At 43.9% G+C, this 246702-nt stretch overlaps 1 protein-coding gene across 3 annotated transcripts; it reads left to right on the plus strand.

Annotated features, from left to right (window-relative positions):
- Window positions 1–16201: 16201 nt before the first annotated feature.
- RBM20 (RNA binding motif protein 20) lies at window positions 16202–215462 on the plus strand. Of its 3 annotated transcripts, none has more exons than XR_010127465.1 (14): window positions 16202–16392; window positions 156637–157720; window positions 159211–159272; window positions 160181–160272; window positions 160632–160729; window positions 173304–173444; window positions 175592–175723; window positions 186222–186301; window positions 188076–188745; window positions 196088–196192; window positions 197292–197952; window positions 199486–199620; window positions 203453–203690; window positions 207064–207185. XR_010127465.1 is itself a non-coding variant. In XM_054436183.2 (14 exons), the coding sequence occupies exons 1-14, from the start codon at window positions 16202–16204 to the stop codon at window positions 211968–211970; spliced, it is 3684 nt and encodes a 1227-aa protein (XP_054292158.1). In that variant the 3' UTR covers window positions 211971–215462. The 3 variants fall into 3 exon arrangements, 2 of the variants coding, with proteins under 2 accessions (XP_054292158.1, XP_054292159.1); XM_054436183.2 differs by lacking the exon at window positions 203453–203690 and adding an exon at window positions 211860–215462; XM_054436184.2 differs by lacking the exons at window positions 16202–16392; window positions 203453–203690 and adding exons at window positions 142541–142638; window positions 211860–215457.
- Window positions 215463–246702: the final 31240 nt, after the last annotated feature.

Genomic DNA, 246702 nt, shown 5'->3' on the forward strand with positions numbered 1-246702 from the left:
TGGAATGCAGTTTTAACCATGGTTTTAATGCCCTCTACTAATTCTAACATTTGTGCCATTTCTGGGTTGGTTTTAATTGATTGATTATTATGCCCATGATGGATTGTGTTTTCCTGCCTCTTTGCATGCCTAGTAATCTTTGACTGGAAGCCAGACATTGTGAATTTTACCCTATTAGGTGCTGGATATTTTGTATCCCTGTAAATCTTGGACTTTATTGAACTTTGTTCCAACTATTACTTGGAAACAGTTTGATGCTTTTAGATCTTGCTTTTATGATTTTTAAGGCAGACCCAGAGAAGTACTCAGTCTTAGGCTAATTATTCCTCAGAAGATCTTCCTAAGGCAAGATCTTCTTGAATACTCTACCCATTGAATTTGGAGTTTTTCCATTCTCTCTGGTGGGAACAGGTATTATTGCCAGTCCTGTGTGAGTGCTGAACACTGTTCTCTCAGATCCTTTCAGATGATTTTTCTCCTGACCTCACGCACGTGCACTGATTAGTACTCTGCTGGATATTTGAGAGGGACCCTCTGGAGATCTCTGGGTTTCAGTCTCTGTGCAGTTCTCTCCCCTCTGGTACTCTGTCCCACGAATATTTGCCTCTTGGTCTTGCTAGATTCTCAGCTCTGTCGCCTCAAATCAGAAACGCTACTGGGCTTTAGTTCCCTACACCCTACCACCCCCCTACCCGCCCCCCCACCCCCACCCCCTACCCCCCGATTGTGCCCTGGAACCCTTCTCAAGGCAGTAAACTGTAGCAGTAACAGGGCTCACCTTGTTTGTCTCCCATTGTTCAGGGATCACGTTCTTTGTTTCCTAATGTCAAATGTCTTGAAAACCATCATGTCATGTTTTTCTGTTTTTCTTGTTGTTTCTGGCAAGAGGGTAAATCCGGTCTCTGTTAATCCATCGAGGCCAAAAGTGGAATACTCTTTTTTGTTTATTTTTTTGCCAAGATTCCTACTTGGTTCTTTTTCATTACTCACCTGTTCCCTTTTTTTCTGCCTGTTTTGGCCTTTATTTTGTTCTTATATGCATATTATTTCTTAGTTTGAGCAACCTAAACATATTTTAATGTATCTGTCAGATAATATTATTTTAATTTTATCTGTATTAAATTTTTCTTCCTGTTGTTTGATTTTGTTGGCTTTTTTCTTAGGGTTAGATTTTTTCATTTGCTTAAAAATCTTGTTTTTCAGGTTCATTTTGAGCAGTCCATGGAGATGTTCATTGTGCTTTTGAGCAAAGATTACCTTTTTTTCCATATTTTATCTATTATTCTTATGTGCTTGGAGCAGCAGTAGTTCCTCAAAGTATAAACTTACAAAGCAATCTTTAAAGTCCCAACATTCTATGTTTATAATCTGGTGTTGTAGAAAGGTTCAGGCTTTCAGTAGGCCAAAGCCCTAGTTTTGAATCCTGGCTCTGCCGTGTGCTCCTGTTCAAGTTTTTGAACTTCTTTGAAATTCAGTTCTCTCATTCCTAAAATGTGCATAATACCTATCTCGTATTATGTAGAGTTTTTATGAGGATTAAGTGAAATTTCCTGGCAGGGTTTCCCAAATGTTGTTGACTTTGTAATTGAAGCTATGATTGACTCTTCCATGCAGCATGAATGAAACAGAGAAAGTTGACACTCTGCCAACAGGTGCAAAGGAAGCTGCTAGACTTTTAAAACAAAAGGACTCCAAATACACCCAACTGTTTACATTTAGCATGAGTGGTCCCTGATCCAACTTCTGTCTGTGTATTCTCAGAGGGAGTGGGTAGAACACACAGAGGCAAGGAATGCGTGCTATTTCTGGAGCCAGAAAGCAACACATCCAGCAGCAGGAATAACCTTCATGGTGCTGATCAGTTGCTATGACTCTGTAGTTGAAGAATTTAACCAGCCAAGACCTATGTTTTTCTCAGCCTGGGGATAGAGTCAAAGAAAGGCTCATGTCATTCAGAACCAAACAGCCAATACTAATAATAGACTGGGGCCTGTGGGTGGTTTAGGTATGGGAAGTGGGAAGCTAGAGCTAGTTTTGAACAAAAAAATGCCTCAGTTGAGCCCTGGTGGTATGAGGATGCTCTCCTTGGGTATATATATTTTACATTCCTGGGTCTTCATGTCTTCCTTCCAAACCCAGAATCCAGCGTGGTAGATTTGTCTCCACTTCCCAGTCATCTCCAGGTTCTCTTTGTGGGAACCCACTCCCTGGGGTTGCTCCCTAGATCCTCTCCAGGGCCAGCCACTCTGACTCTCTGAAGTCATGGGCAACTCCATACTGATTTTCACTCCGATTACTGACTCCCTTTTTGTATAGAATTTCCCTTGTGGCCAGTACATCCATCACAAGGATACCAGAGGGGAAAACTAAGGCAGGACAGAACTGGAAAAAAGTAGGTGACTACTTTCAAGTCACTTTCACATTTAGAAATTTATTTGATTGACTGAAGACCTATAAAGCAAGTAGGATATAATACTTATTTTCACTTTATTAATGGGGCTCAGAGAATTGGTAATAAACCCAGGTCACTTTGACTTTAATGACAAAATAGAAATATTTGTGATAGTTATTTTTATAGAAATAGAATTTGAAATTATAGAAACTTTGAAGTTGTAGAATTATAGAACTATCATTTTATAAGCTCTAAAATAACTATTTTCATTCTGTTTTTTTCTTTCACCTACTATTATTGTAAACAACAACAAAATGACTGCCATTTATGAAACACATGTTCATATTGGGCACCATGCTAAATATTTTACCTACTTTCTCTCATTTAATTATAACAACAAACCAATATTGCAGATGCTGCTAGCCTCATTTTCTGGATGTGGCCAAAAGGAGTTTAAGTAACTTTTCTATCATTTGGCATTCTTACATAATTGTCTTCTTAAGTTCCTACATAATGGTTATGATTATCATTTTTAATTGCTATGTACTAATAATGCCCCTAATTCACTTAATTCCTTCTGCCTTGTTAGGTATAATGATTAAAAGAGCTGGGAGACATTCATTCATTCATGTATTGAATAAGTATTTAATTAGCATTTGCTATGCTATCATATGCTGTGTTATATCCAGGGAATACAATGGTGAGTAGGACAAAAACACTCACCTTCAGAGAGCACTCACAGTCTCATGGAATATGTAGCCAGCAAGAGGCAATTAGAAGACACAGTGGTGATGAGGGCAGTTCTTGTTGCTGTGGGAGTGCAAATCAGGGAGCCTACCTCATCCCAACAATGTCAGAAGAACAGCTATCAATTAAGGCCAGAAAAATAGAATGATTTGAATGGCCACTAATTTACCATATGCAAAACCAATGATGGTGCTATGGTTTGAATGTTTGTCCCCTCCAAAACTCATGTTGAAGTTTAATCCTAAATGTGGCAGTATTTAGAGAGGTAGGCCTTCAAGAGGTGATTGGGCCTTATGAACAGGTTAATGAATTAATGGGTTATCATGAGAGTGGAACTGGTAGCTTTATAAGAAGAAGCAGAGAGACCTGAGCTAGCACACTCAGCCCCCTTGCCTAGTGATGTCCTGCACTGCCTAGGGACTCTGCAGAGAGTCCTCACCAGCAAGAAGGCCCTTGCCAGATGCAGCCCCTTGACCTTGGATTCTCAGCCTCCATAACTGTAAGAAATAAATTCTCTTTCTTTATAAATTCCCCAGTTTCAGTATTCTGTTATAAGCAACAAAAAACAAACTAAGACAGAGGGCCACCAAACACATACCACCCATGATGCTTTAATGGAACTTGGGACTCCAGGGATCCCAGGAATTCAGATACATTAGGATTTAGAGCCCCAAACTATTTTCATTCCATGGTTACTTTACCAAAGGCTTGTCATTCTCTAGGCCAAAGAGGCCTAAAACAGCATCATTCATGTCTTCATTGTTCTGATGATGATGATGATGATGATGGTGGTGGTGGTGGTGGTGGTGCTGGAGGTGCTGGTTTTGACTGCTTTCATTAACTGAGCATCTCCATGTGTCAGGTACTTTATAAGTGTTATTTCACTGATGTTCACAACAGCCCTATAAGGTGTTATACCTTTATTTTTTTAGATCAGGAACTAAACCAGAGAGATTAGATAACTTGACTTGCTCAAGCACAGCCTGCTAATAAACAGAGAAGGAGCCAATTCTCTAAGCATAGGGGTTATATCATTTAGATTGTGAGGAACAGTGAGTGTGCTGGATTTACTCTAAAGGTTCTAGTGGTGGGTTCAAGTCTCTTTCAAGTATAAGTGGAATTTGATGCATTGTTGCTTGCTTGAAGATGGTGGAGCCACTTGAGAGGGAGTGTAGTGGCCTTAAGAGCTGAGAGAGGCCTTCTGTTGATAGTCCACTAGAAAATGAGGACTCCAGTCCTACAACCACAAGAAACTGAACTTGGCCAACAACTTGAATGAAGTTGGAATCAGATTCTCACCTAGAGCCTCCAGATAAGAACCCAGCCTGGCCAATATCTTGATTTTGGCCTTGTAACATCCTGAGCTGAGAACCCAGTTGAGCCATTCTGGACTTCTGCATAACTGTGAACAAATAAACGTGTGCTCTTTTAAGCCCTTACATTTATGATAATCTGTTACACAACAGTAGAAATGTAATGCAGCAGCTCATGTCACATAGTCACTTGATGTTCCGAGGTCGGCAAGATCAGAGGCTCTGTCTCTACCAGGGCCAAGTCACCCACTAGGAACTATTTTCCAAATGCTGTAAATTTCTGCTGCACATGTCATGACTTGCTCCAGAGCTCTAGGTGTCTACATTGTGATCCCCCTATTGGGGCTTGTAATAGATTCAATATGTCTTTCCTTCCATAAATGCCTCTCATGCTATAGGATCCTCTGTGTCACATGGCCCAGGTAGCAGAGTTACTCGTGCCCAGCCTGGACTTTCTGCAGAATCCTTTCCCAGGCAGTGCCTCATTCCAAGAAAGCTGACAGCATTTCCTATCACTTGATAGATGGACCAAGGCAGTATCTCTGTGTTTCCTTTTGGATGATGGATGGTATAAGATGCAGTGAGCCGAGGTCACATCACTGCACTCCAGCCTGGGTGACAGAGTGAAACTCCTCCTCAAAATAAATAAATAAATAAATGAAATAAAAGTAATAATTTATTCAATTGACTTCCAAATATGAGGCTCAAAAGTCAATCCATTGGAATACAAGGAGAAAATATTAAAGCTTTTGGTTTTCTTTTATCCATGTCATCAAAAATTTTTCAAAGTTTTGCTAATATTTCACATATAGATTGATCCTGGTCCTCACCCAGTTTACATCAGACACTTACAAGACATTCATATCATACCAGCTATTCAGAGGGGAAAGTAGAAGTCTGAAAGGGGAAAGAGGTTGATAAGGCCACTGCAAAAGATTTACCTTTTACTTTGGAGGGGATGACAGACCCTAGACCACTGGGTCCTTACCAATCCACTAATGTGCAAGCTCCTGAATCTTCATGAGGTTTAAGTTCTCACCCTCTGGAGTACAGACTTCCAACATAATTCTTGCTCATCCGGTATTAATACAGTGTTATAAAAATAGAGGACAATTGGCTGGGTACAGTGGATCAGGCCTGTAATCCCAGCACTTTGGGAGGCCGAGGCAGGTGGATCACCTGAGGTCAGGATTTACAAAATTTACAAAATTTACAAAATTTACAAAATTTAGCCTCCTGGGTTCAAGTGATTCTCCTACCTCAGCCTCCTTAGTAGCTGCGATTACAGGCACCCACCATGCCTGGCTAATTTTTGTATTTTTAGTAGAGACGGGGTTTCACATGTTGGCCAGGCTGGTCTCGAACTCCTGACCTTGTGATCTGCCCGCCTCGGCCTCCCAAAGTGCTGAGATTACAGGCGTGAGCCACCGTGCCGGGCCTTTTCCTCGTCTTTTTAACTTTCCACACAACGCCAATGTAAGAATTCATTTTAATACAATAAATGTATATATAAAGATGTAAACATATATAATAAATGTACATATTAGGAAAGTCAGCATCTTAATAGATAAACACACGAGATCAGAAACAAGGCAAAGAAGCCTATATATCCACTACTATTATTTAACATAATCGAGATATTAATCAATACAACTAGACAAGAGAAAACTATTAGAGGAATACAAATTGACAGGGAAAAAAGTAAAACTCTATTTGTAGATAACATGATAGAATATCTGGAAAACTCAAACGTTGTAATGATAAAACTAAAACAAGCAAAATAATTCTGTGGGTATGCATGCATTATTTTATGTATAGATTAAATAATATAGAAATATAAATAGGCAAATATACATTTATATTTATATAAACAATAACCAGTTTGAGAAGATAATAAAAGAGAAAGCCTTATTTATTATACAAACTAAACAGCATAAAATATTTAGGAACAAACTAAGAAGAAAAGTGTGAATTGTGTGGGAACTCCAACATAATACCTTAGGGAGTTGTTGATCCCATATCGTGGCACTAAGCATGGAATAAATGAGTTAGACAGTCATGAATAAGAAAACATGGTATATAATAGACAAACTTAGCTCTCAACATAACCACCCATAGAACGACTTTAGAATCCCTAGGGTCTTACAAGCTCAGGTACTATGAGGATGGTGCTTAGTTCCAGGGGAGGTGCTATGAGTGCCAACTTCCGGCTTGACTGATTGCCCATCTGGCTGCACGTCTCTTGTGCCTCTGGGCTGTGAGTCTGGCAGCTGGTGTCAGTGTGATGATTTGCTTGGCTCTGTCCTCCCTCCTAGTATTACTTTTTCTGTAATAAAGCTTTTGCTTTGATCTGCTGGAGTGTCAAGTGTTTTATTTGATACCACTAAAACCACCAAAACTTCTCTGAGGAAAACTTTAAGATACTCCTTAAAGGCATAAAAGTAGACTTGAACAAAGCAAAAGACATCCCTTGTTCTGTGATGGGACTAACTCAACATCGTAAAGGTCTAATTCTCCTCAAGATATTATATAATTTTAACAAGATCTAATAAAAATACCACTTATTTATTTATTTAGAGACTGAGTCTCGCTCTGTCACCTGGGCTGGAGTGCAGTGGTGCGATCTTGGCTCACTGCAACCTCTGCCTTCCAGGTTCAAATGATTCTTGTGCCTCAGCCTCCTGAGTAGCTAGAATTACAGGCATGTGCCACCATATCTGGCAATTTTTTTTTTAATACCACTTCTTTTTTCTAGAAAATTGATTGCAGAGCTCATATGGAAAAATAAAAATGCAAGAATAGTTATGAAAACCCCCAGAAAGAAGAGCTGTGAGAAGAGAGAGTTCTTGTCAAATAACAAATATTATTATAAAGGATCTTTAATCAAAACTGATAAGTGAACAGGAAGACTACTAGGAAAAAATAGAAAGTCCAGAATTAGACATAAGTACATATGGAAATTTAGCATATGATAAAGATGGTATCTTATATCTTGGAGGAAAAGCCAGCCCTTTCAATAAGTGGTGTTGGGACAACTGGATGGCCATTTGGAGAAGATAAAATTGGATCCATGCCTCACACTGTGCACCAGAATGAACTCCAAATGAATCAGACATCTAAGTGTAAAAAAATTAAACCATACAGATGCTAGAAAAAACATGAGAATTTAAAAAATAATCTCAGTGTTTAGAAGCTTTTTCTAATTCCGATTCAAAATGCAGGTGCAACAGAAGAAACAATTGATAAATTTCACTACATAAAAATAAAATAACATTGGCGTGGCAAAAACAATAAGAAAAGACAAATAAACAAGTAAAACAATAAGAAAAGACAAATAATACACCATCTTTATCAAAGGTCTAATCTCCCTAATTTATAAAGAGCTCTAAAAATCGAGGGGAAAAAGACATTAAAAAAACTGTATAAAGATGGGCAAAAGAGACAGTTTAAAGATATACAACAGGCCAGGCATGGTGGCTCACACCTGTAATCCCAGCATTTTGGGAGGGTGAGGTAGGTGGATTGGTTAGGACCAGGGTCCTTACCACTCCACTAATGTGCAAGCCCCTGAAACTTTGTGAGGTTTAAGTTCTCACCCTTTGGAGTACAGACTTCCAATATAATTCTTGCTCATCCAGTATTAACATGGTGTTACAAAAATTGAGGACTATTGGCCAGACTGGGTGGCTCAGGCCTGTAATCCCAGCACTTTGGGAGGCCGAGGCAGGTATCTTTCCCCCTGGGATTTATACGTGCAGAAGGTGACTGACCTCCTGACCCAGAGTAAGCTCTTTTAAGGGACTGTGTATTATCATTACTGAACGTTCCTAATGGAAACGTTCTTTTCCCCCTGGGATTTATATGTGCCGAAAGTGGCTGACCTCCTGACCCAGAGCAAGCTCTTTTAAGGGACTGTGTATTATGATTACTGAATGTTCCCAATGGGCAGTCCAGTAATCACAATAAAAACAGCCAATGACAATTTACTGAGCCCCAGTCATATGCCAGATGGTGCTTTACATATAATCCTCACGGTAACCTCATGATGTGGACACTATTATTCCCATTTCTCAGATGGGAACACTGAGGCTCAGGGAGGTAGAGTAAGTTGCATAACATCATGCGATTAGCAGACCTTGGGGCTGGATTTCTAAAGGAGTCATTCTGACCCCAGAGTCTGGGCTGAGAGGAAGCAGGGCAGGGTCTTCTGTATGGGGTGGCCCTGGGATGACCAAAGGGGCCACACCAGGGAGTGGCATTAGTCTACTCCCAGCCAGCCGCGTGGGTGCCCACTCAGTGAGGTCAGCACATTGCAGGCTCTCACTGTTCCTGGCGTCACTCTGGCCTGCAGAGGCCTCCGGTGTTGCCTTCCATAATGGTCACCCGATCCTGGAGATGGTGGGCAAACAGCCTGAGATGTTTATTCTCTGATGACCAACTGGCCTGACAGGCGGAGTGATAAGAGAGACAGAGGAGGCAACTGGGGGACGGGGTGGATAAAGGAGTCCCCCGCCTCTGAGAAGTGCTGTTTTCCTTGGCTGGGGCCTACAGTCACACCACTGGCCTCTGAATGACAGTGACATTCCCCAGGGATTAAGCATGACTTGTGGAAGCTGGGTCTCCACAGGGGGTGCAGAGCCCCACGGAACTTCAGTCATGCAATTAGCTACCTCTAACATTTCTCCCACATTCATTTCATATCTCCATCACTTCCCATCCCCCCTCCAAAAAAATTCAGCTGCAACTTGCTTTATAACACACAGTAAGATTGTTGTATTATGTGTCCTGGAAACAGCAGATGAGAGAAAGTCATTCTCTGGCTGTTTGGAAGCATAGCTCAAAACTCCTCTTTTCCAGGAAGCCATGCCCAGGTTAACCCTGCCCCTTGCTGCTCCAGGCCCCTGGGATTCTGGACGCAATCTGCAGTTGTTGATTTGTTGCCAGGTACCGAACAAGCGGTGGCAAGACAGAGCTCTAGCCACCCGGGCCTCGGAGCAGTGATGCTTTTAGGAGAGGCAAAGATGCTGATGTCACTTGTGGTTGGAATAACTGCTTTCCTGTTCAAGGCTGTTGGATGTACACCTAAAGCTCTAGAACCATGGTTTTCTGACTTCCAACCTACTGCTACTTTGACTACAATACAACACCTGCAGGACTTATGAGAGGACAAAAGGCCTGGCTGATAAATTCCTGACCAGAGGGATGGAGGCTAAGCCTTTCCCTGCAGCCAATGAGGGAAGTTCCCAGTGAGTTGTCGGGCAGAAAACAGCCTCCTGGGTCATGTCCTCACTTTTCCTCAGCTAAAGTTCCCTGACTGTCTCCTTCAAATTCAGATGTGCATCCAGTTCCATGAGTAACCACATTATTTTTAAACAGCATCCTTCAGCCACCGTCTCTCCTGGGTTTTCAGAGAGCGGTGACCCTTTGTGAAGCCAGGACAGGATTTTATTTTCTGATTGTTTTCAAACATCTGCAGAGATTCCATGGACTCCAAGTCAAACAAAAATCTTACTCTGGTCGAGGCACCAGCCAATAGGTCAAGCTGAGGTAAATATTGCTACCTCGGGGGGTAGAAAAGAGAAGCCGGGGAGTGTGGAGAGATGGGAAACCAAGGGATGGGATATTGGAGACAGCAAAGAGGTTCAAACCCTAGAGATTTAGCAGAGGAGTGTCCAGTCTCAAAGCCCCATTATATTGAGAAACACCACACAAAGTAGTTTGAAGCTCAACGCTAGGAGTAATGGAGACTAGGGTTAGATCCGCAGCTCCTCTGCTTACTAGCTGTCCAGGTGGCTGGACTTCATGAGCCTTTGTTTCCTTATCTGTAAAATGGGTATAAAAAACCAACCACTTACTAAGATGATTATGAGGACTAAATGAGAAATATGTGCTCAAGAGAGCCTGGCAGATTAATACTCAAGAAACAGAACTGTTGGCTGGGTGTGGTGGCTCCCCTGTATTCCCAGCACCTTGGGAGACTGGGGTGAGATTATTGAGGCCAGGAGTTTGAGACCAGCCTGGGCAACACGGCAAAACCCTGTCTCTAGAAAACATAAAAATTAGCTGGGCAGGCGTAGTGGTACATGTCTAGAGTCCCAGCTACTCCTTGGGAGGCTGAGGCAGGAGGATTGTTTAAGCCCAGGAGTTCAAGATTGCAGTGAGCCATGATCGTGCCACTGCATTCCACCCTGGATGACAGCCTGGGTAACAGAGTGAGACTCTGTCTCTAAAGCAAGAAATGGCAACTGTTATTATTAACACCCAGATAACAGTTAATATCTTATGGCTAAGATGATCTATGATAGACTGCTTCATATGTATTCATAATTGTCAGATTAGTAGCTTATAACTGTGTCAATGTGACTGCTAGCAACTTAATGATTTACTTATTTAACTGTCTCTACTGGAGTTGCTAGGATAAAAAGGACAGTGTTTAAGACTGGACAATATATTATCCAGTGTATTTCTCCTTCATTCCTTCACATGAATTTTTGCTTTAAAAATAAACATCTTGGCTGGATGCGGTGGCTCACGCCTGTAATCTCAGCACTTTGGGAGCCTGAGGCAGGGAGATCACTTGAGGTCAGAAGTTTGAGACCAGCCTGGCCAACATGGTGAAACCCCATCTCTATTAAAAATACAAAAATTAGCTGGGCGTGGTGGCGGGTGCCTGTAATCGGGAGGCTGAGGCAGGAGAATTGCTTAAACCCGGGAGGTGGAGGTTGCAGTGAGCCAAGATCGCGCTACTGCACTCCAGCCTGGGCGACAGAGTGAGACTCCGTCCCAAAAAATAAATACATAAACAAAAATCTTATTGACGTACTAAGTGTTGTTAATGATTACTAGTTGAAAAAACAAAATTTTAAGTTTTGTTGTCATTGGTTAATTTTAAAATGACATATGTTCATAGCAAAAACTCTAATAGTATATGTACTTCAATAAAATTTTATTTCAAGTATTCAAACAATATAAAAGGTAATACAAGGCCTTGTATCCTAATTTCCAGAGGTACTTACTGTTGAAAATTACTTGTATAACTTTTCCAGAAATGTTCTCTTCTCTTTGATTTTACAGACATTTAGTCATACTGCAATACTGTTGAGAAACTTGTACTTTCTCCTTAATAATACACCTTGGGTCTCTTTACCTAGCAGTGCATACAGACCTACCTCCTTCTTTTTCAGGGCTACATTGTACTCTTTTGTAATAGAGACCATCTTTTGTAAGGCCACCTTTCTGTGCAGCACTTCGGTTGTTTCTAGTTTTTGCTATTATGAACAATGCCACAATAAACTCCCTTGTCCATGTAGCTTTGATTATTGCTACAAATAAACCCAGAGGATAAATTCCTAGGAGGATAATTGCTGAGTCAGTTTCCCTTGTTGCAATTTTAGTAGTTCCAATTCGGGCCAGGCACGATGGCTCATGCCTGTAATCCCAGCACTTAGGGAGGCCGAGGTGGGTGAATCACCTGAGGTCGGGAGTTCAAGACCAGCCTGACCAACATGGAGAAACCCCGTCTCTACTAAAAGTACAAAATTAGCCAGGTGTGGTGGCACATGCCTGTAATCCCAGCTACTTGGGAAGCTGAGGCAGGAGAATCACTTGAGCCCGGGAGGTGGAGGTTGCAGTGAGCCGAGATAGCGCCATTGCACTCCAGCCTGGGCTACAAGAGCGAAACTCTGTCTCAAAAAAAAAAAAAAAAAAATAGTTACAATTCCCTTCCAAAGAGTTGCTGTAACTGACACCTATAGTATATGAGAATGTGTCATCAAACTTTAAAAAGTAAACTGTTGTTAAAAAATAACAGTGATAGTATACATAGGCTGAACAGCCACACGTACAAATCAGCTCATCTGCAGAGATGAATGCTGACAATCAACTGAGAGGTAAGCTATTATATTTCCCCTTTGAAGAGGGGACAGAAGGTCACAGTGATTCAGATCAGGGTCTGAATCTCAGCTCTGTTGTTTATTATTCCTGTGACTTTTGGCAGGTTCTTCAAGTTTCTCCAAAATGGTGATATTAAATAAGGTTTGAGAAAGCTCCTAGAACCAGTGCCTGGATTATTTATTAACATCATGGGACAAGCCAGAGTGCCAGAGTCCCCAGTAAGTTTGAGAATGACCCTAGTATAATAGAGACTTGGGTTGTATTTCCACCCTTTTCTACCACCTCCCACCAGGTTGCGTCATTTCTTTGAATTTTCTTATTTGTAAGGGTCAGTTTAGATATTTCCTATTAATTGGCCGATCTGAATAGATATGAGTAGGAGAGTTGCATCACAATGCAGGTGGCATTTTATATTCATAGCGGCATCACAGCAAAAGAAGACAGGTAAGATCTCAGTTCCACTTCTGTCACTGAGATAGTGTAGAGAGTGGGTGAGCTTTGGGGACAGACCAACCTAGCTGCAGCCTTGCTTCTGGCTCTTAAAAGCTGGGTGACCTTGAGCAAATTCTTGTAGCTATCTGAGCTTCAGTTTTCTTAATTATGAAACATAGTTAACAGTTGCTCCTCATGGGGTTATTGTGAATATAAAGTAAGATAAACTATGAAAATACTTAGCAGCTTGTTAAATATTCAACGTATGCACAAACAGCAATAGCCTCACCACGTGATCGTAGTTCACTTGTAGGTCAAGGAGGGACAGGATGCTTCTGTGGAGAGGAACAAAGAGAGATGTTACCAGTCCTCACCTCTCAGTCACACTCCCATTTGTCAAGTCAGGTGACTCACACAGCATTTGTCTGGCTTCTCTCACTGTGAAGCGCACGCTTGGGGGAGGGGAGTGATGAGAGCCCAGGGGCAGATCAAAGCAAGGGCTGCAGCCTCAGCTATGGCTCTTTATGCTTTTTCATTCCTCCGGGAGAGAAGTGAGAAACATTTAGAAATATTTATCATTGCATTTTTGAATATACTTTATGTTTGACTTGCAAAATGGAATGCTTGTTCAATGTCATCCTGGAAAACATTTTGTGGGATCTGAGGAAGGACACGAACTACCTCTAGGTTTTTGCTGTCGTGTTGCCCTCTCCCTTCAAATCTTTTCTAAGTTCAGTTATTATGTAACATGTCAATTGCAAATATTAAGCTATAATCATGGAGATGGCATTTCTGAAAAACAACTGTGAATCATTCATTTTTTCCCATATTTTTAATTTTGAAAATTTCAAATTTACAGAAAGGATGCAAAAAAAGCCCAATGAATATCTAGATTTATCCATTGTTTCTTATTTTATCACATATGCTAGGATATTATTTTTGAGATTCAGACAGCTTCATTCACATAACATGGTTCTCTTTTTTTTTTTTTTTTGCCAATAAAAATGTAATGGGAATAGACTCACTTATATCGATGTTGTGACTTCCAGGCTCTCAGCTCTCTGGGGTTTGAGATCTATTGTATTAATATTTGGCTACAAGGTTGGAATATAAAGAGTCATGTTTGTAGTAAGTGCCAGGTTGAACATCTTATGCACAAAGTATACAAGACACATTATCCCTAACCCTAACAGAGACTCTCCAAGCCAGGGTCTCATCAATTCCGATTTACATATTTGGTAACTGACACTCAGAGAGGTTGAATTACTCCACTGGTAAATTGCAGAGTCTGGACCCAAAAACAGGTCCTTTTGATCACAAAGCTCTTTCCATCAAGGTTTTGGAGGATTCTGAGAAAAAGACTTCCGTACAAACATAGAAAAAGTTTTAATTTTATTTCTGGGAGAGTTGCAATGTTAATTTTAAGTAATTTCCTTTCACTAAGGAAGTCTGGGGGTGGGAATATGGGGTGGAAGATGGAGATTTAAGGAAACCACGGTCAGGAATTTAGTGATGGAAACTGAAGATGATGAGCTAACTATTCAGAGAATGGACTTGGTTCTTACAGCCTCTTACTAGCCGTGGATCCTCCCGACAGATCACCCTAATGCCTCCTCATTTGTGAAATGGGAAAAACAATCAACACCTCTTTACTAGGTGTTTTTTTTTTTTTCCTTGTCAGCTGCATTAAGGAGAAGGCGGAAAGAGTAGAACAAGGAGCTCTATCTGTAACGAACAGAACAATCAATTGAGCTAACTACCTACCTTCGGACCAGCCTACCTGTTTCATGTTTTCGTTTTGTTTTTGTTTGTTTTGGTGAGGCTCAATTTTGCGAACTGTGGCAAACTGATCTTTATGAATACAAGGAATTGATAGTGTCATTTTATATTAGAGGAGAGAGAGAGGAAGATAAAAAAGGGAGAGGGAAGGAAGGAGAAAGAGAGAATGATGGCAGAAATCAACGGAGGCGGAGGCGTAGTTTCCTGAGGCTAGAAACTCAGTCTGGGGAGAAATGAAAGCGTCTTTTAGGGAATTCAAGCAGTTGCCAGGTCTCAGGGAATCCATCTTCAGAATTTTCCTCCGCGTGGTTGGGGGAGGAAGATGAGTTGGGTGGAGACCCCGAGCAAACTCCTCTCCAGGCCATGTGGCATCCTGGGCTCTGGTTTTCCAGGCACGCAAGACACGCTTTTCTCTACTTCCCGGGGATGCTGGCGTCAGGACTTAGAACTTCTGTATGCCGGACGGCCGGTGAGGTCTACTGGGCGGCCGCTTTCTCTGGTCTTTCTCTGCTCCGTAGACATTTCTGTGTCAGGTGCCTCGCATATTCGCACCCACGCGCCAGGGCATTAAGCTGCACCTTGCGGGGTGGCTCTCAGCCTTGAAAGGCCGCAGGATGTCCGCGTCCACAGCTGTGAACCGGTGAGCGCAGGTGGACGGGCGCACGCGGGCGGCAGGGTAATTAACAGGGCTTCAGAGGGCGTGTTGTCGGCGAACTCTCTTTTTTCATCCTTTACATTTCCACGGAGATTTGGCCAATAAATAACAAGAATAAAATGTACGCATGGTTTTGTCTTTGCGCTCGTGGGGTCGTGGCGGGGTCTTTTAAGTGAAGAGAAAAAGAAACCAGAAACCCACGGTGGCCCCACCGGCTGCTTCCGGGGACACCTGAAATCAGCAGCTGGAACTGACAATTTGGAGAGCCCTGGGGATGGTCATCTGAGACCTGGGTTACAATACAACTCCCACCTCGGGGCGAGTCCAGGCTTTCTTCCCCTCGGGGTCGGGTGCCTCAGGCGCGAGTGGCGCTGGCCGGGCTCCAGCCGCGAGCAGATGCCAGGCCCGGCACACTTTGCACGGGCGATGCGCGCGGACGTCCCGGGCGCGCTCGGTCCGCCGGGCTTGGCAGGAGCTACGAGAGGCCGCGCGCACCGTCCCCAGGGACAGCCGGAGGACTCAGGGCTCCCGGGTGGAGCGAGAGCGCGGCGGCGGGCCGCGGGCTGCGTGTGTCGCCTTCCTCACGCGGTGTGCTGCGCCGTGGAACGCTGGGCTACGGACCCTGAGGGTGCACTGTGGCGGGTGGCGTACGCCGCGCTCCCTCCCCGCTTCCTGCGCCCAGGGTCGGCGGGCAGAGTTCCTGGGTCCAGCTTGGCGCTGAGCAGCCCCCGGCCGCAGAGCAGCTCCCGCCGGTCGGGAGACGCCCCCTGGCCCCCGCCCCCGCGTGGCCGGCCCGGACGAGCTGGAGCAGCGGGAGGAGGAGGTGGCGCCGCCGGGACTGCCTCCTCCCCGCCCCTCGCGTCTCCTCCCCGCGCCACCGGGAAGGACAAGGGGACTGGGCACGGGGACCCCGGCCAGTGAGCGCCCGTGGCCCGGGACCGCCCCTCCCTTGAGCTCTCTCGCCGCGATCCCGGGCGAGTCTCGTCCCGCATGGTGCTGGCAGCAGCCATGAGCCAGGACGCGGACCCCAGCGGTCCGGAGCAGCCGGACAGAGTTGCCTGCAGTGTGCCTGGTGCCCGGGCGTCCCCGGCACCCTCTGGCCCGCGAGGGATGCAGCAGCCGCCGCTGCCGCCCCAGCCACCGCCCCCGCCCCAAGCCGGCCTACCCCAGATCATCCAAAAGTAAGAGGGGAGAAGGGAACAGGGACCAGGGGTGCGCCTGGGGACACGCCCCGAGAGCCCCCTTTGTGGCTTCATTTACCGTCCCTGCTGAACTTCGCTCGCCCCCCTTGGGTTTGAAGTTTTCTCGTACCCCCTCTGGGCAGAGTCGATGTCCTTCTGGTTGTTTGTTAGGCTGGAAAGAGGGGAGCCAAATTCTTTAGGGAAAATTATTTTGTTTTTCCTTATCTCCTTTCTCTTCTCTTCAGGAATGGTATTAGATATTTTGAACTAAAATAGCTCAGATTGGGGGGAAATGGCCCAGCGACTGTATTTCATCTTTCTGGTCCCAAGAGGACGCTGGAATGGAGAGTCGTGCGTGAGTGTGTGCGCGCGCGTGAGGGTGTGTAAGTAAAATGCCAAAAATTAAACCACCCTTCATGGTGCCCCTGAAACCAACCAGTGGTGACATTGGGGTGAAAAGGGAGGTGACAGTTTGTAAACAACGTATTTTACTTTGCCCTGAAAGTGTAGACACTTTTCAAGAAGGCCCTTTCGAAGAGTTTAGCTACGCAACGGTTTTCCATTAATGTTACCTTCTTGTGACTCGGGTGACCCGTGCGACTTGGGTCGTGAATTCTCAGGTCGGCCTTCCCAATGCTTTGAGAAGGCTGGGGGTGGTTAATAAGCCCCGAGAGGCTCTTTCAGCCCGTTTGAGGAACATACAAGTAAAAACAGTGATGCTTTGTATTGTTTGTTCTTTTGAGATTTCGTGTGACGGTTTAGGGCCTAGAATGTTGGTTTATTTGAAGGATCTCTACTCTCCTAAGGGTTTACTCAGTTTGTAATGAAGTCTTCAAAACTAGTTGAAGAAGTGTAGGAAAGTGAATGATGAGCACCTCTGCGAAACTGACAACACTAAATAAATACACGTAAGTACAGCAAAATTTACCCTTATGGAACAGAGCAGAGGTTTTCCGCTGATGCTTTGAGCCCTGTAAGTTTAATAAAACTTAGTAACAGAAAGAACCAGTGATGGGTGTAAATGGAAGTAAATAGCAGTTAAGTATTTATTGTTTTGAAGACTGATTTATCTAATAGAAGGAATTGTGAAAATTCAAGTTTAACATTAGAAAACGCTGGTATCATATTTCAGAACAAAATGGTTCCCTATGTTGACTGGTGGAATACTGAATCTCCACTTGTGACAACTTTTTGCTTTAATTGGGTATTTTATATAACTTTCAACTACAAACAGTTTCCAACTATTCCAAAATGAAAATATTGCATATTATTATTCTTTTCTATTGTTTTGCAAATTATTCAGCCAATACTAAATATGATTGACAATTTATGTACATCAATACTTAAAATTTCTCTTTATTCCTTAATATAAATGTAAAGCAACAGAGAAAAACTATTTAAAATTTAAAGTTTACTTAGTGAAAAATCCAATTTGGCCAATTATTAATTTGGAAACTTCTGATGTGCTTCGTACGGAGCCAGTGTCTTGCAGCTTGAAATCAGGCTGCATATGAAGTTAATTGAAATTGCTTCTGTATTGTAATTACCCTGCACTTTTCTATTATTTACTTTTAAGCAGAAAAAAAATGGGAACTTTATATTCACAGATAAGTCTTTGTAGAAGGGCATCTGATTATGAAATACTGCCAGGTTGAAAAATAAATATCATTTTATGGAAATGGATCATTTAAAGTATATTTTATTTGCCTCATATAATAATTTACCCTCTAAATTCATCCCCCATTTTGAAAATCCCATCTTTGGAATATCTAATTTTAAAAGAAAAGACTCAGCTTTTCAAAGATGGCCCCTTCTACTTGCAGGGGAGGATGGAGACCTCAGGAAGCGCCTCATGGCTTTGCTTGCTTTACATTGGTGACGGATCAGTGTTCAGGGACCAGGTCCCAGGGCTGTGAATATGCCCATAGGATTTGATGTTTGCATAATGACGTTTCAGTCTTTCTTTATAAGGATGATTTGGAGCTTGTGCTCTCCTTAGTATCCACTGAAATTCCACTGGAACCAGACATAATGTCGCAAATGCTTCGTAGGTCCATCTTCAATGCGCCGGAATCTGAGCAGGTTATTTTGAAACTGCCTTTGCATAAGTCCATCTGAGCAACCATTTTTATGTAGTTATGAGGTGTGGTTTGCATCAGCCATCTTTGAGAAAATATAGTGGAGCTACTGCGCTCGGCTGCAAAACAAGTTGTCTGCCTATTGATTTGGGGAATTTTGTGAGCTACAGATTTGGATGAAATTCTCCTCTGATGGAACACATATTAAATATTATTAGAGAAACTCTATTTTTTCTAGTTATTTTAGTGAGGTCGTTATGTAACTCGTAAGAGGAGAAGTTTTGATTGCTTTCAAAATGATGGCGACATCAATCTTCTTCATGTTGCATAGTGCGTTTGAAGATTACAAACATTTTTCTGCTTACTGTCTATGTTTACTGATTTATTAGTAATGGCTTTTATTTTCGATCAAAGTCAATGACTTTGGAAAAACCATAGTAACAATTATAATAAAAATCAGTTCCTGTTCACATATTATATTTGGTGTTTAGAGAACTGCCGTATACTACATTTACAAAGATAAACACATGAAGCATGATGACTAATAATGAGACTGATTTTGTTTGTTTTATGGACCTAATCTTAGTACTTATGAAGATTGCATCTAGAGTTAATTTCTCTGGAGTACAATGATTTCATTTCCTTGTCATTGTATTTTTAGCTTCTGTTAAGAATCATCCACACCTTTTCTGCTCTTGTTTACTGTAAAGATTATCAGCCACATATAGACACAGATAATTAATATTTTATAAGATTTTTATTTTAAACATACATTCTCCAAATTGGCTAATATAGAGGCATTATTGTATATAAAACACGATTTAGGCTTTTTAGGAAACAAGAAATATAAATAATACCCTAAGAGGAGACTTGGGATAAGTCAGGAAATCAGAATAATTTAAGAACTTAACAAATATATATTTTTTTCCATACTAGCAGAAATAAGAAAACATTAACATTCCAGTGAATGTTTTATGAGGATTTATCCCCTCCAACATTTACAGTGTTTTATTTTAAAAATTATTTTGTTTTAATCGTGAGCTTTAATATCAAACCTAATCCTTTATTTATAAGAAGCTATTTATTAACCTTGATGAACGTCAGCAATTTAAGTTTTAGGTTGCCAGTTTTAAAGCACTCATTAGAATGAAAACAGAGCCACTCAATTCCGTGTGAAATGTTGAAGTTAGCTGTCAGATGGAACCACAAAGTATACCACTAGTCATGGAGGACAGAAACCAAACATGTGCACCCCTCTTATGAAGTGAATGTAGAGGTGATTTTCCTAACTTACTTGATTTGCAGCAAAATATTCCTGGCTAATGTGTGGCATCAGTTTGCATATTTAATTTGAGTGTAGATGACACTTTTTTCTAGATTATTTTTTAAGCAGTGAATAAAAATAAACAATAGAAAAACTTTTGGTTTAGCATTTGATGGCTAGTGTTACCTGCGTGTAACTGTTTGTAGTTAATGAAAACATGAATCCAGCTTTGATCTCTTTGATCTATAGTCTTCCATATAGCATTAGAACACTGGCTGTCTATATTTTCAGAGCAAAGTGTTCCCCTCACTCGGAATAGAAAATGTTATAAGTAGCAACTCCGATTTACAGACTCTAATTTTACAGACATTCTGCAGAAGGATCTCCGTGTAACTGTTAGGGAGTCATTTGCAGGCAAGTTGTGTATTATGTTCACCCACTTTGATGGGTATGCTGACAATTACATCCAGAGTCAGAAAGAAGAAATAAGAATTTGCTAAAAAGGGACATTCCCTTACATTCATACTTGGTCCTTTCTGGAAAGAGGATGGAATTTCTAACATCTGTGCCAGTTAACATCAGTTTGAGACCAATTTTAGGGGAAATAGAAATATACTTGTAGAAGGAATTTTGAAAATTTTAAATACCATCTTAAACTGCACATAAGACAAGCATTCAGCAGGGAAAACATCTGAGAGGATTAAGCCTTTACCCCAATAGGGAAGAAAAGGGGGGGGGGTGGCTATTTTCTTAGCAGCCTGAACGATTCTTTTGCTTATCTAGAAAGCTTTCCAAAGTTTTATCAGAAAAAGAAATTTTGCTTGAGGGTTTGTTGTGATAAGTATTTTTAGATAGTATGTATAGTCATTTATTTGTGAATTTTTCTCAAATTGCCAAAGAGATCAGTGTTATGAAATGTAGTACATTATTCCCATTAGTCACAGTAAAGGATTATGCATATGTTGCACACAGAGCCGTTCTAATGCCAGTGCCGTAGGGGGGAAAAGAAGAAGAATTTGATCACACCTTTTATTTTTCTATCCATGTATTCTTTCGCTACCTCCTTCACAGTTTATCTAATTAACAATTTAAAAAACCCAAGTCTGTCCATTGGAATGTGAACTCTGATCTGTTAAGATCTCTTTGCCAGTCCTAATAGTCACCAGGGGGCGGAAAAAAACCAACCAGGATTGACTCACAGGGAAATGATTCCACATTATCCAGTTTCTTTCTTTCCTTCTGATTTATTTATTTATTTATTTTTGTGGCTTTAAGTTCCTGACTCCAGTTTAAATTAATGTTCTTCCCTGCCCACAACAGCCGGTCCTCAAGTGAACAAATTGATATAGCTCAATTCACAGGTTTGATAAACAAGAATACACAAAATGTTGGGAACTGGGGTTTAATCAAGGGATAGAAATTAAAATGGACTGAATTAAATATAGAAAGTAAGAATGGAGGAAGCTTGAGATATTGGAGTTAAAACCCAAAAGAGAAGTTCAGAAGTAGGACACCCCTCTCCCTTCATCTGTCCCTGCCAGACAAAAGCTTGAATGGTCTCCTACACCACAAAATCCTGCTTAATCTGATTTTTATTTCCTGCCACAGTGATTATTTAATTGGGGATGGTCTAACTGATATTATTTTGTGTATTTTAACAGGGAAAATTGATGTGGATCTGCAGCTGGTGTGAGTGACTGGTAGCTGTGTTTAGAATAGAGTGTTGACAAGTTTTGCATTAAGTAAAATGATCCATATTCCAGAATCACGGCAAAGATGGTAATTAGTGGTTTGCAGAAAGGAGCACACGGCAGTTCCCTTTCTGTTTAAAGAACCTGGCTGGATCTTGAGAATATGCATGTTATCCTGGATGCCTAATACTGCTTGTTCCCACCAGTGAGTAGACTGGCAGATTCTGATCCTAATTAAGAAGATATGTTTTTGAATCAGGAATGTGAATTTGGTTTGCAACACCACCACGGGGGTATTGTTGGTGAGCTGATAGTTTGACTGGTTCCATGGGTGGTCACTGTTTAAATTCCACCCAGCTAAGGAGCTGTACAAGATTTTAGTCTTCAAAGTTTACACACAGCAAGTGTAGGGACAAGTTATCACTGCCAGCTGTTGGGGGAGGAGGTGAAAGCGAGGAGGACCCCTCCCCCCAAATAATTTTTGTGTGTCTTGGATATGTTGCATATATCCATCTAATATGATAAACTCTTTACCGCGGTGGAAGTTACAGTCAAGTTGGTTGATCTTCCTCTTACCTACAACTCCTGATGGATTTTATAAGATAAGTAAGTCCCCTGATGGTTTCTAAGGCAACTTTTCCAACTTGCTGACAGCAGATCTGTAGGGGAGATGGCACATATTGGTGCTAATGTACTTTATGGGCAAAAAGGGAGCAGTTAAGCAACTTTCATGAGGATGTGTTAATAACTCAGAGCTCAGTTGGACAAATCAATCTTTCCACGTGTTCAGAAGCAAAAGGCAGGAGATCATGCATGTGTTTGGGAGTGGTTATCACCCCCTGAAGATAGTTTCCACTTTTGCCTTCTTTAATGTGGTATTTGCTTTAAGGCTGTACCAGGGCCACTTGCTTCTGCCTTTTCTTTGCACCTGCTTTCTCTTGATCACACTGATGACCCATCAGTTCTCAGTTACCACTTCCCACTCTGGCCCAAACCTGGAAACCTCCAATTGCTGCTGTCTGGACATCTTAAATACTTTTTGGTTTTGCAACTTGTCTGTAGACTCTTTCCCAAATATGTTTTTAAGTTTTGTTAGACCTGCCCTTCAACCTGCCCTCCAGTGTCAGGAGTAGACTAGGTAATATATATTTTAAAGATGCATTGGTTTCACTAAATCCCCTCCTTTGGTTTATTTTGAATTAATTATTGAACAGAATGATTTAAGATCAGTCTGATGTTTTCAGATGTAAAATGAGCATCTTTGCTCTAAATTAATTATTGGGCTTCTGTCGAGGAGTGCCACAGAGGAAAAAACTCTGGACTGGGAGTCAGTGACCTGGACAAGCCAATTAACCTTCCTAATCTAGCCTCTCCAGGGATTGGAAATGATCAATTGCAGTTTCTTCCAAGAATAAAATTAGGTGGCTCTTGTGCAAATCTTAGCAAAATTGTGGAGTGATCACCAATGTAGAATGCCTCCCTCCATCTACTTCTTCCATCACCTGATACAGAATATGTCCCACATCAATTAAATTTAGCCATGGACACAGGTACATATTTGTGACATTGATTACCCATGAAAACAACAATAACCACAAAAAAGAGAATGAAATGCTTTCTCTAGCATTCACAAAGAATATTTGGATCAGTGACATAATCTTAAAAGTCAGAAAAATAAACACTAATGTCAGTGAACAGGAAGAAGTTTTATACTGTTCTTCAATCTCTAAAACTGTTTTTGGTATAAGAATAATTTTTTGGAATGTTAAAGTAAGTACTTTAACATTTACTTTAACAAACTGAAAGTAGCACTTTCAGCTTAGGAGACAGAGACAATAATTTTCATGTGTCTGAATTGGATTGTGTTAAACACAGGCCAACGGGAGTGTGTTTGGTGACATCGTTGGTTTCAGAGGCAGAGAATGTAAACATAGGACACACAAACGTTTTATAGGAGCACGGCTGTGGCTACTGCAGGGACTCCTGAACTGTGACGCACAGTCAGTTGGCCACAGAGACCAGCCTGGAGCTCGCCCTAAAACCTCTTTGCAGCCTTGCAGATGTCATAGTTGTCCCAAAGCTGGGCCTCATGCTTCTGTGTAGCCTCACTGAATCAGGAGACCGAGTGTTTCCAGAGCCAGGATGTGGGCGCCGTGGGGCCAATGCTGCATCCTCCTGCACTGGCAATAGCAGAGTTGTGGAGAAACTTTATTTGATATTTGAAATGATCAATATTTTAACCTTCTGCCTAAAAAGGGAGAGAAGTCTGTGATTAAATCTTGATTTAAAGTCTTCAAATATGTACATACATGAGGATGAACATAATATTTATTGCAACACTGTCTAGTAGAGTGAAAATTAGAAACCACTTAAATGTTTCTCAGTTGGAAAAATAAACCATGTGTAGGTATAAGGTCATGTACTACTCAACCATTAGAATCATGCTGTTATTTTGCATTGATTGATATGGAAGGAGAACCGTATAATATTAACTACAAAAATTACAAACATCATGTATGCAAAGATCTCATGTTTGTTTTTGAAAAGATGTGTATGAGTGTGTACTGGTGCCTGCCAGCCTTAAAAAATATCTGAAGAACAAATGTAAAGAACATTAACAGTAGTTCTAACTCTGGATGGGGCAATTAGAGTGATTTGTCTTTTTTTCTTCCTTTTTAACATTGTCTATTTTTTTAAAATTCAGTGAGCATGTATTTTACAATAAAAGAAAATAATAAAACTATTTTTTTCTTTATCTATTTCTTTTCCCAACCATCTGTACCTTCGAGTATTTAATTTCTAAAAACAGGAACAGAAGGAGTAGACATTTCACATTGGTATTGCACTGTCTTGAAGACTGAGCTGCCCTTTAGCATCTTAGATTTTAGTCCTGGAAGGTAGCTGAGAGCTGTTTTAGCCCAGCCTTCCTGTTTTTCTAGGTAAGACAAATGAGCATCAGAGAAGTCAAGTGAATTGTTGAAGGTCACACAGTGAGGGAGTCATCAGGCTGGGATGAGAATCCCTGTATTTCTGTCTCTTATATTTTCTGCTAGGCCACCCTTTTGTCATCCTGGGAATGGAGGAGAGAGAAATGGAGGCATTCATAAATTAACCATGTATGTACGGGCCTTAGTCTACTCACTTCCCCTAAGAGGGTTGAGAAAATCATCCTTGGTTGTGTTATCTCCTCTCACCCCGTCCTGCCCGCCCACCCACATGGGACTTTTATGGGAGTGGCAGTAGACTGGGTCTCTCCTGGGCATCTCATGCTCTGTTCCTTCCTGCCGAACAGAAGCCAACCATCACATTTTCTTCTCTGCTCTTCTTGGTTAAAGGTTACTCTTTTTTCCCAGATCCTTAATAGAGGAAAAACCCAATACCTACCTTCCTTTCATACCCAGAAACGTCCTCTTAACACCTTCAAGCTGTGGTTTAAAGATGAACCTTTTGAGATGTAAAAGCATAACTAATGTTTAAAGGAAGTGAAACACATTTTATTTCTTACTCCCAAGCCAATTATAGGAATGCCCGTTATTATTTCTGCCACCCCAATTCCCACTCTGCTTCAAATTTGTTTCAACCAAGGATATAATTTGGACTGTATTTTTAAAAAGTAAACCTTGCTTTGGGGGGACTATATTTGCATTCTTGCTTGCCCTTGAGTGTGCTCTCTCTTGCTTTTTCTTTTCCTGAACTATTTGAAAGTAATTTGTATAACTATAATTTTGTTATCATAGCTCAGGAAATTAGTCTTATTTAATTTTTTTCTAATAAACACTAGGTTTTTAACTTTTTCATTTGTCAGATAATGTCTCATATAGCTTTTTTTTTTTTTTTTGCATTTGTTTATAATGTCTTTCTCTTTTTTTTGAGACAGGGTCTCCCTCTGTCACTCAGGCTGGAGTACAGGGTGCAATCACAGCTCACTGCAGCCTTGACCTCCCTGGCTCAAGCAATCTCCCACCTCAACCTTCCAAGTAGCTGGGACTATAGACGTGCACCACCACGTTCTGCTAATTTTTGTATTTTTTGTAGAGACGGGGTTTCACCATGTTGCCCAGGTTGGTCTCGAACTCCTGGACGTGAGCGATCCTCCTGCCTCAGCCTCCCAAAATTCTGGGATTACAGGCATGAGCCACTGCGCCAGCCATCTCTTCTCTTTAATCTACCAAGTATACCCACCTCTTTCTACTTTCCAATGCTGAAGATTACACGCTAGTTGTCTTGGAGAATGAACCATGATGTGGCTGTAACTGTTGTTTCTTCGTGACCAGATCCAGGTTAAACATTTTGGCAAAGATAGGCTAAGAGTTCGATCCCTTGTTTAACATGGCAGCCACCGGATTGCTCCACTGTAGACAGACATTTTTCTGTTTGTGATAAGTAGTAAGTTGTCTGCAGAGGTGCTACCGTGAGACCCTCTGAATATCCTATGTTCCGGCAGACTTTCATCTAGTGGCTTTGTCTTTTAATTTGATTAAATATTTAAGGAGCAATTGTAATGAAATATGTGGATCACTTTAGAATGCATGACTTTGGACACACAGTTTATATCAAACAGCCTTGCAAATATGTTTGCACTGTGTCAGCCCATAGATATTATCTAGAGCCTCTGGATTTTTCTAGTCCTGACTTCACAGGACTTGATCGATGGGTCAGCTACTTCCCATTTAACTCTATAGGAGGCATTCCAACTCTTGAGTTGCAGTGCCTTTTAATGTCCATTTTAATGCTAATGGAAATAAGTGGATACTGATGTAATTTGTACTGCTCATCAGATTTTTTTGGGCATCCTCTTGAAGTTATGTTGGTTCTTTGCAGAAGCCTTTTAACTCCGTTTTCAAAATCACTGTATGAAGCAGGCTTTAAAAATGACTGATGACTTACCCCGGTGCCTAAACTGGGTGAGTCTTGGGGCTGGTCAATGACTAGCAGTTTGTTCATGTTTTTTAGATTTAAGTTACACAGCTATTTTTGCCTGTTCCACTTTGGTACTCCTATTTTCATACACAAAATATGTATGGGTGAAAAAGGTGGTGTGGAGTAGTGAAAAGGAGCAGGAGCAGGCATGATCCTATGTTCTGGATTCAGCTTTGCCACTACTAACCCTGAGCGTCAGTGTTCTTATCTGTTAAAGGGAGCAGTAATAATAAAGTCAATAACAACTAACATTTATAGAGTGCTTTCTGTGTGCCAGCCACTATTCTAAACAGTTTATGTATTTTCAATCCATTTACTTCAATAATAATCCTGTGAGATAAGTGTGTTATTCTCCCCATCATACAGATGAGGAAACGGAGGCACAACCTTACTAGGACCCAGGAAAGCTAAGAAAAATAGTATTTATGAAAACATGGTGGAATGGGGCTTGGAATAAAAATGTTATACTAATTCAAGCAATCCTGTCTTCTCTCTGTAAATATCTGTATCCTTAATTTATAGAAAATCCATCACTTAACAAGAAAATATTATAGAAACAAATGGCTAAAATAAATCTGAAAGTAGGTCAAATTTAAGACAAACTAAGCAATCCAATTAAAACTTTTTTTCCTGTTTCCGTCCCCCACCCCCGCCCTTTTTTTCCCCCTTATAACTTTAAGTACAGCTTTGGTTTAAAGTGAAATCTATATCCCAATTTAAATTCCATGAACAAATCTGACTCTGGCATTTGATTCACTGTCTTACTCTGCTTGTTATGCATGTTAAACAAGACCTAAATTTGATGCTCACAGAGAGCACATAAACACTTATAATCCTCTCAGCATGTGCTAAAATAATAACAGATACGATAGTTTGATTTGCTAAGTGTCTGCCAACTTCTACCAGACCATTTTTGAACCAATTCAGAAAACCAGAATTCTGCAATGATTAAAGTGTCCAAGGCTCCTATTCATAGCAAAAGGAATTCCTGACTTGAAACAAGGACACATGAAGCTCAGCTAGTCTCTGCCAGACATACTTTTTGAACCATCTTTGCAGACATTGTTACAAGTGTTCTTTTGCTTTAAGAAACCATGGTCTGTAACAACCAGACTGAATAAATCGGGGAAGGATTGTGGCTTTTGATCTGCGACAGGGTTTACGGTAAAAATCCTTTAAACCATGAGTTTCTCAGTGTATTTCAAATAGCAATTCAATAATGCTAACAATTCAGTGGTCTAATAATAAAATTTAAAACTTTTTTTGGTCTTTTTTTTTTTTTTTCAATTTTAAGAGGTATAATTGAAGTATGGTAAGCTGCACATGTTTAAAGCATCCATCAGGATCCATTAAACCATTAAACAATTGAGATAATAATAGACATTGTTGGCTGGGTGTGGTGGCTCACGCCTATAATCCCAGCACTTTGGGAGGCCGAGGCAAATGGATCACCTGTGGTCAGGAGTTCGAGACCAGCCTGGCCACCAACATTGTGAAACTCCATCTTTACTAAAAATACAAAAAATTTGCCGGGCGTGGTGGTGGGCGCCTGAAATCCCAGCTACTCTGGAGGCTGAGGCAGGAGAATCGTTTGAACTCGGGAGGCAGAGGTTACAGTGAGCTGAGGAGATCACGCCATTGCACTCCAGCCTGGGCAACAAGAGCGAAACTCCATCTCGAAAAAAAAAATTATCACCCCACAATGTTTCTTCATACTTCTTATAATTTATCTTTCCCTCTTCTCCTTATCCCCCTTCACATTCAGGGAACCACTGATTTGCTTTCTTTGCGTTTCCTAGAATTTTATAGAAATGAAATCCAAGTATGTACTCCGTGTGTGTGTGTCTTCGTCTTCCACTATTTTAAAGTGCATAATTTAGTGACATCAGTGCGTTCACAGTGTTATGCGACCATCACCACTCTCCAGTACCAAAACGTTTGCATTGCCTCAAAAGGAAACTTCATACCTACTAAGCAGTTGTTTCCCATTCCCACCTCTCCCCAGTCCCTGGAAACCAATCTACTTTCCCTCCCTATGGATTTGCCTATTCTGGAGATTTCATATAAATGGGATCACATAATATGTGGCTTTTTGTGTCTGGCTTCTTTCACATGGCATCGTGCTTTCAAGGTTCATCCATACTGTGTCATGTGTCAGCACTTCCTGCCTTTTTACTGCTGAATAATATTCCATTGCATAGGTAGAGATAATGTGTTCTTTGTCCATTCATCTATTGATAGACATTTGGGTTTTTCCACCTTTTTACTATTGTGAATAGTGCTACTGTGAACATTTTTGTACCAGTTTTTGTTTGAACATCTGTTTTTGGTTCTTTTGGGCATATATCTTTGAGTGGAATTGGTGGGTCATATGGTAATTCTTTTTTTTTTTTTTTGAGATGGAATCTTGCTCTGTTACCCAGGCTGGAGTGCAGTGGCATGATCTTGGCTTACTGCAACCTCAGCCTCCCAGGCTCAAGCGATTCTTGTGCCTCAGCCTCCCAAGTAGCTGGGATTACAAGAACCCGCCACCACACCCAGCTAATTTTCATATTTTTAGTAGAGATGGGGTTTCACCATGTTGGCCAGTCAGGTCTCAAACTCCTGGCCTCAGGTCATCCACCCACCTCGGCCTCCCAAAGTGCTGGAATTACAGACGTCAGCCACCGCACCTGGCCGGTCATATAGTAACTCAATGATTAATTTATCGAGGAACCTCCAGATAGCTTTCCAAAGCCCTGCACCATTTTACATTCCCTCCAGCAATGAATGAAGGTTCCAATTTCTTCACATCCTTGCCAGCACTTGTTATTTTCTGTTTTTATTTTTTGTTGTTGTTTGTTTGTTTTTTGAGACAGAGTCTCCCAGGCTGTCTCCCACTCTGTCACCCAGGCTGGAGTGCATTGGCATGATCTCGACTCACTGCAACCTCTGCCTCCTGCGTTCAAGCAATTCTCCTGTCTCAGCCTCCCAAGTAGCTGGGACTACAGGCACATGCCACCACACCTGGCTAATTTTTTGTATTTTTAGTAGAGATGGGATTTCACCATGTTAGCCAGGATCATCTCGATCTCCTGACCTCGTGATCCACCTGCCTTGACCTCCCAAGGTGCTGGGATTACAGGCATGAGCCACCATGCCCGGCCTGTTTTTTTTTTTTTTTTTTTAATGGCCATCCTAGTGGGTATGAAGTAGTATCTCAATGTGGTTTTGATTTGTATTTCAGTAATGACTAATGATATTGAGCTTCTTTTCCTGTTGGCTTGTTGGCCATTTGTATATCTTCTTTTGAGAAATGTCTACTCAAATCTATCATCCATTTTAAAACTGGGTGTTTTACATTCTTGTTTTGGAATGGTAAGAGTTCTTTGAAAATTCTGGAGAGTAGGCCCTTATCAGGTGTATAATTTGCAAATATGTTCTCCCATTTTATGGGTTTTCTCAGCATAATGATTTTAAGGTTCATCTATGTTGTTTCTTGTATCAAAACTTTGGGCCTTTTACTTTGCTGAGTAGTGTTCTGTTTTGTGGATATAGTGCAAACTCTTTATCCATCTGTTGATGGACATTTGGGTTGTTTTCAGGTTTTGGCTATTACAAATGAAGCTGGTATGAACATTCCTTTGCAGGTCTTTATCTGGACATATCTTTCAGCTTCTCTTGGGTAAATTTCTAGGCCAATGATAATTTAACCTTTTAGGATCACAAATATTGTACATAAGAATCATTGTTTGGGTGAATTACTATGTCATTGAACGAAGCATGTTAATGTAACACTTCAAGGTGTTTAAAGAATACACACTTTTTCATCTTTGTTTTCAGAATCAGTCACTCATTAGTTTAGTTTTTTTTTCTTCTGTTGATGAATCTTCCTTCAATAGTTTTTCATTTGGCAAGTAATTATGGCCATGGAAGTTGGGACACAAGATGAATAAGACAACAAAACTGCAGAACTTCAAACTGAAAGAAACCCTAAAAATCACCTGAGTCAGCTCTTTTATTTTACAGAAAAGGTGATGAGGTCCAGAAAGGAGACTGGATTTACCAAAGGCCAGCCAAAGTATTAGAGCAGTTGAGTGGAACAGGGGAAACTTACACACCTGTGAGGGTAATTTGACGTCTCCTAGCCATGATGCAACAGTGCTGGGGGGTGAGTGAATGGCTCTGTATTTTGCAGTCTGTAGCATTCACAGGGCACTTTGTTTCCTTCTAGGTTATCCCAGTTAATCCTCCAACAACCCTGTGAAGTAGGTAGGGATTAAGTAACTAGGAGTAGCTCACGGTCACCTAGCCAATGATTGGAGATCCCGGGCTCAGAGCCAGGCTTTCTGACTCCTTCCAAGTTGCGCGCCCTCCTCTTTTTCGTTTGAATTTCCCCCTCCTTGTCCCTGCCCACTGCTGTCCCCTTAGTTCAGGCCTCCCAGCTCTCCCCCGGCCTCCTGCTGGATTGGGCTCTGCTCCTTCTTTCTCTGCAGCAGCACAGTCTTGATCTTGTCCTCTGCTTGCTGGAAGCCCTGCTGTGGCTTCTCCTGGCCTTTAGGTTAAGGTTCAGACTGCGCGGAAGGCCTTTCCAGATCTGCCCCACTCAGCCCTCCAGCTCCAGAACTTGCTGTCCTCTCTTGGCTGCCCTCTTTCCCTCTCCTCAACTAGAACATTCTGAATTCTGCTTAGACCTCACCTCTTCCAGGGAACTTTCCCCAACCCTAAGCAGGAAGGAGGGCTGAGTGTCCCTCTTCCTGTAATTGTCTGTGGCTCCCATTGTAGCATTTGTCCGTGCTCTCCTCTTGCCTGTCTCCCATAAAGACCATGGAAAAAGTCCTTGCAGTCAAGGCCACTGCCATTCATCTTTGCTATCCTTATCACCTAGCAGAGCCCCTGGCACACAGTGTGTTGAATATCTGGGAATGAGGAACTGAACTTTCAATCTAACTGACTTGGTGATGAGAAATACTAGTCAGGATGGTCTCATGGGTGAGACCTGATGTGACGCCAAAGCTTGGTTTTCTCCAGCTTATGTTTTATTTGGACTGCGTGTCTGAAAGGGCTAGACAGACATTTATGTTTGGAGAGGCCATACAAGAGGAATATAAATGCGGAAAGTCGTAAACTTCAGATCTGCTCTGGGCTCCACTGTCAAGCCACTGTGTGACCAGAGGTAGCACTTAGCTTCTTAGAGTCCACACGGGTTAAAGGGAGACCAAGGTATGGGGCTTGTTCAAATAGTCAATGAGATGACAGGTGAACATGCCTTGGTAGGAAATCAGTACTGAATACATGTGTCCTCATGTAAACCAACTTTTTGTCTCATGCTGTCATCTCCAGCCAGAGGTCAGATTGTGTGCAGGCAATTTCCAGGCTGAATTTCTGAAAGATTTGATCCAAATAGGATAAATGGTGGAAATGACCACTAGGAACACTCCTTAAAACCTGCTTGCATCAGTGCTTTCAATGTTACATTTCTGCATCTCAAAAAAAAGTTTCTAAGCCCTAAGCTAGCATCTGCCTATTTCAAGCAATTTCTGTTCTTTTTTCTTTTCTTTTCTTTCCTTTCCTCTTCCTCTTCTTCCTCTTCCTCTTCCTCCCCTTCCCCTTCCTCCTCTTCCTCTTCCTCTTCTTCTTCTTCCTCTTCTTCTTTTTTTTTTTTTGTTTTTTTTTTGACAGGGCCTTACTCTCACCTAGGCTGCAGTGCAAACTGATCCTCCCACCTCAACCTCCCAAGGAGCTGGGACTACAGGTGTGCACCGCCATGCCTGGCTAATTTTTTTTGGATTTTTTTTTGTAGAGTTAGGTTTTCACCATGTTGCTCAGGCTGGTCTCAAACTTCTGGGCTCAAGTGATCATTCTGCCTCAGTCTCCCAATGTGCTGGGATTACAGGTGTGAGTGACCGTGTTCGGCCTCAAGCAATTTCTAAAATAACACAAATCAAGACAACAGCAACACCAAGATACTGCTTTATTATTGCCTTGACATTTGCAATAATGACAGTTTAACTGTAGCAGTAATAATGAGAGTCGACTTGTGGCAGCTTAAAAAAAAAAGAAGTTGCCTGGAAAATAAGTGATTGCTCACGATTCCTCAATGAGACTTACTCCAACCACCCTATTTAAATCGCATCTTGAACCCATCTCTTCCCATCCAGGCTGTCTTATTTTGCTTTATTTTTTCCACTTGTTGTCTTCTAGCATAAAGATCCCCAACCCCCAGGCCATGGACTGGTACCAGGCTGTGGCCTGTTAGGAACGAGGCCACACAGCAGGAGGTGAGTGGTGGGCGAGCAAGTGAAGCTTCATCTGTGTTTACAGCTGCTCCCCATCACTCGCATTACTGCCTGAGCTCCGCCTCCTGTCAGATCAGTGGCACCATTAGATTCTCATAGGAGGGCAAATCCTGTTGTGAACCGCACATAGGAGGGATCTAGGTTGCATGCTCCTTATGAGAATCTAATGCCTGAAGATCTGTCATGTCTCCCATCACCCCGAGATAGGACCATCTAGTTGCAGGAAAAAAGCTCAGGGCTCCCACTGCTTCTATATTATGGTGAGTTGTATAATTATTTTATTATATATTACAATGTAATAATAAAGTACACAATAAATGCAATATGCTGGAATCATCCCGAAACCATCCCCTATCACCATAGTCCATGGAAAAATTGTCTTCCAAAAAACTGGTCTCTGGTGCCAAAAAGGTTGGGGACCGCTGTTCTGACAAATTATATAATTTACTCATTTATTATGTTCTTATTGTCTATTATGGCTCCTTTCACCCTGCCCCCACCACATAAGCTCTCCAATGGCAGGAGAGTTGTACTCAGTGATTTACCCCCCAGGGCCTAGGAGCAATTCCTGACACCTGGAAGATGCTCACTAAATATTTGTTGAATGACTAAGTGAACTATAGGTAAAAATACTGACTTTAGTGATTGTTATGTGGTGGCATTTGTTCCCTCTCTGAGCCCACCTAGGATATGAACTATATGGGCTTCAGGGTCTGAGTTTTGTGATTCAGGAAACTGAAAGTGGAAGGTGTTAGAAGATCGTAGCCTCTGCTCCTGTGGGGTTCTTGGAAGTAAGACTCTCCCTGGGCACCCGTGACTTGGTGCTCTTCTCATGGCCCAGCTCCGGCAGTTGCCAGTGTAGCCAGAACCCCTTAGGCTGGGATCTGAATTGTGTATTTGGTGGGATCTTGATGGTGAAGGGAGAGCAGCAGGCCTGGGCTCAGTCCCTAGACATAAAGGCCAAAAAAGATCGGAACAACCGTGTGTCCAGCAATAGGGGATTTGTGAATAACACTTGGCTACGTCCTCCAAATACTATTCGGACCATCTCGGGGTACTGATACAGAGAAGTCTCAAGAATATATAAGGGCAAAAATCAGGGTGTGGAAAGTGCATACGGTTGGCTGCCTTCTCTGTAAGAAAGCAGGGTGAGAGGAAGGTGAATATGTATTCATATTTGCTTCAGTGACCACAGGGTGAGATTTGAGAGATGTTGAAAGTAGGGGCCAGGCATGGTGGCTAACGTCTATAATCCCAGCATTTTGGGAGGCTGAGGTGGGCGGATCACCTGAGGTCAGGAGTTTGAGATCAGCCTGACCAACATGGCAAAACCCTGTCTCTACTAAAAATACAAAAAATTAGCCAGGCGTGTTGGCAGGCACCTGTAATCCAAGCTACTCAGGAGGCTGTGACAGGAGAATCACTTGAACCCAGGAGGCGGAGGTTGCAGTGAGCTGAGATCACACCATTGCACTCCAGCCTGGGTGACAGAGCAAGACTGGTCTCAAAAAAAAAGATAGTGGGGTTGAGTGGCAGAGTCTATATGCTGCCTAATCTCAGCTGCTGGGAGGACGCTCGAGGAAGATGATCTTCAGCAGTGTTGGTGTGGATAGGAGCCAGCACTTGACTGGTACCGTTAAATTCCAAATCAGATCTGTGCTTTGTTAGAAAGGCTGTGAAGGGATGAGGAAAGGAGAAAGCACTGAGAAGCTCTCCTCCCCCAGTGAACTTTCATTTCCAATTCAGGAAGCCACTTGCAGTTCACAAAGACCTAAACTAATCTATCATATTTTCAAACCGAATATTAACACTATGCTGATTTCTCTGACATCACTAGGGGAGAGAGAGATTACGTGTAAAGTGCCAAACTGGGTCAGGCAGTTCCTTGAGCACATCACTGCCCTTTCTCAAAAGAGATTTCCTTGGTCTAAAATGTAGAGAATTGAATCAGATGGCTTTCATTAACAGTTCTCTCAGAGGTTGTTAATTAAAGCTCCTGAGATTTTGGAAGAATTAAAGAAAACTTGTCAGCATGTAAAACGTATCACTTTATGGTAGGGAACGTGAAATGATACAACCTTTATGGAGAAGTTGGCAATATCTAGCAAAAGTACATGTGGGTTACCTTTTGACCAATCAATCCTATTATAGGATCTATCCCAAGATACACACACAAAAATTTTTAGGAAGACACAGGCACAAGCTTCTCCATCATGACACAGTTTGCAATAGCAAAAGACTGGAGACAACCCAGAAGTCCATCAACAGGGAATGGGTTGAGTAAACAATCATCCTCCTTCCTTTATACTGATTCGCAGAACACAGTGTCTGAGATTAGGCAGCCTGTAGACTCTGATCTTCCTGTTCATCCCTACATTGGACATCCCTCAAATCTGTCCCCTGTGGTCACTGAAGCAAATATGAATATATATTCATCTTCCTCTCACCCTGCTTTCTTTCTTCCTTCCTTTCTTTTTTTTTTTTTTTTTTTGAGATGGAGTGTCACACTGTCGCCCAGGCTGGAGTGCAATGGTGCGATCTTGGCTCCGCTTCCCGGGTTCAAGCAATACTCCTGCCTCAGCCTCCCAAGTAACTGGGATTACTGGTGCACGCCGCCACACCCAGCTAATTTTTTGTATGTTAGTATGAGACGGGGTGTTGCCCAGGCTGGTCTCGACCTCCTGAGTTCAGGCAATCCAACCCATCTCAGCCTCCCAAAGTGCTAGGATTACAGGTGTTAGCCACTATGCTCAGCCATCACCCTGCTTTCTTACAGAGAAGATAACCAGTTGTATACACATTCCACACCCTGATACATAGAACACAGTATTCTAGGTATCAGTGACAGGGAAGGGGGATGATCTCTGTGTACTGCTATGGAATGATCTCCAGGGCGTACTATTAAATGAAAAAGCAGAGTGCAGAAAAAGTGGATGGCACGCTATCTGTTATTTAAGAAATACACATGTACTTGCTTATAATTTTTTAAAAATAGAAGAATAAACTAATAAAAATATTTACCTGTATGGGTAGGGAGGAAATGGAAGAGTGGGTCAGAGATAGAAGCTAGACTTCTCCGAATGTGTTTTGTTTTATAGATTTGACTTTGGAACCTTATAGATATTTGTCTTAATTATAAAAAAATTAAATCAACATGGACAAAAGTAATCCCAAAAAATCAAGAGTAAAGTGAAACAAACTTATGTATCAAGTTGGTGGTTTAATCACACAATTATTTCAGATAACTTGAAAACACAATTTAATTATACATCCCTAGTGGAATATCTTATGGTCAAAGTGAATGCCAAATTAATCTTGAGCTGTTTTCAGTAATATTGTCAGTAAAAATCCCTTGATAGAACTGTACTGACACTAATATATATCCACACACACCCACATAAACATATGAATATATAATAAGAGTAATTATGTTGCAATCATTAGAAACCAAAATTTTCAGTATACAAAAAAAGTGACAACAGTTTTACCATCAAGATATTAAATGAAAATCCTGTAATTCTAAATTTGAATTGGAAATATTAATAAGAACTCCTGATGTATTTTCTTTTAAACAAATAAAAAAATATTTTCTAACCTTGTCTACTGAACAGCCTAGAAATAATGACAAACCTAGAAGCAATAAGCACCTGTAACATCCAGATTATGGCCTCTAAGTACATCGTTTCTGCTAAAAAGAAACTAAGAATCCTTAGAAAAATGGCTGATTCCAGGCCTGGGGCAGAAAGTGTACAAGATGAGCTGGAGTATCTTGTTGTATCAGAAAGCAAAGAAACTATCAAACACCAGTGTGTCCTGTGAGAAGTACTCAGAAGCTAATTGAAGGGGCTCCCCCTGTCCAAATATTGAACAATTTGGGCATTAAAAATAATAACTGTAGTGGATTTACATACATCAAATATATTAACGTATGCAAAATCTATGAGTTAAAAAAATTTAGTAGTTTCGGCCGGGTGTGGTGGCTCATGCCTGTAATCCCAGCACTTTGGGAGGCTGAGAGGGGGGAATCACCTGAGGTCAGGAGTTTGAGACCAGCCTGACCAATGTGAAAACCCGTCTCTACTAAAAATACAAAAATTAGCTGGGTGTGGTGGCTAACCCCTGTAATCCCAGCTACTCTGGAGATTGAGGCACGAGAATTGCTTGAACCTGGGAGGTGGAGGTTGCAGTGAGCCGAGATGGTGCCACTGCACTTTAGCCTGGGCGACAGAGTGAGTCTCAAAAAAATTAAAAAAATAAAAATAAAAAAATAAAAATTCAGTAGTTTCCACTATAGGATGCTGGGGAACCAACTTTCATCCCCTTTCTCTTCCTCCTCTCCTCCTTCTCCTCCTTCTTCATTCTCTCTCTCTCTCTCTCTGTCTTTTTAGAGACAGGGTATTGCTCTGTTTGTTACCCAGGCTGGCACCATCATACCTCACTGTAACCTCGACCCCCTGGGCTCAAGCCATCCTCCCACCTCAGCCTCCTGAGTATCTGGGACTACATGTCACCACACCTAGCTACTTTTTTTTTTTTTTTTGTAGAGATAGGGTCTTCCTATATTGCCCAAGCTGGTCTCCCTATATTGCCCAAGCTAGTCTCAAGCTCCTGGCTTCAGTGATCTTCCCGCCTCAGCCTCGCAAAGTGTTGGATTACAGGCATGAGTCACCATGACCAGTCAGAAAATTCTTCATAGAAGAATGCCATCTAATAAATACAGAAGGAATGAACATTAGAATTTTGCAGCCCCTGGGGAATAATGAGTTTAGACAATGTGGTTGTTAATGGCTACTAAGCTATTAGGTGCAGCTGATGGGGTTCTTCATAGTGGAGGGATCATACTGATAAAATTCAAACCCACTGATCGATCTTAATGTCTTGGCAGGCTTGAGATTTAACTACCAGTTTATAGAAAATACAAGGGACGCAGGAACATGTACAAATGATATCGGGCAGATGAATCAGGTAATCAGAAAATGGGACGTGCTGCAGCCCTGGTTTCTTTAACAAATAAATTTTAAGAATCAAAATAGCAGGAGGGGTTATCTGTAGATTAAAAAGGACTTAAAATACTTATCAGCAAAATGTATATAATTCTTGTTTGGGTCCTAGCTCAAAACAAATCTAACTGTAACATGTATACATACATGCATATACATATATATGATAACCTATGATATATATATGATAACTAAGATATTATATTTGAATAGTGAGGTTAAAGAATTATTTATTCATGTATTATTTGATTATGTGACCATTAAAAAGAATAGTTACTTTATTATTTATTAGTTACTTATTTATAGTTGTGGTAATGGTATTTTGATTATGTTAAAATACAGAAGTTGGCCGGGTGTTGTGGCTCATGGTCATCCAACATTTTGGGAGGCCAAGATGGGCAGATCACTTGAATCCAGGGGTTCAAGACCAGCCTGGACAACATGGTGAAACTGTCTCTACAAATAATACAAAAAATTAGCCCAGTGTGGTGGCACAAAGAAAGAAAGAGAGAGAAAGAGAGAAGAAGGAAGGAAGGAAAGAAAGAAAGCAGTTATACTCTAGGGTTGTATACTAAAGTATAGATTAAATATGATATGTCTGGGATTAGCTTCAAAATAATGAAGGGGGGGTACAAAATAAACAAGATTGGCCATAGATTGATAATTTTTGAAGCTGGGTGGTGAGTACATGGAAATCATTATATTATTCTCTCTACCTTTGTATAATTTGAAAGTTTCCATAATAAAAAGTTAAACAGAACAAGACATCAGCTTAGCCACTTGGCCAGTTCTGTTTTCAGATGTCCTTAAATTTAATATTGGGCTGTGGAACAGACAGACCCTTCTTAAAAATCACCTGGGGGCTGGGTGCGGTGGCTCATGCCTATAATCTCAGCACTTTGGGAGGCTGAGGCAGGAGGATTGCTTGAGGCCAAGAGTTTGAGACTAGCCTGGGCAATATAGCAAGACCCCCCATATCTACAAAAAGCTTTTAAAAAATTAGCTGGCTGTGATGGTACATGCCTGTAGCCCCAGCTACTCAGGAGACTGAGGTAGGAGGATCATTTGAGCCCAGGAGTTTGAGGCTGCAGTGAGCTGTGATTACACCACTGCACTCCAGCCTGGGTGACAGAGAGAGACCCTGTCTCAGAAAAAAATAAAAAATAAAAATCACCTGGCCCTCAAGTAGAAGGCTGAGATCCTAACTCACATCTGTCTGGCTCCAAAGCTCACAGTCTTTCCATCTTGAACCTTATAGAATTTATGTCTCTCTTGGGGCTCAAACTATTGTAGGATTGTTTAGATTGAGGATTATAGGGTTTTACAAGCAGCTGTAATATAAACGTGAAAATGGGGGCAAGGCAAATCAAGAATAAAAACTGCCACCAAAACATCAGAGTCGGTCTTCCTTTGAGGGAGGGAAATGTATCCCAGGATAAGGCAAGAAAATGGAAATAGATCACATTCCTCCCACTATGGCCTTATTGGGCCCTTTCTGTTGCCACCATCCTGGGCTTTGGATTGAGAGAGATCTGGGTTAGGTAGCATAGCCTGTTACTTAGGATGTGTGTGGTCTTACTGTTCTGTGCCACAGTTGCTTCAACCAACCTCATTTGGCTGTTGGGAGGATGACATGAGATTGTCCATATGATGCTTACCACAGTGCCTGGCAAGAGGTGAGGTCTCTGATGTTCATTTAGAAAAGAAGACTGCAGTGCATTCACCAAGATCCTAAGAATCCCAAGGCTGGGCCGGAGCTTATGTGTTTGGACATCCTTGTGACGTGAGCAGCCCCACTGAACCCCATGATATTCTCCAGCACTTTCTTGGGGACCTTGGGCCACCTTGCCTAAGTTTGGGATGATCATTTAGCCTGAATGAGGAGGCTCAGTGCTCTAAGGATGGCAGTTTTTCTACCTGGCTCCATTTTATTTTGTCATGTGGCTTGATGGGCATGGGCAGTGGGGAAGATCCTGCCTCGGTGGGTGAATGAAAGGTAAGTAGCTAGATGACTAGAAGCCAGCTTGAACTTTGCCAGCTTTGAGATTGGAAGGAAAAGGTGAAACTGCCTGTTCTTCCTGAAGCAAGCACCACATTTTCTCTCCTTTCTACCTTGTTTGCCTCTTACAGCCAGAACCCAGCCCCCTTTTCATCACTAATCTCGTAACACACAGGGCTCCGTCTTGGCAATGTCGATCTTTTCATTAGCCCTTTAAGAATGACTGGCAAATGCACTTGTTTGAGCCATTTGGTCACCTGGGAAGTGTCTGGGAGCCATGCCTTGGAGTGCCTCACTGATCACAAAGCCATCCAGTGTGGCCTTTGATTCCTGGGCCCCTGGTGTCCTGCTCACTTTACCCCCCATGCATGTGACCTGCCCACTTTCTGGAGCTTGGGTGTGAGTGAGTGGTGCAGGGAAGCTAAGCCAGAGGGAGCCCTGATTTACGAACTGTCCGGATTTAACTGAGGCTACAGCACCTTTATTAATAGAACATGCTGCATTTCCTTTTTATAAAAATATGAAGATCACTGCACTCAGGAAAATGCCTGGTGACTTTCTGTCTTTAGGGCATGTTCATCACCAGGCTAAAATTAAAAGTGAAGTCAGGCCCTTCTTGCATCTATTTTTAACTAAGTTTAGCATATGAATGTGAACGTGAAGTCTTTCTTTAGATCCCCCTAACTCAATTACTGACGTATGCCAAGCATCCCGCCTGGAATTCCAGAGCTGTGTCTGGGGCTACCTTGGGTGGGGAGGCCAAAAGGGAAGTTAGGGACCACTAGCCTGGCCCCCTGCTATCTGACTGTGTGCGTCTTTACCCATCTCAGCTTCACTTACTTTGGAAGGTTAAGGTGCAGCCAGTCATACTACTGAAAAACATAAAACAAGGGAAAAACTAACCAAACAAACCAACCTATGGCCATTTTGTGATGCGTAAAGTCTCCCCTAATTGGCACATATTTTTCTAGGGGGCTCCAATTTAGAAGCAGCGACTTGGGTTGAAGGGGAGACACTGGATTATAGGGGAGACCTTGTCATTCAAGCAGAAATTGCAAATGGCCCCAACATACCAAGGGAGACTTGGGACAACAGGTGGAGGGAGGGAGAGGAAAAAAAAAAAACTGAACAAGTGTCGTTCCTGCCCAGAGTGTTTGCGATGAGTGATGGGAGTGCCAGAGAAACCTTTTAGAAACCCTCTTAAATTCCCTCTTTGAAATCTTTTTCATGTCTGCTCTTTGAGGACTGTGAAGAGAGGGGAGGGTAGAGGCAGAGTTGATCCCAACTCTTAAGATTCTTTGGCCTAATGTTTCACTTGAAGGCAGAGACTGACAAAGTTCTTTTTTGAACTTCTTAGGACAGTTCCCTGTGGTTAATTTTTAGTGTAACAATTGAAAAAACAAAACAAAAAACCTACTGACCATTTTAAGTCCTGGCCCTTGGTTTGTTTTGTTTGAAAAGTGACTTTTAAAATGGTGACTTTTATGGAAAACATATTTACAGTTTGTTAAAGTTGTGTCATTTCTCTTTGCATGTTTATGTGAATGTGTATTTAACTTAGTTGTCTTGAACCTCATAAAGGTGTTGTGGTTTTTAAGCAGGGGAAAATCTTCCTTCTATTTTTTTGGAATAGCAGCAAAGCTATGATGGAGAATAAGCAGAAGATTAATTTAAAATACTGATTACTTTGGCTAATCCACTGACGGTGAGGTTGCTTATGGCTGGAGATCTATGAAAGTGTTTCCAGATAGTCTGAGAGGGAAGCACTGGGAAGGAGTGTGGCAAGTCTGTATGCGTGTGGGGGGCGGGGAGGGGTAGAGGGGATAGGGTTGTCTTTTGGGGAATAGAAATGATATTTAAACAACCAGCTCCTCCATGTATTATTTGGATTTTCTGTTAAAAACAGTAAACATGAAGTAAGACGTGTTTACAGGCCACTACAATCTGTCTGAAAAGTCTCTTATGGTTTTTTGCCTCCCATTCAACAAACCACTTACATGATTTTATGTGCCTTTCAACAAAACTTTGGATTCAGTTACAACACTTGTAGGCTCAGAAGATTGCTTTCAAATCTGAAAACTTTGCACCTTCACTTGGTTACAGTACTTTTTAAAAAACGGAGATACGGTCTTGCTGTGTCGCTCAGACTGGTGTCCAAACCCTGGGCTCAAGCGGTCCTCCAGCTTTGGCCTCCCAAAGTGTTGGGTTTACAGGCATGAGCCACTGATTCTGGCCTGGTTGTAGTACATTTCAAGGGACTGGCTTTCACAGCCAAACTGACATTTTTGGGTCTGTCCAGTTAGTAAAAGGTAGGGATTGGGGTGGCAAGAGTTGTACATTGACACAGTTCTTAAGCACACGGTGACTGAAAGGTACTCTACTGGCTTTTGGAGAAGGCTTAGAACTTGGTCAGTCGACAAACTCCTGATTAAAGGTTGCTGAATTAAAAATAATATGCCATTTCTTTGAAACCATTTGATTTCACCCTATTTAGTTGTTCCAGAAATGTTTGCTTTGGTTTTTACCATGACCCAACTTTATTTAGTAAGTCTAATAATTCATCTCTTTGAAACCTTTTAGTTTCCACCTTATTTGTTTTTTTTTTTTTTGAAAAGTGATTTTTTTAGATGGTGATTTTTATGTGAAATAATATTTACAGTTTGTTAAAGTGGTATCATCTCTCTTTGCACGTTTACATGAATGTGTATTCAATGCATGTTGTCTTGAGTTGAGAATTTTTGTCTTGATTTTTCCTTGCTTCAACTTGACTTCCTAGGGAGTCTAAAAGTTTCACACCTTGGAGTTTTAGAGTAGATTCAAGAAATGATCTAGATCACTCTTGTCTCTTTCCCAGGGACTGTTGGTTGATATCTGGCACAGACAGATAGGGAGTGAAGAATGTGGCACATCCTTAGACTGCCCGTTGGTGAGATCTGAACCTAAGTTTCTCATGACTGGACTGTATTTCTTTAGCTGCTGGGTGTGAAAAGCCCCAGACATTGGCTTCTGCTTCTTTCACCATCATTATGATTTGTGGGGATTGATGCTAGGCCTGGAATCCCTGCAGCATTCATCTCTGCTGGGGTTCTCTAATACAGCGGCTGAGAACGGTGCTAATTCCAGCTGCCAGCATGATCCTCCTTCCCTGGCAAGAGGGAGCCCCGCTCAGAGAACACTTAAATACCGTAGAACCATCCCTGTTTCAGGTTTCCTTCGGGATGCTCTTGGCGCAGGAAATACGGCTTAGTCTCATAAATACTTTCAGATGTACTTCACTTTCTCCAAACTTTATGCATAACAACATGACTGTAACAACAAAAAGGGAAATTTTTGAAAGAAAAAATATTAGCAGTAATCTCTTTGTCAGATTGTTATTTTTCTATTTTGTGTTCCTTCCTTTTATTTTTGGTCATGTGCATATATTTTAAAGTATCACACATGGTTTTACATTCTATTTTCCTGTTAACATTATGATGTAAAAAGATTTTTCTTACAGTTGCATCATCTTCATAATTTAATTTTGCATGATGGCATTGGCGCTGCAAAAGAAAGTCACTTTCCCATGCTAGGAGAAAAGACCATCTCTCCTGTGGCTGCCTCAAAGCCCCCAGGCCTAGAAATGTTTCCAATCAGGAAACAGAAGCCTCCAGTGGAGCATCTTCAGGGATCGCTGGAGAACCACGTGGGCATGAACACATACGTACCTCCTGACTGAGCTGACTTACCCAAAGTTATTATTCACCTACTGATGGAGAATGATGGTTCTAGTTTTTCTGTCTTATCAATACTATAGTAATGGCTTTCTTCATGTATGTCATTTTGGAATATTTTCTCAGAATGGGATTATTATGTCTAAGCGTATGAATATTTTTATTGCTTTTGATATATTAGCCACATTGCTTTACGATAAAGTTGTACCTGTTTAAAAAGTTAGCAGTAACATAGGAGGATGTTGGTCTCACAATAACTAAGTGGAACCACTCTGCCCAGCTTTGAATTCCAGCTTGACACTTGACGTTTACCAGCTGTGTGAACTTCAGCAAGGTATTTAACCTCCCTGTGCCTGAGATACTGACTCTTTAAAGTGGGGGTGACACAGTACCCACCACATAGGTCTATTATTGGGAATGAGTATTTGTATATTGCTCAGAACAGTGTCTACCAAAGTGTTATGTATTGTGCACTTGTGAAACACCTCTCCAGCTCAAGATTTTTTTAAAAAACTAATTTAATAGAAGTAAAATTACACTGTTTAAGATATATATATATATATATATATCTCGACATGCTTATTAACCATATTTACAAGAAACACTCCCTTTAAATCTCTTTATTGGTAAAGGTATCTTTTAAAATGTTAATTTACAGAGATCCATTCTGGTGTGATTATTGATATCATTTAGGAATTCTTTTTCAGCTTTTAAAAAGAGTTACTATCCCTTTAGGGTGGAGTCTCATGACCAAAATATCACCTGGGACCCGAGGTGCTGAGGCTGATAATCAGCCACTTAGCTCTGAAGACTTCAAATTCACCCCAGAGGGACAAACTTAGGGGGTATTTTAGGGCCCTATTAGGGACTCTTCTTCCTGTCTTGTCCGATGACGGCTCTTGGAGGATCCTGGTTTTGATGTCTGGCATTGCTTTTACCCGGTGGGCTTCAGGGAGCCATCCCCGCCGCGCTTTGCGTTTCTCCGCGCACGTGGACTGGGTTCTGCCACGAGGGAGGCGATGCCTGGCGCCGCGGCTGGAGGCAGTGGTGAGACTTCGGCCCCTGGTGGCCGGAGAAGTGGCAGCACTTGTCAGTTTATGGCTCCCTCAGCTTTCCCCTTCTTAATCCGCTTTCCGCTGAGCTCTCCGAATAATTCAATCCTCGTGTTTGAAAACTAGAAGCCTGAGAGGTCTCAGCGAGCCAGTCGAAGGGGAGGCTACCCTCGCCGAGTGTCACCCGGGACCCTGCGTCCCCGCTCTGCGGAGACCTCCTCTCCGGGCTGCTGCCGTCCTCCCTCGCCCGGCAGAGCTTCCGTGATCGTCAGCGCAGGCGGTCTCCCCGGGTGTTCGCGGAAGCTGCGCGCTTGCGCCCCCACGGTTCTCCAGCGTCCCCCGAAGATGCTTCCGTCCGTGGATAGGGGAAGTTTCAGACCTGGGGTGGGCACAGCGGTCCCCGGAGAGATGGTCTTTTTTTCCTGGAGTGGGAAGGCAACTTTCTTTTGGAGTGCCAATGCCCCCAGAGTGCAAGGTTGTACTGTGGACTTGTACTTGAGTTTTTCAAATAAAGCTTGACACATACTTAGTATAGAGCAGTAGAAAGCAGGGTGGAAAAACTCGTCGTGGGTCTACTATCTAAAATCAACTGCTATTTGGAATAGTTCCTTTGCTTTTTTGTCTATACAAAAAAGTTAGATTTATTTTTTCTAGTTTTTAATTGTACTGTGAAGCTCAACTTTGAATTTTGCTTTTTTTCTCTTATTATTATTTTACAAACATACATACTGGCTGCATAATATTCTATCATGCCATATACAGCCACTCTACTTTTGGATATTTAGGTGTTTTTTTTATTTTCATTAAAAAATTCTTCAATAAACATCTTTCTGGCTAAAACTTGTTTCCATATTAGGTTATAGTCTCATTATTGTAGGGCAGAGTGAGAATGTTTTTAAGGTTCTTGATACATATTCCTGAATGGCTTTTCTTTCTTTTTTCTTTTCTTTTTTTTTTTTTTTTTTTTTTTTTCTGAGATGGAGTCTTGTTCTGTTGCGCAGGCTGGAGTACCATGGTGCAATCTCAGCTCACTGCAACCTCTGCCTCCCGGGTTCAAGCAATTCTCCTGCCTCGGCTTCCCAAGTAGCTGGGATTACAGGCGCACACCACCATGCCTGGCTAATTTTTTTATTTTTAGTAGAGACAGGGTTTCACCATGTTGGCCAGGCTGGTCTCGAACTCCTGACCTTGTGATCCACCCACCTCGGCCTCCCAAAGTGCTGGGATCACAGGCGTGAGCCACCACGCCCGGCATCCAAATGGCTTTTCAAAAAATTTGTATAAATGTTTACTCCTGCTAGCTGTGCTTAAGTGTTTATTTCAGGCCAGCCTCACCAGCACCAGGAATTATGAGAATACTCTTAAGATAATGTCACTAAGGCCACAGACGAGGAGAGCTTAGAAGGTACTGGCTGCTGAAGCCTGTGTGATCTGAAACCTAGATGTATATTCTGCAATCTGCTTGTCTCCAACTCCCCACATTCTGAGGACAGTGGCCTATATTGAAACTGGAGGAATGAGGTTTACTTGTGTTTCACGGATTGAAGTGGTACTAGAGGTTGTGTTGGATTGGTAAATTCAGAGAGCCATCAGAAATTGTTGTGACTTGGTAATCTATGAGCTTGAGTCACATAAAAATGGAATATCCTTTACTGTGGGTGGCATAGCTTTTTAGGGTTGGCTTCCTAAACATTTTGGGAAGAATGAATCTACTATCAGAGAAGCTTTCCTTTGGCAGTCTGAGGGTGTATCTTCCTGAGGCAGGGCCAGACCTGAGGATATTCTAATCCTCCCTCCTGCATTTTTATATTGCAATTTCTTGCTGAACTTGCTGCCTGAAGAGAGACGATATCTCTTTAAGGGTGCATTTTAGTCCCTTGGTGTGTCAGGTGGGTGGGAAGTAATGCAAAAGTCATTTATGGCTACTCAGTCTGCAAACATATTGGAAGGAAGGGCTGGGCTTTAATGTCTGTGTAGCATGGAAGTCATTTTTGAGTTATAGTCAATTCTTATGTTCTGTAAAAGCCATTAGAAAACCTGTACCCATATCAGTTCACATATTCTGCACCTGGGTCTCCTGTTGATGGGGAATTGCTTACAACAGGGAACTCTTAAAACCAAGACTGCTGTTTTTGCCCCACTACTTTCAGGTTAGAGCAGGATTCCAGTGTCCTGAAGTTTAAACACATTCCGAGCATCCTCTGGGAATCATTCCCAATTCCAAGCCCATTTCCAGATGATGAGCAGACTTGAATTACATAACCTGTAGCTACACATTTTTGTCATGACCACACAAGCTCAATAATGTCTCCCAAGTCTTGTAGATCACTTTGAAGCTCACTGGATTAATGGTGTTGAATCTGCTTAATCCAAATAATTTGAACTGCATCAGGAAGCCTGCATATTAACAAGCTGGTAATAAGTGCAGGCGTTAAGATTGATCACTGCTTAAGTCTTCAAGATCATACAAGGTCTGGTGTTTTTGAGGCTGTCGATGGACTATATTTTTTAGACTCTTTCTTGATTTCATTCTGCACTCTTGACATTTAAAATAATTTAAATCAATAACTTCAGAATTCTTCCACCAGAGGATATGCCTATTTGATGTGATTGTGTGTCTGTGTGTGTGCACACACTAGCTCTGTATTATTGCCTATGGAGGACATAGAAGTATATCATATACTGTCCTCAAGGAGCTTGCAACCAAGTTGTGGGGATAAGGCAAACAAAGTCAAAATATCTAATACATGTTCCAAGGCAGGATGCAATTCTGTATCCATGGTACATTGCTGATTGCTGATGATGCTCTAAATGCTGACTCTAAATGGTGGACTGCAATTTGTCTGGAAGAAGAAGAACAATGGAGCATCTGTGTTTGGGGGAGACTTCATGGAGGTGGGATTTGGGGGAGCCTTGAAGAAGTGAGCAAGTTTTGGATAGGTGGAAGTGAACTTACTGGCTATACCCAGAAAAGAGCAGGATGGGAATAAAGGAAAAGAGAGCCTGTTTTGGCGAATAAGTTTAATATTGAATTGTGACAGTCAAAAAAATAGATAGGATGATGGGCTAGCTTTGGGAAGAGGCTCCAAAGTTAAGAAGCGAGGCTTATCCTTGAGATCATGGCCTTTACCACAACCAGCACCATCATCATTATGAGCAGTTGATGTGTCTTGCGTTCTTATAATGTGGTTCTGAGGACTTTACATGTAGTATCTTATTTAATCCCCAAACAACCTTATGGAACAGATAACAACTGTTATGTCCACTTTATAGCAGAGGAACTGGGATATAAAGAAGTCAACCAACTTCCAGCTGGTATGGTATGTGGGCAAGCAGGGGTTCAGATGAACTGAATCAGGCAGCTTGCTTTCAGAGTCTGTTCTTCACCACTGTATAATACTATCTCTTAGTGCTAGTTGAAAGCTCCTGTTGAGATTAACATAGTCCCCCTCAAGTTCTAAGGGAGCCCCGCCTTTCAAGTCAGACAGACCTGGGCTCACATTCTGGCTCTACCACTTACTAGCTGTGACCTTGGAAATTACTTCTCTGAGCCTTGATTTGCTCATTTATGAAAAAAGAAGAATACTTACCTCAGGTTGTTGGGAGCATTAAATGTGATAATATATATAATCATTTAGCAGAATGCCTAGCAGAGAGTAAGCAGGCAGGAAGTGATAGCTGCTATGGCTTATATTTCACAGATATATGTCGGGTTATAATGCAGTCTCTGAGAATGAGAAGCAGTGAGGGTGGACATGATTTAGGTAGAGTTTACTTGGTAGTCACCTGCAATGATAATTAGCTAACGGATAGTGAGCGTTGGATTTCTTCTTCTGGAGCATTCCAGGAATGGACTATGAATTCCAGATGTGGTTCTGCTTTGCTCCAAGAACTGACTGCATTTCCTTTTGTCTTCTAAAACCCAGAGGGTGAAACCAGGACATTTCCATTGTACTGAAATTTGGCATAAAATCTGGTGCCAATTGTACATTCCAGGGGCTGAAATCAGGATATGCTGAAATTCTCGGTGTCCTCGCTCTGCTGGTTCCCACTTCCTGACGGCGCTGACAGACAAGTCCCGGCATCTCACAGAGAGAAAAATAGATATTTGGAAGTGGTATCTTTTATTGCCTATAAAGTTAAACAATGCACGAAACAATTATAACCAAGGCAGACACGTTTAGACAACATGCATAAAAGGAAAAAAACAGTGGAAGAGAAACTTTGCTCTAAGATGAAATGCTAATTCTAACTATCGCTCTCAGAATTTATGGGGCAACATCACTTAGTACTTCTTACACTCGCGTTCCTGCACATTTCAAACTGTTCATATGGTAGTTTTTCTTCTGTATGACATTCTGTAATTGTAGAGCTTTTCTTTATATTACTTCATTCACAAATTTCAAAATCCACAAAGTGTCTATCAATTAGGAAGAACAACTTCTTGTCCTTTTCTGATTTGCAGTCTCCTTGGTTGTGACAAACCTATTTGTTCTTGTCCCTGTGTCCTTGATGTAATCCAACTTGGCTTCTTTGGAAGCAACAAATGCTATTTTTTTTTGCTTCAAATCCAATATTGGTTTTTAAATTTGTGGATGCAAGAGGCTATAAAGAGGTTTTAAAAATATGTAGCTTGAAAATATTAATGTTTTTAAAAAATCTCAGAGTCACTTTAGAACTTTAAAATTTTCAAATAAGGCTACAATCAGATTGATACTTGTAGACTGTCTTAGGCTGTTTTCTGTTGCTTTTAACAGAATTCCTAAAACAGGATAGTTTATAAAAAAACAAAATTTATTTATTATAGTTATGGGGGCTGAGAAGTCCGAGGTCAAGGGGCTGCATCTGGTAAGGGCCTTCTTGCTGGTGGGAACTCTGTAGAATCCCGAGGTGGCATAGGGCGTCACATGGCGGAGGAGGCTAAGCATGCTAGCTCAGGCCTTTCTCCTCTTCTTATAAAGCCACCAGTCCCACTCTCATCATAACCCATTAATCCATTAACTATGAATGTGTTAACCTATGAATGGATTAATCCAGAGCCCTCATGACCCAGTCACCTCTTAAAGGCCCTATCTTTTTTTTTTTTTTGAGACAGAGTCTAGCTCTGTCACCCATGCTGGAGTGCAGTGGCTCCATCTCGGCTCACTGCAAGCTCTGCCTCCTGGGTTCACGCCATTCTCCTGCCTCAGCCTCCTGAGTAGCTGGGACTACAGGTGCCTGCCACCACACCCAGCTAATTTTTTGTATTTTTAGTAGAGATGGGGTTTCACCATGTTAGCCAGGATGGTCTCTATCTCCTGACCTCGTGATCTGCCTGCCTTGGCCTCCCAAAGTGCTGGGATTACAGGCGTGAGCCACCGCGGCCAGCCAAAGGCCCCATCTTAAAGGGGACAATATTCAAACCATAGCACAGAACTATTTGGTGCTAAATGGTATTTTGGGAAAACTGGAGTGTTACATATTGTTTAATTTTTCCAAATTTCTGATAAAACGGAAGATCTTGAATAGTTGGTGTGTTTGATGGGCCTGTATCTCATAGTTACTTGTCTTCATGTTATAGACATCTCTCTAAAAATAATACCAACTAGGCTGGTAAAATGGCTTTCTGAATTGTTTTACTTGAGTCAGAGGGGATTTGCACCCTCTAGATGTTGCTCCTTCACAGCCTAACCCTTGGGGCACTTCATTTTTAGTTCATTCAACTGAAAGAAGTATTTACTGAACAACTATTATGTGCTAGGTGCTGTCTTAGGTGCTGAGTGATGAATGGAATAGATAATTTTTATGGATGGAGCTTCCTGTCTAGTGAGGGAAACTAACATAAACCAAAAAAATAGGTAACTATAAAACATAAACTGGGATAAATAATATTAAGGAAAAGAAAGGATTTCTTTCAACCTTATCTTTCTTACAGACAATGTGGGGAAATAGAGCTATGGGAGTACTCAAAAGTTTATCCACACAAAACAAATCCCTATAAAAACCTAACCAAAGAGCAAAGATTAAATGTAATTATGCAAAAAATGTTTAGGTGTCAAGGCATTTAAATACATTACTTTGCCATTAAGTGTCTATGAGGGTGTCACTAAATGGAATTCTGTTTCAAGACATACTTGAGCTCATAGCATGTTGAGACCATGATCTTCTCATAATTTGGTTCACTTTGATTAAAGCAGCATCATGCCTACTGCAGCATCATCAGAGAAAGGATCTCCTGAGTTAAGGACACCCATGGAAAGCATCCTATTGTGTGATTTCTCCCTTATTGTTCATTTCTGCGAAGGTACAGTTTGGTTTTGAAAAGCACTCTTGAGTGCGCAAGGCTGGGGGAGTCTGGGATCTACTCTTCATCCTGCCACGCACTCCCTTGATCAATGAACTTGGCTTCTCTAAGACTTGGAGACTTGGTTTCCACATCTGGAACATAAAGGAGTTGAGCCTGATGACCTTAAAGGGTTTTTCTAGGTCTAAATTTTATTACAGAAGCAATGGGCAACAGGAGAATGTTTGGGGGTAGATTCATTTCATATCTAATGAAGATGTGACATATTCATGATATGATGCAGTAGAGGGAGCACTGGTCCAGGAGTCTGAAAGTTCAAGCTCAGCAATGCAGAGACTTTTGGAATGACTTGGTTTATGTTCATTCAGGCCTGGAGCACAGATGGGTTCATGCTTTGCTGCAACCCACACTTGGAGATAAAGAGGCTCTGCAGTGGTTTAACATGCAGGTTCTGGGTTCAAATCCAGGATACACTGCTGAGGGGCCATGGAGACCTGGGTAGGAAACTTGGCCTCCTGGAGCCTCAGGCTTGAATATATGAAATGGAGCCTCTGCTTCTTATTTATAAGTACTCCTCTCTTCCTCCCAAGGTTGGCACTAGGATGAAGGCTGTATAAAGTGATTAGCACAGTATCTGGCACATAGTAAGTACCCAATAAATGCTCATTGTCCTTTTTCTTCTTTTTTTATTTTTAATTTTTTTTTTAGAGATAGAGTCTTGCTCTGTTGCCCAAGTTGGAATGCAGTGGTGTGATCAGAGCTCACTGCAGCCTGGAACTCCTCGGCTCAAGTGATTCTCTTGCCTCAGCCTCACGAGTAGCTGGGACTATAGGCACGAGCCACCATGCCCAGCTAATTTTTATTTTTCGTAGAGACAGGGTCTCACTGTGTTGCCCAGGTGATCTCAAACCAGTGGCCTCAAGCAATCCTCCTGCCTCACCCTCCTAAAGCACTGGGATTAGAGGCATGCGCCACCGTGCCCAGCCTCTTCTTGTTAATAATTATTATAGCTCCTGTTATTGCAGTTCTTAAGCTGGGCACATCATGTAAGCCCCTATGTTTTGGTTTCCTGCTTATGGTGCCTGCCTCACAGGGTTGTTTTGAAAATCAAGCGTGACTTTGTGCAAGGGCTTTGTGAGCCCCTGGATCCTCTCTGAAGGGCTGGGCAGGCAAAGCCACAGGCTGGCAGTCTGTCTGTCTGCAGCGTGGCTGTTTCCTGAGAGAGGGCTTGGCTGAGGGCTGGGAGGCAGGTCCGCCTTCCTCTAGCCCTGATGGACTGGGGCACATGCAGACGCACTTCCCAGCCAGGCAGACAGGCCCAGCACACAGATGGCCGCAGCGGCGTTCACTTGGTGATTGTCATTCAGAGCTCATGCCATCTCGTGCCAGAGACGGTTGGCGGGCACCTCGATCTCAGTTTCATCCCTGGACTGACACTGCCCCTTTTAACCTGCTCTTCTCATATTTTGAGAGAAGGGCACAGTAGGACAGCACTGTTTCTAAATGACTTTAAAAACAATTATTTAGGCTAATTAAAAACAATGAAACCCAGAAACTGTGAGTGGTGGCATTAGAGCCGGGAGCCGGGCAACTGTTGTCATGCAGGCTGTCCTGGGGGAGAGCAATTAGTTTGTTTGGCAAAACCACTGGAATGTTCTTGGTGGGGGCGGAAGTTCAAGTTGGGAGTGGGTGGTGGGTTTGCTCCTTGGGTGTGTTGCCTCCTTCCGAGCAGATGGAGTCGAAAGAATTTTCAGAGTAGGGAGGGGTGGCACTGGCCAGGGAAGGCCCACAGGGCTGTTTTCCTGTCTGAATGCTCCATTCATAAAAATGCCTCCTCTTTCTTCTCCAGATGGCACTGGCCACTGCCTGGTTTCCCCCATCTCGGGGGTTTGATTCTCTCAAAGCTGGGGGAGGAGGAGCTCGGTCAGCTAAAAAGGTGGTAGGAGCCTCCTTCTCCAAGTCTCATCTGCTCTCCTGGGCTGGCATGATGGATGGCCTCGGGCTGCTGGGTTGTGTGTTCAGTGGCGAGCCAGGATTTGCCAAGGGTGTTTGGCCAGCTCGGGGACTGACACATGCGGCTAACTAGCCTGGGCTGCGGTGCACTGTCACGCAATGCGTGTCACCTGGGGGCTGGGAGGTTGCATGCCTGGGGGAGGCTCTGACCCACCTCTCGCAGTGGGGCTTAGCAGGACCTTCTCCTTCACCCCAGCTTTGATGCACCTATACCAGGGGTGATCAGTAAGGTTGGAGGAAGATAGGTGCTTCTCGAGGGTCCGTTTGCTCAGCTGCTTCTTGCTGGGGACAGCTGCACCCCCATATTTCCTTCCTGTTTCTCTCGTGTGCTCCCCTCTCCCCACCCATTTCCCTTTACTTCTCTTTCTTTTCTACTTCTTTCTTCTTGCAATCTGTCTCTTATTCTCTCTCTATATTTTTGCGTAATTATAGACATGACTTGTTACATTCATGAAAAATCTTAAGTCTGCCTGGACGGTTTCTGTCCAGGGGGCACTTGCTTAATAGAAGAGAAACAGGGGCACCTTCTTCTCGCACATTCCTTGCTGACCATGCAGGGACAGCCTTTGTGCAAACGAGGGAGAGACCTCTGCAGAAGGCATTTCACTCCCTTGTCAGGGCTGTGCGAGAAGCTGGTGACAGAACTGGCTGGAATCCCAGGGACACACTGTCTCCCCCTGCTGTTAGACCACGTCTCCTCGCAATAGGGTCTGCATCAAACCTCCTCCTGCCAACACTTCCAAGAAAATCTTCACATCCACCTATCTTTTAGGGTTAGTTTAAGCTTTGAGAAATGGCACAAGAGAGATTTAGATGTCTAATTTCATCCTCTTGTTTAGTACTTTATATTTAAGTACAGGAATCCCTAAACTGTAAGGTATTTGTAAAGGCAGTATTGGTTGAAGTATGCTCTCTGCTAATCTTTTCTGCCTTCAGGGCACTGGCTTGAAGTGTCAGTGACCTTGGAATTATTTTTGCGGTTGCTTTTAAGCCCTGTAAAGACACCGTTGGAAGGTTGAGGCTGACCTAGAAATGGCAGCTGCTGCTGCTCCCCGTTAGCCTGAGGTCGGGTGAGGAGTTCATCACAATTACTGTTTAACTTTTTATTTTAAAATGATCTTAGACCTACAGAAAATTTGCAAAAATAGTGCAGAGAGTTCCTGTATGCTTTTTACCCAGTTGCACCTAGTGTTAACATCTTGGATAAACCATGATACATTTATCAAAACCAAGAAAAGAATATTGGCACAATATTAATAACCACACTACAGACATTTTTCAGATTTCAACAGTCTTTTCATTAATGTCTCTTTTTTCTTTTCCTTTTCTTTTCTGTTTTTTTTTTGAGACAGTTTTGCTCTTGTTGCTCAGGCTGGAGTACAATGGCATGATCTCGGCTTACTGCAACCTCTGCCTCCCGGGTTCAGATGATTCTCCTGCCTCAGCCTCCTGAATAGCTGGGATTACAGGTGCCTATCACCATGCCTGGCTAATTTTTTTTGTATTTTTAATAGGGATGGGGTTTCACCATGCTGGTGAGGCTGGTCTCGAACTCCTGACCTCAGGTGATCCACCTGCCTCGGCCTCCCAAAGTGCTGGGATTACAGGCGTGAGCCATCACATCTGGCCTTCACTAATGTGTTTTTCTATTTCAGGATGCAATCCAGGATCCCACCTGGCATTCGTTGTAGTGTCTCCATAGCCTCCTCCAGAATGTGACAGTACTTCAGTCTTTTCTTGTTTTTCATGACCTTGACATTTTTGAAGAGTATTGGTCACTTATTTTGTAGAACACAGATGGAGCCAACTTTTTCTATCTAGGGCCAGATAGTAAAGAGTTTTTGCTTTGCAGGCCACATGTTCTCTGTTGCAACTACTCACCTTTACTGTTGTGTCACAGATCAGCCTCAGACAATATGTAAATAAATGAACATGGCTGGGTCTCCGTATGACTTCATTTATGGAAATGGGCAAAGTTTCACATTTGGTCCTTGGGCTATAATCTGCCAAATCCTGTTGTGAAAGATTCCTGGATTTGAGTTTGCCCAATGTGTCCTGATGATTAGATTGAGGTTATGCATGTTGGAAGAAGATTCCCAAAGATGGGATGTGCCCTTCTCAGAGCATCACTTAGTTGCTTGCTTAAGGTGGTGTTAACTGTAAAGTTAAAAGTTGCTATTTTTTCTTTGTAATTAAGAGTATTTCAGGGGAGCTACTGTAGGATTATGCAAATGTCCTGTTTCTTTTCAAACTTTCACCTGCTAATTTTGGCATTCATCTGTGGAGCTTGCCTACAATAGTTATCATTGTCATATTCTAACAGTGATTTTCCATTTCACTCATTCCTTCTCCATTTATTATTTGGAATTCTTCTGTAAGGAAGAGCTGTTGTTCCTTCTTCCTCATTTATTTATTTATCAAGTATTTATGTCAGTATGGAGTCAGATATTTCTTTTACTTTTTGGGTTATGATCACAATTTTTGATTGTGTCTTTGATCACTATTTTTGATTGTGTCTAATTCTCGTGATCAAGAATTAGATGAGAGCAAAAAAGTCCAAAAGTGGTTGCTAAGTGTTGGGCTTTTTTTGTTTTCATCGAATTCCTGACCACCTTCTTGATTTCATAGTCAGCTGTATTCTAATTACAACTTTGTGGGCATCCGGTGCCCTCAGACCTAATAGGTCTGAATTGCATGAACTTGTTAATGGCAGAAGGCAGTTTTATTTTTTGGCTCAAAGCACTGGTCAGATTTGCAATTTCAATCTACAACACAGCTGGTGCTGGTTGAGTTGCAGTAAGAGTGTCCGCATTAGGGCAATTGGAGCTGGTAACTGGTTTTCATTAATTTTGTGTGCAAGAGGAGTTTGGTAATGTTTTCTTGGAAATGCTAGGTCAGGTTTGCATTTTGAGTGTGGTTCCAGTTATTATCTCTCCCTCTCCTCTTATTCCTTAAGAGCTTCCTGTTTGTTCTGTTATTTGTTGGGGAAGGTTATTTAAAAGTTTAAAACCTTGCTTCAGTGAAGAGTTAAAGCGAATTGAGTTTTGTAACTTTTACGTGCTCATTTCTAGATTAAATTAAAATGTCAGTCTAAATGATTTTGCCTCAATTGGAGAGCCAATCAAGTGATTTTGCCTCAATTGGAGAGCCAATCAAGACTTCCAATTCAACTTTCAAAAGCTATTTGACCTGTTTTAAAAAAAAAAATGAATATGTTGAGTCAGTTTTTTAAAATAGGAGAAACTTCTATTTCTACCTACAGTTGAAATTATTCTTAAGGTAACCGTATGGAAGATTAGTGACATGATTGGTGAATGTGGCTTTTATGTTTTGTGGGTTCTTTAGATGATTTCAGAAACTTATGGCTCTTTGGTGGAAGATAATGGAAGAAAAAGAAAAATCAAGTTATATCCTGTGACTAAGAACAGAGTTGTATGCCTCACTTTGAAATATTTTTAATTAACTATATTTTTGGTGGGGGGGAGATGAGTAAATTCATTCAGCTCTTAAAGAAAGTCATGGAAATAATTTTTCTACAGTGTCAAGGAAAACATTGACAGACAAGAATTGCCATTTGGGACGGGCACAGTGGCGCATGCCTGTAATCCCAGCACTTTGGGAGGCTGAGGCAGGTGGATCACCTGAGGTCAGGAGTTCGAGACCAGCCTGACCAGCATGATGAAACCCCTTCTCTACTAAAAATACAAAAATTAGCCGGGTGTCGTGGAGCACACCTGTAGTCCCACTACTCAGGAGGCTGAGGCAGGAGAATCGTTTGAACCTAGGAGGCAGAGGTTGCAGGGAGCCAAGATTGTGCCATTGCACTCCAGCCTGGGTGACAGAGTGAGACTCCATCTTAAAAAAAAAAAAAAAAAAAGAAAGAAAAGAAAAGAAAAAGAAAAAAGAAATTGTCATTTGCCCAAGACATTGTTAGAACAAAACCAAACCAAAATAAAACAACACAAAAAACGACAACCAATAAATAATTTGGGGAGCTTCTGATTTGTCTTGGTACAGAATTCAAAGCCTCATAAGCTACAGCTTAATTTCTACCCTCTTTAACCAAAGAAGTATGTGCTATAAAACACTGTAGAAGTTCAGGCCAGTTTCCACTCGTAATGAGAAATTGCATGCAAAATTCAGGCATGCTGTTTCTACTTAACTTGTTCATCTTGCTCCATTGCAGCACTGGATGAAAAGTGAGGATTTTAATACTTTAAAAAAATTTACAAGAGAAAATCGTAGACTTTGTCACCATGTGTTTATTTCACTATCTGGGATGCAGCCTAAATAAAGTCACATACATGAGTCAGACGTAGACCTCTTGAAGCTTGGGAGCACTCCGCTGGCCCTGCCCTGCCACCATGCACACACAAAATGTGAGGGAGACAAGTAAAGAGAACTGCTAGTGAAACAGCTGGATGATTGCGGTGGATCCTAACATCTTGAGAAGTGAATCTGTTTGCAAAAGCTTTAGCACAAGGAGAGCGATCTGCCTGAATTGCGATAGAGAATGTTGTTTGCGCATTTATAAAACGAGGCGAATGACCCAGCTGTTGGCCGTAGGGGCCTTTGCTGTCCTTTCTGGGGTTTGTGGTCACTGCCGAGGATCAGCACTTTCACACAGGACCTTACGCATTCCTTGTCATCTTGTCCTTGGCGGGCCTGTCAAAAAGAAGTTATTTTGAAAGCATATCGCTGATTGCACATTTTATTCCATAAGTGCTCAGCGCGTTTCATGTAACTTCTGGAGGCCTCTGAGATAAGAGTGGAAAAGTGCCCTGTGCCTTTCTGAGTGGTGGGTGATCTATTTTCGACTTGGAGACTGGTGACAAAGCTGTCTTCTGTCAGGTCAGACTCGCAGGGAATTTCTTGTTTTCTGTTCCTCTGTTGACAGCTGTGCCTATGTTCAGAATGGTCATGGGGTAGCTGGAAGATAGCTCTGGCATTTAAACACCTAGATAGGAAGGAGACGATGGAATGTATTTTTCTTTGCTATTTTGGTTAGCAAGTCCCTAGTAGTCCATATTAAGAGGGGAAGAAGCAGAGAGACCTTTGGGAGGGCGGGCAGGAAAAGATGTCCAACTTCAGGTTTGGAAGGCACAGAGGGAGTTCTACCATTGGTATATGGTATTGGTATTTTTAATGCCTAGAAAGGGAATGGCTGGAAGGAACATGAAAAATAAAGGTTGGAATTGAGGTAGCCTTGGCCGGGAGAGTTGGGGGGTGGGTTCGGGCTAATGTGACTAGTAAGATCAGGGCAGGACTTCTTTTTTTCGGTATGCTTTGTGAAACAAATTGAAACTAACACACCGAAAATTGCATTTTTATAATGCTTTTACATAATGCAGGATCTTTGTTTTAAAAGCACAATGACGCAGGCTGACATGATAGGAGAACTTTTAAGAGACCCTTTAAATCCTCACAGGTATTTAACGTAAGCCTGAGCGTATAGCTTGGATGGGGATCCGTTTAAATGCTATATGTATTCCCAGCATCTTGCATCCACATTGAATAGCTGTGGAGCTTTGACAAGTTCTTTAATCTCACGGACCTTACTTTTCTCATCTGCAAAATGGAGCCCAGTCCATTCCTGCTTCAAAGGGCCCTTGTGAGGGCCCAAGATACAGTGCTACATGACAATGTCATCATGACTCTTTAAATATCCTATAAAACCTGTGATAGAAACTTGGGCTCTCACTCCCAGATCTTACTTTCCTTACTCTTTATTATTAGTATTTATTTATAGTAGCTAGTGACTAATGATGAATGATTCTTCCTCTTGCCCTCCTATAGTTAAGGTCATGGCTTCCTTCAAGAATCTGATGGAAGTATGAGCCTCCTTCCCCCGATACCACCCCCACACAATTTAGCACAGAATGCCAATAATTCAGTCTGAAGCCCAATTAAAAGCCTCTGATTTTAATGTGCTTTTTAAAAATGGAAATTACACATGGTAGCGCATGCCTGTAGTCCCAGCTACTCGGGAGGCTAAGATGGGAAGATTGCTTGAGCCCAGGAGTTCAAAGGCTGCAGTGAGCTAGGATCGCACCACTGCATCCAGCCTAGGTGACGGAGCCAGATGCTGTCTCTAAAAAAAAAAAATAAGTAAAATATAAATGGAAATTACAATTTTATCTAAGAGAGGTATTTTTACAGATGTCTGGAATTTGGAAATTTCTGCTTATAGGCATTTTTATCCATCATTTATTTTTACAGTAAAAGAAATAGGCCGGGTGCAGTGGCTCACGCCTGTAATCCCAGCACTTTGGGAGGCCGAGGCAGGCAGATGATTTGAGGTCAGGAGTTCGAGACCAGCCTGACCAACATGGTGAAACCCCGCCTCTACTAAAAATATAAAAATTAGCCGGGTGTGGTGGTGCATGCCTGTAGTCTCAGCTACTCGGGAGGCTGAGGCAGGAGAATTGCTTGAACCCAGGAGGTGGAGGTTGCAGTGAGCCGAGATCATGCCACTGCACTACAGCCTGGGTGACAGAGTGAGACTCTGTTTCAAAAAGAAAAAAAAAAAAAAAAGAAAAAAATTGTGTTCCTTGTATAAGCACAGTGCTTTTCTAGTACTGTCCCAGTTCAGCTGCCTATGGCAAGATTGTAAACTATGAAAAGAAAGAATGCAAATTAAACACAATGAAAAGCTGAGTCATATGGTAATGTCTAGAAAAGTAGTAAGATACTAAAAGTATGTAAGTCAAAGAGGCCCAAATTATGTTTTCCTTTCCATCCTTAAAATGTCATAGCTAACTAGAGGGTTAACATTTTTTAAGTGATGAGTCCAATCAATGTGATTTAAATCATCCATGATATATTCATAGCTGAATGATAAGCTGGATGATGTGACAAAACACTTAACTTGTATTTATGGTCATTGATGATTTTACGCATTATTAGAGAGAAGCATAGTTACACCCAATTAAATATAGACATCTGATCCAGACATCAGTTCTGTAATTTCATGGGAAAAAGTAAATCTAAATGAGCAAAAAATGTCTGGGTATTAACTCCAGTCTGATGGTATTACAAGTTTTCCCAGTTAATTAGTAACACATATTATAGAACAAATGTTTGAAACAGAAATCTCATGATTTTGCATAACAGACCAGGAGTTGAGCTGGACGTCTCTGTTCTCCCACTGCATTGCTGTGTGACCTTGGGCAAGTCACTTGACCATTGTCCACCTGTGAAATACAGGGGATGTGACTACATATCTCGAATGAGAAAAGACTTCTTCCCATGTTAACATGTTTCGACTTTAAATCAATTGTGTCATTGCTGCTTTTTTAAAAATGTTGCATCAACATTCAAGACACATATAAAAAAGGTACACAGATTTTAAGTGCATAGCTCATTGATTGTTTACCCTTCTAACCAGCTCCTAGATTAAGAAATAAAACATCAACATCCTAGAAGTCCCCCTTGTCGTTCCTCTGGGTCATGAGTGCTACTCCTAAATGGTTTTGTGTGTGTGTGTGTGTGTGTGTGTGTATGTGTGTATGTGTGTGTATGTGTTTTAAAAAGGAGAGAGAGAAATAATGAGGTGATAATTTTTAGAAATTTGGTGGTCTAACAAATTAAAAATCAAATATTATTCATTTGGAATCCTAATAATCCAGTCCACAATTCCTTATCTGCAGTTTTGAAATACAAATAGCTCTGAAAACAGAAAGGTTTTTCTTAAAGTTTTGAGCAAAAGTATTTGGCAACAAAATCTGACTTGATAGGGTGAGAGGCTGTTTGCAGTCTTTATTTTTAATCTCACATAGTGTGACTATTTATGCATTTTGCTCAAGAAATGTTCATGTGTTTAATGCTATGGTTCTGGCCTGGACTCTACTGGGTTCAAAGTGTAGCACATGCATCATACTTGTTTGTTTTTCGAAATAAAAAAGATTCTAAATTTTACCAAATTTGGCCCCAAGGATTTTGGATTCATACCACAACATAATTGTTTACGCATTGATGTCCCAACATTTTTACTGCTTAGATTTGTATGATTTTTATCTGAAAAGTAAAGCAGATATAGTTCTAGTTAACTGGTTGGTGCATTATCAAACATCCTTCTTCCAATCCTGCGTTTAAAAAAAAAGCACTGTCACTTTGCAATAATTTTAGATTTACTAAAAAAGCTACAAATCAAGCACATAGAGTTTCCCTAACTTCCCCTAATGTCAATACCTTACATAACCATGGTACATTTTTCAAAACTAAAACATTATTAATGTTGGTACAATACTATTAACAAACTATGGACATTATTCAGATTTCTTCAGTTTTCCCACCAATGTCCTTTTTCTGTTTCATGATCCTACCCAGGATCCAACATGGCATTTAGTTATTATTTCTTCTTAGTCTTCCCCAGCCTATAATAACTTCTCTGTCTTTCCTTTTTTTTTTTAAATCACGTTTACAGTTTTGAAGAATAATAGGTATCTTATAGAATGGCTTTTAGGCATTTTTTGTTTGTTTGCATGTATTTTAAAGTTTTTAAAAATTAAAATTTGTATTTTGAAATAATTCTACATTCGCCTGCTGTCATATGAAATAATACAGAAGGACCCTGTGTACCCTTTGTTCCATTTCCCCCAATGGCAGCATCTTGAAAACTATCACCTGATACCATAACCAGGATATTGACATTGATAGAATCAAGATCAGTAGATCCTCTAACCAACTCAACTCTTGCCTCCCTTGGTTCAGCACATGCTGACTGGGGCCTCCCATGAGTCAGACTCTGCTGGAGGCCTGGGGACACAAGGGTGAGTGAGAGACAAAACCTGCCCTCTTGGAGCTTAGCTTCTAGGAAACAGACAGCAAGTAAACACATGCACAAACAGTATAATGTCAGCTAATAAGTGCTATGAAGAAAAATCAATCAGACTAAGGACTGAGAGAAAGTTGGAAATCCATGGGCCAGCCTTCCCTTTCAGCTCTGTCAGCCAGAGCTCGGGGGCAGGTGCCTGCTTTTGATGGGAGAAAATATCAGTAACAGTTTAATTGGTGTTTTACAGTTCCATCATGTATAACTATTTTATATCTTTGTTGGAAATCCACAGGGTTGTTCTGTGATGGTACTGTGGGTCTTTAAAAAATCTAGGGAGTTTGTTTGTTGGGAAATTCCGTGGAAAGCCTTGTTTCCATTGCTTCTAGTCCCACAGTGTAGAGTCCCTCCTGTTGGTGATGGCATTTTGTACATTTAGTGACAATGGGCATAGAGTATAAAACCTTTTACAAGTCTAAAGTAGCAGTGTTTCTGTTTCTTGGCGTTCTTCATATCGTCCAGAAGCTGTGACAAAATCAGAGCAGTAGAGGCCAGGCAAGATTCTGGATTGCTTATATTCAGATGGGCTTTTCATCTGATTGTCAATTTGTGTCGCTCATGAAAGAGATATCTTAATTTTAAGTGCTTCCAGAAAATGGGAACGAAACAGTGGTTAAGTAGGGCCTTCAGACCAATATATAGAATGATATCAGTTATCTTAAAAACCCTGGAAATGAGTGATTTAAAATAAACAACTATGGCCTTTTTTTTATTGTGGTTAAATAGATACATAACCTAACTATTTTTAATTGTACAATTTGACTAGGCATGGTGGCACACGCCTGTAATCCCAGCACTTTGGGAAGCTGAGGCTGGAGGATTGCTTGACGCTGGGAGTTTCAGACCATCCTGGGCAACACAGTGAGCCCTTCTGTCCACTAAAAAAATTTAAATCAGCTGGGTATGGTGGTGTGTGCCTGTAGTTCCAGCTACTTGAGAGGCTGAGGTAGGAGGATCGCTTGAGCCTAGGAATTTGAGGTTGCGGTGAGCTGTGATAGCACCACTGCATTCCAGTTTGTGCAACACAGCAAGACCCTGTCTCAAAAAAAAAAACACAAAAAACTGTACAATTCATTGACATTAAATAGGTTCACAAAGTTGTTTAACCACCCACACTATTTCCTGAACTTTTTCATCACCCAAACAGAAACTCTCTACCCATTAAACAAAACTCCCCATGTCCCTCCTCCCCCAGCTCCTGCTAACCTCTAGGCTACTTTCTTCTCTATGAATTTGCCTATTTTAGGTATCTCATGTAAGTAAAACCATACAGTATTTGTCCTTTTTGTCTGGCTTATTTCATTTAGCAATGTGTTTTCAAGGATCATTCACACTGTAGCATGTATCAAAATTGTATTCCTTTTTTTTTAAATTTAATTTAATTTTATTTTTATTATTATACTTTAGGTTTTATGGTACATGTGCACAATGTGCAGGTAAGTTACATATGTATACATGTGCCATGCTGGTGCGCTGCACCCACTAACTCATCATCTAGCATTAGGTATATCTCCCAATGCTATCCCTCCCCCCTCCCCCCACCCCACAACAGTCCCCGAAGTGTGATGTTCCCCTTATTGTATTCCTTTTTATGGCTGAATAAAATATACTTTGTAAGTACAATATATGTATATATCACATTTTATTTATCCATTCATCTGTTGATGGCCAGGAGCATTGTTTTCACCCTTTTGCTATTGTGAATAATGCTTCCGTGAATGTTGGTGTACAGATATTTGAGTTCTTGCTGAACTTGAAAGACCTGAGTCAATTCTTTTGGGTATATACCTAGGAACAGAATTGCTGGATCTTATGTGTTATGGACTGAATGTTTGTGTCCCCTTAAAATTCATATGTTGAGATACTAACCCCCCATGTGATGGTATTAGGAGACGAGGTCTTTGGGAGGCTGTGGAGCCCTCTTGAATGGGATTAGTATCCTTATGAGAAGAGACACGAAAGAGCTTGCTCTTGCTCTCTATCCATACCACGTGAGGGTAGTAGGAGAATACAGTCCCAAGGTAGGAGGAGTGCTTTCACCAGACACCAGATCTGCCAGTGCCCTGATCTTGGACTTCCCAGCCTTCAGAACCGTGAGAAGTAAATGTGCGTGTCCAAGCAACCTGGTCTATGGCAATTTGTTATAGCACCTCGCATTGACTAAGACAATATGATAATTCTGTGTTTAGCTTTTTGAGGAACTGCCAAACTGTTTCCCACAGTGGCTGAACCATTTTATGTTCCCACCAGCAATGCAAGAGGATTCCAATATCTCTACATTTTCAAACACACTTGTTATTTTGTTTGTTTTTATTATGGCCATCCTAGTAGGTGTGAAGTGGTATCTCATTGTAGTTTTGATTTGCATTGCTCTAATGACTAATGAGGTTGAGCATCTTTTCATGTGCCTATTGGACACTTGTATATCTTCTTTAAAGAAATATCTGTTCAAGTCCTTTACCTGTTTTTGAATTAAATTTTTTGTTGTTGTTGAACTGTAGAATTTCTTTATGTACTCAGAATATAACACTTTATCAGGCATATGATTTGCATATATTTTCTTCCACTCTGTGAGTTATGTTTTTCTCTCTTGATAGTGTCCCTTAATGCATGAAAGTTTTTAATTTTTATGACCTTCAATTTATTTTTCTTTTATTGCTTGTGCCTTTTGTGTCATACCCAAGAAGTCATTGCCAAATCCAATGTTACGAAGCATTCCCCGTATGTTTTCTTCTAAGAGTTTTATAGTGTAAACTATAGTTTAAAATCTCAAGTTCCGGTCTTTGATTCCTCTTTGCATATTGTGTAAGGATCCAACTTCATTATTTTGCATGTGGATACCCAGTTTTCCCAGCACCATTTGTTGAAAAGATTGTGCTTTCCCCATTGAATGGCCTTGGTACACCTGTTGAAAATTGATCATATATGTAAAGATTTTTTTTTCTGGGTTCTCTATTATATTCTACTGCTCTATACGTCTGTCCTTATGCCAGTACCACACTGTTTTGATTACTGTAGCTTTGTAGTCAGTTTTGAAATCAGGAAGTATACATTTCCCAACTTTCTTCCTCTTTTTCAAGATTTCTTTGGCTATTTGGGATTTGTCCCTTAAGATTCCATGTGAAGTTTAGGATAAATTTTTCTATTTCTGAAAATAATGTTATTAGGATTTTGATAGGAATTACATTCAATCTGTAGGTCACTTAACAATGTTAAGTCTACCAATCCATGAACGTGGAATGTCTTTCCACTTATTTATATCTTCTTTGATTTTATTCAGCAATGCTTTGTAGTTTTCAGTGTACAAGCCTTTCATCTCCTTGCTTTCTTCCTAGTTTATTCTTTTTGATGCTATTATAAATGAAATTGTTTTCATAATTTTCTTTATGGATTGTTAATTACTAGTGTGTAAAAATGCAACTGATTTTTTGAGTTGATTTTGTATCCTGCATCTTTGCTATTTGTTTATGAGCTATAACAATTGTGTGTGTGTGTAACTTCAGGGTTTTCTACATATAAAATCATGTCATTTGCAAACAGAAATAGTTTTACTTCTTCCTTCCCAATTTGAATGCTTTCATTTCTTTGTCTTGCCTAATTGCCCTGGTTAGAACTTATAGTATTATGTTGAATAGAAGTGGAGAAAGCAAGCATTCTTGTCTTGCTTCTAGTAGTAGGAGAAAATTTGCAGTTTTTTGTTTTGTTTTGTTTTACCATTGAGTATGATGTTAGCTGTAGTTTTGTTGTATCTAACCTTTATCATGCTGAGGAAGTTTTTTTCCGTTCCTAGTTTATTGAGTGTTATTGTCATAAAAAGGTGTTGGATTTTGTCAAATGCTTTTTTGACATCAATTAGGTGCTCATGAGGTTTTCCTTTTTATTTTGTTAATGTGGTATGTTACATTGACTAATTTTTTATGTTGAACTATCTTTGCATTCAGTGAATGAATCCCACTTGGTCATAGTGTATAATTCTTTAAATATGCTGCTGAATTTTGTTTGCAAGTATTTTGTTGAGATTTTTGCATCATATTCATAATGGATGTTGTTCTATCATTTTCTTTTCTTGTACTGTTTTTGTCTTGCTTTGGTATCAGGATTATATTAGCCTCAAATAATATGTAGGAAATGTTTTCTTCTCATCAAATTTTTGGAAGAGTTTGAGAAAGATTGGTGTTAATTCTTCTTTAAATGTTTGATACAATTTACCGGTGAAGCCATCTGGTCCAGGGATTTTCTTTGTTAGGAGGTTTTTGATTACTGATTCAGTCTCCTTACTTGTTATAGGTCTTTTCATATTTTCTACTTCTTCATGGGTCAGTTTTGGTAGATTGTATCTTTCTAGGCATTCGTCCATTTCAGACATGACCATTCTAAACTAAACTGTTGGCAAATTTGTTACTACTGTCTGTTTTATTGAATTACTTTCCTGTCTTAGAGTGAAACTCTCGTTTTAAATGACATGTTTGTTCTTTCCAAGGTAAAGTACCAAGGAACATGAGGCTTTTGCTTGTATATATTATTGTTAATGTGTATTCAATTTTTGCCAAATATTTAATAAAATATTTTACTGTATGTCTTGTGACTCATTAAAAGTAGGAAATCTCATATGTATGTAAGATTATCAGGCTATATAAAAATGATTCCAACATACCAGTGACATGGTTTAGATTATAGGGCCTCTGTGGAGTTTTTGGTAAAATATCATTATTGACTTACAATTATCCTCACTCTTGGTAAACTGACTGCTTTTATATGGTCCTTAGCCCATTTAATTTGTATAGCAGAATGAACCAGTGTTATATTTATATTTGGCTCATATTTAAATTTCTCCATTTTCTTATCAGACACTGGGTCAGACAGAGCTAAGAGAAGCAACCAGCATCAGCGGGGCACAAGAACTTTGTGACTTTCCTGTGTGCTTCTACCTGGTCTTCAGGGTGGGTGTTTCCTGGTAGACAGTCATTCATGCAACAAGCATTTGCTGTGTACCTGCCCTCTGCCAAGCATCGTCATAACCATAGGTAACCCAACCATGCAGAACACAGAAGTGCACAAAGCAGACAACTCCCTGTGCTTTGGGAGAACCAATGAACCCAATGAACCAAATGAAACCAAAGCCGAAAGGCAGCCTTGATCCCCCAAGAGAAATTGATTCTGTAATCCAAATTGTAAAGTTTAGAGCTTTGTATCCTTGTCCTATTAAAGAAGTGAATTCATTCTCAGGCACTGCCATCTTTGTTGGGGCGGGGCTAGCTCTTAGGTCAAAAGCTTGAGCAGCCACTTTTAAGAGGAAGGGGACTACGATGATGCAGTCAGTAAATTGTGCATGGCCTTGGAAACCTTCCAGAATTGTAAGTGAAAGCTGATATTCTCTCCACAGAAGAAAATATAGCAAAATGGGAATCTAACCATTTCATTGGAACAGGAGATTGGACTCAAGTTACTAATGCAGGGAAAGGCAAGTAGAGAAGGGTTGAGGTTTGAATTCTGAGCAGTTCTGCTTGAGGTGCAGAGCTGATGATGGTTTGGGTTAAGATAGCAATTTCCAAACCACAGCCCTGTTGATAACAGCAAACTGGATTATACCATAAGAAGGCAACTAGTTCAGTTAGAACATATCTTAGTATTACATTTTAATCAGACACCACAAGGAGCTGACTGACATTTAACTCCAGAGTTGTAACAATTTTGAATTGTTGAATTCACAATTCAACAATTTTGAATTTTGCCTGAATTTAGGAAGGAATTGGAGTAAGTTGGGCTAGTGGCCTCCTATAGCAACTCAGGAAAGATATACTAGCAGAGTATAGTGTCGTGTCTGTGGTTCAAAGGTTGTGTCCTTACCTCTTGAGTTACATTTTGATTGAGAGGGCAAAACTGAATTTTTCAGATATTGTCACTTCAAAGGATTCTTAAAACTCTGCCACAGGATTGATTTTTATTAGGATATCCTCAGGCAGTGAGTGAGATGACATCCTGGGGTGCTGAAATTCTTAAGTTTTCTGGCCCCTGCTGAGTGGATAACCCAAAGTCCCCTGCAGTTTAACTGAGGTGTTTATTCATCTGCAGACTGGAAGCCAAGGATTGGAAATTTAACATGAAATAAATAATTAAACCTCACTTCCACAGGTGCAGAGGGCATAAATAATCTAACTGCATGCTGCCCAGGCATTCCATAGCATGGGCTATTTAGATTTAATGCCCAGGCACTCACTTGTAACTGAATATGTCAGAAGGCAGCTCCTGCCTGGGACGGGAATGGGTGCTATTTCAGAGCAGTATGTTTGTCTGTCTGCTGGAAAGCTGCCTCCACCCTCAGACTCTTCTGGAGACCCTTTGCTGGCTTGGACTCCAGGGGAAATGTGTCCGCCCCTTGCCCAGCCCAGAGTACAAAATCCACAACCAACTCCTCTTCTGGTTAAACAAAGGAGGTGATGTATTGAAGAGAGGCCCAAAAGAAATGATTCATTTCATCAGAAATGTTTGGAGAAACAGATGAGTTCGCTGATGGGAGTGGACTTCACACGCTTTGTTCTCAGAGTCATGAGTTTGAACCTGAGATCATTTGAGCATTGGGAAGTGGCTGAAAGTGGGTGTCATATTCTGCTTTAACAGCAAATCTTGTGACAGGCACTGAGAGGTAGCAATCCATTTTCTGGTGACCAAGGGTAAGGGTGCAACTCCTAGTTCTAATTATGTCTGCATCATTTGCATGGCTTTGCACACAGTACAAATGTAATAAAAATTTGCTAAACGAGTCAATGAAAGAACACTGATGCATTGTGATATTTTGTTCTTCCTAATAGTGGTCTTGCCTGAGCCAATGTCACTCACAGCGGGGGTCCCTGGACCAGCAGCATCAGCATCTACTTAGGAATGCAAATTCTCAGGCCCTGTTCCAGAGCCAATCAGTCTCCTGGGTGGGCCCAGGAATCTGTTTTTAACAAAGCCTCTGGTGATTCTGATGCCTGCGGAAGCATGAGCCACACTGGGCTAGAGTTTCTTTGGCCAGGGAAGTGATTTAAGAATTGTACACATCCTTATTTCCTCTCCTCAGTAGGAAGTCACCATAGCTGGTTGCAAGAGAATCGTATTTTAAATCTGTAGATGCACATGTCCCCAACCCTGCTCCCCCAGGACTTCTTACCCAGGACTCAGCTAGTCCCCTGGCTTTTTTTTTTTCTCTCCAGATCTCATGTTTCCAGATTCTGTGCTCAGTCACTTCTCGGGAGATAGAGATGAGGTAGGGGAGGGAGGCATCCTCCCCTTTGCTGATTGCTGGAGGAGATTGAGCTGTCACGTTAGACCTCTGCTGAATGCCCACTGTGTGTGATGCCTGCACCACAGTGAGCAGTGCACAGTCCTCATCCCCGGGACCTCAGAAACTCCAAGGGTGGCAGACCTTGGACTTGATGAAGGTGGGGATGAAGTGGCACTCACTGGGCTAGATCTGGGAGCACCCAGATGGGCCAAGTGCAGCCCTGGGCTGGGGTGGAGTAGGAGGGCTTCCTGGAGGAAGTACTGCCTGAGCCATGACTGATAGGGCAAGTGAGTGGCAGCAGGGTAAAGAGAGGGAGAGCCAAAGGGAATTTGAGGCTGAAGGAGCAGCACAGCTTAAAGCACACTCTGGAGAGGGTTTCATCCAACTCTGGGGGACCTTTTTTGCTTTTTTATGTTACTAGATATAGTAAAGTCTACAACTCTTACATTTACAGCTTGATGAATTCTCAAATGTATGCTCATCCCTGTTACCACCACACAGACCAAAAGACCGGAGATTTCCAGCCTCCCAAAAGGGAGCCAGTCCACAGCCCCTGCCACAAAGGCAACCCCCTTCTTACCTCTGTCATCATAGATTAGTTTTGTTGGGGACTTTTTTAGACTATCCACTTCTTAAGCAAAAAAACTTAACCTGTATAGCCAAAGATGGCTCAGGCTGAATATGACTTTGGGTTATGTGTTTTGTTTGGTCTATGCGGAATTTTTTTTTTTAAGTTCATTGCTCAGATTTAAAAGTTGGGGGATTTCACACAACAAAAGCCCAACAACACTGGGCTCGTGAACCTTAGCAGCGGCGCTGGGCTGTAGTCAGATAGGAACCGTCCCCCTGAAGATGGGCGTCCATGCGTCAGTATCCCTGGCTGTTCCCCACTGCTCACTCCTAGCCAGCTGCACTTTTGTTACTTGCCTGGCCCACTTGGGCTTGGCCCATGAGTTTTCAATCCCTGCCTTTAAATATGGTTTTGTTTCTTAGTTTGGGGCCTCCTGCATGACTGAGGGTGCTTAGTAATTTCCTTGGTTCACTCTTTAGTGTGTATTGAGCACTAACTACGAGCCAGGCCCATGCCAAGAGCTGGGATACAGAGGTGTGCCCAGGCAGAGGGATTGAGGCATTGTTTGTTGTTGCCATGCAGGCAGCCAGAAATGTGGCACAGTGCTGCCTGCATGAGTTCACTTCTCACCACCTCCTTGGATGCCACCCATGCTGGTTGTTTCCTGGCCTTTGAGCCCACCTTGTTTCATGATCATCACACATCCACGGTCACTATCCCTTCATTTCCTCCCTGTCTGGCCCTCATCCTTCCCTCAAGCTTTTGCTCAAGTCTCACCTCTTCCAAGAAGTCTTCACTGACCAGCCCTTTCTCTTGTGATGCCTCCCTCCCCTGATTTTATCAGCACATTCCCCACACCACAATCCCATCAATTCTCAATTATTTATTCCCTCACATTGAAGAAACAGGGGCCTTGTTTCTTTTTTCTTTTTTTTTTTTTTTGAGACTGAGTCTCGCTCTGTCGCCCGGGCTGGAGTGCAGTGGTGCGATCTCGGCTCACTGCAAGCTCCGCCTCCCAGCTTCACGCCATTCTCCTGCCTCAGCCTCCCGAGTAGCTGGGACTACAGGCGCCCGCCACCACACCTGGCTAATTTTTTTGTATTTTTAGTAGAGACGGGGTTTTACCGTGTTAGCCAGGATAGTCTCCATCTCCTGACCTCATGATCCTCCCGCCTCGGCCTCCCAAAGTGCTGGGATTACAGGTGTGAGCCACCGCGCCCGGCCCTTGTTTCTTATATTAGTTATCACAGGCCCTATGGGCAAAGACTTCCCCTATACTTCTCGGCATTGCTCCAGCATGCCCTGCACAGTTCTGAGCTTATGGCAGATACCCAGGACACACAGGAGGTGGGCTGGGAAGGGCAGGGGAGCACCGGAAAAAGAGGCTGCGATGGTGGCCCCCGGGGAAGCCAGAAGGAGAGCACCAGGAGTTGCTCTCGCTGGCAGGAGCCTGGCAGGAACCCTGCCTGTCCTTGAGGGCCCATCTTCCTTGCAAGAGTGTTGACACCCTGTGAGGAGGGTGCAGAAACTCCAGCCACAGGGCCACAGACGTTCTGGACAGTGTCATGTGAGGTGGCATTGGAGCTTCTCCTCTTACAGCCTGACAGAGTGTCCCTTGGGATGGCAGGTTTGTTGAAGACAGCGTGGAACTGGAAAGAGAAGGTGTCATTTTGATGGCCATTCTTTCAGCTTTATGCCATGCTCCATAGACAGCCTAGGGTACCCCTCTCTGTCCCACTTTTAGTTCCTGACTCAGTGATAGATTGCTAAAGGCAACTCAATTGCAAATAGCCCCATACCGTGTGACACTGCCTCCTTGAAAAGTACTTCAGATGCTGGCAGAGGATGGTGACCTTTCAGTGGTATACGCCTGCTCTCAGCCCAGCCAGACAGATTACTGCCACAGAGGTGGGAGAGGCAAGAAGAGCCTTTAACTTAAGGGCACTTGGCAAAGGTCCGTCTCATTTGCTAGGGTTCTGTTATATGTCACTTGGTGTGCAAGCTTCCAAGAACTACTTGGCTTCCTGACAGGGAACATGATAGAATGTCAGGACCTAAGCTAATGTAAAATATGCTTTGGCCAGCCAAGTCATGCACAGGCAATGCAAGAAGGCATTGGTCGTTCACACGTCTGCGCCATGTGAGACGGGGGCTCCACCGATGGACTTAACCTTTCCAGATCCACGTGATGATGGAGATCCGGCAGGCAGTGGCTTCTTACTAAAGGCATGCTGATTTTGAAAAGTATGAGGGCATCTAAAAAAAAAAACAAAGTGCATTCTTTTTTTTTTTTTTTTCTCCTGAGACGGAGTCTTGCTCTTGCTCTTGCTCTTGCTCTGTCTCCCAGGCTGGAGTGCCGTGGCGCAATCTCAGCTCACTGCAACATCTGCCTCCTGGGTTCAGGTGATTCTCTTGCCTGAGTCTCCCAAATAGCTGAGATTACAGGCGCCAACCACCACGCCTGGCTAATTTTTGTATTTTTAGTAGAGACGGGATTTCACCATGTTGGTCAGGCTGGTTTTGAACTCCTGACCTCAAATGATCTGCCCGCCTCAGCCACAAAATGCTGAGATTACAGGTGTGAGCCACTGCACACAGCCGTTTAAAAGAACAAAACAACAACAACAACAACAAAAAACAAAAAACAAAAAACCAAACCTGCATTCTTAAAGGGTACTTGTTTCCTGTCTCTCTTTTTTCCTTTATACAGTGGTCCCCCCTTATCCATGGGGAATATGTTCCAAGACCCTCAGTGGATACCTGAAACTGCAAATAGTACTGAACCCTGTATATATATATATACTATGTTTTTTTCCTATACATAACATGCCTATGATAAGGTTTAATTTATAAATTAGTCACAATACTCTTGTGCGTTGGGGCCATTATGAAGCGAAATAAGGATGTCTTGATCACACGTACTGCCGTATCATCACCGTTTATCCGATCATTGAGGTGGCTACTAAATGACTCGTGGGTGGGAAGTGTAGACAGCATGTATATGCTGGACAAAAGGGTGATTCACGTCCCGGGTGGACAGACAGGATGGCCCAAGACTTCATCACACTACTCAGATCAGTGTGTAATTTAAAACTTATGAATTATTTATTTCTGGAATTTTCCATTTAATATTTTTGGACCACGCTTGACTATGGGTAACTGAAACTTTGGAAAGCGAAACTGTGGGTAAGGGGGGACTACTGTACTCCCCTCTTCCTGTTTTTCACCTCTCCCATGTCTCCCCCTAGTCCCTCCCATTTCTGTGTCTTTGTGTTTATCTGTTGAGCCTTTGGCATGAACACCAGACAAGGCTGGCTGGGTTTATAGGTGCTACATTTTTTCACTTGGGCGCTTCAGATTTAGATAATAGGATATAGAGACCTAGAGGTTTCATCCAAGTTTCAGACTTGTGCCAGTTAGGGAGTGTGGAATTGGCAACCTTTTATGATTGTTAAGCAAAATCGTTGCAGAGGAGCTGTACCAATTAAGAAATGCTTGGCTGCCAACAGGAACCCCAACAGTGGCTTAAACCAGAGGGACATTTCTCATCTCAACATGAAACCTGGAGGCAGAGGCCTAGGTTTGGTTTGGTGGCTCAACAGGGTCTTTAGGGACCCAAAGTCTTTCCATCCCCTACCTTGCCACGTTCCATGACGTTTTTGTTCTTATGCCTGTGGCCTCCTCTTCACAGGACAGTGACAGAGGCCCCAGGATTACCTACTTACATGCCAGCAACCAAAGCAGGAAATGGGATGGGCAACAAATAAAAACCCTCTTTGGGCCAGGCACGGTGGCTCACCCCTTTCATCCTAGCACTTTGGGAGGCTGAGGCAGGTGGATCACCTGAGGTCAAGAATTCAAGACCAGCCTGACCAGCATGGTGAAAGCCCATCTCTACTAAAATAAAAAAATTAGCCGGCCATGATGGTGGGTGCCTGTAATCCCAGCTACTTGGGAGGCCGAGACAGGAGAATTGCTTGAACCGGGGAGATGGAGGTTGGAGTGAGCCGAGATCGTGCCACTGCATTCCAGCCTGGGTGGCTGAGAAAGACTCCGTCTCAAAACAAAACAAAACAAACAAACAAACAGAAACCCCTCTTTGCTTCTGCCTTATCTGGGAGGGGAAATTTTCAAACTCATTGCAAAGGAAATGTCATTTAAATGTGAAAACTGATGCACAGAGCTGAGTCATTTTGGGACACCTGTGTGAGCCGGGGGTTCCATTTTCCTGGTGACCCTTCTCAACTCCGTTCCCAGTGGTTCTTTCTCAAAATTACAGATTGTGAATAACTTTTTTTTTTTCCTCCTAGTTTCTTCCAACCTGGAGTTCACAGTGGGGCTTACTTCTCACCTGGTCAGCCAAAGCTTAACTGAAAATCTCCAAGCGTTCCTGTCTTTAGAAACCCATAAAGTCCGGTTCTACTCCCTGGTACTGATTCTCCTTTTTTTCTGAATGGTACTCGCAACAGCCTGGACCACGGGGAACATGCTGTTCCCATCATTTACCCCGTGTATGAGCTGGAGATCTCACTATTAGTGTTAAGTTACAGTGCCTTGCTGGTTGGGAGCTTGCCTTTTGAAAAGTTCAGGTCCAGCCCTCCTTTGCCTTATCTTGGGAAACGACTTTCTGCTAAAATAATTTCGGTTTGTACATATGCACGTCCACGCACACACCCCAGCTCCACACCATCCAGTGGGAAAGGGAGTCAGGGATTTCATGGTAGCTGTCATTTTGATGAATGTCCCTGTGTCCACCCACAGAGGCTGTGACATTCTTGCCTTTCCCACTTGATAATCTGAAAATCTCCCAAACCAGATTGCCTTGCTATAGGCCTGCAACCTGGAATGCTGCATAGGTTCTGAGTTTCAATCCCCAGGGTCCGCACTGGCTAACATCTGTAAGAGCCTGTGGGCTTGATGCTGATAAGGCAGAGAGCTAATGGGGGATTATCAGAGAGGGAGAGTGCCAGACAAGGTGCATTCCTCTGGGGATAGAGCATCAGGACTTTGGGAGCTGGGACAATTGTGTGAAGCAAGACGTGATTGCGTGGTCTTGTTTCAGCCAGCCTCAGCTATCCCCTTTTATCTGCCCCCAGATGCGCTGTGCTTTTTAGGCCTCCTCACCTTCCCTCTGAAATGTGCTCCCCAATGTGCCCACCTCTTCTTTCTGTTTTCCAACCTCTGCTGGGCAAAAGTGGGAAGTTGCTCTCAAGTGTTAAACGTGTTCACTCCCACCAAGTGGAAGATTTTACATTAGAGTTCAATCATTCTATTTACTTCCTTTAAAGTCGAGAGCGTATCAGCTGAGTGTGGGGGCTCACACCTGTAATCCCAACATTTTGCTAGGCGTAGGTGGGAGGATCACCTGAGGGCAGGAGTTCAAAAGTGAGAACCCCATCTCTACCAAAAAAACAAACAAACAAACTAATTTGCTGAGTGAGATGGTACACACTTGTAGTCCCAGCTAGTCTGGAGGCTGAGGCAGGAAGATTGCTTGAGCCCAGGAGTTTGGGGCTGTAATGGGCTCGGATGGCGACCGTGCACACAGCCTGGGGCGACACAGTGAGGCCCTGTCTCTAAAAAATACATAAATGAAGTTGAAAGCATGTGAAGTTTATGATTGGCTTTATGATCGGAAGGATGTGTCATGCTTTCCCCTGGGTGTTGGGAACCTTCTAAAAGAACCGCCATTGGGATTCAGGGTCTTCTGTGCCTGTCCACCCGCTAGCCCTCATAAGCATAATGCAGAGATCTCAGAAGGGAGAGCTCTGGATCCAGACTGCTTTTGTTGGAATCATCTTCCATGCACTTACTCACTGTGTGCCCTTTGGACAGTTATTTAACCGTTCTGCACCTCAGTTTCTTCATCTGTAAAATGGGAATTATGGTACATACCACATGATTGTTAGGAGGAGTCAATGAGTTAAACTTTAAGTACTTAAAATGGTATCTGGCAATTAGTGAGCACCATGTAAGTGTTTGCTTAATAAATACTAAGAGTTTGGGGTTTGGGGTGGGATTTTTTTCTTTTTTTTGATTGGCTTAATACCTTTCTAACTGACATTTTTGTTGAGATAATTGTAGATTCAGATGCACTTGTAAGAAATAATTTAGGCCAGGCATGGTGGCTCACGCCTGCAATAAAGCCTCACTTTGGGAGGCCAAGGCGGGTGGATCACCTGAGGTCAGGAGTTTGAGACCAACCTGGTCAACATAGTGAAACACCATCTCTACTACAAACACAAAAAATTAGCCAGGCATGGTGGCAGGCACCTGTAATTCCAGCTACTCCGGAGGCTGAGGCAGGACAATCGCTTGAACCCAGGAGGCGGAGGTTGCAGTGAGCTGAGATTGCGCCATTGTACTCTAGCTTGGGCAACAATCGTGAAACTCCATCTCAAAAAAAAAAAAAAAAAAAAAAGAAGAAGAATTTAGAATGTATCAATTAAAAATAAAACTAAAAAAGGAAATAATGATGAGAGTTCCCATGTACCATGTACCATTTATCCAGTTCCCCCAGTGATAACAATTTGCAAAACTGTAGAAGAGTATCGCAGCCAGGATATTAACATTGCTACAATCTACCTCTCTTATTAAGATTTCCCATTTTACTTCTATTCATTTGTATGTGTGTATGTATTTAGCCCTATACAATTTTATCACACAGGTAGGTTCATGTTTCCAGCACTACGGTCGAGATACTAAATAGTTCCATCACAAGGATCTCTTGGTTTGCCTTTTACAACCATATCCACCTCCCTCCCTTTGATGAAACACCTGGCAAGGACTAATCTGTTCTCCATTTCTAAAATTTTGTCATTTTGAAAATGTTATATAAATGGAATCAGGCCAGGCATGGTGGCTCATGCCTATAATCCCAGCATTTTGGGAGGCCACGGTGGGTGGATCACTTGAGGCCAGGAGTTCGAGACAAGCCTGGCCAATATGGCTAAACCCCATCTCTACTAAAAATACAAAAATTAGCCAGTTGTGGTGGTGTGCGCCTGTAGTCCCAGCTCCTCAGGAGGCTGAGGCAGGAGAATCACTTGAACCAGGGAAGTGGAGGTTGCAGTAAGCTGAGATCACACTATCACACTCCAGCCTGGGCAACAAAGCAAGACTCTGTCTCAAAAAATAAAATAAAGTAAAAGTAATAATACAGTGTGTAACCTTTTGGGACAAGCCTTTTCACTCAGCATAATTTCCTGGAGATTTATCTAAGTTGTTGAGTGTATCAATGGTGCATTATTTTTCCTTGCTGAATAGTATTCCAGGGTATGTATGTACCACAGATTGTTTAACCATTCACCTATTGAAGGATATCTGGCATCTTTCCAGTTTTTGGCTATTACAAAGAAAGCTGCTATGAACATTTGTGTACAGATTTTTGTGTGAACGTAAGTTTTCATTTCTCTGGGGAAAATGCCTTAAATGCCTAAGAGTGCAATTGCTGGGTTATATGGTAATTACATGTTTAGGTTTACTACTTTAATAATCATAAAAGAACACTTTGTTATTTAAATTTGTACCTCCCAACAGTAAATGGATGTTCCACTTTTTGACTTGCAGCTAGCATTGTATTAGTATTTGTTAAGTAAATTAAAACAGACCACTGGCTTTTACAATGTATCCAGGACTGTGTAAGAGGAAAGGGAGAGGAGGGGATTCAGATGGTTTGGTGACAGTTCTTGTCTTCAAGACCTGTCTAATCTTAGCTCTGGGAATTGAGTGGCGGGAAAGAAGAGCCATTAGACTGTGTGCAGGCAAATTATAGAAGGCCTGAGACAGCCCAGGGGACAGCCATGTGGGAGGTGGGAGATGAGGACAGAGTGGAGGTTTGGAAAAGGCTTGTCAATGTTGGTGCCACCGATAGCTGAGGTTGGGAATTTTATGGCCTTTTGTATTTGACAAAAAATTGGAAATATTTGAATTTGAAGAAAAGCCATTAATTTTGCATGGAATATGATATGTTTTTGGTTAAAGGTAAGGATTATTGTAGTGATAAATCCCTTTGAAAGGGTATACTTTTCTTACAAGAAGAAAACAGAAGCATGGCATTGCTGGAAAATGGCTGGTTTTAGTGATTCACCATTGTGAACAAAAAGTTCGATTGTTGGCCAAGTCACACAGCGGTTTTCCCAGCCTCCAGCAGGATGCTGGTTCTTTCTGTGGATTGGGTCATTTTGATGGAGTGCAGTGAAAGTTCACATAGTGTATTTGACACCTGGAACAGATAATTTTTCACATTACTGTCCTCTATATGACAACATTATTTTCAATAAAAACCATGCAGTCAGCAATAATTTTCTTGATTTTTTTCTTCAATTTGTAAACAATGAATGATTGAAGAAGAATGGATGTAAGTTTTAAATATACTACTCAGATCCAATAAAATATTTCACATCTGAATTAAAATTTGATTTTTTATTTTTATAATCACTGTGCTATCACTGTTTATACCAAATCTGTTTTGACCAGTTAATCGATAATACTGCAGGGACTGGAGATACAAACTGTGTTGGAAATGGAATTGAAAATGAATTGATTCTAAACTAGTATGAATTTATTTTCTAAATCTATGTGTGTAGGTGAGTCTGGATTTGCATGAGCAACTACAAATCCAAGAGTTCTCCAAATAAATTTCATGTAAATACCATGCTTATGAAAGCATAAGTAATACACATATGCTAATTTGAAACTTACATATATATTAATCTCAACAGTAGTTGCAGTAATTGTTTAGAACCTAAACCAACAAAACAATTGTTTTTGTGAAGGAGTAGCTTCTCATTGACATTGTTTAGAACTACTCATGCTTGGCCGGATGCAGTGGCTCATGCTTGTAATCCCAGCACTTTGGGAGGCCAAGGTGGGTGGATCACTTGAGGTCAGGAGTTTGAGACCATCCTGGCCAACATGGTGAAACCCCCATCTCTACTAAAAATACAAAAATTAGCCGGGTGTGACGGCAGAGTCTTGTAATCCCAGCTACTTGGGAAGCTGAGGTGGGAGAATCGCTTGAACCTGGGAGGTGGAGTTTGCAGTGAGCCAGAATCACACCACTGTACTCCAGCCTGGGTGGCAGAGTGAGACTCCATCTCAAAAAAAAAAAGAACTGCTGATGTTTAGTAATAAGAAAAAGCAGATGACTTTTAGTGGTTTTATTCCTGTTGTAAAAATCTCTAGAGACAACATCCTACCTTATTGCCTGCACTAGGGTAGCAGTTTGGTTGCCAGTGTGTAGCTGTGTGACTTTGAGCAAGTTGCCTTCATAGCTATAGTCATCTTCCTTATCTGCAAAATGGTAGAGCTTTATGTGGGTTAATAATATGATCCACACAAAGTGTCTGGAGTGGCATTGGCATACAATAGGTTCTTAAGAAATGTGAGTTGTCTTCACTTCTCCATCTGGAATGGGCAATATCTGTGTGTCTCTAGGACAGCCCTGGACCTTGAGGATGGAGCTCAGGGTGACCAGTCACAGAGCTGCCTCCCTTTTCATTCTCTTTCTGATATCCGCCAGGAAATGCAACGGTTCTGTTTAAGCAGCATTCATTGAGTGACTACATTGAACTCCAAAGGAAGCTTGAATAAATTCTAGAGGTTCTGAGCTGTGTCCATGCAAGCTTGGATGGGAGAGCTATTCTGGTCTCTCTTGGGATGAAAGGGTGAGAAATTTCAGGACGGAGTGGTGGGCTGTCTGTCTGGAGGGTGAACCTCAAAACCAACAGCGATTCTCCTTGGCTTGAGGGTAAAGAGGCTCTGCAGCTGTTTCTCCTAATCAAAGAGGGTTGGTTGTAGTCAGGCCATTTACAGATCACTTTCCTTTTCTTTCTCTGTCTTGGTCTTGCCTCCTTCTCGTACTGATAATTGCCAAAGAATGTGGTCCAGGCCTTTTTGTGGCTTTTGTGAGCCTTTTATAGCAGTAAGAAGGAATTCTCGGTATTCTCATCGTGTATAAAAGATCAAGCTATTCTTAAGCATGACATAGCTCATGTTGAATGTGGAAAAACGCTTAAATGACCCAGGGAGGATCTAGGATGGCTGCTTTACATAGCAATTGTGTGCTGTAAAATGAACCTGTTGCATTTTAAAGGGGCTAAAGAGAATTCTTAATTTTGTACAGTTTAATCTGCCAAGTGATAAGGCTTTCTTTTCCGTTTTTTAAGGGAAATCTATTTAGTGACGGCTATGGAGAATATTGGGAAGGAAGCTCATATTTTTAATTTAAACAATTAGAAGCGTATTAGAAAATCTATCCTAGAAAAATATCTCATGTTGTAAATAAGCTCAGATGTAGATTGCTGGATATAAAATGGAGCTTAAGATTTTATTTTTGCTAACCTGATATTCCAGAATGTATATTGTATTTTTACAATATTAGCTGCATAGCCAATTCATTTCAACTGGCAAATACCTCAAAAAGCATATAAGTTAATCAAGATCAAGCTAAAATACACTTTTAAAAAATGTTTTTTTCTGGTTTTATTGCCTGCCATTCTGCTGATTTATTTCCTAGAGAAAGTTAAACATTTTTAAAACACAGAATGAATGGTTTTAAAAGGCAAACAGCATAGATCTGAAGCCTTAAAAATATTACCCAGCTATAAAAAGGAGTGAAATCCTGCCATTTGCAATAACAGGAATGAAACTGGAAGACATTATTTGTGTTAAGTGAAATAAGGTAGGCACAGAAAGACAAATTTTGCATGTTTTCACTCATATGTGGGAGCTAAAAATTAAAACAACTGAACTCATAGAGATAGAGAGTAAAATGATGGTTACCAGAGGCTGGGAAGAGAGGGCAGAAAGTGGGGATGGTTAATGGGTAAAAAAATATAGTAAGATAGAATGAATAGGACCCAGTATTGGATAGTGCAACGGGATGACAATAGTCAACAATAACTTATTGTATAAAAATAACCGGAAGAGTGGAATTGTAATGTTCCTAACACAAATAAATGATAAATGCTTGAGTTACCTGATATGATTATATGTTGTACCTCTGTGTCAAGACACCACATGTACCCCACAAAGAGGTACACCTATTATGTACCTATAACAATAAAAAACTAAAGAAAACATATGAAGTAAACACTTGGTTATAAAATGGTTGGATGAATGAGCATTGGCAGGGCTAGCTTCACTGGCAGGTGATCTGTGCTGTCACATAGGGCCCCATGCTTAAAGGGGCTCTGTGCTTGGCGTGATGCTCTGGTAATCACCATCTTGAAATTCTTACTAATTTCTGAACAAGGGCCCCACATTTTCGTTTTGCAGCGTGCCCTGCAAATTATGAGCTGGTCCTATATATCAGCTACCCAATAATTCAGCTCAAACTAGCCTTGGACTTTTGAATTTTAATCCTAATCTTAACTAACATTTATCAGATTATTTTTTTCTGTATGTGAATTTGTGAGGACCAGCGTGATGAACTTTCATGTAGATAATATTTTTTCAACGATTTTCAAAGGGCTAAGTATTAGATAAGTGGTGTTGTTAAACATTTTTATCTTGTTTCATACAGTATAAAACTAAATCCCGCTTATTTACGAGTTTCTGGTAAAATACGTAGGTTCTATATATTTTTGCTAGATAAAAACAGGTGAAATAAAACCTTATTTCTCAAATTATTAATAAAGTATTAATAGTGGCCATTGCTGAAAGCTGGGATTTCAAATGATTTTCACTTTCTAAGTTTTATAGCTCTGAGTTCAAGTTTTTACAACAAGGCAGAATTATTTTTGTATTTCAGGGGAAACAAGAAGCAATAAAGAATTTTTTGAAAGTCTGTTCATTGTTTCCCATTCTGGAAGGTGGTGTTGGGGCATTAAGGATCCTGGGGTTCCTATTCCTGAGGGCAACCACAGAAAATTTAGTGAAGTTCAAGAAATGGCTTGGAGTGATTGAGAGTGTGGCTAGGGTGGCGGGACTGTGGCAGAAACGTCCAGTGGGGTTTGTAAACTTAGGAATAATCTGGGCCTGGCATCCAATTTCACGTGAGGCAGTGATGGAATTTTATTTTATTTTGAGTCCTTGGCTATCAATTGTAGTGTGTCTTTGTTTCTTATTTCTTTTTCTTTTTTAATGTTCTCCTCACCTCATCCCTCAACAGCAGGTCAGACGTGTTGCTGTGAGCCAAAGCTGCATGTCGCCTTTGAACCAGGAGAGAGCTGTCCTTCTGATGCAGGGTCAGGTTCAATGTGAGATAAACAGCTTTGGATTCTAAACCCTTGTTGACATCTCATCCCCGCTGTACAATGTGGCATGGCTAATGCCCTCCTGCTGCTTGTGAAATGGCCAGGATTTAAATGCTGGGATCGAGAGTCAAAGACCCAGGGGATGACCCTGGCATTTTGATGCTGGACGCTTGCCTAGGAGAGGGCAACCCTGCAGGCGTGCTGGGAACACTGGAGCAGACAGCGGGCCATTCTGGGAGCAGCCCACACTGGCCAGCATTGCTGCCCCTCTGCTAGAGGGAGTGTCTGCCCTGACCCTGGGAGGAGGGACCATCTCTTACTTTTCGGTCTGTAGGCAGAAATGTTTTCACTAAAGGCCCTGGCACATCTTAAACATGATTTTAAAGATCAATGATAATTTCTTTTTTTGTTTTGTTTTGTTTTAATTGGGATGAGATCTTGCTTTGTTGCCCAGGCTGGAGTGCAGTGTTATGATCGTAGCTCACTGCAGCCTTGAACTCCTGGGCTCAGGTGATCCTCCCTTCTCAGCCTCCTGAGTAGCTGAGACTACAGGCATGTGCCACCGCGCCTGGCTGTTTTGTTTTTTTAATTTTGTAGAGATGGGGAGGGGGGGTCTCATTTTGTTGCCAGGCTGGTCTCAAACTCCTGGACTCAAGCAGTCTTCCCACCTTGGCCTCCCAAAGTTGGGATTACAGGCAGGAGCATTGGTGCTCAGCCTCAATTATGATTTCAAAAATCATAAAGTTCAAATAAAAAAGTCAGAACCCATTAGAGATTAACAGAATGTTTGTTTTTTTAAAACCTTTTTCCCTTGGAGCCCCAGGGACTCCAAGACATGTGCCCTCCTACACGTCCTCCAGACCAGCTTTGCTCACATCAGCGTTCTGTTTTAGGCTTTCACCTAGTATTTCATATGAAGAAAGAGTTCATTTCTAAAAAGCAGTACCACTGGATTTGATCAACTTTTTTATCATACTATTTGATCCTTAGTGTCCAAGGTCCCTTTAGTGCTGATGAGTGAAAACAGATACCAGTAGTTGGACTATGATAATATTGGGCAGTTTCCTTTGTATTTGAGGTGGATTTTCGCACAACAAGCTGGTGGTCATGCTGAACTGGATATTCCCCAATAATCTGGAAATGTAGCCAAGACTCCAAATTATGATGACAATAATCAGACACTTCTGTAGCGTATACTGTGTGCTCGCACTTGCCTGAGCACTTCCCATGTGATTGCTATTTAATCCTCTCAACAGCCAGGAGGTAGGTCCTGCTGCCAGCCCCATCTCATGGTGCCTCCGGTTCTAAGGTTGGAGAACAACTGAGTATTGGGGCTGCCCTACTGGGCCTCCTCAGAGAGCCGCTTTTCCATCTTCAGTTCTCTGCCTCCCAGTTAAACTCCCAGCCCCAGTAGGAAGGACTGAGGCGGGAGAAGGAGCTCACAGTTTGGAGAATGCAGTTTTCTTGGAGAGAAGCTGGTCCTTCCCTCCCCCTTCCCCTTTGGGGGCGAATGATGGGGCTTCCTTTTTCCAAAGTTTCCTGTGAAGATAGGGCACCCTGGCATCCAGTTTTCCAGCTAGACATGTGCGTCATCAGGAACAGCTGCCTGCCCTGGGCTCCTGGCACAGGAGAAGGAGAAGTGAGGTCAGGAACCCTTATCCCAAAGACAGGCTTCATGTGAGTCCCAGGCTCTGGACTTGTGGAGCCAGGCAGGTGACTGAAGGCCACAGTTGGCTGGGACTGCTTTTGCTTGGGGAACCAGAAGGCTCCTACACGTGGAGGTTGTCATGAGACACACCCCTGGAGGGGAATCCAGATTTCTCCAGGGTCATCTAGAGGAGTGGTTTGGGAGGAGGCTCTTGTTACTGTCCCCTAGCCCAAGACCATGGAGGACTCGTGGGGTGCGTGTGTGATTAGACTCCAGCTGGGTGATCGTGGCCGCCCCTATCCAGTGGTGCAGGAAAGAGGCCAGGAAAACCAGCCTGGCCAACATGGTGAAATCCCATCTCTACTAAAAACACAAAAATTAGCTGGGCGTGGTGGTGGGCACCTGTAATCCCAGCTGCTCGGGAGGCTGAGATAGGAGAATTGCTTGAACCTGGGAGGCGGAGGCTGCAGTGAGCTGAGACTGTGCCACTTCACTCCAGCCTGGGAGACAGAGTGAGACTCCATCTCAAAAAAAAAAAAAAGAAAAAGAAAAAGAAAAGAGTCCAGTAGAGGGGAGCTGTGGGAAGGACAGACCACCGCCACCTTTACCCCAAGCTACCACCACTGCAATAGCTCTTGCCTGGCTGGGAGGAGGGGACGAAAAGAATGTGGAATCAGCTATGAGACTGAAGTTTTGAAATGAACTGAGCTGAGTCTTAGAAATCTGAATGAGACTGGATAATTGCAAGTGACTGAAAAGCCAAGGGATGACTTTAAGGTCAAGATGACTTTAAGGAAGTCCCCACTCATGGGGAAAGACAGAGAAGGGGTTGACATTGCCCAGATGGGGTAGTTATGTAAAAAATGAAGGCATTCTATGTTTGTACTCTGTGAACTGAGACTGCCGCATAAGCCAGCCTCCTTTATCTATCAGTCTGATCCAGAAGAATTATTGATTTATTCATGCATTTATCCCACAATGCTTAGTATCACCTGCGTACAAGCTAGGTACTAGGAAAACAGGACTTCAGAGTTTTACAAATGTGCTCTCTTCCTACCTACTAGGATTCTGAATTCCTACACAGGGATTGTATCCTTTTTTTTTTTCCTCTGTCCCTCACCTCTGTTTATTGTTGTTACTCATTTAATATTGTAAGGTAATGTATTGTTGATCTACAGTGGGAAAGTGCTAGCATTGTTTCAGATTCAGGAAGCTTATTCACATTAGTAATGGTAATTTCTTATTAGAATCGGTAATAGTAAGAAGTGATAGGATCCAAGTATGGAAGTAGCATTTTATTTTCTTTTTTCTCCAATTGAATTATCACATATTTTAATTAAGATCATGTTTTATATTATTTTGTGTCATTTTTCAGTAGGAAATGATGCATCAAACCAAACAAGGTGCTCAGTTGCAGTTAGTTAATTGTGAGTTCATGTATGGCTTGCAGGTGTGCCAGCTCTGGCCCTCATTTTTGTCATCCCTAAGATACTGCGTATGTTTGATTGTGTGGTTGTGTATAGCAGTAGCAATAATAGTGGTAGTATCAGTAGTAATCACTGTGAACAGAGATGAGTCTTTTAAAATTAAAAGCTACTGCAATTTAGTAACTACTGCCATAGTCTGAGCATGACATGAGGAGGTTCGCTAGAATATTTCAAACTTTATTGATGCCAATAAAAACTGATCTAGAGGCTGGGCGTGGTGGCTCACCCCTGTAATCCCAGCATTTTGGGAGGCCAAGGTGCATGGATCACTTGAGGTCAGGAGTTTGAGACCAGCCTGGCCAAAATGGTGAAACCCCATCTCTACTAAAAATACAAAAATTAGCGGGGCGTGGCAGTGCCTGCCTTTCATCCCAGCTACTCGGGAGGCTGAGGCAGGAGAATCACTTGAACCTGGGAAGCGGAGATTGCAGTGAGCTGAGATCACACCACTGCACTCCAGCCTGGGTGTCAGAACAAGAGTCTGTGCCCTGCCCCCAAAAAACTGATCTAGAGACACCAATAATTACCTTTCAGTTATGTCATGAGTGTGTACTTAATCACCTGGACTCCACTATATAATTCTGTTTGGCATAAACTGTTTTTGGTCTTTTCTGTGATTCCCCAACACATCTATTACACCCTCTGTAGGGTGTCTTAAAATGGTTGCCGTCATCCTGGGTCACCCCTCACTTTGGTGTCCATATTTGTAAAGTGTCTTTTCCTTCCTCTTTGACTGCCTCAGTTTCCCCCAGAATACCTCTTGTGATGCTTCTTTTGTTCTCTCCACTTCCTCCGTGCTTACTCTATTCTCCCTGCTCTTTAGGGCTTTTAGTGTGAGAATCACAGAAGATAAGTAATTAACATACATACAGGCTTGACTAACGGGGCAGATGCAGAGAAGTGGATTTTTATGGAAAATATGTGGAAAGAGCCCTGGCCAAAGAGCCAACACTAGGATTCCAGGTCTGGCTTGGCCACAGATCTGCTGTGTGGTCCTAAACAAGTCTGCTACACAGAGTAACGTGCACTAGGCTTAGCTAGTATTATAACTGTTGCTGGTTATTAGATAATCTTTCCTGGCGTAAGGAACATGGCTTGAATGATATCCTGAGTCCTCTCCACTCTCATTTTAGGTGCAATAAGATTATAACCCTGACTAGGATAAATCACTAGCGAACAAAGATGAGGCCCTAAATCTCCTGTGTCCCTTGTGACGCTTTGCACGCTACAGGGGCAGAGTAGTCATTTAATAATTCAGTACTGCAACTGGGTATTTAGGGCATTGCTGAGGAATTTTTTTATTATCTAAATATGTGCATTACTGGCAAATTAAAGAATAAATGGACAAATTCTACTCAGCATTCGTATAGTGTTTTGAAAGAGACTCACATTCATCAATTTAATGTCAGCCTCACAACCATTCCCTAAATTAGGTAGAGCAGATCTGACCTCAATTTATGGATAAAGAAATGGAAGCTTAGGGAGGGGATTATTTCTTTCAGGATTCCCAGCTAGTAAGTGGCAAGTCTGGAACCACAATCCCGGGCTCCTTATCCCTGTGCCAGTGTGTTTTCCAGCCGACTAAGGACTACCTTTTTGGGCTAGTTGGGAACAGTAAGAAATACTTCATTGTGAAGACTGATGATACTCAGACGTATTAATCCCTAGAAGATACATGGCCCAAAGGATCATCGCCCAGGAATGTTATTAGAATGAAGCTTACCCATCTACTGTGAGGACCTGGCTAAGCAGATCTGTGCCTGGAGTTACAGTCATGGCAGTTTTCCTGATTCTGAAGATGGGCTATGGAAAGAGGACTTTAGGACATGCTAAGCCTCCTGAGTAGACACTTGAGCCTTGGCATAGTTGGGATTAGGGAATGGTGGGAGACCCTCTTAAGAAAGAAGAGAGTGTTCCCTGACTCAAGAGCCTCGTGGACCTGGGTCTTGCCCATGCTGGGTAGTAGGAATGTAACCATATCTGCAGTTCTTGGAGGGCAATGAAAAGGTTGTGTAAAGGAGTATTGTTTGGCAGATGACTCTAGTACCATTGCTGCAACAAATAAAGCTGGCCTAGCACTGGCCTGTCTGAAGCTGTGCTCTGCAGTGGTTGTAGTCATACTGAGCTGACCATGTGACCATCTAGGCTCTAGGAACTGCTAGAGGGGCCAGACAATGAGGACCCAAGAGCTTCCAACCCAAGGTACTCCTAGAAGATCCCATTACTTGACAGCAGCAACTTCTGCTTCTAGGACTTGCCGAGAGACCTGCTGATGAGAGCAGCTGCTGTCAGCTGTCAGGAGGAGCTGCTGCCCCAAGAGAGCAGGAACAGCCTCTGGGAGCAGTGGGTGGCCCATGCCCAACAGGAGTCACCAGTAGGAGCAGCAGATAGAGTATCAGGTGAGGCAGTCCTTCCTGGTTGTCCTCAGCCCCTTAGAATTGTTGAGAAGGGGCAGCATGGTCCATCTTCCAAGAAGAATCCTTCTCTAGTAGTTGACCTAGTTGGAGACCCAGCAGCTCAGGGTGGAGGCTCCAGCTGGCTTGAATTGTCACCTGGTCTTCAAGTCACTTGTTGGAGGGGTGGCCCAGGGAAAAAGGATTGCCTTCCCAAATGATGTTGATGAAAATAATATCAGTAATCCAAAAGGTTTTTAAAATGTAATTTATTGGCTGGGAGCATTGGTTCAAGCCTGTAATCCCAGCACATTGGGAGGTCGAGACAGGCAGATCACTTGAGGTCAGGAGTTTGACACCATCCTGGTCAAAACGGTGAAACCCCAACTCTACTAAAAATACAAAAATTAGCTGGGCATGGTGGCAGACTCCTGTAATCCCAGCTACCTGGGAGGCTAAAGTGGGAGAATCTCTTGAACCAGGGAGGCAGAGGCTGCAGTGAGCCAAGATCGCACCACTGCACTCCAGCCTGTGCGACACAGTGAGACTCTGTCCAAAAACAAAAACAAAAAAACCAAAGAAAAAACCCATAATTTGTTAATATTTGTACTTCTATACTCTATCACTCTTTACTGATTAACTCCCAAGTGGAAGTGAATGTTTCCATCTTGTGTCATCACACTGTCTGCAGCACTTTCATATCAGCCATGCATGCACTCCTTCATCAGACGTTGATTGAGTACTGTAGATGACTCAGGCCATCAAATGTCAGTTTTCCTTTGCTGCATTATACTTATGTACCTATCTTAGCCCTCCACCAGACTAAAGTCTTTTTTGTTAAGTCCTGATAGGTTAGGTTTATGCTGTAGCCACAAGACCCCAGAGGTTTAACACAACAAAAATTTTATTTCTCACTCATTCACAAATCCTACATGATTTGGTTGGGTGAATATTGAGGGGCTGCTCCATATGATTCCTCAGGGACTCAGGATGACAGGGGTTCCACCATCTTATAGCTGACCTAACTGGAACATGTGTCCTTGATCACTGAGATAGGGAAGAGAGTACTGAAGGGTCTCACCCCCGCAATTACATTACAATTACAATTACAGTACTGAAGGGTCTCACCCCAGCCTGGAGATAGCATCACGTCTACTCACAGCCCATTGGCCAGAACTAATCACATGGTTCCCACTTAACTACAAGAGAGGCAGAAAGTGTAATCCTCCTGCGTGCCCAGAAGAAAAGAACTAGATGAGGGTGAGCACTAGAAGTCTCTCCACAGGCTTTTGGTTGTGTTCTTGGTTCTCTCAGTCACTTGCAGCAAAGTTGTCTCAGGAAGTATCACATTCTTCATTCGTAAAAAGGAGATAATGTAAGTGATGAAAAGTGAAGTATGTATTGCCAATTTTCCAGTTTGGAAAAGACTAATCAATAATTTAGGCATCCTCTGTGTGAAGGTCTTGGTCTTTTCTCTTTCCTAGTAATGGGGAGGTAGAATGGTAGGTGTGTGATTAGGGGCAGAAGCAGTCCCCTTAGAAGGCCCCAGATGCCTCCCTCCAGGGCAAGTCTTAGCCTCATTTCCTGCCATAGAACAAGTCCTGCCACTGCATACCACCCTCACTCCAGAGCCCCAGGGCACCTGGCTTCTCCTGCTCTGTGGGCCTACGTGCAGGCCTATTGACCAGGTCTCAATTATGTAACATCTGGCCTAATTAAAAATGTACTGTTTACCTTTATTCATGCAATTGCCATTGAAAGAGTAGGATTTGGGATTGGGGTAATCTGGGTGATCTAATATTGCAAGTTATTATGTCCTAACTTGGAGTGAGTGTACAAGAAACGGTGATCAGAGTTCAGAATACAGTGGGTATTTCAGTATGCATATTCATGGGGAATAAATGACTGGAGTATAGAGTAAAAGAATTAAGGCTGGGTGTGGTGGCTGATGCCTGTAATCCCAGCACTTTGGGAGGCCGAGGTGGGCGGATCATGAGGTCAGGAGATCGAGATCATCCTGGCTAACAAAGTGAAAGCCCGTCTCTACTAAAAATACAAAAAAAAATTAGCCAGGTGTGGTGGTGGGCGCCTGTAGTCCCAGCTACTTGAGAGGCTGAGGCAGAAGAACCTGGGAGGCGGAGCTTGCGGTGAGCCAAGATCGCACCCCTGTGCTCCTGCCTGGGCGACAGAATGAGACTCTGTCTCAAAAAAAAAAAAAGAATTAAAACATGGAAAATTTGAATTTACAACTGTGCTTGTTATCCTTCCTGTAATTACATTTTTAAACATCGGTTGATTGAGTTTTTTTCATTGTTTGTTTGGTTTTTGTATAAAGAAATGTTTGATGTCACATTTGTCTTGTCTGTGTTTCCTGTGACAGGCCCCTGCACTAGTGTGGCAATCCTCAACTGCAGGCTTCTGAGGACAGAACTGTGTGCTGCCTGCTTCACTGTCCCTCCAAGCTCCTTCTGCAATGCAAAATAAGGTGTTTAATAAATGATGAGGTTGGTGAAGGTGGTCTACAGGGACAGCCTTCATATTTAATTCACCACACCCTCATTCTTTCCAATTCTTTAGAAGTACTGTTGGGACCTTCAAATCTCATAAATATTCTACTGCCCTCCTCCCTCTCCTCCTCCCTCCCTCTCTCCAGAAAAATTCCATCTGTGCAAATCCCATTTTGTTCCAAGGATGATAATCTTCAGGGGAACTTATGGAATGTGATGGGTTTACTGGAGTTTCTGGGTGACAGACCGCCAAGAATCCCCTTCACTTCTGCAGGGCTTACTGTAGAGATGACATTGATGTCCCCTGGCCATCTGGAGTGAATTGAGTGTGAAGTGGAGAGAGTGTGGGCTTTGAAGTCTCTCCCACCTGATTTGAATCCCACCCATGCCATTGACTGGTTGTGCGACATTGGATCTCACTTCAGATCTTGTTCACTTGTGTTCTGTAGTGGATCATGGCGTCTGTTGCTCCATCTGCCTGCCACAGTTTCCCATCCCTCTTCCTCTGGTTTTGATTCCTTGAGGGGAACTCCTCATCCATCCCACGTGGTCCTACTGTGGCTGTCAGTCATGGAATCACAAAGGGGTCTCCCTCACTCACGAGTGGGCAGGTGACCCAAAGCGCTCCATTGCACCGGCCCCACTCATTGTGTGAGGGAGGAGCCTCATTCTCAAACAACCCCATTAGCATTTCCTCTTGGACTAATGCATGGAGAGAAACAATCCCTTTTGCACACAGGCTGCTCAGAAAGAATATGAGTCTGGGGCTTCGGGCATCTGTTCTGTGTGACATGTGGCAATATCCTTGGAGAATGAAGAAAAACAGACAAGCAGCCTGAGAGCTAGGGCTGGGGACAGAGGCTTGGCCACATGGCCTCCGCCCTTGCATGCAGTGGGCCTGGAGTCAGCACCACCCCTGACTTCCCAAGGACAGAAGCCAGTACTTCCCCTTTTTGTTTCAGCAACTTTGGGTTGGGTTTCTGTCACATGCACTTAAAAGAGTTTGAATACAAATACTATTATCATCCTCTAGTTTTTAAAACACATTACATTTTATAAGCAATATATAAATTCATAATTACAGACGTTCAGACAGCTTAGTTTTTCCTTAGAAGACCAAGTACTCAGAGGAGGGCTCCATGCTTCCCCACCTCTGCCCAACTGGACTCTCCCTTGCAAAAAATGTGTCACCACTGAGAGCTATTTGGGGTATAAACTTCCAGTCCTTTCTTTGGTATTTCTATCTGTATGTTTGTATACATGCATAGATAGTTTGTTTTATTTTTTAGCATATACAGTAGTTATTACATGTATTCTTCTATAACTTTTTTAGTTTTTCTTTTTGAGATCTTTGATGTTAATACATATAATTCTACTCCATTCTTTTTTTTCTTTTTTTTTAGTCTCATTCTGTTGCCCAGGCTGGAATGCAGTGGTGTGATCTCTACTCACTATAACATCCACCTCCGAGGTTCAAGCTATTCTTCTGCCTCAACTTCCCAAGTAGCTGGGATTACAGGCACCTGCCACAACACCCGGCTAATTTTTGAATTTTTTTTTAGTAGAGACAAGGTTTCACCATGTTGGCCAGGCTGGTCTTGAACTCCTGACTTCAAGTTATCCACCCATCTCGGCCTCCCAAAGTGCTGGGATTACAGGCATAAGCCACCGTACCCAGCCTAATTCTACTTCATTCTTGTTAAAGACTTCACAGATTTGATAGCATAGTTAATCTGCTTAAATAATACCCTGTTGATGGACGTTGAGTTATTATTGTCCTGTCTTCTTCTGTAGAGGGAAAGTTTGTGTTTGTTTTCCTACATACATTTGGAGACATATCTGTAGGTAGAGTCTTCTAATAGAATAGCTTAGTTGCAGAGCATATATGTGACACATTTTGGTAGATTCTGCCAAATGGTGTTCCAAAAAGGCTGTTCTGATTCAGGCTCCCACCTGCAGAGCAGGAAATATTTGTTTTCCTACATTCTCACCAACACTGAAGGTGAGCCTGTTTCAGTTGTCCTAGTCTCAAAAATGAAAACACATGAGATTGTTGTTCCTGTTCATTCCTCTGAACACTGGCAGAGTGGGCACCCTTCACAGAGGTCTTGGTCTCTTGCATTTCCCCTTCCGTTAATTGATACTCATTGATTTCACTTTCTAAACATGTGATTGTGTGTCTTTCTTATTGACTTGACAAATTCCTAATTCCTAACAGGTCTCACTGCCATGCTATTGATGTTGTAAATATTGCTTTTAGTTTTATTTATAAATGGGTTTTATTTTGTTTTTGTTTATGTCTCGTGGGTATATGTATGTATAGTTTTAGGTTTTGTTTTTGTTTTTCTTTAATCAGGCCAACATTTTCAATTTTTATGACTTTGAACCTGTTCATCTTTTTCTTTATGGCTTCTGAGTTTTGTGTCTTTCTTGGGAAGGCCTTTCCCATCCCAGATTACAAAGAGTTTCTCCTATGTGTATTTTTTATTAAAGTTAGAGATTTCATCCAGTATTGTCATCTTTGTCTTAGTTTCTTCATCTGTAAACAAGGATAGTAATATGTGCCTCTTAAGGATTCAATGAGATAATGTGTGTAAAGGATTCCTCCTCCCTCCCCCACCTGTCTTATTCTGTTTGGGCTGTTATATTGGGGGGCTTAAATAAACATTTATTTCTCACGGCTCTGGAGGCTGGGGCATCCAAGATCAAGGCACCAGCAAATTCAATGTCTGGTGAGGGACAGCTTCCTGGTTCTTGGAGACACCTTCTTGCTGTACCCTCCTATGGCAAGAGGGGTGAAGGAGTGCCCTGGCGGTGATCTCTTTTATAAGGGCACTAATCCCAGTCACGAGGGCTCTGTCCTCGTGACCTAATCACCTCCTAAAGCCCTCAACTCCTGATACCATCATAATGCAGGTGAGATGCCAACATATGGGTTTTGGGAGAACTCCAACGTTCAGTCTACCCTCCCACCTTTCCAGTCACTGCACTGACAAGCTTGCTTCATTCCTAGTGGAGTCCTCAGGTTTGTTTCTTTGATGCCAAAGAGGTTGGCACAATGTCTGGGAATCCTGTGTCCACCCGGCCACCAGCAGGGGACTAGCTGCCTCCTGGGAGTGCTCAGGCCCTCACACCACCTTTGCTCTCCTGGGAAGTGACATTCTTCTATCTACTTTCTAGTCCACATTTTGCAGTGCAACTGTGGGACTGGAACGTAGCCTTGGGCCAGAAGCCTTGGCATCATCCTGGACTCTCATCTTTCTTTTCTCCCCACATCCAGTCCATCAGCAGATCCTCTCAGCTCTACCTTAAGACACAGTCAGAATCACTTCTCCACCCCTCTGCTACCACCTGGGCCAAGCCACGTGGCCTCTCACTTGGATCCCTGCAGTGCCCGTCCCACCCTGCCCCTGCAGCCTGATCTGCTAACCTTCATCCCTGTAGTGCCCGTCCCACCCTGCCCCTGCAGCCTGCTCTCCCACAGCAGCTGGAGTGACCGTTTAAAATGCAAGTCCAGTCGTTTCCCTCCTCTACTCAAAACCCTCCAGACCCTTCCCACGTTATCAGAATAAAAGCCAGAGGTCCCACTGTGGCCTAGCAGGCCCTCCATGGCCTTCATCTTCGTTTCCTCTCACTTCATTTCCCGTGCTCTCCTTGACATTTCTCTCACTGGCTACCTTGCTCTTCCTCAGGTATGACCTTCGCTCCCTGCTGCCTGGAACCCTCTCCTTCTGGATTCTACAGGACTGGCTTCCTTATTTCCTGCAGGCACCTGCTCAGTTGCTGCCTCATGGAGAGGCCTTCCCTGGCCCTATCTCAAGCACCCCGTAATCCCCCTTCACTCTCTGTCCCCCTTTCCTTCCTCAATCTTCCTCTTAGCACTAAGCATTGCCTGACACATTATACATTTACTTATCCTGTACTGGAATGTCATTTCCATGAGGAGAGAGACTTTGTCTTGTTGCCTGCTAAGTCAATCTCCATCCCTAGAGCAATGCCTGCCATATGGCAGCCCCTCACCTGTTTGTTGAATGAATATAAAAATGTCAAACCTGGACTCTTTCTAATGAGGGCCCAGCCTGCTGTTAGAACCTTGGCTATGTTCCCTCCGGTGGGCATCGGAGTGGGCAGTGTGAATATTTGCTCTTGTGAATGCCGTTTCCCATAGGCCTTGGTAAGTTCTGCCATGGAGGGACGGGACTGGTGAGTGTGTGCGTGTCTGTCCATGTTTGGGTCTGTCCAGGCATCGTCCTCCCAGCAGTAAATCATCACTGCACTGACCATGCCTTTTCACATGACCAAAGGTCAAATCAGCACGCTCTTCTGCAGCCTCCCTAATTGGTGTCATCTTCAAAAACAACCTGTGGCTTCTGACTGTGGTTCTGCTTGTGAAAGTGTCTCCCTATTTCTCATGGAACATCTTAATGTAGCTGGGTACTTGGATCTCTCTGCACCTTCTCATTTCACCAAGCTATAAAATGAAGGCCTAAAAATAGGTGTGATAAGCAGGTTAAGGCCATTTATTGCAGAACCTTCCTCCTCACTTCACCTACAGCCCGGAGCATGTGCGTGCAGCGCAGGCAGTCTCTGGGGGGATGCATCCAAGACTTTGGGTGTTAGAACAAGGCATACTGGGGTGTCGGGGTGCAGAGATTTATCTCCTCTCCCAGTTGGGGAGGGGAGGGCTCCCTCCTTAGGCAACTGCTCCTTCTCCTTGTCTCTGCCCCTGCCTTTTCTCTGCCTTTGATTAATTTTTTGGAGGGGATGATGTAGTTTAGTGCAATTAAGTTAATTGTCTTAGAAATCATGATTTCTTTTGATGCACTGTTTCCTCTATGGAGACTTCCTGGCTCTTGGTTGCTGTCAGTGTTTAATTATGGTTGTCAGGCAAGATGATTTGAAATGATTAATGGGAAGATGTATTTCAAGAACAACAGCAGGCATTTTAAAATTAATTTTTAAATAGACTTTATTTTTTAGAGAAGTTTTAAGTTCACAACAAAATTGAGAGGAAGGTACAGAGATTTCCCATCCACCCCCTCCCTCACAGATGCACAACCTCCCCTATCATCAGCATCCCCCAGCAGAGTGGTACAGTTATTACAGTTGATGAACCTGCGTGAAGCATCGTGATCACTCAGAGTCCATAGTTTACAGTGGGGAGCATCCTTGGTATTGTGTATTCTGTGGGTTCGAGCAAGTGTGTAATGACATGTATCTACCATTATAATATCCTACAGAGTAGTTTCCCTGCCCTAAGTGAAAATTAAAATTTAATTACACAAATAATACATGAATGCATGCGCCTTTAAAATATTAAAACATTACACATAAAGCTAAAGTCTCTTTTTTCCACCACTCTCAAACTTAGATCTTGCCCCAGAATTAATCACTGTTATCAGCTTGTTTGTATGCTTCTATTTGTGCCCCAGGTAACCTTGGAGGATAGAGTGATAATACTAATTACGTCTCTAATACCATTGACAAAGGAGCTCTAGGGCTGGGACATGTGCTGGGGACTCCATAGAATTCTCCCAGCGGGCCGAGTGTGGTGGCTCAAGCCTGTAAGCCCAGCACTTTGAGAGGCCGAGGCAGACAGATTACTTGAGGTCAGGAGTTTGAGATCAGCCTGGCCAAAAAGGCAAAACCCCGTCTGTACTAAAAATATAAAAATTAGCCAGGTGTTGTGGCATGCACCTGTAATCCCAGCTACTCGGGAGGCTGAGACAGGAGAATTGCTTGAACCCAGGAGGCAGAGGTTGCAGTGAGCCGAGATCGCCTCACTGCACTCCAGCCCGGGTGCCAGAGCGAGACTCCATCTAAAAAAAAAAAAAAAAAAAAATCCCAGCAACCCTATAAGTTAGGAGGTGGGTACCGTTTTGTTAATAACAGCTTTGATGAGATGTAAGTCACATACCATGAAATTCACCATTTAAAAATATACAAGTAAATGGTTATACATTCACAGAGCTGTAATTCATCACCACTAATTCCAGAATATTTTTATACCCCCAAAAGAAACTGCATACCCATTAGCAGTCACTCCCCATCCCTTCCCTTTCCCCTTCCCTCATCCTCTGGCAACCACTAAACTTATTTCCTGTCTGTGTGGATTTGCCTCATCTGGACATTTCATATAAATGGGATAATGCAGGAGTGGAATTGCTGGGTCATATGGTAACTTCAGGTGTAACATTTTGAGGAGCATCCAAACTGTTTTCCAACGTGGCTACACCATTTTACACTAATGCCACTAACAATGAATGAGGATTCCAATTTTTCCACTTCTTGCAGCACTTATCATCTGTTTGATTTCAGCCGTTCTGGTGGGTATGAAGGGGAAACTCATTGTGGTTTTGATTTGCATTTCCTTAGTGACTAACGATGTTGAACATCTTCATATGTGCTTAATGGCCATTTGCATATCTTCTTTGGAGACACATCTATTCAAATCCTTCGCCTATTTTTAATTGGGTTATGTGTCTTTATTGCTGAGGTTTTTTAACCCTGTTGTACAGATGAGCACGACCCTTCCTCTGTGGCAGTGCACAGGGAAGCAGAATTATTGTGATTTTCAGTTCATATGCAATTCCTTACGTGTTGGGCCTGAGTTTTACTTCGATTATAGGCTTATCTTTTCTTCCATGTCTAAATAATAATAGCGTTCATTTGTTAGTACATGACAGACACTGTATTCTAAACACTCTACTATTCTAAACAAGTCTGCAGAAACTGAGGCTCAGAAAGGTTACATTACGATGTAATGTAATGCTGGGCCTTCAAGCTAGTGATGCTTCAGAATACACACATCAGACTACCTGTAAAACATCTGCTCCAACAGGTTGCAGGCTGCTCAGGTTGAAATTGCTCCAAGCTGGGAGCTGCAGAACTGAAGTAGCCTTTCAGCAAAATTGCGACTTCTTTGTTGAGAGAGGAAGTCTGAAGATGTTTCCTGAGCCTCACCTCTTACCTGCTATTTCCTGAGAGTGCTTCGTCAAGATTTTCTCAGTTCTGTTTCTGGAGACAGAGCAGGAACCATTGAGTTGAATCACGTTAGCACTGTGAGTGGGGAGAAGCATTGACTCCCTGGCTTCTCCCCACAAACAGTCACCTTGACAGGCCCAGTAATATCACTGCAGCCATGGATGTGCTGCGTCATAGTGTTGCCCTAGTGGAGGTCTGGCACAAGACTCGGGGAGGGAACATTCTTTCTCTGAAGCCAAAGCAGATGTTTTCACTTCATGTGAATCATCTGGGGAATGAGAACAGTAGGCAAGGAAGGCAGGATCACCATTATCACAGGAAATGCTTTATCCGGCACCTACTGTAAGTGTACCAGGTTTCTTAAGGCAGTGCCTGGAAACCTTGATCCTGGTCTGCCTGCATCCCCCTCAGGAACTTGACTGCTTGGGCTCTGACTGCATGCCTACCATGTGCTGGGTCTTTGAGGAGGAGTCCCAGTCCTCAAGAAGTTTAAAGTTTTGGGTAGAGAAACATGTGTGGATCGCCAAGTTACTGCAAAGTGGACTGTGATAAACACTGTCACTGAGCTCTACTAAGCAAGTGACACCACTCCATGAACTTGGATGATCATAGCTCTTTCCCATCTGCACAGCAGGTTAATCATTCTCACCCTGTGTAATTCACAAGAATGACTTGGGAGTAAATGAGACCAAGAATGTGCCAGAGTTGAGTGTACTAGTGGTGCTAACATTTTGGAATCAGAGATCCCTTTCAAGGGCTGATGAAAGCTTTGGACTTTCACCTCAGAAAAATTACTCTGGAGCGTGCACTTATATGACTTTGCAAACAGTTTCAATTTCATGGTTTTTATGAATATCCTGAAACCCATCCACGGACCCTTGTGGGGGACTGGTAGGTCAATAACGCCTGTTTCGGTGCTTATTCCCTGAAGGATGTTTTTAAAGTCCCAGATAAATTCACATTACTATTATTAGGAATCCTATGTTTCTCAGTTACTTCTATGTTAAAAATCTTTCTCCTAAACAATTATTTGCTAAATATCCCTTATAACTAGGTATTATTTAGATTGATTAACTTTGAGGATAAAGCAAAAGCAAGACAATCTGATGGGCTAGATTTGTCTTCTGTTTTGTGTACATGTATAACATAAAATGGAAAACAATTGCAGAGGTGCAGGCTTTAAAAAAATACAGAAACAGAGCACATCAACCTGGATTTTAGGTATGACATCTTGCTTGGTTTTGTATTTCAGGGGCTGCAGAGCTCACAGAGCTATTGTGGGGAGGCAGCGTTAAATCTGTTGCTCTTGTAAAACTAATTGTATGGCATATAGCTGGAGTGGCGTGTGTATAGGAAGCTGAGAACATTGGTCATGCCAGGTTCCCTGAGACGGGAGGCAGGATTGACAGCCACAGCTTGGTCTCTGTGCTGGGGGTGGAATCTGCTGCGTGTGCAGCCTCCTTCCTGCCCCCGCCCCGACCCCATCCTGGCAGGCAGTGGTGCTGAGCAGATGGACCCCATCCCCATCTTGGGGGCAGATGTGCTGCTGGCTGCCCCATCTGCCCACTCCTGCTATACCTCTCCCTCTCTCTGAGCACCCACCTCCTTGCTCCCCTGACGCAGCCCCTCTGCCGGCCTCTCCCTCTCAGTGGAATGTTCTGTCCCAGGAGGCATTGCATCACTGCTGACCAGCCTCCTGCTCCTGATGACTGGTTTGGCTCTGACCATGAAAGGGCTCAGGTTTGGGTTTCAGGGCTGCTATGGGTGTCTCTGTCCTAGGTGGCCTGTCTCAGAGTTGGAGATGGTAAGGTCATGATACCACCCAGCGTCTCTACAGCATCATATTTTTTCCCTACTAGAGCACTTTCTAAAATCTCCCCTATCCTCTCACGGCGTGGGTTACTGTTCCAAGCATCAGCAATGAGCGAGGCCCTCTATTCACTTGCCTGTCACTCTCAGGGTAGCAGATGGAGGCAGGATTACTCTGCACCCAATGAGAGTTTCACTGGTGCATAGCTTGGTGATTAACCCCAGTTCCTCCACCCACTGGATATGGGATCATGAACAACTGATGGCCCTCTAAGCTACTCAGTGTCTTTGTCTGTGAGGTGGGACTAACACCGGCTTCTTTGGTTTTTGAGAATTAAATGACATTGTAGAAAAACTACAAAGTTTGGGGTCCTCAAAACCACTTTCACTTCTGTTACCAGTTGCAGGTTCAAGGGTCTCCAAGACCACATTCTGGTGTTAGAAAGTCCTACAGCACTTACTGTAAGTGGTTATAATCAAAGTTATGGTTTATTGCAGCAAAAAGATACAAATTAAAATAAGCTGAGGGCAGAGGCCCACAGGGAAGCTCACCTGAGCCTTTTTTTTTTTTTTTTTTTTTTTTGAGATGGAGTTTTGCTGTTATCGCCCAGGCTGGAGTGCAATGGTGCGACCTTGGCTCACTGCAACCTCTGGCTCACGAGTTCAAGCGATTCTCCTGCCTCAGCTTCTGGAGTAGCTGGGATCACAGGTGCCCGCCACCCTGTCCAGCTGATTTTTTGTGTTTTTAGCAGAGACAGGGTTTCGCCATGTTGGCCGGGCTGGTCTCAAAGTCCTGACCTCAAGTGATCTACCTGCCTTGGCCTCCCAAAGTGTTAGGATTACAGGCGTGAGTCACCGCGCCCAGCCTTTTTTTTTTTTTACTATTAAGAAATTCCCCCTTTTATCTTTAGTTGACACATAATGTATGTATTTCTGGGATACAGCATGGTATTTCAATATGTGTACATAATTCATTTTTTCAGTTTTTGGGTTTCTGATTCACGCACGGTTTATTCTGGTGTTTGGTGTCAGGTGTGGGCTGCAATTGTATCTTTTTCCAAATGACTCTCCAGTTGTCACAATACTATTTATTAAAAAGTCCATCCTGTTCTCACAGATGTGAGACACTATCTCAATTATATTTTAAATTTTTGTATGTAGTTGGGTTGACTTTTAAACTTTCTATTCTGTTTTAGTTGTCTGGTTGTTTACTCATATGCAATGTTTTGATATAAAGAAGACCAAATCACTTCCCTCTTGGCTCTTATTTATAAGAGGCTTATCAGTTAATTTTGTATATTTTTCTTTTTTTTATTTTACTTTAGGTTCTGGGATACATGTGCTGAACGTGCAGGTTTGTTACATAGGTATACATGTGCCATGGTGGTTTGCTGCACTCATCAGCCCATCATCTAGGTTTTAAGCCCTGCATGCATTAGGTATTTGTCCTAATGCTTTCCCTCCCCTTGTCCCCCATCCCCCAACAGGCCCCAGTGTGTGGTGTTCCCCTCCCTGTGTTCATGTGTTCTCATTGTTTAACTCCCACTTATGAGTGAGAACATGCGGTGTTTGGTTTTCTGTTCCTGTGTTAGTTTGCTGAGGATGATGGTTTCCAGCTTCATCCATGTCTCTGCAAAGGACATGAACTCATTCTTTTTTATGGCTGCATAGTATTTCATGGTATATATGTGCCACATTTTCTTAATCCGGTCTATCATTCATGGGCATTTGGGTTGGTTCCAAGTCTTTGCTATTGTAAATAGTGCTGTAGTAAACATACCTGTGCATGTGTCTTTATAGTAGAATGATTTATAATCCTTTAGGTATATACCCAGTAATGGAATTGCTGGGTCAAATGCTATTTCTTGAGCCTAGTTTTTACTGGGGCTCACTCACGTAGCTGACAGCTGTGTGGCTGGCCTAGGTCTCCAGCCTCTCTGGAGATTGAGTTGATGCTGCATGGTCCAGGGCCCCTGCCATAAATCACGTTATTAGACTATCCGGGTAGCCCAAGGTCCCCACTCTTCTCAGGCAGTACAATCTAAGGGTTTACAGGTTACCTCTCAGAGTCCAAGAAAGGGAAAAAGCCAGACTTGTTTCTGGATAAGGTTGATTCTTTACAAAGTCTGCAGGTAGACTTTGGTAGACTTTGGTAAATTGCTGTTAGTGCTCATTTTTATGCGTCAGGGTCAAGGTGAGGGGGGAGTGACTTCAATTTTCTCTCTTTCTCCTTTCTCTGTAATTATGTCTGTGGTCTTGGGAGGGTGTCATTCATTGTGCCTACTTGAAGTTATTATCAGGGTGTGTTTTTGCCCAATCATAATGCTTCTCATTTGTGTGGTGCTCTCAACCTGTCAGGCTCACAGTTGCTTGTTTAAGCCTCACAACAACCCAAGGAGGTGGGTGGGCAGGTGTCATTATCCCAATTTTACAGGTGAGGCAGGTGATGTCATAGGAAGCTTGCTGAGTTGCCAGGTCTCAGGACTGACAGCAGGCTGTCCCTGCGTATCTTTCCACCTCCTCTGCTGACCCGCTGAGCGATGCTGCTCTGTTTATGCACACAGCCTTGAACTAGCTGGACCTGGGTTCAGATCTGGTCCCTGTCACACCCAGGCTGTGTGATCTTGGGCAGAGTTTCTTCACTGCTCCCCTGCCCATAGGGTTGTTGTCAGAATCATGTGAACTGAAGCATGTAAAGTATAGGCCTTTAATACTGCTCGCTGAGACAGAATATTGGTTAGTGTTGCTGGAACCATGACAGCAATAATTTCTTCAAGCGTTTTGCTAGGTGTATAAGAAATTGAGCATGAGAAAGTATCTTGAATACAGAGAAGGCAATTTATGGCACAAGATTTAAGAACATGCCACTTAAAGGCTCCCAATTTTAACCTCAATAATCCTTTTCACGTAACTACCAGGTAATTATTTAAATAGTCAATAAAATAATTTGTGTTGTTCCCAAAGCTGTCTCCTGCGAGGGGTTGTCTCTTCCTTCAGGTCCTGGTGCCTGGGCCTCTCTTTTCTGCCCTTCCTGCCTCTCCTTCCCACCTAGTAAACCTTACACTTTTTTCAAATCCCAACAACTTTCCAACTCCAGGTGAGGTTCACACCGTCTTATTTACCCTTTCCTTTGATGCATTGATCAACCCACAGTTTCACAATTATTTGACAGTTTGATTAATATCTATCTCTTCTGCTAGGCTATGAGCCCCAGGAGGGCAGAAGCTGCGATCGTATCTCCCAGATTTGGCAGCTGCTGCCACATGCAGCGCAAACCTAAAAGTCAGGTGTGATCACTTAGAGGCTCCAGGGGTGATTCCCAGCCGCCCCTCATCACTGTAGAGAACACTGGCCCTTGTACCCTGGCTGTAGTGCAGACGGGCCTGAGGGGGACTGCATCCACCTGCGCCCTAGATAGATGTAGGAATATTCGAAAGGCCCTCTCCTGACCCCTCTGTCAGGAGCATTAATGTCATTTCTTCCCCCTCTTATTTATTTATTTATTTATTTATTTATTGAGACAGAGTCTCGCTCTTGTTGTTGCCCAGGCTGGAGTGTGACCTCGGCTCACTGCAACCTCCACCTCCCAGGTTCAAGCGATTCTCCTGCCTTAGCCTCCCGAGTAGCTGGAATTACAGGCATGCGCTACCATGCCCGGCTAATATTGTATTTTTAATAGAGACTGGGTTTCTCCATGTTGGTCAGGCTGGTCTCAAACTCCCAACCTCAGGTGATCCGCCCGCCTAGACCTCCCAAAGTGCTGGGATTACAGGCGTGAGTCACCGTGCTTGGCCCTTCTCTTTTTTAAGACTAGTCCTAAGCACCAGGTGCTCATCTGCCTTGTTAGCTCTGCATGCTTCCTGGGAGAAGCAGACCCCTGGATAAATGACAGCAGCTAATTGGTTGCTTAGAACACATTTGAGATGGTTTCTCGGACTTCTGTTCTCCTGACTGTGCATTAACATAGCAACGCCAGGGCAAAGTTTCTATGGCAAAGGTTTAAGAACATGCAAATTGAATGTGCCTGATTTTAACCTCATTAATCCTGGCTTGGAGATCCCCCGACCTCCTTTCTTGGGTGTCCAGCTCCAGAACGCCCCTCCCCCTTTCACAGGTCCTCCAGCAGAAATGAACACAGCTCCAGTCCTAAAGACTCCTCTAGCCTAGAAAGAGGCAGCGTTGTGCAGACTTTGGAGTCAGACAAGGTGCGGTTGTCCTCCTGGTTGTGCCATTGACATTCTGGCCTTGAACAAGCTTTAAGTTGCTAAGAACTTCATCTGTAAAATGGGCAGAATGCCCAGCCCGTGGTCAGCCCTCAGACCATGCCAGCGTGTCCTCCTCTCCAAAGTTCATTGCGGTGGGATTGAGTGCTCCCTTTCCAATCTCTCTTGGATTCCTGAATGAGGACAAGAAGCTCTGAGACCTCATGCCCAGCTCCTCCTTCCTTTGCGTTTCCCCATTAAATAACTGCAAGAGCAAAGTCATGTGGGAGAGGCCGGCAGGCAGGGAATCAGGAAGAAGGAGGAGGGAGGCATCCTGCCTGGTTTCCTTCTACCTCCCCACCCTCCTACTTGAAGTGTCAAGCCGCCCCCCATCCTGCTTAGAGCACGCACACAGCACCAGTCACTTCGTACTGGCCCCATTAGAAACCAGTGGGCTAGAGCTCTTTAACCCTTGTGTAACTTACATGCTTTCTCTAGAGCTCCTTCTGATAAGTATTTCCAGTGGTTCATTCACTGGCCACAGTGAGTTTGAGGTATGAAACTGTTTTGTTTTATTTTTTCTCAGTATGAAAGGCAGTCTTTGCTCTAAGTACTCTGCATGAGGCCAGTTCTCGATATTTGGGGGCTGGTTGTTATCCATGTTGGGAAATCACCAGATTCCTCCCTCTTTTCTTATTTCCTCTCACCTCCTCCATGTCTGCCCAGAAATTCAGACAAAAAACAAGGAAGCAAAGAAGCTGCTAATTTCCCTGCTTTATTCCTTTCCTTGAGAGAATGAAACAAGGAAGATGGCATTCATTTGGTTCCTAGGTAAACAGTGAAAGAATGGGCTCAATGAAGAGAGAAGCTAAAATTGTGTTTTGGATTTCCACGAGTTCAATAATGTTCTATCCATAGGGTCTTACACCTGTATCCTGGGTCACAAATTCCCTCTGCCATATCCCATTTCTTTCCGAAAACTCAGGAATCCATCCCTTTTAGCTGAACTCATAAATCTGCCTTAGTTACAATTCTATCATTTTCTACGTGTGCTGCCATCTTTATCTTGATCTTTAAAAAATAATTTTTCAGAAGCCTTTTATATTGTAATTTGTAGAAATTATCTTTTCTCCCTCTTGTCTTGTTATCTAGGCTAATTCATCTTAGAATTTTCTGACAGTGTGCTAATGAAAATAGACATTCTTATGTTAGAATGTCTCCTAACGGCAAAAGCTGCATTTCTTTGTCCACTTCAGAGTTTAGGCTTCTTCAGGCATTTTCCTTAGTTGTATGTTGAGAGTGTTCTCTTCAGCTTAATTTGCAAAATGTCCTTTTTTGTGCTAAGTTTACCGTTGTAGTAAGATTCGAGGTATAAATCTGGTCTTTTAAAATCCTTACCCTTGGATTTGGCATTAGATGCCTCTGAATCTCACATTCATGGACCTTTAGGTCCATCTTCTCCATGTGCACCTTCAGCACATCTAGAGCTCTTTCTTGCCTCCTCAATCTTCTCACCTATGTTTTTCTAAAAGGACTGTGCATCTCAAACAATGCCACTTTTTATCTTAATAACCATACATTTTTCCCTCCCCTGCTTTTTGCCTTTTCTCCAGAGTATTTCTTATACACAGCATCCTTCAGTATTCCCATGTTGCAGTTCTCGTTGGTTTATCTGTTTCATGGTCATCTCTACTTTTTCCTATTCTCCTGTCCCCTCGCCCCTGCTATTTCTGTGGAGAGGTTGGTATTGATTCTCTTTCTCTGACGCGCTGTCAGTCATGGTTATTTCCCAGTTCCTCCATGCTCTTTCCTATGAGAATTATTTTTTATGAAAATGGGCATCCCTTCTCCAGCTTCCTCTCAGATTCCTTTTAAGGATTTAGGGGAAATGTTTCCTTTCCCTGTCAGATGATTTCACTTGCCTACCAATCCTGACTTCTGACATAGGCAAAACCAGGTTTCCAAGGGCAAATTCAATTCACTGCTCTGTCTTCAGCAGTTAGGGTTCATTCTTAGGTTCTGAAATCATTCCCTAAATTTCTTTTATTTCTCAAACTCCAGTTTTGCCTTTCTGGGGTCCAGGGGCCTTCTGGGCTGAGTGTGAGTCACCGCCACATAAATTCTGCCCTTGCTGGCCACACACACCCCATAGTTGGGTTCCAGAGCAAAAACTCTTCAGGGAGCCTCGCTCTTTCTCCTACCCTGAGAAGACTGAGATCATGTCAAGGGTGAGAACTTGGTCTCCTCAGTCTAGAAGTTTTGAAGACCTCACTGGAAATCATTGACTGTGTTGACCTCTGGAACCGTCAGCATCCCTCCTGGTTCCCCATAACAGACCCCATGAAACTCTAGGAAACCTTCCCAGGCTGCAGAACCTGGAAATAAGAATGACCACTCTCAGTGACCAATATCATCAGGGCTACTCACCAGGCTCAGAAAACCTCCTTTTGTTCTTCTATTTTCCATATGGAATCAATTCTTATAAGTACCAGGATCCCTGCTGGACATGCTACTTCTTTCAAGATTCTTTGCTTCCTTCCCTTTCTGTCTCTGTCTCAGCACTGTTACCACTGTATTGCAGGAGGGAAGCTTGTAAGGCTCTGAAAGGATCCCTACAGCCAGCAACAAACAATGCCCTTTCAGAAAATGGAGTTTCTTTACTACTTACTTGAAGTTGTTCTTGGGATCTCTTTCTGCCCTTCTTGCTCCAGAGCTGGTTCATGGTGTCTCAATTCAGTTCATCCCCGTCCCCAACCCTGATATTTCTTCTAGGGGAGAATCAGTGACCCCTTCCCTGCCCCTTACACACGCCTCTGGCTGGGGATGTGTAATGTTGAGGAGGAGGATGAGGTGAAACCACACGGTACAGAGCCGGGTGTATGGCTGGGAGGACTGAGGATGTGGCTTCCAAATACCTACACAAACGGGTGTCTTTTGGAGGATGACACTGCCTCTGGATAAATGATCTCTGGGTACACAGAGGAGGCATGCAGTGATTTGTGGTTACTATGAATAGAATTGCCCATGCAGGGCTAGCTCCTTGGGGTTCTGTACCCTGATTGAAGTCATGGTTAATCAGGGGTGCCTTCTCTTTCATAATCCCTGGGGATCTTGCCTGGCATTTTTGTTTAGCTGGAGAAATATTGGCTTCACTCTGGCCACACATTTCCCACACTGGCGTGGCTCGGCGCTTTCTGGCTGCCTTTGAGATCCTGATGCCTGTGACTTTGCAGAATGCCCAGGAACCGCTCGCTCAGCTACTTTCACTCTCACTCTAAAGATAATCGCCTCTAAAGCAAGGTAATGGACATGTTTTATCCCCAGCAATTTGGTTTGCCCTTCTGGGGTGCTTCTCAAAAGAACAGCCTCAGAGATGCTGACACGTGACTTCAGCTAACCAGCTTGTGTGGGTGTGATGTTTAATCATGCCTGTCTTTTTCTTATCTTTTCATTATACCTGTGAATGTCTGTTAACCACATCCATTAGATGTATTTCTTCTCTTTTTTTGTAAAAATAAAATCAACCCCTCCCTTCCGTTGGATGAGGAGATAATTATCATCATTCATTGAAGTTCGACATTCTATCTTGAATTATTTGTCTTTGGGCAAGAGCTTGAAAGAAGCATTCTAATTCCAACATATCTTCTTGATTAAATCTGGTTTTTAGAATGTCATAGAGTGTGATAAGAGGGTCTCATTTGTGTCCTGGGAGAAACTGATTTGTGCTTCCTTGGATGAGATGTTAAGCAAAAGGACAGCGAGATTGTAGGAGCAGAAAGAGGGATGGAGAAGAGACTAGAACATGGAAAATCAGGTCCACAAATACTGCTTTGTCAGTAGAAAAATGGCCCCTCAAGATTGGCTCTGGGCACTCATACACATTTGTAACTTTTAGTTCATTTACTTTCAGATACAGTTTTGAGTATTCTTTGAACTACAGGTGTCACTGGAAATGATTCCCTCTGCTCAATATGGATTTGCATCTATGTTGATTTCATGTTGTTACCTACCTTATTAAATCCTGTGGGTGAACTCATTTTATTCTGTAAGCCAAGATGCTGTCTTTTTTTTTCTATCATGGAACCAATATAAAAATTCCCTCTTATTTTTTTTTCGAGAGTGTCCTTAGTATACCCAGACTCCCCCAACCCACTGAGATCAGTAATTTTAATCTTAAGAGGAGATATTTTCTCATTTGTAAAATAGGGCTCCTGACTCAGTTTCTTGGGTCTCTTCCCAGAGATATTCTTTATTTATATACAGTAGCTCCCCACCCATGCCCCCTGAATCTGCAACTTTACTTTCCACAGTTTTAGCGACTCTTGGTCAACTACAATCTGAAAATATTAAATGGGAAATTCCAGAAATAAACAATTCCTAAATTTTAATTTGTGAGCTGTTCTGAGTGGCGTGATGAAATCTCCTACTGTCCCACTCTGTTCTTCCCATGACATTAATCATCCTTTTGCCAGTGTATCCACAGTGTATACACCATCCACCCTAGCATCACTTAGGAGCCATCTCAGTGAGCAGGTCCACTGTCAAGGTATCGCAGGGCTTGTGTTCATGTAACCATTATTTTCCTTGATAACAATCCCAAAGCATAAGAGTAGTGATGCTGGTGATTCAGATATACCCAAGAGAAGCCATAAAGTGCTTCCTTTAAGTGAAAAGGTGAATGTTTATTCCAGGTATATATAGGAAAAAATAAATAGTATATATAGAATTTGGTACTATCCAAGGTTTCTGGCAACCAGTAGGGGTCTTGGAACATATCCCCCCATTGCAGATAAGGGAGAACTACCATAAACATGTATCTGCATGTATTTTTTTTGATGTGGAAAGGAACATATCATGCATACCATCTAGCCACCCTACTTAACTTCATTTTGACAATGTGTCTCTGAAGAGATTGTAGCCTGTCTGCCCACAAGCCTGTACCTTGTGCTTTTGTCCTGGTTGAATAGTGTTCCATTGTATGAATTATTATAATGTGTTTTCCCAGCCGCCTATTAATCTAGGTTGTCTCTGATAGGTTACTATTACTGACAGTGCTGCAGTGAGGATCCTTGCACACCCATCTTGGCATGTATGTATGAGTCCATCGGAAGGATACATTTCTGTAAATAGGATTGCTGGGTGAAAGGTATATTTGCTTTTGTTTTGATGAAAACAATCATCTAGCACATGAGCATGTCTGTTTGCCCCATCTCAAGGTTTTATGCCTTCTAGTTAAGCATCAGCTACTACACGTAGAGCTCAGGACACTGACCCATGCATGAAAGGTACATAAGCCAAAGTTACTAATTAACATGCATCTTAGTAGGAGTTTGGGGTATTTGTTCAGGATTGCTGGTCTCATGGCTAGATTAGTGAACATTCACCCCAAGAGTGAAAGGCTCTGGAATTTAACCACAAGCTTAGGCTTTGAAGAAATGGTATCTCCCACCCATCTCCCTCTGATAGCAGACTAACTAGGCGGTGGGCAGAACCGACCCTTCCACATGCCACCCTGTCTTCCTTAGAGAGCACAAGTGCATTTGCCCAGAACATTCACACTTTCAGACCTGGAGAAGATGAAACACAATTTTTTGGCAGCAAATCCCAAATAACATGTATTTAGGATTACAAAGTCACAGTTTTGTAACCAGAGGGCCTGGGAAGGAGTTGCTTAAAGCAAGAAAATTGCAATGCAGTTTTTACAAAAATTAAAGATATAAAGTCCATCTTCCCAAATTATATTCCATCACGTTTACTTCTCTACAAATGCCGTTTGCACACAATATACCCAGTTTGCTCTGAATTCCATTCCTTACTTCTTTTTCCCTTCTTAGTCACATACTGTCTGTGCATGTCAAGACACTGTTGTATAAAACTGCTGTATAGAACAAGGTATTATTCTGTTTTGTCTTTGCTTTAAATTTTATACACTTTTTGGATTAGGTCATTGAATCTTGTTTTCATCTGAATTTTCTTCGGAGAGAAAATTTAAATATTTACCTTCATCTTAAAAAAAAAAAAAAAAAAGAAAGAAACCAATCCAGATGACAGAAACTGAGAGGGACAGGGTGGTTGCAGGTGTCCGTGTGTGCTGGGAATGCAGAAACATGCCTGGAGCAGTGGAGGCTGTGCTCTGGCTCTGCCAAAACACCCTGTGGGCCTGTTGAGATCCACCACCACCTAATGGAGGAATTGCCTTCTTTCCTTTTTTTCAGTAAGCTCTTTATTGAATGCTATGGTTTGAATGTTTGTATCCCTCCAAAATGCATATTTTGAAACCTGATCCCCAAGATGATGGTATGAAGAGGTGGAGCCTTTGGGAAGCAATTAAGTCATGAAGCCATGATGGGATTAGTGCTTTTATAAAAAAGACCTGGCCAGGTGCAGTGGCTCACAGCTGTAATCCCAGCACTTTGGGAGGCCGAGGTGAGCAGATCTCCTGAGGTCAGGGGTTCGATACCAGCCCGGCCAACATGGTGAAACCCCATCTCTACTAAAAATACAAAAAAATTAGCCGGGCATGATGTCGCGCCCCTGTATTCCCAGCTACTCGGGAGGCTGAGGCAGGAGAATCACTTGTACCTGGGAGGCAGAGGTTGCAGTGAGCTGAGATAATGCCATTGCACTCCAGCCCGGGCAAGAAGAGTGAAACTCTGCCAAAACAAACAAACCAACCAACCCACCCCCACACACTCAAAAACAACAGAGCTCGTTCACCCCTTCCACCACGTGAGTGGAGGCAGCAAGAAGGCATCATCTATGAGGAAGTGGGTCCTCACCAGGACCCCAAATCTGCTGGTGCCTTGATTGTGGACTTCCCAGCCTCCAGAACTTTCAGCAATAAATTTCTATTGTTTTTAAGTTACCCAGTCTAAGGTTTAGCAATCTGAAATGACTAAGGTGCTAAAGTATAATGTATAGAAATAATGTGTGAACAGCTTGATAAATTTTTACACAGTGAACATATCCCTAAAAACCTGCATCCAGATCAAGAAACAGAATACTACCAGCACCCCAGGAACAAGTGGCTACCTTTTGAGTCACTCTTCAGCCTCTAATGATCTTTAACAATGTTGACCTCTCTGAACATAGATTAGTTTGCCCTTTTTTTGAGTTTAACATAATTGGAATGATATGGTATATACTCTTTTGTGCCTAACTTTCTTTTTTTTATTATTATTATTATACTTTAAGTTTTAGGGTACATGTGCACAATGTGCAGGTTAGTTACATACGTATACATGTGCTATGCTGGTGTGCTGCACCCATTAACTCGTCATTTAGCATTAGGTATATCTCCTAATGCTATCCCTCCCCCCTCCCCCCCACCCCACAACAGTCCCCAGAGTGTGATGTTCCCCTTCCTGTGTCCATGTGTTCTCATTGTTCAATTCCCATCTATGAGTGAGAACATGCGGTGTTTGGTTTTTTGTCCTTGTGATAGTTTACTGAGAATGATGATTACCAGTTTCATCCATGTCCCTACAAAGGACATGAACTCATCATTTTTTATGGCTGCATAGTATTCCATGGTGTATATGTGCCACATTTTCTTAATCCAGTCTATCATTGTTGGACATTTGGCTTGGTTCCAAGTCTTTGCTATTGTGAATAATGCCGCAATAAACATACGTGTTTATGTGTCTTTATAGCAGCATGATTTATAGTCCTTTGGGTATATACCCAGTAATGGGATGGCTGGGTCAAATGGTATTTCTAGTTCTAGATCCCTGAGGAATGGCCACACTGACTTCCACAATGGTTGAACTAGTTTACAGTCCCACCAACAGTGTAAAAGTGTTCCTATTTCTCCACATCCTCTCCAGCACCTGTTGTTTCCTGACTTTTTAATGATTGCCATTCTAACTGGTATGAGATGGTATCTCATTGTGGTTTTGATTTGCATTTCTCTGATGGCCAGTGATGATGAGCATTTTTTCATGTGTCTTTTGGCTGCATAAATGTCTTCTTTTGAGAAGTGTCTGTTCATATCCTTTGCCCACTTTTTGATGGGGTTGTTTGTTTTTTTCTTGTAAATTTGTTGGAGTTCATTGTAGATTCTGGATATTAGCCCTTTGTCAGATGAGTAGGTTGCGAAAATTTTCTCCCATTTTGTAGGTTGCCCATTCACTCTGATGGTAGTTTCTTTTGCTGTGCAGAAGCTCTTGAGTTTAATTAGATCCTATTTGTCAATTTTGGCTTTTGTTGCCATTGCTTTTGGTGTTTTAGACATGAAGTCCTTGCCCATGCCTATGTCCTGAATAGTAATGCCTAGGTTTTCTTCTAGGGTTTTTATGGTTTTCAGTCTAACGTTTAAGTCTTTAATCCATCTTGAATTAATTTTTGTATAAGGTGTAAGGAAGGGATCCAGTTTCAGCTTTCTACATATGGCTAGCCAGTTTTCCTAGCACCATTTATTAAATAGGGAATCCTTTCCCCATTGCTTGTTTTTCTCAGGTTTGTCAAAGATCAGATAGTTGTAGATATGTGGCGTTATTTCTGAGGGCTCTGTTCTGTTCCATTGATCTATATCTCTGTTTTGGTACCAGTACCATGCTGTTTTGGTTACTGTAGCCTTGTAGTATAGTTTGAAGTCAGGTAGTGTGATGCCTCCAGCTTTGTTCTTTTGGCTTAGGATTGACTTGGCGATGCGGGCTGTTTTTTCCAATTCTGTGAAGAAAGTCATTGGTAGCTTGATGGGGATGGCACTGAGTCTATAAATTACCTTGAGCAGTATGGCCATTTTCACGATATTGATTCTTCCTACCCATGAGCATGGAATGTTCTTCCATTTGTTTGTATCCTCTTTTATTTCCTTGAGCAGTGGTTTGTAGTTCTCCTTGAAGAAGTCCTTCACATCCCTTGTAAGTTGGATTCCTAAGTATTTTATTCTCTTTGAAGCAATTGTGAATGGGAGTTCACTCATGATTTGGCTCTCTGTTTGTCTGTTACTGGTGTATAAGAATGCTTGTGATTTTTGTACATTGATTTTGTATCCTGAGACTTTGCTGAAGTTGCCTATCAGCTTAAGGAGATTTTGGGCTGAGACAATGGGGTTTTCTAGATATACAATCATGTCATCTGCAAACAAGGACAATTTGACTTCCTCTTTTCCTAATTGAATACCCTTTATTTCCTTCTCCTGCCTAATTGCCCTGGCCAGAACTTCCAACACTATGTTGAATAGGAGTGGTGAGAGAGGGCATCCCTGTCTTGTGCCAGTTTTCAAAGGGAATGCTTCCAGTTTTTGCCCATTCAGTATGATATTGGCTGTGGGTTTGTCATAGATAGCTCTTATTATTTTGAGATACATCCCATCAATACCTAATTTATTGAGAGTTTTTAGCATGAAGGGTTGTTGAATTTTGTCAAAGGCCTTTTCTGCATCTATTGAGATAATCATGTGGTTTTTGTCTTTGGTTGTTTATATGCTGGATTACATTTATTGATTTGCATATATTGAATCAGCCTTGCATCCCAGGGATGAAGCCCACTTGATCATAATGGATAAGCTTTTTGATGTGCTGCTGGATTCGGTTTGCCAGTATTTTATTGAGGATTTTTGCATCAATGTTCATCAAGGATATTGGTCTAAAATTCTCTTTTTTGGTTGTGTCTCTGCCCGGCTTTGGTATCAGGATGATGCTGGCCTCATAAAATGAGTTAGGGACGATTCCCTCTTTTTCTATTGATTGGAATAGTTTCAGAAGGAATGGTACCAGTTCCTCCTTGTACCTCTGGTAGAATTCGGCTGTGAATCCATCTGGTCCTGGACTCTTTTTGGTTGGTAAGCTATTGATTATTGCCACAATTTCAGATCCTGTTATTGGTCTATTCAGAGATTCAACTTCTTCCTGGTTTAGTCTTGGGAGAGTGTATGTGTCGAGGAATTTATCCATTTCTTCCAGATTTTCTAGTTTATTTGCGTAGAGGTGTTTGTAGTATTCTCTGATGGTAGTTTGTATTTCTGTGGGATCAGTGGTGATATCCCCTTTATCATTTTTTATTGCATCTATTTGATTCTTCTCTCTTTTTTTCTTTATTAGTCTTGCTAGTGGTCTATCAATTTTGTTGATCCTTTCAAAAAACCAGCTCCTGGATTCATTAATTTTTTGAAGGGTTTTTTTTGTCTCTATTTCCTTCAATTCTGCTCTGATTTTAGTTATTTCTTGCCTTCTGCTAGCTTTTGAATGTGTTTGCTCTTGGTTTTCTAGTTCTTTTAATTGTGATGTTAGGGTGTCAATTTTGGATCTTTCCTGCTTTCTCTTGCCGGCATTTAGTGCTATAAATTTCCCTCTACACAATGCTTTTAATGTGTCCCAGAGATTCTGGTATATTGTGTCTTTGTTCTCGTTGGTTTCAAAGAACATCTTTATTTCTGCCTTCATTTCGTTATGTACCCAGTAGTCATTCAGGAGCAGGTTGTTCAGTTTCCATGTAGCTGAGCAGTTTTGAGTGAGTTTCTTAATCCTGAGTTCTAGTTTGATAGCACTGTGGTCTGAGAGACAGTTTGTTATAATTTCTGTTCTTTTACATTTGCTGAGGAGAGCTTTACTTCCAACTATGTGGTCAATTTTGGAATAGGTGAGGTGCGGTGCTGAAAATAATGTATATTCTGTTGATTTGGGGTGGAGAGTTCTGTAGATGTCTATTAGGTCCACTTGGTGCAGAGCTGAGTTCAATTCCTGGGTATCCTTGTTAACTTTCTGTCTCGTTGATCTGTCTAATGTTGACAGTGGGGTGTTAAAGTCTCCCATTATTATTGTGTGGGAGTCTAAGTCTCTTTGTAGGTCACTCAGGACTTGCTTTATGAATCTGGGTGCTCCTGTATTGGGTGTATATATATTTAGGATAGTTAGCTCTTCTTGTTGAATTGATCCCTTTACCATGATGTAATGGCCTTCTTTGTCTCTTTTGATCTTTGTTGGTTTAAAGTCTGTTTTATCAGAGACTAGGATTGCAACCTCTGCCTTTTTTTTGTTTTCCATTTGCTTGGTAGATCTTCCTCCATCCTTTTATTTTGAGCCTATGTGTGTCTCTGCACGTGAGATGGGTTTCCTGAATACAGCACACTGATGGGTGTTGACTCTTTATCCAATTTGCCAGTCTGTGTCTTTTAATTGGAGCATTTAGTCTATTTACATTTAAAGTTAAAATTGTTATGTGTGAATTTGATCCTGTCATTATGATGTTAGCTGGTTATTTTGCTCATTAGTTGATGCAGTTTCTTCCTAGTCTTGATGGTCTTTACATTTTGGCATGATTTTGCAGCAGCTGGTACCGGTTGTGCCTTTCCATGTTTAGTGCTTCCTTCAGGAGCTCTTTTAGGGCAGGCCTGGTGGTGACAAAATCTCTCAGCATTTGCTTGTCCGTAAAGTATTTTATTTCTCCTTCACTTATGAAGCTTAGTTTGGCTGGATATGAAATTCTGGGTTGAAAATTCTTTTCTTTAAGAATGTTGAATATTGGCCCCCACTCTCTTCTGTCTTGTAGGGTTTCTGCTGAGAGATCTGCTGTTAGTCTGATGGGCTTCCCTTTGTGGGTAACCCGACCTTTCTCTCTGGCTGCCCTTAACATTTTTTCCTTCATTTCAACTTTGGTGAATCTGACAATTATGTGTCTTGGAGGTGCTCTTCTCGAGGAGTATCTTTGTGGCGTTCTCTGTATTTCCTGAATCTGAATGTTGGCCTGCCTTGCTAGATTGGGGAAGTTCTCCTGGATAATATCCTGCAGAGTGTTTTCCAACTTGGTTCCATTCTCCTTGTCACTTTCAGGTACACCAATCAGACGCAGATTTGGTCTTTTCACATAGTCCCATATTTCTTGGAGGCTTTTTTCGTTTCTTTCTATTCTTTTTTCTCTAAACTTCCCTTCTCACTTCATTTCATTCATTTCATCTTCCATCACTGATACCCTTTCTTCCAGTTGATCGCATCGGCTCCTGAGGCTTCTGCATTCTTCACGTAGTTCTCGAGCCTTGGCTTTCAGCTCCATCAGCTCCTTTAAGCACTTCTCTGTATTGGTTATTCTAGTTATACATTCGTCTAAAGTTTTTTCAAAGTTTTCAACTTCTTTCCCTTTGGTTTGAATTTCCTCCTGTAGCTCGGAGTAGTTTGATCGTCTGAAGCCTTCTCTCAACTCATCAAAGTCATTCTCCGTCCAGCTTTGTTCTGTTGCTGGTGAGGAACTGCGTTCCTTTGGAGGAGGAGAGGCGCTCTGCTTTTTAGAGTTTCCAGTTTTTCTGCTCTGTTTTTTCCCCATCTTTGTGGTTTTATCTACTTTTGGTCTTTGATGATGGTGATGTACAGATGGGTTTTTGGTGTGGAAGTCCTTTCTGTTTGTTAGTTTTCCTTCTAACAGACAGGACCCTCAGCTGCAGGTCTGTTGGAGTTTGCTAGAGGTCCACTCCAGACCGTTTGCCTGGATATCAGCAGCGGTGTCGGCAGAACCGCGGATTTTCGTGATCTGCGAATGCTGCTGTCTGATCATTCCTCTGGAAGTTTTGTCTCAGAGGAGTACCCGGCCGTGTGAGGTGTCAGTCTGCCCCTACTGGGGGGTGCCTCCCAGTTAGGCTGCTCGGGGGTCAGGGGTCAGGGACCCACTTGAGGAGGCAGTCTGCCAGTTCTCAGATCTCCAGCTGCGTGCTGGGAGAACCACTGCTCTCCTCAAAGCTGTCAGACAGGGACATTTAAGTCTGCAGAGGTTACTGCTGTCTTTTTGTTTGTCTGTGCCCTGCCCCCAGAGGTGGAGCCTACAGAGGCAGGCAGGCCTCCTTGAGCTGTGGTAGGCTCCACCCAGTTCAAGCTTCCCTGCTGCTTTGTTTACCTAAGCAGCCTCACTGCCGCCTTGCAGTTTGATCTCAGACTGCTGTGCTAGCAATCAGCGAGACTCCGTGGGCGTAGGACCCTCCGAGCCAGGTGCGGGCTATAATCTTCTGGGGTGCCGTCGGAAAAGCGCAGTATTCGGGTGGGAGTGGCCCGATTTTCCAGGTGCCATCTGTCCTGCGCCCACTGTCTGGCACTGCCTAGTGAGATGAACCCGGTACCTCAGATGGAAATGCAGAAATCACTCGTCTTCTGCGTCGCTCACGCTGGGAGCTGTAGACCGGACCTGTTCCTATTCGGCCATCTTCCAGTTTTGTCGCCTAACTTTCTTTTACTCAGTTTTATGTTCATAACATTCATCCATGTTGTAGCAAGTAATTGTACCTGGTTAGTGTTCGCGGCTGTGTAGTATTCCATTACAGGAATACACCATTATTTATTCATTCTACTCTTGATGGATATAGGTTGTTTCTAGTTTCTGGCTATTACAAAGAATGTTGCTGTGAACATTTTTTACATGTCTTTTGGAGAACATACGTACACATTTCTGTCAGGTATACACCTGGGGTAGAATTTCTGGGTTGTTAAATTTCCTTACCGGGGCCTATAGGACCAGGTCTTGCCTACTGCTAGATTCTTGTCATCATTAATCATCATTCATATGCCAAGCACTGTGCGAGGCATTGGGAATAGTAAGGAGCAGAAGCAGATGTGGTTTCTGCTTTTGTGCCAACATTAATTAAGCAAACACCAAGGTGAGGTGGTGTGATTGCCATGGAGGTAAGTGCTGAAGAGGAAAGAGGCAGGATCCTAGACAACTTACTGTTAGGTTTTTTAAAGGGAAGGTGAGGGTTAAAGAAAAACAAAGAGAGAGTTGGCGACCCTACAGCAAAATGTAGGCTTTATGTCCAACATAAAACCTGCATAGGTGGGGGGCCAGCTTAATGCCAGTTCCCACTGCTGCTTCCAGGCTAGGGCAATTATAGACCTGAGAAGGAGGGGCCTGGGGGGGGCATGACCTGCTGCCTGGGAAAATGTTGATAACATGTTCCCACGATGAGGTGGTTTGGCCCTTGTTCTGGTGGAATGTGATGTTCCTTGCCCTTTCTCCCAGCAAAGTCAGGCAGTTGGTCAGGCTGTTTCTCACGGCCCGAACCCCCCATGGAATGTTTCACTTTGACCAAGGTCTGCGAAATGACAGGGAGCTTACAAAATGGTGCAGTTTGGACTAACACTTATGACATAGGAAGTGGATCTGGGTTGGGGGAGAGGGTGGCATGGAAGGGGGGCTTTCCTGAAACAGTGACACAGCTGAGATTGGAGGGATGAGGAGAGTATACCGGGGTATGGTGAGGGAGAAGCTTCCCAGGAAGCTGGAAGAGCACGCGGGGCATGTTCTTGGAGCTGAAGGAGTGCCAAGGTGCCAGAGCATGGAGGCGGGATTGGGGATAGGGGAGGTGGTGAGGCTGAGATTGGGGTTGGGGCTGCAGCCTTTGTGCCTGTGATGGGAGCCCAGACCTACAGCCGTGAGGTGTGTTGGTTTGAGAACTCTCCAGACCTCGCCTTCCTTGCAGATTCGTATCACAGCAGAGCAGGAAGGGCCCATTCAGCTACAAGAATTAGTAGGAAGCATTTGAAATGGTCCACAGCTGCTCACAATCCTTAAGGGAGTTTACCTGTAACTGAGAGAGTATGGGGAGGTGTCTGGACAATCAGGAAGTAACTGTCGCAGGTGGCATTTTCTGGCTGGGCACAGGATCAGATGGATGTCTTTCTGTCTGTTGAGTGGAGTGTGGTCTCCTGAGGACCAAGGCCTGCATAGTCTGATTTATGCTATGTGTATGTAACTACTTTAGTACAGTTGAGGGCTCTTGAAATCATGCTGTGTTTTTAGGAAGCTATTTGAGCAGGAGAGCATGAAAATTTTGCAAGAATCTGCAATCTGGAAGAGTGTTGATTCAATATACATTCATTGGGTGCCCACTCTGGGTTACTGTGTCTGGCACTGTCCTGGACACTAGGGATTCAGCAGTGAACAAAAACCAACAAAATTCCCCAACCTCATAATGTTTATATTCATCCAAAATTTTCTTTCAAAATAGGATTGTTTTGATGAGCTGCCGGATCTCTTGACCCCTCAGAGAATTTTACATTAGAGAAAAGTGCTTGTGTGTAGGCATAAGAGAGAAAGAAAGTCTAGGATTGGAAAGTTGGAAACCAGTTTTCTACCGCCTTCCAGAAAGAACTCAACTCGAGGACTGACGTGGTGGTGGAAGGCAGAGTGGTATGGGAAAGAGCACCAGCATCAGTGTGAACATTCTAGCTGGGACGCTTCCTCGTGGTATGACTTGGGGCAACTTTGATCTTCTAAATGGGTATTAACAGTTCCCACCTGCAGGACCGAACTGCGGAAATGCACTGAGATCCAGCAGTTCAAACCCCTGGCCTGAGTATTGGGTGCCTGTTGTGGCCATGAAGGCATGAGGCTTTTGTGCGACCTGGGTGACTAACACAGCCCACAAGCAGTGAGGAAGCCACTCTCAGCGGCCCTGCCCGTCTGGGTCCTCCTGCCCTCACCGAGTGTTCCCAGCCCCACTGTGCTGTCTCCCTCTCCCTCCTTCTCCAAGTGCCCAGACCTGCTCCAGCTGTCCCTGATCCTCAGCAATGCAGACTTGTCTGGAAACATGGACAACAAGGCAGCTTGGCATTTCCGAGCCAACTGCTGAGATGAAACAGGTTCATTGTCAAGTCCAGGGCCAGGGCAGGAAGTCTAGTTGGAGGCCCCAGGGTAGCTCACCCCAGAGTTCTGAAAGAGCGCTGTTTAGAATTTTGTAACCATCTGTTGGCTTGGGTATGTGTTTGATGGCTGTGGCTGTGGGTTGAGGTGGAGTAATGTTGACCTTGGAAGGTTAGGATGCTTTTGTTTCTGATGAGACCATCTAGTGTAGGTCAAAAGGACTGTGTCGGAGACAGAAAACATTTTTTTTTTTAAGTTGGGTGTTTTTGAATCAGCCAAACCTTAATGGGTTGGGCAGAACTGGCCCCTGGGGTAGTACCAGCTTGGTGTGAGTGTTTCATGGGCAAGGGTGGGGGCTGGGAAGAGAAGCTTGCCTGAAGCCCTGCTGCAGAGGGAGGGGCAGGGGAGCTAGTGGGAGCCGGGTGTGCAGAGCTGCCTTTCACAGAGCTGGGTTATGGACCCACCAGAGAGATGGAGCCCCTTCTCTCCTTCCCGCCCCCCCATGTCTCCCTCTCCCACCAGGGCTTGGTAGGGGTGGGGAAAGCAAGTTTATGGCCACCTTGACATTCACTGGAGTGGCCTGAGGACTCCTTTTTGAGTTAAAGTGACTTGTTTTTTTCTTACCTTTATTCATCCCCTTACTCAGTAGGATGGCAGCAGATATAACATCATTATGTGTGTGAAAACGTATAAAGACATTCGCTCTAGGGGGTATTGTCCAGCAGATGCATGGACGTCCATGTTAGCTCTTGTGAGTACAGAAAGAGGATGCAGAAGTCAGCTGGATCCAGATGCTGGATCTCCAACATCCTTGGAGATGTATGGTGTTGGATGCTTCTGTCCAGGGTAACATGGCTCTCATTTCCCGGGCTTCAGAGCCTTCTCTACCTTACCATCTGCATTTGTTTTTTCTTTTTGATTGGGTGGCATTCAACTGGGCTTTCCTTCACTTCCTGATGATTCAAGATGGCAACCCTCAACTCTGGTCAGGCTGAGCTGCTCTCAGCAGCTCCTGACATTTCCTCCAGCTTGTCTCACCTTCTCAGTTGTCTCCCATTCCCACCATCACATCCTTTGACCTTATCTTCCATACCCTTCTGCACCTAGGACCTCTTCCACTCCTTCCCAGTCAAGAAGCACCTATGAATAAGCACAGGTATTCAATATTTGTTAGGGTGGATACAGGTAAAATAAGAAATCATCTATAGAGGTGACATAGAAAGCACAGATAATAGAGAAATAACAGGTATCTGCCTCTGCCATCTTTCCTGAGCTCCAGATGTCAGTATTTAGGGGACTGCAGCTGTTTCCACATTATATCTTCTGGCACCAACAACTTCATGTGCCTAAACTTGAACTCATGCAAACTCAGCCCTTGTCTTCCACATGACTCTTCCATCAACTCAGAAAGTGAAAGAGACCCACAGGTCATCCTCAACTCCTTCCTTTCCGTCACCTCTACCCCATGTCCACTCACCAAGTTCTGCCAGCTTTCAGTCCTAAATTTTTCCCGAATCTCTATCTTCTCTCCAAGACTGCCCCACCAAGCCTTCTGCCATTTATCAACTCACAGCTCTGTGGCAGCCTGAAATTGTTTTCAATTCCCAGTAGCTATGTACCTGAGGGCTGCCCCCTGCCCCCCATCACCTGGCTTTGTCCTACTCTTTCACCAAGCCTGAGCTCAGACCTCACCTCCTCTAGGAACCCCTCCAGGACCAAAGTACATGACCTCCCTCCCTCCCCAGGAAAGCCCTGCAGTACCTCTTCCAGGGTCCTGCTCCTCTAGAATGCCCACTTTCCACCCAGTGTGAGGATGATCAGTTTATGTGCCTGCCTCCCCATGGATGTACACTCCTCTAGGGCAGAACCCAAAAGCTGCTGAAATTATCTTTGCCCAGTTTGACAGAGGGAGGGAAATGTAGTGGACTGAGAGTTGAGACACCAGGTTCCGCCTGACCCCAATGAGTGCTCCACCCTTTTTTGTAGGTTAAATGAACCTAGGAGCTAGTTCATGATGTAGTTCCTGTAAAAAATAATAAATAAACCTAGGAGGAGCCTCAAAGTCCCTTCCTGCCCTGATGTTCTGCGATTCTGCCAGAGGAATCTGCTCTCTTCAGCCTGACTTTTCTATCTGCACCTCCTCATCAGAGGAGCCTTCTGTACTACTGCCCTCTCACAAGTCAGGGGCTGAGGACAAGGAAGACTTTCACTTTGCAGTAGCTTCCTGAGCCATTTCTTTCTTAGCTCCCAGGCTGGAGGCCTTTTCCCAGGTCTCTAATGGACAAACTTTCCACACATGACTTAAGAGAAGAAGACACAGGACTTGGACTTGGACAGTTTTGCTGCATGAGCCACTGAAGTCTCTGGAACCTTAGCAACATGGACCCCTGGACCTTGGTCTTGAGTGTGGGGCCCAGGACAGTCCCCTGGCAGTGTGCTCATCCTGGACTTTTTCTGGAGCTACTAAAGGAAAGAAACCCAGTTGAACCCAGGATTTTTTTCTTTACCCCCAAACTTCTTTGTACAGAAGTTTCACTTTCTCATAACATGATTTCTTTCTTTTATAAAAGACAAAATAAAACAGAACCCAAACTTGACACACAAATCCAACCGCTACTGCTACTGTTCAGGCAGCTGGTCTATATTTTAGTAGCTCACCTATTTCAAAAGCACCTAGGTAGTAGCTGGGAGGCTCGGTTAATATTTCAAACCCCCCAAAGCTGCACAAAGCAGAGGCTCGGGTTCTTGAGTAGAGGGCTGATGCTAGAAACATAAAGAGAGTCATCTGCATCTTCTTCAACAGTGTGCTTCACCTCCACCTCTCACTATGAAAGATCTGCTTTCTGCTGAGCGTGGACCTGGGAAAGATGTGTTCCCTGGAAGGCAGCCTGGGCTGTCACCAAGTCAGTTGCACAGGAACTATGTGAAGCCTTCTCACTGTGGCACAAGCCATCACTCTCAGAGCACCCCAAGCCTGGCACGGTTCTGAAAACCTCAGGGTTTAATCACTCCCCTGTTTAAGGAACTCAGACACAATGTATTTTACAAATTATTTTTGAAAGGTTTATATAAAGTGTTAAATTTTATGAACTGTATATTTTACCAACAATGAAAAAAAGGCTTATGAGCTTAAATAGAGGCTTTCACATTCATTATTTCTCTTAATTCTCTAAACCTCCAATGGGGTAAATCAATTTCTGTTTTGCAGATCATTAGACCAAGGCACAGAGAGAATTAAGTGGCTTTCCGAAAGGGGTAAGAGTATTCATGGGCTAACTGGGGTTATTTTTTTTCACAGTTCATCAAATGATAAGTTTAACATGATATATCTTATTTTATGTTGTACATGATAAATATGTACACTTTTTATTTGTTAATTACTAGGTTTTAATGGTCAACTTTAGTCCAAAGCTTGTCCCTCTTCTCACCTTCTCACAGCCTTCTGATTCAGTTTACACATACACAAACGCACACACACACACACACACACACACACAGAGGCACGCACATGCTTGCATGCATGCAATACCCACATTGTTCTTTTATATTATTATTATTTTTTGAGGTGGCGTCTTGCTCTGTTGCCCAGGCTGGAGTGCAGTGGCACGATCTCAGCTCACTGCAACTTCTGCCTCCCAGTTGAAGCGATTCTCACGCCTCAGTCTCCCAAGTAGCTGGGACCACAGATGCGCACCACCACACCCGGCTAATTTTTGTGTTTTTAGTAGAGATGGGGTTTCACCATGTTGGCCAGGCTGGTCTCGAACTACTGACCTCAGGTGATCCGACTACCTCAGCCTCCCAGAGTGCTGGGATTAGAGGTGTGAGCCACGGCACCCAGCTGTCCTTTTATTTTTATTTGGTGTTCCTTGTTGGAAGAGATCAACTTCTCTTCTCTTCACTACAGAAATTTTTCAGTGATCCTGGTGGGGCCTCTGGGCCCCTTTTCATTAGGAAGAAATAGAGCAGAATGATTGGGAGTACAGTGACAGGGTGGTGTCACATTTCCTGAGTTGGAGCCTCAGCTCTTCCACTTGCTGGCTGTATGGCACTGGGCAAACTCCTTCACCTCTCAGAGCCTCAGCTACCTCTCCATACAGAGGAAATGCAAGCAGAAGTACAAGGAAGATCACATGAAATAGCACCCGTCAATCACTGTCAAGCACAGTGCCTGGCACACAGTAGGTTTGCAGGATGCCTGTGGTTTCTGTCGCCCTGATGTGCCTCACCTGTGCCCTTGAAGGTAGCATTCCAGGCCCTCAGAATCTCCAGGGGAGTGACTGGGAGCTGTGGTTTCACCAGCACCGGGCTGATGCTTATGGCTGGGAAACACCGCTACCAAGGTGATGAAAGGTGAAGGTGGGTTGATATATAAAATAAAAGACCTTGGAGGAAAGTTAATAACTTTGAACATTGGTTCCCAAAGTGTGGTCCTGCACCAGCAGCAATGTCCACCTGGCAACTTGATGGAAATGCAGATTCTCGAACCTTCCTCCAGACTTACTGAACAGAAACTCTGGGGGTGGACGCTAGTGATATTGTGTTTGAACAAGCCCTCCAGGTGTGTCTGAGGCCTGCTGAAGTTTGCAAACCATACTTTAGAATGTGAAAGAGCCAGTCCCTATTTCATTTCAAATGAGTTAAGATGTATATTTAGCTACTGAAATAAGAAATCTAAAGATATGTACACTTGTACCAAGAAGAGAAGGAAAGAAATTTGCTGATATGAAGATTCAGTTATATTTCGAACAAAGGCAATGAATCCATCCTGGTCCTTTGCTTGGCTCATGGTGAAACACAGCGGCCACCATGTGGGTCAAGAGGCTTATGTTCAGGACAACTGGAGGGATGGCCTTGACCTTACTGTCCTCCCAGCACCAAAAGGAGCCAAGAGTGAGAGGTTACTTCTGCCTCTCCGGAACTCCAGCACTTCCTCCCTGGGGGTGCTGGCATCTTTCTTATGCACTGTCACTCTCCTCGTGGTTACTGTTGTTTGGGTCAATGTTGTAAGCAGTTGCTTGAATACAAACCCTCTGCTTTTTCATCGCTGTTTCTCCTGGGCAAACTCAAATGTGACCGCAAAACATCTCCAAATACAGTCCAGTTCTTCTAAGTGTCAAGGCTTGGCCCAGCCAATGCCTCTGCTGTAAAGACTTTCTAGCCTGAATACCACCATGGCAAGTCATAAGCCTTGTTCTTCCCCTGCTGTGCTTCACATCCCAGGGGTTTGATCCCTGCAGGCTGCATTTCCAGGCACCTGCTGGGTTTGAACAGTGCAAGCCTCTGGGGTGAGACTGCAGGGTGGCCGGAGGGGGATGCCAGGGTGGTTCTCTCCCTTCTCTGTGGCTGGCTGGCTGACAGTGGCTGGGGATCTTCCAGGGCTCTATTGCTACTCCTGTCCCCACTAGTTTTTGTTTACCTTCTTGCCTGTATGATAAATTCTCTGGATTAAATTCCCCAAGGGATTTGGCGTGGTTTCTCTTTTCTTTATTGGGTCCTGACTAACGTAGCCCCTTGCCTTGCTTCCACTGGGAGTGGTCACTCAGCATTTGCACACGTATCTTCTCCAACAGCCATGAGCTTCTCAATATCCAATTCAATGTCACATCCTTAGTGCCTACTCCAGGAGCTGTCGCTTTCAACATGCTTGGTGTTTGATGAATGAATGCATGATAACATGTGATGAGGGCTGAAAAAGCAAAGGAAAATCAAAGTATGCTGTATATTCAAAATGCATGCAACAAGCAAGGTTTACCATATGGAAATAGTGATGTATGCCCTGCCTAGTAATCCAGTTTAAAATAGTAATAATAAACCTTAAGCTTGTCCGCAGTACAGATTTTTTAAACAATAATTTGAGAATGTTCAAATCTGCTCCATTATAAGCCACCCCAGAACTTAGTGGTTTAGAACCCTTTATAATTTCTCATGATTCTGTGGGTTATGACTTGAGTTGCCTTCAGCTGTTCTTGCCTGGGCTTGCTCATCACCACGTTTGGTAGCGATTCGGCTGGAATTCATATTCCTGGGACCTCAGAAGAAATGCAGATTCTCTCTCCACTAGAATCTCATGCTGAAGGAGGCTGGTGAGGGCTTGTTCACAAAGTGGCAGTCTTCCAAGAGGGTGAGGGGCAAACTCTGAGGCCAATTGAGGTGGAGGCTTGGAAGTTACACAGCATCTCTTCCTGTGCATTCTGCTTCAAAGCAAGTCAGGAGCCCAGCCCAGATTCAAAGGATAGGGAAATAGACTCACCTCTTAATGGGAGGGGCTTCCAGGAATTTGTGGCCATATTTAATCCACTGTAGAGTGGTTATTCTCATTACGAAACATTCTTTATTACAACATTTAGTATGGCTGTACCTTAAGTAGAGCCTCCTGGAATAGATTTAAAAGGTGGCTCAACTGGTAAGACCCACAAACGGAGAGCTGTCACTGCTTTCCTTAGTTCTTTGTCTGACCACCAGATGGTGGCATTGCTCAGTCGACCTGGAGTATTTCAAGGCCGGCACCAAATTCCACCTGGAGATGCCCTTAAAGCTGTGGGAATTCTATGATTTTGCACGGCTGGATTGGGAGCAGGCAGTGCTACCTATGGAGAGGGTCTGGGGTTAGGACTGCAATGGGCATTGGATGCCCAACTCTTTCTCCCTGACTCTTCTAGAACTGTTGTGGGAAATTTCTTCACCTCCCCAAATGGGGGACTGGAGTAAGATGCTGCAAATATCATCCCATCACAATGGACTCAATCATAAAGAAAAATATTGTTCATAATAAAAAAGTATTGTTTGCATACTCATGAATTGTCTATCAAAATTACATTGTATTGATTTCATCCCAGTGATGTAAATAATTCTATACCACTTCTTTTTTTTTTTTTTCCTACCCTCTGCACCATTATAGTTGTTTGTATAACAGTGTCTGCAAAAACCGATAACATTTGATTAAGGCCTGCAGTCTAGTCCATTGTATTGTGCCAATGTCAGTTTCCTGGTTTTGATCATGTAATATAGTGATCTAAGATGTTATCATTGGGGAAGATAGGTGATAAGGACATAGACCTTTCTGTACTATTTTTGCAACTTCTTGCAAGTCTGTAAGTATTTCCGAATAGAAAGTTAAAAAAATACCCTCACTAAAAATAACCGCCACCTGCTTGTGTATTACTGGTATTTGCATCATCAGTTGGGAGAAAAGTTGAGCATTGATTTTAAAAACTTTTTTTTTTTTTTTGGTCATTCTGGCAGGGTAGCACTGGCTTCTCAACCCCCTTCAGATCCACTGGCCACTTCCACACACCCTGCCCAGGCTCAAAGCACCTGCTAGACCAGGTGATCAGTGGCGCAGAGACCTGGAACCAAGGATGGGGAGAGACAGTCATCGCCACCTCGTTTCTTCCCTTTCTGGACTCAGAGATCCTCTGTCCCAAGTTTCTCCCTTATAGTCAGGGCTCTTCCCTTTACTACTCACTTTCTTGTTTGTTGTCTTAATTGCGGGTTACAATGCTTCTCTAAGACTAACAGGAAGACACTTTTATTTCCATTTTGTGAATAAGAAAACTAACACCCAGGGTTTGAGGAACTTGCCTGGGGCCAAAAGTAAGTGATGCATCCAAGGCTAGAAGGTAGATTAAATGACTTTTTAATCTGGGTTTTCCTTGCTAATTTCTAAATACACTAAAAAGAGAAAACTTTTTAGAAAGTTTTCTTTCTAAAAGAGAAAACTTTTTCAAGTGAAGTAAAACTTATTTGAAATATTACATGTTTAAACTCCTAAGCTGTAATTCTTATGCTTTTATTTACTGTCTTGTTCTTTTAAAATGCAACCTATAGCACCTTTTAATGTTCACACAGTGTTTGAAGTAGAGAAATGAAACTTTTATGAGTAAGTGGAGAAAGCAGTGTTAACTTTTTTTTTTCATTAATGAGAAAACAATAGGCAGCAATGGGTTTAGGAGTTCTATGGTGAAAAGGCATTTCCTGAGATTGAATCAGTGGCAAAAGGAGAGCCTGTTATGTTTTGCTAACCAAAAGAATGTGGGAACGTTTTAGCTAAAATGCAAGTTAAAACTGTGAAACATATAAATAAGCATTTGGTATGCTTTTCAGTTTCCACAACAGCAGTCAAGCCAGTGAGCCCTGTAGGGAGGGTTCATGGGCCCTGGACTCAAAGAGCTCAGAGTATGTCTACCTGGGCAACTAAAACAGTGTGCATGAAATGACCAGAGAGTGATATGGGGCAGATAGGGCTTCATGCCAGGGTGTGTACCATGGGTGTGTCTGGAAACAAGGGCTACTGAGGCCTGGATCACTCAGAGGAGGCATCAGGGAGAATGTACTGGACTTGTGCTCAATGTAGAGATGTAGGGGGTAGCTCTCTTTTGACTCCTAAAATTACAGTGAAAAACTGGGTTCTCATAATCACACTTACGAGTTGTGTGTCCCTGGACTAGTTATATCTTCTCTCTCTCTCTCTCTCTCTCTCTGTGTGTGTGATAAAAACTCATACCACAAAATTTACCATTTTGATTATTTTAAGATACACAGTTCAGTGCCACTAAGTGCATTTACAATGCCATGCAATCACCATGACTATTTAGTTCCAGGACTTTTTCATTACCCACAAAGGAGACCATGTGCCCATTAAGCAGTCACTCTCTCCTTGGCAACAACTTAATGTGGTTTTCGTCTTTATGGATTTGCCTACTGTGTGACACACACTGTTTTGTGGTGGATGGGAAAATGTATGAGATTTAGGCCTTACTCTCAAGGAGCTTACTAATTGGGAAGATGTAATCTGAGAACATGAAAAAGACAGTTACATCCTATGACCAACATCATGCTTGCTGGGAAAACCTTAGAAGCATTCCCAATTACAGTCAGAAATAAGAAAAGAGATGCTAAATATCACCACTGTGATTCAGCATTGTGCTGAAGAACCTAGCCAATGCAGTAAGACAAGAAAAATAAATGAAGCACAAGGATGGAAAGTAAGAGACAAATTCTTGTTATGTGGAGATGATATGGTTGTGTACTTTCAACGAGTTGCTTACTTCTTTTGTTATATGTAATACTTTTGGAAATTCAGTGTCCATGTACAGAAAGCAATAGCGTTTCTGCCAAACTACAATAACCTATAGGAAATGTTATAGAAAAAAAGATACAGTTCACAATAGCAATAAAACTGTAGGGTACCTAGAAATAAATTAAATAAAATATGCCTAGTTCTTTAATAGAAAAAATTGTAAAACATAAAGTATATCATAAGTAGAATACGATATGTTCATAGATAGGATAGCTCATTTGTGTAAAAGTGTCTCATTGAAGACAATTCCAATAAATATCCCAACAGGATTTCTCTTGCAATTACAGAAACCAATTCTAAAATTGATTTGAAGAGTAAGGTACATTCATAGGTCTGATATGTCTAAAAAAGAACAAAAGGGTCAAGAAAGCAGATGAAAGAGCAGAGAAACAGGCCTAAGAATCACTGTGAATTTAGCACGAGATAACAGTGCATGATGAATGAGTGGGAAAGGCTGAGCACATCATTGACTCATCTTGAGACAACTAGCTTTCTATAAAAAAAGATACTAGATCTGCATCTTACAACACACACCAAGATAAATCTCAGCTAAACCAGCATGTGAAAATCAAAACATTAACAGTGTCAGAAGCCAACCCCTGGAGAATATCTTTATGACCTCAGAGGTTAAAAAGAATTCCTTAGAAAGGACCCAAAAAACACAACTCAGAAGTGAAAAAAAATGATAAATTTGACTAGGTTAAAGTATTATGATTTATAGGTGTATAGTATAAGATTATGGCCTAGAAGTATACACATAGATGTTGCCTCTGGACAGAGAGTGAGGGGAGAGAATGGGACAGGGGACATCAGCTTTATCCATCATGTGAAAAATGATAAAAATGTTAACATTGGTTAATCCTGGTTGGTGGGGACACAAGGGCTGGTTATACTTAGAAATATTTTCATGTTTAAAAAATTTTTAAGAAAACACAAAGCAACTACCAACCTCAGCATGAAAGGTGGAAGCTATGGTTGTATATGGGGAAATTGCCGGACCCAAAATCCTGATTGATCTTATCACTGCCATCAGCAGGCTGCGTCCATGGGTGAGGACCTTCCTCTCAGGGGCTGTGCGCTCTGGAAAACAAGAGGGTTGGACTGATTACTAGCTTAGGTCCTCCTCCCTTGCCAGCGCTCACATTTTCTCTTCTCTCTGTGGGGCAGGTTACAACTGCTAGAGGAGCAGAGAAGGAAGAACACATGGGGAAGAGCACCGTCACAATCATAAAGTTCTACCCAAGCGTGGGGAAATTGTTTACACTGCATTCAATTCTTACTTACCTGACCTCTTAATTCACAGGCCCTGCCTGATTTCTTTTAAGCTCTAGACCTTGCTGTTTTCCTTGACCAGGTGGAACTGGGTGTTCTGTAGTGAAATTTGTGCTCCCTGACAAGTAGCAGAGATTCTGAATTTTCTGAGACTGAGTGCTGACATCAGTGTACCAGCTTAATTGGGCTTCATTATTGGTCTGGAATCATGAGGCCTTTCAGGAGCCAGGAAATACACCCGGATATGGTGGGGCAATGAAGGAAGGGTGTGATGGGTCCCTAGGGAGGTACCAGTGTTTTAAGCAAGGTGGTCATTTGTGGGCTGATAATTTGAAAATGGGAGTTGTGGAATTCGGCTTTACCTGCAGACCTGCTGACCTGTTCTGCTTGAGTTTTCTCATCTGTGAAGTGGGGCAGATGGCATAAGACTAGAGTGACATAGGGCCTGCTTTCCTTTTTGCTAGCAGAAAGAGGGCTCTGAAGATAAGAGGAGGGTAGTGTGGTTTTCCACTAGGGCTGTGTACTTATAGCTATCACTGCTGTCAATCTAAGCAGGGAGTGTAACCAATGTCTCAATCATCTTAAATAATTTGTGTGTGTGGACAGATTCTTCAGACCTTACAGGATGTCTCTGTAAAACCTGTCTGGGTGCTAGACGACAAGAAAGTCAGAGTGGAAAGGCAAGGCCTTCTCTAAGGGCCCCTCTTTACCACAGGAATGAATTTTAAGAGACTGTGAGATAAAGTGACAAACATAAAAAACCATGTTTACTCATCTTCACAGCATCATTTCACAAAGCCCCTAATTCTGTGGTGACATACAACTCTCCAAAAAGATACTTTAAAGACAAAAGAAGATTAAAAAAAATGCCCCCCATGTCTTTTGCCTGAGTCACTATATTTCCTAAAAGAAAAATAACCCCAGTCCTTGCCTTTCCTGTACATAAAATAACGTCTGACAAAATTCATAATTATGCCTCTGTAATCTATAACCAAATATGTTCTTGCACCTAAACCGTCATGGCAAGCACACTTTGAATAAATCATTTAACTTCATTAGACTTCAATTGCATCATCCATAAATGAGGTATAATAGTAATTTACTTGCCTTTAGACAGGGACTGGATGAAACCATTTTTGGAGAACCCATCTGTGGGTTTTTTGTTAAATAACATCAAAGTTTATTGGGTAAAAGATCAATATTGTAAAATAGAAATTAAAAAAATATCTATCGATGTTGGGTTTTGGAAGGAACTTGGGGGAGATAGAGCAGATCCTCTGCTCAGTCACACTTTTTTTTTTTCCCCTGAAAGACTGTTTTTTTTAGAGCAGGTTCACAGCAAAGTTGAGAGGAAAGTACAGAGATTTCCGATACACCCCTGCCTCCACACACACACAGCCTCCCCTATGACCAACATCCCCCACCAGACTGGTACTTTTGTTACAATTGATGACCCTACATTGACTCATCATAAGACCCAAAGTCTGTCCTTTACACTGGGGTTCACTCTTAGTGGTGTACGTTCTGTGGGTCTGGACAAATGCATGATGACATATATCCATCATTATTGCACCATACAGAATAGTTTCACTGCTCTAAACACCCTCTGTGCTCCTCCTATACATCCCTTCTCCCCGCTAACCCCTGGTGATCACTGACCTTTTTACTGTCTCTATAGTTTTGCTTTTTCCAGAATGTCACATGGTTAAAATCATACAGTATATGGCCTTTTCAGACTGGCCTCTTTCACCTAGTAATATGTATTTAAGTTTACTCCATGTGTTTTCATGACTTGATAGTTCATTTCCTTTTAGTGCTGAGTAATATCCCATTGTCTGAATGTACTATAGTTTATTTAGCCATTCACCTGCTGAAAGACATCTCGGTTTCTTTCACATTTTGGTAATTCTGAATAAAGCTGCTATAAACATCTGTGTGCAGGTTTTTGTGTGAACACGTGTATGGATTTTTGATCTGCTAGACACTGAACTGAGAAGATTCCTGGATATAGATGTAGTTGAAAGGGATAAATATGTACTTATTTTTTTTCCAATCATTTTTCATTGTAAAATATTGTATACACACCAAAAAATACCTAAGGCATCTATTCAAAGTTTAACAAATAAAGCAAACACCTATGTATCTATCACTGGGTCAATAAATGGGATGCCCCTGGCACCCAGAAGCCCTTGAGGGTCCCTCAGGCATCCCAGCCTCCTTCCTCACTTACACCTTTGTGTAATTTCCTTGCTTTTCTCTATAATTTTACCACTTGTGTTTCTATTATTTTGAGAGTTACATGCTCTATTCTAGAAATTATAATACAGATATATTATATATTTATACATACACATTTTTTTTAATGACATCTCCCTCTGTTGCCCAGGCTGGAGTGCAGCAGCAAGATCTCGGCTCACTGCAACCTCTGCCTCCCGGGTTCAAGCAATTCTCCTGCCTCAGCCTCCCGAGTAGCTGGGATTGCAGGTGTGCGCCACCACACCCAGCTAATTTTTGTATTTTTAGTAGAGACGGGGTTTCACCATGTTGGTCATGCTGGTCTCGAACTCCTGACCTCGTGATCCGCCTCAGCCTCCCAAAGTGCTGGGATTACAGGTGTGAGCCACCATGCCTGGCGAAATTATAATATTTATACTGACCATCTAAAGTTTATCAAAACTTTCATTTCCCATAGAGTAACTCAAGGTCCTTGGAACACTCTAAAAGTGTTTAACCACTCCCAACTTATTTTCTCTCATTGTTTTGTATTTTAATTCTATATTTTTAAAGAACACCAACAAAATATATTGTTCTACATGGTAGAAGTTCATTTGGATTTACTCATCATGCATCTGTCACTTTCTTTGCTCTTCATTCCTTTTTGTGTTTCCAGTCTTCCATCTGGGATCACTTTCTTTCTGCCTGAAATGTAACCTTTAGAATTTCCTTTGCTGGTGATGAATTCTTTGTGTGCCTAAAAACTCCTGGATTTCACTTCACTGTGGCAGGGTATTTGTGGCAGTTGTCTTAGTTTTCTCTGGTTGCTGTAACAAATTACCACAAACCTGGTGACTCAAAACAACACAAATTCATTCTCCTTTGATTCTGGAAGGCAGAAGCCCATCATCAGTTTCCCTGGGCTAAAGTCAAAGTGTCTGCAGAGCTGCGCTCCGTCTGCAGGTTCTAGGGGGGAATCTTTTCCTTTCCCAGCATTGCGATGCTGCATTCCTTGCATTGCTTGATTCATGGCCCCCTTCTCCATCCTCAAAGCCAGCAGCCATTGTAGCATCTCCAAATCTCTCTCCTGTCGTATCACCTTCTCTGTGTCCAATCCCTCTTTGCCTTGTATAACACTTCTGACTGCACTTAGGGCCCACCCAAATCTACTCATTTAGGTTACGAGATCTAAATTCTGAGATCCTCAACTTAATCACACCTGCAAAGTCTTTTTTGCCATAAGAGGTAACACTTACAGATTCCAGGGACTATGACCTGAATATCTTTGGGGGTCATTCATCTTTCCTTGTCAGAATTATAGATTTGTCATTATTTTCTTTCAGCGTATTAAAGATATTATTCCACTGTCTTTTGGCTTCCATTTTTGATGTTGAGATTTTTTTAGTCTAAGTATCATTCCTTTTAAGATAATCTGTATATTTTTTTCTCTAAGCTTTTCTCTTGGTTTTAATCACTGTGATCACTGGTAACTATGATGGGTCTTGGTGTACATTCCTTTATATTGACTTTGCTTGGGATTCTCTGGTCTTTTGACCCCTTAGTGTCTTTCAATAGTCCTGGAAAATTCTCAGCTTTTATCTTTTCCATATTACCTCATTCCCATCCCCATTGTCCTCTTTTGGGACTCCAATCAAATATATGTTGGGCCTTCTGACTTATCCCCTATAGTCTAAATCCACTCTTCTGTGTTTCCATATTTTTGCTCTTGATGCTGTATTTTGAACAATTTCCTGTGATCTAACCTCTGGTCCTTAATTCTCTCTTCTATTGTTTTTAATCTTTTGCCAAACACTTCAATAAGATTTTCATTTGTTATTAAATTTTTCCTTTCTAGAAGTTCTGTTTGATTCTTTTCCAAATCTACTAAGTCAGTTTTTACAGTTTTTGGTGCCCTGCAGATATTTGCAAGCTTGTTTACTTTTTCATGTGGTTAGCACATATAAACTTAATGAGTTTGCATCTGAAGCATGTCCAGGTCTGTTTCTGCTCTCTGCTGTTTATGCTGGTTCTCACTCACGTTGCCTTATTTCCTTCTATGCCTGATGATCTATTTTCTGATATGCCTGACAATTTCACTAGTTATTGCCATTAAAGAAATTATTTGTGGAGATCCCCTGAGGCTTAGAATGAGTGTACTCTCCTTCCTCTGGTTGCCTTTTGGAGTCATTACAAATGAAATTCATTGTCCATGTATGATATAGAACCGTGGGGTGCAAATCTGGATGAGGGCAGGCCTCTGGTCACATCTCAGGGGTAATTTTATCCCCTTCCTACCTGCTTTGCTCAGGTTTCTCTCTGGGCCCATGTGTTTGGGGGGACAGGAAGTTACAGATTACTCCTGGTTCATCCTAATCCTGAGGGTGTGGCCCTTTGGGACCCAGCTTACTGTAGGTAAATGTCTCCTGTAAGAGTCTACATCAGATGTGCTCTGGGCCCTGACATCTTTCCTCCTTACCCTTTTGATGTCTGCAAGGCAAAAGCAGCTTTGGCACTGAAATCATCCTCAAGTCTCTTTAGGTTAAAGCTTTCTCCCTAAATCAGCCCGGTAGGGATGTGCTATCATTCAGCTCTTCAGTGTTTTTATGGTTACTTACTCAGAGTTGTTTTTAGCTGAGGGCTCATCCAATAATTCAATCACCTAACCTTCCCTCGTAGGAAATAGCTATTACATTTCTATTGTGTAAAATTATACAATTGCGTTTAATATCCGTGTTATGTGTCTTTAGGAAATTTAGAAATTTACAGTGCAGAAAAAATCAAGGGAATGTAGGGCCACAAGTTTTTATTTGCTTTAAGATATTAGTAGCCACATGGGATATTGACCTGGTGTCCACATCTGGGGGGAAGAAGCGTGAGAGACTTTTACTGGTTGCGCATTAACACTGGGGAATGGAAAAGCCCATCTTGTTTGATGCCATCTGTTGTTTCCTCAAGGGGTAACTTTAATTGGTTGGCCAATAAGTTTCATCCTTGCCTTAAAAAAAATGACCACCAAGGGAAAACTACTCTTAGCTGGCTTCCCAACCACCTCAGCCTGGTCCTGAGCTGCCCTGGAGTGGCCACCATCCAGCCCCTTCAAGTTAGGGCAGCTGGCTTTGATTCAGGCTGTGGAGACAGCATTAGTCAGCAGCCTCTTCACTCATGCATGCCCTGATCTTTAACGCTCCAACGTGCGTCTGTGACAATGACAGCAGATTCCTGACTGTGGCCACGGCTCAGGATACTTCAGTGGATACATTTGGGCCAGGTTTGTGAGTCCCGTCTTTGGGGTCCCCTCAACATCATGCTTCAGCCAGTTGGTGTTGGACCATGATTTTAAAACCTTAAACCTTGAGTGTTAAGAATGAATTCTTGACTGTTCGGTTCTCATATCCCAGATTTGGATGGAAACCTCTGATGCTATAATCAACGTGAGGAAAAGCCTATAAATCATTTACAGATTCAGAAAACACTTAATAGACTTCTCCTCTGTGGAAAGCACCATGCTGGGTATTGTGGAGTCCTTGCCCTCAGAACGCTTGTAGTCTTTTCCTATGCAGAGAACACAAGTATGCCCGCCTAAGAGAGAAGCTGAGATTTAGAGGAGCCACTGAGGATGGCTGTGAGAGTGATCTGGCTAGGACGTTTGTCATCCCATTGCTCACGAGGTTTGATGTGGCTGATCCGCCTAGCTGGCATCTCTTTCCTCCTCATACCTCAATGCACATTCCTCCCACATCTGGGCTCATGGCAGTGAATATGACATTTCTGTCCAGAGGAGTTCTATCATTTGGTCAAGGTAGGGAGGTGATTGTGCTTCTCTGTTTAAGACTCAGCAAAAGACAAAATGCAGAAAGCCTGAAGGTGGGAGCTAATCTTTCTGGCTATCACCAGGTCTTGTACAACCTTATGGTTGTCACGATACATGCATCAGAGCAGACCCCATTTCCTGGAAATCATTTCAGAATGGATACTGGAATTTGAATTAATAAAACTTAGAAGGACCCAAACTTGGTATCTCCTTGACAATTCTCTCAAAATTGAGTGTTCTGCAGTGTTCCTACACAAGTGAGATTGGTGCATTTATTAATTAATGTCACTAAGAGATCAGTTAAAGCCTCAGCAAACAATTGCCATGTGCTCTTTCAGGGAAAAACAACTTACAATCAGATTTGTTCCCTCAGTGAGAATTAGAGGATATACTGCCAAAGTTTCTCCAAGCTGCCTCCTCTTTTCCTTGGCAAGCTATTAGGCTATTAGCTTCCAGTCCCCCAGCTTCCTTGACTATGAGGATTCCTTCCTAGTGTGATTCAGAGCACAGATTCCACCTGCTTTTATTTTGCTTTCTAATTGCTTATTATTCTCCCAAGCACACACTGTTTTTCTTTGCTCTACTCCTCTGACTATGTTGCTGAATATTTTGATCCTAAACAAAGGTGACTTTTGTACTCAGCTTGTTATGAAAGATCAGTAATATGTGACATGTGATTTGTTTTCCAACTTTTATATCTTTATACTCCCCGAGTGTTTGGCCATGGGGATCATGTTTTGCTGAGTATAATACCCTTGCCATTCAAATTTTAATTGAAGTAAATAGTAAAACAAAGTTGGAGTAGACTGGGTCTTTCTCCTTCTCCTGTTCCAGAGGAGGCACCAAAAAGTACTCACAGAATATGCAAAGTATTAAGATACTAACTTCTTAAACTTAGAATAGATTCCATCCTATTACTTGTTTTTGTATGTGCATGTGGACAAAAAGTGATACCACACTGAAGACTGTCTAATGCTATATTAGAGGATATTTTGGTCTTTTGCAAAAACAGACAATGAAGACAGTGCAAAGTGCTAGGCACAGCACTGGACATTGACTGTTGGGGGATAAAAGGCAACTGGTGTTCCTAGAGGAGAATTGGACAAAGTTGGACTTTGTCTACTCTGCTACTACATCAGCACTCAGCCTCCCAGATAGATGCTCCTCATGGGGCCCATGCTTAGACATTATGGTGGCCCATGGGAAGATTAGCTGCTTCTCTTTTGGGTGGCTTTTGTCCTCTAACTCCAGAGTCATGGGATAGGGTACCCTACTGTGAGTTGTTTATTCAAAATATTGAGCTCTGCTTGTGGCAGATACTGTCATAGGCATAGGGCATACAGCAATAGAAAAGACAGGCAAGATCCTTGTTCTTTTTTTTTTTTTTTTTTGAGACAGAGCTCACCTGTCATCCAGGCTAGAGTGTAGTGGTGCGATCTCAGCTCACTGCAATCTCCGGCTCCCAGGCTCAAGCAATCCTCCTGTCTCAGCCTCCCAAGTAGCTGGGACTACAGGTGTGCACCACCACACCCGGCTAATTTTTGTATTTTTTGTAGAGACGGGTTTTACCATGTTGCCCAGGCTGATCTCAAACTCTTGGCTTAAGCAATCCACCTGCCTCAGCCTCCCAAAGTGTTGGGATTACATACGTGAGCCACTGTGCCTGCCCTAAGATCCCTGTTCTTATGGAGTTTATATTCCAGGGGAGGGACGAGCAATAAAGCACAAGATAAACAAGGTAATTTTATAGTGATAAAGATAGGATAAGGGAGGAGGACAGAGAGTAAACCATATGTCCTGCTTTACAGGAGTCCACACGCACATACAAAATCCAGTAATAGGATGAGATGTATCCTAAGTTTAAGGCAGGACATATGGTTCACTCTCTGTGAGGTGGCCTCTTTGAGAAGATGACAGTAGCACTGGGACCTGAGGTTGAGACTCAGTCACATGAAGATATGAAGCGACGCTGCCCAGCAGAACCCTCCACCTGCCCCTGATGATATGTGCTGTCCAGCATGGTAATCGCTAGTCACATGTGGCTGTTGAGCCCTTGAAATGTGGCTAATGCAACTGAGGAGCTGTGTTTTAAATTTAATATTAATAATTTAAATTTAAATAGCAAAATGTGGCAAATAGCTATCCTATTGGACAGTGCAGATGAGGGGAAGGACGTTTCAGGTAGGGAGGGCAGCTTGTGCGAAGGTACTGAGGATATGTCACCCTGCGGATCCAACATGAGATCCCTGCCTGGAAGCTCTGGTCAGTTTTTAAAGAGCAAATCTGGAAAATTTAATGATGCTTCCTGCTTCTGTTTTATGGGCCTCTGGAGAACCTACAAAAGAATAACAGTTAACCAGACAGGAGTTAAAATCCCTGCTCAACAAAGAACCTATTTCCTTTCCTAGGAAGGACTCATTCCACATTGGCTGACTCACAACTCTTGACTGGTTTCCTCTGCTAATGGCTGTGGCCAGCCTTTGTCTGTGCAGGATGTAGCCTTTTCGGCGCTGAGCTTGTTCGTTCTGGGAACGAATCCTGCCTTTGTTCTGGACTTGCACCTTCTGGTAACAAGAGGCTGGAACCCCTACCATGGCTCCTTCAAGGGGTCGCTTTGTATTCCACATACAACCCTCCATTCATCCTAGGGGGCTGAGACCTCATCTTTTCTGGCATAGCTTTTCTATTTTCCTCCATTGCAAAGATAGAGTAGTCAGCCCTGGCTTTAAAGAGAAATTGGTGTTTAGATAGAGTTTCACCTTGAATTGCCACTTTATATTGAAAGGATTAAGAAAGAAAAGGGAAGAAGAAATAAGAGAAAAAGAAAGGCCCCAGGAATGTTTCCAGTGGTTTTCTTACATGCCATGCATGCATTGGGATCTCTCAGGCCACAGAAGCCTCTCTACCTCCTGGGCAAGAATTGGGCTATTCGAAGCAGCCACTGGCTAATCCCAGCAGGGGCAGAGGGATGGGCAATGACAAGGACCAGCTCTGTCCATCCAGCATGGATGGAGATTCGGCTCCAGCAAGATTCCCAGGCGAAAACAGAGATGAGATAGCCAATGCTGGCTCAGTGTGCTGAGGATTAGAGGAGGCTCTGCTGCAGAGTCTGTAATCCTGGACTAGCCTGGATTTGTCATTGGTTTAATGATGAATCTACTACTCTCTTTGTACTTACATAGCCCAAGAAAAAACAATGACCTAGTACCACCCTGAAAGGTATAAGAAACCAAGTGAAGGCGATCCAAATGTTAAATTGGAGGTCACAGAGACAAGCCCATCTCCACAGTTGAGCAGTTACTCTGCCTTCTTCCTTTGGTCTTACCTGACTGTCTGCAATTAGCTCAGTGGTGGTGGGGGGCTCAGGGGAAGGCTGTGAGCTTCAAGCCGTGGCATGTACCAAGAAGCTGTCTTGATGTTGATGACCTTGATACCTCTGATGGAGAAGTTTGAGATCATAAAATGAGTACCTGTGATGCTTGAACAATGTGCTGGCATGTTCCATCTCCTTTTGCAAAGAACCTTTCCAGAACATAAGTGTGAAAACCCACCTGAATCGGGTGCTTTGGCTTCATGTGTAAACGTGGCAGTGCTTCACGAAGATCCCTCCCATGCACATGTGCATTGCGCTTACTTTTAGCATGTGGTTCTCCAGAAGAGAAATCCCTTCTTGGGAAAGGGGCTGTGTTAGACACCTTCATCTGAGGGGTTCATTGGAAGACTCTATAAGCTACATGGGTCAATATTAGCCCAGCTGAATTCCATTGTCTTTTTTTTTTTTTTTTTTTTTTTGAGACAGGGTCTCACTCTGTTGCCCAGGCTGGAGTGCAGTGGCGTGATCTCAGCTCACTGCAATCTCTGCCTCCTGGGTTCAAGCAATTCTCCTGCCTCAGCCTCTTAAGTAGCTGGGATTACAGGCACTAGCCACCACACACAGCTAATTTTTGTATTTTTAGTAGAGACGCGGGGTTTCAACATGTTGGTCAGAGTGGTCTCAAACTCCTCACCTTGTGATCTGCCTGCCTTGGCCTCCCAGAGTGCTGTGATTACAGGTGTGAGCCACTGCACCTGGCCAGGAATTCCTTTGTCTTATAAAAATTTAATTTTAAAATAGATATGTTTATTAAAGAAAAATTAGTTGGCCAGGCGCGGTGGCTCATGCCTGTAATCCCAGCACTTTGGGAGGCTGAGGCGGGCAGATCATGAGGTCAGGAGTTTGAGACCAGCGTGGATAATATGGTGAAACCTCATCTCTACTAAAAATAAAAAAAAAAATTAGCCAGGCATGGTGGTGGACGCCTGTAATCTCAGCTACTCAGGAGGCTGAGCTAGGAGAATCGCTTGAACCCAGGAAGGTGGAGGTTGCAGTAAGCCAAGATGATGCCACTGCACTCCAGCCTGGGCAACAAGAGTGAGACTTCATCTCAAAAAAAAGAAAAAAGAAAAGAAAAGAAAAATTAGCCTACAGCCATACTACCTTCAACATGTCTGATCTCATCCAATCTCAGAAGCTAAGCAGGGTCAGGCCTAGTCAGTACTTGCATGGGAGAAACTTTAGAAAACTTACAAAAGGAAAGAGGAGAAAAAAATTATCTATGATTCTACCATCCAAACACAATGATTCCTGTTAACAGTTTGGTATGTTCTCCAATAGGATTTCTTTCCTACCAGAGGAAAGCCTTTTACATGGCTGTAACTGTAATATACATACAATTTTGTGCGCTGGTTTTAGGTTTAACATTAAATAGTAAAAGAATAGTAAATATCACTTTTTAATGGCAGCATAGTATGTCCTTAAGTTCCTGTGTACTTGGCACTTGGGCGACTGAAACCACAAGGACTCAGTAACGGCTGAAGGTCACACAGTGAGTGCATGATGCAGCCAGCCGTAGCCCAAGTCTCCCACCTCCCAGGTTAACACTCATTATATTCACTGGATCTCAGTTTTTCCCTGCCTTTGTCCCCACACACGGGGTGTATACCACTGCCAGTTGCCTCCTCCTTACATTATTGTGTTTTAACACCCTCTTCTACTTCCAGTGAGGGCCACTATACCACCCGCTGCAGGACATGTTCCCGGCATGGAGGCCAGATTATCCCCGTCTATCCTGGTACCAGAAGAGGCCCATAGTATCATAATAAACAACAGTATTCATGGGGGCCAGGTGTGCCATGTGCTTCTCCCAACCCAGCTTCCACCTCTTGCCTTAATACTAGTTTCAGAGTAAAAGGAAGGATTAACTGACATGGCATAGTGGCTCATGCCTGTAATCCCAACAGTTTGGGAGGTCGAGGCAGGCGGATCACCTGAGGTCAGGAGTTGGAGACCAGACTGACCAACATGGTGAAACCCCGTCTCTACTAAAAATACACCTTGTATACTGGGAGGTGCTTTAGTGGAAATACAAAGTCTTTGGAATCCAACAAACATTGTTTCAAATAACCACATACTAGGCTTTGACACTTTAGGTGAGGTACTCAGTCATTTGGAGCTTCAATGTTCTCATCTGTAAAATGGGGATAGTGATCTTAATTTGTTTTAAGACTTGTGAAAATCGAGAATGTGTGAAGCAGGTAGCATAATTAGCCTTGTGCACCCAGACTTACTACCTACCACATGTTCCCCCCTCCTTCCTTGCCTGGCGCAGTGCTGGTATACAGTAGGTACTCAATACAGGCCTACGACATTGAACTGAATTTTCATTTGGGATGTTTAGCTTGTGCGTCTTCATTTCCAGGTTGGAACTGGAGTTGTGTCCCAGTCTCTGGGTAAGAGCTAGGACTATACAATTAGAAGGGCTTATTCTAAGTATTGGTGTTTATTCTCCTGGGAATTGCACTCCAGGCCATGTATGAGGGTTCCTTTTATTTCAATAATCAAGCTCACATTCAGTGTATCACATTATGGAGCTCACAATAGCAGATACACAGCTCCGGCTGCACCAGGTGACACATGGCTCCTACCATAATCCTGAAGGTAGGCACGGTCCTCATCCTTCTTTCCTGTGGCTGGCTGTGGCTGACAGGTTTCAGGTGTTTGTTTTTAACCACTGCACATCACTGCTTCTCCCGCAACGGCAGACAGGAGCAGAGCCTTCTATGTGGGTTTGGGAAGATGTGTGTGGTGAGGCGCTTTTCAGTAAACTCTTAGTCTAAGAAAGTTCTGGGCATAATGAAAGAAGACAGAGAGAGGAAGGGCCAAACCTGCTGATTGGAGTAGAGCCTGGCAGCTTGGGGAAACCTAGTAGACCATGGGAAACACTCAAGGCCAGAAGAGAAAGGCAGCCACGGCCAGGCTGGCTGGTTCCCTTAGTCAGGAGCTGGGACTGGCGCTTTTAGGTGTCTGTGACTGAGTCAGCGGCTGAGGCCAACGGAGCCTGGGACAGCCTATGGGCTGTGACTAAATTAGGAAGAAAAAGCCTTTGGGCTCTCCTGGGAGCTCACTGAGGCAGGTGGGCCATGGAAGGGCCTCTGGTGGGCAGCTAGAAATAGCCTGGTCAAACATATCCAACTGGCTTTCACTTTGATTTTTCAGTGCAACTATAGAAATGTCACACACTGGGTCTGAGTTCAGTCCCAGCAGGAGGGAAGCCCCCCTGATGCCAGGATACCCCAAGCCCCATCTCCTCCAAGGGGCTAAGTTAAAATAGGAGAATCTAGTAAGCTTCAATCACTAAGTCATTTATAAGCTCACTGGGGAGTTTTGACCTTTTAAAAGGAATATACCCTATTGACTGTTTTGGATAGATTATAGTGGACACCAGGCATTGCAGGTAGACATCAGCCTGTTCCAGACAGGACAAATTGGAATGATGGTTGCTTTGCAAAACCTGGCAATGAAGTACCTGTGACAACAGATTTTGATTTTAGAAAATCACCTGAAGGTTGAGTTTGGTTTGAGTGTTTAAGGATTGCAGTGTGAGACTTGGAAGGAGAAAAGTAAAAAAAAGTTGGCAGGAGAACGGTGGCTCCTAGGAAGAAAAGTTACATTTCTAAGTAATCAAACTCTGAATGAGGCCAGCCAGGTCTTTAGCCACTTCCTCACAGAGAGGGGCCTCTTGGCCTTTTTTTTTTTTTTTTTTTTTTTGGTATTATACTTTCTGCAAGACTGGTTGAAGGTGTTAGCCTGAGAGCACAGTTTCTCAAATGCAACACTATTGATATCTTGGGCCAAATAATTCTCTTTTGTGATAGTTGTCTTGAGCATTGTACGATTTTGTCAGCAACCCTGGTCTCTGCCCAGTAGATGCCAGTTGCGTCCCATCACCCCCCTCAGTTCTGACAACAAACTGTTTCCAGCATTACCCTGGGAGCCAAAATCATCCCACTGCTTAGAGCAAAGGAGAACTCACTTTTCCTACTGAAAGGTATTGCAGTTACCACTGGGTAGGTGAAATGATGGGTCATCTCCGTTCATCTCCTGTTCCACAAAAATAAAGAAGGGCAAGTGTTTCAGGAGCTTTGCTGGTTGGGAGTCAGTTTGCTGGGGTTGTCTGATGTAGCTGGATTGCTAAGGTTTTTAAGGGTATCTTCAGGACCAAATTTTCACCCGTGAAAACCCAGAGTAAAAAGCAAGCAAGCAAACAAACAAACAGACCACCACCAACCACAGCAGCAACAACAAATAGGGAAGTAAACCAGGCGAGGCTTTGGAATTTTATTAAAAATGGTCAGCGCGATCAGACCTAGATCCCTTCAGAAGTGCTCTCAGGAGACCTGTCTCCATAGAGCTGGCTTGGATGTTGATATGTGAAGAGGCTGAGAACATGTGGCATAAACATCGACTGATATTGTTTGCCATTTACACTCAGCATGTGTAATGCAGCAGGAATGGCTCCCGGTGGCATGTGACTGCCGTTCCAGGCGGGTATGCCGTGCTCAGGCACTGCTCTTTCTCTTTCGCTCCCTCCCTCCCTCCCTCGCTTGCATACCCCCTCCGCTGCCCCTTTCCAGACTCGGGAGGGTTTGAGTGAAGGCTTGTCATGATTGGCACGCAGAAAGCTGGTAGAATGTCATTGGAATTTTCTAGGGAGGCACATGCGCGACACCCAAAATGACTCCTGGCTTTGGTGGCCGCAGGTCAGCACGTCGTGCCAGGCACCCTGGTATGTTTCAGAAAGGTAAGGTTGCATGACATCATCTTACCTTTCTCCAGCACAAGGGAGAAATCAAGGTTTATTTGTTTCTTTTTTAATTCTCTAGTTCAGGCAGCACCTCTGAACATGTTCTCGGAGCTGAGCATTTGTGCATGAGTATGCGATTTGTCTGTGTCCCCACCCCCTCCGTTAAAAAAAAAAAAAATTAACAAATGATTCACAACGGCAGTTTAACATGTGACCTAAAACAGCTCCTCATGACCCCAGTGAAATCAGCGATCCTAATGTCAGGAAGTCTAGATGCTCTTTTTACGCTGGTTACTAAACTCTTCTATAAAGAAAAGTCGCAAGGCTACTGGAAAACAGATTGCGTTATCACCAGATCTGGGAGAATGGAAGGGGATGCATGCAGGATCCCAAAACTTTATAAATGATGGGCATCTCTTAAGGGTGAGGTGCTTTGTGTTAATTGCTGGAATTTGGCAGTGATGGAAAATGAACTTAAAGGTGTTTGAAACATCTCGTGTCTGTTGATTGTTGACTCATTCTGGACCAGGAGGGGAGTGCTGTGTTAAAATTCATGAGCAGGAGATATTTCGCCAAGAAACAAGGCTTGAGAATGGCTTCTGAGCACCCCTGAAGTAGCTGGAATATTAATTTCAGCACCTCTTAGGTATCTTTAAGTAAAGTTAAGTGTTTAAACAAAACTATTTTCATTGTCGCCAAGCAAGCAAACAAGTGTATAAACTTCTGTCGTGCAGTTCAGGGCACAAATTTGGACATGGACATGATGGTCTGTTAGCAGACTCAAGCACAACCAAACATGACTCACCTCATTTCTCTATCTGATGCAATTACAAGTAGCTTCAACACACGCGGTAGAGGAATACTAGTTTTCTGCTTGCAAATGTGTAAAAGCAAATCCATATTCATAAAACGGCATGGATGGGGTGTCTTATATTACGGAGATTTTTTTATAACCTTAAAAATAGCTTTTATGCAGCTTTGCCATTGGTTTCTGCCTTATACGCATTGGAATCTTTTCTTTCTTGCAATTCTGAGATGTCAGAAAACTGAAGGGGGGGAGAGGGTTAATATGTTCACACACTTGCCCTCCCCCCACATGCATATGCTAACAGCTGCCATGTATGATTTTTGTGGAATTTGATATTTCGAATGAAATGACTTCCTTATTTTCCATAGTAATATAATAATCAATTTTACCATAGAGAACTGTGTACATGTCATGTCTTGGCTGCTTCTAATTAGCAATGGATGGGGTAGCTGGGGAAAGTGCTGGAGAGCAGTTTCGAGTTAAAAAAAAAATCAGTCTTCAAGCTTTAACCACTCTTTCTGGCCTCAGCCAAGGCAGTTTTCAATCTGCTTGGATCTTAACCACAGGTTTAGTTTGTGGTGTTCTAAGAAAATATCTAGAATGGCACATGCAAATGTGATGAAGATGGGCCTGTGTATCTAACCATTGTGGGGTTGTCTTTTATCTCTACTCTGCAGTAACTTTCTTATGGCCACAGCTTTGTAAGATAGAGGCAAAAGCCAAAAGTAATGCACATATAATATTCTCTGCCTTGGGCGACATCTGTGTTTTGTTGGCTGTAGTCAGAAAGGTATGTGTCTTAAGGCACCAGAAACTTCCACCCATTTTGGGAAAGGGATATTTTTCTCAATAAATAGTTATATGGCTTATTTATAAAGCCCCAATCTTAATGTTCTCATTTAATCTAAGGAATATAAAGGAATTAAACTGTGCACATTCCCAAAACACACACGGAAACATATACCATGTCCTTCACAAGGAAACAGGGTATTCTGGTAAGATCTACATTCCCACATGCTTAAAACAGTCACAATTTCAAGTCAGTTGAACGAGTATTTGTTCAGTGCCTCTAATTTGCTCAGTGCTAAGATAAGCCACATAGGCACTTGGGAGTTTGAAAGATTCTAGGGTGTGGATGATGTCCTCAAGGTGTTTATAATTTAGAAGCCAAAACTACTCCCCTAGCAAACCTCACCTGGCTTTCTGCAACAGAAACTCTATGTATTCTCTGGGGGAAATCTTGTTGCAAAAAATATTGATCGAATTGCATGAAAAGGTGCATGAATAGAGCTAAGAAATATTTTTAGCTGTATTGTGTTTGACCCTTTGTGGACTTGTGACCCTTTGTGGACTTGTAGAAATTTCAGTGTTTATTCTTCAGGGTCATTTAAGACAAATGGTCATGCTGTTTGGAGTGACAAAAATGGCTTGTGGGACCCAAAGTAATAAAGAACAGATTGATTCTATTCTTTTATAGATTGGTAATTCTTAGACTTAGCTGCACAATTGTTCTCCTGGGGAGCTATTAGTATTACAAATTCCAATGCCTGGGTTGAGTCAATCTCTGGAGGTGGGACTCAAGCCCCAGTACTTTTTAAAACTTCCCAAGTAATTCCTAAGTGCCACCAAGTTTGAGATCTAGTGATACAGATGACTTTATCAACAACCTTTTTTTGTTGTTGTTTATTTGGTTTTTTTTAGCCTAAGCCTTCTAGGGTGAGTTTTGGAATGGGCTTTTTATAATGATGGGGGTGGGTGTTGACTAAAGAACTTTCAGCCTTCTGGAAGCTCACCCTCTGTTCTCTGCACTGGTGAACTCAGTGTGGATGAAGGTATGCTTTCTCCCTTTCCAACAAACCTGGTAATATGATGCCAAGCCAGTCACTCAACCATCTACATTACCTAAGGTTTCCTGAACCTTAAGTGTTTTTATTACAGGAGCCCAAATGTTCTGAAAATCTTGATTATGTCTCCTAAGGGAAGGTAGTTTTACAATTAATTACATGTGTCCCTTGAAATTATTTTTACATTGTCTGAAACCCCCATGGAAAAGGAAGCCCATTCTTGGTGTACTTGCAGCTAGTAGAAGTAGCTCATTAAAATACAGGGGTTACTCAATTCCTGATAACTCACTATAGATTTTTTTTTTCAGACAGGGTCTTGCTCACTCACCCAGGCTGGAGTGCAGTGGTGCTATCATACTCACTGTAACCTCAAAACCCAGGGCTCAAGTGATCCTCCCACCTGAGCCTCCCAAGTAGCTAAGATTACAGTTGTGCACCATCATGCCTGGCCAATTAAAAAAGAAAAAATTAGAGACAGAATCTCTCTATGTTGCCCAGGCTAGTCTCGAACTCCTGGCCTCAAGTGATCCTTCCGCCGTGGCCTCCCAAAGTGCTAGGATTACAGGTGTGAGGCCACTGCCCCCAGCCACCTCACCATAGATTCTTAGAGTTGGAAAGTATTTTCAAAGTACTCTAGTACAATGGTTCTCAAAGTGCAGCATCAGCCTCACCTGGACTTGTTAGAAATGTACATGTTCAAGCTCTTCCCCTAGATCTTCTGAGTCAGACACAGAGATGAGGGTGTGGGTGGTGGTGAGGGGTGGGCCCAGCATCTGTGTTTTAAGAAGTTCTCTCTGGGTGCCTACCAAAAATTGAATTACTGCTGTTATTTCACCTTGTCAGAAACTGAGATACCCCAGTCCTGGGATCTGCCTCTGCACCGTGGCCAGATCATCCTAACTTTTCTATGTCATGAATAACTGCCTTAAGAAAACACCCACCATCCTAAAATCATAAGGCATAAAGAAACCTTAAATGTTGTCTCATCTGACCCTCCCATTTCACAGATGAGAAAACTAAGGTCAATAGGGTGACATGACGTCAATAAGATGTAGAGTAATTGGTGACAGAGCTTTCAGTCTACTTATAACCAAAACACTCCTCCTCTCCCACTGCCCCACATTGCCTCTCCAGTCTCATGTGGACTTCTAGTATTTGGCTGAAATCACATCAGTTAAAATGTCTAGGTTAATCGTTAGGCAACTCTAGAGAAAGACCAACAGAATTTTAATTCTTTAAAATTAATCCAAAATTCTTCCATTTCAAATTGGCTTGAATTTTATAACTGTCTTTGTACATTTAATAGAAAAAAATATCAGTGATGTAAACTGCTGAAAAGAAAGTTCACAGAACATGGGGACCAGTCCTGGAACATAGGTTTCATCCCAACATCATGTAGATTAGGTACTTAACAACGCCTCAGAGGCACACACTGAAATTGCATTTTCTTCCAATTTAGTTAAAAGGAAAAATGTGACAGGAAGTCTGTTTGTTGAATACTTTACAATTTTATACTTGATGTGGTTGGTGATATTTACATAATTTTGTCCATGTTCAAAGACTGAATCTAATCCACATTCTCTGTAGAGCTTCATCTTTCAAAGCATTGTAGCAATACACAGGGAGTATTTAGCCAACAAAATAAGGGAGAACACACAGCTAATATCTACATACACACATACATGGAGCAGGTGTGTCCATGGATAAATTTTTTTTTGTTTTTTTTGGTGGGTTTTTTTTGAGACAGAGTCTGGCTCTGTTGCCCAGGCTGGAGTGCAGTGGTGTGATCTCAGTGATTCTCCTGCCTCAGCCTCCTGAGTAGGTGGGACTACAGGCACGCACCACTATGCCTGGCTGATTTTTGTATTTTTTTAGTAAAGACCAGGTTTCGCCATGTTGGTCAGGCTGGTCTAGAAATCCTGACCTCAAGTGATCCGCCTGCCTCACCCTCCCAAAGTGCTGGGATTACAGGCGTGGGCCACCATGCCTAGCCCATTGGATAGAAGTGTTTATTGGTTCCACACACCTACCATGTGCCAGGTATTGTGATGTGGTGTGGGACACATATAGTTCCTATCTTCGAATGATCATGGGACAGTGGGAAAGTCAGACAAGTGCTTCAATAGACAATTATGAGAGCAGGTGGTGGAGTTAGAAGAGAGTACAGTTGAGGCTGATGGAGCAGAAGTGCATTCTGAAGATCATGAAAGGGACATCAGTGCACACTGGATGGGAGCAGAAACCAGAGAAGGCTGCCTGGAGGAGGTGTCCTGTGAGCTACATTTCAAAGGATGGTAGATATCTAGGTGAAGGGGAGTAAGGAGGAGGTTGTGTAGGGAGAGGGTCCAGTATATGCCAAGGCATCAATGCTTGTGTGTACATTGTCTATCATTGGGGCAGGATTGATCTATAAATCCCTATATATTTCCTTTGTGTGTATAAACATTAGCAATTTGGTTTCTTAGAGAAATTTGTATAGCAGTTTTAAAATATACATTTTGAAAAGCTCATTTTTCCATTACAAAAGACTCAGATGTTCCCAAGAAAAGTTTCTCAGTTGAGAGGTCATCAGATCTTATGTTACCGAGAAAATGGAAAGATTTCCCCTAACCCCAGAAGTCAAACCAGCTTCCTCAATTTGAGACTGCACAAAATCAATTAATTTTTGCCCATTGTGGATTTTCTTAATAATTGTATCTCAGACAAACCAACTCCTATCCTAAATGGATTCGAGCCACATTTCATTCTGAAAGCTGTGGGTCCATCTGGGAAATGTCTTTGTAGATGAGAGAATTTCATAATAAAGTATTTTTGGTATTTCATTTGCTAAATCTTCAGGGATATAGGTAAGAGAGCCTCTGTGCTGAACTGACTGCCTAATAGAACAAGGTTAGAGAGAATGAAATTATTTCATGCTGTCTGACCTGCAACACATGCCTCTGAACGAAGCCATATACAGTCACGGGTTGCATAACGATGTTCTGGTCAATAACAGATGGCATATACAATGGTGGTCCCATAAGATTATAATACTGCATTTTTACTGTACTTGTCTAGGCTTAAACATATTTAGATATGCACAAATACTCACCATTGTGTTCCAGTTGCCTCCAGCATTCAGTACAGAAATATGCTGTGCAAGTTTGTAGCCTAGGAGCAATAGGGTATATCATATAGCCTAGGTGTGTATGTACACTCTATGATGTTCACATGACAAGATTGCCTAACAGCACATTTCTCAAGACATGTCTCCATTGTTAAGCGGCACATGACTGTATATATAACAATGGTTTCTTTAAAAGCACTCCCAGGAGTGGCCAGGCGCAGAAATAGCTTAATTTGTGAGCAATGATAATGATAGTTCATATAATTATCATATTTTCCAGAGCACCTGCACATCACGTTTGATCTTTACGGTGAGTGGAACAGACATTGCGATCTCCATTGGACAGATGAGGAAATTAAACCTCAGAGTTATCAGATTTCAAAGGTGAAGGGACCTTGGAGATCCTTTCATCCAGTTTTCTCATTTTACAAAAAAAACTCCCTGAGATCCAGGGAAACTAACTGACCTAGGATCCCACAGGGAGTAAATAAAGGCTGTTGGGCCAGGCCCAGGTCTTCTGATTTCTAGCTTCCTGATTTTGCACTCCATTGTGCTGTTCTCAGTCTTCAGTGTGTTAGAGGAAACTTGGTAGGTTATGCATTTGTTATTAAGGATAAATTTTGTTGATATCAGTCCTATGCGCTATTTTATAAACACACACATGTGGAAAAATCCCTTATTTTCCTGTTTTTTTTCTATATACAGATACAGACAGATACACAGACAGATAGACACACCACATGTGGATGTCACTGGGGAGATGAAGGTGGGATTGAACTTAGCAGATTCTCAAAGGGGACTTCAGCTTTATCTGTCAAATATTCTTTTATTAAAAAAATTTTGAAGCAAAGTGACCATTACAGTAGCATTTATTCATTTTGGATAATGGGCACTGAATTCATAGGTGTTTGTTTTCCTCTTCATATTTCTGTATTTTAAAATTTTCAAAAAAACCCAAATATGGATGTTAAAAATAGATTCTCACCTACAATACCATACCCTCATTTTTAAAAAATAAACAATATTTTTAAAGAAAGAAAAATGGTTCAGAAGGAAAGAAAACTATACTATGTTCTCATTAGTTAAGTTGACATTAATCCTCTCTTTGCTTTAAGTCTTTCCTGTGATGACACTAGCAGAATGTGTATCATTTTCTCTGCATTTGCTGCAGGATCAGTTCTCTTTGGCAGGTTTTGAGCCCTTCTAACGAGTCCAGCAGGAAAGGCAGGCCTCTCGTGTCAGTTCTAAACCCACCAGCTGTCTCATTGTGACTGCATAGTCCCCTGGTTCTGAGACTGTGCTCTGCCTGATAAGCGACGTACAGAGCACAATGGACTGAAAGCCCGGGGATCTGATACCAAACATGTTAGTTAAATTCATGCCCAAAGGAAGTAGGCCCAGAAACGTGGTTTTTGGAGCTCCCTTTAATGAACGTGTAAACAGAGGATAGAATATTGGCCTTACAGTTTAAAAACCCTCCTTCAAGTCCCAGTCAAGTCCCTTATTCACTGGATGACCTCACATGGTTCATCTGATCTTTCTTGGTCTCAGTCTTCTTACTATAGACCGGAAATGGTCATATTTGACTTAGCTGTCCATATGGCTGTTCTGGAGATGAGACAGCTAATGAAGTGGGAACACTTATTAACACACCAACTGAAAAACACAAAACTAAAGAGAGATGATAGGATTATTATTGCTGTTATGAATCACTCCAAGAGGTGTCATGGTGATATGAACCATCATATGGTAATGTCATGGCTAAGGCCCAAACACAGAATAGCAGCATTGACCCAGTAGTCTCGAAATTAGTCACAGAGACCAAGCTAGTGAAGACCCAGCAGCCCTATTGTTATCAAGAAAGAGCACTATCCAAAAAGTGTGTGGCCTCATCTTCTCCTTGCAAAGAGAAAATTCATCTGGTATATGTTGATAGGTGTGTATCCTACCACAGCCACTCCATCAGCCCTGAGGACAGAGGCGGCCTGTATTCCAGTCCCAGCTCTTCTCTGTCTCGGTGTGTGACTTGGGCGGTTTCACAGAGGACACCAACTTCATTGGCTTTCGCGGTTTTTTGTTTGTTTGTTTTTTGTTGTTTTGTTTTGTTTTGCTTTGTTTTGTTTTGTTTTGTTTTTGTCTGTAGAATGAGTGAAACTAAATTGTCTCTAAGGCCTCACCTCGCTCTTAAAGTTTGTGATCACTAGCTAGAGTTTGAACTTTAGCCCCAATATGACTGTTGTGTTGTCATTGTCACCTTTGTAACCTGACATTCAGGGATATCCCTCTCTTAGTTCATATTCTGACCTAGCTTCTGAAAGCATTATAGCAGAGTTGAGAATTTTTGATCTAGGAAAGATAAATATTAAAAAGAAATTCCCACCAAAATACCATAAATAAGGAATATTTTAAAGAAAAACGGTTCAGAGGGAAGGAAAACTATAATGTAGTTCTTGTTAGTTAAGTTGACATTAATCCTCTCTTTGCTTTAAATCTCTCCTGTGTTGACACTAGCAGAATGTGTCATAAAGACATGGAAAGGTCATAAATTCTCAACTCTGCTCTAAAGATCTGACCTTGAGCATTGCATTTATTTGGCCACACCTTTATAGTGTGGTCATACCTAGAAAACATTTTCTTGCCTGATCATCAGCCCTCTCACCTCGATTACTTTCTTTATTTTAGCACAAAAGAAGAAATGGCACATTCACCACTCAGCCAGTTGCACTGGAAGTGAATTTAAATTCCTGAACTGGTTATCTTGGAAGATATTGTGCTTATTGCAAATATGGCTGGTTGCATGAGTTTAGGCACTACCATGCTCTGGGCTGTGGTTCTTGGCTCCTGCTTCTGGATGGCTGGACATTACCAGGAGAGAGCCTGCTGATACAACTATGCACATTCACTCTACTGCACTTCAGCTGTGTCCTTGTTAATTCCACAGCCCCTTAAGTCCTGGTTCACCAAGCAGATGTTAAGACTCTTTTGGATCCCTCAAACCCCATCCCCATGCCTGCTCCCTCCTCTCTCAGCAGTTGCCCACTCCTTATCTTCTAATCCTCTTTTCTCTCTACGATGATGATAGGGACCTTGTAGCTCCAACTACTGGGTCTTCACAGTCAGTCCACTCCTGCAGAGGAAACTGGAGGGTGATCAGGAACCTTCAACTCAATGTGGGCCACAAAAAGGAGCCATCTTTAAAAGATGGTTAAATGCCTGTGGTTTACGTAGGTTGGCTTTCTTTAAGCAAATAAAGGAAATTCATTGCTTCATGTCCAGCAAAGTACAGGGTGGATTCAGGAGAAGCTGGCTCAAGGTATTCCTAGGAAGTCATCAAGGAGCTGCCTGTACCTCTGTCTTCAGGCCAGCATCTTCTGAGTTGGCTTTATTCTCAAGCAGGCTGTCATTAAGTGATGGCTTAACAACAATTTAGCAACCGTGGCATGACAGAGAATCATGCCTGATAGCTCCAACAAAGTATCAGAGAATGTTTCCCCTTGAGCCAATCACTGTAGCCAGAGGGATGTGGTTCTTGGATGGGCCAGGTCTGAGACACATTGCATGGGCCCCTGTTTGTGCAGAATTGGCCCCTGACTACATTCCCAGAGGCTCTTTGGATGTTTGGTCAGATAGTCTGTACTCTGGGGGGATCAATTCATACCAGCAAGATCCAATCAGCCCCTACACCTACCACTGCCTCTTTAGCGGAAGCCACTTTTGCATCTAATTGTCTTGGGAATTGTGTTGGTTTTCTATTGCTGCTGTAACAAATTGCCACAAATTTAGTGGCTTATAATAACATACATGTATTATCTTACAGTTCTGGAGGCCAGAAGTCCAAAACCAGCCTCACTGGACTACAGTCAAGGTGTTAGTTCCTTCTGGAGGCTCTAAGGGACAATCTGTTTCCTGGTCTTTTCTAGTTTCTAAGAGGCTTCCTGCATTTCTTTGGCTCATGGCCCCTTCCTCCATCTTCAAAGCCAGCAGCAAAGCATCTTCTCTCCTCTCTGACTTCTGTTTCCATCCTTATATCTTCTCGCTGACTCTGATCCTCCTGCTTCCGTCTTAGAAGGACTCTTGTGATTACACTGGGCATACCAAATTAAATTCAGAAATTCAGATAATCAAGATCTTTAATTCAATCACGTCTGCAAAGTCCCCTTTACCATGTAAGATAACATAGTCACAGCCTCTGTGGGTTAGAATGTGGACATTTTCAGGGGATCATTATTCAGCCTACTGCAGGGATTATCCACTCAATTTAAAAACCTGGACTTAGACAGGGAAAGAGTGTACTGAAGTTCCTGCGTTGGAGTGGGGAATTGTAGATAGTCCCCTAGGAAGGTGACTTTGTACCTGCTTGTAGGTTTAGTTATTTACAACAGCAAAATTTATTTGCTTCTTGGGTGTATTTAGATTGTCCTTTTTGAGCTGTTTGGGGGTTTTTCTCCACAGAATTGGGTACTCATAAAAGAGGTGTCCATATTGCCTCAAAGCCACCAGATTCTGATGAGCCATACCCATTATCTTCCTTCTTCATTTTGTTCACGGCAATTACTTTGTGCCCGTAAAGTGGGAGGCAGTGTGCTGAGGAAATACAAGATTCTCCAAGACATACTCCTTTCTCTTGTGGAACTTACGTCTAATGGAGTAGAAAGGCACACACGCAATTATTTTTAACCCAAGGCGCAGGATGTGCTGAGTGATATAAAAGTGACAAACTAAGGAGTGGGAAGACAGCAGGAGACATCAGTTCCAGCTTCCAGGGGTGTCAGATCATGCACCCCAATTTTTGGTTCAGAAATATGATCACTATATGTACCTCAATTTCAGGTTATTAACTATTGCAGGCTAAGAGTCTTAGGCCTTTAAAAATAGTATGATGTGTTTTTTCTTCTTTGTCTAGGGTGTTTGGATCAAAACAGGTGCTCGGCTCTGATGATTCATGTGAAATCACTTCTACTCAAGGTTGACTAAAGTTGGGAATGATGAAAATTGTCTAGTCAAAGCAAAAGTTAAGAAGAAAACCTGGTTAGTTTTCTTATTTTTCACGGAATCTGAATGGGTTGTCTGTAACCTGGGCCATACTCTGAAAAGGACAGGTTTCCCATGGCTGATCTGCAAATACCCAGCGTGGCTGGCTTTCCTAGTTGGAAAGCCCTTCCTCACGTGTCCTTTCAGAGGCAAAGGGGAATCTCTACTAAGAGCTCCCTCCTGCCCAGAATGCAACTTTAGAAAATAGAGCTGACTTCTCTGGGAAAAACAAAACCAACCTTGTCTTACTCTGGTCATGGAAACCAACTTGGCACCTCATTATCGCCTTGTTAGCAAGAACAGGTTGCATGATGGACAAACCTGGGAGGAAGAGTTGGCCCTGTGTGGCCAGGGTTTTGAGTTAAGCTTAATTGCTTTTCTAAAGCTCAGCTACTTAATACTACACAAGCCAAAATCTATCATCAGGCTCTTGACCATCCATTCTCCTCTTCCTTCCGTATTCGTGCCTACATAGACATCGGTCCCTCCCCATTCTGCTGCTGTTGAATTTGTGCTGGGTCACCCAGGGACCCCCAAGGCTTGTTTGCCACCAGCCCGGCTCCCCAAAGGAGAACAGGGCTGTAACTGCCTTTAACTTTGAGTGCCCTCTTCCCCGGTATTTTAAAATGCAGCCAGCCTGTTCTGCCCTTGGAGCATAGCAGGGCTGCTGGCTGGGGAAGGTGGTGTCTTTTTAACAACATATAGGCAATTTTTGATTTTTCATGCAAGTGGGAAAGAATAACAAAGGCATTTTATCTGGCTCTCAAATGTGCTTTGTACTTACATTTAAATGTGGGTGTGCCTGATGTTCTGGGAACTCCCTTCCAACAAGACAGTGTGGCAGCCCATGTCACTTGCCATGTCTCCCTTTTCCTCCTCAGCTGAGCTAGCTGCCAGCCTCTCTCATTTTTGTTTCATTATCGTTGGATTTTTACTGTTCAGAACCTGTGACAGTAGAGACTAAGGTGTCCCAGTTATGCAGTGTCTACCCTGTACTGCCTAAGCATGCTTATTGTACAGCACGCATTGTCTATGGCAACCCCAATTTCCAGTTTTCCAGTCCCCTTCTTCCCATTCAAATGTCCCAGAATTCCAATTCATCAACATCCTGAACATATTTCCTGATGACACCCACTTTTCAGAGGGGAATTTAAAACCTGGAAAATATGGTCTTAACCAAAGATTCCCTCCCTGCCTGTGGTAACCACATATCCCAGACGTTCTGGGAAAGTCTTTCCAGTTTCCAGACCGTGCACACTGATTTTTGGTCCAGAAACCACTGTAACCAACCAGTATAGGTCACATGAAAGACACATGTCAGACGGACACCCTTTCTGCAGTAGGATTCGGTGAGAGTCTGCTATTGCCCACTACCTCAAATTCAGATTTTTTTTACTTGTAATGTTTTGGTTATTCCTTATGCTAGTTGGGTTTGAGAGCTCAGTTGAAGGGAACTGTGATATTGTGAGATTTGGTCTTCATCAGGTTTCCTAGCATAAAACTTCAAAAGTCTTTGGAATCGGATAAATATCTTTTTGTATGCTAATGAGTTGACAAATGTCTGGCAGCCCCTTAGGTATCTTTAGGATGGGGTTACTGGAAAGACTACAGCAGGATGGAAGGGTTGGGACTTTCAGCCCTACCCCTAACCTCAGGGAAGGGGAATGGGGCTGAAAGTAGAGTTGATCATCAATGGCTGATGATTTAATCAATCATGCCTGTGCAATAAAACCTCTGTAAAAACCCAGAAAGGACTGGGACCTGTGGAGGTTCCTGGAGAGAGGGTTGCCTGAGAGGATGTGGGAGCTCTGTACCCCTTCCCACACAATTTGCCCCATGCACCTCTTCCATCTGGTGTTCATTGGCATCCTTTGTCATATATCCTTTCTAATAAACCAGTAAAACTAAGCATCTCCCTGAGTTCTGGGAGCCTCTCTAGCAAATTAGTCTAATTCTGATTTACAGCCAGTTGGTCAGAAGCACGAGTAAAACAACCTGGGGCTTGTGATTGACACCCAAAGTGGGGGGACAGTCTTGTGGGGCTGAGCCATCAACCTGTGGGATCTGATGCTTTCCCCAGGTAGTGTCAGAACTGAAGTGGCAGACACCCAGCTGGTGTCCACTGCAGAACTGGTTGCTTGCTTGGTGTGTGGAGAAAACCTCCCACACATCTAGTGTCAGAAATGGTTCATGTTGTGAGAGTATAGGAGGTGCTGAATTTGTTTGTGCCTATATTCGGACAGGAAGACAATTCATGTTACTTTTGGATGTGAAATGAGGACAAGGATGAAAATGTGTTTGTCACAAATGTAAACACGATTCACTCTGTAGGCAATTGTTAAGCCTGCCTTTTTCACTTAACATTAGAGCATATAGATTTTCTCATGTCATTAAAGTGGTTTTGTTTTTGTTTTTTGTAACAGAGACTTTGGCAAATTCAAGATAATGTTTATCATTGGCAATCATGGGGAAGGGTGAGGTGGGGAGAGCACGTAACAAAGGGAGATTTATCGTATTGGAATGCCCTCTGTCTTAAGCTTGGTACTGGGTACTCTTTTTTGAATGTCCTAAATGTTACATAATAAAGTAGAAATTTAAACACCAATAGTAGTGGTTACTTAATATTTTATTATGTTGGTGTATCATAATTTCCTCAGTTCAAATCCCATCTCCCTATTGTTGGCTATTTGTAATTTTCAACTTTGGACTCTTAAATAATATAGTATTAAGCATCTTTGGGTATCAAATTTTGTCTGCATTTGAGCTCATTTTCTCAGTTTAGATTTATATAATTGAATTCCAGGGTCAAAGAATATGGCTATAATAAATGCATTTTGTTAGACTATCTTTTAACAAAGCTGTATGCGTTGATTATCATTGACATCGTGCCTATTCTACTCTCTCTCCAACACAGAGTGCCATTTTAAAAAACTGCTATTTTGCTAGGCAAATCTTTGTTTTGAATGGTTTTAGTTTGTGTTTCTACTTACTAGTGAGATTGAACATTCTGTCATATAATTTTTCCATTGGAGTTTTTTTTTAATGTGTGTGTGTGAGCATAGGTTTTTGCAGATTCACTTGTATGTGGGACCAGTGTGGGAAGGTCTTGTTTATGTGGGAGGGGGGACCACAGATAACAAAGAACAGCCCCCCTTGCCCCCCTCATTGAAAACCAGCTGTGCATCTAGACCTCTGTCTTCCCGCAGTGCCGCCAAGCTCCTGGACAAGAACCCGTTCTCAGTCAGTAACCCGAACCCTCTACTTCCTTCACCTGCCAGTCTCCAACTGGCTCAACTGCAGGCCCAGCTCACCCTCCACCGGCTGAAGCTGGCACAGACAGCTGTCACCAACAACACTGCAGCCGCCACAGTCCTGAACCAAGTCCTCTCCAAAGTGGCCATGTCCCAGCCTCTCTTCAATCAACTGAGGCATCCGTCTGTGATCAGTGGCCCCCACGGCCATGCTGGGGTTCCCCAACATGCTGCAGCCATACCCAGTACCCGGTTTCCCTCTAATGCAATTGCCTTTTCACCCCCCAGCCAGACACGAGGCCCCGGACCCTCCATGAACCTTCCCAACCAGCCACCCAGTGCCATGGTAATGCATCCTTTCACTGGGGTAATGCCTCAGACCCCTGGCCAGCCAGCAGTCATCTTGGGCATTGGCAAGACTGGGCCTGCTCCAGCTACAGCAGGATTCTATGAGTATGGCAAAGCCAGCTCTGGCCAGACATATGGCCCTGAAACAGATGGTCAGCCCGGATTCCTGCCAGCCTCGGCCTCAACCTCGGGCAGTGTGACCTATGAAGGGCACTACAGCCACACAGGGCAGGATGGTCAAGCTGCCTTTTCCAAAGATTTTTACGGACCCAACTCCCAAGGTTCACATGTGGCCAGCGGATTTCCAGCTGAGCAGGCTGGGGGCCTGAAAAGCGAGGTTGGGCCACTGCTGCAGGGCACAAACAGCCAATGGGAGAGCCCCCATGGATTCTCAGGCCAAAGCAAGCCTGATCTCACAGCAGGTCCCATGTGGCCTCCGCCCCACAACCAGCCCTATGAGCTGTACGACCCGGAGGAACCAACCTCAGACAGGACACCTCCTTCCTTCGGGGGTCGGCTTAACAACAGCAAACAGGGTTTTATCGGTGCTGGGCGGAGGGCCAAGGAGGAACAGGCGTTGCTATCTGTGCGGCCCCTGCAGGCTCACGAGCTGAACGACTTTCACGGTGTGGCCCCCCTCCACTTGCCACATATCTGTAGCATCTGTGACAAGAAGGTGTTTGATTTGAAGGTGAGTTGTCCAAGACAGGCTGGGAGCCACAGCTAAAAGCCTGGGCAGGCCTTTCCCCACGATCCAACTCACGCTGCCAATGGGCAAGGAACTGTTGCATTGGGGTAACAGAATTTTGCCATCAGTATTCTTGACTAAAATCATAGGTATTAGGACCCAAAGGAATTTCAGAAATGTATCAGGACCGGTACCTTGCTTGAAGGTGAGTCAGAAATTCTTACACACTTTTTATAGATGAGAAAGCTGGGGCTGAGTAGGGGAGCAAAGGACCCCACCTGGGTTGCAGAGAAGGGGCTCAGGAACTCAAGTTTCCTGCCTTCTCGTGGAGGGCTTCTCCCCTGTGGTATGCCTAGAAGCTACTGCCCCTTGAGTATCCATATTGTAGTGAGTTAGAAAGGAAAAAAAGCAGAATTTTGGATCAGGGGAAACAGATTAATTCCCCCTTGGAACCTAGACAAATTATTATAGAGAGCCTCAGCTTCCCCATCAGCAAAATGGAGATAGAGTCTCATGACACCTTCCCGGTGGCTGGAAAATGCTTTCAGTTGCTGCAAACAGAGGTATATGATAGTAGAATTTCCCCCAAAAAAATGTATTGCAGATGCAGTGAAATATTTTGAAGCAATAACAATTATAACAAATACCATATATTAAACCCTTTCTGTGTGCCAGCAGTAACTCTTATGAGGTAGATATTATTATGATTTTCATTTTACAGATGAGAAAACTGAGGCCCAGAGAGATGAAATGACTTCCTCAGCCCCTTCTCCCTGCCACCTCCCCAGCTTGAAAGTGGCAGAGTGGAGATTCAAATGTTGGCCTGACCCTTCCAGAGCCTGCACCATTTAAACACTGGGCTGCCCCGCTTCCCATCTCTCATCCTGTCCAAAAGCATAATAATGTCCTTGCAGAGTGTGAGTCATACTGCAGCATGTCTTTCGCCTCTGTTTGGGTCACGTCATCCAAGTGCATCCCTGTGACCCAGATAGGACATGCCCTCTGACCTCTAGCCTTGGGAGGGGACTAGCTGACACCGGGAGGTGCTCAAGGATTTTGTCTCTCATGAAACTTTTCTAAGGCTTTGTAAGTCACTGTGAGTCTACCTGCCAGATTCTCCCAACTGGATATGATATGAAATAGGTGGGGTCTTCCTGGGGGAAAGGAGAAGGGGTGGGAGGTGGGAGGTAGGTGGTGGGTGCAAGGGTCCATTGAGAGGGGTAGAGGGAATCCAATTTGTGAGTCCCGGCTCCTGTTCAAGATGGGCATGAGATGTGAGGATGAGGAGCCAATGGAGCAAAGGCTGGGTGGGGAGGCAGGAACAGTGGGAGGAGCCTGGGAGGGAGAGCGGGAGGGTGGGGGGATGTGTCTGCAAGGGTGGTCCAGCCTCTGGGCGCTCTGTGCTCCCTGCCTGGCCGGTGTCTCTGTGCTCATCCTTTGCCTTCCCATGGACTCAGTTCTACTTTGGTCACTTTTCTTTCCTTCTGACCTAGGACTGGGAGCTGCATGTGAAAGGGAAGCTGCACGCTCAGAAATGCCTGGTCTTCTCTGAAAAGTAAGTGCTGTTCAGGACAGGCTCATGCATAGGCTCAACACATATTCACTGAGCATTTACTGTGTGTCACACGCTGTTTTGAGTCCTGGGGCAATAGCAGAGACCAGAACAGGCAAAATTCCTGCCCTCAAGGAGCTTATGCTTCACAGGGGCCAGAGAGATGATAAATAAAATGAACAAGAAAATTACAGCATCCCTGCTGGTAAATGCTAGGCAGAAAACACCAGGCAGAGGCGGGAAGTGCGTGTGTGCGCGGGCGTGTGCCTCCCTTTTCTGGCTTTCATTTTTTTCATTGTAGTCAAGTTCACATAGGACTTACTATTTTAAATACTTTGAAAATACTTGGAAGTATACAATTCAGTGGCATTTAGCACATTCACAACATTGTGCAAATGTTACCACTCTCTAGTTCCAGAATATTTTCATTTCTCCAAAAGGAAACCTCATACTCGTTAAGTAATCACTCCCTATTCCCCCTAAGCCAGCCCCTGGCAACCACCAATCTGCCTTCTGTCTCTGGATTTGCCTGTTCTGTACGTTTCTGTAAATGGAATCGTATGATATGTGGCCTTTGGTGACTGGCTTTTTCTTTTTTACTTAGCATAACATTTTCAAGGTACATCCATCCATGTTGTAATATGTACAACTTTTCTATGACTGAACAATATTCTATTACATGTATATATCACATTCTTGTTTATCCATTCATCTTTTGATGGACATTTGGATTGTTTCCACCTTTTGACTATTGTGAATAGGGCTGCTAGGAACGTTTGGGGACAGTTTTTGTTTGAACACCTGTTTTCAACTATTTGGGGGTCTGTACCTAGGAGTGGAATTTCTGGGTCACATGCTAATTCTTTGTTTAACTTATTGAGGAGCCGGTTTCCCTTTCTCGCCCTCTCCAGCGCTGGCATCCGGTGTATACTCGGTTCGGCAGAGGGAACATTGTGTGCTTCTCCCAACAGCACAGCTGTTTATAACCCTGCTGGGAATGAAGGTGAGCGAAGCCCTACAGGTCAGCAGCTTGAAGCAGAAGTGGGCTTCCCACAGGCACATTATGTCCTGTCTTTAATAACCAGGACTTCCCTGATGTCCCCTTCTTATGGATGTAGAAAGCAAACAGATCCCAAGACACTAAAATGCATTGGGCCTGCTGTCTGGGCCCATCAGTATTCTCTGAGATACTTGAGACATAAAGCTTTGCTGATTATCAGCAAGTCCAGAGGTATAGTCATGCCAATCACTAATAATATGTGAAGGGGAAAGGTTCAGTTTTCTATGCCTGCTTATGTCCTAATAATGACTTTTGATGTTATATTCTGGGTTTTCATTGACTTTGTGTAATTCATCATTTAGATTATGCCTCAAATCTTGGAACATCATACGTGCCCATTCCAGCAAGGTCATTCGCTCAGTCAAGCCCCACATTTCCTTTGGCTTCTGCGGGGACAACTGTGAGTACAGAAACATTTTCTCCAGAAATTAATGAAAATGATTATTAGTTTATTTGTTTGTTTATTTGAGACAGCCAGGCTGGAATGCAGTGGTGCAATCACATCTCACTGCAGCCTTGAACTCCTGGCCCCAAGTGATCTTCCTGCCTCGGTCACCCAAAGTGCTGGAATTACAGGTGGCCAAAGTGCTAGGATTACAGGTGTGAGCCACCATGCCCTGCCTCAAATACCTCTCTGTGTGCCAGTCACTCTGAAATGCTTGTTGCTGTCCCTAGCACTGTGTTCTTCATGCTCAGTATGCACCTGACATGACACAGGCTGGGAGGATGTTAACACTTTTTTTAATAGAGAGTTGGCTGGCTTTTGAGGTCTAGACCCATTTATACCTGGTACCCTTCAATTTTCCACTCTGGGAATCACACTTCTCTAGTTTCCAAGATGACGTGACCAGAAGTGAGGTGAGCATGTGACGCAGGCAGCCAAGATCATCACACTTTCTGGCCATAGATTGGTTCATGAGTGGTGTGTGCCTGTAGTCCCAGCTACTTGGGAGGCTGAGGCAAGAGAATCACTTGAACCCGGGAGGCAGAGGTTGCAGTGAGCCGAGATCGCACCACTGCACTCCAGCCCAGGTGACAGAGCGGGACTCCGTCTCAGAACAAACAAAAAAACCATTTTCTCCATTGTCATTGTTGTTGTCAAGCGTTTGTAGTATCACCTGCTATGTCTGGGCCTAGAGGTGCTGATCTGGCTTTGTGTCATTTAGAAAAACAACCCCAGACAGAAGTGAAGAGCTGTTTAATCCAGTTCATCTAGTATTGAAACACATGACTTAAGAAGAGGACATAAATCCTTAAAATTAAAGGCACTCCTGGACTTTCAAGCATTCAGCGCTGGCTTAGAATAAAAAAAGTTTGAGCTTTTTATGTTTTTTTAAGACTATTTGATGTTTTATGGAAGTGGGTTATTTCCTATGAGAGGGCAATTTTGAAGCTTGAACCAGAAAGTGTGTGAAAGTAAGGACTATGCACCAGTGGCACTTGTTGGCCCCTTGAGGAACTGGTTTGTGCTGTATAATGTTTTTGTTTGTTTTCAGTTTTGCTGTCTCTACAATATACACTTTCGTCCTCCAAAGCTCCTAAGCTTCATCTCTCCTTTTTCACCAACGGTGACAGCTCCTCTTCTCTTTGGGGTTTCAGTTATTTTGCTCCACCACCCTACACCCCCACTCGACTTCTCTTCTTCTCCCCTGGGCAGGAGAAAGGGGAGTGGGAGGAAAACTGACTGTAAAACAAGTGCATTTGTCTGAACCCTGCTGGAGGGCACCTGTTTATGTGCCTTAGCCTGTGTCTGTGCTTTTGTGGTGTGAGTTGCTGCAGCCTCTTTCTCTCTTCTCCTGCGAGTGAACACAAGCTCACAAGAGCATGTCTCCACGTGCTGTCCCCTCTACGTGTTGGCATGCAAAACATCAGGCCAGTAAGCTGTGAAGTGTAGCTCTCAGGCTCTGGGGAGTGAGTAAGTGGAAAAGCGAGGTGGTTCGTGATGAGACGTGAGGCCTGCCTGAACCCAGGCTTCTGTTTATTTGTGTGTGTTGATTTGTGATGTTGAATAGGAGAAGCGCTTCGAGAGAGCCCCTGTCTGGAAGCCCACATTTTGGTGAAAGGGAATTTTGTGGTTTCCCTCTCTGCACTCTGCTCACTCAGAGCCACAACCAGGTCAATGGCAGCTTCGGGTCAGTCCCAGGAGACTGCAGTGGCTAGATTCAGTGAGGCCTGTCCTCGGAGGTCAGATTCCTGGTAACATGACCTTGTGTCCTGATGGGGGTGTGGGCCATGGAGGCACCTCTGTGCTCATAACCCTGCCCTGAGACTCCACTCCAGGCACTGAACGGGAGGGACTGTGACCACGATGGGGGAGGCTGGATTGAGTGTCAGGTGGGCAGGGGCCAGGGCTTGTAAATTGACTTCAACCTGGCGTCTGAGTACGGGGAAGAGATGGCATCAACTGAGCCCCTCCGTAAAGGGGGGTGGGCGGGGAGAGGAGAGACACAGGCAGGACATTCTGCAGTCTGTCCCAGGCCTCTTCCCCACCCTCCAGTGCTGCCCATTGAGCCAGAGACAGTTTCCCATGGACTTCGCTCTAGGGACCTAAGTTCAAGTCCTACTTCTGGAGCCACTTGCTGTGTGTCTCCAGGCAAGTCACTTTACTTCTCTGAGGCTCTGTTTCCTTAAGTGGGAACAATAATGCCTTTGGAAGATAAGGTAAACAACTGGATTTTCATCCAGCTTGTGTAACTTATTGTTTTGATTATTCCTCGAATCTCAGAACATCCCATGCAGCTCTGCAGCCCAGGCTTCTGGTTCAGTGGCCAGCGCCAGACAGTGGGAGCAAGGCTTGGGATAGATCCAGTATTGTCCTGCCCTTGTGAGGATCAAATGAGATAATATAAGGGACAATAATTTGGGAACTGTCAAGTACATATGAAGTAACCATGGCTGTTCTTGAGTAATGAGCGCTTTTAACCCATTTTGGCTGTGAAGAGTTGGGGGGAAACCCATCCTGTCTAAGGCTGGCTCTGTCTGCCGGCCATAGGATTTTGTCCGGGTCTTGGTATCAGTGTTCCCCTTACACAAATCTGTGTAGTAATACCCAGGGTCACACTTGCTCCACCTTAGAGATGTTTTGAGGTTCCCATGAATGTACCTTTAAATTACGTACCAGTGGGCAAGCACCAGCAATCTGATGATTTGTGTGTTGATTCTAATTAATTCCTCGAAGCTCTGAGTGCCACTTCCTCCAAACACCTAGAGATGGGGAGTTTATCTGGCTTGAGCCTGGTGAGAAGCAACACAAGAAACATTTTGCTAGGAGCTGGGAGGGGACAGAGACCTAGAGGACAGCTCTCTGCAAGGAGCTAGGAGGGGACAGAGAGCTAACATTTTGGGAGCTAGGAGGGGACAGAGAACCCCAGTCATTGTAGGATGATAATAGCAACAATAGCTGAGATTTATATAGTGCTCAATATGTTCTTAGCATTTTTGTTTTGTATTAGCTCATTTAATCCTCTAGACAACCCTGCGAGGTGGATACTATTATTATCCTTATTGTACAGTTGGGAAACTGAGGCCTGGAGAAGCTTAGTACCTTATATGAGGCCATATAGCTGGTAAATGGAGGTGGTGGGATTTGAACCTAGACAACCTAGCTCTGGAAGCCTCATTTGTAACCAATAAGCCCTGCAGCCTCTCTGCGTGGGTCTGAAGGGGCTCTTCCTTCTGTGATCCTTCTCTTTAGTAAGCCCCTCTCACCTCCCCCTCCCCCTACCCCACAAGCCGCTTGGGAGGTTCCGAGGCTGCGTTGCAGGTGACAGGGACTTCTCTGGCCTTGGCCACTCATGGAGCAAGATGAAGAGGCCAGCCACACCTGGTATCCACATTCTTCTGCACCCTGACAGCATCTGCCAAGATGAACTCAGATCTTTGGAGGCTTTTTCTACAGACCCAGTGGAAGGGGAGAGTCAGCATTTGTCTGGTTTCACCATTATAACTTCTGTGACATCTTGCTGGTCACATGAGCCTCCCCAAGGCTATCTGAGGGACAAGGACAAAGCCTGCCCCAGCCAATCCCTACATTGTCAGTGGCTTGATGTTCATTCACATCCTTCTGAAAGATGCTGGTCCCCCGGTTTGCCATTGCCAGCATATGGAATTGAATGCAGGTGTATCTGTCTTGAGGAAAACCTGAAATGCAAGAACATTGACATTTGAAGACAAGCTGAGAAATGGAGAAATGATTAATCTACTCTTGAAAAATACTTTGCAAGGCTCCTTTAAGTAGCAGGAGAGTCCCTCAGAGAAACTATTGATTTTCTTTCTGCCTGCAAACACTGACCTCCAAAGATATCACCCCAAAGATAAGGGGTGATTACTCTGTTGCCAAAGGATATTTTTCCAGGTTCCAATGAGTGCCCAGTGAGTTGTTTTTGCATATACATTTCTATTGTTTTTCTGCTTACAAAACTTACGCTTATTGTGAAGATGCAAACAGAAAAGAAATACTGAGGGGAATGAAATTCCCCGGTTTATCTCCCTTTCAGCACCCATAGAGATCCCATTTTCCTCCACAAGTGAGGTCTGGTCCTGCGCCAGCATTTTGTATGTCTGATTCCATTCACATACATCTTTTCAGAAACACTTTTTTTTTTTTAGTAAAACCAGGAACAGCCAGGATCCCGCCACTGTCTGATCATATCACTAATGTCTGTGGAGCGAAGAGCAGTTACTGCCTCTAAAGCTCCCTGTTTTTAAGCAAGAGAAGACCAAAGTGACACGGAGCTCTGGAAATGAGCCTTCAGATTATATCCGAACTGCCACAAAATCTAAAAGGACCGCAAAGACCATCTGCCACTGCCACCAAGCCCTTCTGAGGACAGACTTGGCTGCATTTAAACTTCTCCCACCTCTGTTGGAGTCTGAGTGTTTCGTTGCCTTGTTTGTTTATTCATTTTTGTTTGGGTTTTTTTTCTCATTTTCTTTTCTTTTCCTTTTTATTGTTATTTATTTATTTATCGAGACAGGGTCTCGCTGTGTCACTGAGGCTGGAGTGCAGTGGCGTGATCATGGCTTACTGCAACCTCCACCTCCTGGGCTCAAGCGATCCTCCTACCTTAGCCTCCAAGTAACTGGGACTACAGGCATGTGCCACCAGACTTAGCTAATTTTGGAGAGACAGGGTGTCGCCATGTTGCCCAGGCGGGCGTGTTTATTTTTGACAGAGACGGGACACTGCACTGACAGTTGTATGCTGTGTTTGCTGTTGGTGGGGTGATTTGTGTCTGTCCCCAGCCCCTCCCATCCCACTCTAGGGTCCCCAGAGATGGGTGTTCACTTTCACTTAAGCTCCTGCCATTTGAGGCCAGGCACTTTCTCCTTGGCTGCCTGAGTCGTCATAAACAGAGTAATCAGGTTTCTGGAAGGGGCCTCGGGGCTTTCTCAGCCTGTTAGTACTTTTCTTGTGCCTGCCCGAGGTGCACTTTCTCTGTGTCTGTCCCTGTAAAGCCACCTTGCAGTTCTCACAACCACCTTGGAGTTTATTTAGTGCCAGTGTCACAGATGGGCCACGCTGACCTGGGATGATACACGTTGTTTTTATTATTTCTTTCTCGCCAAGACCATGCACATTGGGGAACTTGTATAAATAAGGAAATGGAGGCTCAGGAAAATAGAAATGTCTGTGGAAGGCCAGAGTGTAAGTCACAGGCTGCACCTCTGATTACTGGCTGTTTCTGGAACATCCATCTGTCTGCCCTGGCCCTCTGAATGCATGGCTCAGAGCACTCTGGTCTCCTGACTTCTTTGAGCATGAGGACTAGTAACTGATGTGGCATATGCTACCAGCTGCCTCCCCCACCATTCGAGCTCTGTCATTACTCCTGTCCCTCCAGCAGGGGCCACCTTGTGCTTTTTCAAAGAGAGCAAAGAAGAGGAGACAGAAGACCTGGGTAGGTTTTGTTTTGGAATTTGTTCTTTTTACAAATCTTACTTTTTCTTGTTGGAAAAGCAGTATGAACATTGTATAAACAATCTTAGCAGTAACAGAAATAGAAAAGTAAGCTTTGCGGAGAAAACAGAAGTTAAATGCTTTTGTTATAAGTCTATATCTCTCTAGCTAGTATATGTGTACATGTTTCATTAGTAAAGGTAATTTTTGGGGCACAAAACAGATAACGTCATATAATCTGTTACACAATTTGTTTTTTTCACTTAACATAAGCTTTCAATACATATTTAAATTGATTTCTAGACATCTTTCCACATCAGAACATAAATAATTCCTATCTTATTTTGCAACTTCACTTTTGTATTTACCTTAATTTATCAAGTCTGCGATTGATAGGTTTTTTCAGTGACACCTGAGTTTTAATCACAAATCTGCCACTGTTTAATTGACCACAGATTAAGATCCTTAACTTCTCTGAGGCTTCAGTGTCCTCATATACAGTGTGGACCAGATGACCTCCCAATTTTAACGTTTTGTGACTCTACAGTTTCCAGGGATGTTGAAGCTGCTAAACAGGTGAATCGTCCAAGATCCATAGGCAATCCTATGGATTTACCAGTAAAAGTAAATTCACTCTAAGTCAGAGCTAATATGTTCTATGAAATATTTGAAAGCATCAATAAAGGCAACTGTGTCTACCCTCCAAGTTAAGCCAAGATCCATAGCTACGGAATTCGCAACCATTTGCTATCTGCATAATAGGTTCAAAATCAACATCTTCCTGTCTGCATAACAGGTTATAAATCAACATCATGAGAGATAAATATTTGCCGTATCTGCTCTTAGGCATGTTTAGAACAAAACCAGCAGAGGCCCACAGACTCTGTGCCAGATAAAATTAGGTCACATCTAAGACAGATCAGGCTGGAGCACAGAAATCGTTTACTGAAGATCGAATCTACACTTCGCAGCTCTAGGAAGCAGTTTGAGAGACCTCTCTCACCCTGCGGGCCTGTTGCCCTAAGCCATATTTTTACTGCAACTCTAAGTTATTTGAACTTGGGCCTCTTATTTGAACTAATCTGTGAAGGCTATTTCTACCTGCACCAAGGGGCAATGAAAGGTCTCAGAATCTTCGTATACAAGTCTGTTTGCTTCTTTTGCATTTCTCCCCAGCTATAAAACAGTTGAGGGTCAGTTGAGAGGTCTGGAACCCAGCCATATGAACCATCAGGAGCACCATCTGGTTTTAAAGGTGCAGCTCCAGCATGTGAAAATGCACAGCCCAAGCGCCTGATCCCATGTGGGGGTACTCAAGGTCAGTGCTGGCTTGCAGGCAGGCTAAAGCCTCCGTGGGGCTGAAAAAGGTTGATTGTCCCTTCAGCTTGGTAATTCGGGCTTTAGTCACACCCCTGCAACTTAGCTGTCTTAGAGATGTGACCTCTGCTACAAAGTTTTCAGTGCACCTGTCTTATGTGTGGCTCCTGGGCACTAAGCAGACAGAGCCCATCAACACCTTGAGCCCTTCTCCCCTACAGTATGTCTTTTAAAATTTAGTTTTGGTAACTTTTAATATATTTCAAACTTACAGAAAAGTTACCAAAAAGGTATAAGGAACTCCCATATAACTTTTGTCCTGATTAATTTCACTACTCTTTTATATTTTGCCCCATTTGCTTTGTCATTTTCTCTGTATCTTCCTCTATCTATCCATCCGTCTATCCATCCATCTATCCATCCATCCATCTATCTATCAATCATTTGATCAGCTATGCATTTTCCCCTAAATCATTATTTTTAGAGTAGGTTGGTGACATTGTACCTCTTCACTTCTTTTTCAGCATGAGTTTCCTAAGAATACAGACTTTCTCTTACATAATCACAGCAATATTTTTTCCCAATGCAGAATCATTGTAACACATCCTTTAACTGTTGGGGGGAGGAAGGAGATAAACATTATTTACAGGAGCCTACATAATGCCAGGCATTGCACTAAAGCACCATACATTCACGGTGGCATTTCATCTTCTCAGCAGTCCTGTGGAATCAATTTTTATTAACCCTGTTTTACAGACAAGCCAACTTGGGCTTGGAGAAATTTAGTAGCTGGCCCACAGTTAGTCACAGGGGGAGCAGACACAGACTCAGGTCTGTCTGATTCTCCCACTGCCCTGATCCTGGTGCCTGGTGACTATAAAACACACACTTGACATGAGTCTGTTCTCAGAGAGGCCCCAGGCCCAGGTGTCTGTAGTTCATTTGTGTATCATCTCAACTCTTTCTACCACCGTGGCAGCAGAATTATTCATGGAGCTGCAGGATTCATAAACAAGGTGCTCACTGCTTGGAGCTTATCTTTAGTCCTATAAAGATGAGACTACCACCAAACGCAGACAAACATGTCTGAAAGATGAACATGCTTGGGACTGGATGCATGGTTAAACAGCCAATTACACAGAGAGAGAGGACAAACATTACATTCATTGGAACAGGGAGTGGGAAAGACATGGGTTTCCTGTTTATGCTGAGCACAGTTGGAGAAAGCTATCATTATCCTGGTTCTTGGGGTTTAGCTTGTCAAGGCATCTGGGAGGAGTGGAATTTTAGAACTTAGAGCCACATGAGCATATACATTTTTTACATCTGGAAAGGACTTTAGACCTATAGGTCACCTCCCTCGTTCCAGACGTGGGGAAACTAAGGCTCAGAAAAGGAAACTAGTTTGTCTCTGTCATGTACCTAATCAGTGGCTGAGCTGGGGATTGAACCCAGGTCCTCTGTCTTCTAGGAGGATGCTCTTTCCACTGGAAAGTCCCAAGCTTTTTATAGCTCAAGTACCCTTTCATTATTTACTTCCACCCCAAGCAGCCACTGTCCCGCATTTTCATATTTGGAAAGATTTTATGTGCCAAAGTACTTGTATTAATGAGTAACTAACTAGTGACCCATTTTTATTAATCAAAGACAGAGACACACCAATTAGACTTTCTGATTAGCCTAAGAGCTAACCAGTGTTAAAAGACAAATTTTAAATGAATTAAATTTAACAGAGTTTAATTTAATTGGGCAGCCCTCAGAACCGGAAGAGGTTCAGAGAGCTCCGCTGCACCACATGAGCAGGCAGCATTTATGGGCAGAAAACTGAAGCGAGACACAGAAACAGCTTGATAGGTTACAGCTCCGTATTTGCCTAATTTGAACATGGTCTGATCAGTTGGCTGCCTGTGATTAACCGAAGCTTGGCTGCTGTGATTGGCTGAGACTCAGCTATTTGTTAGAAAAGTACACTACTTCAGGCTTTCACCTAGTTGATGTGCTAAGTTAAATTGCAGTTACTTACATAAGAACTCAAAGTATGGAGGCATCCTCAGGCCAAATTGAATTTAACACCAGATTACCATATTGATAAAGAAACTCAAAGTACGATCTCAACTCACATTTTTCAATGTGAAGAATAATGTTTAGCCCCCTGCTTCCTGTAGTATTATTACCTTCGAAGACTTTAAGGGCTTATAAGAGAGCCCAGATTGGGAATTACTGCATAGCATGGTGACACTTGCTCAAGAGCACTGAGGATTGCCAGTGCCCCTGATGTACAAACTGTACTTTTGATGTACCACTCAGGGACCTCACCCCGCCTGTTTCCCTTCTCACTTTCCTCCCTCGCTCCCTCCCTTTTTCCCTCATCATTCAGATCTCCCACAGGGCATAGGGTAAATAATAGCCATGTTTATGTCAAGTGTAATGAGACTAGAATAGAGTGATAATACCTACTATTCTACATCTTGTATGAATCATATATGGTTTTGAACCTAAATGGAGTTCAACAACCCAAAAGATATTTCAGATCAATGGCAGAAAAGAACTTGATGATCCATCCTAAATAAAATATTGGCAAAATAATAGAACACATAAAAATTAATTTATCTTTCTAACCGGATAGGATTTACCACGTGCCCTGAAGCCAGACACCACACAAAAGCAAACTATTAACCTAGAGATTCTCAAGATTTTCATTTCATGGCTTACTTACAAAATAATCTGCTGAAGTAAATGGTTTAACTGAAGAAGCTGCTCACGGTCACTGGAGGAACTTGGCCTTCAGCCTGAGGGATCAATATCTTGGCACTCCTATAACCATTTGCAGTTGATGTAGCTCATAATTGGAAAGCTCCAAATTACTATTATCTGGAAGAATACTAAAAATCTCATTAGTGTCTTAATAAATGACAACAAGGGAATTGGTAAAATCCAGCATCTATTTCTGATTAAAATCTTGGAAGAGAAAGAACTCAGAAGATGTCTTTTTAAAATCTGAGTGGAAATTTTAATTGAGACCCATTCACTTAGTGCCTTTGGTAACGACATCTTCAGCATGAATGCTTCTCTTCTTTGGTGACTGGCAGCTGCGAGGTTGTTTTTTCTACTACCCAGCAGCAGCAGTTGCTGTGCTATGTTCCAATAAAAGCCTCTTGAGTTGTCCTTTCAGTCTGGAGGAGACAATGAGAGAGGCACTGGCCCTCATGCCTGTTCACTAGGCAACTGGATAGGCCAGGAGCAGGATAGGCCTGGAACTGCCTTGGGTGTCTGTTCCGTTGTCCAAGCACACATTAGCACAGGCCAACCACAGCAAAGTCACATGGGGCAGAAACGTGCCTCGCTAAGAGACCAGGCAGAGCGCCCAGCCTCAGCCCTCCTTGTGATAAGCTCAGAGGACCAGCCACTTGCCCTGCTTGAAAGCTCAGCTGTGTCTGCATCTTTAAGTGAACACTCACACTAATGGCAGGCAAAGATTCTGCTTCTTAATAGCACTCCTCCTTTCGTTTCTGCAGAAGGGTTCAGTCCTCACTAGCCAGGCTCAGACTCAAAGTCTCCTAGCTGATGGAGAGCCCATTTGCACTTTAGGGAGATGAGGAGCTGCTCTGGGAGCTGCCTGAATCCTTGCTCCCCTTTGGGAAAGTGCTTGACCTCTGGACATTGCAGAGTGGGAGGTCGGAAAGAGGCACTTGGGCTTCAACAATTCAGGGCTGAACCATAAAAGGAAATTCTTATTGACTGTAATTGTTTTCAGCTCAAAAGAGACAAACGAGGGCTTTTCATGGTAGAATTACCCAAGTATTAGCCCTTGTTAGGGATGACATCTTAGACTTTCCCCCTGTATTACCTTAGTAGAGTCGGACCCACATCAAATGTAATTAGATGTTGAAGTTCAGTTTAACATAGAAAATTGTGATTATGCAAATGGAGACTATGCTATTAGAATGTGTTTCAGGTTTGGAAAATTATATCCTTCTCTTCCACATTGGGTTGGCTTATGGTTACTAACTCTTGACCCTCCCAGAGATTCTAGGCTGATTAAGGTTTGCACAAAACAGACAGACACACTTCCTCCCTCCAGGAGCTTTGATTAGGGCCAAATGTTGGCTTCCAAACTGTGTTCCTTAGAGGTGCCTTTGAGACTGCCAGGTGGGGGTCGTGCCAGGTTGCTGGACCCCAAGGTTTGACCAGAATAGCTCCTCTTTTATTTGTTGAATACATTGGGATAAACCAGTTTTATTTGAAGAAAGCATTCCAAGCTAAAAATATTTTGAAAACCACTGCCCTAAACCACAGGTTTTTGCTGTGAATATCAATGCATATGTATTAGATTCCCACAAACTTTCTATGTTCTTTTTTCTTTATTGGAATTGTAAGTCAAACAACATGAGGTATATATGAAGAAGGTTCAGCATGTCTCATCTTACTGCTTTCCCATTCTGCTCCTCTGAAGATAACCAGCATTGACAGGTTGATATATATGCTCCACACCTTTGTCTGTATGTGCTGATATTCTTTAAGCATTTTTTATTGCAAAAATTTTTAAACATACAGAACAGTAGAGACTAGTATAATTAATCCTTGTATACCCATCACCCAATTCCAATAATTATCAAAATTTTACAACACTTGCTTCGTCTATCTTTTTTCATATATTTTTGTTTTGCTTTCCAAAAATGGCATCATAGTACACATACCACTTGGTTTGGTAACCTGCTTTTAACTTAACAATCTGTCTTAAAAAGTATTCCATATCACCAAGGTGAGAGAATCACTTGAGGTCAGGATTTTGAGACTAGCCTGGGCAATACAGCAAGACCCTGTTTATACAAAAAATAAAAATTAAAAAATTAGCTGAGTGTGATGGCTCAAGCCGTCAATAGTCCCAGCTATTCGGGAGGCTGAGTCGGGAGGATGGCTTGAGCCCAGGAGTTAGTTCAAGGCTGCAGTGAGCTATGATCGTGCCACTGCATTCTAGTGTGAGTGGTACAGGAAGACTCTGACTTCTTAACAAGATTATTCTATATCAGCACACTTACCTCCTTCTTGTCATGGCTATGTAGTTTTCCATTTTATGATTGAGCCATCATTTACTCAAACATTTCCCTATTGTTGGACATTCAGGCTGTTCCCCCAATTTTTTGCCACCTAATAAATTACTGTAATAAATATTCTTGCACGTGAGCCATCACATATTGGGGTGCTATTGTTTCTATAGGATACCTTTCTAAGAGTGGAATGGCAGGATCACGGGCTCTGTATACTTTGTTTTATTTAATATTGCTAAAGTATATTCTCAAAAGTTTATAGATACTCAACCTCCCACTAGCAACGTATGGATATGCGCATTTCCTCATATCCTCCACAGCCCTCGTTGTTACTGCTTATAAAAAACATTATTATGACACGGTGGTGCACGCCTGTGGTCCCAGCTACTTGGGAGACTGAGATGGGAGAATCACCTGAGTCCGGAAGTCAAGGCTGCAGTAAGCCGTGTTTGCATCACTGCGGTCTAGCCTGGGTGATGGGAGTGAGGACCAGTCTCAAAAATATGTGTATATTATGAATCCTTTTGTAAAGAGATAGAATAAAATTAATATTTTATGTGTGTCTGTGAATGGATTTTTTCTGCATTAATTTTGTAAATTATAGTTTTACAATCATTGTTTGGGGGAAAGATAGCCATTAGGAATGTCTGGAAGAGAGGGGAAAAGGGAACCGTCTTCTGAATACCACTAATGATCTTTGTTCCCATTAGTTTGCACAGCGGAAAGGAGCTGGCCGCGTGGTGCACATCTGCAATCTCCCTGAAGGAAGCTGCACTGAGAATGACGTCATTAACCTGGGGCTGCCCTTTGGAAAGGTCACTAATTACATCCTCATGAAGTCGACTAATCAGGTAGGTCTGGGTACTTTCACTCCAGTGTGTATGCGACAGACCACACATTAGTGAAAGGGAATGATATAATTTTTGAAAGAAGACATTCTTAACATAAAGAGGCGATGCGTAGCTGGCCTTCTGTTGGCATGGCATAGATGTTTTTGCTGGTGATGTTTTTTTGTTTCCCCTAGTTTCACTGTATCCTCCTAGTGATAGGAACAGGCCTTTGTGAATTGCCTAGAGGTGAGAGGAGATGCTTTGGAATGAGGTGCTCATTCACATAGAAAGGGTAATTGACACCCAAAATAAAAATCTACGCACTTGAATCTCTTCACTGTGTTGTCAACCCCCTGAGCTAATTATAGTCTTATCCTCTAAGCCTATCCTATCTGATGGCCTGGATTTGGAGCCAGCCAAGAACTTGGGACTAGGTATTTTTCCTGGTCCTTGATGTCAGCAGGTGAGGCCCTTTGTCTCACAGCAGGAGAGAAGGAGTGTGAGAATGGATGGATGCTTAGTAAGTCTAAGGAACTAAGAATCCTTAACATGTAGGAGTTGACTGAGCCCTTTGGGATGGAGTACCTTTGTCTTCATTTCTAAAGTCAGGTGAGGAGTTTATACTCCCAACAGTCAGAAATCAGAATATTTTATCTTTTAATGAATATTTTTACTTTATGAATCGGAGGAACAGGCATAGGAAAAATTCTTTTCTTAAAGAAGGCTGAACTTTGGAGACTTATATCCACATCAGGTCATTAGCTATCTCTCTCCATCAACCTGGAGTGTGACTACTCACTTGTCTCTGTTCCTACTTCTCAGAAATTCTATTTTGGGTAAATGCACAGAATTCAGCTTGTAACATTGATGTGGTGAGAGTCCCTAGATTAGTATTATTCCCATTTGACAAGTGAGAGCTAGAGGTGCTAAAATGTTTATCAAGAAAGAGGCACTTGGAAAGCTGGGTGGCAGAATGTGAAATAAAACCCTAAAGAATCTTGACTTCTTAGTCGCCCACGCTAATGCCATAGACTATGACAGCATGGAGAAAAGCTGTGCATCTGAAATTCATAAGTAAATATGAGAGAAGGAAGGGAATGAGCTTGTTTAAACCATTTAGTTTAAGGAAATGAGGGAGTTAGGGGCTCACAGTGAGGGCTTCCCTGTCACTGACCCCTTTTCCCCTGCAGCATTGAGGAATCAGGATCAGTATATTGTCAGTATAGTACAAACCAAACAAATCCAAAAAACAATAGCAGCAACAAATTCACCACACCAACTACTGGAGTAAACTGATGCACAGTCAAAACAGTCTCTTTGGAACTCTCAGTAGACACAGGTTGAGTGGAAAAGCCCATTTCTCTGTGTTTTATCAGAGCAGTTAAATAAAGAAGAAAGATGCCGTGGAAACATAATCGGGGAGTTTTCCTTTTTCTTTAACTCACGACAACATGGCCTTCCTTCCAGCCTAGGGGTTTGTGAGTTCCTGAATTTTGAGTATGTTTCTGTCTTTATAAGGAAAGTAAGAACTCAAATAACCAAAGCTTGTGTCTCTTGCTGTCACCATCACCACCAAATAGCAAGTTTTATAGGGATCAGTTCAAGGCCACATATGCAACTGCCCCTCCAGGGAAATGTGGGTCAGTGGGCTCTTCCATCTCAGAGGGATTCCATGGCATGATGTAGCCCAGGACAGACATACATAATTAAGAACAATGTCTGGTAACCCTGGGGATCAGGAAAGGGCCATCTTATAATGAGCTCCTTTGGTGATGTTTATAAAAAGGTCCTCTTTGAACAGATGGGATCAAAGAGATCTCTTCCTTGTACTGACTTTTTTTCCTCTTAAGTGAGGTATAAAACACGTACTCTACAGTGCATAATGTACACTCGTCCTAAGTGTGCAATTCCATTCATTTGTTACATGTGTACACCCATATAATTAACACCCAGGTAAAGATATAGAGCATTTCCAGAATGTCAGATTTCCTTATGCTTCTTCTCCATCGGTACCCCATCTCCACCTGAGAGAGTAGCTCAATGCTAACTCCTGTCACCATTGATTAGTTTTGCCTGTTCTTGAACTTCATAGACATGGAATCATGCCTTGTGCTGAATCTTGTTTAAGACCATTAAAGTCCAATGAGTGTCCTTCCTTTCTTTCTTAGGCCTTTTTAGAAATGGCTTACACAGAAGCTGCGCAGGCCATGGTCCAGTATTATCAAGAAAAATCTGCTGTGATCAATGGTGAGAAGTTGCTCATTCGGATGTCCAAGAGATACAAGGAATTGCAGCTCAAGGTAAAACATTATCTTGTTCATTCAGTCATTCAACAAGCACCAGATGAGTTTCTCCTCCGTGTTAGGCACTGACTTAAACGCTGGTGGAAAGGAGAGGATAGGAAAAGATTCCGAAATGACAACTGCCTTTGAGGATCTCGAGGCAAACCATTGCAGCATGACAAGAAAAGTGCTCTTGAGGTAAATACAAAGTGCAAAGAGACGCCTGAGACTACCTGGGAGCAAGGAAAGTTTTCCAGAAGAAGATGTTTACAGGGGAACTCTTAAAGGAGGAAGTCAGAAGGGAAAGGTGCTGGGAGTTCCAGGCATAAACCCTTGAATACAACCTTCTCTACCTATACAGACCTTCAGTAACATTTTCTTCTTCTGTCACCCCCTTGATCTCTTGTTCTCTTCTCTCTCCTTCGTATTTACGTCTTAAGCCTCATAGAAGTCCTTCTAAACAGCCGTTGGCTGAATTGGCCACTGTCAGAACTCAGGGATGCATTCAAATAGTTCCAGACCAGGGTTTGCTTTTGTTTTAGCTGATCTACGTTTCTTTCTTTTCTTTCCTTCTTTTTTGTTTTATTGTGAAGTATAACAGAACACACAGAAAAATGGCTGATTATATATTGTACGGTTTAAAAAGTAATAATGGGTGAGATCTCACAAATCCCAGAAAACCACCACCAAAGTCAAGAATAGAATATGGACAGCATCCAGAATCTCCCATGAGTCCCTCCTCCTGTTCAACCCCTCCCTCTCTACTCTCCTGACTTCAATGATAATCATATCTGTGCTTTTTCCTTACAGTTCTATCACCTGTATATGCCTCCCTAAACATTATGGTTTAGTTTTGCCTGTTTTTGAACTTTATATAAATGGAATCATGCTGTGTTCTTACGGATTTTGCTTCTTTCATTCAACATGATGCCATCCATGTTGTTGGGCATGTCTATTTATTTTCATTGTTATATACATTTTCATTGTATGGCTATACAGTTTGTCCATTCTACTGTTGATGAACATTTGAGTTGTTTTAGGGACGAGGCTAATCTGAACCTTCTCAAACATGTCATCCTGGTATATATGCACTTGAGCATATAACTAGAGGTACATACATAACTAGGATTGAGATAGCTGCATCATAAGGCATGCTTACCTCAACTTTCCTAGATGATAGCAAGCTCTTTCCAAAATTAGTTGTCTCAAATTTATACTCCTACTAGTAGTGTATTAGAGTTTTCGGCCGGGCGTGGTGGCTCACGCCTGTAATCCCAGCACTTTGGGAGACCAAGGTGGGCGGATCACAAGGTCAGGGGTTCCAGACCAGCCTGGCCAACATGGTGAAACCCCGTCTCTACTAAAAATACAAAAATTAGCCGGGTGTGGTGGCAGGCGCCTGTAATCTCAGCTACTCAGGAGGCTGAGGCAGGAGAATCGCTTGAACCTGGGAGGCAGAGGTTGCAGTGAGCCAAGATTGTGCCACTGCACTCTAGCCTGGGCAACAAAAGTGAAACTCCGTCTCAAAAAAAAAAAAAAAAAAAAGAGTTTTCAATGGTCCGCATTCTTGCTAACACATTGTCTTGTCCAACTTTTAAATTTTTGCCTGTCTTGGGAGAGAGAGTATCATGGTTTATCACAGTTTTGTTTTGTTTTGTTTTTGAGATGGAGTCTTGCTCTGTCACCAGGCTGGAGCACAGTGGTGCAATCTCGGCTCACTGCAATCTCCACCTCCCAGGTTCAAGCAGTTCTCCTGCCTCACCTCCCGAGTAGCTGGGACTACAGGCGCACACCACCACACCTGGCTATTTTTTTTTTTTTTTTTTGTATTTTAATAGAGACAGGGTTTCACTATGTTGGCCAGGATGGTCTCAACATCCTGACCTCATGATCCGCCTGCCTCAGCCTCCCAAAGTGCTGGGATTACAGGCGTGAGCCACCGCGCCTGGTTTATCACAGTTTTATATTTTATTCCCCTAATTGTGCATGGAGGTTGAGCACTTTTTCATCTGTTTGTTGGCTGTTCCATCTGGATTTTCTCTCATGGGCTGTTTCTTTTCAAGTCATTTGCCCATGCTTTTCTTTTGCATTGTGTCTTCTTATTGGTTTGCAGGCGTTCTCTTAACTGGAGCACCTAGTCTATTTAGATTTCTTGTAATTAATGCTGTATTTGTGTTTAAATCTACCCTCTTATTTTGTGCTTTCTACCGTTCCATTTAATACGGATTTTCCTGTTCACTTTAGCTCATTCCACATTGACTTAGGGTCCATTTTGTCTAAGACCCACAGGCCTTAATCCACCTTCAAGGTTGAAGTTAGAAGACAAAGGCTCAGTGGATGTTTCTGGCTAGGACTGGTATTCTGACAAATCTCCATATGTAGATGGGTACTGTGTCAACCAGCTTCCAGAGTGCTGAATCTGCTTTGCTTGCATCATTGCCTCTGAAGTTCCTTCACTAACAGTTCTCCTTCAGGCAGAACCTGGCTTTTTTTTTTTTTTTCCTAATAAAAGTATATTGCTTCTTTCAGTCAAGTAAGGATCCCACCCCATTCTGTATCCAACCAAAGTTCCTGGTCTCCTGGATTCTCCCCTGGGGGCTAGAACTGAATTTCTACACTAAGTTCCCAGTGGAGCTTTGGTCTCCAAATGAGATGTTGTCATAAGTTTCTAATTAGGATTAACAGTAGTAATCAGCTTCTTAAATTAAAGTATCAAAGCATAGCAATACCTTCCTGAGGGAGATAGTTTGGGGTGGTGCAAAAAACATGGGTTAAAGAGGTCAGATGGTCGAGCTTTGCTTTCAGCAAATGTGCACTGAGTGCTCACCGTGGGTGGAACTGGGCCAGGTACCATGGAGGTCGAAGTAGCAAGCTGGCGAGGAGCTCAGTCTGGTGGGAGAAAAAGCAAATAAACAAAGAACCACTGACAACCATGTGACCTATCCTAGATTGGAAGATGGTGATGTCAGCCTGGGCTCTACCACTTCCTGCTTTAGTGAGCTTAGAAAAGTTGCTTAACCTCTGTGAACCTCAGTTTACAGATCAGGAAAGGACTGTACTTTGAGTTATTTGGCTTTAAGCATTTTTTTTTCATATATTATCTTTTGAGTCTCATAATCACCGTACCCTGTGAAGTGTGTAGGGTGGATAATAGCAGTCATTATAAGAGTACAACAATAACAATAATATATGCTTTTAATTGAGTCCCGGTACTCTGGGGCAAGTAATCTACCAAGCAGTTTACATACATTATTTAATCCTGACATCAGTCCTGTTAGACAGGTATTATTATCTCAGTTTTACAGATGAGGAATCTGAAGCTAATAGAAGTTCAGCAACTTGCCCAGGATGGTATTTAGCTACTGGAAGAGCTATGATTAAAACTTAGTACTGTTTTGGTTTTGCACTAAAGCTGCATTGTTATAGTGTGTTATTATGATCTCCGTTGTCTACGTGAAAAACACCTGAGAAATCAGGTGATTTGCTTATAGTCACCCAGCCAAGAAGCTACAGAGATAGTATTCTAACAGAGCTTCTCACGCTTTAATGTGCATACAAATCACTTGGTGATGATGTTAAAACGCACTTTGATTCAGCATATCTAGGGTAGTGCTGTTATTGCATATTTCTAACAAGGTCCCAGGAGATGCTGCTGCTGGTGGTCCTCAGAGAACACTTTGAATAGAAAGGGCCCAGAACACATTGTTTTCTGATCTTTAGCAGGGCTTTTCTGCTCCCCAAGCGGCCATATTCCCTCTTAAGGTCATTGTGAAGGTCGCATGGAATAACAGATGTGAAAACAACTTAATGTATGTTTCAACTACATAGTAATGCATACTTTATGGTCCCTATGTTGATATGAATCAGCTGCGACTCTCTCTGCAAGTAACAGAAATTCATCTCCATTAAGCCTGTTGGCTTAAGTTAAAAAAAAAAAAAAAAAAGAATTTATGGTTTCATGTAAATGAAACGTCTAGGAGTAGCTCTGGCTGCAGGTACGGCTGGATTCAGGACCCAGAGACCCTCTTTAGGACTTGGTTTCTCTCCACGCTGCCTTCCGCTCTTTTGGCTTTGTTTACTGGGGGCTCCCTGGGATGGGCCGTAGCAGCCCAGGCTCTCTCCTCTAGGTGGCATGATGGCTACAGTGACCTCCGCAGCTCTTTCTCCCCCTTCCATTTCCTTCAACAAGGGAAAGCCAGAGTTTTTTCCTAGAAGCTCCCACAAAAGTCCTGAGACTTTTGAGAGAGTCGCTCTGACTGGACTAGCTTAGCACATGTGCACATCCCTGAATTGATCTCTGGCCAGGGCTAGGCCATGCTGTGATTGGCTGGACCTGTGTCTTCTGCTACATCCTCAGAGCTAGGGCAGAGACACACCTAGAGCTCTAGAGCAAGACGAGGGAGGAACAGCTGCTATCAGGAGGAGAGAGAGTGGCTACTGGGAAGGTACAGGGCAAACACTGTATCCATGTGTGTCTCTGGGACAAAGGGGCTGCATATGAGGTCCCACCAGGGTTTGCAGAGGTGGGGAGAAATTCTGATTGCTCTTTCTCCTCTAACTTTATCTTTTGCTCACCAGGTCAAGTATAGGGAGAGAAAGGAGAGATTTTAAGGTATTTTTCATTTCCTCTCTTGAATATTTCTTCATGTACATATCTTATCTCCCCATATACTTCCTGTGGCAAGGGAGTTCCTCAGCTTATTTGAGGCAGAACCTTTCACATGATAGATGTTTAATAAATATGCAAAATGAATAAGAAAGAGAAAATCTGAAGGATCAATAAAAAGTGAGTAGCCTTCTTCCTGCAGACCTGGACAAGATGATTGGAATATATTCTGGGTTGTTCTATAGAAACTTCGTCAATAAGTATGGAACCATAAGCTCTTCAATGCAGAAATGAACTTGGAATAATTTAAACCACTGTCTCCCAGTCACTTCATCAGAGAGTCATCAGGGGATTTTTTGTGGGGGGAGTCCTCTTGCCCAGAGATTCTCTTCAATAGGCTTGGGGTGGGAATGAGACCCCCAGGTGCTTTTGAGGGCAGAGGGCCTGGTTTCAGAGCCACTGGTCTTGCCAGCCTCCTCGCTACAGAGAGGGCTTCTGGCCCTGGGAAGCAGTCTTGTGAATGGTCCATGGTGCTCTCAGTTGGGAAGATGATTGAGAGTCTTCTCTATGTACTGATAGTTACAAAGCAACACAAAACATGGTTCTCACTTGGGGAAGAGTTCACTCTCCAACTGGGAGACAAATTATTGTTGTGCAAAATTACACAAGATTTAAACATGAGTGCATAAGTACAGGAGCTACCAGAAGTTCCATGGCAAAAGGCAGTATGACTGAGGGGTGTGAAAAAGGGAAGAGATTCCTAAACAAGGCCTTGAAGAAGGGGAGAATTAGCTAAAGAGAGACAGAGCTTCCAGGCAGGAGTCGGGTGAGTGATGATGTCGAGCCTGGAAAGCCTGGTAATGTTGAAACAGTCAGGGCTGCCTTGACAGGATCTGGCTCAGATGAGTTCTGGGCTCATCTAGAAGGTTTCAGTGTCTTCCCAGGACTCTTGAAGTGTGTAAAACAGGTGTGGAGTTGTCAGAGAGCATGAAACTTTCCAGCAGCTCCCTTCATGTTGGCCAAGCACTCTGTGACTTTTACGGGTGTAGCCTGCCATGCCCTGAGGCTTTTGGTGGATGCCAGATGGGCCTCATTAACCCACCTTCACAGGTGGAGAAAGTGAGTTTCCCATAGGCAATAAGCCTTGACCCAGGGTGACCTAGCCAGGTGCGGGCAGGGCTGGGGCTGCTCTTCCTGGGTTGAGATTCCTAGTGGTGGTGCCTCCCTCTTAATATGCCAGCACTTTTCTAGGACTGCATGGGGCTTGGAATCTCACCCTTGTCTTAAAAGCAGCAAGATGTGTTAACTCTGAGCACTGTAGATGGTCCCTTGTGGGGCTGTTGAGCGGGATCGTCGTCATCACAGAATGGATGTAAGATAACAATGTCTGACATTTGCTTCAAAATAATATGGGGGTGGGGAGGGAGGGTGGTGAGTACAGATGTGTATTAGTCCATTCTCACACTGCTATAAAGAACTGCCTGAGGCCAGGCCGCGGTGGCTCACGCCTGTAATCCCGGCAGTTTGGGAGGCTGAGGTGGGCGGATCACTTGAGGTCAGGGGTTCAAGACCAGCCTGACCAACATGGTGAAACCTAAACTAAAAATACAAAAATTAGCCAGGTGTGGTGGTGGGCACCTGTAATCCCAGATACTCAGAAAGCTGAGGCAGGAGAATCACTTGAACCCGGAAGGCAGAGGTTGCAGTGAGCCAAGGTCGCACCACTGCATTCCAGCCTGGGACACAGTGCGAGACTCCGTCTCAAAAAAAAAAAAAAAAAAAAGAACTACCTGAAACTGGGTAATTTATTTATAAAGAAAATAGCTTTAACTGGCTCATGGTTCCACAGGCTGTATAGGAAACATGGCTGTGGAGGCCTCAGAAAACTTACAGTCGTGGCAGAAGGCAAAGGGGAAGCAGGCATGTCTTTCATGGCCAGAGCAGGAGTTAGAGTGGGAGCAGGGAGGTGCTACACGCTTTTAAACAGCCAGATCTTGCGAGAACTCTATCACGAGAGTAGTACTAGGGGGATGGTGCTAAACCATTAAAAACCACCCACATGATCCAATCACCTCCCACCAGGCCCCACCTTCAACATCTGGGATTACAATTGAACATGAGATTTGGGTGGGGACACAGAACCAAACCATATCAAGATGCAACAAGATTAGTCACCATCGTTGGCTGAAAATGGGTAATGGATTGTTTGGGGTTCAGTAAACCATTCTCTCTACTTTTGTGTGTGTTTGAACTTTAATAAAAAGGTAACCAAAATTTTATCATAGACCTACTCTTTTCTCTCCCATTTCAATTTTTCTGGGGTGATTACAGCTTTGTTTCACCTGCCTTCTTTATGCCTTAACCCACAGGATACAGAAGCTGTCCAAAGAGGAAGGTTGAGAGAATTTTCTTAGGGCTTTCAGAAGTCAATTCTCTTATTTGAAAATCTTTGGCTACTTCTGTCCCCTTTTCAGATGGCGGCTGGCGGCTGGTCCAGAGAGCACCAAACAATTTGCAATTGCCACCTAAAATAGCAGAACTGATGCTCTGATCCTTAGGAGGGATCACAATACCTGTGACCACTAGTCCCAGCATGTAGTATTTGCAGATTCATATTCATTCTCTGCAGCCACATCCTTCCATCTCTCCAGCCATGCATCTTGGGATGGGTGTTAGGGAGCACCCGCTCCATGCCAGGCTCTCTGCTGGTGCTGGCTGTGTAAAGATCATCAGCCCAGGGGCCCCCTTACTGGGGACCTGGGATCTGGATAGAAGCAACTCCAGGAGGTATGGGCTGAAAGTGACCCCAGGGGGAGGTTCTGTGGTTAAGAAAATAAGGGGCAGAGGAATGTTTAAGCCAAGGAGAGGCTCTTCTAATCTCACTCTAACTGCACCTCTTTGAATCCTGGGAAACTGCACGGGCTACTAGAGGATGTTTTCATCTGCAGTGTCTGATCAGCCTGCTCTGCCCCTCATCGGGGGCACCCCTGAGGGGAAGGGCCTTGGGGTGCCATCTGTGATAACCAAGGTGCAGAAGGGACCAAGAGCTCGTGGAATGCCTCTGGCCCTGACATTGGCCTTACCTGCTCCTGCCCCCATGCACCTGAGCCCCACCCTCATAGTCACTCTGCCGTGGGTAATCTGCAAAACCTCAGCCGCTCCCTGCCAAGACCATCCTCCTTCCATGTCGGTCTTTCCTGGATCTGGGCTGGAAGGAATAACCAGGAGGATATGAAGTTCCAGAAGGGCAGAAGAAAACTGGAACCTTGGGGACTCTTTTTACAACAGAAAGCTCCCCATCCAACTCCCATGGGGAATTTTATTTTATGTTCTGAAGAATTGCCATATACATTTATCCCAGTTTGGGGGCACATTCTTTAGCCCTCGTCTATTCTAGCTTGGCAATGCAAGCCACAGATTTGTGAGGGACCCAGGGTGTGGCTTCCCCGGCGATGGCAGATCTCATGACATGGTCTTGGTCCTGATGGCTCCCACCAACTTTCCCAAGCTCTGCTGCTCCCTTGGTGCCTGTGTGAAGGCAGTGCTGTGACAGGTCCTTTCAGGGACCAGCCATCCCAGCTGGCTTTCCCTTGATGATACAGTGGCCGGAGTCCATTGTGTGGCCCAAGGTGGGCAGGCAGGAAGAAGACCTGCTTGGTGGGATCCACATCAAGTGCAGTCAGCTCCAGGTGAGCCTTCTTCTTCTACCCCAAGTGACAACTGACCCTGGCTGAAGGACCAGTGGTCTCTAGCAACACGGTGGGGTGGGAGGAGACATCCTGGGCAGCAGCTTTCTTCTTGGCCGACACCAGCAGCCTTGGTTTCTCTCCTTGTTTGGCCTTGGTCTGAACAAGGTCCAGTTTAAGCGGCTGAGGAGGCCAGTGCAAGTCTTCGGTGATCTGGTTATTTGTACGTGGCACTTTCATGTGCTTTACAGAGGGTTGATCTCTACAGCTCCAGTTTGACATAAGGGACCATTTGCCAAAGTTGTGGTGCCTTTTCTGGTGGACATCCTGCCCAGTGCTAAGTTTCTGGGCCTTTTCTTAAATGGGGGATTGGCTGATTTCTAAAACTCTGACTTATTCAGGAGCACAGATGAAGGAGTCACTGCCTTCTCTTTGACTTTCTTTCATTTTTGCATCTCCATATGACAAGAGGTGAGGTCCCTCCCTCACTTGAACATTTTATATCTCTTTTGTGTGTCCTAGCCCTGACCTCTCTCCCTGAAACTGCAGGCACCTCCTCCTTCATTCTCACCTTTACTCTGTGTTTTTCCCAGCCCAACCCTCTATCTCAACAATAACAGATAATCAGCCACGCCACTCAGAGCATTCATACCATGCTGGTCCAGCTAGATCACATCTCTGGACCTGAGTTTCCCATCTGTCAAATGAGATACATGATGCTTTTTAACATTTGAATGGCTCTTATTGCATGATTTAGCTGGGCGTGGTGGTTCATGCCTGTAATCCCTGCACTTTGAGAGGCCAAGGCAGGAGGATTGCTTGAGCCCGGGAGTTCAAGACCAGCCCTGGCAACATAGCGAGATTTTGTCTTTTATAAAACCTAAAAAAATTAGCCTGATGTGGTGGTGAGCCCCTGTAGTCCCATCTACTTTGGAGGCTGAAGTGGGAAAATCACTTGTGCCTGGGAGGTTGAGGCTTTCAGTGAGCTATGATTGTGCCATTGCATTCCAGCCTGAGAAACAGAGCAAGACCCCGTTTCTTAAAAAAAAAAAAAAAAAAAAAAAAAAAGAAAATTGCATGATTCTTTGTAAATTACATAGGAAAAAATCAAGGAAAAAAAGTTGATTAAATTTAATAAAACTCATTATCAAAAGTTTCATAGACTGAGGGTTTTTAGTCTTGGTCTTTAAAAAAATCAGCTTTACTTTTTGAGATATAACTCACATTCCATAAAATTCACTCTGCTTGATACATTTTTATTTAAGGAATGAATTCTGCATAGTCTTTAGGAAGATGCTCCTGACTTGCTTTTTGTGCTTATGAATTTCTTTTTAAAAATCATTTATTATTTATTTATTTTGGTTATCGTGTGTCCATTCTGGGTTTAGGAAAGGGCTTTGGTTGGGAATGGGGGGCTGGGGTTGGTCCTATCCTGGCATAGCCACCGTCTAATGACCCCTGGGAAGGATGGAGCCCTGGCTGCCTACTATTCTCAGCTGTGAAGCCTGACTCCCAGCTTATGCCACCCTCCTCACAGATTTACTTTGAGCATCAGCTGATGTCTGTGCATGAGGTGTTGAAGTGGGCACAGGGCATGGAAAGCATGGAAAGGAAGTTGGAGTTAAAATACCTGGTGTCGCGTCCTGATTCTTTTCACTATCTGTGTGACCTTGAAGTGTTCCTTAACCCAACACAACTCCAAGAGTCACCAACTGCATGGAACACAAGGTGGCTGGTGACCCTGGAGCTGTGCAGAGCAGAGACCCTGCCTCGACCCCTCTGGCTCTAAGTTTCCATAGATATAAAAGGTGGAGGCTGCAGCCAGTGATCTTCAAGTCTCTCCAAGTTTACAATGCATGCCTGCCTTCCTTCCTTCCCTCTCTCCATCCCTCTCTCCTTTTCTTTCTTTCACATTTTAGTTTTTTTTATTTGGGCAGAGGTGGTTATTAACAAATGCTGCTTGTCTCCAGTACATGGATGTGAACACCAGGCTCCTTCCTTCCCCAGCTCAATGGACCACTCAGTGTTCTCCGGGCCACTCAGCCCTACCCAGTTCAGCATTATACTCACTCTCATCCATTGGATTACACCTTTTGTCTTCCCCACACAAGGCATTTTTTTCCTTTTGGTGGACCAGGCAACGAACGACCCAGGTCAGAGTTGCTTCCCTCTGGTGTTTGCAAGGCCATCTCTGATCTGATGGTGATCTCTCTGACTTTGCTAGAAACCCGGGAAGGCCGTGGCTGCCATCATCCAGGACATCCATTCCCAGAGGGAGAGGGACATGTTCCGGGAAGCAGACAGGTGAGACCCCAAGCCCTAAGTCTCCAGGCAGGTTCTGGGCAGTGGGAACACACTCCTGTTTCTCATTCTTAGGGGCATTTGAGGCACGCTGTGGCCTGCTTTTGCCCCTACCCCATCCGTCTGCTCTTCTGGGTCCCACCTTTCCATGTTCCCCATGAAAAACACCAGTCCAGTTCAGACATGCTGCTCTGCTTAACCTCAGAAAAATGCAAAATGCTGAGCTTCCCTTCAGCTCCTCCCACTTTGTTGGAAAATAATATAGGAAAAGGTCTGTTAATATTTGGCCCTTTGGGGCAAGTCTACACCCTACTAAAACAGCCTAAAAGTAATGCCTGTGTGTGTGTGTGCGTGTGTGCGCGTGTGTATGTGTGGCTTCTGTTTAGAACCAGCTCTTGGTTTTTCATGAGTTGAATGTAGATGTAGGATGTAAAATGTAGATGGTTAAACAAAATCAGTTATTTGAACAGTCACTTTCTCTGAACATTGAATATATTCAGTTTTCCAACCCATTCCTTCCAATCGAAGTTTGTGATCAGGCCAAGCTGGGGCTACAAGTTGACCACTGTCACTCCCCTACAAAGACAGTTCCTGCGGAGAACCAAGGTAGAAAACCGCAGGAGCAGGCATCTGGCTGGCACCTCCTGGGATTCTTGCTGGGGTGGCCACAGGCAGCGCTGTCACTTCCCTGTAGAGGGCACAAGCCCGGGCTGTTTCCCCCATGATGGTCAAGGCAGCCTGGTCCTAGCGAGATGCACCTCGGTGTCCCCTGGTCAGTGAGGGCTGTGCGGTTTTCCTGTATTCGGGAACTTAATGAAAAAATGCCCATCCTTTTAGAATATCGGATATATGACTCAGTTGACCTGCTTAATAACCAAACAGCCTTCAGAGTGTATGTGTATATGTGTGTGTATATCTTTGTATGTAACTGTTCAGGCTGGGAATCTTTATTTGTTTATTAGTTTGTCTGTTTGTTTGTTTTTTTAAATTGTGGTTATTTGGGTTTTTTAAAGACGTGTAAAGCCTGTAATTCTGCAGCAGAGTGGAGGGGGTTTAGGAAGTCTTGCTCTGAACCTTACACAGATTGGGGTCCTTGGCTGGGTTTCAGTTTCTTCATCTCAAACTGTGTAGATCAGGATTCTAGAGTATCTTCCAACCCTAAAATGCCTTCCTAATTCTTTTTTTAACCTCTGAGCCTGCCCTCCCCAATAGTTAGCATCCGTTTTCCATGCATAAATTGAGCTGAGAAATAAATGAGAAAACTGGAGGCTAAGAGGTTGGCTTCATTCTGATATAGCCCAAATGTAGGAGTGGCTTCAAGTCTTGTAGCTAAGAGGCTGGCTAACGGCACCCAGGGTTAGGCAGCCTTGCCCACTAGGCTGGACTAGGGCAATCTTGCCCCCCCAGTGCCCACCCCGCACACGCCCAGGAGGAGAGTCAGAGGTCCGCTCCCTGGGCATAGCTCCCTTCCAAGAGAAGGCAAGCTGGAACCGAGCCAAATCAACCCAGTTCTTCTTCCTAGTTCCCAGGAGCAGAATGAGTAAAGGGACAGAGAGTGGCCAGTGCTGTGCTTAGGAGAAGTCCTCTGCACGGAAGCCAGAAGGGAGGAAAAGGCTTTCTCCTGAACCACTCTGTGTGGTTCTGTAGAGTTGGGAGTTAAGCGTGTACACAGTTACATGCACAGTATATCTAAGACAGAGACTGTGTGTATCTGTGTGTGGGTGAGGTGGGATGGGAGGCGTGAAGATTCTAAATCCTGCTCCTTGGTTCCCCACAGATATGGCCCAGAAAGGCCGCGGTCTCGTAGTCCGGTGAGCCGGTCACTCTCCCCGAGGTCCCACACTCCCAGCTTCACCTCCTGCAGCTCTTCCCACAGCCCTCCGGGCCCCTCCCGGGCTGACTGGGGCAATGGCCGGGACTCCTGGGAGCACTCTCCCTATGCTAGGAGGGAGGAAGAGCGAGACCCGGCTCCCTGGAGGGAGAACGGGGATGACAAGAGGGACAGGATGGACCCCTGGGCACATGATCGCAAACACCACCCCCGGCAACTGGACAAGGCTGAGTTGGACGAGCGACCAGAAGGAGGGAGGCCCCACCGGGAGAAGTACCCGAGATCTGGGTCTCCCAACCCACCCCACTCTGTGTCCAGCTACAAAAGCCGCGAAGACGGCTACTACCGGAAAGAGCCCAAAGCCAAGTCGGACAAGTATCTGAAGCAGCAGCAGGATGCCCCCGGGAGGTCCAGGAGGAAAGATGAGGCCAGGCTGCGGGAAAGCAGACACCCCCATCCCGATGACTCAGGCAAGGAAGATGGGCTGGGGCCAAAGGTCACTAGGGCCCCTGAGGGTGCCAAGGCCAAGCAGAATGAGAAAAATAAAACCAAGAGACCTGATAGAGACCAAGAAGGAGCTGATGATAGAAAAGAAAACACAATGGCAGAGAATGAGGTAATGATCAATTTCTTCCCCAGGTAAGGCGAGGCAGGCCCTGAAGGAGAATAATCATAATAATATAATGAGGATGAATGTTTATTGAATGAATGAACATTTACTGGCTATTTACTATGCGCTAGGCACTGTGCAAGACACTTTATCTCCATGAACTCATTTAATCCTCACAGGTTTTGAGTACCAACCTTTGAGCTTGGTACTATTGTTACTGCAGATGAGGAAACTGAGGCACAGAGAACTTACGTTATTTGTCCAAGAACACACGGTCAGGAAATGGCAGACCCAGAATTATACCCAGGAGATCTGGCCCCAAATTCCATGGCACCTGTTGCCTTTACTAGAAGTTAGGGTGGGACATGATGGAAAGGCCTGTAGTCCTGTTCGTCCAGTAGGGAGTGGCCTGAGGTGTTTGCACCCAAAGAGCCTCCCAAGGGAGATTAGATCTTTGGTTCATTCTGTCCTCCCTCCTGCCAAAAGCATTTACCAGTCTTGGAAGTCTGATGAGAGGTGGTGAAGGAGAAGCCGTCACCACCCGCTAAATTAAACTGGGTGCCCAGAGCTATCCACAGTGTTTTACCTCCACCCTAACAAAAATGCACGGTGGCTGGGCACAGTGGCTCATGCCTGTAATCCCAGCACTTTGGGAGGCCGAGGCAGGCAGATCACCTGAGGTCAGGAGTTCGAGACCAGCCTGGCCAATATGGTGAAACCCTGTCTTTACTAAAAATACAAAAATTAGCCAGGCAAGGTGGTGCACCCCTGTAGTCCCAGCTACTCAGGAGGCTGAGGCAGGAGAATCACTTTAACCCGGGAGGTGGAGGCTGCAGTGAGCCGAGATCATGTCATTGCACTCCAGCCTGGATGACAAGAGTGAAACTCTATTTCCAAAAAAAAAAAAAAAAAAAAAAATGCATGACAGTGGCTGGCACCTTCATGGCATCTGAAAGGTCTGAGGGCTTGCAGCAGTACTTCAGTTCACACAGGGGCATCACAAGGAGGGTTGTGGTTACCAGGTTTATATTCTAACTTTGCTTACACTTCCTTCTTGCCAGAGCCTTCTATATTTAAGTAGGGGTAGGATAAGTGAGGTTTGGCAATATGCATAAGGAGCCTCCCATTCTGACCTGGGAGTTGGTGACAATACTAAGTGCAAATAAGGAGCCCAAATCTCTACTCCATGAACACTGAAGAGTCACCCTTTTGGATGCTACTTCAGCATTCATTCCAACATGTATAGATGGAGTGCCACTTTGCCAGGTGGTGTGCTAGGTATAGGTGAGCCAAAGGTGAATAGGACATAGTCCATGTTATAGCAGAGACTGAAGTCCACTGGTGGAAACAGACCTATTAATATAAAAATAATTTGTATACAATGGGACTCATGCCAGCATTTACAGTGGTTGAGCTGCTCTGTGGGCAATTATTAACTCTGCACAGGAACAGGAGAAGAGCTGCTCAGAGAGGGTGATATTTGAGCTGAGTATTAGAAGTAGAAAAAAGCAGTTTGGGTTTGTTTTTTTTTGTTTTTTTTTTTTTTGAGACGGAGTCTCACTCTGTTGCCCAGGCTGGAGTGCAGTGGTGTGATCTCAGCTCACTGCAACCTCTGCCTCCCGGATTCAAGCAATTCTCCTGCCTCAGCCTCCTTAGTATTTGGGATTACAGGTGTGCGCCACCACGCCCGGCTAATTTTTATATTATTAGTAGAGACGGGGTTTCACCATGTTGGTCAGGCTGGTCTCGAAGCGCTGACCTCGTGATCCTCCTGCCTCGGCCTCCCAAAGTGCTGGGATTACAGGCGTGAGCCACCATGCCCCACCGAGGTTCTTGATATAAGCAGAAGCAAGGGCAAAAGTGAAAAAGAAAGACTGTTTTGAAGAACCTGGAGATACTCTGCATGGCTGCATCTTTAGGGCATATTAGGGATAATGTTTTTAAAGAGTAAAATCATGACTCTGATGCACATATATAATGAATACATGTCAAAGGTTTTATTCAACTCATTAATTAATGAGGGCATCATGAGATGCAAAAAACCAACTCAAAAGAGAATCCAAAGAGTAGGCAACATATACAGGCAATCAGGAATGCTAAAATGAATTTGCTAATAGGTGTAAAAGTGGCCCCTTCCACAGGGGGCAGGGAATCGGTTGCATCTCCAGCAGAGACAATTCATGTGCATCTCTAGGAATAAGAATCATTTGTATTAGGATCTGATTTCTGCAACTCATACAGTTGTAAAATAGCTCAGTTCAAGATAATGAAAGGTTCAGACTTCTATAGAATCAGATGCCCTGAAAGGATGTGCTAGACAAATGCCCAGCATTCCAGTGAAAGAACACCCAGTAGTCTTTTTTTGCCCATTACAAAGTCTGCCACGATTTTTCCTAACTGGCATAGCAGGGGGAAGAACAGGAGATGAGATGAGGGAAGAGGGTGAGACTCATGGAAGACACTGTGTGCCTCACCAAGGACTTGAACTGGATCCCAAGGACCTGGTGAACCAGTGGATATTTTTAAAAGTATATGTGCTTGGAGGTGTCCAAGTTGCTGGTGATGGATGATGGGCAGAGAGCAAGAGTAGGCAGGGGCTCAAGGAAAGCCTGGGCTTCATGTGGATACCACCAGCCTGCCAACCCTCTCTCCCCCAAGGCTGAGAGCTGGAGCTGCTTCCTGCACTTCTACTCACACTCCTGAGACTCTGCTCTGGGAACCTCATTTCTTCTACTGTTTTACCACCCTGCTCTCATCGGTTTGTATAACATTGCTCATTTAAGGTGACACTATGTGTCAGCCAAAGAGCCCCTGATGGAAAAAGAATCTCAGAAAGCCCCAAGAGTTTCCCCACAGTTCTGTCCCTCAAGTTGGTTCTGCCTCTTACAACCCTGGAGTGGGGTCAGTAGGGACTTACTGGGGCCCCTCACAGATTGTTTCTTTAGGTTTGGAGCCAGGCAGTCCAACACTGTGTGTTGGAATGACAGCAGAACAGAGAGTATTTTGCACTGTCCTCAAACTCTGTATGATGAACTCAAGAAAAGCCCAGACCCCACAGGGCTGCCCCAGGAGTCAGATAACAGGTGGCAACTGAATTTGCGAATGAAGGCAGCAGGGCTTGCTGTTCTTCCAGTGCACCAGGCACCTCCCGCCCTCAGCGCCTTTACAGGTGTTGCTGCTGCCAAGGAGCCACAAGTCTTCCTGGCTTGCTCCTCACCTCCTTTGTCTTTACTCATGGCCACATTCTCTATTCTCCCTGGCCACTGCATACGATTTCAACACCCCAAACTACTCTTCTCCCTCCCACCACTGCAAACTATCTCAACACCCCAACCCCCTCCCCTCCGCTGACACTACTGCAGACCATCTCAACACCCCAACCCATTCCTCTCCCTCCCCACCACTGCATACCATCTCAACACCCCAACCCACTCTTCTCCATCCCCACCGCTGCATACCATCTCAGCACCCTAACCCACTCTTCTCCCTCCCCACCACTGCAGACCATCTCAACACCCCAACCCACTCTTCTCCGTCCCCACCGCTGCAGACCATCTCAACACCCCAACCCGCTCTTCTCCCTCCCCACTAGTACATACCATCTCAACACCCCAACCCACTCTTCTCCCTCCCCACCGCTGCAGACCATCTCAACACCCCAACCCACTCTTTTCCCTCCCCACCAGTGCATACCAACTCAACACCCCAACCTGCTCCCCTCCCTCCCGCCACTGCAGACCATCTCAATACCCCAACCCATTCCTCTCCCTCCCCACCACTGCAGACCATCTCAACACCTCAACCCCCTCCTCTCCCTCCCTGCTTTCCTGTTTTTGGTGGCATTTACCACCTTCAAACCTATCACTTAATGTCTTTATTTTACTTAGTGTCTATTGTCACCCCCAGCTCCAGGTGTAAACTTCACAAGGCAGGAAGTTTTGTCTGTTGTGTTCACTGCTCTGTTCCCAGTCCCTAGAGGAGGGCTTGGCACAGAGCAGGTGTCCAATGAGTACTTGTTGAAGGTATGAAGGTTGGAACCCAGACTCTGGAAGCAAAGGCCTGGCTTCTGAGAACCAGGTCAGACCCTGCTTTCTTCTGCCTCACTTTTCTTGTTTGTAAAATGGGTGTGATCACAAGGCTGTTGTAGTACTTTAAAGAGGTCATGCTCATTAAAATATCCTGAGCTCTCTGGAGAAAGTTCCCATGGTTGAGAAGCCAGTGTGCGTGCTGCTCCGTGGTGATGGGTGGCCACGTCCATACCTGAGACCCAATCCTGGCCACAGGACCGTAAAGAGGAGGAAAGAAATGAAGTCACAGATAAGGAAAACATGGGAAAGAAACACTGCTACATCCTACTGGGAGGGAGGGTTCGAGAGTGGCAGGCCCAGGTGACTAGGGAAGGGAAGCCAGGCTAATGACAAGTGGAGCCAGGCCAGTGTGATGGGACCATGGCTGACTGAAAAAGTGGTGCCATCTGTGGGGCCGGAGCCACTGCTCAGCTCCATTCTACAGCTGCCATGCAGGAATGCATGCCACGCTGTCAAATCTCCCTTTTCTTGGAGCAAGACAAATGTCTAGTATAAACCAAAACATACCTGTGGGCCAGATGCCATCTAGAAGCCCCAGAGTGTAAACCCTGGTATATATAACCAATCCATAAGAGGTGAAGATTTTTAAAACCTTTATGCTTCAGAGCCTAGACAAGACCCAACCACGTGGGAAGACAGGTGAGAACTTGTTAGTCACCCCACCCCCTTCTACCAATTTCATTATTTTATTGACCAATATTTGTGGAGCACCCAGCACTGGGACTACAGTTAGTGACACTGAAATGACCCCTGGGCTCGTGGAGCTCATAGTCTAGTGAGAGAAATGCTAATCCAGTGATTTATTAAATGAACAGAAGAGCTTGAGTATTAAGTGCTAAGAAGGAGATGAAGGTACTCAATGCTGTGAATGCCTGTGATAAATCTGAGCCTTCTCAGGGTTAGGCTGTGCCTATTGAGATTTGGAGGCATGGTGAGTATTGACTGGGTGAAAAGGAAGCGAAAAGACAGAGGAAGCAGCATACACAAGGGCTTCCAGCAGCTCCAGGGCTCCAGCATTGCCGTAGCAGAGAGCTGGCATTAGAGTAACAGGAGGTGAGGCCGACTTGTCAACAGGGCCTACACTATGCAGGGCCTTGTAGGCAGGTTGAAGATTTTTGCCTTTATCCTAACTACCAGGGGAAGCAAATGAAGTATTTAAGCAAGAAAATACAGTGAGGAGGCTGGACACAGTGGCTCACGCCTGTAATCCCAGCACTTTGGGAGGCTGAGGCAGGCAGATCACTTGAGGTCAGGAGTTCGAGACCAGCCTGGCCAACATGGTGAAACCCTGTCTCTACTAAAAATACAAAAAAAAAAAAAAAAAAAAATTAGCCAGGTGTGGTGGCAGGCGCCTGTAATCCCAGTTACTCGGGAGGCTGAGGCAGCAGAATTGCTTGAACCCAGGAGGCAGAGATTGCGGTGAGCTGAGATCATGCCATTGCACTCCAGCCTGGGCAACAAGAGCAAAACTCCATCTCAAAAAAAAAAAGACAATATGGTGAGGATGTGATCATTTTTGCATTTTGGAATGATCATTCTTGATTGCCTTGGGAAGAATAGATTTTGGGGGAAGGTACAGAGCAGAAGTGGGAGACCAGTTTGGAAGTGATTCGGTAGCCCGGGCCATGTGGTGGCAGAGCCCTGCTTGCAACAGTTGGCGTTTCAGTCTTGGTCTGTGAGCTGCTGTGGGCAGCTGGGGGCACCCGTTGCACCTGTCTGTTCCCCTTAAGCTGCTGCTCTCTCCTGGAAGTGATCCCACAGCAAAGGGAAGCTCTGAAAGGTTGTTTCCTTTGCCTGCAGGGTGGAAGAGCAGGGGTCTGCTTGGTGGAGGGCTTTCAGCCCGGCTAGCAAGACTGTCCCTGCCTCTCCCAACTTGAACTGAAGGGGGTCCCTTTACTGTGTTGATCTGGGAGTGTGGCTGCAGGAACTGCTTGGGAAGGGTAAGGATTATTCATTTTGACAAGAGAGGGCCATGGATAGTTGATTCAGAGAGATAAAAATAAAGTCACCTGTTGGTAGAAGCTATAATAGCTAAAAAGGTATTTGTAGCTGCTTTATACTCAGGCTAGTGCAGTAGACTTCAGCAAAGCTTTCAGTGGAATCTTCCACAGCAAACACTGGAAACAGAAAGGACTTGAGGATTTGAACCATGTATCCCTGTCCAGTAATAACTGGTGAATCCAGTCAGCCCTGAGCTTCTGCTCCAGCTGGCTCCTAGTCAGCTCAAGGGGGTGTGTCTGACTGTAAGAAATCAGGACGAGAGTGGTTTACTTCGAACCAACCTCAGCCAAGCATGTCCTAGAACTGCAACTTGCCCCTCAGAAAGCCCAGGAGTAGTCATTGATTTGGTGGCCAAAGTTTAAGTCATGGGAGAATATCCCCCAGAAACTTCTATTGTGGGGGTTGGCAAAGTTTTCTACAAAGGACTAGATAGTAAATATTTTAGCCTATGTGGGCCAAGAGGCAAAATTGAGGATTTTACGTAGGCACTTCTATAATCACTTAAGATGTAATTATCTAAACATGTAAAATTCATTCTTAGCTCACAAGCTATACAAAAACAGGCTGCAGGTCAGATTTGGCCTGCAGACTATAGTTTGCTGACCCCTGTCTTAAAGGTTGGGTAGAGGCCCTAATTCTGAAACCAAACACCTGCTTTCAATTGTTCAGTTTCACAGACATGCGCACTACTGTGAGGGCCCTGATTTGGGGGAAGGGAATACAAGGAAGGAGGAAAGGGAGTGTTAGTTTGGTCTATCACTCTAGGACAGAGGGCAAAAGAAAGGTGTGAGGGCACTCTGACTGGGTGACAACGCCCCTTCTACCTATAAGTATCCTGAATGATTTTTTTCATAGCCAAGATGACTCTGTTGGGGAAATGTCGCCGTAATGGTTAACCCCAGGGTCTTGGCCGGCCCAAGTCAGTTCAAGTTTTGTTGCTTCTACTCTGCAAAAAATACTGAGTCTGCCAAGTATTTCTGCCCCCTAAAGACATCGGGCCAGGCTTCAAGACATTTCTCTGCCTCCATTTGTCTGTGTGACTGTGAGCAAATTACTTAACCTCTCTGAACCTCAGTTTTCTAATCTATAAAATGAAGATGCTAATAGCAGCTGCCTCCGAGGGATTCTGGGAGGATAAAGGAAATGCTGTATGTGAAACCTGTCTGAGAGCTGGGACCTGCATTCAATATCATTCTTTTTTTCTTCTCCCTGTCACTGCTGACTGTTGATTTGGTTTGCTCTGTTCTTCCTTTGGTAAGGCTGGAAAAGAGGAACAGGAGGGCATGGAAGAAAGCCCTCAATCAGTGGGCAGACAGGAGAAAGAAGCAGAGTTCTCTGATCCGGAAAACACAAGGACAAAGAAGGTAAAGTTTGTTTCAGATTCCGCACTTCTGCCATGAGGGACTGAGTCACAGGAGTCCCCCTTTTACCCGGTGATGTCCTGCTGGATGGAATATGGCTGAGACCCCACCATTAGTTCCATGAATGAACCAGTCCTCCTAGCACTACTTTGGAGGAGTGGCTGTGCCTGGAATCTTCGGACAGTTTTTATTGAAGCAATCTTTACCCACATGTCTGGGCTCTGCTCACTCTCCAGCAACTTGGCTGTGTTCCTACGAGAAAACATGTGCCCAAAAAAAGACTCAGGCTTCAGAGCCAGGCTCCCAAAATAGACAAGTCCCTTGGCGGGGATGGGGTGAGAAGCTGCTTTGGGCACTCAAGCTGGGGCCCTGACTTCAGCAGGCCCAGACCCTAGGATTAACAAGCCATCTACTGTGCTTGTATAGATTGTTTTACTTAATTAAAATGAAAAATCCAGTTACAGTTCTCCTGGGCTGGAGCTGCCACAACAAAAAGAAATGTCCTTGGAACAGGGCCATCTTCGTGCCTTTCCGGTCAGGAGAGGCAGGAGAAATGAGTATCGCTGGCAGGGAAGCTGACCTCTTAAATCTGTCTGTGGAGTCGGGAGTCCATGGGCTGCTGCAGATGCCAAGGGGAAAGTTCTAGAAGGGGGCCTAGTAGGAGCTTTGGCTGTGGAAGTGTATGTACCTCTGCTGCGAGAGGGTGCTTGGGGGGAATTTTGTGAGGGGCTTTGCTGCAGTTACATTTAGTGATGACCCAGATGCAAGAAAGACGCTCCAGTAAAGTATTTAGAGTTTATAACTTCATTATTCATGCATTCAAAAACTGTATATTGAGCACCTATTATCTACTAGGGCTTGAAATTATTTGTGTCACTTTAAATATGGTGGATTAAGCATTAAGGGCCTATTCCAAACTTTGAGCATCACCCTAAGGATGAGTTTGTGCTGTGGGACTTGAGTGGTTCGCAGTAATTGTACCAGGTAGAGGTAAGAGTGCTCAGATTCTTCCTGATTTGAGTGGTCCTTGTGGCCAAGTCTTGTGCCTTCCAGTTGAATGCTCTCAACCACCCTCTGACCTCCATTCTGCATTTTCGTACAGGAACAAGATTGGGAGAGTGAAAGTGAGGGAGAGGGGGAGAGCTGGTATCCCACTAACATGGAGGAGCTGGTGACAGTGGACGAGGTGGGGGAAGAAGAAGATTTTATCATGGAACCAGACATCCCAGAGCTGGAAGAAATTGTGCCCCTTGACCAGAAAGACAAAATTTGCCCAGAAACATGTCTGTGTGTGACAACCACCTTAGACCTAGAACTGGCCCAGGATTTCCCCAAGGAAGGAGTCAAGGCTGTAGGGAATGGGGCTGCAGAAATCAGCCTCAAGTCACCTAGAGAACTGCCCTCTGCTTCCACAAGCTGTCCCAGTGACATGGACCTGGAAATGCCTGGCCTAAATCTGGATGCTGAGCGGAAGCCAGCTGAAAGTGAGACAGGCCTCTCCCTGGAGGATTCAGATTGCTACGAGAAGGAGGCAAAGGGAGTGGAGAGCTCAGATGTTCATCCAGCCCCTACAGTCCAGCAAATGTCTTCCCCTAAGCCAGCAGAGGAGAGGGCCCGGAAGCCAAGCCCATTTGTCGATGATTGCAAGACCAGGGGGACCCCCGAAGATGGGGCTTGTGAAGGCAGCCCCCTGGAGGAGAAAGCCAGCCCCCCCATCGAAACTGACCTCCAAAGCCAAGCTTGCCAAGAAGTGTTGACCCCCGGTAACTACCTCCCCTTTCCTCACGGGTGGTCGGGTTGATTGGACTCCTGCTCACCTGATAAAGTATGAGCATGTGCAGGCTGGAATGAACATAAGTAAGGTTTCAACTAGCATTAAAGTGGGTACGGAAAGTGATTTAGCAACAAAGGCAAGCCTCTAAAAGCCTGGCTAAACTGTTAGCGATTTTAGGCAAGTGGTGTAAAGGAAGTTAGATAGGAGGCTGCATGTTTTCTGAGAAGCAAACTCAGGGAAGACTTCTCTGCATTTACAGGAGCCCAGATGGACTTGGATAACTAAAATTAGACTGAGTTATCAGCAAAAGGAGATCAGGAGGAGCCTCATGCCTGCACAGCAGAGGGCCACCCAGGCTGTTATTTCTGTGATGGGGGCAGGAGTAGGGGAGGCAAGAAAGTAGTGGAAGGGGAAGGAACAGAGGCTCCTTAAAGGGTACAGCTGTTCCCCTTCTTACTACCTCAGACCCATTTTTTGCTAGAGTCTGACGGTGATACAAGACTTGTTTCAGGATATTCTCTCACTCCATTGGAGGTGACGTTTTGTGCCTATGCCCGGCACTGTGACATCATGAAAGAGAGAGTTTAAAATAGGCTAAGCCCCATCTTCTCTGCCAAGTGGAACTTAAGATCCATCAAGGGGTTTGCGGGGAGGGAGGGAGAGTAGCCTTTAAGATTCTCACTGTAAAAATAATTAGGGATTTGCTTTTACGGAAAGCCTGTAGCACACCAGAGGTTGAAGTGGGAGTCGGGCAGAAAATACAGAGGAAAGGGTTAAAAATGAACATTTCAACCCAGAGCCCTGTGGGTGGCATGAGCTGTTAGGTAACTGGGAGGCTTGGGATTTTTTCCGTGTCAAGCTGACCTGAGCTGTTTTTTACCTGCATGGATCTGCGTTTCCATGGAAACCCCGCCGTGAAATGCCTTCTTGTTGCTAGAGAAACCCTGAGGCCCAGGCTCTGTCTAGAGAAGGCAAGAATAAAGGAGGAGTGAAATCTTCACCTCACTCCAATCAAGCCCCTTTTATTTTGCAGTATAGGTCTCAACATGTGCCAGTGTTAGAGGCTTATTAGCTGACCCAGTGTTTGGGGTTCATATTTAATAACAGCTTGACGAGCTTGGGGAGAGAATGACATTGCCTGTTTTGCTAGCCTCGGTGGACGTCAGCACAATTTTTGCTCGTCAGTAATTCCTCTGCCTGCAGAGATGGACTGATACTGAGATGGGAGGCATGGGGGGTGGGGGGTGGATCTTCTCAACTGAAGGCATCAGCAGCCCATCCCCCTGGGCCATAATGCAAAGATTCACCAAGTTTTATTGTGTGTGGCATTCTTTTGGCAGTGGAAAAAGCTCCTAATGACAGTGCTTTGGTTCTAATTAGCAACCATTGCCCCAGCCTTATGTGATTAAGCAGTCCAAGGGACAATTCCCAATCATACTATGCAGGGATAGAATTTCAGGGACTCTTTGAGGCATGTTGTTTTTCCTTTTTTTTTTTTTTGGCTTTGGTTCATGTTTTGCAGAAAACTCCAGGTACGTGGAAATGAAATCTCTGGAGGTGAGGTCACCAGAATACACTGAAGTGGAACTGAAACAGCCCCTTTCTTTGCCCTCTTGGGAACCAGAGGATGTGTTCAGTGAACTTAGCATTCCTCTAGGTAAGCAAAACACACAGTCCTTCCTGAAATTCAGGTCTAGGAATTAACAGTTCCATAGCAACCTCAAGAGCTTGAGAGGGCTTTATGTCCGTTTGTTGTTGACATCGTTTTTTGTTCTTTTGAGACAAGGTCTCGCTCTGTCACCCAGGCTGCAGTGCAGTGGCATGATCTCAGCTCACTGCAGCCTCAAATTCCTGGGCTCAAGTGATCCTCCCACCCCAGCCTCCGGAGAAGCTTGGACCACAAGTGCACACCACCAGGCCCGGCTAATTTTTTTAATTTTTTTTTTGTAGAGATGGGGTCTCCATATGTGGCCCAGGCTGGTCTTCAACTCCTGGGCTTAAGTGATCCTCCTGCCTCAGCTTCCCAAAGTGCTGGGATTACAGGTGTGAGCCACTTCACCTGGCCGGCCTATCGTTATTTTAAATGTATGATGCAATAACCTAGATTTGCAAGGGGCAGCTGTAAAGTTTCTTGCAATTTCAGTCTCCCGTAGTAGACCAGATACTCCGTGAAAACAGGCCTTGAATAACACTGCCCTGGGACCAAGAGCTAAGAAGTCCCGTTTTTCCTGTCAGGGTATGCTTTATTCTTGATGACATGGAGCCTTTAAGCCTAGCCTTTATTCAGGCAGGAAAGCAGATGCCCAGCAGCCTCCATAAAGTCAACAAAAATGAACCTCGTCTGCTATTGTTCCTTGCTCCAGCCCTTCCCAGAACAATGCTACATATTTTTTTCTCTTTAAAGCACCAACTTTTCTGAGGCAATGATGCTGAATAGAATGTGTTTGGGGCAGACTTCCCCTAGTTCATAGAAAGGGTATTGAACAGGGAGACCTGGGCTTCTGTTCTTCCTACTTATGGGTGACTGTGTGCCCTCAGGTAAGTCATACCCCTTCTTGAGCCTTAGTTTCCTCACTGTAATTTAGACAGTGATTTTTTCAATGGTGGAAGTGTTGGGAATGAAGTGGGGAGGGAGTTTACTGATGGAATCATCTAGGAATGAATCCCTTTTCAAAGAGGAGAGTTAAGCAGAGTCTCAGGGTAGGGAGTGAAGGCACTTTAAGAAAGTTCCCTGGGAGATTCTGACACAACCACTAACCCAGCAACTCCAGCCTACATCATCTTTGAGTCCTCGCATTAGCTCTGAAAGGTTGGAAAGTAATTAGATAAAGTAGTAGCAGCTGCTCAGAAGGAGAGCTCAGGAAAGTGTCACCTGGGAAAGTGTCACAAGGAAGCATAAGCAGCACAGGTCATCTGATGCCTGATGACCACGTGTCTGATCACGCAGGGAGGGGCTAGTCAGTATGGAGGCTCTTCCTTTCCATCCAACTTGCTCGTTTTTTCCCTTCTCCTTTAAAAAAATCTCTTACTATTTCTTTCCTCCAGGTGTACCATTTTTATAGTCAGATCTGGAGAGCAAACTTCCTTTTTTTTTTTTTTAAGGGATAAATTTGCTGCACAGCATCTCCCAAGACAAAAACATAAGAAAGAAGGAAAAAGAAATACTAACCTTAGAATAAACTGAGATGACCCTGGGTATTTTAGCTCTAGAAAACAGTTGCAAAGGCCACCCTGCAGGAGAAGAGAGGGCTCCTTCATGCATTCAGTCAGTCAGCAAATACTTACTGGATAACATGGTACTGTGCTAGATACTCTGGGGTAACCAAGAAATATAAAGCAAGTCTCTTGTCATCCAAGAACTTGGAACCTAATTGATACTAGCAAAAATTAAGAATAAATTCTGCTACCTTGTAATTTGTGTTTTATTACTGTTTTTTATTATAGAAAGTGTGAAAGATTATTGTAACAAATTCAAAAAATGAGAACCATATCAAGTCAATATTAAAGGTCTGATTGATCTCTTCCCTCCAGTCTCTCCCCAGTCTCCAGAGGTAGCCTACCACTGTCATGCCCAGTTTTTCTCTCACAAAAATAGGATCACACTACACACATAATGTTCTGCAAGTTCACTTAGTAGCAGGTCTTAGACATTTCGTCATGTCAGTACATAGAGAACACATTCTTTTTAACCACTGCAAATATTCCATTGTAAAAGCTATGCTATAAATGACTGATCTTTCCTCTGCTGGTGAACAGTTAGGCTGTCTGCTCTTTTTCCCATTTTAATAGCTAAGCTTTTATTGTTAACATTCCCCATGCAGGCACCATCCCTAGGGATCTGTATGTATTATCACATTTGACCCTCTCAAAACACCTACGAGGTAGGTGCCGTTTTTACCCTTATTTAACAGATAAAAAATCTGAAATGCAGAGTCACACAGCTAATAACTGGCAAAAGCCAGAGTCAGGGTCAAATCCCAGTCATCTGACTCTAGAGCCATGTTCTTAGCTTCTGTTCTCTGCTGCCTTTCAGATGTGCTTGTTCAGTGGCATGTGTATGCCAGTGTTCCTGTGGGAGAGCGTCCTAGCCAGGGGTTTGTAGGGTCGTATGTATTTGCATTTTAAATTTTCATAATTGCTACTAAATTGCACTCCAAAAAGATGGTATCAGTTTTCCCTGCGATCTTGAGTGAGAGTTCCCAATATCCACCTCCCATTGGATTTTATCAGTTTTTAATCTTTCCCAACCAGTTAGGAGGAAAATAGTATCACGCCTTTTTAAAATTGGCTCTATTGAGTTGTAATTGATATACAGTAAATGCACATCAAGTGCATAGTTTGATCAGTTTTGAACTACAAATATACCTGTGAGACCATCACCACAATCAAGACTGGAACAATGTTCATCATATCCCAAATTTCCTGTCTCCTATGTAACCCCTCCCTCCCCACAGTGCAAACCCCAGGTAAAGGATCTCCTTTCTGTCACTAAATATTAGTTTGCATTTTCTAGAGTTTTATATAAAGGGAATCTTATTGTATGTGCTAGTTTGGCTTCTTTTGCTCAACATCATTGAGATTCATCTGTACTGTTGGGTGGATCAGTAGTCTGTTTCTTTTTTTTTTCTTTTTTTTTTTTTTTTTTTTGAGACAAAAGTTTTCTCTTGTTACCCAGGTGGGAGTACAGTGGTGTGATCTTGGCTCACTGTAACCTCCACCTCCTGGGTTCAAGTGATTCTCCTGCCTCAGCCTCCGGAGTAGCTGGGATTACAGGCACCTGCCACCACGCCCGGCTAGTTTTTTGTCTTTTTTAGTAGAGATGGGGTTCCACCATGTTGGCCAGGTTGAACTCCTGACCTCAGGTGGTCCACCTGCCTCAGCCTCCCAAAGTGCTAGGATTACAGGTGTGAGCCACCGTGCCCGGCCAGTCTGTTTCTTTTTATTGTTGAGGAGTATTGTGTTGCATATATGGATATATCACATTCTGTTTAGTTATTCATCTGTTGACAAATATTTGGGTTGTTTTCAGTTCGAGGCCTTTACAGATTGTACTTGTTAATAGTCTTCAGTTAGCTTTGAGACTCATTATCGCATTGGTCCCCAAAGGAGGAGTATGGTATGAGGTTCTGCATTTGACAGGTGAGGAAACTGAAGTCCAGAGACTTACCCAGGATGACATAGCAAATGCAGGTTAGAACTCAGGATTTCTCTGCCTGGGCAACATAGTGAGACCCCGTCTCTACAAAAAATAAAATAAAATAAAACTAGCCAGGAGTGATGGTGCAAATCTGCAGTCCCAGCTACTTGGGAGGCTGAGGTAGGAGGATTGCTTGAACCTGGGAGGAGATCCGGGCTTCAGTGAGCCATTATTGTGCCACTGCACTCCAGCCTGGGCAGCAGAGTGAGTGAGACCCTGTCTCAAAAAAAAAAAGGAAAAGAAAAAAAACAACAACTCAGGATTTCTGATCTCAGATCACTCTGTTCTCCAGTTTCTTCCAGTTCAGGCAGCAACACAGTGTAGGAAAGGCAACATTTGTGCAGAAACTACGAACACAGTCTGTGGAATCTGATTCCCTGAGTTTAAATCCCCTGTCTACTACTTACTGGCTGGATGACAAAGAGCAACTTATTTAACCTCTCTGCTTGGATTTCTTCATCTGTGAATCAGCTATAGTAATAGGAGGCTACTACTCAGAGTTATTTTGAGGATTAAGTGAACAAATACAGGTAAGGTCTTAGTGGCTTCCAGTGGGAGGTACTTAATGAGGATTGTCTATTATTATTATTCACTCATGAAATATTTAAGACCTATTAGGGCTTCTCTCACTGGGGCTGCATAACCCTTTACCCTCCAGGACTGGTCACTACTGGCATGGAGACTTCTAGGGAGGTGAGAGACAATTTTTTGGCTTTGTCCCATGGAAAGCATAGAGTTGAAATAAGGGATGTCAAGGACTGGGCTCCCAGTTGGGAGGAAAGGGAGGCCAGTCGCATTGCTCGGGGACCGGGGGTGGGCATGGCTGGGGAAGTACACTGTGCGTGAGATCCAGGCCAGCTCTGCATGACCCTGGCCAGCGCGAGCCTGCCAAGGCTTGCTCTCAGTAGAAACAAACAGCGTCGCCTGCAAAGTGCAAGCTCCCTCCTCTATCCGTCCCAGCTTTACTAGGATGACAGAGTTATAATTACCCATGCCATGAGCTGTTATTAGAAGCCAAATGCAGCTTTAGTGATCCTAGTAGAGGCTGAAAAATGGAGGACTGAGTGGCTCCAGAACATATCAGGGCCGGGGCAGTATGTCTTGATGCTGCCTCTTCATGTCCCCGTCACATTCCAGAAGTGTCCTGAGTTGTGCCATGGGATTTGTGGTGTCTGCAGCAAGCCCCATTTATTCTGGGACAAGTTACCAGCTGTTGGGGTTTCTCCCCACCCAGGCTTCTCTTCCCCTAGTGCTGCCTGGGAGCTGCCTGGTAGCTGCCTGGTACTGCCTGGTACTGCCTGGTACTGCCTGAACCTGCAGAGCAGGGGCCAGGGAATAAAGTTGCTACCAAACTGTGGAGCCGGGCTCCCCAGGTGGCCTTGGGGAGAGGTTGGGGTTCAGGTGAGAAGGACAACATTTAGGCAGTTATTAACAACTTCTGTGATGAAATATTTAACACATGTCTCCAAACCAGTATTTTTTGAGTACCAGGCAAAATGATAGGTGCTTCCCCTAAACATCACTTACAGCATTATTATTCCTATTTCACAGATGAGGAAACTCATCTCAGAGAGGGTAAACAGTGTGCCTGAGGTCACACAGCATAAGTAAAAGAGTTGGGTTTGCCTCTACATTGTATTTTCTCTCCATGACACTGTGGCTTCCAAGGTTTTTGTTTTTGTTTGTTTGTTTGTTTGTTTGTTTCACAGTAGAAGTCTTTGTTCAAGTGAAATCGCTTCCAGAACTGACAGAAGATAGCTCTAGCTACACTGCTGGGGGCTTTGGCTACCAGCTCAATCCCTGCTTCAGGGTCTGTGGTAGCTCCTAGGGCATCTGTACCCCTTCTGGGGGTCCCAGGACAGGGACTCAGAGGACTCAACAGGGGGCTTAATAAAAACCCCAGGGCTTCTTTCCTAGTACCGCCCAGCTGGCTCATCCTCCAGAGGCTGGGACGGGACTGAGATTGTGGCTCTGATCAAAGCCCTCCTTTTTTCCCAGCTGCCCCTCTCCTATATTGCGGGGGTCTCGGCTCCCTGCAGAGCAGCAGCAAAGGGAAAACTATTTTGTAACAACGAGGAAGGAGGCAGACCTTGCTGAATGCGCCTCTGCCAGCACCAACAGCCAGGAGCCAGGACCTTTTTGTGAGATGGAGGGGAGAACTGACCCCCACAGCCCAAGCTGGGGCCACTTTTCCATCCTTTGCAGAGAGGAAGGGAAGGACACTCAACCTCCCTCCGGGCACCTGGGCCTGAGTGAGGCCCTCTCACTTCTGGGGACCACTGCTGAGGGCATGGTGTGTAGCCTGTGACATGGTAGTTAGAGAAAGCCAGGCTGAGGACACCGCCTCAGGCCCCGGACCACAGCCCCACTGTCAGTCCAGGCAGGCCTCCTGGGCTCCCTCCTTCCCTCCCACCTCACTCTCTCAGAGCTGCCCTTCACACTGATTAAGTGGCTATTTTGAAATGGAAAAACAGTTCTAATGACAAGTCTAGGCTGCTTCCCTCTGACAGGGTCTCCTAGGCACTTAGCTCAGTGTCCTGGGAGGTGGGGGGAGGAAAGTGAAGCCACCCAAGCAGCTAGGCTTGCAGTTGGCCACGCTGTGCCTTGGAGCAGGCGCTGTCATGAGTAGAGACCTTGCCTGTCCCAATCCCTGCAAGAAATTGTTGTTCCCCTGCCTGTGCCATTCCCAGGCCCCTTCCTTCCTTCTACCCAGGATGGCCAGACCTGGAACTGTTGCCCAGCCCCAGCAGAAGAGAGGCTTGCCCCCCAGCCTGCAAGTGGGATTGGGTGTTCCAAGCATCACCCCTCTTTCTTAGTTCCCTGATGGGTCCTGCTTCTCACAGCCCTCACACCCTGCCCTTTGGCTGGCGCTGCACAGTCAGGTGCCTGGTAAACAGGGCATGTGTTCCTACCTCCATTCTCAGGTGAGGAAACTGAGCCCCAGGAGCAGTTCGGCTGACTCTCCCCAGGTCACATGGGTTCTTAGCATCTGGCCTGGACCCTCTCAGAGCTGGGCTCTTTCCACTCCACTGACTGACCGTGTCTTCAAAAGGAGAACTGTGACCTGCAAAACACCTTCGTGGAGGCTGGAGCAGCCACCATCCCTTCAAGGATGAATCCCCTGGCTGTGACATTGTCACTCCTCTCTGGCGGTGGTGCCATTGTTTCCTTTGCTTGGAATCAAAAGGCCTCCCAGAATTCTGGGACTTATATTTAATAAATCACAAATGAAATGCTAATTGATGGTTCAGATGTAAAGACTAGAGGAAGTGGGAAAATGTTAATGATATACAATTGCACGAAAAAAAGAGGACAGAGAATTGTAATTAGGGTATGACTAAAATGGCCCCCCAAAAAGAGGCCTACATACAGGTTAATTATGTGGAAGAAAATATTTGGATTGGAGTGATTCTGGGTGATTTTTTCCTTCCTTTTATTTGCTTTTTTTTCTGTAAAGAACATAATTCTAAAATAAACAAAAATGAGAGAATTCTTCAAGAGTCCTGGTCACAGCAGCTGCAGAGAGAGGTACAGTGTGAAGAAATGAAATCCAACAAGTGAAATATCAGAAATGTCAGAAATCACCTTCATTGTTCTTGGAAGGAGGCTGATAGTAGGAGAACAGGCCAGCGGCAGGCCATGGGATGGCTAAGTGCTTACCACACCGCCAAGTCCATCCCTTACATTCACAACCACCTGTGAATGAAGTGGGTGTGAGTCTCTTTGTGACTGTTCTGCAAATGAGGAAACTGAGGCTTGGAGAAGCTCGGTAACCAGCCAAGGTCAACAGCAAGAGAGGGGTGGAGCTCGTGGCTCCCATTTCTACCTGATGGCTGCCAGGACACAGGGGCCTGCCTCCCATGCCATCCTAACCCTGCGTGTCTATCCCCCAACCTTCCCCAGGGGTGGAGTTCGTGGTTCCCAGGACTGGCTTTTATTGCAAACTGTGTGGGCTGTTCTACACGAGCGAGGAGACAGCGAAGATGAGCCACTGCCGCAGCGCTGTCCACTACAGGAACTTACAGGTATCCACCCTCCTTGCCCAGCATGCCAGGGGCTCCCCAGTCTCCATAACCGGGCAAGGTTTCTGGCGTCCTCGGCCTTGCTTGCCTCTGAGTCTAGCTCCCACCTGCAAGGCCTACTCCGGGCCACAGGTTACTTGCCATTCCCCAAGCACATCAAGCTGTTTTCTGCTTCTGTGTCTGTCTCCTTCCACTACACGGAGAACTCCTAATCTTCCCATAGACTCGATTCCATCAGGCTGCTCTCCAATGGTGGCTACCTCCCATGTTGCTCCTAGCACATGTCTCTACTTTAATACTTAAAACATCCTGTTTGGGTTGGCTTTGGCAATATCCACCTCTCCCTCTATACTGTGAGTAACTCAAGTTAGGCCAGTGTTCCTCTGGCCTGTGATTGGGACTGACCCCTTCCCACAAGACTCAGATGTTCCAGTTTTTCTCTGTTTCTGTTCCCCTATGCAGGTATCCCTGCTTGCTAGAATAAAAAAAACACTGCTTTGTTCTTTTTAACTGTTCATCCGTACAGCAAATACTTATCACAGGCATGCTAGGTATCAGACACTATTCTAGGGACCAGGGATACTGTAACAACAACAGTAAAGTGGACAAAAATCCCTGTTCTCATGGATTTTTCATTCTAATGTAGGTGACAAGCGATAAATAAAATAAATGGTATAGTATGTTAAAAGGCAACATATAAAAAATACTCTATACACTGTATTTCACCCAGTCTGAGGTGCCATCATTTGTAAGGCACCGCTATTTTTTGGTACCAATTAGAAAAAAAAATGTTGCAAACCAAGTGATGAGACTACATCAACTGTAAAATGCATTTTTGTTTCAGAGATATTAATGTGTGAAAAAAATGTGTCTTAAGATCAATGAAATATGGTAATATGTTCTATAATATATACCTAATTAATATCTAATACATTAGAATGTGGTTTTCACGATTAACTTCTGGCATGGGCTAGGTTTTGATAGCTTAACAGAAGACATGGTATATCAGAGGGCCGGGGTAAGTATCTCAAGATACCTCTTGTTTTTACTACAAGGAATCAGACTAGTTATTTGAACCACAAGGCTTTGACTCAGGAAGTCCTCACAGTGGCTGTGCCCAAGTCCCAGGCTAGGCATTACTATTATCATTAAATTGTTTAAAAGTGACTGATCTAGCCATTCTTAACCAGGGACATGAATCAGACTCATCTGGACAGTGTTTCTAAAATTCAGGTACTAAGTTAGATATTTAGGAGAATTTGGAGGTGGAAGGCAGATTGCAGGAATATGTAATTTGAGAAAGTTCTCCAAAAGATTCAAATGTGCACCCCTAGTTAAAAAAAAAACAAAACAAAACAAAACTCACTCAGATAGATATGGGCCAATTGTCTTGTTTAATAATTGAGAAAATTGAGGCCCAGAGAAGCTATATAATTCATCCAAGTCCACGCAGATAGTGAGTTATTGGGCCTAGGATCAAATCGCCTGATTCTGAATCACTTTCCTCTTTTTACTCTACTACACTTGTCTTGGAAACTGAGACCTATAATGTCATGGCCTGGATCACCATATGCAGAGGACTATCATAGGCTATGCCCAAACTCAAGTCATTTAAGCCTCTGATTTCCCTCCGGAGAGCAGCTTCTCTGTGACTGAGGCAGCCACAGCACCTGTGGCCCAGGACTAGGCCTCTTCTGGGGCAAGGCAAGAAAAGGCCTGACTTGGCCAGAGCAGGAGGGTCAGACTGGGTCCCACAAAGCCAGCTGAGGGAAGTCATCTAGCTTGAAGACATAATCATCCCTTTTCCTAACAAGATGAAACCTACAGAATGGTAGGGATGGAAGGGTTCTTGGAAATCATCTGGTCCTGATTTTCCCAAACCTTCGTCTTTGTACCAGCTGGCATCTTTCTGAAATGCAGCTTCCTGGGCCCGGCACAGTGGCTCACGCCTGTAATCCCAGCACTTTGGGAGGCTGAGGCGGGTGGATCACGAGGTCAGGAGTTCGAGACCAGCCTGACCAACAGTGTGAAACCCCGTCTCTACTAAAAATACAAAAATTAGCCAGGCGTCGTGGCGCGCGCCTATAATCCAAGCTACTCAGGAGGCTGAGGTAGGAGAATCGCTTGAACCTGGGAGGTGGATGTTGCAGTGAGCTGAGATCACATCATTGCACTCCAGCCTGGGTGACAGAGCGAGACTCTGTCTCAGAAAAAAAAAAAAAAAAAAAGAAATGCAGCTTCCTGGATCTCACCCTACACTTGTTTTCTCATTTTCTCTAGGGCTAGGCCTGAGAGTCTGTATTGTAAACCGTCCTTATATCAGGCTCTGATAGTCGGTGTGAGAACCTTTTCTCTCATCCAGCATTTGCAGTGGTATTGTGCAGCCCTTCAGGGGGCCACACAGTTCAAGGTCACCTTGGAAGTTAGGAAGAGTTCAGACTTGCCAGGGCCTCTAATTCTAATTCATGTATGTTTCCCAGGGCAGTGGACTGCACTGTGTTCTGAGCCTCTGGGCCATGCCCCCAGGCAGACTCCCCTCCCCGCAGCAGGCCAGAGCCATTCTTGTAGTTCTCAAGTGCGTTGGGGTAGACATTGGTTAAGCCCCTCGTGCCAGCCAACTGCAGTGCAGCTTTACCTGGTGCACCTGCTGGGGAGCTGGGAGTTTCCACCACAGGCTTCCCACATAGGATTTCTGTCAGTGGCTTTGACAGAATGCCTCTGTCCACACAGCCTCCCCTACCCCAAGCAGCAGGTAATGGCTGACACTTAAATCAGGCAACTTTTAAACTTAACACCACTGACAGGCCTTGAGTTGGGACCAGAGGTTGCTCCTAAAGGCAGGGAGCAGGTTGAAGGAGCCTCCGTTCTCTCTGAGCAGCCTGTGCTGTGCCCCACGGCTGGCCATGGCTCTGCAAGAACCCACCCAGAGTGATTCAGAACAACAGGTGGAGCCAGCGCTCGATAGGAAAACTAGATACATGCTTGGCTCCAGGCCCTGGAGCGGAACGTGTCCATGTACCGGACGCTTGTTCACTTGCCTTCTTCAGCACACGGTTTACCCTCCCTGAGCCAAGGCAGAGGACAACCCGGGCGCTCCATCAGCAGCTTCGCCTGCTGCCATCCACCGTTTGCTCTTCTCCTGGTCGGGCTGCACCCATTTCTGGAAGCCAACTGCAGTCTCTTCTATGGAGACAGCAGGCAGACCTGGTCATCTCACACACACCCTCTCATCTGACCCACAAACCATCCCAGAAGGGAGGGTGAGGACAACACTGTTCCTCCCATTTAACAGATTAGGCATCTGAGGCTGGGAGAAGAGGAGTGGCTTTCTCCAACTCATATGGCTGGTGCTACTAATAAGAAAAGGCAACATTACTGAGTGTTTATTCTGTGTCAAACGCTGTGCTGAATGCTTTGTGTTGCCTCTCTTCGACTTCACCGCAACCTTAGGTGGTTGCTACTGTTATTCCCCTCCCTTCACAGATGTCAGAGATATTTGATAACTTGCCTGCTTAGGGCTAGGATTTGAACCCAGGTCATATGACTTCAAAGTGCACACACTTAACTACCGTACTGGTCTGCACCCTTCTGTCTCCTAATCCAGTGCTCTTTGCCTTTTCCTTGCTGCCCTGTCAGAGAACCCCAGCTGGGGCCTCAAACCTGTCCCAGTCTGCCTCACTGTGTTGACTCCAGATAGCCCAAGAGCAGCCCGACCTGCCTCGAGGTGTTGGGCCGAGGCCAGTCATAGCAGTGAGTGTTCTGGGGTCATGCAGAGGCAGCCCTCAACGATAGAACTGACAGGCCCATTTTTAAATCCATCAAAAGACCTCCAAGGCTCCCCACCCACTAGCCTGCCCTGACAGGAAACAGGTTGTTAAGAGTCTCAAATGTCAGGCAGTGGTGCTGTTTTGCACAATTGCCATAGGCCAGCGCTCATTTACCCTACCTTCCAGCTTCCCTCCCTCTGCCTTTTAAGCATAGATATGTTGCCTAGAGCTTGGGCTGTTTCTGGAAAACAGAGTTGTTTTGGGAGTTAAATGAGCTTATTTAAGTCAAGCAGTCAGAACAGCACTTGACACTAGATAAGGGCTTTGGAAGTGTTCACTATTATAGCTGTACTTTCTACTCTTTCTTTTCTTTTTTTCTTTTTTCTTTTTTTTTTTATACGGAGTTTCGCTCCTGTTGCCCAGGCTGGAGTGCAACGGTGCGATCTCAGTTCACAGCAACCTCCGCCTCCCGGGTTCAAGCGATTCTCCTGCCTCAGCCTCCCAAGTAGCAGGGATTACAGGCATGTGCCACTACATCCAGCTAATTTTTTGTATTTTAATTAGAGATGGGGTTTCTCCATGTTGGTCAGGCTGGTCTCAACTCCCGACCTCAGGTGATCCACGCGCCTTGGCCTCCCAAGTGCTGGGATTACAGGTGTGAGACACCACACTCGGCCTGTACTTTCTACATTTTCTACAGGAGACATGTATTACTTGCAAGCTAACATAATGAGGTACTTAGCATAAGTTCTGTAGCCCCTGGGGGGATCTGTGAACCAGGAAGAGGGTAACCCCCACAGCTGGGCACAGATGCCAGGAGAGGGATGATTGAGGCATGTCCCCTCCTCTCCTCTCCTTCTAGGTCCCTACTAACATGTCCCTTCCTCCACTTCCCCTCTTCTTTCCACAGAAATATTTGTCCCAGCTGGCCGAGGAGGGCCTCAAGGAGACCGAGGGGGCAGGTAGCCCAAGGCCACAGGACAGCGGAATCGTGCCGCGCTTTGAAAGGAAAAAGCTCTGATGCTTCTGCTTCTGCTGCTACTGCTGCTGCTGCAAGGTTGGAAAGGAGAGCTTGCCGAAGTGGGGCCTTCCTGATTCTGGGGACAGGACTAAAGCCTGAGAGGAAGGAAAACCAAGCAGGGCACGTTGCTTGGGCTTGTTCCCAGAGACTCAGTGAAATGCCCCTGATATGTCTCCAGGAGCCAAGTCACCCAGGTGTGTCCAGCCCACTGAGGGTCACCAACTCTCTGCCTGCTGACTCTTGTTTCTCTCAAACAATCTTTCAATTTGTTTTTCTCTCTTTTTCCTCTTGTTCTCTCTCTCCCTCCTTCCTTATGTGCCAAGGATCATTTCCTTTTCAGAAAACCCAACTTCTCAGGGATTTTCACAGTGTTTAAATTCTTGATAGGTTATAACAGGTCAGGCCTGGCTGAGTCAGGCAAGGAAAAGGTTTAATGGAAACTCCTGGGTCAGGCGAACCCCTGCAGTGAGTCTATAGCAGTATCTCTGCCTGGTGTCCCATGTATCCCATTCATGAGGAGCTGAGTCAGGTCTGCAGTCCTGGTGAGGGGACAACACAGATAATCTGTTGGCAGAGCTGGGAGGGTCTTCATTAACCTCTTCCTCCAGCTGGGCCACCCTTTTGAAAAGCCCCTGTTTTTAATAACTCTTTCATCCTCTCAGTTATTCTAGAAATCTGCCAGACTTATGCCTTAAAGTAAAATTAAATGAATTTTAGAGAAGATGAAAAGAGCCCTTCATTTTGGAAGCTCTGATAAGTTTCTTCCACACTTATTTCCCTCCTCTTGATTTCAGGAGATGTCAGGGTTTGTTCTATTCTGGACAATGAATTTGGTACAGATTCACTATAATTAAATATAAAAACAGAAGCATCTTCCTCCAGCTAAAGCAGCAGTTGGCGTGGGCTTAGGTTGAATGCTGGCCTCTCTGCAATGCACAGCATTGGCTTGAGAGGCGCACAGCTCCAGGCTGTGGAAAACAGAGTTGTCTTGGGGGTTAAATGAGCTTATTTAAGTCAAGGAGACATCATCTGTCCTTGATTCAGCCTGCACTCTGGGGTACAACCACCTCACAGTAGGATGGTTTTTAAATGGCCCCCTAGTTGGGGGAGAAGCTAAGGAAAGAGAAGGCTGCAGAGCCAAAGAGTGGCATTGAAGTTTGCTGGGTGTCTGTAGGTGGGCCCTTTCCAGCTGGGCAGATAGTTGAGGGCTCCCTGGGTTTGACTGTATGTGCAGAGTTTGATACCAAAATGTTATGAAAAGTCATGATTCCCACTGCTCTTTCTGGTACTGGAGGGTGGGTACCTTCAGGCTGTGGGGTCTCTAGCCTGATATTCCATTGAAAGGGTGTGGGATAAAGGTGCTGGGGGAAATGAGGCTCGGCCACAGCCATAGAGAGGCCCTCGGGCAGGTAAGAAGGGAGCCTGGAGCTGTTTTCATGAGCTGAGATACTCTCCTGAAAGCAGCCTTCATAGCTTAGCCCAGGAAAAATAAAACAAGGAAGACAGGTCACTCTCCCCTAGGCAGTTCCTGTTGTTTCTGTTCCTGACCTTGGGCAGGCAGACTGAGAAGGGACTGTGTAGGGTTTTGTTTTGTTTTTTTTCATTTTCCTTTTTATGGCATGTGAGAGTATACTGTACATTCTGTCCTCTGTACTAATGGAGGAAGGACAGAGAGATTAGTTCAAGGCTGACATTTTATATCAGGTAACTGAGGCACACAAAGGGAACAAATGAAGAACATAAAATGATCAGTGTAAACCTGAAAGCATGCAGTCATCAGCAAGGGACAGACTCATGGGAGCCGGTGAGAGAGAACAGATAAGGCAAGCACCAGGGGAAAGCAGACCAACTTGAACAGATGTGATGCGGAGAGGTTGGAAGAAGCAAAAAACCTGAACTTATCATCATCAGGCTATTAAATACAATTTATAGGTGGCTGTTGGTTTCGACTGAGCTCCTGCAATAGGCCCAACAGACCAAAACAAAAGGGAGTCACTCATGTTGAAGTTCTGTCTTCCAAGAAATCAGGAGAGAGAGAGAGAAAGAGAATAGCCAAATCCCCAAACAGGCCAGTTTTAACCAGCATGATGAAGTGTCCTTGGTTTTAACCTTTATAAGGAAAGCAGCTTTGAGATGACCAGTCTGGTTTTTGTTCTTTGTGTCTGCTTTCCTCAGCCCTTTTCTGTCTATAAAGCCAACCTCCTCCGCTCGCTCATGGGAACACTCATTCTATTTTATAGAATGACATGTTGCCCAATTCTAGAATCAAAAATAAAAGCCAACCAAGATCTTTAAAGTAAATTTGTTGTAATTTTATCTTTTGAGAAGACCATATGGGGGCTGCTGAAAAGTAGGTATCTCAAATAAAGTCTGAAGACCATGGCTCAGCCCAGATTGTTCCCCGGCCAACTCCACAGGTTTGAACCTGGCATTCTGGACACCAGCTATGCCTCCTCCATTTCTCAGAAAACCTTTGATCTTGTGTGTCTTTCTTCCCACTGAAGGGAATTGTGGGGGCATTTCTTTGGCCTTCTTACTGAACTTTGCTGGAAATAGCCCACAATTTTTATCAGAGGCTAGAACTGTACATTATCAGAGAGACTGGACACTTTATCCCCTAGCAAAGTGGGAGCAGACTTTACCAGCTCATTCCACTCCATCCCGGCCTTCCCTCACCCCCCATCCCCAGCAGCATTTCCATGGAAATACAGATGGTCGTGTAGTATTATGGCTCCCTTGTGATAGACTGGCCTTCATATTGGAAAGCTAGGGAGAGCCCCTGGGAGGGAGAGCGATAAGGCGCTATTTGCATTCAATCAGAACCTTCAGTTTAAAATCGTGTAAGAGTCTATACTTGCGTGTACCTATGTATTTATTTTTATTTATTTTTATACAATTCCATTGGCATGGTCCTTCACTGACCCTATGATTTGCACTTTTTATTCCTATGTGTGCCACACACAATGCAGTATTAAAAGCAACCAGGTAAATATTGATTTATTTTTTAAAGTTTTTCTTCAGTGTTTTGTCAACCATTTCAAAGTGTCTCCCAGAAAAGGATGCTAAAGAGCAATTGCTACCTTAAGCAACAGATTCATATTTACCCCGGGTTAATACAACAAAAGGCCTGTATAATTTTCTTTTCATTGTTAACACCCAAAATAGCATCTATCTAGACAGTATCCCCCAAAGAATTTGGAAAATTTGACGGTGTGAGCAGCAGCCGTTAGTATCAGGGTTCCCATTCTTGGACAGTCCGAGGCTGTGACCTGTTAGATAATTAGATTATACTTGAACTGGACCAGAGTTTGTTTTTTGAATTTATGAGAAAAACAAAAACACTAAGTTAATTTAAGTTTGAACTTGTAAAGTATTGAAATTTGTTGAGTGTCCTATAAATTGTCACTACTTTTCCTGATCTGTATAACTGACTGCAAAGTGTTTGTTTTTACAAAAGAGAAAAGATTTTTAATAAAGAGAATTTGAAAGCTGTGAGTGAGTGACTCTGTGTCATGCAGGGGTCCGACATTTGGCTGGGGAAGGCTCACCAAGCAGAAAGGTTGAGATTTGGTCCCTTTGAATTGTGAATTATTTTCAATGGTTGAACAGAGAGGACAAAACAGGTTTTCTTACGGCTCTAGTTAGGTTACCAGAGAGAATCAGAGATTCTCAGGGGTGATCCTCGGGGGATGAGTCTGACTAAGTGGGGACTGCTGTCCTTTTGGAGGCTCAGATACGAACAATTCTTGGCCTCTTATAAACTCCTAGCTTTGCCACCCAGTGTCCTGCACCAGGGTTAGGCCATTTCTGGCAGTTCCATCCCCTGTGAAGATGAATACCTGGTGGTCAGTGCTGTAGTGGAAATAGCAGGCACAGGCAAAGGCCTGGCCCTGCCCCTGTTAGCCCATGACTTCCTAAGGCCCGCTTCCTTGGGTGTGAAAGAAGATAAGAATATTACTCGCTCTGGGTGCGGTGGCTCATGCTTGTAATCCCAGCACTTTGGGAGGCCGAGGTGGGTGGATCACGAGGTCAGGAGATCGAGACCATCCTGGCCAACACGGTGAAACCCTGTCTCTACTAAAAATACAACAATTAGCCGGGCATGGTGGTGAGCACCTGTAGTCCCAGCAACTCAGGAGGCTGAGGCAGGAGAATCGCTTGAACCCAGGAGGCGGAGGTTGCAGTGAGCCGAGATTGCACCACTGCACTCCAGCCTGGGTGATAGAGCAAGACTCCATCTCAAAAAAAAAAAAAAAAAAAAAAAAAGTGAATCACCTCCCAGGGTTGCTTCAGGGTTAAGATAATTGCTGGTAGAAGCACTTGGCGTGCTGCAAGGCACCGACTCTTGTTTGTTTTTGCAATCTGGACAGCAGCCCTCCAAATTTCAGGGGTTCTTAAGTTCTTTCTCAACCATTTCTTCTAGCAAAACAATGCCAGTCTTCTGGGCCCAGTTGGCCAGTCCTTTGAATGGCCCGGAACCTTCTCTGGGCCCTTCCCTTTTGTTGGCAGTGCTCCTGAGTCAACAGGGAGGGGCTAGGCAGCCTGGACCCAGAGGGCAAAGTGAGGGGGCCGCCTGCAATTCCTGGGAGCAGATTGCAGGTCTGAGGAAAGTTCCTGCTGAGCCTATTGCTGTCTGCACCCCATCCCCACCTCCTGTGGCCATCGTGGACCAAGCTCAGGCCTCCAGTTTCCAACCAGGAGGAGTAGGGAAACCTCCTTTTCTGCAGCTGCTACCTATGCCCCAGAGGGCCAAAGCAGTGAATGGACTTAGACTGGTTCTGCTGCCCTAAGTACAGGATCCAGGATGCTTGGGGGTGCCCCTGGTGCCTAGTCCTAGCATGTTGTTCTATGTGGCACAACTCTAGAGAGGGCATCCACATTGCATCCTATAGGATGGCACCCCCTGGAGTTGTGCAATGCAGACACCCAGCCAGGGACACCCCCTTCCCTCGAGTTGCAGTTGTTCCCCCAAGCCTGGGTGTTCCCATTTGCTCTCTGATATCTCTGTGGGCCCTAGAGCCTGGTTCTGAGCCAGTCCACCAGGCTGGACCTCTGACACTCAGACCTACTCCCTGTACCACACCTATCCCCAGGGATCAACTCCAGACTGCCCCTGCCTGACTCTGCCACAGCCTAGACACTGGGTTTCCTCCTCATAATGCCCTACTAGGTCAGGGCACTTGGATACTAACCTTGTTTTCTTTTCTTTGTTTGTTTGAGACAGGCTCTCACTCTGCCACCCAGGCTGGAGGGCAGTGGCAGGCAATCTCAGCTTGCTATAGCCTCTATTTCCTGCATCCAAGCCATCCTCCTGCTTCAGCCTCCCAAGTAGCTGGGACTACAGGCATGTGCCACCACATCTGGCTAATTTTTTTTTTGTAGAGATAGGGTTTCACCATGTTGCCCAGGCTAGTTTCAAACTCCTGGGCTCAAGCAATCCACCCACCTCAGCCTCCCAAAATGTTGGGATTACAGGCATGAACCACCAAACTTGGCAACAGCAACTGTTAACTGCCCTCTTAGGCAGTGGCTGGACATCTGGGCTCAACCCTGTCGACTCCCCATTCTCTTTTCCCACAATGACAGTCCTATAAAGGTGCCTATCCTGAGTGAAATTCCAAGCATGTTGGAGCAAGATGGCCCCAGAGACCCCCAAGTCTCTGCTCTTCTTTTTATAAGCCAGAAAACAGGCCCAGAGAAGAGAGGTGACTTGTTTGAGGCAACACAGCTTATTGGTATAGGGCCAAGACTAGAATCCAGATCCCTTGAGTCTTGCTGGGGCTACTTGGAGAGTTTATGATATTTCAATTACATTATCTTGTGAATTTCCCAGGTCTGGTCCTAGCTGGACTTTGGCACTCAGCAAGGGACTCAAGAGAAATCATGGATTCTCATCCTTTGAGTGCATCAGCCGCACCTGGTGAGCTTGCTAAAAATGCAGATTCCTGGCCCCCCCATGGAGATTCTGACTCAGTAGGTCAGAATCTACTGGACCCAGGCATTTGCATCTTAGCAAGCCTGGGGGGTAATTCACTGCAGGTGCAGTCCACCCATCACACTTAAAGAAACACTGCCCTAGATGTCAGCCAGGGACTTCCCCAGTAGCTCCTAGAATAGAAGCGGCATTTATTTTCCTGGGTAGTAGGGCCATTCAAGGTAGGGGCACTTTAGTGTGAAAAAGGCTTGACAGTAGGAGGCAGAGAAAGGAGACCAGCATGGCCATGGCAGAAGGGGCTGGTGGCAGCTGGTGGGTGGGGGAGGCAGTGAAGGATGGGGGTGGGAGCATGTCACAGTCATCAAACTGGGTTTGGGAGCATGTGTTATGATTTTTAGTTGGGTTCGTACTTACTGTGCTCAGGCAAAAGTCAATTTTCCAGTGCTCTCTTTATCTTTGTTAATGGCTGGAAGTGTTGTGGTTATTAAATGGCTCCTTGAGATCTGATGGAAGCCCTGCCGCTGAGGACAGAGAGCTGTGTGGAGTCAGCAGTCCTTACTCAGAGGAGAAACAAGGAACAGGGCCACTGCCCAGGGCCATGTCGCTGTCAGCGAGGAACTCTGGGGTCACACACACTTTCTCTCCCTCTTCCATGAGCCACTACTACTGTCAGCTCGGCCCTGCTGATTCCTGAGTCCCCCTGCATGGCACACTCAGTGTACTCCATAGGGGCACTATCTCTTGACCTCTTCACAACTGGAGAAGCAGGTACTGTTATTCTCCCCATTTCATAGATGGAAAATGAGGCTCCAAGAGACAAAGTGGTTTGTCAAGGGTCAGACGACCAGTAAGTGGCAGAATTAGGATTCAAACCCAGGTCCACATGACTGTCAAACCACACTCTTAGCCACTATTCTCCACTGCCTACCTCCTGTTCCTGCATCTCCGTAAAGCCTCTAGACTCTGGGTCTGCCCAGAGCTGCTTGGATAAATTAGAAAGTCTAATTTAGCAATACTGCAGTTGCCTATGACTGAGTTCCTGATTGTTAAATTCCAGAAACTGATTTCTCCAGTACCTCTCCTCCCTGGAAAGTAGATAAAGAAAGGCCTCCACCCACAGCACTATACCCAAAGAAATACTGTTTCTTCCTTCTTCTCACTTGGGAGAATTTGCCAGGGGAGATGAGTCTGAGGGCAAGAGAGGAAGGAGGGCCTGGGGGGCTGTTCAAGTTCCTCCTGTTTCAGGGAGGAGAAGAAAGAGAAGCAGCTTGCTTTCTGCTCTCAGGGGACTTGGGGACAAAGGGGAGTGATCAGAAGGGGATTTCCCACAGCCCCAAAATGCTAGCCAGATTGCACTTGTGACCTGTCCTTCCTGAGTGAAACTTGATTGTTGATTTGCTTGCCACCTGTTTCCAACATGGAGTTGAGACGCTGCACATACATGATGCCATGTGTCCAGATTAAGACAACAAAAAAATTATAAACAAGGATTGAAGAAAGTTGGAAGCAGCAAATATATGGTCTGTAAGGGCTCATACAGCAAGAAATGTGACTAGAAGCCTCCTGGGAGCCAAGGCAGAAAGAAAAAAAAAAAAAAAACATGCTCTGTCCTTAGGCTGGAGAGAGCATTCCAGGTTGTCTGGGGAGATTGTTCTACCTGACTCTATATTCTGGAATAATTCTCCTGAGGGACAATACAGAGGTACTGAGAGGTGTTGGAAAAATCCTTAGGGAGCTCACAGCCCAACATTGGAGAAGAGCATAGTGGGAGCCCCTCTGGAGGGGACATTGGGATAGCTCCTGGTCTGTGTTAAGTGGTTCCTGATGTCTGGGCAACACCTCCCAGTGTCCGAAGGCCTGATCCTTGCTCACACCTGCCCAGCCCACCTGAGAGTGAGTATGCTGGCTGGCGTTCATGAATTGTTGTTTGGGTTTATTTTCAAGCTCTGTTTTTCAAATTTCTCTGTTAAGTGGCTGAACTTCCAGGAACCAGTGTTCACAGGCCAAGGAGGAGGTCACCATCATCTCTACTACCTGAGTGCCCTGCCACACCCACCCAACAATAGAGACCTCTAGGGTGGGGCCCCTGCTCTTTGGATTGTTGGGGGAAATAAACCTCTCCAGCACTTATTCTTTGGGGTTACCCCAAAGGGATGACCACAGCCAGGAGGGAACAAAGCCTGACTGGGAAGTGCTGATTCCCTCTGGCAGAGTTTGGGAACTGCCCCTCAAACCTGTCTGATAAGGAGCGGCATAGGGAGGAGGGGTGCAAAAGGCGTGCCCCGTTTGCCCGTGAGATCTCTCACCATCACTCTATGCAAGCCTAGGAAGAACAGAGCTTTCTGGCTCAGGGACAGATCTCCATGCTGGGAATCAGGACCTTGAGTTCCTGGGTCAAATCCACAATGAACTCATTCTGAGATGTAGGCAAATGTTTACCTTCTGTTGCTTCAGTTTTCCCATCTGTGCATTTGATGTGTGCCTTGTGCGTGCCAGAGGTTTTTGGGGAGAAAATAAGATAAGAGTGGAGACTTGCTGTCAATCACAAGGTGGGGGGTGGTCACTTCTCTACCTGAACTCTCCAACATGGGCCTGCGGGGAGCTATGGTCCTTGTTACTATCCTCCCGCCCCCAGCAGGGGAGTCTACCCATGAGGCAGGCTTGCTTGGGGTCGGCCAGACTAGTCTCTGTGGTTTTTGTCTCCTGTGCTCCTCGTATGGCTTAGCTTGGCCCTCCACCAACCTACTTAACCCCGCCTCCTCTCCACCCACCTTCTCACCCCCACAGCCTCCATTTGTGGTTCAGCCATGCTCAGTGCCTCAGGGGTTCCCAAACAGGCCCCTTCCAGCTCCTTGATTTTGCACATGGTTTTCCCACTGCTAGGAATACCTTTTGGCCCTTTCTGTCTACCTGGAAACTATGACTTTCTTTTTTTTTTTAACATTCTACTTAGGTGTTGTCTTCTTTACGAAGCCTTCCTTGACTTCTCTGACCTCCCTGCAGGTATTGCTGGTCCCCTACTGTGTTCCAGAACACTTTGTACCCCTAGTTCCCCAGGCACACACAAAGAGGCCCCTCTTTTTTTTTTTTCTTTTTTATTTTTGAGGCGGAGTCTCACTCTGCCACCCAGGCTGGAGTGCAGTGGCGCCATCTTGGCTCACTTCAAGCTCCGCCTCCTGGGTTCACGCCATTCTCCTGCCTCAGCCTCACGAGTAGCTGGGACCACAGGCGCCTGCCACCACACCTGGCTAATTTTTTGTATTTTTAGTAGAGAGGGGGTTTCACCATGTTAGCCAGGATGGTCTCGATCTCCTGACCTCGTGATCTGCCCGCCTTGGACTTCCAAGAGGCCCCTCATTTATAGCCCTTATCATGTTGCGTTGTTATCTGTTTATAGATTTGCCTCTACAGTAGTCATTGAGTCTCCAAGGGCAAGAAGTGTATCCTGCTTCCCCTGTGCACACTGGTGTCCCCACCACAGAGCAGATACCAGTGAATGTTAGTTGAATGACTAAGTTACCCATTGCTCACCTCTGGGACTTGCTGGAGCAACAGAGACCTGAGTCCTAAGTCTCTGCCCAGTCACACACTGCCCGGGTACCAACCCATGGTACCTCTGCCCAAGTACCATGAGGACTGGCACAGCTGGCTGGCTATAGGAGCAGGGTGGGTCCTTGGAGCAGTGCCAGGGAGCACCCTACCCACCCACCACCTTCCCTCCCCCTACCCATCCTTCCCTTCCCTGGTCTCCCTACCCCAGGGCTGGCAGTTGGCTCTGACAGTGGATAACACAGCCCTGCTTATGTTGCCCAAAGCTTGGCCTTTTAACAGCTGGCTTCTTCTATAGCCACAGAGCCAGGGCTCCTGTGTAGGCTGCATCTCTCTGTGTCCCCAGGGGCACCTCCTCCCCAAACCTGTCTGTCCTCACTCTGCACCTCCACCTAGCCAGGCCCACCCAGTTCTCCAGGACCTTCCCAGGCAGAGCTGAGAACAAAGCAGGGTTTATGACAGTTCTGTCAACACTGGGTAGATGGCCTTGGTTCACCCAGCACTTTGCAAACCACGCCTGCCTGCCTGCCTGCCTGATGCCCACACCTATTTAATGCCTCCAAAGACCCAAGGGCTGCAGAGAGGCTCCTGGCACCTTCCTCTCTTCACATCTAAAAAGCACTGAGAGACTTGGGTCAGTGAGTGGGAATTTCACAGCCCTGGAAGAGAGAGACCTTGGTCTAGATTGATTAGGCCAGCCAGATGATTAATAATTAAACTTGACCTGTTCCCAGCCACACACATACCCTGCAGCCAGGAATTACCAGAGAGCAGGGGCTGAGAAGGAGGCTTTGAAGCTTGGCATGGGACCAGCTCTGAAATCCCCCAGGGAACTAGGCCTCTTAGTCTCAGGGTTTCCTGCCCGCCTATCCCAGGTCTACAAATCCACCTCCTAATAAAACCTTACTGACTTTTTCCACAGGCTCTGAGCTCAGAGCAGGCCTTCGGCAATTCCTAGGGTGCAGGCAGCCTTGGCAGCTCTGCTCTGGGGTGGGATTTGCAGAGCAGTTTGGACTTCAGCTGCACCTGTGTTGACACACGATTTCCTCCTGAGCTCCTCCTGAGCACAGCCTCTCCCCTTATTTATACTCCCACTGCTCAGCACCCAGCAAAGGGCATGGCACACTCAGCATACCCAGGACTGGCTTCTTGCATGATCCTGTCACAGCAACAGCGTTCAGCTCAGAGAGGTGGGAACTGCCCAGTCAGGGTGCAGCCCACCCACATCAGCAGGAGCCCCCTGAGCTCTCCCAGGGGTCTTCCCCAACCACGAGAACACTGAGACTCCACAGCTGGCTGCTGGACACTATAGAGGCCGAGGACCCAAACACTAGGGTGCAGCTGGGTGGCCAAAGTGGGGCTCCCTTCCTCCCTCTCTCTGTAGACTCATCCTCCCAGGTTTTCCCTTGTTTTTCCTAAGGTCGTGGGGAAGCATGATCTTCTCCCCGTAGGCTGCCTTCCTGCTGCCCCTTCCTCCTTCTAGCTCCACATTTTCCCAGTTATGAGGCTTCTTCATCTGGGGGAGGCCACTCATCAGCATGTTGTCCAGCCTTTTGTGGCTAGTTTTTACTTCAGGTGTGGGGATAGGAGTGTGACTTCAGCCCCTCTGATGCCTTGGTCTCGAGCCAGCTAGGCTAATGCGACCCTTCTGCTTTGGGATGAGACAAATCCCCCAAGCTCTCTGCAGCCCAGATTTCCCATCTGAGACAGCCCAGCCAGCCCAGGAAAGCCATATGAACCCTATGCTGCCCATCCTGCTTCTTCCACTGAATTGCAGGGTGACTTGATTGGGTCACTTCCTTTTCCCCCTACCTCCCCTCCTCACCCCCAGGCCTTTTCCTCCCTGGGTATGAGACCATTATCCTGGCCCGGCCTCCTTCCCTCCTAGTATGATGTAGCAGAGAAAGACATCAACCTATTATTTAAACACGTGTGTGCAAGTGCATGTGTCTGTCCACATGTGCATGTGTGCAAGTGTGTATGCATGCATATGAAGCTCCCTGAGAGCAGTCGTGGTTGGCAGTTTCAAATCTGAGCCTTCTGGGAATGCCCCATCATAGGTAACACTCCCATCCATCCTGGCCCTGGGCTGCAGCCCCTCTATCTGCCTGTTTCTCTTGGCTTCTGGTTCAACAAGTATTCATATGGGACTATGCAATGCCTCTATCTCTTTCCCTTTCCTTGCTAAAGAAAATTTTAACTTTCAAGCATTTACTCCTCTCTCTTTTTCTTATTAAGTAGAGCAGCTCATTCAGCAGGGTTGGGGAAGAGCCAGAGGAGCGGGGCTGGGGAGAGGCCCACCGAGGATGGTTGAGATGGACTCCCAGAGAGAAGAGGGAAAAGCGGGGGAGGAAGAAAGAGAACACACTCTCACACTCTTTCTGGGGAAGCAGTCAGGGATGTTTTGAGGTGTTTTGGTGGAGAGTAGAGAGAGAATGTGAGGCTTCTGGGTTAAATCTCTAAAAAAAGGAGAGATTTAATCACATGTTGCTATGTATTACATATCTGATCTCACTTTATGTTCTTTGAAAGATCCAAATAATATTTTTCATCTAATCTAAGATGGCATCAATTGTAACTCTCTCATCTTTATTTTTTGTACAATTAAGAAAGAAAACCACACAGTCAATTAAACTCTAACACACATTTGTTAAATACATCCTAGTTTCAGGAATGTTAAAATGTAAAAAAAATTGTGTGTATTAAAATATACAGATAAAGTTCTTTTAGATTCTTTAATACGCAACAACATGCTGGGACTGGACTGCATGGGGCTCTTAAATTTCTTCTGCTGACAGTCGTGCATCTGGGTCAGTCCTCTCCTCCTCACCCTGTTTTCACCCTGTAGCCCTCATAGCACCTACTGCATGTGCCTGCACATAAGACAAACTCATTTAAGCAGTTAAAGGTTGAGCAATCACATATTCTCAAGGGGCTGTAGTCAAGTCCTCTCCTAGTCTTCATAGATTTTTTTTTCATTTTAATGATAACCTGAAAGATGAAAAATAGGTACATGCGGCCAGGCACAGTGGCTCACAACTGTAATCCCAGCCTTTTGGGAGGCTGAGGCAGGCAGATAACTTGAGGTCAGAAGTTTGAGACCAGCCTGGCCAACATGGTGAAACCCCATCTCTACTAAAATACAAAACTTAGCTGGTCATGGCGATGTGTGCCTGTAATCCCAGCTACTTGGGAGGCTGAGGCAGGAGAATCACTTGAACCCAGGAGGCAGAGGTTGCATTGAGCTGAGATTGCACCACTGCACTCCAGCCTGGGCAAGAAAGCGAGGCTCCATCTCAAAAAAAGAAAAAAGAAAAATAGGCATATGCACAGAACCACATCCACACATTCCCCCATACCCATACCATAGTCTGGACATCTGGATGGTCAAATGAGTTGACCCCTCCACCCCCCACACCCACCCATGTATGTTTGGGTTTATGATAGCGTTGGTGCCAATAGTGTATCGATTGCTCTGATTATCCCAGGCTCTTGAGGAGAGTATTGATGGAGACTTAGTACACAAAGAATGTATTTGTACATGCAGAAGGCAGTGTGGTTTGCAGTGGTTTAAGAAAGAAATGTCTTTAGAGCCTGGGGACGGATCAGATTGCCTGGAGGAAAGGAGGTTTTATGGCAGAGCCCTTAAAGACTTCCATCATCTGAGGGATGTGCAAAGAGTCTGAGAAGCAGCGGCCAGAGAATTAGGAGGAAATCTGGGAAAGTATGGCATCGAGGACATCTGAGAATGAGAATATTTCAGGAGCAAAGAGTTTTGTTTACTAGAGTTGAATGCTCCTGATTGGTTGTATTAGTTCAGTGTATCAGTAATTCTGAGAGTTAAGTAAGCAGATGCAGAGTGTTAAATGGCAAAAGTGAAAAAGCTCAGACAGGTCAAATCGCATTTGAGTGAGTGCCATTTTTAAACTGCAATGGCTGGTGTGACATAATGAATTTCCATTGACTTACGAATGGTCTAGAGAATCATTCTCCATCCCCAGCTTCTAATATCTGAATCCCTTTTGCCTTGCTCTATCAGCCACTCCTGAAGACCCACTGGATTCCAATTCCTGAATCAAGTCTGGCTAAGATAGGCAACATATAAACAGTCATACCCCAACATTGTTGATGGGAGCCACAGAGAGAAGCACCTGCCCTTGCAAACACACATAGTACCCACCGCTGCAGACACACACACAACCTGACCAAACCTGGGTCTGGTTGCCTCATCCTGCCTGCTGGGCTAAGCCAAACTGGCTGCAGGACATGGTGCCCTCAGGGGCAGGGCTCCTGCCTAAGAATCTTTTCATCACCTTTAATCCATTCTTCTGCCTGGTGCTGGCCTCGGGTTCTCCCAGGAATAGGCCCAGCCACTAGCCTAGGCACTAACTTCTTTTACCCTATTGAACTGATGTTGCACATAAGTTATTTTTGCCTGTGCAATATCCCTTCCCTCTTGTTCCTGCAAGAAAACCACTGCTTATTGCGGGAACCCATTCCCTGTGATTTGCTTGGGCCCATCTGTCCTGTACTTCCCAGAGAGGTGTTCACATGATCCAAGCCTGATTAATCAGAGAACCTCATCCTCCTCATCACAGCAATTGATTCAGGATGAGGAACATGATCCAAATGGGCCAATCAAAATCTTCCCTGTGATTTTGTCAGTACCGTCAAAAAGACACACTCTAATTCTGAGGTTGCTAGCTGTAAGTCAATGGTTCTCGAAGTGTGGTCTGCAGATCCCTGCGTGAGGTCAAAACTATTTTTATAACCACATTGAGATTTTATTTGCCTTTCTCACTGTGTTGACATTCACACTGATGGGGCAAAAACAACGGTGGGTAAAATTACTAGCACCTTTGCTGTTCTGTGGGAAAAGGCGAGAGGCTAGGCACTGAGTGGTAGTCATATGAACCCTGTGCTGCCCATGCTCTGCCCTGTAGTTACAGAGATCATGTCCACTGTCATACAGCTCCAGGGCACCATGAATATGGCAGTCTATGAGAGTGGTCCCATCAGAGTTGTTCAGTGCACAACCTACATGGGTGTGCCCAGTGGTCCTGAGAGCTGTGCTCTCCAAACTATGTTCCATGTGACTCTGGTGCCACAAAATGCAACTCACAAAAGAATGCCATAGTTAAATAAGCTTGGGAAGGCTGCATTCTATATACTTCTCTCTTGAGACTCTCAATGGAAAGCCACACAGAAAGGTTTCACAATCAAGTAACCTGGTTATTTTTTTAACCCCTGTTTTCCCCAACTATTTCACCATGCAATCATTTTAATTCAAGAAATATTTATAATGTACCATGGAACACTGAGCTTCAGCAAACGCTCTTAAACACTATTACAAACTTCATGACAGCAGAGCTGTCTTATTTTCTGCAGTGTGCAGTATGCTCGTGGCCTGATATGGTGCCTGACACATGAGAGACCCTTGAAAAATTTGTTGAATAAATTAATGAGTTCATGAATGATTGATGCTTTCACAAGTGTCTGATCTCCTTAGTAGTCTGTATATTTACAAAAGGTGAGGTCCTTGTAGTGCATTATTTATGTCATTTTGCCAACACTGAACTCTGTGCTGTGGTCAGTTGTCTTCACAAAATGGTATGTTTTTCAGGATGCAATGAGATTTTATGCATTTGAATATGTTCCCTCTGTGAGCAGGGTTGGGCAAGCACAACTGTTTCCCATTACCCAGCCTCTGTGAGGCCGCCCTTCTTCTGTGGTTTGAGCTGGAAAAGAAGCACAGGCAAGCCCTTCCCAGCAGTTTTTGTATGGTTGACAAAGAGCTAATGCCAGCTTTGGAAAAGGAAAGGCCTTTAGCAGCTCTGACTCTGCTCAGTTGAGAAATAACGAAGCCCCCGGGACCTCTTCTCTAGAGTTGTCAGGCTCAGACTTGTGTTTCCTTCTTTGAGAAGGAAGGGGCACCAAGAACAGGAGTGAAAGTGTCTTGGAAACCCCAAGGTTTTAGAAAGTGCAAGACTTGGAAGATTGAGGTCAGAAAGAGAGAGAGAGAGAGAGAGAGAGAGAGAATGAGAATATCTTACTCTCTAGTATCCTCAAGTGCAGGGGCTGACCAACTACAGCCTGAAGCCAAATCCAGCCCACTGTTGGTTTTTGTGCTGCCCTCAAGCTAAGAATCAATAAGAAAATTAAAAGAATAGTTTATGACATATGTGAATTATATGAAAATCAACTTTCATTTTCAAATATGAAATACATAAAATCTCTTTACACATCAGCATTAACAGATGAACATTTGCAATTGATTTTAATGATAGAACACTTTGAGCCCCAACTAAGGAAAATGCTATTTCTGAAAAAAGAAGTTTAATCTTCTTATTAGGAGATGTGTTTTATCTAAAAACTGTACTCATTATTATATTTTGAACTTCACTAATAAAAATATCATAGGAGTTTGTTTTCTCTTCTGCTTTTTAAGTACCTATATCATAGCCTCGATTTTGCCTCTTGCCTGGGAATCCCAGATTTGTTTTGAGACAGAGTCTCACTCTGTTGCCAAGGTTGGAGTGCAGTGGTGCCATCAGGCTTATTACCCTGCCAGGCTCAAGCAATCCCCCCACCTCAGCCTCCCAAATAGCTGGACTATAGATACTTGCCACCATGCCCAGCTGATTTTTAATTTATTTTGTAGGGTCAAGGTCTCACTGTGTTGCCCAGACTTACTAGCTGATTGCTTACAGAAAATGTCTGCCAATCCCTGCTCAAGTGGATTATCTGCAATGACCTAAGCTGTTATATATGGCAGTGGAAAAGGGAGCCTAAGTAGATTCTTCCTATATTCATTTAGTCACCAGATTCTTCTAGGAGCCTTCTATGGTCCTGAGTGTGCAATTGGTGAACAAAGCAGACACATGGACGTGGTCACTGTCCTCAGGGACTTTACTATCCAGAGGCAGGTCACTGGAAATTGATCAGCCTGCATGTACATGTCGATAGGATGATGAGTCAAACTGAACCCTGACAGCTTTGGAATTTGAAGTGTGTCAGCTGGTCAGTGAGTCACATTGCCCAGGGCACGGCTACCTAGAAGTGCTCTGTGTGAAACCTTCCGGGAGGAAGGATCAGGTGAGTGCCATGAGACCAGCAGGGGAGAAGCCAAGTCCAGGAATGTCAACCAGGATAGGGCTGCTCTGTCATATTGATTCAGGCAGTTGGTCAGAGAGTTAGCCAAAAGCAGCACCAGCACATGAAAAACAAGGTGGAGAGCGGCATCCCAGGGCAAAGTTGCCTGCTAAGGCCTTTTTCACATTTTCTGTCTAGGGTAGCTAATGAGATGCCTTAGCCTCTAAGAGCTCAAGACTTCTGAGCACAGCAAGGGTGCAGGGATGGTCCTCTCAGGAGGCTAAGTACTTCTTTGTAACTTTGTTTCATTTATAACTTTGTTTCATGTCTTTGTTTCATTTGTAACTTTGTTTCATTTCTTCAGATTAGAAATTTTTCTTTCCTTATGGCTGCAGCCTTTAGAGGAGTCCACAGTAATCACCTTTTGTCCTCCAGAAAATCTGTGGATAAGACAACAGGCACATCATCTTTCTCACAACTCACCACTGAGGAAACGGTACAGAGAGGAAGAAAAAAAGCATCCCAGAAAGGCAATCTAGATCACTCAGTGACCACCGCCTAGCACCTCCAAGAACAGAGGCAAAAGTTGGAAGCAGGGTGTGTCCCCAGGACATCCCTGCAACTCATCCTTTCTCCTCTGCTTCCAGAAACATCCAAGCAATGCCTCTAGGGCTAGTCATAGACTTAATCTTGTCTGCCTGGGTCCTTAAGATTCCAGGTAGAATCCTGTAAGCTATTCTTGCTAACCCCATACCTCGGGAGCAGCCTCACAATGTGAAATGAACATGGGCTTTGGGGCCAAATGAACCTCACCCAGAGCCTGGTTCTGCTACTCAGTAACTCCATTATTTGACCTTGGCAATGACAACTTCTATAAGCCTCAGTAAATTTACATACTAGCCTCTAGGGCTAGTCACAGACTTAATCTTGTCTGCCTGGGTCCTTAAGATCCCAGGTAGAATCCTGTAAGCTAGTCTTGCTAACCCCATACCTCGGGAGCAGCCTAGCAATGTGAAATGAACATGGGCTTTGGGGCCAAATAAACCTCAGCCAGAGCCTGGTTCTGCTACTCAGTAGCTCCATTATTTGACCTTGGCAATGACAACTTCTATAAGCCTCAGTAAATTTACATACAAAGCAGAGAGAATACTTTCACCTATAAAAAATACATGTAAAGAGAAGAGTCTTCTTCCTCACCAATCCAATACCCTTCCCAGACATGTATTAATAATACTTTGGTTCAGATGCCTCCAGATTTTCCCTAGGCTTATACTGACACAAATATGTATAGATATAGATACACATGCATATTTTCACAAGCTACATATTACTGTACATATTGATCTGACACTTGCTTTGTTTCTATTCAACAATATGTGTATATCGTTTCAAGTCAACACAGAAAAAATATTGTACTATTCAGTGACTGTATAATATTCCCTAATATGGATAAATGATAATTAACACAACCTACTGATGGATGTTTTTCTTGGTTTAAATGTTTTTCTATTACAAATCTTGCTGCAATGGATGTGCAGTTTTATGAATCTGTGTTATTATTTATGTAAGACAGAGTACTGAACGTGGGATTGCTGGGTCAAAAAGGACACACATTTAACATTTTAGTAGATTCTATGAAATCACCTTCCTCCCAAAGTTGTGCCAGTATACACTTGCATTAGCAGCGTGTGAGAGAACTCCAGATATCCTTGCAAGCACTCTGTACTATCAAGTTTTTAATTAGTGCATTTCCCTGACAACAGAGAACATCTTTTTATGTTTATGGGCCATTTGCCTTTCTTCTGTGAATTCTTTGTTTATATTTCTTTCCTATTTATCTATTTGGATGTTTGAGTTGTTCTTACTTATAGGCACTTTTTGTACATTAAGCATAGACATCTCTTGGCAGAGAGAAAAGACACTGTATTTTGAAGCTCCCAGGGGTGAGTATCAGGGTCTGAAGCAGGTACTGAGGTGCCAGAGGTCTGTGTTTGATATTAGGAATATTAATCTTTCATGTTTTAAGTGTTGCAAATGTTTTACCTAGGTCTATCATTTTTTTTAAACTTTGTGCTGTCTTTCATCATGTAGAAGTTTAAAATGTTTCAATATTCAAGTCTATAATAATTTTCTTCATGGCTTCTGGGTTTCCTGTCTTGTGTAAGCAGTCTCCCCATGTTGATGTTATGTAATTATTTTCCTCTGTTTTCTTATAATACTTTTATGGCTCCATATATTTATAATTGCATCTTTAGTATTTCAGAAATTTACATTTGGAATAGATGAAGAATTTATATTCTCAGCATACAGGATGTGTTTCTGAGATTGTCTTCTCTCATCACTCTAAATGCACTGGGGGGGGGCTCATTTTTGAGTAAAAGAGGTCAATATCAAATATGATCCCATTATTGTACTCACTTATATAAATAATTCTACAATTTGTTAATACTGATTATTAACTAGAATGTTAATACTGGTTATTTCTAGGTGATGGGTTGCAGATATCAACTTTTTCATCTTATCACCTATATTTTCTTTTTCTACATAAACAATTATGATTTGTGTAGTGAAATGTATTTAAAGAAAAAAGTGTCAGGAGGGCTGCTATTCAGTCAATATCTCATATTGGGCAGCCACCTTGGTGGCCTTGAAAAGCACCAGACCATAAGCTCCTTGAGGGTAGCCCCATGCTTCTTGGGGCCCTCTCCTTATCCCAGGGCACAGTGAGTCCCAGACAGAGGTGTGTAGCTCAATGGGTTGCATTTCTCTACAAGCCCACAGTGTTTACCCCGATGTGAAGATAACAGCTCCACTCACTGAACAAAGACATTTCTTCTGATCGCAAATTTTTATTTCCCGATTCCCCCTTTTAGCGCCTCCCACAGTGGGTGTGGCATCTGTGTTGGGAAAAGTTCACACTCTAAATACAAGTGAAGGCAAAATGAATTTACATTCCAGGCCAACTCATCAACAAGCATGTTTGTTAGTATCATTTCTAAGTAGTCTTCAAGAATAATTCAACACCAGCCGGGCATGGTGGCTCACGCCTGTAACCCCAGCACTTTGGGAGGCCAAGGCCAGTGGATAACCTGAAGTCAGGAGTTCGAGACCAACCATGGCCAATATGGTGAAACCCTGTCTCTACTAAAAGTACAACATTCGCCAGGTGTGTTGGTGCATGCCTATAATCCCAGCTACTTGGGAGGCTGAGGCAGAATAGCTTGAACCCGGGAGGCAGAGGTTGCAGTGAGCCAAGATCGCACCACTGCACTCTAGCCTGGATGACAATAGCAAAACTCTGTCTCAAAAAAAGAAAGAAGAAAGAAAGAAAGAAAGAAGAAGAATTCAAGACCTAAGTGACTGCTCCTCACTGTCCTAGTGGTTAATTTGGGTAGTGTTTTATACATTTTCAGTACAATAGCATCTCTATTATTTGATTTGATCCTTGGACAAAACTCTGGCATGCAGAGAACAGGTATAACTGTGTCCTCCAGAGCAATCGTGAAAGAGTTATGTATTTTCCCATATATGAAATGTCAAGATATTGAAAAGTTTCCCCCTTAAGCACCAAAACTTTATTTACTAGAAACATTGGTAAGAAAATTTTCCTAAAATAACATTCGGTAAAGCCCTGCCTTGTTAAACAGTAGTTACAGAGTACAATCATTTGAAATTTCCTTGGAAAGCCTTTGTAAGTATCAATTGTCATACTAGGCTCCTAGGCAGATGGCTTTGTAGATACTGCCACGTGTAAATGCCTTTGCCCTGGTACTAAATGGTTCCCATTGCTTTGGAAGATCTTGCTTCTGCCCTGCAGTTTTTCTTTCCATTTCCTTGCTCTCTCTCTGCTTTTTGTGTTTCTATCAGCAATCAGTGTGCCTATCTCTAGCAGCTGAACTTCCTGCTCATCAATTGTTTGTCATCTATGATAGGCTCGGAAGCCAGAAAACCAAGCGTATTCTCAACATGTAAACCAAGAAAACACAGGCTCCAGGAGGAGCTCTAAGGGATTTTTCTCTGAGTAAAGGGGACAGACTGATAAGAGGAGTCATTTCTTCTGCTCATTCATAGGTCTTTTGAGATTTTCTTCGTTTTCACACTGATGTGGTTTTACTGCACTAGCTCCATTTTACGGATGGGGACATGGATGCCAATAAGACAAGATGACTCACTCAAGGCCACATGGCAAGTGAGTGGGTGTCTTCCTCCATCCATGGCCCTGTCAGTTTTGGCTTGGATGAGCCAAGCGGTAGAAGCGTGACTGGGGCAGAGCTCACTAGCACCTCTCCTGGACTTTTTTTCAGAAGAGAGTGTCAGCAGTAGCCCCTCTGGGAGGTTTAAACAACTCCATGATACACCTGGATCCCTTCTGCTAATGCAGCAGGCCCCTTCATTTCCAGAAATTAGAGCCTGCCAAACAGCTGTGTTTACATTCAGAGCCCTAGTTTATCGCTGCGGGTCCTGGAAGGGATTGTTCAAGCTTATCTTCTCTAGATAGCAACGTGCTGAGGGTTGCACAATTCTGACCTAGATTGCAATCAGCTGCAAAACACCTAGTCCTAAACACACACACGCACACTTCCCAGGAGACTCAAGCCACTGCAACTCACTGACACATTCTCTCCTCAACAGGCCAACTCTCTCCCATAATCCTGGGACCTAGGCCAAGGCAAGACCGTACGGCAGCAAAGGTCCCAGGGGACTCTGTTGAGGCAGGACTGTTTCCCTGAGCTGGGTGCCTGCCTCCTGCCCCATGTGCCTCATTTTCTTGTCTTTCATGCAGGGAGACAGCTGGGTGAGAGCACACACAGAAGAAAGACAGTAGGCACCATGCTGCAGAAGATTCAGGGCCAGAACAAAGGGCAGCCATTGACAGCTGCACATTTTATGCAAATCTTGAACGGTTTCATCCAGGGAACAAAACCCTTGTGAAAATGGTGGAAAAGGGCCCTTTTCCTTTTAGAAATTCTACGATCTGACTACTCCAGATGGTAGAAGACTAACAAAAGGCTCCAGCCCCCACGGTTCTGATCTGCCCACTGCCTGGTCAGAAACCTTTAAGAGCTTCCAACAGTTGGCCCTATAAAGTCCAAACTCATTCAAGACTCTTTATGGACTGGCCACATGTTTAGCTCCCTCCCAGCCCAGAATCACCCTCTGCCTGCTCTCAACCTTCCTGGTCTTTTATCTGTGCCCCTCCTAGTGCACTTATCACTTTCCACTATGTACAATACTTGTTTTTATAAGTCTTATCATTCCTGCTGACCTAGTCTATCAGTTCCTTAAGGGCAGGGCCTGTGCTTGTTTATCCTTGTACGTTGAAGCTTTAGTATGTTATGCATTATGGGGTGCCCAATAAAATTTATCGAATTAAACCAGGGACTCTCCCACAGGGATGAACTTACCTTGAGAAAGACATCTAAATTCCTCACTGAACCCAGGAGCAGGAAGGACACCTTCACCCCAGCCTGCATAGGAAGTGTTTCAGATAGTAATCTCAAGGTCATGTGGTCCAACTCTTCTATTTCAGGAGATGAAGAGACTGAGATCCAAGTGCTGGGCTAGGGACAGTGGATGTTATGAGTTTCATCTATAGGTGAGGGAGCTGAGGCTCTGGCAGCAGAAGTCACTTTCTTTTTTTTTTTTTTTTTTTGAGATGGACTCTTGCTGTGTTGCCCAGGCTGGAGTGCAGTGAAACGATCTCAGCTCACTGTAACCTCCGCCTCCTAGGTTCAAGCAATTCTCCTACCTCAGCCTCCTGAATAGCTGGGATTATAGGCATGCGCCACGACGCCCAGCTAATTTTTGTATTTTTAGTAGAGACAAGGTTTCACCATGTTGGCCAGGCTGGTCTCGAACTCCTGACCTCATGATCCACCTGCCTCGGCCTCCCAAAGTGTTGGGATTACAGGCATGAGGCACCGTGCCCGGCTAGAAGCCACTTTCCTAATGTCAGGCAGGTAGAAGGTGGTAGATTTAAAGGGATTTAAAGCAGGGTCTGCCTGACTCAGAAGCTTATTTTCTGTTGTGAAGGAGCCCACCCACAGCCTCAGCCCCTGAATATCCAGCTGCCCTGCTGGTTTCCCAGAACAGGACTCTGGCTGGCCAAGGCCTGGGGCTGGTTGGGCACTGAGCTAGACAGTACCTGGCTTGGGTGCATTTGGAGCTCTGTGGCTGGAGAAGCTGTTTATGAACTCTGCCCATACAAGGCCTGGCAGCACAGCTACTCCAGCTGGGTCTTTTCACAGAAGGCCTGTCGGGCAGGTCCTAGAACATCACACAGAGCCTTTGTCCAGAAGGTATGGTGTTTTCCAGTGAGAAGTTTGCATTGCCTACACTGGCAGGAGGCAAGGCAAGTGGAGACCACCAGCCTGTTGCCAGCAGGAATCTGCTCCCAGAGGGAAAAGGGGAGGAGAGGGAGCTTGGGCCAAGAAGGACCCAAGTGGAAACTTGAGAGAGAAATGGCCTAGGCAGTATTTAGGGCAGTAGATTGGGAACTCCTTAAGAGCTGGAATTGAGTTTTGTGTTGAAACAGCTCAGGCTAATAGATCACTTAGGTTCAAATCTCAAGCCTGCCCTTTACTGCTTGTGAGGCCTTGGGCAATTTTTTTGACCTTTCTGAACCTTAATTTCCTCATTTGTTGTGTGAGGGGGATAATAGCAGTATCTTCCTGGATGTGATGAGGATCAGAGACCAAGGAGTATGCAGGCACACAGCAGTCACTCAATAAACGGTGGAGTCCACATACATTTTTGTAAGCATTCCTTCTGTTTCTGGATTTATGAACTGATAAAAGGCCAGGGCTGCAGAGGACACCCAGGCAAGGGTGTCACATGACTGTTAACTGAGAAAAGGAAACGAAATTACCAGGAGTAAACCCACATTTAGAGGAACTTTGGCCCAGAAACAGCTGGGGGTAAGGCAATGTGTTTCTAGTTAGGAAGCAGCCAATGGAAGAACTGTGAAATTCTTCAGTTGTTGCTAGAGCTGTTGCTTCATAAATGTTCTAAACTTAGCATGTGTATGGGTGTGTGTGTGTATCTATGTGGTATGTATGGGGGTGTATGTGTGTGGTGTATGGCATGTGTGTATATGTGTGTGATGTATGTGTATTACGTGTATATATATGTGGTGTACATGCTTCTCTACGGTAAGACTGTGGAAGCCTTGTCTTTCTCACCTTCAACAGTGCTCAATAGTACAGGAAGGAAAGACACATATTTATTTTAGAAATGCTTGATCCTTTAGTATATGTTTTTTCTATAATTCTCCCAGTGGCTCTCAGACAAGGAAAGTGAGGCTCAGAGAGGCTTCTTGTTTAAACTCAACCTGCTGGTTAGTGCCAGAGGTCCACCCTGGGCTTAGATCTGCTTGACAACAGTAGGCATTGTTGGCTTGACTCCTAAAAGAAGAAAGCCACAAATGCAAATACAGTCGGAGTTTTGTTCTATGGTCTGCTCTTCGGGCAACTTTTCTTGTGGTATGTCACCTAGGTACCTGTGTTCTGTTCTGGCTCTCAGACTTGCAACTTCCTGCACAGCACGTTGTCACTCTGGTTTTATTTTTGTCAGCTCTTCCTCTGAACCAGGCCTCACCCCAGAGAAGCAGACTCAGGGAGGGCAGGAACAGCTCTGGGGCTATTGGGCCTAGCCCCTGGGCTGATGTAGAAGCATCAGTTCTGCCTCAGGCTGGGACAGCTGGAGCGTCAGCCCGCACGTTCTGCCTGGGATCCAGCATGGCTGTGGTCCCTGGAGAGCTTCAGCTTCCCGCCATTCCTGGGAGGCCTCTACAGATGGCCACAGTTCACTTTCTGGCAAATTCACAGCAAACTCAAGCATGAGCTGCAAGTGCTGGGGGCAGCTTATTGCAGTTCATTCTCCTGAGCAACTCCACGCACACCTAGCAAATGACAGGCAGGCATCTGCTGGGCTAAACCAGGAAGTAAAACTCCGTGGGCAGCCTCAGACAGGCCCTTGTACAGAAAATAGAAATCTTATTAGTTCCTTTAGTCTTTCACCAAACATTTATTGACAACCACCTACCTACAATAAGCCTGATGCAGGGGCAAGGTTTTTGCCTTTCAGAAGGCCACAGTCCAGTGGGGAATTGATGTCAAAACAAAGAGCTGAGCTTGGGGAGCAGCATGATAACAGATAGGCATATCATGGCAGGAATGGAGGAAGAGGCTCTTCACTCTGCCCTGGCCTGGGGACAACTTCTCATGGGAAGCATTACTTTACCTAAGCCTGAAGGATCAGTTAGATTTCAATAAGTAAAAATAATATCGAAAGCAATTAAAGTATTATTATTATTATTTATTAGATACTCGCAATATGTCAAGCATCCTACTAAGTACTTTACAAACATTATTTCATTTAATTTGAATAACATCTCTAATTTAACAGATACTGTAATTATCCCCATTTTACAGATGAGGAAACTGAGGATCAGAAAATGTGAAATAACTCACTCAAAACTAGGAAATAGAAGAGCAAGTAGTCAAACCAACTTCTGCAGATTCCAGAGCCCAGGCTTTTATGCTTTTTAATATGTTCAAAAAATACAATAATATAAATAGGTAAATGTCTTGTTCCCCTCCTGGCATCACCTGCTGGTTTCTGTATATCCCATACATACCAACTGCCTACTGCCCTTATAGATGTAAACAGTTACATTAGTTTTTTATATGTTATTCAGTGTTTATGTCAATATAAGTGAGTCTGAATAAATATTCTTATTTACCCCTCTTTCTTATTCAAAAGTGACATATATTAACACTGATTTGTACTTAATGTAGTCTTGGAGAGCTTTTCATTGGAGTATATAGCAATCTTCCTCATTCTTTTACACAGTTGTATAGTACTCCATTTGCTGAGCCCAGGCTTTCAAACACAAGGCAAAGTTCAGCTGGAACATATAGGTAGGCTTTGCTAAACTGTCTAAATTTCATGAGGCACCAAGGAGCAAAGGGGTAATGATATGGATTCATTTTTAGAAGATTCCTTATATTAGGTAGGAAGATGCACACAGCACAGCCTGCCTAAACATGTAGCCCCACCTCAGTACAAAGACATGATGTACTGCCGCAGTGGTGGCTGGAGAAAAGCCCTTCCATGAAACAAGTTCCGACTTATCTCTGGCCCTGTTGCCTGCAGCCCTGCGGCCTCTGCTTTTTAAGATGTCTTCCCCATGATCTGCCTGTGGAAATTTTATGGAAGTTCCTGTGCCTAGGATGCAGAAAGCACGTGTAGTCTTAATGTGTCACCCTGGGCTACTTCTCTGGGTGACGCATTAAGACGACTTATAAGAATTGTGCAAGAGCTCGAGACGCTTCACAGGTGGTACTTAAAGTATTCCCAGGCCTCTAGTATTCCCTGGGAAAGCTTGCTGTCAGGGCTGTTACTGACTCAAATGCCTTTGAAGGTAAGCTGGAGTCAGCACTCCTTTTCTCTGAGAGAGGGGGTTCTCCCACAGAATAACAATACCTGTGGTAATAACTTTGGTTCTTTGAAAAGAGGAGTTTTCTCTTTAAGGTTATGTGATCACAGTTGCTAAAACCTTGCTGGCTTCAAAGAGGCTGTGTAGTTTCCAAAAATACAGCCCCATCAAATGCACATGGCCACCAGTCAGCTGCCTTTGTGTTTGCTGAGGTCTATGGCTATGGACCTACCACACATATTCATCACAGTGAATAAAGCTGACCCAGCTTTACAGCACTGGTTACATTTTGTTTGCCTTATCTCTCCAAAGAGTTCTTAAGAGAAGGTAGCTTATAAGCGAAATAATTGCACCATGCAGTCTCCTGGAAGAAAACATGCATAATCGTGGAAAATGGCTATAAGCAGAATCTTAGACCAGATCTCAGCCAACTCACAGATAATATTGGATAGATTACAGCCCCAGAAATAATCTGGGAAATGTTTTAAGTTCTACACCCTTGGAGCAATCAAATTACTCAAGGTCATACTCCCAATTAGTAGCACAACTAGGATTGGAATCCAAACCTCTTGCCTTCTAGTCCAGCTCTCAGTCCATTAAATGTGTTTTCCAATATGTATTCCATAAGATGTTAATAGACAGTATGTACAAAAGGATGTTATGGTCAGATAAGAACAGCAAACATGGGGTTAAAGAAAATTGAATGGGTTACTTATGACAGAACTTCTCAGAGCCTTTAAAACACCATTATTTATTGTGATTTTCTAAGAGGGGAGATCATTAGCAGTTTTCCTAAACTTACTTCATCCTAAAACCCTTTTGTGGTAGAACATCTGTGGAGCATATTTTGAGAGACACCATGTAATGCTTCCTCTCTTAAATAAGTTCAAGAGTTTTTTAAAGATACACTCATGGGTAATGGGGCTGACTTTTGTTTAGGAAATGTTGGGAGGTTCGGCTTATATTTTTGGCCCACTGAAATCATCATAATGGGAGGTAGGTGCCAGGCCTGACTGGAATGACTATGGGGTGTTCCAAGATGGCAATCCATCTGTTTTTAGGACCACTGCTGTCTTAAAAACCAATTTTGTTTTGTTTTCCTATTGTTACTTTGAAGTACTTTGACTCTGCGCCTGGTTTGACATACAGAGGAAAGGTAAGTCTGGTGGCCTCTCTTGATGAAACACTGTTGTGTCAAACCCCTATCAACTCCAATGGGGATAGCACCAAGATCAAGAGGCAGAAGAAGAGACCCAGAGCCAGCAAATGAGACATGGGGTTTGGCTGGGGGCTTACATACAGGAGACAGAGTCCAGTGATGGTGGGCTGGACAGGATAACTGCATAGTGCAGTGGTGGCCGGCTGGACAGAAGAACCACAACTGCTTGCAAAAGGCATGCAGTTTACATATCATTTTCACTTAGCATCCTTTCCCTAATAACCTCCACCTGGCAACCTTCACTCAACCCAAAACTCAGGGCCTTAAGCTGCTGTACAGCCCATGTTTCACAGGATGGTCTGGGAGCTTAGATGTTCCTGACAGACAAGGAATGAATCTCCTGGTTGGCCACTCCCAGATTCCCTAGCTCAGAACACACATTCAGGTGCATTTGTCATACAAGTTCATTCTCAGGGTATGCTTTAGTTATTGCTATCAGATGCATTTACCATACAAACACCCAATCTGAAAATGGGCCCAAACGTAATAACATGTAATAACATAAATGTAGAAACATATTCTAGATGTTCTTGATCTTTTCTGGAACATGATTCTTTTGGGGGCCTTATGGGAAAAAGTTATCGACCCATTGTGGCATCAAATGCATATTCATAACAAAACTCGCATAAAATTTTAGGGTGTTCTTGCACCCTCTGAAGCCAACCAATAAATCACTGGGCTAGATTTACTGCCCTCAAAGAGAGCTCTCTGAAAACAAAACATATCATAGACCTATGTAACACAAGAAATGATAGTAAGACTCTCAGTTGTCCCCTGAGCAGTTATTTTTTTTCTTTCTTTTGAACTCTTGGTTCTTGGAGGGTGGCCTGTTGCTTGCTAGTTCCTGTTTTGATGTTGGCTTTGTCAATTGTGCTGAATGACTGTCAATCACGTTACTTCAATTGCAGTACTTGGGGACTTCCTGGAGCTGTTGTTTACAAATGCCAGTCCTAGTTTTTCTTTCTGAATGCTGTCCTCCTAGCTTTTTGGAAAGAAAAAAAAAAAACAGGGCAGAAGGACAAGACACATGCAGAGAACCATATGGAAAAGGAAGGCAGCTGTTGGCTGTGGAATGAGGTCCTATGGCTCTGTCTGTGGCTTGCCAGGAGCCGCACCACTTCTGTCTGGGCCTTGGTTTGCTCATTTGTTATCTGAGCAAGTTGTCCTCACGAGGTCATCTCCTGGGACTTTATTCTTTTCTCTGACCTTCCACGGGGCTAGCTTCATTTTTATTATAAACATTTAATAACAAAAAGCAACATCTTTCTTGGGTTTCCCTTGTTCTTCTCTTACTTTTATTTATTTATTTTTGCTCAAAATAGAGGTTCGATTAGTTCCATTAATTAACTTCTTCTACCCAGCATTTGTCTCTTGAGCCACCCCCCTCCCTCAACCCTGCCTTACCCCTGCCCTTCTCTAGCCTTCTCTGTTTGTACTTCCTTATAGATTTGGCTATCTTAATCACAACCCAAGATCATTCATTTCATTTATTTTCCAGAATGAAAAGTTCCTCATTTCTATACAGGCTCTCTGGGCCCTACCTCCTTGTCTGGGAAGCAAGCCAACACTGCAGACATAGAGGGGAGGGGGGCACGATGGCAGCTATGTGCACTCAGGGCAGCTGGAGAAAAGAGGATTAATTCTGAGACATGTGAAGCCTAGCCCAGGATCCAGTGTTCTAGAAGAATGCAAATAAAGCCCCGAGAGATACAACTGGAGGAGCACTTCTCTACCCTGACTCAACACTATTAAATGCAGGGCGTGGCAGTTATAATAAACGCTGAAAAGCATCAGGTGGAATGGTCTGTGATTGCAAAAGTCTAATGAACTGGAGTTTGCAAAGGCTTAGAACTTAGGCCAAGTATAGGAGATGTGGTAAAAATTGTGTTTTGGCGGGGGATATGGTAGGGGAAAGATTTCTTGCTGGAGTTCCTCAGTGTCAATTAAGCTTTTTTTCTAAATCTCTAAGGTGGTAGGAGTGATTTGAGGGGGGAAAACCCCATAAAAGACAAATGTACTAAGAAAACCTTTCGAAACCTGAATTGAGGAAATAAAATCTTAGTAGTCTTTCAATTTTTCTTGGTACATACCACAGCAAAATATTGCATCTATTTTTTGAACTATGCTTCACATTACTCTATGCTTGCTTTTTACCCCAGGAAAGACATGCTAGAAATGCCCCTTGAAGGGTTTCTAAACATTGTACAACGCTTACTACCCTTTCCCTCTTCCCCACTTTCAGGCCCCTGAGATGGATTCATCTGATACCAGGAGCCTCTAGGACCCAGAAATTTAACTGTCAATCAAGAGGCATGTGAGGGAAAGTCCAGCCCAGCCTGGGTGCCAGAAAGTCTGGATTCCCGGTCTGCACATTCCCTACAACGCTGGGCACTGAGATCTCATATGTACTTCTGGCTCAGCTACTAACTTAGCTGTGTGGCTTTAGGTGTCTCACTTAACTTCTCTGGGTCTGTTTCTCCATTTGTAAAATAAAAGGTTTGGACTAGGGAATCCCCAAATTTCCTTTCAGTATAAAGTTCCACGATTACCAGTGACCTGCTCAAGGTTCATTATTTCCTTCATGTTTAAAGCATAGAATCTTGTCCACTTCATAGGGAGGTGGTGAAAGTCTATGCAAATGTGCTCAGTAAATCTTAGGGCAACACAAATGTCAGCTATCATCATTATTATAAGAATTCTTTATGCAGCTCTTTCTTCAAAACATGTTTTATATCTTTTACCATTTGTGCTAAAGTGCAATTTTTGCCTTACAGAAATTCTCAAAATTCGGGCTTTGGTTTGACAAAAGGAGACAAGGCGTCAGTTCAGGTAGATGAAGTTGCTGCAAATGACAGCAGCATCTAAAATTTCTTAGGAAGGAAGTGGGCTAAGACCTACCCTTAGTCCCCAGAAAGACAAATTCTTCTCAATTTCACTTAGGGGCACGAACATGTCTTATTAAGAAACAGAACTCTCAAATGAGGCTTTACCCAAAGAATGAAAAGGCCTTGGAGAGTTCCAAAGGCATTACTAGTAAATCTAGGTGCTTATCTTTTGCCTTCAACTGTGCTTTTTCAAGTACTTTACCCAAATTAATTCATTAGTGCTCCTAAACCCACACCAGCCATCACTTTGCCTTTGGGATGGAGGGAGGTGATATTATCTGAGCTTTGCATTAGGAGAAAGCCCCTGGGTTGACAGTCCCTCTGTCCACACCCGGTGGAATCCTCTCCTACCAACAGTGGCAAACTCCTTTGTTTTGAGGTGGAGTCTTTCTCTGTCACCCAGGCTAGAGTGCAGTGGCGGGATCTCAGCTCACTGCAACCTTTGCCTCCTAGGTTCAAGAGATTCTCCTGCCTCAGCCTCCTGAATAGCTGGGACTACAGGCATGCACCACCACGCCCAGCTAATTTTTTTGTATTTTTAGTATAGATGGGGTTTCACCGTGTTGGTCAGGCTGGTCTCAAACTCCTGGCCTCAAGTGATCCGCCCACCTTGGCCTCCTAAAGCGCTGGGATTACAGGCATGAGCCTCTGCACCCGGCCAGCAAACTCTCTTATCTCTTGTTCTCCATTCCCAGGACTCCCATGGTACCAACTCAGTACCTTGCTCAGCATCCCAGGGTGTTAGAACTGAATGGCTGCTTATGGACTCCCTGCGGTGGGCACCTCCTTCTTTTACAGCACAGAAAATTGAAGCATTCAATTCACTCAGGGAGAGGAAGTGAAACACCCAAAGCAACACAGCTAGTTAGGGACAGGGTCACTACCTTGTCTTAGGCGAAAAATAGGAACTATCTCCCACCCTCTCCCCTAACAAAACCAAACACTCTTTGCACCCCTCCAAGTATCTCAATACTGCTTAAGCCTGAGGAGTACGGGGAAGATGAAGTATGTAACGTTTATCTACTCACACAGCACAGAGTTTCTGTTGCCACCTCTGAGCAGCTGTCTTGTTCTGGGCAACTGTGATCTCCCTTCCTCTCCTAAGCTCTTGGAATGAATCATTCTTAAGGGAAATGGAAGTCGCAATTCCATTATTCTGTATAGAGTGAGTTAAGGGGAAGGCCTCTCTCCTTTTCTGTCATCTAATAGCTAAATTAACATAAGACCATAGGCACAGGGATTCAGGTAACAGAAACCTAGTTTGTGACAATTACAACGTGAAATGAAAATGTACGTTGTGGCCCAGAAGCCTGGGCAGCTCTAGGCTTCAGATATTACCTACCCTAAAGCAGTATAATGCCTTTTACCAAGAACACAGCTGAATCAACTGTGCTTTTCACAGAACAGGCACACACAAAAATATTTGTGGATTGATTTGGTAGGCAAAAATTCTTGGCACTTGGATACTTCTCCATTTTCAGCTTATTCTTAAAAAATTTTTTTTTGTTAAATGTTTAGCTGCAAAGGCCCAGGTGACTAGTGTTCAACACAGCTGGAAGGAATGTTGGTGACAGTGGCTGTCATCTATATTTCCCAAGTTGGTTTCTAAGTAACACTGCTTCTGGGGTATCTTGAGAAAAAAAGGTTCTGTGTTCAAACAAGGTAGGAAACATTACTAATCTTCCTACCTTGGTCTCCTAAGACACTAAAGGCACATAGCTTATTAAAAACACTGAGAAGGCTGGGCACGGTGGCTCATGCCTGTAATCCCAGCACTTTGGGAGGCCGAGGAGGGCAGATCACTTGAGATCAGGGGTTCGAGACCAGCCTGGCCAACATGGTGAAACCTCAACTCTACTAAAAATATAAATATTAGCCAGGCGTGGTGGCAGGCGCCTATAATCCCAGTTACTGGGGAGGCTGAGGCAGGAGAATCACTTGAACCCAGGAGGCAGAGGTTGCAGTGAGTCAAAATAGTGCCACTACACTCCAACCCGGGCGACAAGGCAAAACTCCATTTCAAAAAACAAACAAATAAAAAAACACTGAGAAGAGTTGTGGGTAAAGAAACATTTTATCTTTGTTTAAACGAGTTATTTCCAAGACCATCTGACCATGGAACAATCCCTCCCACATTTTTTTTTTGCATGATATCTATTAAAGTTCCACGAAATTCATGTTCTTTGGAAAATACCTTGAGAATTACTGATTGAGCCCAATTTCTGAATTTTACTGGTAAAGAAAAAGGTCCTGAGAGGGGCTGGAGTTCTTACAGGAAGTTAGTGGGGGAGGTAGGACTACAACCCCATTTCCTGAGTGTCTGGCCCAACCTTGTCAACCACACGCAAATATGACAGCATTCTCAAAGGTGGGTTCTGGGATCCCAGCCATCATGGGTACTGCTTGAGATGATACGCAAAAAGGACATGAACGTTTTCCTCCCTAATGGGTCCTTTGGGGGCAATTTGCTAAAACATAACAGGTTGTTTTAGATGCTTCTTAAAATTGGTAATCATATCCCATTCTTTCCTTATCTCATAGATCTCGGGATGCCTACCCAACACAGCCTGATTATGCTATATGTGCTTAGTAAGTACATTCAATGAATGACTAAATGAAAGACAGGGAGGAAGAAGGAAACGGTCCAGAACTGAAAGGGATGAGAAGAGAAAAGATGTGGAGAAAGAGAAGGATGGGTAACAAAGGAGCCAGCAGTCACTGATCAGTAGAGTATAGGTGAGAGAGGGGAAAGGAGACAGCTGCAGATAATGGAAAATAACAAAACAAAACTGAGGTCTGGGAAACTCCGATTTTAAAAAGTGAACATGAGTTATGAGACTAATTCAGATACTGGCCACGCCAGGAGGCCCCCGCCCAGGAGATGAGGATGACCACCAACCGCTGAGAATCTTTGTAAACTGAAATCAAGGTGTATTTATTGCACAGGCACAATAAATGAACAAGGCATCTTAAGTACTACAATAACAGGTCAGTGGGTCAGGCACAGTGGCTCTCGCCTGTAATCCCAGCACTTTGGGAGGCCGAGGCAGGCAGATCCCTTGAGCTCAGGAGTTCAAGAGAAGCCTGGGCAACATGGCAAAACCCCGTCTCTACTAAAAATACAAAAAACTAGCTGGGTGTGGTGGCACACGCCTGTAGTCTCAGCTACTTGGAAGGCTGAGGTGGGAGGATGGCTTGACCCCAACAGGTGGAGGCTGCAGTAAGCCAAGATTACACCACTGCTCTCCAGCCTGGGCAACAGGGCAAGACCCTGTCTCAAAACAACAACAACAACAACAACAAAAACACAGATGAGTAAGACACAGGTCTTTCCCTAAACAAGGTTACAGTCTAATGGGCAGAAGGGCTAGGACAGGGACTCAGATGAAATAATGCTAGGTAGAATGTGATCAGTGCCTCTGGAGGTGTGGCAAGCCAATACTGTGAGGAATCAGGTGCAGGAAGATCATATCAAATCACGAGGCTCCAGAAAAACTACCAGGGTCCAGGAATGGTGGCTCACGCTTGTAATCTCAACGCTTTGGGAGGCAGAGGTGGGCTGATTGCTTGAGCCCAGGAGTTCAAGACCAGCCTGGACAACATGATGAAACCCCGTGTGTACAGAAAATACAAAAATTAGCTGGGCATAGTGAGGGGCGCCTGTAGTCCCAGTTACTCAGGAGGCTGAGGTGAGAGGATCTCTTGAGCTAGGGAGGTTGACGGAGGTCGAGGCAGCAGTGAGCTGTGATCATGCCACTGCATTCTCCTGGGCTTAAAGGACAAGCCCCTGCCTCAATTAAATAAAACAACAACAACAACAAAATAAAAAACTACCAGGAAGGGCCATGAGGCACAGAAGGATTGCATGAGGCAGAGATAGGAGATGAGAAGAGAGACACTTCAAGGTGATATATAAAGAACTACCAGGGGGTGAGGAAGCATATGGGGAGATGTGTGGAGACACAGCCTGAAAGTCTTGAAGTCACATCATGGAGCCTTGAATGACCGACCGAGGCGCTGACACTCAAAAGAGGAAGCCAGTGAAGGGGTGTGTGTGTGTGTGTGTGTGTGTGTGTGTGTGTGTGTGTCACTCAAAAGAGGAAGCCAGTGAAGGGTGTGTGTGTGTGTGTGTGTGTGTGTGTGTGTGTGTGTGTGTGTAGAGAAATAGTGTGTGTGTGTGTGTGTGTGCGCGCAGAGAAATAGTAGCATTAGAGATGATTCCCAGGCAGGGTGACTGGGCAGCGAAGGGAAAGCGCTGGCCTGTGCGGGATAAGGCAGTTGGGTTCTGGAGAGACCAAGCAATCATTCGGTGCTGCCCATCAGACAACTGAAAAATCTGATCAGAGGTAGGGGCTAAGTCCCTGCCTGGGAGCACAAAGGAAGCATAAGGTTCCGGTTATCACCCTCAGGGGACCGTGACCTTGAAAGAGTAAGGATAGTACCAGCCAAAACCAACGCAGCCAAGAGGAAAAGTCACACAGAACAGCGAGGGGAGGTGGAAATTTCAATACAGAAATTGTAGCCACGGCTGAGAATCCCAGCACCGGAAGCCGGAATTTGTGCGTTTGAATGCCAGAGGCCTGGCTAGTCATGATTAGCAAAGGAACTTCAAA

Source organism: Pongo pygmaeus, chromosome 8 (genome assembly GCF_028885625.2).
Source record: "Pongo pygmaeus isolate AG05252 chromosome 8, NHGRI_mPonPyg2-v2.0_pri, whole genome shotgun sequence".
In the NCBI taxonomy this organism is placed as follows: Eukaryota; Metazoa; Chordata; class Mammalia; order Primates; family Hominidae; genus Pongo; species Pongo pygmaeus.

What these genes read in the sequence shown, in the direction of transcription:
- RBM20 (XM_054436183.2), top strand. Translation starts at nt 16,202, where the DNA reads ATGGTGCTGGCAGCAGCCATGAGCCAGGACGCGGACCCCAGCGGTCCG. An exon ending in TGGCTTCTGCGGGGACAACT is followed by an intron (nt 160,730 to 173,303) that starts GTGAGTACAGAA and finishes TGTTCCCATTAG; the next exon opens with TTTGCACAGCGGAAAGGAGC. An exon ending in CCAAGAAGTGTTGACCCCCG is followed by an intron (nt 197,953 to 199,485) that starts GTAACTACCTCC and finishes CATGTTTTGCAG; the next exon opens with AAAACTCCAGGTACGTGGAA.